Genomic DNA, 285,089 nt, shown 5'->3' with positions numbered 1-285,089 from the left:
TATTATCTGGACCTCCCAACATCCTCCATTGAGCACCTTCACACCATGGTTCTGTGCTAAGTGCTTTATGTTGGACACTCCACAGAAGAGGCTTGCCTGTCCATTTCATCATGACCAACTCCTAAGGTCGAAGAGAGCTCACAGGATGAGGGGAGGCCCAGGAATGCATTTTCACAGGTTTCCTCCCTCTTCTTTCCCTCCCCATCTCTTAAGAAACTCAGCTGAGTGGTGGTGCAGGCAGGAGGTACAGAGGCAGCACTTGGGAGGCAGAGGCAGGTGGATTTCTGAGTTTGAGGCCAGCCTCATCTACAGCGTGAGTTCCAGGCAGCTAGGGCTACACAGAGAAACCCTGTCTCCAAGAAAAACAAAAAAGAGAGGAGGGGGCAGGGGGAAGAAACCCATCTTTCTGAAAACAGGACAGGCCTGCTACTCCAAGGCCTGGCCACCACTCTACACCTTCCTACACTTCTCTGAACCCTTTCTTCCGTCTCAGTAAAACAAGGACCACAGCTGCCAGCTGTGTTGGCTTTTAGGGTGGCCTCACACCTGTGTGTGTGCGTGTGTGCACGCCTATGCAATCAGCCCCACACTCCACTGGCCCCCTACTTGGTCCCCTCTCACTTTTCATTCTTGTGCACTGACGTGAGCACCTGCTGAATCATGGGGCTGAGGTTTGAGGGCCAGATAGAGAATCTGCACCCCAGGGAAGCCACAGGGCGACAGACACACAGACACTGGAGTGCAGCTCCCAGGGGCTTTTAGGTCACCTTCCGTATGTCAGGATGGATTTTTTTTTTTTTTTAATGACTCATAAAGGGAAGAAGGGGCCAGCTCCGGGGAGTGTGAGGGACGGGAGCTTTATTCCTAGCTGTTCTACCTCAGGCTTTTACAAAGCAGTGGGTCAGTGATTTAGACTTCTGTGGTGAACACAGAACTTGTCACCTTTTTTCAGACCAGGAAATCCCCCTGGCATGCTATAAAACTACCTGCCAATTCAACCTATGCTTGAAGGAGGGCCTGCCAACAGTACCATGGTACCAATCAAAAGGCCCAGGTGATCCGTGCCAGTGTGGGAGCTCTTCCTGCCTTCTGGCCTATTTTCCAGGGGTAGGAGTTTGACTCCCTGGCAGGTCCGAGTATTAATCAGGGTCTTCCCAGCTAGTCCTCCCGCCCCCCACCCCCCAGCTCTAACTAAAGGGTCTGCAAGGTGTCTCTAGTATTGTCACTTAGTCTCGCCCTCATTAATTTATACAGCAGGGGCAGGGCTAATAAAAAGAAGAAACAGAGGGCAAACCAAACATGGCCTCCATCCTCCCACCCCACCTCCCTGAAGGACTGGCCACCCTGGGCCTGGAGGACTCTGGACCTCCTAAGAGCATGTCCCCCTACAGGAATCGTGACAACTCCTGAAGATGAAGTAGGACATGTTTAGCACCAAACTCTGCCGTGACTCAGTCCACCAGTTCCTACCCAGCCCATCTGTCTCAAAGCCAGTGTCCCGGGTCCTTTCTGGTGCCCCACAAGTGTCCTGAAACAGCCCTTCCTCCTGGACCATGGCCACCACCACTGCCTTACGGAGTTGGGTCTTTCAGAGGCCCAGAGAGGCAAAGGGAATTGCCCCAGCCACCAGCAGCCCCAGGGCCCCTGCCACCACAGACCACAAGGCAGCGCTCTGGCTCCGAAAAAGTACACAGGGCAGAGAAGGGTGGGAAGCGACAGCCAGGCCAGCATGGCTCATCATCCCCTCTGAAATACTTGATGGCTTGCAGAGCCTGCCACTCCTTCCAAAAACTCGGTGAGCCCTGGCCGCTCTGCCCCACCCTCTTCCTGGAAGTAGTTGTGGTCAGAGAAGCAAAGAAGTTTCCTCTCTGTCATCCATTTCAAACTGATGCTGGGTGGACAGTCAAAAGGGCCCACCTCTCCACCAGGATGGCCTGGCACCAATTACCTGTCCCTCGGTTTTCTCCTCTGTACACTGGAGAAAAGGCAGCACTAAGTGTCGGGGGCTGTCCCTGTAGGATTCGCTCAAGCAGGGGTAGCAGAGACCAGGCTCAAATACCCAGGAGAGCTCGGACTGCAGCCGCCATCTTTCCAGACACACACCAAAACTAGCCTGACAGTGTGGTCCCCAGCGCTGGGAGGAGCTGTGCATCCCAACCACTTCAAGGAAAATCTGCATTACCACCACCACCACCCCCTCCCGCGCGCGCGCGACCCCCATCCCCAACCCAGGACGTTTAGCCAAAGCATACGCTCCAGAAATCTTTTTTCTTTAAAAAAAAAACTTTCATAATAAAGTTTATTACCTAAACTGGCTGTAAAAATATAAAATAGGGTATTCTGCACAGCAGAAAAATGAAGCCAGAGACCCTCCCCCACCCCTGGTTTGTGCAAAGATACTGGGAATATGTAAACATGGAGAGGTAGGAGTGGAGTTCAGGTCCTGGCCCCAGACACAAGCTGCTACAACCAGAAGACCCGGAGGGAGCACCATGAGGGGAGGCCCCCCCGAGAGGCGGGATGGGGTCTCCGGCCAGAAGCCGGAGGCACCTCGCCCTTCACACCCACTCCCTCCGACCCAGGCGGGGAGGGCTCCCACGTGGTTCCAGGAAAATAATAATAATAATTAATAAGAAATAATAAGGCGCCCCCACTTAATGCTGCGGGCACGGCGGCGGCCGGTCAGATCTGGAAGGGGAAGGAACTCAGGTAGTCACGGAGTACCGGGTTAAGAGGGATGCGCGCCAGGTTCTCGCGACCCACGGCGGCCACGATGCGCTGGCGACACAGCTCCTGCAGCGGCCGCACGCGGCGCTGGCGCAGCGGGGCCCCCAACATGCGGCGCGGCGCCGCCACGTAGTGCTCCAGCAGCTCGAAGAGGCAGTCGAAGGTCTCGCGGCTGCCGTCCAGGTGGAAGCGGCCGGCCTGGAAGTGCACGCGGATGCTCGTGGGGCCCGAAGCCATCTTCACGCTGAGTGCGAAGAAGCAGTTCCGTTGGCGACTGTCGCGCACCAGGAAGGTGCCCACGGGCTCGGCACGCAGCCGCTCGTGCGCCCCGTGTACGCTCAGGGGTCCCCAGTAGAAGCCACAGGCGTCCAAGAGAGCGCTGGTCCGCGTGATTCGTCGGTAATCGGAGTGGGAGCGGAACGTGCGGAAGTGAGTGTCGCCAGGGGCCGGAGCCGGGACCGCAGGGCAGGGCCGCGGACGCGCGGGGGCCGCCGGCGAGGACGAAGACGAGGATGAGGAGGACTCTGGCCGCCGTCGGGGCTCTGCTGCCGGGGAGATCGCATTGTCAGCTGCCACCTGGTTGCGTGCTACCATCCTATACGAGGGGCCAGCCGTAGGGGTGGGCCATAGCGTCCGGGGCTGCGCTGATGGGGGAGACAGAGGCAGTGAGCCGGGCGTCCGGGTGGCGCTGGCCGGCCAGCGAACCCCAAGGAGCCAGGGCGGAACGCGGAATCCGCCCGGAGCTTCTGAGCCTCGGTGGGCTCATCTGAGAAGTAGGCCGTTCCCGTACGTGGAACCCTTCCAGGCTAGCTGTGGAGCCCAGCCTCCCCGCGCGCGTGGAGAAGGGGGCGTGGAGAGGGGCCCGACTCCCGGCCGTCCCCGCTGGTGGCTCGCCGCCCAGCGGCTGCCGCCTGCTGGCCACGCCGGGGATTGGAACCCAGGCGGGAGATCGGGGCTCAGGGCCGGAGAAGAGGCGCAGCCGACACCCCGCAAACGCCGGGGCCCGCCTGGGCGAGCCGGTGGGGCGGGAGGGCGCCAGGGGCGTGGCATCCACGACCCCACCACGCAGTCGGCGAGGCCAGTGTTATTGGGCTCTGCTCCCCTTACTCCTATCCCCTCCCGCCTCCTCCTCCGCCGCCCCGGCTCACCTGGCGGCGGGACGCGGGGCGCCGCGGCTGGGGTCTCCGGGGCGGCTGTCGCGCATGCTCCGGGGCCGGGAGCCGTGCAGCTGCCACGGCTGCAGCTTGCTCTACTGCTGCCCGCCCCTGCATCAGGCTCTTAAAACTGGCAGAGGCCCCGCCCACCGGTCCCGCCCACCGCCGCTTTCGGTTTCTCTTTCTGGCGAGTCTTTCGGGTCCCCTCTCTGGCCTCTTGCGGCTCTCTCTGGAGAGAAGATGCTGATCCTGTCCCTAGGCTCGGTCTTGTCTCGCACCTGCTTGATTGGGACCTCGGCGTCCTGGGGTTCTGGCTCCTCCCCGAATCTTCTGCTCGGTGTCTGGGATGGCCACCTTAAGACCTCTCTTTTGCTCTTGCCACCTTCGCCCCACATCCCTGCAGCCGGCCGGGTGGGATGCTCACGCGGCGCTGACACGCCTCCTCCCCTCCTGGTGTCTGCGTCCTCCTAGTCAGGGCTCCGCCTCGCCTGAAGCCTGCGCCCCCCTAAGAAGCTCCTCCCTGCCAGGGTCCTTCCCGCCCAGGACCCGGAGGCCTTGGCAGTCTTGGCCCATCTTGGAGCCTGGCTAGGCAGTCCTGGAGCCCGGCGGGGCCGCCACCCTCCCCTGGAGCCTCGGAGCCCGGCGCGCGGGCCCCTCCCGTCGGCCACCCGGCCTGGCCTTGGCTTGGGCTTCCCAGGAAGCGGTGGCCTGACCGCAGAGGCTTCAAAGGAAGCCTAAGGCGGTGCGGGAGGGGCGCCCCCGCTCCCGGCCGAGTTCCTCGGAAACCGGGTGGGGTTGGGCTGGGTCCCCAGTGGCCTGGACTCACTCTTCTTGCACTCCTACTACGTGGGCAGCTGGAGAAACTGAGGCCTGGGGCGGGGCTATGATTCACAATGGCTGGGCACCTCCAAACGAACCCAGTGCGGAAAAAAAATGAGGCTTTCTCAGCTGTAACCCCAAAACTCTGCCTCCCCACCCTCACAGACGGCCTCAAGGCTCCAGCAAGCATCTGCCTGCACAAGGGCTCCCGTGCTCCTTGGGCTTGGGATCGAGGCGGTCAAACCTATCATTAGGACACTGTGTGGTTGGTTTCGTGATTCAGATTGTCCTGGAAGGCCAGGAGTAGGTGCCTGGCTGGTGGTGATGTTTATGAATGAAGGCGGGTGAGGAGGTTCGCGTGCAAACTTCTGTGTTTCGCGGTGACGCACACTGCCCTCTACAGGCTTCTCTCAGATTGCTGCCAGTCTGCTCGTCTGAAGCTCTGCACTGGCCAGATCTTCCTGGTCTCCCTTTCTCAGTATCCCTAGGCTGTGCCCAGAGCTCCACATTTCCTCCTAAGTTGTGTCCTTGTCTTGAGCTCCTTGAGTTTGTGTGGCTGGGGCTGGTAGTTGTCACTGATGAGACGTCTATGGAGGGATGGGAAAGAAGATGCTGAGCGATGCTGACCAGGGTCGGTGAGTGATGGGGGTAATACAGTGGGTAAAGGCTGGGCTTAGGCCCAGGTTCTCCTCCAGCTAAGCCTCTTCTAGCCCATGTCCTTGGGCATGTGGTTGCATTGCCTCTCTCAGCTCTACGGATGTGTCCATTGCCCCGTTACAAACTCCTCCATCTGAGAGTGCCTTCAGGAGATGCGTTGGCCACAAGCACATGACCTTGTCCTTTGCGTTTCTTTTATCATTGAGATAGTGTCTCATATAGCCAGGATGGCCTTGCACTGGTCCTCCTGGGATTACAGGCAGGCATTACCATGCTTGGTTTATGCAGTGCTGGGAACTAAACACAGGGCCTTGTGCATGCTGGACAAGCACTCTAAAATGAATTCCATTCCTGTGTTCCTTTTAGACACCCCAGCCAGGGAGTAGAGCATGCAAAGGGAAAACGGGGGGGGGGGTGTCTCTCTTGGTACTTATACAGGAGGGCTGGCACCGAGGTGGTGGGGAGGTGGCAAGGCTCCTGCAGGTCTCCCTGCCAGGGTCCTGCAGGCCTCTGCACTATCCCCACGTGTCCCTCACCCCTGCACTGCTTGCTTGCCATCCATCCTTGGGGATCATGCTTTCCTGGTCCGCCGTGGGTACCAGTGGTGCAGACTACCACACTTCGGATGGCCATTGTCTCGCTGCATCCCTAAGCTTGGGAAGGCTCCAGGGTCCAGCAAATGAGCTGCTGTGTCTCCCAGCCCTCTGAGTCTCAATTTCCCTTGTACCCTGACACGGTGCAAAGTACAGACTGAGTCAAGCAAAGTCTCTGGATGCAGACAACTCAGTTTCAGTTTCTGAATTCAAATCAAAATGAAACCAAATCCAGAAGGAAAGAGGATCATAGGTGTGCAGAACTCAGGGCTTTGGAGTTTCTGTTTGCCATTATGGGTCACCTCTGTCACAATGATAGAGGCCACCTTTCCCTAGCAGTGGGGGTGGGGAGGAGAAACCATTTGTTGGTTTCTCTTTCCAGCTTTGACAATGTTGTGCTGGGAAACGCTGCCCCTATAGGGTCAGTGTATGTGATATTGAAAGTTGTTTGCCCAACACTCCTTGGCGGGGAAGGGAGGGAGGGCAGGGAAGAATAGCCAGTGTAAAGCCCTGTTGTAGGCAGGTTCATGAGCAGCACAGACTCAAAGGTCTCCAGCCAGGAAATGGGATGTTGAAGCAACACACACAGGAAGTCAGGATAACTTTCAGGATCAGTGCTTCCTTGGGGACAAGCCCTGAGCTTTCAGTGCACCTTGTGCCACGGGCATAAGCAATAACCATTGTTGGATAAAGATACTTTATAACAGACTCAAGGATAATCTTCCAGGGTACACGCTTTAATCAATGTTGCATAGAAATTGCTGCAGTGACATGTTCCTGTAAGGTCAGCGTCCTCCCAACATTCCCCTAGTGATGGCTATCTCCGTTTGGGATCAGATGGACACAGGAACAACCTGGAGTGTCTCACTTGTGTCTTCTCCCTAAGACAGGAATGGAAAGAGGCCTTTAATACTAGCATCCTATCAACTCTCGTTCATCCAGCCAGCTGCCCTTCTGGGCAGCCTTGCCCTTCAGGGAGACCCCACTGGGCAGGTACCTGAGCTACACCTCTTAGCTCGGTGTGTCCGCTTCCGCCTCCTGACCGCCTTTCTCTTGTTCACCTTCCCTTCCAAGGTCTTCCTGTTCTTGGAACAGCTGCCGCGGTGGCTGGACCTTGGAGCTGAGTGTCGGGAGTGCATGGCTTGTTTGGAGTGCCTCGATGGTGGCCTGGGGTTCGGGCTGGAACTGGAGCTCGGGTGGCTTGCCTGGCTGCAGCTCCGGCAGTGATGGCTGCAGTTGCACTGGTTACAGGTGTGATCTTGGGACCGAGAGGAGCTATGGGGGTGGGGGTGGGTGGTGGAAAGGCTCTGCGTCTTGGTGTCCATGGGAGGCCACACTTGGAGGGGCAGAGACCTCCTCCTCCTCCTCTTTTTCCAGCAGGCCCAGCTTTGGGGAGTCCCCACAGCTCCTGGTTATATAGCTGGGCCAATTATGATGGCACAGGCCACAGAGGGTGACAAGTATGGCAAAGCTCTGCCCCTCACCCTCTTCCCAGGGCGGGGCAACTTTCAGGGCCCTGTGGGGGCCTGAACATCTGCTCCCTGTGTTCACGTCTGCCTGGTCCAGCTTTGCAATGGGGACGATAGTCATTGCACCCACCCCACAGTGACACTGGGAACTTTAATTTAGATCATGAGGTTAGGTGAGGAACAGTCTGCAGGATTCTCTTTTTGCCTGGCCTACCATAATAGCTGTAGCCGGTGGGTAGACAGTGGTGTGCCCTGGATTAGGTAGCAGAGTGACTAGGGGTTGGAATGGGCCCACCTCCCCAGCAGCCTTCCCAGGTGAGAGGTTGAGGGTCAGGTTCAAAGTCTAGTTTGCACTGAAGTCTAGTCTTGGATATGCCATGGGGCTCCCTCAGTCTGAAACCAGCCCTTCCTTCCATTCCTTAGCTGAGATGCCAGCCCTTGGACCCTGGAAGCCTCCCAGTAGGACTCAGTGTTCAGTCTCTGCTCCAGCCCCTAGCCTGGAAAAGGTCAGGTTGTACTGATGCTGCTGTGCTCTTCCCAGTCTTCAGTCACTTTACAGAGCTGTGATCTCTACAGCTCTGGCTCTGAGACACTGTCTACCCTCTTGCCCACATGGCCCTGCCCAAGCTTCTGTGCACTACACCGTCTCTCATGGCCAGCACTTACTGGCAAGGGCCTCTGTGTGTGTGTGTGTGTGTGTGTGTGTGTGTGTGTGTGTGTGTGTGTGTATGTACAGGCCACACTACACATGGAGTTCAGAGGACAACTCAGAGGACAACTCTCAGGTTAAGTTCCTTTAACCACTGAGCTGTTTAACTCATCTTTTAAACAGTCTTAGTGAAGATGACTCCACCCCCCAAGTGCTGGGATTTAAGGCATATGCAGAACTCTGAGTTGATTTCTTAATAAACATGCCAGATGGCCCATGTGAAAACTGCCTGGTTTACTGAGCCCTGCCTACTCTGTTCATCCTTTTCAGTTAGCAGGGGGGATGGTAGCTTGCCCCTCCCAGATCTGCGTCCACATGGAGCCTACCAATAGGTATTGGAAAGTGTATGGAAGCTAAGAATCACGGACTGTGCCGGACCAGCTGGGCGGGCCGTCACATCCACTGGCAAGTGTCCTTACAAGAACACTTGCCTTGTGCTGCCAATGAAAGGCACAGGTTGAGGTCCCGTAGCAGCGGCTAGTGCAGAGAGCCTGGTTCTGTATGATACATCCGGACCCAGACTCTGTGCTCATCCTCAGCATCCTCGGTTCATCTGAGTCTGTAATCTCAGCATTCAGAGGATGAAGCAGGAGGATAGCCCTCTCATCTAGCCCACTCAGTGCTACATAGAGTCTGCCTCGCTTTGACCCCGACAGCAAGATGAGGGCTCTACAGAGGCATCCAGCCAGGCTTCCAGAATGGAGCTCCTCACCCTGGGTGGCTGTTCTCCTGGTGTGCTCACACACATATGAAGGGAAAGAGGGAAACCAGGAGAGTTCCTTGGAGACTCTTTATTTTCTGAATGTCCTCTTTGGAGTGGCGATGGGCATCCATCACTGGGCAGGCCTCAGGGTGGGTCAGGGGTGTGTCTGCTTGGGCTCAGGGCTCGGCTGGGCCACGGCGTCGTCCTCAGTGCTCTCCTGCTTCTCGGGCTCCATCAGCAGCAGTTTGCCTTTTACTGGGATCTGCTCCTCCTCCTCCTCCTCCTCCTCTTCCTCGTCATCCTCATCATCCTCTTCCTCTTCCTCCTCCTCTTCCTCCTCACCCTCTGATGACAGGGAGAAGTTGTCTTGACTCACACAGGCCACGAGCTTCTTCATGGAGGACTCGTGGCCACGGCTATGACCCGTGTTCTGGGCCGTGCCATGGCTGGTGCTGAGCTTGGCACAGCGGGAACCCATCACCCAGTCCTGTCTCTCTGGACTAGGAGGGAGGCAGCTTGGGCAGTAAGAGACAGTGAGGCTGGTGGGCGTGGCACTGACCTCACAAACAGGTTCCAAGGTACCGCCCTCCCCCACCCTGGAATCTGGAGCTTCGCTGACATTTTCCAGGAACAATGCATTGGCTCAGATGGCTCTGGAGAGGGCAGGGACAGGAGCTGATGGTTATCCCTTCCCCCATGACTAAACTTCTCTCCCCTTGTGCTGTTCTGTTGGTGTAACTGAACCATGAAAGGACTAGGAATGGTCCCTATGTGACATTCACAAAAAGGAGACAGCAGCCAGTGAGTCTCGTGTCAAGCTTTATTTGGCAGGTGACTTTGCTCATTACTCAGATCTCGTGGCTCCTTGGCAGCTCAGGGCTCAGACATCAACGTGGAATGGTGGTGTGGCCTCGCGTGACCTTGTTTGGGCAGGTGACTGTTCGTTGGGCAGGTGACTTCCTTGGCTCCAGGCAGGATGGATGGGCCTGGGGAGGCTTAGTGGCGCCTCCTGCACCTCCTGCACCTGCATCTCCTCCTCCTTCGGGATCTTCTGCAGCCTTTGGGAAAGAAAGTTCTGGTTTGCTGGGCTACCTGGGAGGCAGCAGGGTTTGAATGGGGGCACTCCTACCTTGTTGGGCAGCAGCACAGGTGGCCGAGGTTCTGGGGTTCTGGGGTGCTTACCTCTGCGATGCCGCCTTCTGTGGCGGCAGGAGCGTCTCCTTCGCCTCCTGCATGACCGGCGCCTCCTGTGGATCCGGTATAGCCGCCTACGCGAGCAGCGCCGGTGTCTGTGGTGGTGGTGACCCCTGTGTGTCCTCCCATAGTCGTCCACGCGCTCGGGGCTAAGCTCTTGCCCCTGATCCTCTTCTCCATGTTCTTGCCCAGGCCCCTGGTGTGGACGCTCACTGGGGCTCCTCATTCGGTAGCGAACCATAGTGCCAGGAGATCAGGAGTCTCTGAGCTGAGGCTGCAGCTGACCTGGATGGGAGGAGGAGGACGAAAGCCTCACCACCTGCTCTTGGTGGTGATGATGGTCTGGTGTGAGGGGCTTTCTGGGGCTCATATATAAAGGGGAGCCCCACTGTGACCTGGCGGCCCACCCCTGATTGTTCCCACCCTGCCCAGTCCCCTCTGTGAGGGCAGCACAGGCCGGGTTTGTAGCACTGGCTCGTAGTCAGTCACAAGAAGATTAGTATGAGAGGGTCTCAGGATGACCTTGAACTTTGCTCCCGGTCCCTTTGCCCTGCTGCATGGTATGTGTCGCGGTTGCAGAGCAGTGCCAGCAAGCCACTGAATCCCCTCCCAGCCCCAGTCCGTGCCCTCATCCTGCCGAGCCGTGGGAAAAGCTTCCCACCTTCTCCACGTGAGCTAAGGACAGTGTGACTGAAACGGCATCTCCCGTGGGGGAAAGAGTCTGGGTTGCTCAAGGACATGCTTCTCTCCAAAGCCAGTTTGAGTTTTTTGCTTGTTTTCTGTGTAACTCTGTCCTGGGACTTGCTCTGTAGACCAGGCTAGCCAGATCTTGCCTGCCTCTGGCCCCATGCGGTGGGCTTAAAGGAGTCCTTTCTTTCCTAGGGCATACTTGAAACATTGTAACCCAACAGCAAAAAAAATAAAACTTGTGCTTTTTACAACATGGTACCTTGATCTGCGTCCCCATCATGGAGTATATTGACACAGTCCCTCAGGGAATCAAGTCCTGAGTTGTGTGCCAAGGTCTTGGGTCCTCAACACCACAAAAACCAAAGGGTGATGACAACACTCAGGGTCCACTGCTGGCCTAGAAGGCTGAGCCTGTGGAGGCCCTGGAAGGTGAAGACTGGGCATGTGCGCTGCTTTGCAGAAGGTTATCACCGGCCGGTTATCTGACCTCTGCGTTCACACAAGGCGGCCCAGAGGATGGGGTCAGCAGAGGACCAACCTTAAACTGGCCCCATGGGCTTACCAGAGAAGGGATTGGTGATGGGACAGTCACACAGATCCGCTGGACTTTCTTGTTCAGCTATAGCCAGTTCCTGCCTGACTTTCCGACAGTCTTTGTGTGACTGGGGCCCATGATGAGGCCCTCAGACACACGTCTTCCCTAAGCCTTTCTGGGGAGGGATCTCGATGAGAATCTGTTATTGACACATCCCCCTTACCCACACTCACCCACCCTTCCCAGAACCCAAGAATCTGGAGGCATGAGTGGGATGAGAGTTTAACATTTATTGACAGGTGGCATTGTTCCTTAGCAGGCTCCTGTTTTTCATTGGACGGTGGCATTTTTCAAGATGTGGCGAGAGGCTCTTGAAGTCTGGTAAATTTTCAGGCAGGAGTTTTGATGGACTTGCTATTTTGTGCATCTAGTATCTTTTACACCTCAGGGTGTATCTGCGGCGGCGGCAGCACCCTAGGAAGGCAAGAAAGATGATGAGGGGGTAGATATATCAGGCTATGCCCAATCCCTGGACACACACACACACACACACACACCCGACCCAGTCCAGCACAGCCCCCCTGCTCACTTCGCCTCCTCCGCCGGCAGCATCGCCTCCTCCGTCTGCGACATCTTCGCCTGCGGCGGCGGCATCTGCTCCTGCTTTTGCTGCGGCAGCATCGGTATCTGGCCATGGTGCTGGCTTGGCCGGGAGCTGGCTCAGAGCAGGGGGCACCACCTGGGTCGAGCCAGCCAACCTGTGAGCAGGTGGAATTTTGCGGGCTGTGGATGGAGAGCCCGCACCCTCTTCCTCTTATAGACACAAGGGGCCCCTGGGGATTATGAAGTCAAAGAGTGCCAGGACCTCACAGACCATGGCCAGGGAGGACCTGTACCATGTCCAAATATGGGCATGAGAGGGGTGGGCAGCATTTTGGCGTCAGCAGTTGCCTGTGTCATAGTCAAGGAGGATGGCTACCCTCTTGAGCATTCAGTCATTCATTCAACTTAGGTGCTAGTGAGCACCTGCCACACACGCCTGCTTCTGGGCTAGGCCCTGATAGATAATCCGAGGCCAGGCAGGTGGGTGAAACAGCCATACAAAATTGAAACTGTCAGAAAACACACATCTTCAGACTGCCCAGAAGACGTTTGCTGAGGGAACTTGACCTTGTGAAAGTTAGCGGAATACCCAGTGGGGCACTGACAAATGACTCCAGAGGGTCTCAGAGCTGCAGGAGGATCAGCTCCAGCGAGAACGCTAGGGCTCTGTCAGGTTCATCAGCTGGGCACATGGGTGCAGGCCAGCTTTTGGACATTACTAGACAGGAGATGAGTGTGGGTGATGCTGCTGGGCCCTGCTTCCCAAAGGTCACTTCCTGTTCTGATTGCACCTTGGTTGCTACACAGCCCAAGGGGGAAGCTGAAAGACAGTTGGACAAGAAGCAGAGGGAGGGAGGGAGGGAGGGAGGGAAGAAGGAAGGGAGGGAGGGAAGGAGGGAGGGAGAGAGGGAGGGAGGAAGGGAGGGAGGGAGGGAGGGAGGGAGGGAAGGAGGGAGAGAGGGAGGGAGGCCCAGTAGGTGAGGGAGGTGCCAATGTGGAATCGGCTGAGATGGAATGTGACCTGCTTCATGCCCCTGTGAACTTTAGGCTTGGCATCTGGTCACAGAAAAAGGGGCATGGCATGAGAGAGGCTCTGTTGTATTTTCTGTAGGCAGCCGGAGGCCATCAGTGCCTGGCTCGAGGGGCACTGGAGGGGCAGAGGAGTGACGGCATGCTCTCGCCAGCTGTTTCTAGGCGTCTCTGTCTAAAGACGCAGAGAAGCCTGGAAGGGAGCAGTGAGCAGGTGATGGGGATGTGAACAAGTGGCCCGATATGGGGAAAGCCTCAGAGCCACCCCCACCCTCCTCTGTCATCAAGTTCTTCTCTTTGTTCTCAGAGTTGCCTCACCATCCAAGAACAGGCCTAAGAGAAAATGAGGCTCTAAGGAAGGGGGTAGGTGCTCTCCAGAGAGAGAGGAGAGAGCTCAGGTTCCCCACCTCCAACCCCCAGGTGTCTGAAGATCAGACTTCAGGTCACTAAAGGCTGCAGTGGGTGGAACTGAGTAGGCTAGGGTCAGTGTTCACTGATTCCTTCTCCATTAGCTTGGGTTTCTATGCAGGGCCCACACTTAGTGGGTAGACATTGTGTTTCCCTACCTCAGGATGTCATGCCTTCACCAGCCATTGAAACCCTCCACACTGGAGATCCCCCTCCCCCTCCCTGGCCTTGCCGTCAACTTACTCATTTTTTTTTTTTGAAGATTTATTTATTATGTATACAGTGTTATGTCTGCAGGCCAGAAGGCGGCACCAGATCAAATTATAGATGGTTGTGAGCCACCGTGTGGTTGCTGGGAATTGAACTCAGGACTTGTGGAAGAGCAGCCAGTGCTCTTAACCTCTGAGCCATCTCTCCAGCCCGACTTACTCATTTTTTGTCAGAGTGGCTTCGTGAGTACTTTAGACTTTGCTGCTTTTCTTGTTGCTGCATCAGCATGCCTAACAGAAGCAACTTCAGGGACGAAAGGTGCTTATTGTCATAGTCTAGGGATGAAGGGTGCTTATTGTCATAACCCCGGGTTTTCAACCCACGACGGCAGGGGAGGCTTGGCACCTGGGATGGTTCTGTCTGCAGGAGTGGGAGCTCGTAGTGTGGTGTGATGGTTGGGTTGGTGCTATCAATTTGACAGGACCTAGAATCACTTAGGAGGCAGATCTTTGAGCCTTTCTGTGTGGGTCTTCCTAGATTCGGTTAACTGACCTAGGAAGACCCATTCTGAGTGTGGGCAGCCCCGTCCCTTGGACAAGAGTCCCGGGCTGAGCACCAGCAGTCATCTTTCTCTGCTTCCTGGCTGCGGTTGTCACGTGAACAGCCGCCTCGTCCACCATGACAGACTGCTCTCTCCTTACTAGGAGCCGAACAGCCCCCCCTTGAGAAATTTTGTCAAGTGTTGACATAGACAACTGAACATGTGGCTTTTTCACCTCCTCATGGATTGGGAAGCAGAGACCTTTAGACCAGAATTGGAGGTGGGCATAACCTCCAAAGGTCGCCCTGTGTCTACCAGCTAGGGTGTGTATCGCAAAGGTTCCATAACCTCTCAAGACAGGGGACCAACTGTTCACACACACAACTTCTGTCACCTCATATTCAGATTTTAGCTATCACAACCCGCTTTTGGACCCTCCTAGCTCTTCCAGACTCATCTTGTATTTCCCCGGTCTGGACCAAGAACCACCACATCTCCAAGCAGCTCCCTCAGGGTGGCATTAGAAACCAAGACGTGGGCACAGGGTGTTCAACTGTGGGCCTCTGCTGCTTACACACCCTCTTAACGGTGAATCTCTGTGTGTGCCCCATGGCTATAAATTTTCTAGATACATGAAAGTGTGTGTAATTATTTCCATATGTAACTTGGATGGTTCATTGTGACTGGAACCCTGACTACATTGAGATCCAAAAAATGTGTGTATGAGGGAGTTCTCAGAGCAGATTAGAACCAGAGGGGGGCCCCCCCGACATAATGGATAGTTCAACTGTCAATATCAACCCATCAAAATCGGGACTGTGGAAGATGGAGCTGGGTTAGAGGAAGTGGTTCACAGGGGTGGGTCCTTTCAACTACATGACGCCCTGGTCCTTTTCCTGTATTCCCACCCCCTCAGCTTCCTATTGCGGGGCGGGGGGGACATGTTGTATAGGATTTCACGTAACTCTGCTACCATGATGTTCTGCCCAAGCCCATGAGACCGGTGACTATAGTGATGACTCTGTGGGCCCCCGAATGCTGAAGTGACAGGCGTGGGCCACCAAGTCACTCATCCATTGTGACTTAAATAAAGCTTTTTTGCAGGAGAGCACCATCCCTATTTCTTTCCTTGGAGCTGAGACACTGCGGGAAGACTTTTCCTTCAGCATGAGGCCAGAACACAGGCCTCTGCTGGCAAAGGGCTCTGGCACAGAGCTACAGGCCGGCCTCTTTTTCTCCTTTACTTTGTTCCTTCCTTCCTCTTCTTTTTACCATGAATATTAATTCCTGCTGTTTCCAAGTTCACCTCCCTGTGGTTACGTACGTATCTTCAGCAGCACTAGCACCCCCAATGATGAAGTGTTCAGGGGTGCTGGAGTTTGAAGCCTGGCATCATGCCCTATGTATCACACACACACACACACACACACACACACACACACACACACACACACACTAGCTGTATTTACTGGGAGGGGCCAGGGGAGAGGAGAGAGAGGGAAGAGAAAATGTGACTTATGTGAACCTATGTGAAGGAGAAGGAGGAGATGACGGTCTCTATGGCAGTCTCAGTGCTGGGGGCTTCTTCCACTGTTGCTGTGCATTCCTTACATGGATAATTGTAATCACAGAGGCCAGGCCAGGAGCCATCTTCCCGGGGCCTGCAACCTGCGCACAGCACCTACCCTCCCAACCCTTGAACTCTTGGCCCTCCTCCCTCCATGTGGTGGTTCGAATGTAATTGGCCTCCATAATCCCAAAGGGAGTGGCACTATTAGGAGGTGTGGCCTTATGGAGTAGGTGTGGTGGTCTTGGAGGAAATGTGTCACTGTGGAGGCTGGCTTTGAGGTCTCATATATGCTCAAGATACTGCCCAGTGTTACACACCACTTCTTGTTGCCTGCAAGATGTAGGACTCTCAGCTGCTTCTCCAGCACCATGTCTGCCTGCACGCTGCCATGTCCCACCATGATGGTAATGGACTGAACCTCTGAACTGTAAGCGAGCCAACCCAACTAAATGTTCTCCTTTATAAGAGTTGCCATGGTCATGGTGTCTCTTCACAGCAATAAAAATTCTAAGACACTCCACTTCCCCAGTGCTGGGGTTACAGGCATGTACAACCACAACAGATGTTTAAATTTGCCCTTTAACTGATACAAAGATAAAGCCAGTGCATATCAATAGGGAGCCATGTAATGGTCCCGTGTGTGCTCACTGTAACATTTAAACCACAGTAAAACTATCATTTCCCCCAAACATCCATCATGTCTTTTTGTGTATTTGTATGTGTGCCATGTTTGCATGTGGTCAGGTTCCTGTGTGTGAGAGCATGTGTATGTACTTGTGTGAGTACATGTGTGTGTGCCTGCAAAGCCAGAGGTTAATGTTGAATACTATTCCTTGGGAACCATCTACCTTGGTTTTTTTGTTTTTTTTTTTTAGCCATCTCCCCAACTCTTGTCATTTCTTTATGGTGGAAACATTTGCTCTTCTTCCTTGTGGGCATTTGAGGGCATGGAGTTTAAGAATAAGGAAAGAACCAACCAGAAGTGTGGGTGACACACACATTCAGTCCAGCACTCAAGAGACAGGAAGATCTCTGTGACTTCCATGCCAGCCAGAGCTACATAGTCAGGCTACATAGGCCCTGTCTCAAAAAGGAAAAGAGAAAACAAACCAAGCATAGTGGCTAGTGCTTATAATCCCAACACTGAAGGCTGAGGCAGCAGGATTGCCATGAATTCAAGGGCAGCCTAGCCTACAGTGAGACCCTCGTCAAACAAAGCAGGAGGCTCAGGGGATGGCTCAGTGGATAAAGTTTTTGCTTTGCAAGTATGAGGATCAGAGCTTGGACCTTCAGGACAGGAAAACAACATTTTAAGAGGGCGGGTGCAGTTGGCTAAGCAATGTGGTGGAGAGGGGTCAAGGGGCCATGAAGGAACCCACTGCCCTGGATCTTGATGTGAGTGATAAAATAGCCAGGTAGCTGGCAGGTAGTTCCTGTGTGTTCCTCAAGGACGAGCTAGCCAGGCCCTGCCGCCCCCCACACCCACAGGTCCCATAAGACACTCTTCTGACAGGAAAGAGAAACTCAGTGGCCAGCTGGGGTTCATTTGCACTTTCCCTGCCCGCCCTCCCGCCCAGTGTCTGCTTTGTGGTTGGCTGTTGCAGCTAGCTGCTCTAAGGGAAAGAGGCCAGCAGCAGTTTCCAGTCAGCCCTGCACAAGTGTACAGTGTTCTGCACCCCAGGATGGCTGCAGTCTGGGGAAACCCAGGACAGCCGCAGAGCCGAGGTAACACCACACAGTACCCACAGCCCCAGCAGCAAATCGCTTCAGACCCAGGCAAAGAAGATGTTCCTTCCAGCAACAGCCTGCTGCAGGAACTCAGTGTGAGCCAGGGCCTCAGTTTCTCCATCTGCAAAAGGGTACTAAAGCCCTTTTCTTGCACTACAGTAACATAAATATCTGTGCTGGGCTATCAGAACAGGAATGCAGAAATACGAATGGCTTAAGAGAGACTATTCTGGATTAAAATAGAAGAAAGCAAGCCAACCCCTGCCCAATATGCTCATCTGAGAAGAGAGGGAAGCTGGGCTGAATGCACACTGCATCTCCTGTTGCCATCCAGATTGGGATACAGGAAGGAGGGTTAACACAAGACAACGATCTTTGTCCTGCAGGTCACAACATGTGTGAGTAGTCTCTTTGCAGTTAAAGCAAAACAAAAACATGCAGTGAGAGCTAAAATCTCTGAGACCATCTAGAGTGGCACTTCCCAAGCACCCATGAGGAGATCCTTCTGCAACCCCCGTGAGGACAGGTCCCCGGGCCCAGGCACAGGGTTGTATGTTTAGGAGCTGTGAAAAGAGGGATGCGAAGCTTGTCTCCCACACCTCTACTGTTCAGGAAAAAGTTTAGGATTGGTGTCATCATCCCCAGTCCAAGGAGAGTGCTCTAAGCTCAGCCCTTTCTGACTCGGTGGGTCAGAGTGACACTCATCCCCAAGACCTGGAAATGCTCATGATAGATGGACCAACTGAGGCTGGCAGAGATAAACAGCTATGGACTTAGGGAGAACAGGCTACAGTTCCCTGTACCTAGAGATGTGACAAGCCCTGAGGGAGAAGTTTTGACAGATGAACACAAGTTTCTCCAAGACAAGGGCCAACTCTGCCCTCAGCTGCAAACTCCAGAGCCAGAGAGCACAGAGACAGAGAGGAAGAGGTAGAGCCAGGCAGGCAAGCTTGTCGGAGGTTCCGTTGCTTCATCCAGCAGGGTGAGCAGTGCCAACTTTGCAAGCTTCATGTAAGGGTAGGAAGCAACAGAGCGGGCTGGCAGGTGTACAGAAGGCAGGGGATAGTGGCCATGCAGGGTGCCACCTTTCTGTCCCAGCTTTGCTGGGTACAGGACTTGGTCTCTCTTTGATGCATCTAATTGACACTCTGGGGCTGTGAAAATTACTCAGGCAGCAAAGTATTCACTTCCTCAGTATGAGGACCTGGCCAACTGGGGTTCATTTGCACTTTCCCTGCCCGCCCTCCCGCCCAGTGTCTGCTTTGTGGTTGGCTGTTGCAGCTAGCTGCTCTAAGGGAAAGAGGCCAGCAGCAGTTTCCAGTCAGCCCTGCACAGAACCCACATAAAAAGCCAGGTGTAGTGGCACACCTATAATCCCAGCACTAGGGACAGGAGGATGCCTAGGACGTGCTGGCCTACTCCACCTGGCTCCAGGTTCAGATCCTGTGTCAAAAACTAATGTGGAACATGATTAAGGAAGAAACCAGATGTCTGACCCCACACTCATGTGTACACATACCGTAAATAAAAATTCACATTCCACAGATACTTATTGAGTGCTTCTGATGTGTCAGGCACCAGGCAGGGGTTCCCTGCCTCAGTTTCCTCATCTGTCAAGAGACCATAGTGATGGTCCTTGCTTTATAGGAGTTGATGTTGACATGCTGATCAGGGAGACAAGGAACACAGGCACAGCCTGGCCTGTCAGGTGGGTTTTGAAACTCTTTTCTCAGATGGGCCATACTCTCCCAGTCCTGAGCTTTGTTGTGGAATTTTAAGATGTGTTACATTCATTTATGCTGTAGAATATTTGCTTAATGATGCAAAGATGTGTTGCATTCTTTTATGTTGCATTTGTTTAACTCTGTGAAGCTGTGTTACTGTGCCTGCCTAAAACACCTGATGGTCTAATAAAGAGCTGAATGGCCAATAGCTAGGCGGAGAAAGGATAAATGGGGCTTCCAGGCAGAGAGGATAAATAGGAGGAGAAATCTAGGGAAAGAAGGAGGGAGAAGGGGGAAGAGGACACCAGGAGCCAGCCACACAGCCACACAACCACACAGCCACACAGCCACACAGCCAATCATGGAGTAAGAAGTAAAGAAAGATATATAGAATAAAGAAAGATAAAAAGCCCAGAGGCAAAATGTAGTTAAAGAGAAATGGGACAATTTAAGTTAGAAAAGCTGGCTAGAGAAGTCAAACTAAAGTTGGGCATTTATAAGTAAAAGTAAATCTCTATGTATTTATTAGGGAGCTGGATAAAGAGTAAAAAAAGCCAACTACACAGCATCTGGTCCTCTTTGGTGCTGTGCCCACCCAGTTCGTAGCTTCTGGTCCTCTGCGGTGCTATGCCCACCCAGTCCACAGTGTGTCTATCAAACCCACTGCGAAGTTAGCTGTGACAGGGTTTTACTAGGTCATAAGTCTCCTCTTCTTGGAAGGAAAGTTCTAGAAACTAATCGCCAGCAAACAGTGGCTCTCTAAGGATGAACCTTCCCATCCTCGATCACCTTGATCACATTGCCTCTGAAGCATGCTTCTTCTACTTTTTTCCAAGATGAGGACTAGAGCCCACAGATTCTGCAGATACTGTCCAGTAGTCTGTAGGCAGGGCCAAGTGGCCACACCAAGTTAGACACACTTCTGGAATTCCCAAACCATGAATCACCCATACTTGCAGCCCAGAGAAGCCAAAAGACTTTTTCAAGGACATGTAGCAATTGATTTAAAATCATGGGGTGTTTAATATTCCCGCAAATCAATATAAAATGCCAGCAAGGTCTCCAGTGGATACAAAGCCATGACTGTATCCTGTTCAAGTCCTGGGACTGTGGTAACAAATGTTTGGTGAAGACACCAAACTGTGTGTCTTCTCTTACCGTTCAAAACCAAGGTTTCTGTCACTCTCGGGGTTTGGGCCTTTCTGGAGCCCCTGGGCAGAGTCCCTTGCTGGGCTGTCCAATTCTGGGTGCTGCTGACAAGCTCGGGGCTCTGAGCTTGCATCTGTCTCGCTCTCATGTCCACCCCAGCTTCCAGCAGCCCTCTCTGTCTGGCCACTTGGGGTGGAATTGGAGCTTAATCCAGAATAGTGCCAAGTTGTATCCTCAGCCTTAATGGGGGTGTGGTGGTGCATGCCTGTGGTTCCAGCACTCGGAGGCAGAGGCAGGCAGACCTCAAAGAGCTCGAAGCCAGTCTGCTCTACATAATGATTTCTAGGACAGCCAGAGCTGTCTAGAGAGAGCCTGTCTAGAAAAAAAAATCCTCAGCCTATCACATCTGTACACACCCTGCCTCCCCCCATATAAGGTCACCGTCAGAATGTTGAGGGCCAGAACACTGACTGATCTTTGGGGTCCCACTACATGTGGGATGCAGATAAATAATAAAGGAACCAGAGGAAGCTGTCAGGGGGCAGCCAGGTGTTAGCCATGGCACAGCTGTAGCATGTGACCACTCATGGTGCACATCCACAGGTATGCCATCTATAAAACCCTCAGGTTTGGGGAGACACTGGAGCGCCCCAGTTTTGAGGGTATCTCAATAAACACTGGCAGGCTAAGGACTCTGCTGTGGCTCTCCGACTCTCCTGTGTTCGACAGGCAACCAAAGCTGTGATCCGGTGGCTTCAGCCTCCCTCCTCCTTCTTTGGCCTGGTGTGCCTCCACCCTCACCCTTGCACCTCTAGACAGTACTTTGTCAATGTGCTGTGTGCACCCCCCACCCCCCACCCCACCCCCGCCCAGGCTCTTTCAGTCCCTGGAGTCTAAATCCTGTACTGCCTCAGGGCCTCTGCATAGGCTGTTCCCTCTTTCTCACCTTAATGAAGGTCTCTTTTTATCCACTGAGACCTTGATGGAAGGCGATGAGCCTGTCCCACAAGCTCAGGCTTGCCACCGTGACACCCACTCACAGTCCTTCCCTCAGCATCTGTTTGCTGCCACCTCTGCATGCCACCCCAGAGGGGCCCCGAGGAGCCCTCCAGTGTGCGGTCCTCATTGTTCTCCCACAGGCTCAGGGCCCAGCGGCAGCTTTCATGGAATCCCCAGAGCTGGAAGGAAACCATGGTCCCCTCAAAACCATCTTCCTGGGAACAGGGTCCCATGCTGTCCGTGTAGATTCTCAGGGAGGCTCACGTGGCTGTAGGAGCAGGAGGCCTTGCTGTGTTTGAAGCCACACTGAAGAGCCCGGCATGATGGCACACACAGAGGCTGAGGCTAGCCTGGGCAGTAGAGACCTTGTCTCCAAAAACCAACCAACCCGGGTGGCGATGAAAATGGCACAAGCCCTGCTTCTTCCCCACTTTGTCCTCATTTTAACCTTCTTGTCATGGAGCATCTGGGGACACTAAGCAACAGAAGACAAGGGCTTGGGACTGCTCCCACGGTGCCAGGCATCCAGCAGGGCTCCAGGAATGCTTCTGGAAAGTCAGATCCCACCTCAGCTGTCTGTGGGTCCCTGGACTTCAGAGGTTCAGTATCAGCCAGGAGTGATAGCACACACCTTTAATCCCAGCACTCCAGAGGCAGAGGCGGCAGGTGGATCTCTGTGAGTTCGAGACCAGCCTGGTCTACAAAGCAAGTCCCAGGACAGCCGGGTCTACACAGAGAAGCCCTGTCTCGGAAAACCAACAAATCAAAACAAAAAAGAAAGAGGTGTAGTGTCTACCACCCTGGACCGGAGGAGTGACAGCATGGGAGAGTCTCGGGCAGGGAGTGTCACCTGGAAGTCGGTGCAGAGCTGGCTCCCTTTCCTGGCTCCCCAGACATGTGATGGAATGTCATCCAACAATAAAAAGGAACGAAGTCCCAGGTCTGTGCGAATGCCATGCTGGTGAATCTGAAGAACATTCCAGCAAAGCCAGCAGAGTGAATGTTCCTGTTTAAAGGAAAGGGCCAATCTTGAGGGACGACAGATGGGAAGGCAGTGATTCTGTATGGGCACAGGGTGTCTTTTAGGGGTTATGGAATGTTCTAGAGTTGACTGTGATGCTGGTCACACATTTCTATACATAGGCTAGGAACTTTTGGTGTGTTGTAGGTGGGGTCACCGGGCACATGTGCACCTACACACGTGTAAAAATCGAAGATTGATCTCCTGTGTCTTCTATCACCCACCTTATTTTTGAGACAAGGGCCTGTGACTGAATCTGGAGTTCACCAATTGGCTGGGTGGACTGATGGATTATATAGACCTACATTTGGCTTTTTACATGAGGGCTAGGGATCCGAATTCAGATCCTCAAGCGCTTTACCAACTGAGCCATCTCATCTCCCTAGCCTCTATTTTTTTGTATTTTGTTTTTGAGACAGGGTCTCATGTAGCCTAGGCCAGCCTTGAACTTGCTATGTAACAGATTATGACCTTGAACTCAGGACCTCCTGCTTCCATATCCTGAATGCAAGGATTTCAAACTTGTGCCACCATACTTAGTTTATGCAGTACTGGGGATCAAACCCAGGGCTTTGTGCATGCTAGGCAAGCACTCTACCAGCTGAGTTCCATCCCCAGATCCTAGAAACCCTTTGGGACAAAGTATGCATCACATAGATTATAGCTCAATGACTATGTGAAGAAAAAACAAATCCCCAGCTTTCCTAGCTCCAAGGAGCTGCAAGGAACAAAGAGGACATGCCCGGACCAATATGCTTCATGGTGGCCACTGGCCCCTTCCCCTCCCTTGGTAAAACACGGCCCCCTGGGACCACCTCAGCCATGAAGCCTGAGATGGTGGCAGGAGGGGCTGCAGAGTGCTGAAGTGCAAGGTCTCCTGCAAGAGCAGTGTGCTCTGATGATACCGTGAGGCATCTCCACTGCTCCTTGTGAACTGTGAAGCTTTGCGAACCCTCTGTCCAGACCTTGTGCTGGGGTCTTGGAGTCACTAACCCGGGGGCATGGGTTACACCAAGTGAGCAGTTGTCGGAAACCAGCTCTACATAGGTGTTAGGGAGAAGCAAAGCAGAGGGAAATGACCTGTGTGTAAGAGGCCCTTGCCCAATTGGACTCTGGAGCCCATGCCATATGCCTGTGGGAACAGAGGAAGCCTTCACATCTCGGTGTCTTCTGGGGACTTGGGAGAGGCTGGGGGCTACAGCCATACTCCCAGAGAATGGCTGCTTGGAGACTCAGCTTTCTGAGTCTGGGATATTGTGTGCTTGGGGCTACTCCCGAGGGAGTCTGTGATGGTGACAATAGTGACAGCTGACACTGACCCAGGTTCTCTGTGCCAGGCCCCGCTGCATGCCCAGTGTCCACACATCCTCTCACCAGCCCTTAGGAGGGCCCTGAGCTCCTTCACATATACAGAGGCTGTGAATCAGGATGGGGGCAGCACTCACGGAAGGACACAGCTATTCTTTAATCCTGTCTGGCCCAATGTTCTGCCGGCCCCATTCCTTGTCACATTTGTGGGTGACATAATGGACTAAAATGATGGTGTTTGTCACTGTGCTGTGGAGAACAGCTAAAAGGTGAGGGAGCTGTCACTAGTACATACATAAAGTGCTACACAAATGCACAGTGGCCCCAATGTGACTAGTGCCACTAAAAACGAGGCTCCAGGGCCTGGAGAGATGGCTCAGAGGTTAAGAGCACCGACTGCTCTTCCAGAGGTCCTGAGTTCAATTCCCAGCACCCACATGGTGGCTCACAACCATCTGTAATGAGATCTAGCACGCTCTTCTGTATACATAATAAATAAATAAATTTAAAAAAAAAAAAAAAAAAAAAAAAAAAACGAGGCTCCAAAAGTCAGAGGTGGTGGTGCACACCTGTGATTCCAGCACCTGGGGAGGTAGAGGCAGGAGGATTGGGAGTTCAAGGCCAGCCTGAACTATCTGAGACCCCTGTCTAAAACAAAAACATAAAGACAACTTGGAGGCTCTGAAGTTCGTTCGTCCCTTGTCCCACGTGAGAACACAGCTGAAAGACGCTATCTGTAACTCAGAAAGTAGAAACCTCAATATACACTGGATCTGCCAGCACCTTGATCTTGGCCTTCTCAGTCTCCATAACTATGAGAAATAAACCTCTGTTGTCTATAAACTACCCTGCCTGTGGCACTTGGTTATAGTGCCTGAACAAAGAATATAATTCAGCTCTGGAGGAAGATAGGCATTGTGGCACAGGTGAGCCTTGAAGACTTTGTGCTAAATAAAATAAGCCAGGCAAAAAAAACATGACTTACTAAATAACTCAACTTATATGTCTATGTACTTAGTAAAAACAGGAGTACAGAATGAGAAAGTGGAGTGGGGGTTGCCTGAGGCTGGGGGCAGGAACAGGTGAGTTACTTTTGATGGACTTAGTGTTTCATTTTCACAAGATGAAGCATTCTGGAAACTGTTCACAGCAACATGAATGCCTTAATCTGCTGAGAATGGCTAATGAGAAATCTTATGTATTTCACTGTCATTAAGATTCTCTTAGTGACGGGTGGGGTGGGATGGTGGTGCACGCCTTTAATCCCAGCACTAGGGAAAGAGAGGCAGGTGGTTTTCTGAGTTTGAGTTTAGCCTGGTCTACAGAGTGAGTTCCAGGACAGCCAGGCCTATACAGAGAAACACTGTCTCAAAAAAACAAAAACAAAAACAAAAGAGTCAATGAATAGCATGTGGCACAATGCCCCAAGTCCATTCCTTGAATGGACTCACGCATGCACACACTCTCATGACTCCCTAGATCAGACTCTCCCGCCAGAGAGAGTGCTTGCCTGCTATCACATGTGGAAGAACTAGAACCATGGAGTGAGTGACTCCTCGTGTGGTTCCTTCCTCTGACTAGCCAGCTGCGTGCTTCCTCCTGTTGATGGCAGTGGTTGGGATCCAGCTTCTCACCACCATGCAGCTTGTCTGTGTGCAGGATCACTGTCAGCTTGTCTTTCCTGCTGGGGTCTATTCCCACACTGGAGCTTTTGGGAACAGCACTTATAGGATTAACTTGTGCATTTTTATTCCACACTGTGCTACCAGGAGAAAAATGGCGGCGCAGTATGAAGTGTAGGTCTGGGTGGCTTGCAGTCCCTGCTACTGAGGAGGCTGAGGCAAGTGGGTTGCTTGAAACAACACATCAGAGACCAGATTGAGTGACACAGCGAGACCCTAACTCAAAACAGGAAGAATGAGCAAACGGGCTGGGGCTGACCTCAGTGGGAGTAGCCAAAGTAGGAACCGAAGCAGAACAATGAAGGAACAGTTTACTGACTGATGATCGGCCACCTGCCTAGAGATGGCGTTGCCCACAGTGGGCTGGCCCCTACATCAACTAGCAATCAAGAAAACGCCCCCACAGACATGCCCACAGGCCAATCTGATGGAGGCAATTCCTCAATTGAGGTTCTCTCTTCCAAGTGTGCCACACTGGCAACCAAATTAGCCATCTAATTGGAAAACACGTGGCTGTCTTTGTCTTTAGATACCTTAGAAATGGGGACTCAAGGCTGAAGGCTACACATCTGTTTGCTGTGAGTACCTCTTAGTCTCTAAAACGCCCCATCCAAGCAGGGAATGCTGCTTGCTACCTCCATTGCCATGTAGATGTTTGTTTGTTTGTTTGTTGAGACAGGGTGCCTTGTGACCCAGGCCACCCTGGAACTCGCTATGTAGCTGAAGATGACCTTAAAGGTATGACCCTTCTGCCTCCACCTTCTGGTGGAATAAAAGTCTTTCCCAGTCAGCTTGTTTAGAATGTGCTAGATGACAGGCGTGGAGCTTGAAAGAGATTTGGAAACTCAGATTCCACTTCATACCTCCTGGGGGGTGGGCAAGATGTGCTCTCAGGACAGGGCCTTGTACAATGTATTTTCACTGGATTCCCCAAGGGATGTGAAACCTAAGGCTTGTTAGAGCCATTGCCCAGAGCAAGGTAGTAACCATAGGATGGCCACAAACTGGCCACTCTCTAGATGTGCCCCTCACACTCATTATTCCACTGCCTGTTGCCTGCAGGTCTTGGCCTGAAGTAAAGCTCAAGTCTGGCTGGACAACATTTTAATCCTGGGACTGGACTTGCAGGGAAATCAGCCAGTGGCAGCCGGGCCTCTTCCCAGGGCTTCAAAGCTGCCAGCCAGTCCTTTCTTGAATTTCACTTTCTGTTTCCTGGAAAGGCCTGGCCTTCCCTGTATCAGGCTCCACCCGGGTCCCACCACCCAGGCACCTACAGCACATGGTGCCCTGTCCCAGGCTATCAGATAAGAAATGCCCCCTGTAGGTGTCAAGGTCAAAATTATACACACCCAGCTGGTAGCCCTACCACTGGAAGGCAGCCAAGTTCCAAGTGACTCAGCACAGCCATGTTGTGGTGGCGAACAGCTGGAAACAACTGTATGCCCAGTGTGGTGGGGTGAAATTGAACATCAGTGCACCCATACCACAACCCACAAGGCTGATGGCTGGCGCCCCGCAGAGGAGAGCAAGGTCTGGTCTGATGTAGCCGATATTCTTATTCCTCCCCTCAGTGGGACGTGCCATCCTGTGCCAGCAGGTACACTGCACTCCTTCGGAATGGCCCCTGAAACTGAACACTGAACTGTCTTCAGGAGCCCTGCAGCCTGGAGCAGGTGGGAAGGCTTCTAGTCTGTGGTTTCTGCTGAAGCCTGCACAGATGTGATGGTTGAGTGTTTGTTTGTGTGTGTGTCGATTTATTTTTTGTGTAATGCTCTGAGAGTCATGATATAGTCAAGGATGACCTTGAGTTTCTGGTCCTCCTGCCTCCACCTCCCAGAGGGTAGGCCTACAAGCATGCGTCATCACTCCAGGTTTACATGGAGCTGGGCTTGGACCCAAGGCTTTGTGCTAGCGACCACTTTACCATCCGAGCCACAACCTCAGTCCCCATCATTGGTTCCAGAAAAGTCAGCAAAACAGTGGCTTTATTCTTGGGTTAGCTTCCTGGGGCGTGGCCTGTGGTGCCCATGGTCAGAGAAGTGAGTCGGGTAACAGCAAGTTTGAGGCCAGCCTGGACTATAACACTCTGCCTTGCTGGGTAGTGTTGCATGCCTTTAATCCCAGCACCAGGGAGGCAGAGTCAGGCCAGCCTGGTCTACAGAGTGAGTTCCAGGACAGCCAGGCTACAACAGAGAAACCCTATCTGCACCAACATAAGGATGTTGAGTTTCGATTCCTATGTCCCATGTAAAATGCCCAGCTCAATGACATATATCCATAATTCCATCACCGAGGAGGCAGAAAGAGGTGGATCCCTGGGACTCACGAGCCAACCAGCCCAACCTACTTGGTGAATTCGAGGTTCCACGAGAGACCTGGTCTTAAAAAACACAGTGGAGGGGCTGGAGAGATGGGTCAGCGGTTAAGAGCACTGGCTGCTCTTCCAGAGGACCTGGGTTCAATTCTCAGCACCCACATGACAGCTCACAGCTGTCTGTAACTCCACTTCCAGGGGATCTGACACTCACACAGACTTACATGTATACATCATGCAGGTAAAACATCAATGCACACAAAATGAAAATAAATAAATCATGCAAAAACAAACAAACAAACAAAAACCAACAGGAAAGCACAGTGGAGGAATAGCCGCCAGCGCCTGTGGGCCAGGACCTGTCAGTAAAACGGAATAACTCTAACGGTCAGGTTTAACACACTGCCCGGTACTGTTCCAGGAATTTATAAACTTGATACACGGTAAGCCCTGTCTCAACACCCAAAGAAAACAAGCCCTCTAGCTGAATCCATAAATTAATGTTCTTCTGTGTGTAGGTTATACCTCCATAAAAGAGTCTCCACACAGGCAGACAGATTGTTTTTTCCTTTTGGGGCTGATATTGGAACAGGCAACTGAAGAATATAAAGTAAGGGAAACGGAAAGCCCAGTTCGAGAGCGTCTGGAGATGAACTTGATGGTTTGTAGGGCATCCAGGTGCAGTGCCCCCTGCACTGGGTCTTCCTTCCCTGTCTCACTGGTGCATCCTGCTGAGGGAACGGCTGGAAGGCCCTGCATCTGAGCACCCCGCCTCTCTCAGAGAATGTGGTCCCCATGGTGGCCTGGAAACAAAGCCACCCACTTCGTTGCTTAGGGCTGTGGGGGAGGATGAAATTGCTCTTCCCAGAAGAGGGATTAGGCTTCAAAGGGAACAGGCAGGGGCAGGTCCCTGCAGTTGTTGTATCACAACAGTGGGACACCCTCCTCTGGTTCAGCACAACCATCTCTCCTTCCTGTGCAGTGAGTGACCCTGCTCTACACTGCCTTGCTAGCCATTGACTGCTTTTTTTCCCCACTTATGCTTTCACCCTGGTCCTAAAGGGCCATGCAACTGAGTGACACTGACCATGTATAGCCTAGCACGGCCTGGTGCTCTTTATGTAGCCTAGGTAGGCTGGCCTCAAACTAGCTATCCTCCTGCTTCAGCTTCTCAACACTATGTGCCTGCAGAACTCATATGTGAAGTCTGATTGGCTCCTACTTGATTTTGTAAAAAGCCAGCAGAGAGCTGGATGCAGCTCAGTTAGCAGAATGCTTGCCTAGCATCCTTAGGTCCTAGGTTCCATTCCCAGAATCTCATAAACCCGGCACACACTGGTAATCCCAGCACTTGGGAGGTGGAGGCAACAGGATCAAAAATTCAAGGTCATCATCAGCTACACGATGAGTTTCTTTTTCTTTCTTTCTTTCTTTCTTTCTTTCTTTCTTTCTTTCTTTCTTTCCTTTTTTCTTCCTTCCTTCTTTCTTCCTTCCTTCCTTTCTTCTTTCTTTCTTTCCTTCTTTCTTCCTTCTTTCCTTTCTTTCTTTGTTTTTTCATTTTTGGTTTTTTGAGACAAGGTTTCTCTATGTAGCCTTGGAGCCTGTCTGGAACTTCCTCTGAAGACCAAGCTGGCCTTGAACTCACTCTGCCTCCCGAGTGCTGGGATTAAAGGCATGTGCCACCACTGCCCGGCTAACACAATAAGTTTCAAGCCAGCCAGGGTTACACAGAGATACCCTGTCTCGAACAAAACAAAACAAACAGAAAACAAATTAATAATTCCAACAGTTGGGCTTTATACACTGCCTAGTGCTGTTCCAGGGACTTATAAACTTGCTGAAATAGGTATCCAAGGCCACTCGACTTCCACTGCAGATGCAGGATTTAAGCTAGGGATGGCTCCCTCACCTACATTTTGTGTCTGAGGCCAGTGGTTCCCAAGCTCCATCAATGTCACCCAGAGAGACTGTCTAGGGCTCTGAGTGCGTTCCTGGAAGGTTCCAGGAAAGCCTTCAAGAGCCCTGCCCTTGGCTCTCGTATGCCCTTGTCTTTAGCTGTGTGAAAACCTCACTTGCTTTTTCCTCTAAAGGTGTGGTTAGGAATCAGTCTGGAAGCCCCACACGGGACACTGATGAGGAGCCAGAATTGGAGCTGTGTCCCATCTCAGGGCCAGGAATCCTTCTGACCTCCTCTATCTCTGGGACACCAAGGAAAGAGTGCCCAGGAGGCCCCTGGAGCGATTCTTGGGACATTACCTACTTCCTCTATGATAGCATTTACTGAGTGTGAGACAGGGTCTCATTCTGCAGCCCAGGCTGCCCTTTAACCCTCTATACAGCTCAGGCCTTGAACTCCAGCAACCCTCCTGCCTTAGCTGTAGCCTGGAATTGGAGGTGTAGCCACCGTGTCTGAACCATGCCTGACATGTGTTTGTGAAACAGTTATTGGTCACTGTCAGATTCTAGGCAGCTCCTGCCTGAGGTCTCGTGTGAACTCCTTTTCTTCTCTGGGTGTCATGTGTGGTTGTGTGAAGCTGCAGCTGCAGGTGGCTGTAAGCTGGGAACTGAGCTTAGGTCTGCTGCAAGTGCTCCGGACCCGAGCCATCCCCCAGTCCTCCGATTTACTTCAGTGTGAGGACTGTTGCACCCTCCTCCTCAACAAGGGAGAAGATGGGGAATAGAGTCGTGGGGATCAAGGTTTGCCAGCTCGGGTCTTGTCAAGGACATCCATTTCAGAAGCAGGTGGGACAGAATGCTCCTCCGGGCACTGCCCCAACTCCAGGAGCATTGGCTAAAAATTGTAGGCATCCTCCGTCCTCCCTGCAAATCCTCCTGAGAACCTGTGGCTGAACCTTATTTGGAAGCAGGGAAGCTAAACGGAAGAGTCAAGAATCCCCAAATAAGAACATTCTGGATTTAGCACTGATTCTACATCCAGAGGAGCATGGGCATTGTAAAAAGCCAGACACAGCCCTGCATTTCCCAGGCCGGCCCATTCCTGTGGCCGTGGCTGCAGGCTTGTTCTTGGTTTGGTGAAGGAAACAGAATCAGTGGGCCATCCTGAGCAAGTCCCCTCCACTGCCTCACCTCAGCCCCACCACACAGCTACTGAACCTGTTTATTAGCCCTGATTGCCAGTTGGGACCCCTACAGGCCCCACAGGGAATGTAAGGAGCCCACACCTGCCTGGAACAATAGCAGGCAGATCCTGTCTAGCCCGGAACCCCTCTACAGTCATATCTGCCCAAGATGAGTGACCTCAGACAGACCCCTCCCCTGGGGCTAGGTTTCCTCTCCCGGGGTTTGGTGGCGTTCACAAGGTCCTGCCTGTAGACACAGCAGCTCAGGCTGTTAGACGTGGTTTCATTTCCTTTAACCATGTTTTTACTAAGCATCTATTGTGTGCCTGACTGGCTGCCCGGCCCCTGTTAAGGGAAGAGAGGTATTGTGAGTAGCATGGTGGTGAATTTAGTGTCAGGAAGCTGAGGTCCACAGAGGTTAAGACCTGTGCGCCTGGCACCAAGTTAACCCACAATCCCCGTGGCCCAACCCTCTTTAGAGCGCGTTGCTGCAGACTTCTGGTGGGTGGGGTGGGTGAACACGCTGTCTGAGGGCAGGTGGTTTAGGGTGGGATGGGACACAGGCAGAGGTGCTGAAGAACCGGAATGGCTGCCCTAGGTGGCAACTAGGGGCAGAGCAAGCGACTTTCCTGTAGCCAAATGAGTGTGTGTGTGACCGTGAGGTCAGGGAGCCCGGCAACGTGCATGGGGGCCACTAGTCTGGTCCTCACGTGTTTGCTAGTGTGTGTTCACACTGACTTCCTATAGATACAACTTGAGTATCAGGAGCTGGGAGTGTGTGGACCTGAGGCCAGGGACAGCAAGCCATGTGCAAGAAGAAGAGCCTTTGGGACTGAGTATGTGCCTATGTGTTTGATGTGTGCCTGTATATGTGCATGCATGCATGTATGCATTTTGATATGTACAAGGTATACACGTGTAGACACATTTGGGTCTGCTTGTGTATGTATCCATGTGTTGGTGCATGTTCACGTACATGTGTGCCTGTAGTATGTACCTGTGTGTCCATGTGTACATGTTAGTATGTGCAGTGTATGTGTGCACATATTTAGGTCTATCTGTGTATGCGTCTGTATGCTAGTGCATGCTCATGCATATATGTGCCTTTGTGTATGTTCACATTTGCCTATATGGGCAATACATGCATGTATGCATGCAGAACTGCTGAGTAGCTGCTTGTATGTATTTGTGTGCATACATGCATGTGTGCATGTGCACCTGAAGGCATCCCTTTCATTTGATTTGGTGCAGAGGTCTCAATTCCTGTAAGTCACCCTGCTCTTGTTCCCAGCAGAGCCTGCATCACAGCGGTGAGGGTGCCTCACCACAGTCGGGCCGTTCTGCTCATGGCTTCCCCTTCTCCAGAGACCAGCCACACATGCAGGGGATGCACGTGATGATGGGACATCTGGCCTCAGTACCTGTGGCATGAAGCCAGCCACAGGCACCCAAGGGAGGTCATGCACTCTCAGAGCTGGTAAAGGCAGGGGTGCTTGGGAAACGTGGGGCTCCTTTCTCCCAGAACCCTGGGAGGAGAAGGTCTTGTTTCCTCTTATTTCCAGTGGAACCTGCAGCTTTGTGGCTGCTGGGCAAGCACTCCGCCACAGAACCGAGTTCCCAGCCCTTTTGATTTTAAGATAAGGTCTTGCTGTGTAGCCTATGCTGGCCTGGAACTTAATATCTTCCTGCTTCGGCCTCTTAAGTTGCTTCCAGGCTTCAAGTATCTGCCACCACACCTGACTTCTGTTGTATTTTTTTTTGTTTGTTTGTTTTTTGTTTTTTGTTTTCCGAGACAGGGTTTCTCTGTGTAGTTTTGCGCCTTTCCTGGAACTCGCTTTGGAGACCAGGCTGGCCTCGAACTCACAGAGATCCACCTGCCTCTGCCTCCCAAGTGCTGGGACTAAAGGCGTGCGCCACCACCGCCCGGCTTCTGTTGTATTTTGAACAAGACCCCAGCCTCTCCCTGAACCCTCCAAGGTTACCATGGCCCAGATGGCCAGCAGGGTTCACATAGGAACCTGCTTCAAGGTTATGTGTGGGCCTGGGCCTCAGGTCTCTCTCAGCGACAGCAATGTCTCTGAAGTGAACAGGAACAGTTGCGTGTATGTAGCCATTCCTATATAGAACCATTCTGCAGAGGGAGAGACTGAGTCCCATGTGGACACTCAGAGTCCTAGCTGGGAACTGGCTAGGCTAGATTCAACACATCTGCCCTGGCTTTAGGGCAGCCCCTTATCCAAATGCAGCCCTTTTGACCCCTCACCGCTTGAGGGAGGAGCAAAGGTCCTGAGGCAGGAGGAACCGCATACCCAAAGGTACCAAGGTCTCCACATGTTGGGAGCGTGGGAAAGGTGCTGGGGTCTTCGGAACAGCATGAGGCCAGGGTGGAAAGGAAAACCGAGACAGGAATAAAACACACTCTGAGCTTCTTGAGGGGAACAGGGAGAGGAAGGAGAATCCTGGCGGATACTCTCACTGTTCTCAGCTCCGTCAAGAGCACCTGTGTAGACCGGTTGCCAGGCCCCCAACTTTGGCCCCGTCTCTCCAGCACCCCTCACTGGGTGGGGTGCCTGTGGTCTGGTTCATGCCCTGTGCCAGGCTGCGCTAAGCCTGCTCCATCTCCCATGCCTCTCTCACCTACATCTTTTCTCCACACTACAGCCAGGCCGTGTGCCAAGAAGGAAAATCCCATCATGCCCCAGCCCACCTCCAGACAACATCTGTTTAGGTTGTGTTGGGAACAACATCCAATTTTCTTCCGGTGGCCTCAAGTTCACCCAACCTGGACCAGCTGGCCTCTACAGCTGGCTCCTTCCTCAACTCTGCACCTGGCACCCCCTCCTCAGGGTCTTGCATTTGCTGTTCCCTCTGGAGCTCCATTCAACAGACCGCCAGTTCCTTCTCCAGATCTCAGCCGAGGGATGCTCGGTCTGCCCCTCCTGGCTCATTTCTTCTTCTGCATGCACTGGTCAGGTTTAGCTCTGTGTTTGCCCCTCAGCAGACTCTTTCCTAAGGCAGGTTCCTTGTTAGCTTAATTTACCACTGCATCCCAGTGCCCAGAGAAAGCAGCCCCCCACACACACACACACTGTGAAATGCAGGGTGGCATGGCTCAGTGCTAACTCCTGCACACGTCAGGTTCTTTCCTCACTGGTCCAAGGGCTCAAGACCGGACCCTACCGGACCCCAGCCCTCTCCAGCTCCCTGTCTTGGTAGCTGATGGTTGCTGGGGCTGGTACTATGCTTGGCCCTTTGCAGCTAGGCCTCTGCTCACAGGTCCCTAGGGAGGCTAGCCTGCCAGCCCAGCCTCAGGTTCATGTAAATTCTCAGTCCCACAGCTGCAGCCTCTGGGTTCAGCCTTTTAAAAAGAAAGTCTCCAACATCACACTTGCTGGGTCCACTCAAGATCACGAGTCCTTGGTCCTACCAGCTCCTGGCTGGGGTAGCATGCCCCCTCTAATCCCGCGGTGGGGTTCTTTCCTTCTTCCACCAAAGCCGCTATCCAGGAGACTTTGGAAACTTCCTACTGCTTTGGAACTTCAGCCTCCAATGGTCATTTTGTTTACCTCTGACTCCTGGCTGGACTCTGTCCCAAAGCCACTTACAAAAATTCCCCTGCTGCCTTGGGGAGGCCCTTTCCAAGCCTTGTCTTTGCATTTGCCATTTATTTATTTTCTCCCTTGTTGTTGTTGTTGTTCTTGTTTTGTTTTGTTGTTGTTTGTTTTTCTGTATTATGTGTATGTTTTGGGGTGTGTGGTGTGCACATGTATGTGGAGACCAGAGATCAAAGTTGGTTGTATTCCTCAATTTAAGATTTATTTATTTATGTACATGAGCACTCTGCTTGCATGTATGCCTGCAGGCCAGAAGAGGACAACAGTTCCCATTACAGATGGTTGTGAGCCACCACGTGGTTGCTGGGAATTGAACTCAGGTCCTCTGGAAGAGCAGCCAGTGCTCTTAACCTCTGAGCCATCTCTCCAGCCCAACACCACTTTATTTTTTGAGGCAGGGTTTCTCACTGGCCTGGGGATTATTTGGCTAGACTAGGTATCCAGTGAGCACCAGGATCCTCGGGCTTCTGCCTTCCTAGCACTGGGAAGACAGACATGAGAAGAAGAGATTCAAACTCGGTCCTCATTCAACTGAGCCGTCTCTCAACCCACCCTCTTCTTCCTCGGGACAGGAGGCTGTCTTCTTCTCACTTTCTCAGAAGTGTCTTTTTGTTTCATTTTGTTTTTCAAGACAGGGTTTCTCTGTGTAGCCCTGGCTGTCCTGGAACTCACTCTGTATACCAGGCTGGCCTCGAACTCAGAGATCAACTTGTCTCTGCCTCTCTAGTGCTGGGACTAAAGGCGTGCACCCCCACACCCAGCTGCAGAGGTGTCTTCTTGTCTGCGCATGGGCAGACAATGTCAGTCTCAATTTTCTGGGACAGTTTCACTTTCCCAGAATCAGGGTCATTACCAGAAAGGGGGTGCTGTTACAGTTTTAATAGACTGGCCTCAGTTTCTTGTTTATTCCTGGAGGAAAATTTCACAGAAAGGTCATATCAGTGTCCCAGGGCACAAGGAGTCCCACACCAGACTCCACTTTTAGCATGGACAGTTTGTGTTCTTGAACATGTGCTGTCCTGATGACCACTGTGGCAGAAGAAAACCTGCTTACCAAACCCTCTAAGCCCTGACCAACTGTGGGTTGTGTTTAGTGCCTTCCTCACACACGCTGGGAGGAAGAACCCCAATGTTGGAGGTGGGTGAGTCCTACTAACCCTGTGGTCTTGGGCAGGTTCCTTAACCTCTCGGTCCTGGGCTCTCTCTGTAAGGCACTCTTAGTGCTCAGTGATCCAAGAATGCTACTTTTTATTTCAACTTGAAACGTTACTATTATTGTTATTATTTATGTGTGGATGTGCATGGACCTGTTTTCACATGTGTGCACATGTGTGTGCAGGTGTGTGTACATATATATGAGTGCATGTGGGAGCCAGAGTCCAATGTCTGGTTCTTTCTCTATCCCTCTCTACCTTATTTTCTTTACTTTAAAAAAAAGGTTTATTCTTATTAGGTTTAATTATGTGTAAGGTGTGTGTGCCTTTGGGTATGTACAGGGAGTGCAGGTGCCTGAGGAGTCTAGAAGCACTGGATTCCCTGGAGCTAGAGTATCAGATGGTTGTGAGCTGCCTGATATGGGTACTGGGACCTGAACTCCTGTTGCCCTTAACAGTTGACCCCCCCCCTCGTGTGTGTGTGTTTGTGTGTGTGTGTGTGTGTGTGTGTGTGTGCAGGTCTGTTTATTTTTGTTTTGAGACTGGGTCTCACTCATGTGGCCCAGGCTGGCCTCCAGCTCACCGTGTAACCCAGACCAGCCTTGAGCCCCTCACTTTCATTTCCCAAGTGCTGGGATTACAGGGATGCAACACCACCTGTGGCTCAGTTCCGTGAATTTTTAAACTTTTTTTATTGATTAATTTATTTATTTTTGTCTGTGTGGGGGTGGGGATGCTTATGTCACAGCATGTGTGTAGAGGTCAGAGGGTAACTGTGGAGTTGGTTTCTCCTTCCTCTTCCCACAGGTTCTGGGGAGAAAACTCAGGCTGCTAGGCTTCCCTAGCAGGCCCCTTTACCTGCTGAGCACCTGACAGACCAATACTATGCATTTCAATACAGTTTGCTAAGTCTTCCGTCCCCCTGCTTCCCTCCCCTGCCTGTTGTAGTCATGCGCTCCCCTCCCCTCACTAGGCAACTCTTCTTTCCTGCTTGTACTTCTGGTTCTCTCAGGATATCAGATAAATGGAATCCCGTCGCATGTGACATTGAGCCTGGTGATTGGCACCTGAGTTTATCCAGGTCTCCGTGTGTCTCGCTCCCTCCTGGCTGGTGCTGTGAATGAACCAGAGTTGTTTCTCTAATGACTCTGGAAAGAGGTGTCAGGGTGTCTTCAGCTGAGCCATGGACCACTGTCAACATCTGTACAGGGTTTTGATGCTGCTGTTCTGGTCTTCCTTTCTCCCTCATTTCTTGACACAGGGTCTTACTCTGCAGTTCAGGCTAGCCTGGAATTCTTTACATAACCCAGGTTGACTCTCCCCATCTCCCCCCAGCTGCCAGTCCTTCCTCACTCCGCTTACCAGTCTACAAGAGTCTGTGCTGCACTTCTGCAGAGTAAGTGGCGAACACCTGTCTGTGCAGCCACCACACATACCTGAGGCATTCCATCAATTCATAAAAACCATGTAAAACAAGAACAGTTCCGTGGAATTCTTTCCTGTTGACAACTGGAGGCATTGGGTCAGAGTCAGAGCTGGCCGCAGTTGGTTGGCCTTAGGTTAGGCATCCTACCCTTGACCTGCAGGACTGATGGCAGAGAGTCACCTACGAGCCCTGTTCCGGGTGAGCATAGGCCAGTGGAGGCTGGCCAGCTGTGAGTCTCAGGCAGGCTATGTCACCTGTCTCAGCCTCAGTTTCTTCATTTCTGAAATGGACTCCAGGAAAACACCTACTTCTGGTTGTCTTGAGGAGGAACTGAGTACACAGTACCTGGGGTGGCGCTGGGACACGAGTCTGCAGCTACTGCAGTCATGAACAGCTGTGCAGCTGCCCTTCTAGAATAAATCTCTCTTCTTAGGGCAGTTCCTTCAGGCAGGAACAATCACACACACGCACGCGCGCACACACACACACACACACACACACACACACACACACACACGCACACACCCACCTGCCCGATGTGCCTGGGAGCTGGTAAGTAGGGTGAGTGTGAGGCCAAGGCCATCACTGCTCCCTGTTCACCTCTGTCCTCGTGGAACAGGTGGCAGGAAAGCCCCTTCCAAAGGGCTTTGTTTGTGCTGGGAAGTGTGGAAGGGGAACTTTGGGTGTAGGAGTGCAGGTCAACAGCACCCCATGGGGAAGAGGCTCACCCAGCGTGTGTCTACAAACCAACGCCAATGCCAGTTGGGACAGCGAAGCATGTGTGACTCTGCTCACAGGTTCTGGGACCGGCCCTGCTTAGCATACAACCCTTGCGACCAGAAGAGCTGAGAGGCTGCACACCAATCACTGCCCTGCTTAAGTGAGCAGCAAGCAGTGCACCTTCAGCAACCCAGGTTTACAGTCGAACTTCGTTTACAGTTTTCATTGCCAACAGGTTTTTGTTGTTTGCTTTTTAAAGATTTATTTTTATGGCCAGGTGGTAGTGGTACATGCCTTTAATCCCAGCACTCAGGAGGCAGAGGCAGGCAAATCTCTGAACTTGAGACCATCCTGGTGTACAGAGTGAGTTCCTGGACAGCCAGGGATATAAACAGGGAAACCTTGACTTGAAAAACTGGAAAAAAAAGAAAAAAGAAAGAAAAGAAAAAGAAAATTTTATTTTTATTATTTTTAGTTATTAATATGTGTGTGTGCATTGGCAGGTGTCTGCCTAGGCCAGAAGCATCAGGTCCCTCTCGAGCTGGGTTTACATGAGTTCTAGAAACTGAATTCAGGTCTACAGCAAGAGCAATAAATACTCTTACCTGATAGTCATCTCTCTATCAGGAAGCTAAACATGATCTGAGGAGAAGGCTCAGTCAGCAGAGTGCTTGGTGTGCAAGCACGAGGACCTCAGTTCAACCCCAGAAGCCATGGGAAAGAGTTTGGAATGGTGGGGCACCTTCCCGACGCAGGGGAGGTGGAGACAGGCCGGGGAGGTGGAGACAGGCCGGGGAGGTGGAGTCAGGCCGGGGAGGTGGAGACAGGCGGGGAGGTGGAGTCAGGCCGGGGAGGTGGAGTCAGGCGGGGAGGTGGAGTCAGGCCGGGGAGGTGGAGACAGGCGGGGAGGTGGAGTCAGGCGGGGAGGTGGAGACAGGCGGGGAGGTGGAGTCAGGCCGGGGAGGTGGAGACAGGCGGGGAGGTGGAGACAGGCCGGGGAGGTGGAGACAGGCGGGGAGGTGGAGTCAGGCCGGGGAGGTGGAGACAGGCGGGGAGGTGGAGACAGGCCGGGGAGGTGGAGACAGGCGGGGAGGTGGAGTCAGGCCGGGAAGGTGGAGACAGGCGGGGAGGTGGAGACAGGCGGGGAGGTGGAGACAGGCGGGGAGGTGGAGTCAGGCCGGGGAGGTGGAGACAGGCGGGGAGGTGGAGACAGGCGGGGAGGTGGAGTCAGGCGGGGAGGTGGAGTCAGGCCGGGGAGGTGGAGACAGGCGGGGAGGTGGAGTCAGGCCGGGGAGGTGGAGACAGGCGGGGAGGTGGAGACAGGCCGGGGAGGTGGAGACAGGCGGGGAGGTGGAGACAGGCCGGGGAGGTGGAGTCAGGCCGGGGAGGTGGAGTCAGGCCGGGGAGGTGGAGACAGGCGGGGAGGTGGAGACAGGCCGGGGAGGTGGAGACAGGCGGGGAGGTGGAGACAGGCGGGGAGGTGGAGACAGGCCGGGAGGTGGAGACAGGCGGGGAGGTGGAGACAGGCGGGGAGGTGGAGTCAGGCCGGGGAGGTGGAGACAGGCGGGGAGGTGGAGACAGGCGGGGAGGTGGAGACAGGCGGGGAGGTGGAGACAGGCGGGGAGGTGGAGACAGGCGGGGAGGTGGAGTCAGGCCGGGGAGGTGGAGACAGGCGGGGAGGTGGAGTCAGGCGGGGAGGTGGAGTCAGGCCGGGGAGGTGGAGTCAGGCGGGGAGGTGGAGTCAGGCGGGGAGGTGGAGTCAGGCCGGGGAGGTGGAGACAGGCGGGGAGGTGGAGACAGGCGGGGAGGTGGAGACAGGCCGGGGAGGTGGAGACAGGCGGGGAGGTGGAGACAGGCGGGGAGGTGGAGACAGGCGGGGAGGTGGAGTCAGGCGGGGAGGTGGAGTCAGGCGGGGAGGTGGAGTCAGGCGGGGAGGTGGAGACAGGCGGGGAGGTGGAGTCAGGCCGGGGAGGTGGAGTCAGGCGGGGAGGTGGAGTCAGGCGGGGAGGTGGAGTCAGGCGGGGAGGTGGAGTCAGGCGGGGAGGTGGAGTCAGGCGGGGAGGTGGAGACAGGCGGGGAGGTGGAGTCAGGCCGGGGAGGTGGAGTCAGGCGGTCCCAGAGCTTGCTAGCACAGCCTACTTGGAGAGTTCCTGGCCAGTGAGGGACCTTGCCTGAAAAACAAACAACAACAACAACAACAACAGCCAAGGTGAGCAGCTCTTGAGAACTGACACAGGAGGTTCACCTCTGGCCTTCACACACACACACAGACACACAGACAGACAGACACACACAGACAGACAGACACACACACAGACAGACAGACACACACACAGACACACACACAGACAGACACACAAACACACATGCAGACACACACACACACAAATACACACACACACAGACACACACACAGACAGACACACACACACACAGACACACACACAGACAGACACACAAACACACATGCAGACACACACACACACACACACACACACACAGACAGACAGACACACACACACAAACACACACACACAGACAGACAGACACAGAGACAGACAGACACACACACACACACAGACACGCAGACACAGACACGCAGACACACACACAGAAACACACACACAGACACACACATGGGCACACACACACACACACACACACGGGCACACACACACGGGCACACACAGTAGAGAGGGTGATCAGGACAGGACACCAAACACCTGTGACCTCCACATGTAGGAACATCCTCATCATGTTCACATACTCTCATGTGCACACTCACACACCCATACATACAAACATGTACATGTACCACACACACATACAAGTCTGTGTGAAAAAAGAAATGGGATCCCATAGGCACGGCCTCCAGTGTCCCAGCTCCTTCATTTCTTGTGCATCCCAGCCATTTTGAAAACCTGGCAGCTTCCTAAACACTTGCTTACCTGGCTCCTCCTGAGGCAGGCACACAGCTCCTCCTGTGTGGAATGCTCATTCTCTGGGAGTGTAAATCACTCTCAGAACATGTTCAGACTTGGGTTTGGGGAAATTCCTCTGTCAGCAGCCTTGTGGTAGAGTGTTGGGGAGGCACCAGGAGGCCAGAGAATGGTGGGGGGTTCCCAGGAGCCTCTGCTTCACCCAGCTGCTTTCCTATCACTTTCTCACCCAGGAAAGGCCAGCAGGGGCCCTGGGCATGGAAGGATAGGGCTCTCTTGGTTTTCCTGGCTCCTGGCTAAGTCCAGCAACCAGTTCCTCTCCAGCATGATGGAAACATAGAGGTGGTAGAGATGGACACCACTGAGCAAGGCACAGAGCCTCGGAGAACCTCAGCTTCCTTGCCAGTGGAGAACGGCCTTTCCAGGGCCTAAGGGCCTGTGTGGTACTCCCTTCAGAGTCCCAAGGGCTGGGCCTGCCTCACTGCTTCAAATTATTTTAAATTATATCTTATTTATTCTCTTTCTCTCTCTCTCTCTCTCTCTCTCTCTCTCTCTCTCTCTCTCTCTCACACACACACACACACACACACACACACACACACACACATTCTGAGTTCAAGGCCAGCCTGGTCTACAGAGCAAGTTCCAGGACAGCCAGGACTACACAGAGAAACCCTGTCTCAAAACAAACAAATAAACAAACAAACAAAAAAAAGCAGAAAAATCTGTAAGTTAGTACACTAAGAAATCAACAATAGAATGTTGAATGTGTCTTACAGTGATTTCTTACTCTAGATTTCCTTTTCTAGTTCTCCACAGTGTATATTCCTTTCATGAGTGATACGGTAATACAGAGTTAATTTGGGGGCAGGTAGTATAACAGCCATGGCTGTCCTGGAACTCACTCTATAGACCAGGCTGGCCTCGAACTCACAAAGATCTGCCTGCCTCTGCCTCGTGAGTGCTGGGATTAAAGGCGTGCACCACTGCCCATCTCTTCTTTCAACTTTTTTTTTGTTTTGTTTTGTTTTGTTTTGTTTTTCGAGACAGGGTTTCTTTGTGTTGCTTTGCGCCTTTCCTGGAACTCACTTGGTAGCCCAGGCCGGCCTCGAACTCACAGAGATCCGCCTGGCTCTGCCTCCCGAGTGCTGGGATTAAAGGCGTGCGCCACCACCGCCCGGCTTTCTTTCCACTTTTAAATTACTTTATTGAATGAAAATAAGGACATGGCCATTCCTAAATACAGTTGAGGTTTTATTGTAGATATGAAGGAAAGAACAGCCAGAGGCGGGGAGCCATAGACTAAAAGACCACGAGGTCTTGTTGTAAGGATTCGGTCCTTAATTACGTCATCAGCCTGCAATGGTGCCCCAGCCTAAAAAGCGGGTGGGCCCTCTGTGCGTCCCTCTCTTTCCTTTCCCTTCCTTCCTTCCTTCCTTCCTTCCTTCCTTCCTTCCTTCCTTCCTTCCGTCCTCTCCCTTTCTCTCTCTCTCCCTCCTTCCTCTCTTTCCGCTCTGTCCTTCTGTCTGCTCCCCCTCCCCCTCTCTCTCTTCACCCCTCTCTCCCAATAAAGCTCTAAAAAAGGTAACCATGGCTCGTGACTCTCCTCCAGCACTCTCCTCCATCGGCATGGCAACTTCGGGCAGCGTTGTTTAACCAACACTTGTAGCCAAAATGGCTGAGTTATACAGGGATCTGAAGCTGGGGGAGGGAGGCCCAGCCCTGGGCTGGAGAGGAAGAAGGTGAGGGGCAAGGTGAGAAGTGCTGGGAGCCACAGGTACTGAGTGATGCGGGGACAGCTGGCCAGCATCCACTGATATGTTAATAGGAACTTCAGTTAGCCATTTGTCCTAGGTTTCCTTGAGACCTAACATTTATATGTTATTAAAATGCAACAAAAACAGTATCAGAAGGGAAAGCCTGGCCAGACGACCCTGGGATCACAGGGTAGGGGTGAGAACAGACTCCCAAAAGCTGTTCCGACCACCACACATGTGGTGGCATGTACACCCTTGTACATGAATAAGGAAATGTAACTTTCCAAAAATCAAATAAAAAAGAAAGGGCACTTTGGTTGTCCTCATTGTCTTTCTGAGAGTTACTTCCAGTTTTTTTTTTAATTTCCTGTTATGTGATTAGTTGTGTCTATTTATAGGAAACAGTGTGATATTTTGATAACTGTATATGTTGTATAATGATCACATGGGGTAATTGGTATACCTGCCACCTACTATGTATATCATTTCCTGATCAGTTGTGACCATTCAGAAGCTTGGGCTTTCATTTCAGTGTTCAGTATTGCTAACCTCAGAATACTAAACTGTGCAAGAAGACATAGGGATAAATTAGTCACTTTACAGGTGACATACACATGCCGAATTTTGTTTATGTCTTTAAAGATATTTTACATTTTACTGAGTGTACTGGGGTGCATGTGTGCCCCTGTGCACTTACGGAAGTCAGGGAACCATTTGGGGGAGTTAATTCTCTCTTTCTATCATGTGGGTCTTGGGAATGGAACTCTGGTCATCAGATTTGGTGGCAAGTGACTTTATCTGCTGAGCGTCTGACCAGGTTGAAAGAGGAAGTTCTTGGGTATTGAATATAGGGCCTCTTGCGTGCTAGGTAAAAACTCTCCTTAGAGCTATATCCCCAGCTGAAAGAGGAAATTATTTAATTTATTTATTTATTATGGTTTTGGAGACAGGGCTCTCCTGTCACAGGTTGGCCTCCAACTCACTATGTAGCTAAGGATGACCTTGACTCATCCTCCAGCCCACCTCCTGAGTGCTAGGGTTACAGGTGTGAACCACCACAGCTTGTTTTGAAAAAGGATTTTTTAAATCGTTGAACTCAAGTATGTATATTTATTTTCTTTTGAAAGGTTTGTCTTGATAAAACTCTTATGATAATTTCAGGAATGTACTCTATATAGTCTGAGTACAGGATGCTTGACAAGAAATGTCCTACCAAAGTTACCAGCACATAGTCAGCCTTATCTGTGAGGCATGGAAAAGTACAAACACACCTGCACATGAATCATGCTTTAAAGTATCCCTCTGGAACTTTCTCTCCCGTGAGTAGATGTGATCCCCATCCGAAAGGTCCAGGATCTGTTTGCATTTCTGCTTTTCGTGTGGCAATGCATTGCTAAGGGCGCGCACATTTTGTTTCTGTTATTGTTACTTCAGCTATTATTGAGCACGTCTTATTTTTTAGTAAACTGCACCGGAGACATATGGTTTAAATGGTTGCTCTTCCCCTTATTTCCCTGCTTTCGTTTGTTTTTCTCTTTAATTCAATTTAACCCATTCATTTTTAGCGTCGGGCAGGTACGCACAGTACGCATGCGCACTCCTGGCTGGGCAGGCCCGCCCCCAACCCTGGCCATTGGCTGTTCAGGCGGGAGCGCACTTGATTGGTCGCCGCGTGCCAAGCCCCCGCTGCCCGTCAGAGTTGGCGGGAAAGTGGCGGAGGCGCAGCATGGCGGCGGCGGCGGAGTCGCCGTCCTCGGGTGGCCCCGGGGCCGTGCGGTTGCCGCGGTCGCCACCACTCAAGGTGCTGGCAGCGCAGCTGCGGCGCCACGCGGAGGGAGGCCCGGGCGCGTGGCGGCTGTCGCGGGCGGCGGTGGGCCGCGCGCCGCTGGAGCTGGCGGCCGTGTGGATGCAGGGCACCGTGCTGGCGGCGGAAGGCGGCCAGGCGCGGCTGCGTGACCCGAGCGGGCCCTTCTCCGTGCGCGGCCTGGAGCGCGTACCGCGGGGCCGGCCTTGCCTGCTCCCAGGTAACCAGGGCCAGACCGGTTCTGCAGGGGGCTGTCCTTCCCGGGGGCGGGGCGGTCCCACCTCCAGGCATTCGTCCTCTTTCCTGTCCCAGCCCCTGTCAGGTGACTCCCATACCTGTCGGATGACTGCAACACCTGCCACCACGTTCAAAGATGTAGGTTTCAATCTGGCCTGGTGGCCCACACCTGTCATCCCAGTACTAGGAGACTGAGGCAGGAGGATGGCAAAGTTCAAAGCCTTTCTGAGCTACAGAGTGAGTTTAAGGCCAACCTAGGCAACTTAGTGAGAGCTTGTCCCAGAACAAAGAGTAAAGAGGGCCTGGGATGGGACTCTGTGGTAGAGCACTTCCTAGCATTGATGAGGCCTTGGGTTCAACCCAGGCTGCAAAAATAGTAAACAAATAAATCAATGAAAATACCTCTGGGTTCTCGAGCTTTGGGCTTCTCTGTCACGAGTTCTCTCCCCGTAGATGTTTTTCAGTTTTCCCACGTGCTTTGAGAAATAATGTCTTGGAAATGTGTGCGTGTCCTTTTCTGTTTTGAGGCAGGGTCACATGTAGTCTAGACTGGCCTCTAATTCCTTGTGTAGTTGAGGGTGATCTTGAACTCCTGAACTTCCCACTTCCATCTCCAGAGTGCTAGGATTACAGGCATATGCCACCACACCTAGTTCATGTGGTGCTGGGGGTCACACCCAGGCCTTTGTGCGTGTTAGCGGAGCAACCTCCCAACTGAGCCATATATCAGCCCCATGTCTGCATATTTTTAATGTTCCAAGAAAAAAGGGACATTTATCTTGGAAAGCCACTGTTCCCAGAAGGGTTGGGGACACTTTTCTATACCTTCCCTACTGAGAACACCATAGCTGTGGTTCGTAATTCATAACCAGCTGTTGCTCACACTCAAGGGAGCATCATCACATTTATCTAGGGGTTTGTTGAAGCCCATCCCTCAGGTTCTCCAAGTCTTAAGACTTGTTTCTCATTTGCTCCAAGGAGCTGCCAATATTGCTGGGTTTGAGGCCACCCTCTGAGCCACTACAGTACTTGGTCTGACATCTAGATGTCCTGAGAACCAGATGGCCTAAGAGACAGGCATTGGGATACCTGGAGTCTCATCTCACTGACAAGGATGTCACGTGAGCATATCATACATGGGGCTGCAGCTGTGACCCAGATAGACGAGGCCTGCCTCTACTTGACTTTGCAGGTTTCTGAAGGAAGCATTTGGATTCACCAAGCCTACCTTTCCATGGCTTCCTTCTCTGTGAAGTCAAGCCAGACTCTCTAAGAACGCTTCCTGTTCAGAGAGTGTGGGGTTCTGTCTAGAGACAGACTAGGTCAGGGGTCTGACCTGGGCTGTTTTGAACTCAGATTTAGGTTACCTTTTCTTCTCTCCTCTCTCTCTCTCTCTCTCTCTCTCTCTCTCTCTCTCTCCTCTCTCCACCAGTCTTACTCTAATTTAGGACTAGCAAACTCAAATGGACTGTAAACTAAAAGCAGTTTTACACACACACACACACACACACACACACACACACACACACACACACAAAGCTGGGAATCAGAGCTCAGTGCCTTACCACTGAGCTCTGTCTCCAGACCCAGCTTTTACATTTTAAAACTTTTCATTTGTTTTGTTTTGTTTGTGGCACATTTCTCTGTGTAGCCCTGGCTGTCTCACTCTGTAGACCAGGCTAGCCTCAAACTCACAGAGATCCGCCTACCTCTACCTCCTGAGTGCTGGGATTAAAGGCGTGTACCACCATGTGTTAATCCCACTGATGGAGAATAAGACCACTACCACAATTCAAAGCCAAATTTGAAAGAAGCTTTAATTAAATACTGGCCAGGTGGATGGACTCTGTCCAGGACCATCTTCAGGCTTCCAGAAGATGGCCCTGAGTCATGGTTTACTTAAGTATTTCCCATCAGCTCCAATCAGGGGCCAGCATACATACATCCTGACGCATTTCCTGCCTGTCAACCTCTTGCCCATGTGTGACCAAGCACAGCCAGTGCAGATGGGTCAGACAGACTTGGGGAGTGAAAACCTGGGGCTTGTTGTCTCCATACACAGCAGGAACTCTCTGTCCTCGGGCAAGGGACTTGTAGATCAGAGGCGTTTTTGTTTCATGGATATAGTAATTAAATCTTGAAGTGTAACTTTGACTGTCACGTATGCGTGGCTCTTTAAAACTATTTTGATTGCATCTTACTTACTCTGAGTAAGGTTATATGTGTGCATGTGGGTGTGCCATAATACTCAGGTGGAGACCAGAAGACAGTTTGGAGTCGGTTCTCTCCCTTCCACCATGTGGGTCCCAGGACTGAACTCAGGGTGCCAGCCTTGGCAGCAGACACTGGCCCAGGTTTCACTATCGTTTGTTTTGTTTTGAGACAGGGTCTCGCTGTGTAGCCTTGGGTGGCCTGGAGCTCACTATGTAGATCAGGATAGTCTTGAACTCAGAGATCCTCTGGCCTGTGCCTCCTGAGCCCTGGGATTAAAGGCATGTGCCTGATACCTGTCTTATGTTTTACCTTTTGATCACAATGTGGGAAAAGTATTATGCAGTTCAGAATCAGCATCTGCAAGTGAAGTTGTATTAAAGTGAAATGTATTTGTAATTTACAAAAGATTAGGGTCACTGTTTCACTGTAATGACATAGTCCAGGAGTTGTGACAGAGATGACCCACAAAAGCCTGATTTATATAGTCTGGTCCTTTACAGAAAAAGTTGACTGCCCTATGCCATAGCTTTGGCTTTGCTCGCATTCCATGGTGTTTGGTGTCCTAGCCTAGGCAATGTCCCTTGAGGTCAGCCAGGGTCTCAAGCCTGGCACCCAGCAGGTGTCCCTGTGTTGGACTGAGCCTGCTGGTCTCACCTTCTAGCCTGTATGCCCAGGGGCAGGGCTCATCCTCTTTCCTCTTCCTCATTAATTATCTCACCAGGAACCAGGGAGGTAAACAGGCCACTAAAACACAGGGTACCAGTGTAGATGTACACCTAGGGCGTGTGTGCAGAGGTGGCAACTCCTCTTTCTTCCGTTTGAGTAGTGCTCACGGTACCTGCCTCGGTGTTTGTGAAGTAGAAAAGTCCCTACAAAAGCATGCCATGTGTTAGCCTCTGCTAACCTCAGGAGACCTCCAGCTGCAGAGCATAGACAGACTTCTGTCCATCTGGCTCGTTGGTTCATCTGGTATTTATTTGGGGCCAGTTGATACAGAACTAGGCACAGAAGAAGGATACATGTTCAAGGCACAAGGGGGTCAGGAAAGCCCTGAGAACTGCATTGTAGTTATCTGTAGGGACTAGCCCTCTTGGGTTGCTGGGACTCAGGATGTTCAGTGTCAGAATTGGGACAGTCTGTGTCTGTAAAGTAGTGGATTGTCAACTCCTTTGAACAGCTGTGCAAAGGCCAGGAGGCATGGAACAGGGCCCCGGGGGACAGCAAAGGCCAGGAGGCATGGAACAGGGCCCCAGGGGACAGCAAAGGCCAGGAGGAGGGAACAGGGCCCCATAGGACAGCAAAAGCCAGGAGGCAGAGAACAGGGCCCCAGGGGCAGCAAAGGCCAGGAGGCAGGGAACAGGGCCCCAGGGGCAGCAAAGGCCAGGAGGCAGGGAACAGGGCCCCAGGGGCAGCAAAGGCCAGGAGGCAGAGAACAGGGCCCCATAGGACAGCAAAGGCCAGGAGGCAGGGAACAGGGCCCCATAGGACAGCAAAGGCCAGGAGGCATGGAACAGGGCCCCATAGGACAGCAAAGGCCAGGAGGAGGGAACAGGGCCCCATAGGACAGCAAAGGCCAGGAGGCATGGAACAGGGCCCCAGGGGGCAGCAAAGGCCAGGAGGCAGGGAACAGGGCCCCAGGGGCAGCAAAGGCCAGGAGGCAGGGAACAGGGCCCCAGGGGGCAGCTCTGAAAGGCTGCAGTTTGGGAAGGACCTGTCCACACTAAATGACCTTGATGCCTGCTGGTTTGCCGTTGCCTGGCCCCTGCCCTGCCTGTAGGGCATCGGGCAGTTTCTCTCCAGGCTCTGAAGATACAGTGAAGTTGGGAACTCTGCCCCCTAGTCCTCATTCTGCAGATGGTGTGTTGCTTACCTTGCTATGATGGGGAGGCTCTTGGGCAGGAGCGCTGTCAGTGGTTGGGAGGACACAGGCCAGAGCTGCTGCAGTAGCCCAAACAGGAGAAGGCTAAAGCTTGATCTTGGGCAGGGTCCAGTGGGGAAGAAATGGAGGATATCACAGACAGCTACCTGGGGAGGGATACGGGTGCACGGACTCAGCACTGGTCCCAGGGTATTGTGGAATGTCTTCTGTCTCCAGGTTCCACAGAGCAGGTCTGTTGGCCTCACCTGGTCTTCCGCCTTGTAATTCTAAGGGTTTTGTCTTCATTACCAGTTGGGGCCATGTACAGAGGACAGCCAGTATGGGACCTTGAGTTAGATCCAGAGATCCTTCTGTGGACCCTGTCAGGGAAAACATGGGAGGGATGGGCAGCCTCAGGGCTTGGCTTGTGTGCAAACTCATCCTTGCTGGTGGAAGCCGGGCATGCAGGGGGCTGGCTGCATGCCTTTCCGGCTGTGACAAGGGACTTTTTACACAATTGCATTTTGTGTGGTTTATGACTAGCCAAGTTGCACTTTCAAGGAGAGGCACTTCCCTCAGGGAATGGGAAGTTGTGGTTAATAATATGTCAGATCATCCAGTGGCAGCCTGTTCTGTTGGTTTCCCTGTGTGTGCCCAGTGTGGCTTGGGATAAAGCTGGGGGTGGCAGGGATTGGAACAACAGCGCAGTGTGCTGTGGGTGGTTGAGAGGAGGGCTGTGCTGATGCCTGGCCTAACTCTTTTTGGCAATGTGGAGGGAAAATTGGATTTACATTTCGGCTGTCGGGAAGTGGCTTTGCAGGAGTACCCGTCTTGCTAACAGAGACCAGTCACTCACTCTGGCATTGAGCAATGAACAAGACTGAGAGCAAAGTTTGAGTTTTCACCCCTGCCTGGGGCGGTGTGTCTAATTATAACTCAGTGGGATCCAGAGTTGCTGGCGTTCCAGGGACATGACTGCTGAGTGAGCCTGCCTATTGTGTCTAGCATATGAAAAGCAGATGCCAATAAGATGCAGATGTCATCCTCCAGGTTAAGCACTGATCTCATTGTTCATACATGTATCTGTTTTGGTCCCTGACTGCCTTTGTTTTGGTATCTACTGTCAGGATTGTGTGCATGTTCTTGTGTGGAGGTGTGCTCACACATGCCTCTGTGTGTGTAGAGGCAGATGTACATCAAGTGTCTTCCTTGATTGCCCTCACCTTATTTTTTGAGACAGGGTCTCTTACAGAACCAGGAGCTCTCTGACTGGGTTAGGGTGGTTGGGCATAGAGCCCCAAGGATCCTCCTGTCTCCATTTTCTTAACACTGATCACATATGTGTACACCCTGTCATGCAAAACATGGATGCTGGGGGTCTGAACTCAGGTCCTCTAGCTTGCATGGCAAACCCTTTACCAGCTAGGCCCTCCCCCAGCTCCTCTTCCTCTTACTTTGCAGGGCTAAAGATCAAACCTAGGACCTAGTGCATGCTAGGCTGAACTTGGCCTCTGAGCTGCGGCCCCCAAGCCCTAGCTAATCTTTTTGTCTCCATTGTCCTTCTCTGGTCAAGGCCCTGAAGTCAGGGTCTTTGTGGGCTGTCCCCACCTGCCTTGTTAGTATGAACATCATGTCCTTTTCTTCTCTTCCCAGGGAAGTATGTGATGGTGATGGGTGTGGTTCAGGCCCTTAGTCCTGAGCCCTGCCTACAGGCTGTGAAGATGACGGATCTTTCTGACAATCCTGTCCACGAAAGCATGTGGGAACTGGAGGTGGAAGATTTACACAGAAACATCCCTTAGAGCTGGGCCTGTGAGAGCAGCTTTCCCTGGAAGTACTTAACCACCGTGTGGGTCTGGGACATCGCAAGTTTCATGACGAGATTTGTCTTGGAGCCGGACGTCTGGACCCTGGGAGCTGGAGCTTCCGTTAACTCCGCCTCCTCTCTGCCCAGGCCTTTGGCTGCTTGTGGATGAGAAGCAGATGCTCTGGGCTTTTTCCTTGTTAGTCATTTTTGTTCATTTTTCTCTCTCTAAAGCACATGGAAATCTCATGTTGCCGTTTCCTGATTTGGCGAGTGATAACACTTTCTGCTTTAAGTTGCAAAATCTAAGTTTCAGTTATTGCCAGTGGGATAAAGTGCAGTTAAGAGGACAGAACTACGTTGTGGCCTGTCTCCCCATCCCCAGCTGCTGGATGCCAGCAAGCAGCCCCTGCAGACAGGGCTCTCTCTGCTCCAGAATGCTCATTCCTGAAACATTGTGGGACCAGCTGCTGAGAATGGTTGGAATATTCTCAGAATTCTTTGTTGAAATTAAAAATCCAAGATGGAAACAGACTTTTCAAATACTTCTGCTTCAAAACTTTTGTGGAGAGATAGCCAGGGAGGGAATAGTCTGCTGGCTTAGAGTCCTGACCCTTCTGCATGAAATGCCTTTCTGTTGGGATTGCATCACTGTTGGGTTTTGGCTTTCTGCTGATCACCCAGGCTAGATTTATGTTTGGATGGTAAAGACCAAGGCAGTCCATATTATGTTCCCACACCGCTGCAGCACTTTGCCCAGATGACTGATAGTCTACCACTAGTAACATTTTTGTATGGCTAGTTGTTAAAAATAAGCACGATTATTTGTTTGTTTGTTTTAAAGACAGGGTCTTATGTAGCTCGGGGTAGTCTGACTCCTGACCTCCCACCTCCAGTTCCTGAGTCTACCACTCTGCTTGCTTTCTGCAGTGCTGGAGATTGAACCAGGGCTTTGTGCATGCTGGGCAAACTCTCTACTAACTGAGCCCCATCTCCAACCTGAACTATGATTTCTTAAAACAGGTTTAAGTTTTCAGAAAAATTGAATAGAAAGTCCCATAAACGCCATTGAACCTAAGGCCTTGTGTGTGTTAGGCAAACACCGTCACTGATATAGACATCCAGCTCATTGATTTTAGGACAGAGTGTCTTAAAACAAGGCTAGCCAGATGTGGCAGTCCTAATGCTTCAGCCTCCTGAGTGCTGCGATCCCAGGCCCACACCTCTCACCCAGGCACCCCCACACCCTGACTAACCTATATTGCCATGATCATCAGATGGTGCTTTCCAGCAGATAAACTCAGGAGCCGCTTGGCAGGAAAGGGACAGAGGGGGAAGGAGAAGGGACCCAGGGGTGATCTAGAGCATTCCTGTCCCCTGCCCATAGAAAAAGTGTCAAGACTTTGAGCTAATTTGTAGCTCAGGCCGGTCTCAGGTTTATCATCTTCTGCCTCAGAGTAGCTTGGATTGCAGACTGGCTCCTCCTGCCCTGCTTGCATTGATGCCTTTTTAAAAAGATTTTATTTTTAGTTATGTATGTGGGGGAGGGGGGCTTTGGAGTTTTGTTTTTAGTCATGTATGTGTGGGGGGGACTTTGGAGTTTTATTTTTAGTTATATATGTGTGTGGGGGGCCTTTGGAGTTTTATTTTTAGTTATGTATGTGTGTGGGGGGCCTTTGGAGTTTTATTTTTAGTTATGTATGTGGGGGGGGGGGCCTTTGGAGGCCAGAAGAGAGTGCTGGTCCTTTGTCAGCCCCATTCAGGCAGCTCACAACTTCTGTAACTCCCTGTAGTTCCCAGGAATCTGATGCCTCTTTCAGACCTCTATGGACATCCCCACAACATGGTATATAGACTCACATGCTTACACATATATACATAAATAAAAATAAATGCAAAACAATGAGAAGACTTAAGAACAGCATAATGAATGGCGCTGGGGACAGATCTTGGTCCCTGGTGCTGGGAGCCATCCTGGCGGTGGACAGGTTCCTGCAGAGGATGTATGGAGTCGGCAGGGGAAGGAGAGCTAGGAATGGTGGTCGGGAGAATCCTGTAGCCTGACTGACTAGCAGCCAGAGTGCTTTTGATACAAAATTTATTGATACAAAATTTAGTAAGCAGGGATAGATTCATGTTGCTCCAAAACATGGATCATATCATTTTTGTTTTGGGACATGTGTTTCACCTTTTCTTGCTCATCCTTAGTCATCATTAATAAACTATGACAGAACAGAGTTATCATTTTCAATCATTTTCCCTCGTTTTGACATCGTTGATGAACAGAGTTATCATTATTACTCATTAACCCCAAAACCCAATTTTTAAGAATCTAGAGGCATATGACAGCCTGTTCTCAGGCTGGTTGCTTTGGTTGCATCAAGGACACTATAGACCAAAATAAAATCTTCAACCACCCTGGGCATTTTGCCATGTCTCAAGCAGTGTATTATTAACTCTTAATGGCCAGAGGGGCCCAAAAAAAGTCTCAGGCCAAAGCTGCTGCAGTTATTTTTCAAATTCTGGCATAATACAGTGTTTATATTTTATATTTTAGTAGAATTTGTTTATATGTCTAGTCCTGGCATTCTGTTGTTCTTTGGTCACATGACATCACAGTGACTTGGCATGTGCTGACTTTTCTAAGAAAGGGAGGTCCTGACATCTCATTCTTTTGTCATCTTTCTATTCTATGCTTTGTTCATCAATGTAAATCTCTGTGTAGGGCAGAGGTAACCTCGGCTAATCTAACTTTGTTGCTGTACAGTGAGAAGAGGCTTGTGATCTGAACTGTGGCCAACTCCTCTAGCCCACCGAATCTTGTTGACATTTTTTTTTTTTTTTCCGTTTTTCCAGACAGGGTTTCTCTGTGTAGCTTTGCGCCTTTCCTGGAACTCACTTGGTAGTCCAGGCTGGCCTCGAACTCACAGAGATCCGCCTGGCTCTGCCTCCCGAGTGCTGGGATTAAAGGCGTGTGCCACCACTGCCCGGCTCTTGTTGACATTTTTAAGTTTACTTTGTTTTGACTGTCTTGTTCCTGAGTAAGTACAGGGACAGATGTTTCAAAAATGTCTCATAGCCTTATAAAGAGACCTCTGGCTTCTTTATGTGTGTCACAACCTCCAAAGCATAAGGAAGACCTTCAAGTAGATAAGAATATCTCCCTAAAAGCGGGAGAGGTAGTATGTTCAGGATTGTCCTGGGGAGCTTAGAAGCATTACTCCTGGGGAAAGGCGTAAGTGATTCATAAGAAGTTTTCCATCAATCCAATATTCCCGAATTGTACAAATATTAAGTCTCCCAAGTATGCAGCAGGTGGAGGTGAAAGGTGGCCCTCATGTGGCTCAGTTTTGCGGGATCCTTGTCAAGCGGCTGTGCTGGCCTTAAGACTTTTGTGGTATCACAGAGAAGCCTGTCACTGCCCTGAAAGTCCTGGTGGCCACCTGTCTTCCCACTGTCTCACTGGGCCTGCCGTGGAGTGCTTCGCTGAACGTTCACTCAGGCTCTGCCATGCCTTTCTGCTGCTGTAAAACCCATTTGTCCTGCAGCGCTCCGCTGTCTATCAGCGTTGTCCGCATACCCTGCCTGCCCACTGAGTGACGTCCCCTTTGTTATCAGTACAGCGGGTTTAGTGTGGAGAGTTCGCAGCTCAGCTAGGAGCGCCATTCAGGAAACACGTGGACTCCACGGGTAGTCCTGTAAGATCTGCCAGACTCACGGCATGCCTGGCTAAGTTGTTCGTTTTATTTTATTATTTTATTTTATTTTATTTTATTTTATTTTATTTTATTTTATTTTATTTTATTTTATTTTATTTTATTTTATTTTATTTTTTCTGAGACAGGGTTTCTTTGTGTAGACCTGACTGTCCTGGAACTCACTCTGTAGACCAATCTGAACTTGAACTCACAGATATACCCCTGCCTCTGCCTTCCAAGTGCTGGAATTAAAGGCGCTCACATTTTCTTTTAAAGGTAGACCAAGTTGGAAAGTGATCTGGGTTTGACTGCTGAACAATTTTTTTAAGATATATTTATATTGTTTATTTATTTATTTGTTTGGTTTTTCGAGACAGGGTTTCTTGGTGGTAGCCCTGGCTGTCCTGGCTGGAACTCACTCAGTAGACCAGGCTGGCCTTAAACTCACAGAGATCCTCCTGCCTCTGCCTCCCCAGTGCTGGGATTAAAGGCGTGTGTCACCACTGCCCCGCTTATTCTTATTTTATAATATTACTATTATTGTGTGCATGTGTGTCTATGTGCATATGTGAGTCTGAAAGAGGGCATTGTAATCTCTGGAGCTGGAGTTACAGGCAGGTCTGAGCAGCCGAATGTGGTGCTGGGAACCCAACTCAGGTCCTCTGGAAGAACAGCAAGTGCTCTTAACTGCTGAGCCGTCTCTCCAGCTCTAATGTACATCTTTTGAGCTACAGAAAAATTGCAAAAATAGTACAGTCCTTATTCTTTTTATTTATTTGTTTCTTGCCTACTTACTTACATGTGAGGCAGGATGTCTATAGCCCAGTCTGTCCTGGAACTCCTGATCCTCCAGCCTCGACTTCCTGAGTATTGAGATTATAGGTGTGCCACCACTAAGCTTGGTTTATGTGGTATTAGGGATCAAAATGGACTTCTTGAATTGTAGACATACCATGTTCCTATCATAAATGTCTTATATTAGCATGGTGTGGATGTTAAAACTAATTAACAAATTAATTAATGAGCTAATACTCAGAAGTTAGTAGCCAAATCAATAGTTTATTCTGGTTTCTCATATTTTTGGTTTTGAGCCTGGCCCTTAATGGCTGAGCTATCTCTCCAGCCCTATCCTGGTTTCTTTATTTCTTTTTTCCCCAGGATTCTACATTCTATTTAGTCATTGTGTCTTCTTAGGGTCTCCCTTGTCTGGGACATTTGATCTGTTGCTTTTTTAAAAAAAATAATAATTTATTTAACTTTATTTTATGTGCATTGGTGTGAAAGTGTCAGATCCCCTGGAACTGGAGTTACAGACAGTTGTGAGCTGCCATGTGGTTGCTGGGAATTGAACCTGGGTCCTCTGGAAGAGCAGCCAGTGCTCTCAACTGCTGAGCCATGTCTCCAGCCCCAGTCAGTTACTTTTGACTGTATTGGAACTTAGTCAACAGACACACATACACAGATGAAGACAACACACACACACAGACAACACACACACACACACTACACAATGCTAATGGTAACCTTGAACATCTGATCCTCTGCCTCCTTAGTGCTGGGATTATAGGCAAGTACTACAATGACTAGCTTTTCAGAGTGCTGGGAATCAAACCCAGGGCTTCATTCATGCCAAGCAAGCACTCCACCACCCACCTACAGCTCTAGGCTACCCTCCTCCTCCTCCTCTTTAGCCAGGGTCTTGCTATGTCAGCACGGGGCCTCTGGCATGCTCTATTGCTGAGCTATAGCTCCAGCCCAAAATTAATTAATTACTTTTGAGACAGAGTCTCATCTTCCAGGCTGGCCTCAAACTCTGCAGCTGAGCGTGATCTTGAAGCCCTGATTCCCCTGCGGGCACTTTGCGGTGCTGGAGTTCAGGTGTGCACTACTCCAGGCTTGGTTCCTGCATGCCAGACGAACACTCTACCCCTTGAAGCCCAGGCTGAAATTTAATTTTGATGCAGGCCACAGGATCTCTGCTTTAGGAGTCTTAGTAAAATGGTGTCCCCAAACTGCTTTACCCCAGAGCAGCTGTTGAGCTGCGTGTGGCACAAGCCTAGTCTGCGTCCCCACTGGAGACCTGGAAGCTGCTGACAGCTTCCCAGCCGTGTCCTCACCTAACTCCTGGTGAGTAACACGCGATGGAAAAGTGTGGGCTGGCTGGAGGTCGCGCCAGTGGGGGAGGAGTGCTCCAAGCTGCAGTGGCCTGTGGCTGGAAGCTGCCTCCCCAGCACAGAGCTGGGCCTGCGGTTTCTCTGCACATTCAGAACTCTCACTGTCGGGCTGCCGGTTCCTCCCTGACAGGGCCAAATGAAAATGCATCCGGAGGCTTCAGCTCTCGGGCTGCCAAATCAAAGTCAGTTTATCAGTGAGCACCCGCCAGACCGCGGCTCTGGCGGCAGCCTGTGTGCCCGCCCAGCGCAGCTTCCCTTTTGAAATGCTCTTTTCTAAGAACCGAGAATAAGCAACCTAGGCTGTGACTTCACTTTTCTCGGAACTGCTTTACATTATATATATTTTAAAAATGCGAAACCATCACTTAGCTGGTTTTGGATTGCCTGAGTTCCCTAATTCTTTCTGTTGCATGTTCTTGTAAAGCTCAAGTTTTACCGCAAAATTCTGCAGGAGGGGGAAAGAATGGCCATGCCAAATAGGGGTGTGTCTTGTGTTTTAGCTGGCTTATGTATGATTTAATGATTAAGGAGAAAAAGAAACTAGAAGAGATGCCATGAAAAGTCAAGGATCAGCTCTGAGTTCTGTCTGGCAGACCGTTAATGCTGGGCGCTTGGTCCACGCTTTGTGATTGGCTAGCTGCCTCTTGCAAGGGTGAGAGGGGACCTGGGTGTAGTGTCTGTGATCCTGATATTCTGAGGTGAAGGCCACTCTGGGCTGTGGTGCAAGTTCCAGGCCCTGTGCTGACATAGCAAGACCCTGGCTAAAGAGGAGGAGGAGGAGGAGGAGGAGGAGGAGGAGGAGGAGGAGGAGGAGGAGGAGGAGGAGGGTAGCCTAGAGCTGTAGGTGGGTGGTGGAGTGCTTGCTTGGCATGAATAAAGCCCTGGGTTTGATTCCCAGCACTCCAAAAAGCTAGTCATTGTAGTACTTGCCTACAATCCCAGCACTAAGGAGGCAGAGGATCAGATGTTAAAGGTTACCATTAGCTACATAGCAAATTCAAGACCAGCCTGGGCTATGTGAGAAACTGTCTTAAGAACAAAACAAAACAGTGTGGAGGAGAAAGAGTAGATGCATCTTTAGCCGCAGTTAGCCACAGTGACCTATATCAAGCCTCCAGTAGCTTTGAGCCTGTCTATAAGGACATCATCCTGGGGTTCTTACCTTCTTGGGATGAGGGGGCTGAAACACTGTCACACTGTGGGGGCTGGTCCTGGTCCTACTGTTTCTTGCCTGACCTTGGGTTTGAAGGTCAGCCTTTGAGGTGGAGGCAATCTTTCCTTCAAAGGATGCTGCTGGTAGGTTCTTGGGAACGGCAGTTGCCATGCTTCCTTCTGAGTGGGGAGGTCTCAAATTTGTTTTAAAATCTTAACTTGGTAGTATCTCTGTCCCCTGGGGACTTACAAAACACATACAGGTATCAGTAAATGCCAGTAATGGCTGAGTTTCAGGTTGGTCTACACACAAGCAAAGGCACAGTGCTTGTGAACCTTGACATTTGAGGTTTTTTTTAATTATTTGTTTATTTATGAATTTTTTGTTTGCTCACAAATTTACTTTGTTTGTATGTGTATACCTGCACGTTGCTGTGGTGTGGGTGTGCAGATCACAGGATAAATTGTGGGAGTTGATTTTTGATTCCTACCAAGTGGGATATGGGTTCAAACTCAGGCCATAGGCCTTGGTGGCTAGCACCTTTACCCTCAGAGCCATCTTGCTGACCTGAGTTTGAGTTTTTGTTGTTATTATTGTGTTTTTGTTTGTATTTTGTAATTTTTAAGATTTATTTGTGTGTGCCCACATGCATCCATGACACTGTGTGGAGGGAAAGGACCTCTTTCAGGAGTCCACTCTCCCCACTGTGGGTCCTGAGGATGGAGCTCAGGAGACCCTGCAGCAAATGCTTTACCCACTGGGCCATCTCACTGGCCCTTGCTCATTTCTGTGAGACAGGGTTTCTCACAGCTCATGTTGTCCTGAATGACAGGTGAGCCTCCTGCTTTCCCCTCTTGACCCTGGGATGGAGGCTGTGCTACTGTGCCCAGTTCAGACGGTGCTGGAGCTCAACCCAGCGCTTATGCATGGTAGACGGACTCTGCCAGCTGAGCTGGAGCTCAACCCAGCGCTTATGCATGGTAGACGGACTCTGCCAGCTGAGCTGGAGCTCAACCCAGCGCTTATGCATGGTAGACAGACACTCTGCCAGCTGAGCTGGAGCTCAACACTGCTTTTTGTTTTTCCCCATGTTTCTCTTTTTTTTTTTTTTTTTTTTTTTAGATACTATATAGGCCAAGATAGCCTTGAACTTTTGGAGATTCTCCTGCCTCAGCTCCAGAGGTTCTGGGATCATAGGTATATACTGCCCTGTTGGCTTTTTGGGCCTTTTGAAGCAAGCACCTTGCAGTTGCCTGAGGTGTTGGCTGGAAGGTGGCGGGAGAATGCTCCTCGGATAGGAAAGATCTGAAGTATAAAAGGGTTGCTGCAAAGAGCAACCACCAGTGTGGAGGAGAAGTCTGGAACAGTAGTTCCCTTGATAAAGACAACAGTTAATTGTACACTTGGTATCAAGGTTTGTGCTGAACTTCATTTACCTGGGATGTATTCCCCTTGCACCACCATGAAGAGCAGAACCACGAAGATAAAGCCCTGTGTCCCAGCTCATCTGGTGAGCAGGCCACAGGGGCAAGTCATGAGCTAGTGGGTACCTGGTATTGTTAGGGACACTCTTCTTGGGAGCCAGCACCTAAATTCTCCACTGTTGATGCCTCAGGACTGTTCTGGAGTGGATTATAGCGCCCCCTGCTGGTTGGTTCTCAGCCTGGTCTGCGCCCTCGGGAATGGGATGAGAGCCAGAGATTAGAATGAAAAGCCACAAAATGAAGCAAGGGAACAAAACAGGGCCACAAGAAGTTTCACAGCCATCCACCCTGGGAGTTTTGCCCATTGTGGCCAGACTGGGGTGGGCGTGGAGGGATGGTTTGGCCACCAGATGGGTTCTGATGGACTTGACATTCAACTCTAGCCTCGTTTATTAAGTGGGTCGCCTTGAATGAGTCACTTAATTTCTCTGAACCTTATTTATCTATTTAGGCTTCTAAAGGCAGGATCACTATGTAGAAGCTGACCCGAAACTCCCAATGTAGCCCAGGTTGTCCTCCAGCTTGCAAGGATTGTCCTGCCTATGCCTCTCAACTACACCACCATGCCAACTCTTCTTGTTTTCATGAGCTACTGTTGTTGTTGTTATTGAGATGAGGTCTCACAATTAGCCCAGGATGGCCTGGAACTCACAGAGATCTGCCTGTCTCTGCCTCTGGGGCACTGGGATTAAAGGTGTGTACCACCTTCAATTAAAAGCATTTAGCACTTGGGATTGAACCCAGGGCCTCACACATGCCAGACAAGCACTCTGTCACTGAGCTATATTCCCAGCTTCTCTGTACCTTTTGTTTTCAGACAAGGCCTCACTAACTTTCTGAGGCAGCTGAATATCTAGGATGAAAGGTCTGAGCCACTAGGGCTATCCCTTTATAAGCAATTTTAAATTATTGTTGTTATTATTATCATCATTGTTATGAGGCCAAAGAGGTGGCTGAGAGGTTAAAATTGCTTCCTGGGCAAGTCTGCTAACCTGAGTTCATTTCAAGGAACTCCTGAAAGTTGTGCTCTGACCTCCATACAAGTGCAGTGGCCTGTGTGTGCCCCCATATACACATACAATGATAAATAAAATACAAATTAAGCCTAATAAACGTATCACTATTATCGTGTGCTGGGGATGAAACCTACAGCCTCATGTATGCTGGATGAGTGGCCTACCTCTGACCCACATCCCCAGGCCTTTTGGCTTATTTCTGACCTCTGTAGAGAAAAATGGTTGGGGTCAGAGAGGGTAAATGACTCCTCTGCTAGGTTGTTATTAGAATCCAGCAGTCTGAGCAGGTTCCTCCAGATGTCTGTTTCTTCGGCTCTGCCACCAAGCACTGGTGCCTGCTGGGCTCTAGGTCTGGAGACAATGAAAGGAAGACCCTGTTGCTTCCTGCACAACTTGTCTCCTGTGTGCATGCTGGCCCAGTTCAATGAAACCGAGGCTAGGGATGGCGCTCATGGGAGAGTACTTGTCTGTTGTGCATGACACATATGAAAATGCCCAGGTTCATTTTCCAGCTTTACATAAAACTGATCATGGTGATGGAGACAGGGGGAGTCAGAAGTTCAAAGACACCCTCAGCAACTCAGTGAGTTAGGGGCTGGCCTAGGCTTATATAAGTGTTTGTTTGTTTGTTTGTTTGTTTGTTTTTTGTTTTTCGAGACAGGGTTTCTCTGTGTAGTTTTGGTGCCTGTCCTGGACCTCGCTCTGTAGACCAGGCTGGCCTCGAACTCACAGAGATCCGCCTGGCTCTGCCTCTCAAGTGCTGGGATTAAAGGCCTGCGCCGCCGCCGCCACCACCACCACCGCCGCCACCGCCGCCGCTACCACCACCACCTAGCTTTTTATTTATTTATTTATTTATTTATTTATTTATTTATTTATTTATTTATAAGTTAGAAAAAGTCCATTTTGAAACTAAGATAGCCTTCACAGGTTCTGGTCAGGGTGCCATTACAGAAAAAGAGGGGCGTTCTTCTGCCTTGTCTGCCCTCTAGCCCCACAGATGTAGTGAAATACACTTATCTCCTATCAAGGTCCCTGGTGCCTCCTCCCTGTGCAGCATTAACCCACCTCCCCAAAGGTCATCTAGCTCAAGTGAGGGTGCAGGGATGTAGGTGGTGTGAGCAGCAGAGATGGGTCTAGGAAACAGGCCCTGTGCTGGGAAATGTGAAATTACAAACACCCACGCCTCCCTTCTGGCCAAACAGGGTGAGGAAAAGAGAGGTTTTAAACTTTAAATTATTGATTCCATTTCCTTCCTTCCTTAGTGCATATGTCCATGCAGAGGTAATGAGAAGCAGAACAGGAGGATCAGAAGTTTCAGGTCATTCTTGGCTACATTGTAAGCTAGCATCCAGCCGGGGAATATGAGACCAATCTCAAAAGGAAAAGAAAAATATTGAGGAATAGCGGAGTTGGTGACTGCTGTTTGGGTAGAATATTTGATTTTACCAGATGTTCTGGAATAGACATCTGGAACGGCTTGAGCTGTTGTAGGTTGATGGTCTCATGCAGTTGCTGATACTTGAATGTGGCTATGTGTCTTGTGGGGTTGCCAGACACGGAATAGAATATACAGGCTGCCTTTCATTCCATCAGTGGGATAGAAAGGACACCTTCACAGTAGGAAACTTGACAGCCTTAGTAATATGGTCCAGCTTGAACATCAGATGTCAGGGTGACCACAACTAAGACACCTGGGTAAGACACCAGAGGCCCCAGGAGGCTGGGACCTAGAATCTGTTCACTCCAGAGCTAGTTCCCTTCTCTCATACTGCTCCAGTACAGCAGGGACAATGTCCCATGGAGTCCTCAGAAGTCTGCATCTTCCATAGGTGTGACAGCTAGGATGGGCACTTGAGACCAGTGGTTAGGGACTCTAATAAGGCATGACACACTGTCATGGGTGTAATGACTTAAAACAACAGCTTTGCCATCTCTGCTCCCATGAACCAAGGGTCTCTCAGCATAGCTGGGCCCTCTGTTCAACCTCACTAGATGAAGTGGAGGTCAGCTTGCTGAGCAGTCGCCTTGGGGGGACCCAGGGGAGATTTCGTCCAGGTTATTGATACCTCTGGGCCTTAGGACTTGTTTCCTTGTTAGTTCTAAAGTAAGGGCCGCCGAGAGCCCTCCTCTGTCTTCACATCAGGACTATGTGCCGCTCATCTTCCTGTGTCTGGATTTCCTATCTTGCCCCTCTAGGCCCAGGGTTAAAGGCCCTCCTTTAAAGTGTTGTGGGACTTAAATTACACCAGTAAAAATCCTTTCACTGGCTTTTGAATACCACGAAGAAGCTGGATCTTTCTAAGTGGGAGTCTAGTGTGTACATGGTCTCAAGATCTTGCCTTCCATAGGACCTGTGGGCAGGACATCAGCGTAAGTAGTTAGTGTGGTTCTTGAAGGTAAACCAGACTTTCAAATCTAGGCTCCACCACCACTCAGCAGGCCAGTGAGCTTCTTATCTATAAAGTAAGCATGCCTCAGCTTGTTAAATTCACACTGGCTAGGGCATGCATCCTACTCACCTGTCATAGAGGGAGAGAACAGTTCTGCTTTTCCACATTCTTTAACTTGTGTGGTTGGTAGTGTGGCCCTTTAAGGCTGGCGAGCTCCATGGTTCCTCCAGGATCTTGGCCTTGCCATCTGGCAGGCTGCCCCAGACTTGGCGCAGGGAAGAAATGCCAACAAGGAAAGGCCTTTTTGCAGAAGTGAGTGTGTAATAAAACACATATCCAATTCAAACATCAGTGTGATCACACATGTGGATGAGGTCTGACTGAGGTGGGCTGGAGAATACAGCTAGAACGGTTCCTGCCTCCTCCCTCCCTCAGGGTTGATTTGAGAGGAGACATTTGCCTCTAGCTTTCTGATGGGAGCACTTCATCCCATCATGGGCCTTTCGTACTGATGTGCTTGAAAACCTTGTGAAATTATTTGTGGAGAAAGAAAGAACGAGAGGAATTTGGGTAACGGCAAAGCAGCCATCTAGATCTGCAAAGGTTCCAGCATGGGTGGTTTTATAGCTGATTGGAAAAACACGTTTCTTCCAAGTTGACTTAATCTTTTCTGCAGTGCCTTGAGCCTTCCGTGTTCCCAGGGACTTACGGACGTAGCTGGTCCCGGCTGGTCACCCCAGTGACAAAAGCGGCAGAGAGCTCACTCTTGCCAGCATGTGAGGATCTTTCAGATGTCTTCAGGTCCATCTGGGACCATGTTAATAGTCTTCCTGACTAGGGCATGGAATGGGTGTTGGATGGCAGAGTGAGGGGCCGGATTCTGGCTTAAGAGTCTTTGGGGCCTAGACAGGAAAAGGAATCCAGCCGTGCTGAAGGGCTGAGAGCCGAGGGCTGCCCAGCCTCAGTCGTAAACTCAGGCCCAGGGCCTGTCGTTCTTTGGCAGTTATATTTTATTTTATTTTGAGACAGGGTTCCACTTTGTAGCCCTGACTATACTGGAACTTGCTGTGTAGACCAGGCTGGCCTCAAACTCAGAGGTCCACTGCCTGGCTCTGCCTCCGAGTGCTGGGATTAAAGGCATGTGCTACCACACCTGGCGTGGCAGTTATTTCCAAAGACATCTCAGTCTAAGGTCCTTGCCTTCTCTTCCTCTTTGGGGTTCTCTGATGGTGAGGATTCCTGGGGACACAGAATTGGCTGACCCCCTATTGCATCCCAGCTCCTCTGGCCCAGACCGTGGAAAAACAAAGACTTGAGGCTAGCATCTAGCACTGGTTGGCCTCAATGCTTGGGCCTCTGTTCCCTCGGCTGCTGGGGTGTTGTATGTGAGTTTGGGGTAATAGTGCCCTGTACCTCCTGTTTCAGGATAAAATACAGGACATGGCTTGTCCATGACCAAAAGCAACCCCGCTGTTAGAGTCCTGTGGTTTTGTGGTCCCCTACCCTTCTTTCCTGAAACCCCAGAAGAGACTTGGCAGGGAAGGAAGGGCATTTTGGATCCCCGAGCATGGTGGTGGGGAACGGCCCTCCCCTTAGCTTGCTGTGACTTGATCCACTGGTCTACTGCCGCGGAGGCCCCCTGCTGTGCGTGGCCAGCTACATCTGTCTGCCTGGGAGCGGCTCCTGTGTTGGATGAGTTACTTTTCTTGTTGCTGTTACAGCCAAGGGAGGGCTCACGGTTTGAGGGAATAGTCCGTTGTGGTAGACAAGTCATGGAGGCAGCTGGTCACGTAGCACCCACAGAACAGAAACAGTGAGTGTGGGTGCTCACCTTGCCTTCCCCTTCTTACTCAGTCCAGGACCCCAGCAAATGGGATGGTGCCACCACATTCAGGTGTGAACTCACAGTTTAACCTTTCTAGAAACACCCTCAGAGACATACCCGGAGGGGTTTCCAGTCACACTGACAATGAAGATTGACCATCCCATGGGTCTCGCCCTGCTCACACAGGCTGTGTGCTAGCGACGGGCAGGCCTGGTCTGAGGGACCTCAGTCACAGGCTGTGTGTAACCAGCCCTGCTCCATCTCTGGCCGCTCCTTACGTTAATGATACACACCAGGTAAGAGGTGGTCTGCAGAGCCTGGTCTCCAGGTTTCTTAAGGTTGCATTAGGAAGTAGCCCCAAACAGTTCTTCCAGAGTGCTGGGAGAAGTTAGGGAAAGTCTCTCCATTCTTGCCTTCTTAAAGGGAAGAATTCAGTCAAGAGACACAGACAGTCTAAGGAGTTTCTTTAGCAAAGTGCTCCAGAGAGACGGGAGTGGGCTGCTCCACCGTGGGGGCAGCACAGTGGGATCTGTGTTGTGAGTCTGAGGAGTAGAAAGATTTTTATGAATATTTATTAGGTGGGTGGTATATTCATGAGGTAAAGTGACACTTTTTCCCTCCCCAGTCGTGGTGGACTGGATCACCCTTTTAGAGTATTTCCTCCCATGATCCTCTAGTATAGCTCACAAGGAGGGTCACAACCACAATGTAAATGATACTGTAAAGAAGCCGGGGTCTTTGAGGATGCAGGCTGTTCACTAGAGTACATGTGTGGGTGAATGTCCTGGCACCTTAGTTTCTGATGTGATGGGACAGCTAGTCTGCAGCCTCAAGGGTACTTAACCACAGAGGGACATTCTGACTGCTGGCAGATACAGCTACCAAGGTGCAGCTACAGTTTTCTTGGTTCACTCGTACCTCGAGCCTCTTTGAGGCTTCTTCAGGTCCGTGATTGACCTCATTGCTGTCTGTTGTAAGTCATTCCATTGTTTTTAAAAAGAGCTTTATTGTGAATGCTGGGCTGCCTGGGTTTTACAGTAATTTGTGAGGTGGTACAAACAGGAACAGGTTTATGCTGCCCATGGGGCTTTCTGCCTAACCGCTGGGCTCCATGGCTGGCCAAGCCTGTGCTTTATGCAAACACTGAATTGCCCCAGGTGCCTGAGAACCTGTGATGAGTGGGTCCAAAACAGGAATGGCAGCTTAATGTACAGGGCCCCACAAACTGCTGCTTAGCACTTCAGGTTCAAGTTGGGAGTGGTGGTGCACGCCCATAATCCAGCAGTGGAGAGATGGAGGCAGAAGGTCAGGTGTTCAAGACCAGCCTGTCTCAGAAAGGGGGAAAAGGCAGCCCTCTCACTGCTATCGGTGCCCGGTGACCTCACTACCCAGGTGCAGAGGGACAAGCAACCAGAGCAGAAGGATCGCCTTTGACCTGCAGCCCAGGCATTCCCACAGCAGCCTGGTGCAGACCTTAACTTTTCTCTTTGAAGAGACGTTTCCGGGGTGGGAAGTGGCTCGGTCGGTGAAGTGCTTGTGGCACACGCATGAGGACAAGTTTGGAGCCCCGGCACCGGAGTGAAAGCTGGGTGTGGCAGAGCATTTGTGGCCCTGTCCCTGGAGAGGCAGAGATAGGAAGATTCCTGGGGCTTGCTGGTGCCCGAGGCTCAGCGAGAGACCCTGTCTCAGAACAAGGTGAAGTGGGGACTACTCATCTGTACCGACGGATGCATTACGAAGCGCCCACACTTAACGCTCAGGGAACATTGTGGAAGAAGGGGCAGAAAGATGTTAAGAGCCAAACGATCAAGGAGTTTGCTGTGAGACTGTGTTTCCTAGCAAAGTCCAACCAACATGACTGACAAAACATGAGCCGAACAGAGACAATAACAACAGACGCGCCAGAGTGGTTGGGGAAAACCAGGAGGCCTCAACTCTACACAAAGAGCTACGAGCAACAAAGGAATGCTGGGAACAGGAGAAAGTCTTCACCAGGGATGAGCACACCAGTTGGTTATCCAGTTCTAAATGGTTACCCCTGAAAACATGCGTACAGGTAACATTATACAGACTGAGAAGGCTGTATTTAAGACTGTATATGCATACATATATACTGTATATACATAAATGCATGTAACGACAATTAGTGAAAAAAGGGACCATGAGTTTAAAAGAGAAAGAAGGGGTATATGGGAGGGTTCGGAAGGAGAAAAGGGAAGGGGAAAATGATGTAATTGAATTATAATCTCAAAAATAAAAGAAAAATAGAGAAATTATTACTGATTTATATTAAGGATGTCTATATGCAAAAAAATCCAATTCTCTGAGTTTTTAGGGTACATGGCTGAATGATATTTAGTGAGAAGTCCATGTGACTAATTCTGGCCAGTGCATTATGAATAAAAATGAAATGTATGATATCCTAAAAATTGGGAAGCAATAGAGGGAGACACCTGCCTTAGTTTATTTTCTATTGTTGAGATAAACCCCATGATTAACAACAACTTGGGGAGGAACGGGCTTGTTTGACCTTACAGCTCACAGCACATCACAAAGGGAAGCCAGCAGGAACTGGAAGGACCCAGAGGCAGCAGCTGATGCAGAGGCGATGAGGAAGTGCTGCTTACTGGCTACTCATCATGGCTTGCTCAGCCTGCTTTTTTATAGAACCCAGGACCACCAGTCCAGATGTGGCCCCACCCACAGTGGGCTGGGCCCTCCCACATCAGTCATCAACTGAGAAAATGCAGCACAGTCTTGGTAATATGCTAATCCGGTGGGAACATTTTCTCAATTGAGGTTCCTTCTTCTCAAATGATTTGAGCTTGTATAAGGTTGACATAAAACTAGCCAGCACAACACCCAACACACACACACACACACACACACACACACACACACACACACACATGCACAGAAAGGATTCCCAGATGCTGTGTGGAAAAGTACAGTCCCAGTACTGGATGACAATTGTATCCAAAGAAAAAAGACTTTTTTGTATCAAAAGGGGGGGGGGTGCTAAGGAAACAGTTTGCATAGTTTGGTGTAAATGAATTACTGGTGAAATGAATAGGAGTTCAATCTTCCAGATGGCAGACAGGAAGGGACGCTTGTTCCTGGGTAAAGTGAGTCATAGAACATGAGAGGAGCACAAGGAACAGGACTCCAGGGCTCCAGGGCTCCCTCTCTCCTTACTGGGAACCTACACCCTACTTTTTGAGACAAGGTCTTATGTGCCCAGGTTGGCACAGACTCAGCAGAAGTCTTCCACCTCCTGAGTGCTGGTGACTAGTATATGTCACCATGCCTGGTTCATGCTTTGCTTGGGATCAAATCTAAGTCTTAGTGGGCGGGACCCTTTCTAATTTACTCACGCAGTCCTGTCAACAGGCAAACAGAGGCCTCTGATCTGATTGAGCGGAAGCAGACAGGTAGCTATACATGGGGAAGGGATAAAAGATGTCTCCAGGAACTGAAAGACAGGACTGCTGATGGCAGCGCCGTGTCCTCACCCTGACTCCTTCTCCATGGGGCTCTTTACAAATGGAGGTACAGGCTAGGGGTGGGCACATATCTGCAATCTCTGCACTAGGGAGGTTGAGGCAGGAGGATTTCAGGTCAGCCTGGGCTATATAGTAGGAACCTGTCTCAAAAACCTGACCTAGAATTCATGTGCCATAAATCACACCAGTGTGAAGCATAGGATTCACAGGTTTCCGTGTGTGCACAGGCTGGGCAGTGGCCACCACTGTAACTGAAGTTCCTTTACACCGTAAGAAGGACCTCTGCCCGTTTTCTGCCATCCCAAACCTCCCATCCCTCCCTACCTCAGTTACTCTGACTCTGCTTACCCTCTGCGTTTCTGTCCTGGACATGGAATCAGAATAGGTGGTGTCCTGTGTCCTGTTCTCTGATCACAATGTCACATTTTTGATGATCCAAGCTGCACATGGATCAGTACGAGGTTCTTGGTGGCTGAATTATATTCTGCTGTGCGAGTGTATTAGGTGGGCATTTGCTTGTTGCAGAGATTGGGTAAAAGGGAATTGTTGACTCTAATGAGGTGGTAGGAGTTCCCCAGGTAGGCCTGGGTTTAGGAAAGTACTTAGTCAGATGTTAGGAAAAACAAAGGATTTGATAAATCTCAAAGGAGAAAGAAAAGTCAGTAGCTCTTTTATACAGCGTGCAGGGAGGTGGGGCGTATGGGGGCTCTATTGTTTTCCTTTGTGTGTGTGTGTTCACATTTGTGTGTATAACTGGGGGCACCTTGCTGCCATGGTGCATGCATAGGGGTCAGAAGACAGCCAGGGGGTCAGTCACCTTGTGTGCTTCTGGGGATTCTCCTGACTGCCTCCCGTCACACCCCTAAGAAAGCTCGACCCAGCTTTCCTGGGTTCTGGGGTTTGAATCTAGATCCTCACACAGAACACACACATTACTCACTGAGCCTTCTCTGCCGTCTGTCTTTGGATTTCTACTGGCTTGTCTAGCTTATGCTCCTCTGGTGGATTTTGCAGGGTGGTGTTTTCTGTTTTTCTGTCTCATTCTTCACTTAGCACTTAGCTGCCTTCTCTGGTATTAGTGGAGGTTGTTTTTTTTTTTTTTTTTTTTTTTTTTTTTTTTGTTTTGTTTTGTTTTCTGAAACAGGGTCTCACAATGCAGCCCTGGCTGGCCTGGAGCTTGCTATATGACTAGGCTGGCCTTGAACTCACACCAATTTGCCTGCTTCTGTCTCCCAAGTGCTGGGACTAATGTGTGTGCCTCATGCCTGGCTAATGGAATCCTTTTTGAACATTTTCTCCCATATCCTCTTTTGGCAATTTTGTTTGTTTATTTGAGACAAGATCTCAGGTAGCCCAGGCTAGCCACAAACTTGGTAAGTAGCAGAGGAAGGCTGACAACTCCAATTTCTATTGGCTTTTTTCTTTTATCTTCTAGTTCAGTAGTTCTCAACCTGTGGGTTGTGACCCTTTGGGGAGTCCAATGACCCTTTCACAGGGGTCACATATCAGATATCTTGCACAATCAGATATTTACATTACATTAAGATTCATAACAGTAGCAAAATTAGTTATGAAGTAGCAATGAAAATTTTTTTAGGGGCTGGAGAGGTGGCTCAGCAGTTAAGAGCATGGATTGCTCTTCAGAGGACCTGGGTTCAATTCCCAGCACCCACATGGCAGCTCACAACTTCCTGAAACTCCAGTTCCAGGGAATCTGACATTTTAACACAGACATACATGCAGGCAAAACACCAATGCACATAAAAATAAAGAAATAAAAGATCCTTTAAAAAGATTTTTTTAAAAAAATTAACACTCATATATGTTCTTTTTTAAAGATTTATTTTATTTATGTATATGGGTACTTTTTTAATGTATGTTGGTGTTTTGCCTGCATGTCTGTCTGTGTGAGGGTGTTGGATCCCCTGGAACTAGAGTTACAGACAGTTGTGAGCTGCCATGTGGGTGCTGGGAACTGAACCTGGGTCCTCTGGAAGAGCAGCCAGTGCTCTCAACCACTGAGCCATCTCTCCAGCCCCATGAGAACAATTGTATGGTTGGGGGTCACCACAACATGAAGAACTGTATTAAAGGGTCACAGCATTAGGAAGGTTGAGAACCACTGACCTAGCTATATGTTTTCAGCTAAATATATGCACTTTTTGGAGGCCAGGCAGTCCTCCTGCGTCAGTGTCCCAGTAGCTGGAATCACAGGCCCCCACCACCAGACCCAACCTGAACATGTTTCTTTAGTGTTTGCTCTTTCGATGATAGCAGCAAACCTCTAACTCATCATGAGGTCTTGCTGCTCACGTGGAACTGCTCCGAGAATAAGGAATAAAAAGCAGTGATGTTCTGACATGTGAGTGACCATGAGGACATGAAGCTGAGTCACAGAAGCCATCACAAAGGCCACCTCTTGCCTTGTTCCTTTTATGGGAAATGTGCTGAGCAGAGGACTCCAGGGAAGGAGACCGTGGGCCACTGCTCTCCTCTCACAAGGAAGGGAGGATGGCAGAGTGGCTGACTGAGAGTCAGTCACAGGACTCCTTTTTAAAGGAAAATGTTCTAATTCCATCCATTTATACAACGTGTCTTGGTCATACCATCTCCCACTCGCTCAGCTCCCCCCACGGCATATATCCCATTTCTTAACTTTAAGTCTTTTTAAAAAGAAAAAAAAACACTAAATCCACTCAGTGCTGCCCATATGCACATGTATATGGGGTCATATACTGGGGTATGGGTGACCTACCAAAGCCCTCTCCCCAAAGAAAAGTGACATGTCCCCCAGAAGCCATCAACTGCCACCGGCTCCCCAGCTAAGGGCATTAGGAGTCCCCGTACTCCATGTTGGGAATTGTAACGTTCTTGATCTTTTGTGGGTCTCTGCAGATGATCACAGAGACTGTAGTTCATGTATGTAATGGCCATGTCTTGTCCAGAACACAGCATTTCATGGCCCCCTCCCCATCCTCCAGGCTTGCGTCCTTTCCACCTCCTCTCCTGAGTCTTCCGGAGATGGTTGGAAGGTTCTAAAGTCGACTGCAGTGTCAGCCAACAGTGAGTGTTCTGTGAATAAATAAAGCACCATCGAATTCTACACTTCAGTTGTGTGCGTGTAGTATGTGTGTTCAGTGTGTACACTTATGCACGCCCCGTGTGTGTGTGTGTGTGTGTGTGTGTGTGTGTGTGTGTGTGTGTGTGTGTGTAGGTCAGAGGAGGACCTACCGTGTCCACTGTTTTGTGGGGTTGGGGTCAGAACTCAAGTCCTGACACTTGTGCAGCTGGCATTTCATCCCCGGAGCGTCTTCCTGGCCTGACTTCTGCGTTTTAAACATGAGTTGAGGCCAGTAGTGTGATGTCAGTGTCCTGCAAATTTGGTTCATATTTAGGATCCTTTGTCTTCACCATGAAAATTATTTTTAGGGGCTGAAGAGATAGCTCATCAGTTAAAAGCACTGGCCACTCTTCCAGAGGTCCTGAGTTCAATTGCCAGCAACCACATGGCAGCTCAGACTGTCTATAACTGTAGTCCCATGGGATCCAGTGCCCTCTTCTGGTGTGCAGATGTACATGCAGATAAACACTCATAATCATAAACAAATAAATCGTAAAAATAAATAAATAAGCAAAACTATTTTTAGCATCCCTTCCAGCAGGTGCTCAGGGGTGGTAATGCATTTCCTCAAGTTGGTCTAATGTTATATTTTGCTTACCTCACCCTTTTGAGATATAGGCTCATTTATGTAACCCAGGCTGGCCTCATGGGTAGCTGAGGATGACTTTGAACTTCCAATCCTCCTGCCTCCACCTCCCTAGCTCTGGGATTACAGTCATGAGTTTACACCTAGTTTATGCAAAGCTAAGGTTGGAACTCAGGGCTTCATACATACTAGGTAAGTATTTGATCAACTGAGTTATATCACCCTCCTCCCTTTTAATAAAGTATTTTCTTTTAAAATTGTCTGTGTTTGGGTTTGTGCACATACATGGAAATGCTCATAGAGACTGGAAGAGGGTGCTGGATCCCCTGAAACTTGAGTTACAGGCATTTGTGAGCCATTTATTGCTGGTGCTGGAACCAACCTAGGTCCTCTGAAACAGCAGCAGTATGCTCTCTGTTGAAAAAGAATATTCTTGGTGTTAAACCAAGAAATACACGAGCAGCTAGGCAGTGGTGGAGCACACCTTTAATCCCAGGCTTCGGGATGCAGCGGCAGATGGATCTGTGAGTTCCAGGCCAGCCTGGTCTATAGAGCAAGTGCCAGGACAGCCAGGGCTACACAGAGAAACCCTATCTGGAACCACACCCCCCTCCACCCCACCACCACCTCCACCACCTCTACCTCCACTACCTCTACCACCACCACCTCAACCACCACCACCACCTCCACCACCTCCACCCTCACCACCACCACCTCCACCACCACATCCACCCTCCACCACTTCCACCGCCTCCACCCTCACCATCTCCACCTCCACCACCTCCTCCACCTCCACCTTCACCACCACCTCCACCTCCACGTCCACCTCCACCACCTCCACCATTTTGGTTCTGGGAACAGAATTTCCAGGTCCTGCAAAATCAGGAACTCACTATGTAAACCATGCTTGGTTTGAACTAACAGAGATCTGCCTCTGGCTCTGGAATGCTGAGCTTGAAGGTGTATGCCACCACATCTGGCCAGGCTTGGATTTTAAAGGTCTTCAAAGATCATTTGTTGAAGACTCTCAAGGCAGTGGAAACATTAACAGGTAGCAGATTAGTGAGAGGAAGCCAATTCACTGGGGACATCCCAGTCCCTCTGTCTGCCTTCTGCTTCCTGGTCTCTATGAGTTGAGTGATTATACCACACACTGCACTGTTAGGTTCTGCCTAACCACAGCTGGAACAGCAGGGCTGGGACTGTGAACTGAAATCATGGGCCAGGATAACCCTTACCTCCTCAAAAGTCAGTGATCTCAGGTGTTTTGTTACAGTGATGAAAACTGTCACTAATGTTCTGACTAGTCATATACTAAAGCCTATGTTCAGTTCTGTTAGAGCAGGAAAATGTCAGTTCCCCGCTTAGTTCTATAATGTATATAGTTGATACTTTTAGTCTGTGCTCTGTACTCGTTATGTAGTCCTGGCTGTCCTGGAGCTCACTCTGTAGACCAGGCTGGCCCCTGACTCACAGAGATCCACCTGCCTCTGCCTCCTGGGTGCTGGGATTAAATGCGTGTGCCACCACCGCCCAGCTGTGCTCTGTACTCTTAAGGCTTAACCTTTCTGTAACATCAACTGGATGTCAAAGATACTCATCAGGATCTCTTCTTGCAAGCTGAGCAAGCCACGAGGAGCAAGCCAGTAAGCAGCACCCCTCCATGGCCTCTGCATCCGCTCCTGCCTCCAGGTTCCTGCCCTGTTTTAATTCCTGCCCTGACTTCCTTCAGTGATGAACAGCAATATGGAAGTGTAAGCCAAATAAACCCTTTCCTCCCCAAGTTGCTTTTGGTTATGGTGTTTCATCATAGCAATAGTAAACCAATCTAAGACTGTATGTGTGTGTGTGTGTGTGTGTGTGTGTGTGTGTGTGTGTGTGTGTGTGTACGGACCCTGTCTCAGAGAGACCCTGTCTCTGAATATATATTCTCTCTCTCTCTCCTCTCTCTCTCTCTCTCTCTCTCTCTCTCTCTCTCTCTCTCTCTCTCTCTCTCTCTCCTCTCTCTCTCTCTCTCTCTCTCTCTCTCTCTCTCTCTCTCTCTCTCTCTCTCTCTCTCTCTCTCTCTGAGACAGGGTCCTCGTAGCTCAAGCTGGTCTCCCCTTGTTCACTATGTATCAGATGGCCTTGACCTGGTCCTGAGTACTGGGACTAATGTCTGGCTCCTCATTGGCTCTGGGGATGGAACTCAGGACCTCCTTTTTGCAGAGCAGGTTCTTTATAGATGGAGCCATCTCTCCAGGCCAGGGCTACTGCTGTTAATATTTATTTTGATGCAGCCTTGTTTTCCACCTAGCTTGAAGCTTAATTTTTCTTTTATGCTAAAACATTTTGGACTTTTTGACAAATGAGTTCTAGGTAATGCATCAAATTAACATACCCCAAAAATTAAAAAAAATTCCAGTTGGACTGGTTTTAATTTTTTCAGCTTTTTAATGAGATTATTTTGCTATTTTTTTGGAATCATTTCTAACTCCTTTCTCTTGTTTTGGATTCCATTCCAGTGACTGTTAGGTCAGAGGAAGGAGCGATTCTAAGACCCTCTAGGGCAGTGGTTCTCAACCTTCCCAGTGCTGCGGCCCTTCAATACAGTTGAATCCTAATGTAAATGTCTGTGTTTTCCAATGGACTTAGGCCCTGAAGGGGTCGTGATCCACAGGTTGAGAACTGCTGCTATGGGGCTGGAGAAATGGCTCAGTTGTTAAAGGCATTTGCTGCTTTTCCAGAGGATTTGGGTTTGGTTCCCAGCACACACACTGGGTGGCTCCTGACTGCTTGTAACTGTAGCTCCAGGGGATCTGATGCCTTCTTCTGGCATCCCTGGGCACTGTATTCATACATACATACACACATACATACACACAAAATTTTAAAAATAGGCTTGGTATGGTGGCACATGCCTTTTATCCTAGTTGCAAAGCAGAGGCAGGTGGATCTCTGTGAGTTCAAGTGCTGCTGGCCTATAGTGAGTTCCAGGCCAGCCAGGTTATATAGTGAGACCCTGCCTCAAATACAAATTTAAAAATAAAAATAATCTTCTAAAAATTTAAACATTCTTTTAAAACATTTCTTTATTTATGTGCAAGTATGGCTATCCACGGACAGTTCTCTCCTTCCACCACCTGGGTCCTGGGGATCGAACCCGGGTGCTCAGGCTCTGCCGCAAACGCCCTGCTCCCTGAGCAGTCTCCCCAACCCTGCGCTGTCTCCAAAGTCTAGAACATACAGCTTTCTGGGGGCATTTTCCTGACTGACAGGCTCATGTGGTTTGACTTTATAAAAGTCATTTTATTTTTGTGTATATATGTATGAGTGCTCAAGGAACCCAGAGAAGGCATTGGATCCCTTGGAGCTGGAGTTACAGGTCGTTGTAAGTCACCCATCATGGGTGCTGGGAGCCAAACTCAGGTCCTCTGGCAGGCAATAAGCACTCCTAAGTGCTGAGCTCGCTCTAGCCCTGGGGGTGGGGTGGGGTGGACTTTCTGTGTAGACCATGCAGACCTTGAGTTCCTCACAGTCCTGGGACTGAGACCAGCGCCACCGTGCTCAGCTTCGATCGACTCTGAAGGGAGGGACAACAGTGTATCTCCTTCCTTTGCCAAGAAGCCTCCAGCTGGAGCATCATCCTAGGGTCTTTGGGGCAGTTTAGAACATCTTCTCTACTCAGGGACAGAGGTGTTCACATCCTGCTCTTGTGACCAGGAATCAGAGTCCTGCTGCTTCCAGTCCTGGGTTTACAAGGTGCTGATTGTGAGGCAGAGGCCCACCCTTAATGACCTTCAAGCCTGCTGGTAGCTCCCTGACACCCCTGTAGCTGGAACTGTGGAGAGCTGGCTCTGTTGGTCTTTTTGATGGAATCACCCCTCCCGACTGTGTTAAACGCTGAACATGGACTCATGCAACTACAGTTTGCAAAGCATTGATACTGAATCTGCTTGATGAGGGGACTCCTTCCCCACTGGTATGTACGGGGCATGAGTGTGTCTGCGCATATTGGTCTATGTCAGTGTACATAAAGGCCAGAGGTTGATCAAGTGTCTTCCTCAGTCACTCTCCACCTTATTTTTGAGACAAAGTCTCTCTTCAGTGAACCTGGAGCTCATCAACTGGACAAGACTAGCTGGCCAGCAAGCCCCGGGGATCCTCTTGTCTCCATGTTCTCAGCACTAAGATTATCAGCACATGCTCCCACAGCACTCAGGGCCTCATGCTTCCCTGGCAGTTACTTTACCAATGGGCCATCTCCCCAGCCTCTGAGAGCACACTTCTGTTTGTACATGTTGTATGCACTTGTATGCATCCATGCATGTGTGGAGGCTGGAGGAAGCCATCAGGTGAACATCACTCTCTGCCTTATTCCTGCACGAAGCCCTGGGGACGAATCGAAGGGCTCAAAGGTGCCCCCTTCTGGTAGGCAGGCTCATAGCCACCAAAGCCTCTGCTCTGGCACAAGGGTCAGTCAGCCCAGAAATCGATCCCATAGACACAATCCTGAATTCCTCCAGCTTTATTTTGCAGTTGAAAACTTAAGAAAAAAGTCTATTTCTCAAGAGAAACAAACAACAAGAAATCCTGCTGTCTAGTGGCCCAAGCCCCACGTATTCATGTCACAGGTCCCTTGAAAAGGAGCCTTCTCCACATGCCCTGGAAGCATCCTGTGTGTGCATCCTAGAGAAGGAAGCTCCCTAACCAGTCTGGAGGCCATGGCTCCCCTCCAGGAAGTTCATACCTTCTGAGATCCCCGGTGGCAGGGGGAGCCTGGGCCAGGCAGCCTTGCATCCTCCCGGTCACTGCCATCCCAAGGCTCAGGTTGAAGAAACAGTTTCTGGGTGAGTGAGGCAGTATCTTTCTCGATGTGGGTTCCGGAGGTGTGTGCCTCGGCCTGGCCGCCGTCCAGTGAAGTTGCAGGGTGGATGCCCCGGGCCAGCTGGGAGTCCCTCAGCTCTGGAGACACTGGGAGTGGGGCTGGCCCTCTGCTCTTCCTTTCTGCACTTGGCAGCAAGCGCGGTTTCCCTCGGGTTCCTGGCCGTCTGCACTGGTGGTCCTCTCCCAGCCAAGGACCTCGCCCAGGAACTAGGATTGGGCTCGAAGGGGAAGAGCTTGACATCTTGGGCAGCCTGTGTTGACTTGGAAAAACTCTCCAACCATAAGAAAAGAGAAGGGAGGTGGTGCTGTGAAGCAGAGAAGGAAGGCCCTACCATTTCCTGGGAGTGTGCCGGGGGTCTCTCTGGTAGCCCCTGGCCCTGATTGAAAGCAAAGCAGGCATGGGCTGTGGTTCCCACATACTGTGGGACAGTGTGTGGGCCCCAAGAACTCAACCGCCCACAGAGGCACTCCAGAACTAAGCAAGTGTCTGCCAAGGGCTCCTTGGCAATGGGAAGACCATGATATAGTACCCCACCAAAGGAAGAGCTGAGGGTCAGCACCTGAGGCTCTGGGAGCAGAGAATATGCCTGAGTCTGTATAGGGGGCGAATACACCCGAGCCAGTGCAGGGGGAGAGAGAATACACCTGAGCCAGTGCAGGGGGAGAGAGAATACACCTGAGCCAGTGCAGGGGGAGAATACACCTGAGCCAGTGCAGGGGGAGAGAGAATACATCTGAGCCAGTGCAGGGGGAGAATACACCTGAGCCAGTGCAGGGAGATAAAACTTAAGTCATGCTGGAATTGAACACTGAGGGATCCAGGCTGTGAACGTGCTGCTGACATCTGAATGGTTCTGGAACATCTGAATGACTTCTCTCTGCTTTGAGGAGGAGCCAGCCCTACCTTAAGGATGTCAAGCTGCTGAAGTGTGGTCCCCATGAGCTCATGGGCACAGACCCCAGGAGGGCTCCACACAACCTCTGTAGTTTAGCTTCCACCAATAAATATGGATCCTTTCTTGATTGAGTGAGTGAGACAGGGTCTCGTTAGCCCAGGCTGTCCTTAAACTGTGTAGCCAAGGGTGACCTGGGCTTCTGGTCTTTCCCTGCTGAGCCCTCTCACGGGCCCTGTTTTTATTTTTAAATTACTCGTTCAAGTTCCCTAGTGGTTCTGTCTGTTTAGATTGTTGTATCATTTCTGACCCCGGTTATTTAGTCTTCTCTCATTAGTCAGTATAACGAAGTTGGTCTGGTGTGGAGTTTACTCCTTTTCCACTTCATATCCCAGTTTACTTCTGCTCAGGTCTGCGTTTCCTTCTCCCAGCTATAGACTGGGCTTTCTTTTTCTGACAACTGAAGATATAAAATTTAGTTGTTGGCTTAAAGTTCTTTGTGTGTGCATATGTTGAGTGTGGAGGTCTGAGGCCAACCTCAGGTGTCCTCTTCAGGTGCCACATACCTCTTCCCTCCTTCCTCCCACCCTCCCTCCCCCCTCCTCCCTCCCTTCCTCCCCCTCTCCTTCCCTCCCTCTCTCTCTCTCTCTTTCTTCTTTCTTTCCTCTTTAATGAAGGGTCTATCACCGAGCTCATTGATTAGCTGAGGTTGGCTGGCCAGCCAGGGAGCCCCAGGGGCCCGCCTGTCTACTTCCCTGCTGCTGAGGCCACACGCCTGTGCTACCATGCCTGCCTTTGGCTTGGTTTATGTTTGTTCTGGGGATCAGTCCTCTTGCTGGTGTGGTGAGTGCTTTGCCCATGAGCCTCCTCTAGTCATGTGTCTTTGCCCTTTGTGCCTCAGGTTTTCCTGCGGATGTTTCCAGGTCAGCTGCTCAACTCTTCCATCGAATCTTTCCATCGAAAGCTTTTTAGTTTTAGACATTTTGTTTTTTTCATTTTCCTAGTTGTGTGTAGATGTTTAACAGTGATGTCCAGCTATTGTGTATACAAGGACAGCATTTAAGAGTCCTTGTAAGACATTTAGAGGCTTTGTTTCTCGAAGGTGGGTTTCTGGGGCTGTCGTGTTCACACCTTTGAGCACACACTGTCCTTTCGTGAATACTGTGTATTTGCAGTCTTTGCACATGTCCTAAGCATAAGGAAGGACTTTCGTGGCTCAGCTTGTTGGGCCCCGCAGACCTACCCTCTAATTCTCCGTGTTCTCAGCTGTGGGAAGCTGGTGGTGCTGTGGTCCGCTGCCCTCGCCACCTACATACAGTTCTGCAGCGGTCCTCACCACTGCCTCCAGCCAGATACCAAAACTACACCAGTGTTCAGAGCAGAGTAGGATGGGACAGAAAACTGTCCCCACAGCAGTCCCTGGTGAGTGGAAACGCAATGCAAACAAGCTCTCCTGGGGGAAGCTGGGCAGCTACCCTGAAGTCAGCACAAGGTGGCGGGGTGGGGGCGACCGCAAGCAAAAACACCACTTGGGTATAGTGCATGCGCATGCGCGTGCGCATGCGCGGAGGCCAGAGGCCAGCTGCCAGAGGGCTCCTTGGGCACTGCCCATCTTTTGATGGGGACAGGGTCTTGCTACAGCTGGACCGAGTCCTCTGTCCCCTTCGTTCTGCAGCTGTGTGCTGACAGTTCTTGCTATAAACCTAGCAAGAGTATTTAGGACATCACATACTTCCTGACAAGGGCTCTATCTAGCCCCAGAGCTCGCTCTCAGTTTCTCACTCTGTTGGGCCTCCCCAGGTCACATTTCCATCACACTGACTTTCTCTTCTGGTTCACATTTTAACCTGAGCTTCACACACCCGACTCTTACATTACTTCTAGAAATTTCTTTTGACATGGTGTTCATCTTTGAATGTGTTCTTTCATGTCTTTAAGAATCCCAGGCTTCCAGGCAGTGGTGGCGCACACCTTTAATCCCAGCACTCAGGAGCAGAGACAGGCAGATCTCTGAGTTCAAGGCCAGCCTGGTCTACAGAGTGAGTTCCAGGACAGCCAGGGCTACCCAGAGAAACTCGAGAAATAAAACAAAACAGACTCCCAGGAGTTCAGGAGTTCAGGTCTCAGGCATATCCCCTGTCGTTCACTGCAGTTATGACTTCTAGGTTGGATCAAGAAACAGACGTGCTGTCAGCTGCCACTCTGTGTCAGGGTCACAGGCGGCACAGGTTCTGAGTGTACAAGGCTCAGAGGGTCCTCAGGGCGCCTGAGACACTTGCCTTGGTGGCAATAGTCTCTAGGCCTCTGCATCTCTGGTTTTCCGTGTGTGTGTGTGTGTGGGGGGGTGTCAGAGGTTAATCTCAGGTGTTACCCATTAGCCTTCAGACACTATTCACTTTTTTTCCCAGACAGGACCTCTCAATGGCCCAGAGCTAGCCTAGTTAGACCTAGGCAGGCCTAGGCCGGCCAGTAAACACGGGATTCCCCTGTCTCTGCCTCCCCCGCACTACTGTGACAAGCACATCATCACACCCAGCTTTTCCCCTCCTGGTTCTGGGGATCCAACTCACGCGTACAGGGCGAGCACCTTACCAGCCAAGCTGTGTCTCCCAACTGTTCTGTCGGCTTCTCTTCTTTTTAAGAAACTGTATTAATATTTATTTTGCATGTATGAGTTTTGCCTTTGTGTCTGTCTGTACACCGTGTGTGTACCTGGTGCCTGTGAAGGTCAGGGCATCACTTCCCTGGGACTGGACTTACAGCCAGCTGTGAGCCATTATGTGGGTGCTGGGGATTGAACCTAGGTCCTCTGCAAGAGCAGCCAATGATCATATCCACTGAGCCATCTCTCCAGCTCTGTCTTAAGACAGAGTCTTGCTATGTGGCCCAGGCTGCTCTCACACTGGCATGCCTCCTGTCCCTGCCAAGCCGGCCAGCTCTTTCCTCATGAGAACTGCTCTGCACACAGCTTTGTTAGGACTCTGTGCTCCCTAGAGAACTGAGCATTGTCATCCCTGTAGCAGCTCAGAGAATGTACTGGTTTTCCATTTGGGATGGGACCCAGATGAGAACTTACCACCACACTGCAGAGGAAGGGCCAACGGCAGAGTCCTGGGCACATAGTAGATATAGGCAGCCGCTAGGTGGCAGGCAGCTTGCAGCTCCATGGGGTCACAGGTGTCCTGGACACACAGTCTGAGGAATGGGGCAGGGTCCACCTGAAACAAATGCCTGCCCATCACTGTGCCTGCCCATCACTGTGCCTGCCCGTCACTGGGCCTGCCCATCACTGAGCCTACCCACTGCACAGGCTAGATCAGGCTTCTCTCACCCTGTGGTTTGTCTGCTGAGTGGGCTCTGGCCAGGCGCAGCCTCACACTCACCACCTGGAAGCAGTTCCCCAGACTGGAGCGGGGTTCCTGGAAGAAGGCCTGGCAGATGGTGCTGTGTCCTGAGCATGGCTGCTGCATCCTCTACAGCATCACAGTCCTCACCCACCTGGATGGGAACACACAAGACTCGAGCCTCCATGAATACCACTTTCTCCTGGGCACACTGCCCGAGATGCCTGTATCCTTGAGTGGAGTGTGGGTGTTCCTGCTTCATCCCAGACCTGTGCAGCTGTCCTCCACTAAGCCTAGAGGTAGGCGTGGCAGGAAGGGTTTCCCGAAGCTTACCTGCCAGGCCTGGGTGAGCTCCTCCAGGCTGGCAGCTTCTGTGCCATCTGGCAGCATTAGCTCATCATCTGCCTCATTGTTATTGGTACCCAGCCAGCCAGCCGATATACCTGTAGGGCAGGAGGGGCCTGCTGAGAAAGCTTCCCTCTCCCCTCCCCAGGGCACCAGAGCTCTCAGAAGTGGGGAGGGAAAAGAGGGTCTAAAGATGGACTCTGTGCCTTGCGGCACTTCCCCCACTGTCCCAGCCCACAGGGCCAGTTAGCAAGCTTTACAGGCACCTCTTGGGGGTCTAGCTGCATGATGGGGACCTCATGAGAGCCGACTTCATTCTATATGGACTGTCCCCAGGGAAGAGAGCCCTGGGCCAGATGCTGGCCCTGGGAGCAGGAATGAGTCACTCAGCCTTTGCTGGGTCATCTGTAATAGAACAGGAACCACCAGGACTGAGAAGTAGACAGCTGTGTCACACTAGAAAGGAGGCCAGCAGTCACTGCCACCCCAGGGAAGTGGCCTGTCAGCAAAGGCAACATTTGGGATTATTTCCAGCTCTTGCCCATTGGTCTATGCTCTTCTTTCCCACCAGGGACACTAACAACAATGTTACTGAGAAAGGGGCACATCACCCTCAGCCCTGGACTCTGGCTGTGGAGTAGCTAGAAAAGGCCCTTGTGGGCAGCACCAAGCCCTGACCCATGTGGTGCCACAGGCCCAGTGTCAGGCTGCAGAGGCCTGCTGGCACGTCACAGGAGACAGACACACCATCCTCACTGCTCAGCTCAACCTTGGGCCCAGTGTTCAGCGTAGCAGGAGGCAGATCTAAATCCCAGCAGCCGTTCCAAGGCCCCGCAGACAGCGTCATACAGCTTGTAAGCCTGTGGACCACACGGGAGAAGCCAGGAATCATCCCAGCACCAAACCTTTAGACAACATGCAGACTAGAAGCTCCAGGGAGTCCCTCCCACTTCCGTGCACGCACCTTCAGGCTTGGATACAGCACGAGGGCTGTGTGGTTCAGCTCCCACTTCCGTGCACGCACCTTCAGGCTTGGATACAGCACGAGGGCTGTGTGGTTCAGCTCCACGCGAAGGACCGTGAACCCCGAGCTTGTGCAGCTCAGCATCAGAGTTTGGTGAGTGAAGTCCTTGGAAAGCAGGAAGCTGCCACAGCAGGGACCCAGGCCCCACACCTGTCCATCCAAAGTCACCAGGCCACCACAGCGTAATCTGAGAAGAGGCCAGGCCAGCTCAACACTAAGTAAACCTGCTGCCCTGGAACTAGTGTGCTCCCAAGTCTGGGGACTCTCCTAAGACCCGAGTTCAGGAGTGCTATCACACAGTAAACCGCTCCACACCAGCCTGGTGCTGTGCCCCTCTGTAGAAGACTTGGGCTCAGATGGTGTGCTTACAGCCCACACAAGCCAGCCACGGTAGTCCTTCTGTTCCACCCAGGAGGGAACCGAGGCTGGAGAAGTCATACAGCAGTGTGAACAGGTGCAGGTTTCCCAGGGCCTCCCAAAGGCACACTGAGGCCTCCCTAGCAAGCCTGCCCTCTGTCCGTGGCCTTCCAACCATAACTGGAGCTCAGCCCTACTCCTCCACCAAAGCCCTCTGGGAGAAGCTGGCCTCAGAAGGAGCCCTCAGCTGCTGCATATCCCTGCTATATTTTGGACAAAATCCAGAGTCTGTAGTCCCAGATGACCTCACCAAGCCCAGGAACTTGTAGGGCTAGCCTGTGATGTCAGGGTTTTGGCAGGCTTTCCTGTGGCTGCTTGTCATCAAGCCCTATAGGACTTCGCTCCACAGGCAGAGGGTTTCCCAGGGAAAACGGGGTGGACAGGCCAGGCAGGACTTACACTTGAAGGAGCTCCCCAGGAGACGCCGCCGGAACCCATGGAACTCAGCCAGCACGTCAGCCTCATACAGCCTGCAGAGTGACCACAGCAGCTTCTTCTCCACCAGGTAACTGACCGCCTGGGCCGCATCCAGGGGCTGGTCCCCCGGCAGGAGTGGTAGCCTGACCATCACGGAGCGGTTCCTAGAAGGGACATAGAGGAGCTGGGTCCCCTGTGAAGTTGGGATGTCTCACTGAGCCTCACCTCCTCTCCCTGAAGGACGGTGATGTCACAAGAAGGAGAGGTTTCACATTAGCAGGCTGTCCCCTTAGAGAGGGCCTGCCTCTGTCTGGGGAAGCGTCTTCAAAATATGGACCAAGGTCCTGCAGTAAGGACACAGCTGTCGGATTTTGTGCCCTGCTCCAGGGGACAGTGGGGTGATGGGATGGGCGTGGACCCAAGGAAGGGGGACCTCCACTCAGGGTGCTGTGTCATAAGCATACAGGCACAGTTAGATGATGCTGAGTGGGCCAGAACAGGATCCCAGCCAAGGGGAAGCTGGGGGAGGGGAAAGTGGTCTCTGAGACTTCTACAGGTAAGTAAAGACTCTAGAACTTTCTCAGGCTGTGAATCAGAAGCCCAGCAAACCTGGGGTTTGAAGGAGCAAGGAGGCAGCTGATGACAGACTCTAGAGTAGGAAGGGGATGGGCACTGGGCGTGGCCACCACAGAGCTACAGGAACTCCACTGTCACAAGAGACCCCAGTCCGTCCTGTGTGCTGAAGCGTTCTTCCTACACAAACCCCGCCAGGGTTGCAGCTGTCTCCATCATTTTCCTAGGAGGTATGCCCCAAGTTCAGGTGGGGAAACTGAGGCAGAATAGGAGTCCTACCAAGTAGGCCCAAGCTTTCCATACCCAGGAGGCACCATTTTGCCACCTGCTGGGGTAGGAGGGAACTGCAGGCATCCTTGGAGGCTCCCACCTGTGGGGCCTGTGAGACCACCTGTGAGACCCCTTCTTCATGACGAACCCCTTCTCACCCAGCAGTCCCTAAGGTGCCAGCACACTGCCTCAGCCCTCAGAGCTGTACAAGAATAATCCGTGTGGTTCAAGTCACCACAGTTGGTTCCGCAGCATTGGTTACACATGTACAGAAGGGCCTGCAGCCTTGTCACTTGTCTGTAAAGGGACCTCCGTCCCTCTAGCTGTTAAGGCCACACACTTTGGAATCACCTCTCACTGTTTTTACCACCTACATCCAGTTGAGTCTCAGTTCTCCAGGCTGACCTTAAAAACACAGCTGGATTCTGGCTGCCTCTCAGCCCTTCCATATTGCCATTGTTCTAGCAATCACATACCCAGCCACATTGTTCAAAATGTCCATCTCCATAATCTATCCTCAACATGATCCACTTTCCCTTGGGCCAAAACCCTTGTGTGGTGCGTGTGCCCATCTCCAAGCAGGAGCCAAGGCCCTGGGCCAGCTGGAGTCTGCTCAAATCTTGCTGGCTTCCTTACTCCTGGCTTCAGACAGGTGCCACAGGGCTACAACCTCACCCCTGTCTCTACACAACTAGTGTGCCCTACCCAGAACCCCCTGCTCAAAGCTCACCTTCTGGGCTGGGGCAATGGCTCAGTGGTTAAGGCACTTACCACGAAAACATAAGGACTGGAGGTCAGAACCCCACATGAATGCGGGCTGAGCATGGTATCACTTGTAATTCCATTCGCAGAAGGCAGAGACAGGCGATCCCCAGAGCAACCTGGCCAGCAAGACTAGTCCTATCAGTGAGCTCTGGGTTTGATTGAAAGAGCCTGCCTCCATGAGTAAGATGGAAAACAATAAAGGCAATTCTCTGTCAACTTGAAGCCTTCACATACATGTGCACACATACATAGGCCCGCGGAAGTGTATACCACACACACGAGAAGTGGGGATCCCTTTCTCAGTCAAACTGCACCATTGCGCATGCCCCTCCTCTTCGGTCCACTTTTCTGACCACTGCTTTCAGTGGTGTGTGCCACCTAACACATGGGCCAGGGACTGGGACCCTGCCCCGCACACCATATCCAGGCTGCTGCCAAGAATGGCTTTCCTATAGCTAAGGCTTTTGCAAAACCAACTAGAATATGAACAGAGCTTGAGCCTCAGTTTCCCCTGTCAAATGAGGACCGCCTGTATGGCAGTGTCATCCTAAGAGTGAGATGGACCAGGTTCCGGCATTTGCTGTGTCCCGTCATGTAGCAAGAACACAGGACCCACAAGTCCACCCCCACTTACCTGGCTGAGTAACTGTATATGCCCCATTAGGGTTTGCAGAGCCTCCTCAAGGCCCAGGAGACCTCAGCCTCATCCCAGGACAGTGCATGGTGGGTGGCCTGGGTAGGGGCAGGGACAGCTGTCAGAACCACCCTCAGTGAGCCCAGCTCCACCCCACCCTATCACACACATCCTCACCAGCTCCAGGGCACCCATCATGGCTCCCAGGGCCACCTGGATGGGCCTTAGCCTCCAACTTTCTGGCAGCCTGAGCAGCCCGGCCTGCAGCCACTGCCTAGCTTCCTCAGCCCACTCTCGCCACACCTCATCCAGGGGCCTCAGCGTCACCTCCAAGTAGGCCTCCTTCAGCGTGGCCAGGGGCTCTGCAACAGGTAATCACCTTGAGGCCCCAGAGCTCCTGGCTGTAGATGAGAACCTCTACAGTGCAAGCCAGGAAAGTTAGCCATGCCTAACACCCCAGGCCTAGAGGACATGGGGTCTGTGCCCTGGAGTAAGGGGTGGGGTGCAGAGTGCACAAGACTGCTGACCTGGTTGCCTGGAACTGGTGGGAAGGGCCTGCTACCCCCATTGTTCTAACGTGCCTCCCAGAAAGCTGTGTGGCAACTCTGGTAGAAGCCCTGTGGATCTACACAGGGCTCCCCCGGTAAATGCTTCCTCCAGGCATCACAATTCAATCCAGGGGGAGTTAGTGCATCCAGTACGCCATGGTGGAGCTCTGGATGCTGCATGTAGTGTTTCTGGACTTCAGTCCAGCACCTTTCCCCATCACCAACTCTGCTCTGCACCGTGTTGCCGTGATCAAAGTCATGAGGATACTTGTGTGCTCCTGGCCAGTCACTGGCTTGGGGACTCTGGCATAGCCATTCTGAGCTAGGGGCAGAGACACTGCTTGCTTTAGTCCTCAACAAGGGTCTCAGGCCAAAAGGACCAGGATGGTCCTTAATTGTGGGGAGGCCAGGTTCTCAGCTTGCTTGGCCCTGGCGGCCCTGGAAGCCTCACAGCAAGGCTGTGTGCATGAGAGACGCCAGGCAGAGGATGGATGAAGCCTGGGCAGCAGACATAAGCGGGCGTTACTTTGGAGCCTTCAAGGATGGAGAAAGCATGCCAAAAGGGCGCAGAGGTTGCGGGAGCCTGAGAAATAAGGTATGGGGCTCTAAAGAAATTAGACTGCTTTTCTGACAGAGGTAGTGGTGCGAGGACAAGTGTGAAGGCCTAGGGTCCTTGGGGCTGGGGCTGGGGGCAGGGTTGTGTGCTCTCCTGTACTCACACTCCAGCTCATTCTGCAACTGCTCCATCTCCGCCTGCAGCTGCTCCAGGTAGAGAGGCAAGTGACTGGTCAGCTTGAGCCTGACCTGACCTCGGCCCCACAAGGTGGCTACCACCTGGGTACCTGCCTGAACTGCACCCAGCCCTACCTGGGTCAGTTGCACCAGGCAATCTGCTGCTCTGGCCAGGGTGCCCACCAGCTGTACCTGGCAGGGAAACCAAGGCAAGATCAATGGGAAAACTACAGACAGCATTCGCCAGCCTGTCACGCCTGGGCTGGAGAGCTGGGGCCAGGCCAGGCCAGAGGGCCCCCTACATGCTTCCTTAAAAGGGACTACCCACCAGGTTCTGGAACCCTCTCCCATAGACATCCAGGCTTTGGATCTTCTCTTCCAGCTGGGCTTGCATCTGGGAGCCAATTGCTGTCATCATGGACTGTGGGGCAGAGGGACAGGTGAGGACTAGAGAAAAGGTCCTCTAGGGACTGGAGAGGGTGTAACTGCCCTCAACTGTCCACTCGGATTTTCTAGGCACTGTTACACTCAGGGACTGGGCACTTGGCCAGCAGCTCTCCATCCCAGGCCTTCTTACCTCCATGTGGCTCAGCAGGGCCCCCTCACAGCCATGTGCGACTAGGATGAGGCTCTGGTTGGCTGCCTGCAGGGTCAGGCGGCCCAGTGGCTGGGCATGCTGCCCACTGTTCTGCAGCAGGGCCTCCACCTTCACGGCCCTCCTGTGGGCGCATGCCTGTAGCGTCACACTTTCTTCTGTGCTCCCTGAGCCAGGAAGGGACTGAGGTTACATCCAGGCCTTCTCTACCTGTCTCCCCAGTGCCCTACACAAAACCTCAAGGTATTAGAGTTTAAGGGTCTTGAGCTGTACCACCTAAGTGATCCCTTCTCCTGGGGATCACTTCACACCCACCTCTGGGTAGACCAGCCAGATCCACCCCACAACCACCCCACACCACCTCCCCACAGCCTCACTTAACTTGGCAAAGTCAGTACAGATGTGGACAGGAAGCTCACCCAAAATTTGAGGTTTTCTTATGCTTCTAAGCTTTCAACAGGATAGGATCCCCTGTCCTCTCTCGGACAAAGGTGGCGCCTGGCTTAGCTGCCCTGGGGACCTTCCACTTACCTTCTACATGGGTGGCAGAAGCCTGAAGACAGCTCAGGGCCTGGGATACCAACAGTCTTAGTTTCTCATCCTTATCCACGCTGCCCTCTAGTTGTACCAAGCTGTGGGAAGCTGAGGTAGCGATGCGGCCCAGGAGGAGGAGCTGCTGAGCTCTGGGGCCTTGGAGCTATGAACCGGACAGTAGAGACCTGAGTGGGCCTGGCTGCTAGGGCTGCTCTGGTCCATGGCCTCTGCCTGTCCCAGGCTCAGGGAAAGGGTAAGAGTGAATCAGTAGAGAAGGGATAGAAAGATGCCCACGCTGTTCTTCCAGGAGCACTGCGTTCCCTGCCCTCCACCCCTGCTACACGGCTCAGAATCCCACCACATATAGTAGCACACATATAGCAAAGCCCACCTTGTAGGTGTCTCCCCACCAACCCAGTCAAGGAGGCTCAGACCCCACGTCCTTGCACACTCCGGGCAGATGTGATTGGTCTGGGATCCCAAGCACTTCTCCTTTGGCAGTCTCAGTGTCCAAGGGGCACATGTGCACGAAGCCTGCGTCATTGTGTTTACCCACATCCCTGCAGGCACCATCCTTGAGGGAGGAGGTGCAGGACTAACGTTTGTCAAATGAACTGGGACAATGTCAGATGCTTCAAGGTCCCAGGGAAAGGGGCCATTGAAAATGACAGCGACTGGTAGAGAACCTCGGAGAGCCGGAGCCACGCCTGCTCTAGCCTAGCTGCTAGATCCTTCAACTGAAAGCTGTGCAACCTCAAATAAGGGTGTCACCGTCTCTGAGCCTCAGCTTCCAGCTGTAAACTGACATGGATCAGTGGTTCTCAAAGCTCAGCAGAAATCAGAGGCACCCTTGAGTCTTAGGGGTTGAGCTGCATTCATCAGTCTCTGAATTCTTTGCAGAGGTTGTCAAGGGAAAATGAGGCCACAGCAGGGCTGCATTGCTGAGGTGGCACAGCCTGGGGGATGGGGCAAGGACTGCCGGGCAGCACTGAAAGCCAAAGCCAACCAGCAGCTACTTGAAGTTAGCCGTGGCCGGGGACCGGAAGAGCCCACCTGTGGTTCGGTTTCAGCACCCCTGTTATGGCCAGAGAACAGGGACCCACCAGCCTGGCTTGGTGCCTGTCCCTGAATCCGACCTTCCTCTGTTTGTGGGCAAAGGCTGCACCTCACAGACCCCAGAGCAGGGGAGGAGAGTGAAGGGTGGGGACCACACATCTTGCGTGCCTGACAAGTGCTTGGCCTCAAGCCCTACTCTCTGCCTCTGACTCCAGGAGTGCTATCAAGCACCGGTTTGTAGCTGGGACAGAGCAGGCCTCGTTGTAAGGCAGTGGCTGGCCCCGAGACTCAGCACACTGAATAGAAATGGTCATGGCCTCTGGGCATGACCCCATCTAGAAATGTCATCTGTGATGGTTATTCTTGGTTGTCAACTTGACTACATCTGGGATTGGCTAAACTCAAGTGTCTGGGCACACCTGTGAGGAATTGTTTTCTTTTCTTTCTTTCTTTCTCCCCCCCCCCCTTTTTTTTGACAGGGTTTCTCTGTGTAGTTCTGGCTGTCCTGGAAGTCCTCTGTGGGCCATACTGGCCTTGAACTCACAGAGATCCACCTGCCTCTATTTCCCTTACACTGGGATTAAAGGTGTGCGCCTCCACTGCCCATCTCAGGGATTTTTTTTCTTAATTAGCTCATTTAAAGTGAGAAGATCCGATTTTAATCCAGATCTTTTGAGGGGGCAGATTACCTTTAATCTGGGCCACACCTTCTGCTGACAGCCTATATAAGGACATGGAAGGACATGGAAGAAGGAAGCTCTCTCTCTCTGCCTGCTTGCCCTCACTGGCAAATCCATTCCTTCACTGGCATTAGAGCCTACTTCTTCAGGATTATGGTGTCTACTGAAGACCAGCTGAGACTTCCAGCCTTGTGGACTGAGCAACTACTAGATTCTTGGACTTTCCACTCTTAGACAGCCATTGTTGGGCTAACTGGACCCCAGCCTCTGAGCCACTTGAATAAATTCCCTTTATACATATGCATTCCATCAGTTCTGTTCCTCTAGAGAACGCTGACTCACACACCATCCTTGTCAATTTGAGAAGGATAGAATCTGTTTCTTGGTTATAGAAGGGAAAGGCTGTGGGGTAGTGGAGGAGCCCCTCTGTGGGGCCTGGACAGACCCTGGGGTTCAGTAAATACTCCCTAGAAAGGAAGTCCTGGACCAGCAGGATATTGGCCTGAAGTTCCACCGATGGCCACTAGATGGCAGGGCAGCCCAGGCAGTGGGGCTGACAGCATGGAAAACTGGGAGGGCTTAGACTTCTGCCTCCAGCTGCCCAGAGAAGTCCGGTGCATTAGGTCGGCTGTGGTTGTAGAGGGTAAGGCTAAAGTGCAGGCCCTGGTCAGGGTCTGGAGCAAGATCCAGCTGGTACTGAGACCACAGCAGGAGTGCACCCTGGTCCAGACTGTGCTCCCCGGAGAATGAGAGGGCCTGAAGGAAGACAGCAGAGGTTCCAGAGGTCAGGAGACACGCTGGACCCTGGCCCAGGCTGTGGGGGTGGCAGACTCTACTGCCCCACCCACGACCTTCACCAGCAAAGCCCCCTAAACACTGACGCATGCCTGCAGAGGTGTGTGAGTGAAGCATGCTCGCAGAGGTGTGTGAGCAAAGCATGCCTGCAGAGGTGCTGTGTGTGAGCGAAGCATGTGTGAACGAAGCATGCCTGCAGAGGTGTGTGAGCGAAGCATGTCTGCACAGATGCCTGTGTGTGAGCAAAGCATGCCCACACAGGTGCTGTATGTGAGCAAAGCATGCCTGCAGAGGTGTGTGAGCGAAGCATGCCTGCAGAGGTGCTGTGTATTATCTCTGCACGCATGCCTGTGTGTGACCTCTGCAGGGCCAGCAGGTGCCCTAAGGCCACTTGTGAGCCCTGTTCCCATCCTTCCCACCGTCCTCCAGGCCCTGAACATACAGCTTGGGTCTGTCCTGCTTTCCTCCACTCTGGACAGCTCTCCAGGAGCGCAGCACCTGCCTTACCTCACTCAGCAGAAGCTGCTTTCATGACAGCGGAGAGAGCAGGGCGACTCACTTATGAGACTCGATGGTCAAACACTTAAACCTTACGTACTGACTGCCCTTTGCAGAAGAGTCTGTGGCCCCTGGGAGGTAGGGGTGAGGAGGTGGGTAGATGGGGGTGGGTAGATAGATGGGAGGGTGGGTGGGTAGACAGACAGATGAATGGGTGGGTGGACAGACAGATGAATGGGTGGGTAGGTAGATAGATAGATGAGAGAGAAGGTAGGTGAGTAGATGGACAGATAGATGGAAGAGTGGGTGAGTGGATGGACAGATCTACAGGAGGGTGGGTGAGTGGATGGACAGATCTACAGGAGGGTGGGTGAGTGGATGGACAGATCTACAGGAGGGTGGGTGAGTGGACGGACAGATAGACGGGAGGGTAAGTGAGTGGACGGATAGACGGGAGGGTGGATGAGTGGATGGATAGACAGACAGGAGGGTGGGTGAGTGGATGGATAGATCTACAGGAGGGTGGGGTGGGAAGGCAGGTAGGTATGTGTGTGGATGGGTGAGTGAAGGACAGGAAAGAGTAAGAGACAGATAGATAGAAGGACCTGAGAATGGTGAGGGGCTCGGGCAACAAGCCCAGGTAGGGCCAGGTACAGGTCCCAGTGTGTGCCTCAGCGATGGTGGTGGTGACAGATCTCGTTTACACGTCCTCCTGAATATCGGTCTCCCCTGTGTACACCTTCCTTCTCTCACACACTAGAGACAGAGAAGACAGATGCCAGGCAGCTGGGGCAGAGCCACTGGGAGAGCTCTACTTGGGTTGGCCCTACTCTGCCTGTCCCAGGTGCTCCCCTCCTCAGGGCCCCTGGTTCCCCTGTTCCCATCCTCAGCACACTCACCCTGGGCAAGTTGCAAAGCCCCAGGCGGAGGGTGTGGCGTAGCTTGTGGGTGTAGTCAGTCTCCACTGTCCCCGGGAAGCTGTGCAGGCCACAGGGGGCCAGGAGGATGTGCTCTAGTGTGGCCTTGTCCCACTGGGGTAGCTGGTGCTTCTGGAATGGTGGGTCATGACATGGGGTTATCACGTAAGAGAGAATACCCACGGCATCCACAGGGGTGACTAACCCACAGAGGCCAGGTGCCAGTGACCCCAGCCTCAGAACCCCAGGGTCTCAGAAGTCTTGGGGGGTACAGAAGGGCTGAGGGGGTACACTCTCAGAGCCAGCTCGTTTCAATAGTCTGACTTTCGTCTCACACTCTGAAGAGCTCACTTAGCCCCACTGGAAGCCCTGGGTAGTTGGGAGGTACTTGCCCTGTCGTTTCGGGGAAGGTAAGCCATCCCGCGTCTCCCACCCCATGTCTAGCAGACCCTTTAGCACTACCAGCTCCTCCACTCTGCCCAGCACTAATCAGAGTGTGTGATGTACTTGTTGGCAGGACAGGACTGTCGCACCCATTTCAGATGAAGGAAGGCTCAACCAGAGGAATCAGTGGCCTAGACCCTCTGGCATGGCCAGCACTTGAACCCAGAACCACACTGCCTTAAGCTCAGTACTTCCCATGGCTGGCAAGGCCCTCTGTAGATGACCTGCACTGAGTCTGGCTTGCTGGGCCTCACCTCATATGTCACATTCTGCTGCAGCCGGCGTCAGCCCCAGGAGAGGTCAAGCTGCTCACTGAACACGCCCGGGGTCCAAGTCAGGGCCGCGCAGGCCTGCAGCGGGCCCAGGTCCCAGGTTCCCTGCAGCTGACAAGAACAACGGAAAGATGAGCCAGAGGCCTGCTGGGAGTTCCAGAACTAGGAGGATCCGAGGCAAGAGCTCACATACCTGACCTGGGGAGGCAGCTATCCCAGGCCACACTGTGCGGAGAGGACCTGTCAGCCCAGGTGACCTCCAGAGTCACAGGTGAGCCTCTGTCCCGTGATTGCTGAACCTGCATGAGGGAGGAACAGAGGTGAGGCCATTACTGCCTCTGAGGGCGAGATGCTGGCTAGATTGTGGCTGCCTTCATCTTCCCTGGAGAGGACATGGGGGTTCCAGGAACTTCTGCCCTCCTTGTAGGTGTCCATAGCCCCCTACCGGGAGACTGAGAAAGGCCCCTCCCTTGATGATAGACAGCCCCTTCTGGGTCCTGAGTGTCCTGCCTGGTCATCCAGCCTCTTCCATCGGAAGCCCTGGCCTCGGTCTTTGTGCTTACCATCCAATAGCTCACATTCCTGGGGGCCTTGGCTGGTAGTCCTCTTCTCCCATGAAGGTCTCACCTTGGCCTTTCAATCCAGCTCCCTGTATACTTGCTCCAAGATGCTTATCACAATTTCTGAGTTTTAAAATCCCATTTGCCTGCTTGCATTCTGCTGGCCTAATGTATTTCTGTTCACTGGTGATAAGAAGAGGCCCAGAGAAGCCACTCCAGTTCAAGGATGCACAGCAGGCTAGGGAGTCCAGCTGCCCTGCTCTCAGCCCTCCCTGAGGTGGCTAAGTATGCAAATTATCACACAAATGAGCTCAGAGCTTCTTGAGAACCATTTCCTTCATTAAAACCCAGAGTCTGCAGGTGCAGAGCCTGGGCCCAGGGCTCGGGCACCACATTGCTGAAAGAGCAATTGAGTCGAGGACCCTCGAGGCCCCCAGCCAGGCATCTGTGACTCTGGAGAGTGCTCTCTGCTGAGCAGGGCCTCCTCCCTCCCCCATCTAGGAGCCCAGGCCTAAGACCTGCGGCCTCCCTGCCTTCTGAAGGCTGCTGACCTCTGCCCCACCTGAGAGGTGGAGAGGGTGGGCAGGGTTTGTGGGAGCCAGTTCCCCCTTCCCTAGCCACTGGGAGCAGGGGAGCAACACCAGCTGAGCCTTTCTTGCTGCCCCAGCCAAGCCCTTGCCATCCCATTTACTGGGAAGGAGCCTGAGGCTCAGGGAGAGCAGGTGCATGCTGGGAGAGTGGCTGAAGGGTGCCACGCTGGCTCTGTGACCCCGGAGGAGTGCCACACCTGTGCTTCAGTGTCAGGTTCTGAAAACGGGGAGAGTAACCGAATCAAGCGGGTTTGGAGGTAGGATGGATTTGTGGCACAGTACCACATCAACGGTGCTTGTCACCAGGGACTGAAACCCAGGTCCCCTGCCCCCACTTTTGGGCACCTAGAACAGCTGGCTGACTGCCATAGGTTCCCTGAGCAAGGCGGGTCCCCCAGGGGCTCCTGCCAACCCCACTGCCTACCTGGTCTTTATTGTCCCAGGCCACAGCCAGGTCAGCATGGTGGCTGCCTCTAGAGTACTCTGAGGACAGGTGGACAGGGACAGAGACAGCTGGTGGGAGGACTCCACTGTGGGGGAGATGGGTGGAGAGTGTGGCAGTGAGGTCATGTGAGGTCATGGCTGTGAGTTAAGGTCACGGCAGGAGACTAGTTCCGACGCAGCTGATAACAAAGCCATTCAGGCAGGTGATCACACTCACCTATTCTACAGAACTTGGAAGCCACACATTCAGTCACAGTGACTCTTAAAGCATCCTAACTGTCCCCACAGGAGGCTCTATTCTCTTTTCCTAGTGGTGGTATTGTGTTCCCAAAAATATTGTGTACCCTAATAAACTTATCTGGGGTCAGAGACGGAACAGCCACTAGATACAAAGGCTAGGAAATGGTGGCACTCACACCTTTAATCCTAGCACTCCAGAGGCAGAAATCCCTCTGGATCTCTGTGAGTTCAAGGCCACATTGGAAATGGCCCTGGCATGGTGACACACGCTTTTAATCCCAAGAAGTGAGCCTTTAATCCCAGGGAGTGGTGGTAGAAAGCAGAAAGGTATATAAGGCGTGAAGACCAGAAACTAGAAGCTTTTGGCTGGTTAAGCTTTCAGGCTTCTAGCAGCACAGTTCAGCTGAGAGCCATTCGGATATGAGGACACAGAGGCTTCCAGTCTGAGGAAACAAGACCAGCTGAGAAGTTGGCCAGGTGAGGTTGGCTGTGGCTTGTTCTGTCTCTCTGACCATCCAGTTAAGTTTATTAGGGTGCACAATATTTTGGGGAACACAATACCACCACATTTCCTCCTATCCCAATGACACTGAGCAGCCAACCCAGAGTCACCTCTGCGCCCCAGCCTTGGCGTCAGGACATGCCATTGTTTCTTGAAGCCGACAGGGCACCACATCCGAGCCTTGGCATTCCCAGGTCTGTTGCCTCCTCCTTTCCTGACCCCTGAGCAGCCACCGTGGAGCACATCCTACATGGCTGTTGATGGCTTCAAACCAGGCTTCAGGCGACAGCCAGAGGGTGCGGAGATCAGTAGAGATCCCAGAGATGCACAGAACTCCCTCCCCTTAGCCTGCTGCTGACCTTGAGACACATGAGCCTGCCAGGGCCTCTCTGCTGCACCTCCCGACCACTTAAAGGACCATTTAAGGTCTTTTATTACCTTTATTTGTATGTGCACATGAACACACGTGTGCCACAGTGCATGTGTGTGTGAGATCAGAGAACAGCTTGAGGAGCTGGTTGTCCCTTCAGCACGTGGGTCCCAGCTCAGGCTGTCAGGACTAACGACCAGCTGCTTCACCCACAGAGCTGTCTCATTGGCCCCAATTTGCTTTCGTTCATTTTGATTTATTTGAGACAAGGTTTTATGTAGCTGAAAATGACCTTGAACTCCTGACCTTCCCGCCTCTACTTCCTGGGGTTGAGACTGCAGGCCTGTCCCCCTGCCACACACTGTTTTTTAAGGTGCTGGGGACCAAATGTCCTAGGCAAACACTACCACCTAGGCTGCAGCCCCACCCTCTTTGTAATTTGCTGACACGGGAATTCCTAGCTGTCTGCCCCTCTCCTCTGAGGGCTGAGCCTTGGTCATCTTGTGTCCTGAGGATTCCCTGGGGCCTAGAACAGCACCAAGGACAAGCAGACACTCACCAATGGCAAGTGAGAGCACCCCCAACCCCATGCCTCCTGCTCCTCAGCTACTCACCCTGAAGACGGATATTCCCTGAGAACTCTGAGAGGGGCCGGGAGAGGCTCCCATTGAGGGCCACCTCCCTGCCATCCCATAGCACCACCTGGTACAGGATGTGGGTACCTTGTGTTCTCTGGAACACGGTCCTCAGGGACAGCTCTGTGGGAAGGGTGCTGAGCTGGAAGAGAATGGGATGTCAGGGCATGGCCTCTTAGAGCTGAGCCACACACTGGCCTGGGGTGGGGAAGGGCACACACCCGGGAAGGAGAAGCCGCCTGTGGTCAGAACCACAATGCTAAATACGTCCTAAGTGTGAGCAGACAGCATAGAGGGAGAGGGAGGGATGAGACATTTTTTCCAGAGCCTGGAAGGACGCTAGTTGCAGCAGAGACTCCAGCCTGTGTGGGCTGAGAGGCCTGGCTCCTGTAGACCACACTTCCTTCTGCTGTCCCATCTAGCCTGTCTGTCCCAGCCCGGGGCTTCTAGCCAGTTCTCAGACTCGTCCCCACCCCAGGCCCTTATCATAGAACGCTCTTCCCCCAGACAGGCTTGCCATACAGGATTAGCTCAAGTGTCACCTCCTCTGGTGACACTTCCTGACCACCTAGTCAAATATATGGTTTATTTATATGACTTTTGTCACTTGCCTCAACTAGATCATATGTTCAATGACAGTTGGGGCCCATCAGTTCTGTCCTGTGCTATATCCCAGGTTCCTTCTGGAGCAAAGCCTAGGATTAGATGATCAGTGAGGAGCGGAGACGAGACGCACAGCTGGGAGTCCCTTCAGAGCCTGGATTATGCTAGTAAGCCTCAAGTACAACTCCTCTTTTCTAGGAAGCTACACACTTGGGGGAAGGTCTGTTGCAGCTGGATGACATTGTCTAGGCTATCCTTAGCAGCCAGCAGGGTGGTATTGACGTGGAAACAGCGCTCCTCCACCTCTAGGACAAAAGTGCATTTGGTCTCCTCCTCAGAGTACCAGAGCTAGTGAAGGGGAAAGCTAGGGAGACACTGTCAGATCTCAGCCAGATGATGCTTGGCTCCAGGCTCTGCTCCCAGAGCCCCAGAAAGGGACCTATGGCTTCCTGAGATGAACAAACTCTGATGAAATAAGGGTCTTGAGTCTAGGCAGGCCCCGAGGTGTGATGCTAGCAGCACTCCTCATGACCTTGGCCTGTAACAGTGATACAGATGGCTCAAGACTGGCCGGCAGGGATCTAGTTGTGGTACCGCTTGTGACCACAGAGGGCAGTGTTACACAAGGGCAATGCTCAGAATGGTAGACCAGACTCCGGGGTGGCTCTCCTAGGCGTGGGTTGAGTTAGTGACAGTTAGATCCTTGGCTTCCTGAGCCTTGGCCTTTTAATCTGATAGCTAAGGATAAGGATGCTTGCTTTTTTAATGGACTGGCAGGAAAATTGTATGAAATGATATGCCATCTTCTGAGCTGGTAGAGTGACTCTGTCACCTAGTGTATCCCGTCTCTCATGGAAGAGCCATCAAGGCTTGGGAAAAGGGACACGAATTGGTGCTCATACTTTGGGGTCAACATTTTCCTCATTCCCCTCCAAGTCTAGCTGTTATTTCCAGGTTAAGACCACTGGGTACCCTTCCAGAGACCTGGGCTTGAGTCCCAAGCACCCACTTGGCAGGTCACGTCTGTCAGTAACTCTAGTACCTGAGAACCAGGCAAAACACCCACAACACACAAAATAATAAGATAAAGTAAGAACCAAATTTTCAAATGTTGCTTTCAGTAAGCCCAGAGGCCATGCCAGCATATTCAAGCTAATTCTCACCAGTACAAACAATCCAGAGATACAAACAAGGACGTTCTGGAAACTGACCGCCTGGGTACGTCAGACTAGCAAACATGAAGATTTTCAAAGAAGTTTAGTGATAAAAGATGAAAGGAAAAATCTAGGTAGTGGGCATAGAGGAGGTTGATGAAAATTTATCTCAGTTTTGTATCTGAAAAGTTTCATAGAAAAATATTGGGGGGCTGGAGATATGGATCAGCAGTTAAGAGTGTATAATGCTCTTCCAGAGCAGAGGACCCAAGTTTGGTTCCCAAACCCTGTCAAGTAGCTTCTAGCCTGTTACTCCAGAGGATCTGATGCCCACTTTTGGCCTCTACAGGCACCTATATCTACATGCACATGGCAATACATACAGACATATATATATATATAAATTTAAAACAATTTAAAAATGTCAGGTTACAAAGGGAAGAAGTACAAGAAGATTCTAGATCTCGGGTTGACCTTCAGATTAATTTGGCCTGCAACCTGACTTGATAAAGAAAACTTTACTGGGGGTGGTGGTGTATGTGCACATGTGTATGCATGTGTGTAGAGGCCAAAGGCTGATGTGAAATGTTTTCCTCAGTCATTCTCCACCTTAAACCTGGAACTTGTTGACTGACTCAACATGCTGACCGTTGAGTTCCAGGGAGTCTCTGTCTGCCCCCACATACCCTTGTATTATAGGTGTGTGCTGCTATGCCTATCTGTCTGTCTATCTATCTATCTATCTATCTATCTATCTATCTATCTATCTATCTATCTACCTACCTACCTATCCATCTATCCATCCATCCATCCATCCATCCATCCATCCATCCATCCATCCATCTTATCTATTTGAGACAGAGTCTCACTATGTAGCCCTGGCCAGTCTGGAACTCATTATGTAGACTAGGCTGGCCTTGCACTCACAGAGATCCTCCTGCCCCTGCCTCCTGAGTGCTGGGGTTAAAGGACTGTATTGCTATGCCTGGCTATGCCTGGCTTTTGTACGTGTGCTGGGAATCCAAACTCAGGTCCTCTGCACGCCCCTCATTCAGTTGTTGTCAGTCTTGTTTGAGCATTTGCACATTGACCACGGTAGCTATTACCCTGCAGTGACAGGACTGCATGGCTGCACCAGGGACAGGGTGGCTTGTGGCCTGCACCTCACACCCCTGCATTCACTTTCTGGCTTTTTAAAGCCAAGTTTTCAGACTTCTGCTTGCGGATAACAAAATAAAAGTGGCATAGTGCAAAGCATCCCATGCAGCTCTGGTCCTGTCATTGGTTTAAACCCAGGGCTGAATATGTGAAAAGACCTTACTAAACAGTTGGGGATTTTTATTATCTAAGTGTTATTTCAGCATTCAAGTTTGTACCAGGCCTGGAGACATGAGCCTGTAATCCCAGCACTTGGGGAATCTGAGACAGGGAAAGTAGGAGAAGGTGATGGTGAGTTCAAGGTCAGTATGGGCTGCACAGTGAGTGTTATAGCGTGAATAAAAATGGCCCCAATAGACTCGTAGGTAGTGGCACTCAGAATATGTGGCCTTACTGGAGTGGACATGGCCTTGTTGGAGGAAGTGTGTCACTGTGGGGGTGGGCTTTCAGGTTTCAGATGTTCAAACCAGGCCCAATGTCTCATTCTCTTCCTGTTGCCTATGGATCCAGCCAGTTCCAGGACAGCCAAGCTTTGACAGTGAAGGAAACCATCAAGAACAGAAAGCTAGTGAAAATGTGTTTGAACAAGGGGGCCATGTTCCAGCCCCAGCAAGAAGCAGAACTTGGCAGCTTCGACCATGTGGTTCTGGCTTTAGAGTCAAGGACATAAGGAAGGGGTTATGGAATCTCCCTCTATGGCTAAGGAAAGCTGCTGAGGTCAGGCATGTGTCAGGGATGTCCCTGAATAGAGACCTAGAGAGGCTATTGTGTGAAGCTGTGAAGGTGAAGCCCAGACTGTGTTGGAGACCCCAAGGTGTTGGAGATGCCAGAGTCACAGGATTCTTGCCAAGGAAAGATGCTAACAGGTAGCAAGAGGAAGAAGTGTGTTCCAGTGGACAAAGCTGAAAGGAATTGGAAATCTGCAGAGCACGTTGATATCAGACATGGAGATGTAGAGTTTGGAGTTTGCCCAGCTGATTTTCAGTCTGCTTTGGTCGAGTATTTCCTCACTATTCTCCCTTCCATGTGTTTTAGAATGGTAATGTATATCCTGTACAATTATATGTTAGAAGTATGTGATCCAATTTTCATTTTGGTTTTACAGGCATTACAGTTAAGAGATTATGTGAATCTCAGAAGAGTCTTTGAACTTTGAACTTCTAAACATTGTTGAGACTGTGATATAGACTATGGGGACTTTTGAAATTAGACTGAATGTTGTTTTGCATTATAATGTGGCTAGCAGCCTATGGGAGCCATAGAGTGGAATGTGGTAGTTTGAATGAAAATGGCCCTTATAGGCTCATTGGGACTGACACTATTAAGAGGTGTGGCCTTGTTGGAAGAAGTGTCCCGGCTTTGAGGTTTCAGATGCTCAAGCCAGTCCCAGTGTTTCTCTCTCTTCCTGCTGCCTGCAGATCTAGATGTAGAACCCTCAGCTACCTCTCCAGCATCATGTCTCCATGCATGCTGCCATGCTTTCTGACATGCCGATAATGGACTGAACCTCTGAAATGTAAGTCAGTCCCTAAATGTTTTCCTTTATAAGAGTTGCCGTGGTCATGGTGTCTCTTCACAGCGATAAAAGTCCTAAGATAGTGAGTTCAAGACCAGCCTGGGCTATATAAACAGACTGTCTCAAAATAAAAAAATGGGGCTAGGGATATAGCTCAGTTGGTAAAGTGACTGCCTAGCACTCAAGAAGTCCTCGTGTGGTGGTTTGAATAAAAACGGCCCCCTAGGGAGTGGCACTATTAGGAGGTGTAGCCTTGTCGGAGTATGTGTGGCCTTGTTGGAGGAAGTGTGTCACTGGAGGTGGACTTTCAGGTTTCAGATGCTCAAGCCAGGCCCAATGTCTCATTCTCTTCCTGTTGCCTGTGGATCCAGAAGTAGAACTCTCAGCTACCACTCCAGCACCAAGTCTGCCTGCATGCTGCCATGCTTCCTGCTATGATGATAATGGACTAAATCTGAACCTGTAAGCCAGCCCCAATTAAATGTCTTCCTGTATAAGAGTTGCCATGGTCATGGTGTCTCTTCACAGCAACAGAACAGAGAGTGACACCCGGGTTCCATCCCCAGCCCTGCATAACCTAGGTGTGGTGGTATACACCTTTATTCCATCTGAATACCTCAAATTCAAAAAAGCACTCAGCTAAAAGGGAAGGCTAGCCTGGGCTACATAAGACCAGGTCTCTAAGGAACTAAACATACCGATTTTTGTAATTACACTGTTATATGAAATCCTTGTTCTACAAAACACAAGGTCTTTAGGAGTAAAGATAGAGCCTTGTGAACTCAATTACACTGAAATGTGTGGTCTGCCCTGTCTAGTGGTGATTTGTTGTTGATTGAGACAGGTCTCATGTAGCTCGCTGAGGCTGACCTTGAACTTCTGATCCTCTTTCTTCTACCTCCCTAGTGTGGGGGTTACAGGTATGCACCACCATGCTTGGCTTGTGGGGGGCTGGGGCTTGAACCCAGGGCTTTGTGCATTAGTTAGTGTTCCATCCACTGAGCCACATGTGGGCGTCTAACAGTTACCTTCCTGTGGCTGAAGCTAGTCTAAGTAAAGCTTGAGAAAGAAACTAAGATGTTCTCCTCTGACTGCAGTGCTGAGGAAACATTCACTGCGGGAGGGCTGCATACAGACCGTGCTCTGTAAGCAGAGGCAGGCTGGGACGTGATCAGGGGGGCACTGGACGAAGCCTGTGACTGGTAGGAAAATGCAGTGGCCAGGGATTGGGGTGGGAGCTGTGCAGCTCAGTGGTAGAGAGTTGGCTAGCGTGCAGGAGGCCCTGGGCCAGGCCCAGCACAGGAAGTTACAGGCAGGACAAAGGGAAGGCAGCTGGGAGCATAAGAGGGGAGAGAGGGGAGGTACCGGCTAGCTGGCAGGCCTAGTCACTCGCTCTTTACCGAGCAGCTACTCTATATTGGTCCCTGTGCCAAGGGCTGGCATCCCTGTAGAAGCTCCTTATTTGGGTACTAGAGACAGACAAGGATACGGTGACAATGCAGAGGCCTTCAGCCATGGTCCGACAAGCCATCCTATCTACCCGGCCTCCCTGTAATGCAGTCAGGGTGTGGGGGTGGAGCTGGCTCTGTTCAAGGGGCCGGGGCATCTGCTGGAGCTGCTGGGGGCACTCAGGTTGTGGGAGGGGGGCGGGGGACCGGTGTCAGGCATCAGGCGCCAGGGCGGGCAGACCTCCCAGCTCTCGAGGGTCCCCTGGGCCCCTCTGGAATGTAAACGTCAAGATGTTTGGGAAAGTCAGAGCCCGAGTTTTGGGGGTGGCCCACTGGGGCCTAATGCAGGCCTCTGACAGACAAGGATGTACAGACACACCCCAGCAGCCCATGCTGCACAGGACTGCCTTGGGCAGCGTCTGGAGCTACTTAGGAGCTGGGGGTGCTGGGGCAGTTACCTTGGTTGTGGCGGAAGCTGAGCAGGGGACAGCAGCCCAGGAGGGAGGGGGTGGTGCCTGCCCCACAGCAGCAGAAGGAAAGAGAGGATGGGCTGGCATGAGCGGATCCCGTTCAGCACTACCCCGGGTGAGAGGGTCGGAAGCCCCAAATATGAGCAGTCTATTCAAGTGTGGTCAGTCACCAGGTACTGGGTCACGGGTCCCAGCCCAGCTTCCACCCAGTTCTGGCACTATTCCGATTAATCTCAGTTTCCCTATGAAGGGCTGAAATTGACTCTGGACTGTGTGTCTTCCCGGAGCCCGGGTTTGCATAGCAGGAGCCCTCTGGGATGCGGGCAACAGGGCCTACTTAGGCATGCCAGCTTCCTCCCAGGGGCCTTCCATCAGCCCTCCCACCAGTTGCCCATCCGTGGGGCCACGGTCTACAGTTGGGGCTCTTCTGTGCACCCAGAGGCGTTTAGCAGCCTTCCTTTCCTGGCTTAGCAACCAGAAATTTCCCCAGGTACTGCACAGCCTCAGCCAGGTGAGAATCATAGGCTACACCTTTAACAAGTGGGGATTGAGTTCAAGAAGGGCAGCTGGTAACCCAAACCCCCCTTAACAGTAAAGAGTCCCCAACCCCAAGGCAGTTCCACTAAGACCAGTGGCTGATAATAGAGAAAGTGTGAGTGAGTGAGTGAGTGTGTGTGTGTGTGTGTGTGTGTGTGTGTGTGTGTGTGTACTTTTGCATGCTGTCCCAGAGGCCAGGGAATTTTTTAAGAGCTTGGTGACCTTAGAAAAGGTGGAAAAGCCATTCTGCCTCTCTGAGCCTCCCAGAGTAGCTTATGATGATTTGGGGAGCCATCATGTCTCATTGGTGTCCAGCAGTATCCAGATGCCAGCTGCCTCCAGTTCCCCTCCTCCTGGGCGTCCCCCAGAACCATCAAGAGCTCCCACCTGTTGGCATGGTTCTGGCTATGGACATGGAGGAACAGAATATCTTGGGTGTCACAAGTAATTTGCAGGAAGGAACTCATGTTCCTTCCAAGGTCCAGAGTTCTCGGAATAGTAACTGAGGTAGGGGAAGGAGAGAGAACAAGACACATACTGTTGGGGGTGCTGAGGACCCCAGAGATCAGTAGAGACACCTGTGTGATTCACATTCCCAGAGCAAGACCCTCCCCAGCCTACAAGCATGCAGGCCTTGGCTCCCAGCTCCCCTGGACACGGGGCTCATGGGCAGGGCTCAGAACCAGATGAACTGGGGAAAGGGGGAGTCTGGTGTTCTCAGTTGTGGAGTCCAGACTCTACACAAGGAAGACCACCAGGAGCTGCCTCTCCCTTCTCAGCAGAATTGTGGGACAGAAGGAGGCGGGCTGTGGGCGCTGACACAGGCGTGTGGGAACAAGGCACAGGACCTCGCAGACACGCGGCCAGGGTGCAGCTCCATGCAGTGGGGTCCACAGAAACACGGGGTGGAGTCCTCATTCCACTGTCTGCTCACTACATGAGCTTGAGCAAATCACCTAAACCTCATGTGTGACCCAGGGACAACGATGGCCCTGTCACCACCACCAACATTGTCACAGCCAATGGTGTCCCAGCATCCTCAGCTAACAACCTGGATCTGTCCAGCTCTATGTGACAGGAGTATTACTATCTCTATTTCACACACCAGGAGACTGGGGCACAGAGAGGGCAGGCCATCTGCTCAAGGTCGCACAGCTGGGGATGACAGAGCTGGGCTCTGATCTTGAAGTGGTGTTCACAGGATGTCCTGTTCTGCCCATCAGCGGGTGTCAAAAGGACGAAAAGCAGAGAGCAGCCTGAGTAATGCTCTTAGCACAGAGTACCGAGCCCAGAGTACTAAACAGTGCTCACAGCACTGGGCCATATCTCCTTGGCAAAGGTGAGCCGGACTTCAGCTCTGATCCATTACCGGACTGGCCGAAAGGACCCTGGCCGGGACTTAGAACGGCTGCAGGGCCCCAGGCCTGCGGTGTAATTAATGAGTTTGCTTCGTAGGCATTGGCTACAACTGTCTGTTTTCCTGAGACAGGGTTTCAGGAACCCTGTGTAGCCCTGGCTATTCTAGAACTCTCTCTGTAGACCAGGCTGGCCTTGAATTTGAGATCCTTCTGCCTCTCAAGTTCGGGGAATAAAGGCGTGCCCCACCACACCCAGGCTACAACTCTTTTTGTTTGTTTGAAGAGCCTCTGCAAACTGTAAAGTGCTGTGACCACTTGCCAATCCTCTGCTCTGCACATGGGAAACTGGATGAGGGATAACACATCTGGAGAATGGCCTGCTGGCCTGTGGCCCTCACCTGGCTGTTGAAGGGCAGGCCTAGTCTCTGGAAAGCCTGCACGGTGTGGCTGGTGTTCACTGTCACCTCCAATGTGCCGTTTGGCAGCCGGGCCAGCAGGGCTGCCACATCCACACTCACTTTGCTGTCCCTGCCACGGAGGACCACGTGGGCCCACGTCTTGGTCTCTAAAGGCAGAACGAGAAGAGCTATGAGAACTTGAACTCACCTCCCTTCCTGGAGAGGAATGCAGCAGATTGTAATGGAGATATGCTGCACAAATCCATGGACATTGGCAGAAAGGCTACCAGGTAGGCCTGGAGGGATCGGCTGACCTTAGGCTAGCTGTCACCGTCTCAAGTCCCTGTGATGTCATCTATCACAAGACATCCCCAAACCCTCCTCTGAGAAGCCCCGCCCCACTCCTGCCTGCCGCCCTTCATGCTGGGCATCACCACATCACAGGGCACAGCAGCCTGTGCCTCATGGGAACACCAGCCTAGGTAGGCAGTACCTGCGCTCTGCAGTGCTTGTGAGCACAGTCGTTGGCCTAGCAGGCACTCAGAAGTACCTGCTGAGTGAACGTGCCAAGACTGAATGGTTTATCCTGACAGTGCATGGGCCGGATAGCAGCAGCTCTCCTTCAGTGACAGGCTCAGAGGTCACCAAGGACCTGGCCTGGGCTGTAGCATCCCATCCCTTCCGCCATGTAGACAGCGCTGGCAGCTTCTGCCCTCAAGTGGGGCCACTTCCCCATGGGTGTCACACACAGTCCCTCCAGAACAGGCACCCCCACATGTCCTCTGCTGTGTGTGGAAAATGACTGACAGATCTAGGAGCCTAGGAGTGGGTGGTTCCCACTGTGTGGCAGAAGTTGGGGTCAATGCTAGGTGATGCTCAAAGCTTAGGTCTGAGCCCAGGGGGACGGCCAGTGCCTCGAGGCCCAGGCCTTGATTTCCTCATCTGTAAAATGGTTGCAGCCCACCTGTTAGAATTCCTAGCCACTCCCCCATGACTGCACGTTCACTGGCAAGATGCTTAGTCATCCCAGGGCCTTACGTCCTACGTAATCCGTGCACTGTGAGATCAGGTAACTTGTGCGCAGTGTGATCACATAATCTATGCACATGCATGTAGCTACATAAGCCCATATGCACATGTGTGTGTGGGGGAAATCTATAAAAGCGGGTTCCACATATCCCTCCTTCTCTTCCTGCATGATCTTTCCATAGGCCTAAGCACCCTCTTCTATTTCCTCCCCTTAATCAACTCTTATAGTGGGCTTTGTTGTACCTCGTGGCTTTTCTTGCATGGTAAACAGCGCCACTTAATAAATAACGCCATCCACCTCAAGACAGCACCCAGGTGACGTCACACCCAGAGGGGCCAGGGGTGGGCATGCACAGGGGTCAGAAAACATTCATTTTCTTTTTGCATTATCCCATATTCAAACACACACACATCTGCCATATGTAGGGGAAGGGAAGGGAGGGGACATGGATCTCATGCTTGGGGACTCCTGACTATCAGAGACACCATGAAAGCCAACACTAAACAGGAAGTGTCATTGTTGGCTGGGACAGCTAGATATAGACAGCAATGGAGGAGGGCAGGGACTCTCCAGGGGCTAGGAACTAGCATAGTCCCAGCAAGCCCAACACCAGCTCATGAGTGAGCTCAGGCCCCAGCATGAGCAAAGCCTCCATTTACCCCCAGGAGGCTGAATAACAAAGATGGAAACATTTGAGGTCAGAGGAAAATGAGCCTGATGACAGGGAAGCCACCCAGGGTCCAGAGTGGTCTAGAGCCAGAACCCTGCATCTGTCTGGAGGACACAGGGAGGCAGAATGTGAAGCCAGTCTCGGGAATCAAACTGACTGAGTTCAAGGCCTGGCTTCATTATAAGCCAGCTGTGTGGCCTGAAGCAAGGGACTCCACCTCTCTGAGCTGCAGAAGGAATGGAAGGAACAGAGAGAAGAGTATGAAGGCCAGAGGGACGGGCCTCTGAGGCTCTGATGATTAATATTGGCTGTCAATTGACAGGTTTTAGCATTACCAAAGAGCTCAGCCTCTGCACATGCCTCTGAGAAACTTTGTAGAACTGGTAACTGAGGTGGGAATGTGGGCAGCACCATCCCGTGGGCTGGAGTCCCACCAAATAAAAAGGAGACATTGAGCTGAACATCAACGTTCATCTCACTCTGTGCTTCCGCACTGTGGGTGTGATGTGAGCAGCTGCCTCCACTCCAGCTCCCGCTGCCTCCAGCTCCCGCTGCCTCAGCTTCCCATCACAGTGAACTGCAGGCTGGAAGTCAGCCTTCCTCCTTTAAGTTAGTCACTCTCACAGTGGCCCTTCCGGAGCTGACGTCCAGAGAATGAGAGAGCTGTGCAGTCATAGCACTCTGGGGGCTGAAAGCTCGCCGGGCAGGTATGCAGTGAGTGCTCCGTCACTGGTGGCTCTTACCTTCTCCTCCCCTTAATGACGGGCTGAACTATGTCCCCACTCTAAACTCTTACCTCTTATACCCGTGAGTGTGACCGTCTTAGAAAATGGGCTTTACATGTGTGGCTAAAAACATAAAAACATGGTGACAATGGAGGTGTTGGGATCCGAACCCAATGCTGGGGACCTTGTAGGAGACCAGACAGACACAGAAGGGAGGTGGCCCCATGTGGAGAGAGGATGGGCTGGAATGATCTGTGTAGCTAGGGGACATCCTGCAGAAGTCCCTTGGGACCACCAGAGGAAGACCAGGCCACCTGTACTGTAATTTCAGATGCCTGGCCAGAATTCAGAGTAAAACTCTTGCTGTTTCTAGCCCCCTATCTTGGGAAATCGTGTATCTCTAATGGGCAGCCCTTGGAGGACCAGGCTGTCATGGTCATTCCCAGAGCCCAGAGCCAGCTAAGCCTGCCTGGGTCAAGGCTGGGACTAGATCTGGGCCCAGGGGATGCTGCACTCTGGACCTAAGCTCACCCTGCATCTATTGTTCAGCTCGCAGGTCCAGCTCCTCCGGGACCCCAGCCTGCAGCAGGGCCTCACTGTCGTGTTGGCTGTGGCCCCAGGGCTCCAGACGGCTGTCGTGGGCCCAATAGTTGACATAGCAGTTGATAGATATAGGGCCTGTTTGAGTGCTCAAAGCTGGCGGCACCATCACAAATGTCCACAGAGACCTGCGGGGACATGGTAAGGACGGACCATCCCAAGCTGGCCGCACCCCAGCGCTCCAGGGATTTCAGGACCAAGGCATGGAAAGAGCAGCCCTGAAGTCGTACAGCTTCCCTTGAGTGAAGTGGGGTACAGAGAGTGGCCCACGGACAACACAGCAAGCCTGGGAAGGCAGAGATGCCCTAATGGTGGGAAACAGCTGGACAGTGCTCAGCTCATGACTTGTTCTTTTGTTTGTTTGTTTGGTTTTTCAAGACAGAGTTTCTCTGTGTAGCTTTGCACCTTTCCTGGATCTCACTCTGTAGTCCAGGCTGGCCTCAAACTCACAGAGCTCTGCCTGCCTCTGCCTCCCTAGTGCTGGGATTAAAGGCATGCACCACCACCGCCCGGCATTGCACTTGTTCTTATTAATAAAGTTTTATTAGAATATGGCTCTGCTCCTTCATCAGCTACCGCCAATGGTTGCAATCCTCTATCATCATCATCATCATCATCATCATCATCTTCTTCTCTTCCTCCTCCTCCTTCTTTTTTTTAAATTTTTTGAGGCACAGTCTCTTTATATAGCTCTGGAACTCACTCTGTAGACCAGGCTGGCCTCGAACTCACAGATATCCACCTGCCTCTGCCTCCAAGTGCTGGGATCAAAGGCAGAGCCACCATGCTAGCCTGCTGGCCTTTGCTGTAGCACATGGCTCCCCCTGCTCCGCTTCAGCTGTCTCAGGCCTCAGGTCAAATCTCCACCCTCATTACTGAGAAAGAAGAGGACTAGAGTTAAGGTGGGCATCTCTGCCCGTAACCATCTGCAGTGTTGGCTGTGGACCTGGTGTTAGTTTTTTGGCTGCGTTGTGTTCTTACCCTGCAAGGAAATGCCACGAAACACGACAGAATCCGCTAACAAAGAGTTTTATTAAAGATAAAGGGACAGAGAGTGAACAGGCCTGCGGGAAACACGTGTGTGGAGAAGGAGGAACCAGGAGCATGGCGCCTGATTTTAAAGGCTGGGCGTGGACAGATCAGCGTCACTACTACACGCAAGCGCGTAGATCACATGGCCACGTTGCGCGCTTACGTGGCCAGTGAACCGTCATGCATCTCGGTCCCGCGAGATGCCCTGACCCGGAAATGGCTATCCTGACCTGGGCCTGGCTAGGCGGAAGTGTCCGCCAGGCATATGCGAACACGCCTGACCGTGGGGGCGTGTTGTAAATCTTTCACCTGGATTGTTGGTGTCACCCAGGCACACGGTCGCAGGCTGCCCCACACCTGCCAGACCAGATTCACATTTAAAGTACTGTTATTTCATGTATGTGGATGTTTTGTTTGCATGTATGCCTGAGCACCACACACATGCAGTGCCTGGGGTTAGAGGTGCTGAATCCCTGGGGTTACAGATGGCTCTGAACTGCCACGTGAGTGCTTGGAGTTAACCCTGAGTCCTCCACAAGAGCAAGTATTCTTTACCACTGGACCAATTTCCCTGCCTCAGAACCACACTTCTAAAAACCAATCTCAGAAGATGTTGAGCCTGTGGGCACATGGCAAGCTTGGAGAGTGGTGCTCATATGAGAGTGCCGCAGAAGGCCCTCTCCACTGGGGGCCGCAGGAAGCCCTCTCCACTGGGGGCCACAGGAAGCCCTCTCCACTGGGGGCCACAGGAAGCCCTCTCCACTGGGGGCCACAGGAAGCCCTCTCCACTGGGGGCCACAGGAAGCTCTCTCCACTGGGGGCCACAGGAAGCCCTCTCCACTGGGGGCCACAGGAAGCCCTCTCCACTGGGGGCCACAGGAAGCCCTCTCCACTGGGGGCCACAGGAAGCCCTCTCCACTGGGGGCCACAGGAAGCCCTCTCCACTGGGGGCCACAGGAAGCCCTCTCCACTGGGGGCCACAGGAAGCCCTCTCCACTGGGGGCCACAGGAAGCCCTCTCCACTGGGGGCCACAGGAAGCCCTCTCCACTGGGGGCCACAGGAAGCCCTCTCCACTGGGGGCCACAGGAAGCCCTCTCCACTGGGGGCCACAGGAAGCCCTCTCCACTGGGGGCCACAGGAAGCCCTCTCCACTGGGGGCCACAGGAAGCTCTCTCCACTGGGGGCCACAGGAAGCTCTCTCCACTGGGGGCCACAGGAAGCTCTCTCCACTGGGGGCCACAGGAAGCCCTCTCCACTGGGGGCCACAGGAAGCCCCTCTCCACTAAGGGCCACAGGAAGCTCTCTCCACTGGGGGCCACAGGAAGCTCTCTCCACTGGGGGCCACAGGAAGCTCTCTCCACTGGGGGCCACAGGAAGCTCTCTCCACTGGGGGCCACAGGAAGCCCTCTCCACTGGGGGCCACAGGAAGCCCTCTCCACTAAGGGCCACAGGAAGCCCCTCTCCACTAAGGGCCACAGGAAGCCCTCTCCACTAAGGGCCACAGGAAGCTCTCTCCACTGGGGGCCACAGGAAGCTCTCTCCACTGGGTCCTACCATGCACCTGACCCCACACACAGTGCTGCCCCCAGCTTCTGAGGCCCCAGGTATGACCAGCTCTGCTGGATTGCCACATCCTGGGCTGCCTGCCAGGCCTCTGCAAGCTCCTTCAGTGGACCTTGTGGTCAGGTAGAATCCCACCCCTCAGATGTCCCTCAGAGCCACATCCACTGGGGTAAGCCACCACAGCCTCTGAAGCCTGGGTAGGCCTGGAACCAGTTTCCCTAGAGAGTCCTCACAATGTTAGCAGGTGGTCCCAACGGTGGGTCCTGTTCACCCTCAGCCTGGGTCCTGGAGCTGGGACCTGGGACAAGGCACAGACACTGCCCTACGTTCAGCACACTGATCTGTGGGAAATAATTCCTCATCTGCACCCAGTCAGGGATAGCTCAGAATTAGCAGAGGCCTGGAGTCTACCTGACCCATGATGCTTAGAGTACCCACTACCCTGGTTGCCTTGGCAGAGGCTGGCAAGAAACCCTCAGGCTCTGGGCTGATGTCTGACTGCAGAAGGGATGGACCACCAAGAAGAACCAAGGCCTTGTGGAGCTGGAGAACAGTGCACATCACAGAGGGTAAAGGGGACTGGGGACAAGGTCTACAAAGGTTCGGCCAGGGCTTCAGTCCTAGCCTATGCTGCCAGCAGTCCCCAGTGGTAAGGCAGTGTTAACCCCGGGTGGCAGGCCTCTATGACTCACTACCCTACCAGGTCAGACCCTGGTAACTGGCGAGGCCACTCTTCAATGTTCCCCTGGCATGGACCCAACAGCTGAGCCGGTGAGGTGTCTCCACTGCAGCAGACCTGTGGAGACAGCAGGTGGGAAGTGGATATTTCTTCCCAACCTTGAAAGACCCCCAGCCTCCCCGCCTAACATAGCTTAGCTCAGCTGCTTATGAATAAAGCCTGAGAGGTACTGAGGAGTTCAGTTAACGGACATGGGATAAACAGAACATTTGTACTTAGCCACCAGGCCCCAGAGCAAGGAACTAAAAGGTCAGAAAAACACCCTGTACCCTAGACAGAAGCTAGGCATGGGCGAGCTCGGGGAGAAACCACGAGCTGACCTGGGTTCGAACCTGGCCTCATATGAATCATCCAATCAGAACTGGCCTCATTTGCATCATCCAATCAAAACTCTGTAACCGGGCTTCTTGTTTCTGTACCCGTGCCCGACCCTATAAAAACCCTCTGCTCCAGCCCGTGGGCGCGCCAGTCCCTTGAGCTTCTCGAGAGTCTGTGTCGCCCCGGGTACCCGTGTTCCTGAATAAAGCCTCTTGCTGTTTGCATCTGATTCGTGGTCTCGGTGTCTTCCTTGGAGGCGAGGGTCTCTCCTGAGGGAAGACTGCCTTCGGGGGTCTTTCATTTGGTGCGTTGGCCGGGAATTGAGACCCCCTGCCTCAGGACCACCGACCCACTGTCAGGAGGTAAGTTGGCCGGCCACTGTTTGTCTTGTCTCAGTCCGTCTATTTGTTTTCTGTTTTCGTTGGGCGCCCTAAGTCAGGTCTGAGTCGGTGGGGGCTGAAGGAGCTGACGAGCTCGGACTTCGCCCACCGCGACCCTGGAAGACGTTCCACGGGTCACTGAAGTCCCCTCTGGGGCACGGTTTTTCGGGGCCACTCCCGTATCAGAGGGATACGTGGTGCTGGTAGGGGACGGAGATCGAGGTTCCTCCGCTTCCCCGTCTGAATTTCTGGTAGGGGACGGAGATCGAGGTTCCTCCGCTTCCCCGTCTGAATTTCTGCTTTCGGTTTTACGCCAAAGCCGCGCAGCGCAAATTTCTGTCGTCTGTGTTGTCTTTTTGTTTATCGTTACTTGTCTAACACTCCTTTATCTAGAGACCACCATGGGACAGACCATCACCACCCCATTAAGCCTAACCACAGACCACTGGTCCGATGTTAAGGCCCGAGGAAACAATGAAGGTGTCATTGTTAAAAAGAAAAAATGGATCACCCTCTGCGAGGCCGAATGGGTCATGATGAATGTTGGCTGGCCGCGAGAGGGATCCTTTAACCTCTCTCTTATTTCACAGGTGGAGGGCAAGGTTTTTGCCCCTAGTCCTAACGGACACCCCGACCAGGCCCCATATATTGCCATCTGGAGATCTCTGGTCGAAAATCCATTTTCATGGGTCAAGCCTTTCCTTCCACAGCCCCCTCCAGTCTCTGGGCCCTCCGCACCCCTCAACCCGGACTCTTCCCTCTACCCTGTGCTCCCTCACAAGGAGACCCCCAAGCCCCCTGTCCTTCCCCCGGACCCTAACTCCCCTCTCATAGATCTCCTGGTAGAGGAGCCCCCTCCTTATCAGGCTGGACCCACTCGGCGACCCAGCGGAGCGACAGCGGCTCCCGCCGCCGCAGGGGTGGCTCCCGCAGCCGCAGGGGTGGCTCCCGCCGCCGCGGTGGAGGCGGCGGCCGCATTAGCGGCCGCCATCCGGCCGTTGGCAGATGCTAAGGTTTCTCCAACCAGCAGGACCTCAGATGAAGACAAGGAAGATGAGGTGTCATCCCCCATTGCCGGCCGCCTCCGCGGCCGCCGGGAGGGACCCCCTACTGAGTCCCAAGCTTTCCCACTCAGAGAAGGGCTGAACCAACAACTACAATACTGGCCCTTCTCTGCTTCAGACCTTTATAACTGGAAACAACATAACCCCCCTTTTTCCAGGGACCCCGTTGCTTTAACTAACCTAATTGAATCCATCCTAGTGACTCACAGGCCAACTTGGGACGATTGTCAGCAGCTCCTGCAGACCCTCTTAACAGTAGAGGAAAAGCAGAGAGTTTTCCTGGAGGCCTGGAAACAGGTTCCGGGCGATGACAGGAGGCCATCCCAACTCCCGAATGTCATTGATGCGGCTTTTCCCTTGACTCGCCCTAACTGGAACTTCAATACGCCTGAAGGTAGGGAGCATCTACGCCTCTATCGCCAGTTGCTCTTAGCGGGTCTCCGAGCGGCCGCTAGAAGGCCTACTAATTTGGCTCAGGTTAGAAATGTAATACAGGGAAAGGAAGAGACACCCGCTGCATTTCTAGAAAGATTGAAGGAAGCTTATAGGATGTATACTCCGTATGATCCGGAAGACCCAGGTCAGGCTCCAGGTATTATCCTATCATTTATCTATCAGTCTAGCTCAGATATCAGAACTAAATTGCAGCGGTTGGAGGGTCTACAGGCGTTAGGGTTGCCAGACCTAATGAAGGAAGCAGAGAAAGTATTTAATAAGAGAGAAACTCCTGAAGAGCGAGAGGAAAAGAGATGGCAGAAACAAGAGGAAAGGGATAGGAAACAGCATAGAGAGATAAAGAGAGTTTTGGCCGCCGTTGTATCCCAGGGACAGCGGAGAGAGGGAGATAGGCCGGGAGGACGAAGGAGGCCACCCCTAGATAAAGATCAATGTGCTTACTGCAAGGAGAAGGGACACTGGGCCCGGGAATGTCCCAAGAAGCCACAAGGACCCCGCCGGCCCAAGCCCAAGACTGCGGACCTCCTTAGTCTGGAGGACTAGGGGGGTCGAGGCCAGGAGCCCCCCCCTGAGCCTAGGATAACCCTCAAGATCGGGGGGCAGCCCGTGACCTTCCTGGTTGATACTGGTGCCGAACATTCAGTCCTAACCCATGCCGGAGTGCCCCTTAGCCGGCATTCTAAGGCTTCAAAAATAGCCCAACCCTCTTTGATGAGGCCCTGCATGCAGATCTGGCCGGGTTCCTTGTCGAGCATCCAACCCTGACCGTGCTCCAGTACGTAGACGACTTACTTCTGGCCGCCAGGAGTCGGGCCGAGTGCCTAGAGGGCACTCGGGCTTTACTGGCCAGGCTTGGACAGAAGGGCTACAGGGCCTCGGCCAGAAAGGCACAAATTTGCCGAGACAAGGTCACGTACCTGGGCTATACCCTGACTGGGGGACAGAGATGGCTGACGGAGGCCAGGAAAGAGACAATACTCTCCATTCCCCCTCCTCGCAGCCCCCGCCAGGTTCGGGAATTCCTGGGTACGGCTGGGTACTGTCGCTTATGGATCCCCGGGTTCGCTGAATTGGCCGCCCCCCTATATCCCCTCACAAAACCAGGGGTAATGTTCCAATGGGGAGAGAAGCAGCAGGAAGCATTCCAACAGATCAAGAAGGCCTTACTTGAGGCCCCGGCTCTGGGTCTGCCAGATCTTACCAAACCCTTTGAACTGTTCATAGATGAGAACTCGGGCTTTGCTAAAGGGGTGCTGGTGCAAAGACTGGGACCCTGGAGGAGACCTGTGGCATACTTGTCCAAGAAATTGGACCCTGTGGCCAAAGGATGGCCTCCCTGCCTCCGCATGGTGGCAGCCATTGCAGTTCTACTCAAGGATGCCGGGAAACTGACCCTGGGTCAGCCCCTGACTGTACTGGCCTCCCATGCCGTGGAGGCCTTGGTCCGACAACCACCAGACAGATGGCTCTCCAACGCCCGAATGACTTACTACCAGGCCTTACTCTTGGACTCAGACCGGGTCACGTTCGGACCCGTTGTCTCCCTTAACCCTGCCACCTTGCTGCCGCTGCCTAGCCCATCCATAGAGCATGATTGCCTCCAGATTTTAGCCGAGGCGCATGGCACTCGCCCTGACCTAACAGATCAGCCGCTTAAGAACTCAGACGTCTTCTGGTACACAGATGGGAGCAGCTTCCTGGAAGGAGGAGAACGCAGGGCCGGGGCAGCTGTTACCACCGAGTCCGAAGTGGTATGGGCCTCGGCACTCCCGCCTGGGACTTCGGCCCAGCGGGCGGAACTGATCGCCCTCACCCAGGCCCTTCGGATGGCAGAAGGTAAGAAACTCATCGTGTATACAGATAGCAGATACGCCTTCGCCACTGCACATGTCCATGGTGAAATCTACCGGCGGAGAGGCCTGCTAACATCCGCAGGTAAGGAGATCAAGAACAAGAAAGAAATCCTGGACCTCCTGCGGGCCCTGTTTCTCCCGCTCCAGCTCAGCATTGTCCACTGCCCGGGGCACCAAAAAGACAACTCCAAGATAGCCAAGGGGAACCGGCTGGCGGATTTGACTGCCCGGACAGTGGCATCCCAGCCGATAGGGAATAGCCAGTTAATGGCTATACAGGACACTCCGGAGCCTCCTCCGCCCGGGAGAGAGCCCATGCCCTACAGCCCCGAAGACCATGAGCTAGCAAAGAAAATGGGGGCGGACTGGGACCCACAGAGACAAGCCTACCTACTGGGGAACCGGATAGTGATGCCCACCTCTCACACCCACCATATGTTACAATTCCTCCATGCCCTAACTCATCTAAGTGAGACAAAAATAAAGGCCCTGATAGACAGAGAAAACACCGGGACAATTCTGCTAAACCAGAATCGGGTGCTCCGACGGGTGGCCTCTACCTGCCCCGCATGTGCCCAGGTCAATGCAGGTAAAGCACATCTAGCCAAAGGAGCCCGTTTGAGGGGCCACCGTCCCGGTGTGCATTGGGAGATAGACTTTACAGAAGTAAAACCCGGACTCTATGGATACCGGTACCTCCTGGTCTTTGTGGACACCTTTTCAGGATGGATTGAGGCATTTCCAACCAAGAATGAGACGGCTAATATAGTCACAAAGAAACTGTTGGAGGAAATCTTCCCAAGGTATGGGATGCCTCAGATATTGGGGTCAGACAATGGGCCTGCCTTCGTCTCCCAGGTAAGTCAGAAAGTGGCCAAACTGTTGGGGATGGACTGGAGACTCCATTGCGCATACCGCCCCCAGAGTTCAGGACAGGTAGAGCGAGCTAATAGGACAATCAAGGAGACTTTAACCAAATTAACGCTTGCGACTGGCACTAGAGATTGGGTGCTCCTACTCCCCTTGGCTCTTTACCGAGCCCGGAATACTCCTGGGCCGCACGGCCTAACCCCTTTCGAAATTTTATATGGGGCCCCACCTCCAGTCGTGAAATTTCTCCATCCTGATATCTCATCTCTTGCCACCAGCCCCACTTTGGAGGCACATCTACAGGCCCTCCAGCTGGTGCAGAAGGAGATTTGGAAACCCTTGGCTAAAGCCTACCGAGAGCAGCTGGACAAGCCGGTGGTCCCCCACCCTTTCCAGATTGGGGACTCCGTTTGGGTTCGGTGCCACCAGACTACAAATCTAGAGCCACGGTGGAAGGGGCCCTACACTGTCTTGCTGACCACCCCCACTGCACTCAAGGTCGACGGGATTGCTGCATGGATCCACGCCTCTCATGTGAAGGCTGCCGGGGAGAACGACCCAGCAGGATCCAGAGAATCAACATGGACAGTGTACCGCTCACAGAACCCCCTAAAAATAAGGTTGGCCCGCGGCTCCCCCTCCTCCTTCCCCTCCTTTTGAGCTCAGTCTATCCCCAGGGGACTAGGGCGGCAGAGAGCCCGCACCTAGTCAAGAAACTCACTTGGCAGGTCATCTCACAAACTGGGGAGACGGCCTGGCAGACGACCGCCTTCCATACCCCCTTTACATGGTGGCCCCCCCTAACTCCTGATTTCTGTCAGTTGGCATTGAATTCGGGATTTTGGGGGGTTGAGGGCGTTAAGCCTGATGCCTTAAACTCCTCCATCCACCCGGGGGGGGTGCATTGGCCGGATCCGGGATGCCGTCACCCTCAAGCAAGATGTATATTCGCCCAGTCGGACTTTTATGTTTGTCCGGGGGATGGGAGGGGTTGGGCCCTTGCAAAGAGATGCGGGGGGGAAGGAGATTTTTTCTGTGCCAAATGGGGCTGCGAGACCACTGGCGCAGCATACTGGAGTCCAAGCTCAAGCTGGGACCTGATCCAGACCAATAGAGGTTTCAGGAAGGTTACAGGCAAATGGCCTTGCTCAGATGGGTCCCCCGAGGTCAGCCGATTCAAGCCCGGGCTTTCACTCCCCCTAAATATAACTTTCACTGGCCCGGGGAAGGCTGATAGAAACTGGCAACGGGGGCACACTTGGGGACTCAGGTTATATGAATACGGGTATGATCGGGGCGTAAGGTTCACTATCAGACTTAAGATTGAGGAGGCCTCCGCCCCCATGGGCCCCAATCAGGTTCTCTCTGACCAGAAGCGCCCCTCCTCACCTATTCCAGCACCCCCGAAGATTACCCCTCGACCCGGTTTGACTACTAGTCCAGGTATAACTCCAGCCACTACCAAGCCACCCCGACCAGGAACCGGAGATCGGCTCTTGGGTCTGCTAGCAGGGGCTTACCAGGCCTTAAACTTAACCTACCCAAATAGAACGCAAGAATGTTGGCTATGTCTGGTTTCCCAACCTCCCTACTACGAGGGGATAGCAACCCAGGGTAATTATATTAACGCCCACAGTCCCCCTCCAAGCCAATGTCTAGGGACAGCCCAACATAAGCTCACAATCTCAGAGGTGTCAGGACGAGGACTATGTCTAGGGAGCATCCCCCGCACCCACCAACACCTGTGTAACCGCATCCTGTCCGTAAGCGATGTCTCTGGTTATGTCACCGGCCCTAATGGTACCTATTGGGCATGTAATACTGGGCTCACCCCCTGCGTCTCAGTCTCAGCCCTCAATGCTACCTCTGATTTTTGTGTGCTCATCGAGTTGTACCCAAGGATAGTTTACCATAACCCAGAGGAGATTTACTCACACTTCGAACTGGGAAGGGACCTCCATCGATATAAAAGAGAACCGGTGTCCCTAACCCTGGCATTATTACTAGGAGGGCTGACTATGGGAGGGATAGCGGCCGGAGTAGGGACCGGTACCACAGCCCTACTGGAAACCCAGCAATTTAGGCAGCTCCAAATGGCCATGAATCAAGACTTACAGGCCTTGGAGGAGTCAATAAGTGCTCTAGAAAAATCCTTAACTTCCCTTTCTGAAGTAGTACTACAAAATAGAAGAGGCCTAGACATTCTGTTTTTACAGGAAGGGGGATTATGCGCTGCCCTCAAGGAAGAATGCTGCTTCTATGCCGACCACACTGGGGTGGTACGAGATAGTATGGCGAAATTAAGAAAGAGATTAGAACAGAGACAAAAATTCTTTGAAGAGCAACAGGGATGGTTTGAAGGATGGTTCAGAAGGTCCCCCTGGCTCACCACCCTCATTTCCACCCTACTGGGACCCCTTCTGATCCTATTATTCCTCCTGACGTTTGGGCCCTGTATCATAAATAGACTTGTCCAATTTATCAGGGAACGCATCTCTATTGTTCAGACTTTGGTATTAACCCAGCAATATCAAAGGCTCAACCAGACGGAGCCCGAGTCGCGTCACCAATCTTCCCCATGAATGGAGGATTCCATTCCTGAGATAAGAAAATGGGGGAATGAAAGACCCCCAGCCTCCCCGCCTAACATAGCTTAGCTCAGCTGCTTATGAATAAAGCCTGAGAGGTACTGAGGAGTTCAGTTAACGGACATGGGATAAACAGAACATTTGTACTTAGCCACCAGGCCCCAGAGCAAGGAACTAAAAGGTCAGAAAAACACCCTGTACCCTAGACAGAAGCTAGGCGTGGGCGAGCTCGGGGAGAAACCACGAGCTGACCTGGGTTCGAACCTGGCCTCATATGAATCATCCAATCAGAACTGGCCTCATTTGCATCATCCAATCAAAACTCTGTAACCGGGCTTCTTGTTTCTGTACCCGTGCCCGACCCTATAAAAACCCTCTGCTCCAGCCCGTGGGCGCGCCAGTCCCTTGAGCTTCTCGAGAGTCTGTGTCGCCCCGGGTACCCGTGTTCCTGAATAAAGCCTCTTGCTGTTTGCATCTGATTCGTGGTCTCGGTGTCTTCCTTGGAGGCGAGGGTCTCTCCTGAGGGAAGACTGCCTTCGGGGGTCTTTCAACCTGACCCCAAAGTGTCTGTGCATTCTGACACTAGGCACTGTTCTAGAAGGTTCCTCATCTGAGCCTCTACAGGAGGCAGTGACTGTCAGCAGCTCACCTTTCAGATGAGGAAAGAGGCATAGAAATACACATGTTCTCCATGATGGTTTGACAAGCCCCATGACAGGCACAAAGGTGACTCTGTGTGTGTGTGTGTGTGTGTGTGTGTGTGTGTGCATGAGTGTGTGTGAATGTGTGTGTGAGTGTGAATGTGTGTGAATGTGTGTGTGAGTGTGTGAGTGTAAATGTGTGTGTGAATGTGTATGTGTGAATGTGTGTGTGTGAATGTGTGTGTGTGTGTGTGTGTGTGTTGTGAGTGTATGTGTGTCTAGGGATTGAGTCCAGGACCTCACACAAGCTAGGCAAGCATTCTATCTCTGGGGTCACAACTGTAACCCTCTTTTCAATTTTCTTCTTGAGCTGGGTGGTGGTGGCGCATGCCTTTATAATCCCAGCACTCCGGGGGCAGAGGCAGGTGGATCTCCGTGAGTTCACAGCTAGCCTGGTCTACAGAGTGAGTTCCAGGACAGCAGAGGCTACCCAGAGGAATCCTGCCTCAAAAAAATTTTTTTTCTTCTTGAGATAGGGTGTCACAAAATTGCCCAAGCTGGCTTTGAATTTATAATCCTCCTGCCTCAGCCTCCCAAGTAGCTAGGATGATAAGCCTGCCTCTCCAAGCCTGGCTCCATCCTTTACAACCATATCAGTGACAGTGACCATATGAGTGACAGTGGATGACTGTGGGCAGCTTCCTTGTGATGGCTGCTAGCAATTCTCAACCTGACAGGATGTAGAATCAAGGAAGAGCTAAGCCTCTGTGCGTGTTCCTAAGGGATTTTCTAGATTAGGCTGAGGTGGGAGGACCCGCCTGAATGTGGGCAGCAGCATTCCCTAGGCTACACTCCCAGACTGAATAACATGGAGGGAGGGAGCCGAGCGCCACCATCCATCTCTCCTGCTTCCTGACTGCAGGACATGTGAGCATCTGCCTCGCACCCCTCCCTTCCTCCCACCATGGACTGTGCCCTAAAACCGTGAGCCAAGACCAACCCTTTGCCAGGTATTGCACCCCAGCAACAAGAAAAACAACTGTTTCACTGTCTAGCCTACAAGGTCCCTTGATTTCTGCCACATTGGGTGGACCAAACCCAGCCCCCACCTAGATGTGCCCATGGCCATATATGGAGAAGGGGAGGGCCCAGTGCCTGTGGCTGGGCATGGTGGGGCCTGAGGAGTTAAGGTGGGCATTGAGGTGACAGTTTGCACTCCACAATTCCATCTGTGCTGAGTGGTTGGAAGAATCCTGGGCATCAGTTACTTGCACCCCAGCCTTGGAGGCTGTTCCTACAGCAGAACAGATGGCAGTGGCTGGAAGCCAAGAGATCATCAAAAGGGCCCAATCCAGAATGTGTCAGAATGGAGCTAGAATTCTGCAGGACCCCTGAGCCCCAAAACAGACTCCTAGAGTCCCACTGTCCCCAGAGACTCCAGGAGTGTCACATACAACTTTCCTGTCCCCCAGCAGCAGTGAGTTCATCTGATCCACTGCAAGTCCCATTCATATTTAGAGTCAGACCTCTATCCCTGGGGGCTCCCTGTTACCAAGAAAAAGGCCCAAGTCTTAGAACAAGGGACCAGGGTGACAGTGTATCTACCCATTGCTGAGACATCTTGGGCTTCTTCAGGCGTCTAAAGAACAGGCCCTAGGAATTAGGGCAGGAGGTCGGGCTGTCCAACAAGCATAAGTCACAGAAAGGCCTGGAGCCACAGCTTTGGGCTCCAGGGGTCTCTTTTGCCCCTGCCCTTGGTTCTAGGACTTCAGAGTCTGGGAGAAACCACACAGCTGAGACCCCTCCTACCTGCGTCCCTCAACCGGCTGAAGCTGTCAGTCACATTGCCTGAAAGCTGACGATGCCCAGGATCCCAGGTGCAGGTCCCATCCAGGGCCAGGCTGATCAAGTCACATGGACACTGGCCTGGTCCCTGAGGGCTCCGGAGGAGGTCTGCCACCGCCCTCTCAACTGGAGCTCTGCTGGCAAGGCCTGGCTGCAGTTCTGGATGAGGGTGCGGGTCATGCTGTGCAAACTACTGTTCCCTGTCTCCTCATGCTTATCCTGCAGGAGGAAGCTCAGCATGGCTGAGTTGGTGGCCACCTTAACAGAACCTGTGGGGGAGAAGAGGAAGGAACAGAATATTGGGTAGGAAGTTGTTAGATCTGTGGTACTGTGAGGCCAACACTTGTGGAAGGGACTGTGGTCCACAGCCCCTATCAGGATGTTCTAGGCCCACATGACTAAAGGCAGCTAGCCTGGTGAAGGGATTTCTGCTGACTCCTGTGCTCCATTCCCACCACAGGCCCACTGTGACAGCCCGATGTACAGTCAGCAACATGGCACCGAGGAAGCGCTGAGAGACCCAACCTGGAGTTACAGGCTAGGGAAGTGGCTCTGATGGGCTCCTGTGCAGGGAAGATGTGCACCTGGAGGCCCGCCGGCTGTTGGGACAGCTTCATCTGTGTTTCCAGATCAGCTCTATTGCAGGCTCCACACTCTCCTGAAACAACTTTCTCACAGACTCCTCCAACACCTGATGGCAAACTTACATGCCCCAAGGGAATCCATGCTGCCACGCTGTGACAGTTCATCTTGACTGTCTACCTGACAGGCTCTAGAATAGCCTAGAAGACACACCTCTGCGCATGTCTGTGAGGGGGCTTCTAGGCTGGGTAAACTGATGTGAGAAAACCCATCCTAAATGTAGGCAGCACGGCCGCATGGGCTGACTGAGTAAAAAGGAGGTTTTTGACTTTGGATGCAATGAGACCAGCTGCCCCAAGTGCAGTGGGTAGCCGTTCCAGCTTTGGCCTGGAAATACCACCCACTTTGAGACTTCGGTAACTGTCACGCCTACAAGGCGGAGCCGAGAGAGGACCCTGAAGACCCGAGATCCGGATGGGCTGGCTCTCTTGGTTCCTGTTCTCCAGAGAACACCGCCGGACTGCGCTGCACCTTTCCCAGACCCTGTAACCTATCCCTTCACTTGTAAGTTACCCCACAAAATAAACCTCCCTTTTAACTACATGGAGTTGCCTTAATATTTTAACCAATACCCAAGCTCGCTGCCCCACCTTGTCCGCCATGGCGCTGTAACCTCAAACTGTGGCCAATGCACCCTTCCTTCCTTCAATTGTTTTTGCAGCAGTGAGAACGGTAACTAAGACGTGTACTACAAAATGTGAGCCTCTTCATCTCCATCCTCAAAACGTGGATAGCAAGGGTCAGGCGCCACGAGAATCTTGAAACTAAAATGCCAGCCAGTCAGGTTGCTGCCTGCGAACAACCCATGTGTGCTAACTGAGATGTTTGACAAAGGATCAAAGGTAATTCAGGAGAGACCAGAAAGACTTTTCAATAAATAGTGCTGGAGCAATTAGATATTTAAATAAAATTGTTTTTGCTGTTACTAAGTTAAATAAAGACAGGCTGGGGGTGTGGCTCATTTGGTAGAGTGCCTGCCTTGCGTCCATGAAGCCATGGCTTTTCTCCCTGGTATGGTGACACATACCTTTCATTCCCTGCCCTTACCAAAGCACCGTACCCGCAGGGCTGATAGAAGGGCAGAGAGTTTGGGTCTTGAAACCTGGGCCCCCGTGCCCTGTAGGAAGATGCTGTGGTCATATATACTTTGATTGTAGGAAGGGCGCTCTGTCTGAATGTACTTTCTTAATGTGCAACCCTGACCTCTGGAGCCTGTTAATGCTTCACACCATCAAAAACACCAAGACTAACAAGGAAGGCTGAGACCTACAGGCAGAGTGCAGACAGCCTGGAACCAAATCTCAAATAAAGTTAGAATCTTGCAAGGATGAGGGATGGGGGGAGTAACCTCAGCTGACTGTTCAGCCTTTGTTTGAGTGTGTTCCTGCAGCCACAGGTAGAAGAGAAACAGACCCTGACTTCAGGTCACTAAGCTCAACTTCCTCAAAGATGTCATGGAGAATTCTGAAACCGTGGATTCTAGGGCTGAACACAAATGCCCATCTATGGCAGATCATTGACATCTGAGAAGGAAATAGAGAGGGGAAGGAGGAGCCTGGACAGATGGATCAGTGGTTAAGAGCACTGGTCACTCTTCTAGAGGACCCCAGTTTCTGGCCTCTGTAGATACCATATGCAGGTGGTGCTGACATGCAGGGAAAACACCCATACAAAATAAAAACAAATCTTTACAACTTTTTAAAAATGTCTTCGAAAAAGAAAAGGGAAGATTTTATTGGTTTAGTTTGTTTCTGAGACAGGGCGTCACTATGTAGTCCAGGCTAGCCTCAATCAAGATCATCCTGCCTCAGGCTCCTGAGTATTGGACCTAGACAGAGGAAGCGTGCTGGTGGTGGGATTGTGCTTTGGCTTGAGTATAGAATGCAGGTGTCCCCCTTCCCAAGGCTCATGGGCCAGAATCGTGGTCCCCAGTGTGACATGGGTGAACGTTTAAAGTGGGTGGTGTAAGGGTGGTGGGGAGACAGCTGGGCGGGTAAAAACACTGCTCATACACTCATGTGAGAATGAAAAAACAAAAGACAATGTCTCACTAGCAGAGGGGAAGTCAGATTCCTGGTGCCATTCCCAAAATTTCCCTAAGTCTACAATGATGTCAGAACAGCCAGTCATATGGCCTAACAGTCACACATCTGACTTCAGAAGATTGAAACTGGGTCAAAATAAAAAGCACTGCTGATCAGTGGTGGTGCACGACTTTAATCCCAGAACTCTGTGAGTTCGAGGCCAGCCTGGTCTACAGAGCAAGTTCTAGGACATCAAAAGCTACCAAAGAAACCCTGTCTCAAAAAACCAAATAATAAATAAATTAATAAATTAATTAATTAAAAAGCACCATGGATGGCTGGAGATAGGGTCCCATGGGTAGAGTGCTTACTGAGCATGCCCAGAGCCCTGAGTGCAAGCCTGGCACCATGGAAACCAGACACGGTGGTGCACTCCTGTAATCCTAGAATTTAGGAGTTTAAGTCCACCTTTGGCTACACAGAGCACTGGAGGCCAGCCTGGGCTACACAAGACCCTGTCTCAGAAAACAAACAAACAAACCACCACGACACAGCCTCAGTCTGAAAATCTAAAATGTTCTAAAATCCAAAACATTTCTAATTTTAGATTGAAAATCTAAAATGTTCTAAAATCCAAAACATCTCTAATACCAGTAAAGGAGTGGACTTGCCACCTAGAGTGAGAGCGAGCACACAGGCAGAGAGCAAGCTTCCTTCTTCCATGTCCTTATATAGGCTGCCAGCAGAAGGTGTGGCCCAGATCAAAGGTGGATCTTCCCACCTCAAAAGATCCAGATCAAAGGTGGATCTTCCCACCTCAAAAGATTCCAAGCATTTCAGGTAAGGAAGTTCTTTCAAAATAAAATTGGGAGTGGGGCACAAACCACAGTGCAGATGTGGGGATCAGAGGACAATTTGCACTGTGTGGGTCCTGGGGATCAAACTCGGCTCTGTTGGGCTTGGCAGCAAACACATCTTGACCGGCTGGCCCAGGTAAGTGGTTCTCGTCTGTTCTAGCCTGAGAGGCTCTGTGCCCAGGTACCCCTTCTAGAGGTAGACAATGTTCATTTGAATATTAAAGCTCTGACAAGTCCTGCATAAGGAAGCCTCTGCAGTTTTGTTAGTAGAAGATTCTCTTTGCCAAGTTCTCTTGGTGTTGAAGTCAGTCTACCCTGGGAGTTCACAGGAAGCAGTCGCCCAAGATGCCCAAAGCATCTGTGGTGGCTACTATTGGTTGTCAATTGACTACATCTGGAATTAACTAAAACCCAAGTGGCTGGATATACGTGTGAGGGACTTTTCTTAATTAGATCATTTGGAGTAGGAAGACCCACCTTTAATCTGGATTTTCTGAGGTGGAACGATCCACCTTTGATCTGGATCTTTTGAGGTGGGAAGATCCACCTTTGATCTGGGCCACACCTTCTGCTGGCAGCCTATATAAGGACATGGAAGAAGGAAGCTTGCTCTCTGCCTGTGTGCTCGCTCTCACTCTAGGTGGCAAGTCCACTCCTTACTGGCATTAGAGCATGCTTCTTCAGGATAGCCTCGTGGACCGAACAACTACTGGATTCTTGGCCATTCTGTTGGTAGACAGCCATTGTTGGGCTAGCTGGACCACAGCCGGTAAGCCACTCCAATAACTCCCATATATATATTCATTCCATCAGCTCTGTCCCTCTAGAGAACCCTGATGATCCAGCGTCGCTCAGTTCTCATCTTCTTTGAATGTCATCTTCTGCTTTAGCACACCCCTGAGGCTCAGGACAGGGGGCACTTTTGTCCAGCCAGCCACTGAGTGCTGGGCAAGGCTCCGCAGGCTGAGGACCCAGCCTTCTAGTCTCCCTCAGATATCCCTAGGAGCAGCTGTGCTGAGTCCTGGTCCAGCATCACCTTGGAAAACAGCTGTGCCCTAGGAGGAACGTGATGGGGACTGTGGCGGTCTCTGCAGGTCCCCAGCAGGAGGCGCTGTTTTGGGAGAGCTGTGGAGCCTTTGGGAGATGGAATCTTGGTAGAGGAGTGGATCATTGAGGGGTGGGCCTTAACGTTTATAGCCTTACCCCACTTCCTGTCCTCCCTGCTGCCTCATCCACCAAGATGTTAGCAAGCAGCTTCCTATTCCTGCCCCGGCTCTGGGCAGCTCCCTCTGTGGTGGGCTGCACCCTCAAACTGTGAGCCAAAGTAACTGCCTCCCAAGCTGCTTCTTGCAGCTGTTTTCTTCCAGACCAGGAAAGTAACAAACACAGAGATGGTAAACAGGTGGCCTCTGGACCTCAGACGGTGCTCCCGGAAGTCCTGGGGAGAACCATTGCAGAGTGCTCTACCAGGGCTCCGTGCAAAGGGAGGCAGGGAAGTTGGGCACCCAGACCACAGGCTTTGGAGTCGGACAAGCCTGGGTTCAAACACCAGTGGTGCCACTCTCTAGCTGTGTGCCCTCAACACAGAGAGTTGTCTGTCTGTCCAGTAGGGAGTCAGGTGGAACTACTAACCCAGGCAGAGGCTAGCCCTTGTGGGACCCTGCTTCACACGGAAGGCCATCTCCCTGCGTTCCTTCTCAAGGGTCTTATCGCTTTCCCCACTAGGAGACAAACAAGGCAGGCCTTGGGATGTGGGTCTTGATCGATACACTGAACTGGAGGGGACAGGCTGCCGCTTGATGGTCCCTGCCCTCCCAGGCCCCCAGCCTGGCACACGTCTGGCTGAGTGACGGTTAGATGGGAGCTGATTGTGTGAAGGCTACAAGCAGACAATCCGGTGGTTCGGTCCTTTGCCCCACTGCTGCAGCGCCGTGACAGATCAGTCTTGACCACCGCCCCATGCACAGTCACTGCCAAGCGCCTTATCAGACTCCTCACAGGAGCCTTGGGAGGGCTAACCATGCCACAACCCCCACCATCCAGATGAGGAGACTGAGGCATGTGGCATAATTGGAGCTTGGATGCTCACATTTGTGTTTATGCTCATGTTTAAGGTCTTTTCTGTGAGGTGGTCTACAGCTAGATGAACTGGGGGCTGTTGAGCTGGCTCCTGGCCCCGGCACAGGTTTGGCTCGCGCTGTCCTGCCAGCGGCACCTCAAGCACCGCCCACTTCTTCCTACTTTTCATTTCCCGTCCATCTTGCCAGTTGCCTCACGTGTTTTATTGGTTAACCCAGAACAAGGCTGGTAACCAGTCTTCCCAGCACTGCTTTTACAGTCAAGTTTTACTGGAGCATGGTCCTGCTCTGTTTCTGAGCAGCACACACTGCCCTGTTCTCAGCGTCTCACCGTATGACCTCAAAGCTTGAGAACTCACCGTCCAGCCCTCTACTGAGATCTTCCAGACCAGACCTAGGCTGGTGACATGTTGACAGACGACAGAGAGTACTCATGTTTAATAATCTGCCTCAAATCGGCGTGGTGACCACACCTTTAGTCCCAGCACTCGGGAGGCAGAGACAGGAAGATCTCTGTGAGTTTGAGGCCAGCCTGGTCTACAGAGTGAGTTCCTGGACAGCCAGAGCTACACAGTGAGACCCTGTTTCAAATTAATAATAGTAATAATAATAATAATAATAATAATAATAATAATAATAATCTGCCTCAAGCCTCGATAGATGGGGATAAGGATACAATCAGACAAATGGTTGAGCAGCTAGGGTATAGAAGTCCTGGGAACCAGAGGAAGGAATAACAGTTCTGAGTCCGACCCAGCTCCCAGCCCCAGGTTCTCAACTACATGGCATCCTGGGGGCTCACTGAATGGTCAGAGAGGAGAAAGGCAGGAACTGGGCAGTCCCTGTGACTGTCTGGTGACTTATTTTCTTCTTTTGGGAAAGAAATCATTTGAGATAGAGTCTCTCTCTGTGGCCTTGCCTGGACTCAAACTCACAATCCTGCTTCAGTTTCAGAGTATATGAGTAAAGGAGTGTGTGAAAAACTAACGCCACCTCCTGCCCTCAGAGCCTTCCTGCCAAGAACGTTACATCAGAGCTGATCCAGGCGGTCTCGAGGATCAGGGGCCTGCGGGGATGGCTTCTCACAAGCAAGACACTAGCCTCAGTCCCTGGAGGTCCTAAGGCTTTTTCAGGGCACCCAGGGGCCGCTACCTTGCTGGGGTGACCATGGAGGACAGCTGTAGCTGAAGGGCTCTGGGGGTGCTGAAGACAGCCTGGTGGAGAGAGACCTCAAGTCCCAGCCCCAGCGGTTCCTGCTGTGTTGCTTGCTGGTGTCCACCTCTAACAGAAGCAGCTCATGGCTGGACACATGCACAGACAGGGACACGTCCACTCTGCGTTCCTTGTGATGTACTGTGGCAGCCTGCACCTGTAGGAAGGCAGAGAGAGCAGGAAGCTGGAAGGGACGAAGGGTCGGCAGAGGCCTGGGTAAGCATGGCCGCCCTCCAAGAGACACTCAAGCCCAGGGCAACTCCAAGGGCTCCCTGACGGCAAACGGGAGAAACCAGGCCAACATCCCAACCCCAGCTCCTGAGTCTGGGTCCTAGCTGATCCTTAGCTCCAGAGCTCACATCAGTATTTGACGCAGCAGAGGACACCTAAGCTGGCACATGCTTGTCATCCCAACACTTAGGACGCTGAGGCAGGAGGATCATGAGTTTGAGGACCCCTGGGCTACAAAGGGAGATCTTGCCCCAAAAAGAGAGACAAGTAGAGAGAAGGGAGGATGACTTAAACTTCCATGTGTAGCTGTGGCCAAGAGCTTCCAGAACATGCCACTATCCCCTGACTGCCTCCTGCTTCCCAGGGGCCCAGCAAGCTGTAGAGTCCCAGACCAGTCAGTGTGGCTCTACATGGGCAAAACTTGGTTCTTAAGCCAAGTATGGTGGTGCACACCTATAATCCTAGCATCTGGGGCTTGAGATAGGAGTTACTATTTCAAGTCAGCCTGGGCTATATACCAAGACCTTTAGAAGTGGAGAGGATGCATAAGGTGAGTTTGGTGGTATATGCCTGTAATCTCAGCACTTTGGAGATAGACACAGGAGGATCCAGAGTTCAACGTCATCTTGCACTACATAGTAAGCTCTAGGCTAGCTAATTGAACTCTAAAAGATATGCTTAAGAAACAGAAAGGGGTAATAAAGATCCCCCCTCAGAGATAGATTGCACAATGCTTCATTAACTTTAAATTTTTTGAATGCTAATGAGAAAGGATGGACAGCTGCAGAGAGACATTGGGTAATAGAAAAAAAACCTACTGAATTAAATCAGCCTGTATACTTTAAAGATGTGTTGATCTCAGAATGGAAACCAAGATATGTGTACATTGGGGAAGAGGTTTTGCTTTTTTTCCATAAGAGAAGAAAAGCTAAGGATACCATCAAAATTGATAAAGATTAGGTTCTGCCGGGCAGTGGTGGCACACGCCTTTAATCCCAGCACTCGGGAGACAGAGGCAGGCGGATCTCTGTGAGTTCGAGGCCAGCCTGGTCTAAAGAGCAAGCTCCAGGAAAGGCATCAAAACTACAAAGAGAAACCCTGTCTCAGAAAAAAAAAAAAAAAGAAGGAAAAAGATTAGGTTCAAACAAGAGAGACCTCTTGATTAGAAGAGGCGATAGTTCATCAAACAGTGTGACCATTCAATCTAAACTAATTTATAAGACTAACAAATGCTTTTCATTTGATTAGATATAACTTGCCAAAAGAGAACCTCCCCAAAGTAAGGGTTGGGGCAGGGTTTTGTTATTTGCCTTTCCAAGAGAATGAAAGAATTCAGCTAAGGAATCTGAAGACCACTGAACAAATGAGACATCTGAAGAAAAGGGACAAATCATCCAGAGAAAATGTCCCAAGAAAAAGAGTAAATTGGCCTATTGGTATATCACATTTTCAACAAAATAAAATTTCATAAATCTTCTCAAATGTTTGTCTCTACTGTTCTCTACAGACATATAGATATTTATTGGTCATATAGAGTACTAACTAAAGAAAAGGGCTTCATCTAGTTTCCTGTACATGATTTCAGGTTTGAGTCTCTATCAGGTAACTAGGAATTAAGTTTTTGTACTCTGGATGTACATAACAAATTATGGTCCTTTAACCTCTTCGAAATCTGCTGCATATGATAATTAAAATGTTTAAGTTTTCTGCAGTGAACCATGACCATTCCTAACAGCAACCTTTGAAGTCTCCAAAAGGAGAATGGGGCCCCACAACAATGATTCCACCTGGACTATGATAACACCACTAAGCTGACAAACACCACCCAAAGATCAGCTTTGGACTACAAACTGCTCAGAACAATTTCAAGGTGGCTAGCTGAGATGGTCCAGACTCACAGACTACTCGATCCAGGACTTGAAATAAGCCCTGTGTTTTCCCACTACACAGAGACTGGACAACAAATGATACAGCTACCTCTCCCAGGACTTGACCATATCCCAATTTCTTTTCAGGGTCCCCTAAAGATGCCATTGCCCCCAGACAGCAGGAAGTAATTTTAAGAACACAATGCTCACATTCGCAAGCGGTGGGGTGGGTGGGTTTTGGTCATTCAGTGGGTTATGGGTAATTGTCATTGTTTAGGGGTGTTGGTTACAAGCTGTTATTGGTAATGGTCAGGAACAAAGCTGAAGAAGGGATTAGATTCAGGGATCTTGTTCTAAAAAGAAAAAGGGAGGATATAGAAATGACAGGATGAAAGAATAGATTATTGAATCTACTTTTAAACCAAAAAAGCAACTACTACTCTTAAATATTTTATATTGGTATGGATTTTTGTATATTAATACAAATTTGAGGTTATTTTTGTTATATCATGTATATATTCCTACTCTTGTTTAAGGTATTTTTGTATATTGATACAAATTTAAGATTATTTTTGTTAGAACATACTGTACATATGTTTCTATTCTTGTTCAAGGTATTGTACCTACACAACTCATTTAACAATGTAATGTAAATTTCTAGTCCTTAAAAATTATTATTACAAACTATTTAGGATAATAAAGAAATGCAGGTCAGTAGTTAGTCACCTATTACCATCAAACTTGTAGTCATGTTAGGTATGTTTTCAAGGTAAAATAGATATATTTTAGATAGACAGATGTCTTCAAACACTTCAGAGATCTACAGAATATGGCATTTAAGATGTTTTAATAATATAAGATCTTTTTGTTTTTTGTTTTGTTTTGTTTTGTTTTTTATGACAGTGAAACATGTCTGCTCCTGGCAGCACCAATCTACTTCAGAGAAGGTGATGAGCATCGAAGAAACTCCATATGGAGTTTACTTTCTTTGTGGCAAAAGTTATCTACTGGGCAAGAAACTGCTCTTGCCTCAATTACTGACAGTATGCTGTCCAAGATGGACAAGCAGAGCACAAAAGAAAGTGATTGCCGAACCTTTCCAAGACAAGGTGGAACAGTCCTTCAAAAATCTTGTTTCACAGAAAAGTCTGTCAGATATTCTAGGCCTATAGGCCAAAGATGGATGCCCCCATATTGCAGAGGGACTTTGGATGACTGTCCAGGCAGCCAACTGTCTCTATCATTTCTTAGTTTTAGAAGTTGTTTGCTCTGCACTTCCTATTTACTCAGGTAATATTATATCCTTCTCAGGTCTCTGATGGAGTTGAAGACTAGATAGTTATAGTTTTCCTTTTTAACAAATTTAGAAAAGACACTCATAAAAGAGGTGTAAAGTATATAAGGTTGAGAGACATAAAAAATAGTTTGTGGTTGGCAATGCAAGTTAAAATAGTGAATTAGATACAACACTTTGGATTCACTAAGATAGGACAGATAATGGAGTATTTTTTTTCTGAATTTGTTAAATGCAAATGGACTAGATATTGTTAGTGTAATTATTGTCTGTATATATTTGTATATAGTTATTGTATTTATTGTATATAGTTTTAATATGCTAGCTAAAACCTTGGCTTTTTATTTAGACAAAAAGGGGGAAATGTTGTGTAACATTTTGAATGTGTTCTGACAAATAAAGCTTGCTTGGAGTCAGAGAGTGGAGCTAGTCACTAGCTGACCATAGAGGTTTGTAGGACTGTAGAAAGAGGAGACAGGAAGTGATAAGGCAGCACTCAGAGAGGATCTCTGCCCTGTGGGACTGAGGAACAGAAGAGGTAGAAAGCAACTGCTGCTGCTTCTGGTTCTCTGATCCCTTCAGGTTCTTACTCCAATATTTGACTCCCGATTTTTTATTGATAAAGATTAATTAGATTAATGCTTCATGGTAGTTTGAAAGAAAATGTCCCCCATAGGGTGTGGCACTATTAGGAGGTATGGCTTTGTTGGAGGAAGTGTGTCACTGTGGGAGTGGCCTTTGGGGTCTCCCATGTTCAAGCTATGCTCAGTATGGTACAGAGTTCACTTCTTGCTGTCTGTGGATCCAGATGTAGAACTCTCAGCTCCTCCAGCACCATGTCTGCCTGCATGCCACCATGTCTCACCACAATGATAATAAACTAAACCTCTGAAACTGTAAGCCAGCCCCAATTAAATGGTTTCCTCTCTAAGAGTTGCCATGGTCATGATGTCTATTCACAGCAATAGAAACCCTAACTTAGACACTATGGCTTTGCCTAGACAACAACACAGGACAAGGTTAGGAGGAAAATTAAGTTCTCTCCATGTCTAAGGGAGAAGCCCAAGCCTTCATGCCCCAGAGTTAAAGACCACTTGGCCTAGGCAATGACTGAAGGCCCCCTGCCACCTGGCCTTGATTCTGCTGAAGCTCAGAGGTCTTCATCCCCTCCTCCTACCCTCTCTTCCTGTGAGCAATGCAGAGACACCTGGGAGGCAGTTCAAGGTCATCTCACGAGCAATATCCATACCTGTAAGCTGGGTGGGAAGGCAAGGCCATCTGGAGGTTGGAGCTGCAAGGAAAATGCCAAGTGGGAGCTTGATTTGTTCAGCTGGACCAAGACCTATTGGGATATAGGAAAGGGTAGAGGAGTGAGATTCCATTGTCCTTAGTAAGACACTGGAGAGCTGGTGTTGGGGTGCCCCTAGCTCCTTTCATGTTGCCCCTGCCTCCTATTGGACCCTGACCATGAATCCTGCACTGTGCTCCTAGCTCCCTGACCATCACCTTGTTGAACCTCACATTGCTCTACCACCCCATTTTCCAGCTGGCAAAACTGAGGCTAGGAGGCACTAAGTGACTTACCTAAGGTCACACAGCTAGTGAGCATAGGGCTAGGAACTGAACTTGAATGAGCTGGGCACCCACTGGCTTCAGAGCTCCTTGGAGTTGGAGACAAGTCTAAGCCACCTGTGGTTAGAATAGGAACGGCCCCCATAGACTCTCATGTTTGAATGTTTAGCCCTAGTGAGTGGCACCATTAGGAGGTGTGGCCTTGTTGGAGGAAGTGTGTCACTGTAGGGGTGGACTTTCAGGTCTCATGCTCAAGCTATGCTCAGTGTGGGACACAATCTTCACTTCTGCTGCCTGTGGATCCAGATGTAGAACTCTCAGCTACCTCTCCAGCACCATATCTGCCAGCATGCTGCCATGCTTCTCACTATGATGATAATGGACTAAACCTCTGAAGTTGTAAGCCCACCGTAATTAAATGTTTTTTTTTTTTATAATACTTTCTATGGTCATGGTGTCTCTTGTCAGCAATAAAACCCTAAGACACCACCCATCACCCAGTGGAGGCTGGCATAAGGCAGACACATGGTGTGCACATGGGAATGAATGAATGCAGAAATCCACCCACAGCAGCTACTCGAGGGGATTAATTCATGGGTTTCCTCCAAGATAAACAGCTAAACTACATTTCCCAGCCTTCCCCACAGCCAGGTGGGTTTTCCTGAGTTCTGGCCAGGAATATTGGCTGGAGTGATGGTCCTACTGAAAGGCCTGGCCCTCAGAGACACCACGAATTCTCCGCCCTCTCACTGGCACCTGCTTGGATCCTTAAGCGGGCACATGGGGTAAGGCTGCTCTGAGATGTAATGTGGGTGTGTGAGGCAGGGCCACTCTGGGCTGCAGTGTGGGTATGTGGGGCAGGGCCACCCTGGGCTGCAGTGTGGGTATGTGGGGCAGGGCCACTCTGGGCTGCAGTGTGGGTGTGTGGGGCAGGGCCACTCTGGGCTGCAGTGTGGGTGTGTGGGGCAGGGCCACTCTGGGCTGCAGTGTGGGTGCCTGGGGCTGAGCTGCTCTGGGCCGTGGTGTGGTCAGAGAATGAGTGGTCCTGATAAGGCAAACATCTACTCAGGAGACCCATCCATGCTTCCCACCTAAACAAGGACCAGGCTGCTGGCTTCCCAGGCCACCTTGTCACCCTCTTATCTCCCATCACCTCATACAGGGCCCCTTCTCTGGACGTGGTGTTTGGAATGCTTGATTCCCTGTGGGTGGCTGTTTGGGAAGCATTAGGAGGTGTGTCACGTGGTAGGGGTGGGGTGGGGTGATTAAATTTTAAAGCCTCCCTGATATGCACTCTCTGCTTCCTGCTTGAGGATCAAGATGTTCCCGTGCCATGCCTTTGCTTCACCTTCACGGACTCTAACCTCTGACCCTGTAAGCCAAATTAAATGCTTTCTTTTATAAGTTTCCTTGGTTATGGTGCTTTGTCACAGCAATAGAAACCCTAACAAAGAGACTGGCTATTTTTATTTTTTGGAGAAAGGTCTCATGTAGCTCAGCCTGACTTCAGACTCTATGTAGTTGACGATGGACTTGAACCCCTGACCTTCCTGTGGAATTGCAGTTATGCACCATCATGCCTTGGTTATGCTGTGCTGGGCATAGATCCCAGGGCTTCGTGTACACCAGACAAGTGTTCTACCAACTGAGCCACAGCCTTAGTCCCCTTCGATGAATTATTAAGACCCTTTCCCTTCCACGGGTGCAGAGTCCCACCCCTGACCTGGGATGTGGCATTGCGGTTGGTAGCAGCTTGTACATGTACACTGAAGTCAAATGCTCCTTGTCGAGGCCATGTGAGGTCAAAGCCACCGTCCAAGTGGAGGGTCTAGGGAGACAGCCAAGAGGAGTCATGCCCTTCACTCCTGCAAGTGGTCCTGCTCAGCTCCCCCAGCATACTCCATTTTTTGTTTTGTCTTGTTTTACTTTATTTAGTTTTTTTTGTTTGTTTTGTTTTTAAGAAAAGGTCTCAGGCTGGCAAGATGGCTCAGCAGGTAAAGGCACTCCCCTCCAAACCTGATGACCTGAGTTCTGTCCAAGGGTCCACATAGTGAACGGAGAACTGACTCCTTCAAGTTGTTCTCTGACTGCTACACATTCAGAGGGCTGCATGGGCATATTCATATATATGATAATTTAAAAAGTTAAAAGTTTAAAAGAAAAGCCTTCATATAGCCAGGTTAAACAGTCTCAGGCTTCAGCTAAGAATGATCTCGAACCCTGATCATCCCGATTCACCTCCTGAGTGCTGGGATTACAGGCATGCTCCCCATAGCAGGTTCTCAGCCTCCCCTTGGCAGACACTAGCTAACATTTGCCCAGCCTGGGGACACTCACCTGGGAGGAACGGGTGGCATTCAAAGCCACGCTGTGCCGGATCCCTCCGTGCTGAGAGCTGCCCTGGTGTAAACCCTTCAGATGCAGAATGACTTTCTGGTTGACTCTTTTTTTTTAAATTATTTATTTATTATGTATACAGTGCACATATCCCTGCAGGCCAGAAGAGGGCACCAGCTCTCATTACAGATGGTTGTGAGCCACCATATGGTTGCTGGGAATTGAACTCAGGACCTTTGGAAGAGCAAGCGGTGCTCTTAACCTCTGAGCCATCTCTCCAGCCCCTGGTTGACTTTTAATGTAGCCTTGACCTCACTGTTCTTAGCCTGAGTGTGTGAGAACCAGAGGCATGGAGAGAGGTCACCATCATATCCATATGCAAAAGAAGCCATATCAGAAGCCAGAGAGCAAAGCAAGTGGCCCAGAGACTGATGTCCAAAGTGAGTCTAGTCTCTTGCATTCATGGAAGAGGAAACAGAGCCAAGTGCCTGCTGGACCCTCCAGCAGGGCAACACCAGTGCTCTTAGCTAGACGTGGTGGGTGGGCTTGAAGAAGCAATGTTAAAAACCCTCCCCATAAAGTGGGGCTCAGTCAGTCTATTTTCTTCACTGCCAGCTTCCTACAGCTTAGTATCAGCACACAGTAGGTACTTAATAAATGCAGAATCACTAATTCTAGCCTGAAGTCTAGATCAAAGCTGAACTGGAGTGGGAGAAGGGAACAGCAAGACCCACACCCTAACCCTGGAGCCAGAGGCAACATGGCCTCTGGACAAAGGTGATTAAGGGATCTGGAGATGGGGACAGGTTTCCATCTTCGTCTAAATGAGGACATTATGAGGGACAGTAGGAGGGTCACGGTCAGACACAGAGAGTGTGAACTCCTCTACTGTCTTTGGAAGGGCCAAGGAGTGCAGGCAGCTTCTGAAGCAGAACGGGGGAAAGGGGGCTTCTTCCAGAGCATCTCTGCAAGGAATCAGTAGTGCTGGTTCACAGTTTTAAGATTCCTTTGCAGGTCTGAGCTCAGGGACTGAAAGACACATTTTTAAGTTGCTACATTAGGGGCAATATGTAACCCAACAAGAGGAAACACATAGTTCTCGATTATTCACTCAACAACCGTTCAGCAGGTGCCGGAAGCCAATGATGCCATTGCTGGTTGGTGTCATTTCTTCCTGTCTGTACTGACGAAGAACCCCGATTGCCTGCCCAGGACTCATATATGATTGTTCACTCTGTATAAGCAAACATGGTTTACCTTGGAACGAAGACGGCAGGAAAGGAAGCAGCCAGGGGAAAGCGTGTGCGACCAACCTTTCTGTTCTCTTTTGAGTGCAGGGCTAGAACCCAGAGCCTAGGCGATCTCCCTCCCGTGGAGCTGCCTCCGGCCAAGGCACAGCTCTGAGCGGAGCAGACAGCAGAAGGACAGTAAATGGAGGCCTCCCAGCCCCTGCTCCTGGCCAGATGTTGTCAGCTGGGATCTGAGTCTAAGCAGGGCCAGACCTTATTTTTCTTTTCTTATAAACAGCAGAAATCCAGGCTTTGTCTAAAATCTCCAGTTCTCAAGGCAGGCAGGCCACAAAAGCACATGCGTGGCTATGTTTGGCCTGGAGGTCACTCAGCAATCTCCGGCTGAGAAACCCGTAAAAGCCACTGGGAACCACCCCCGCAGGTGTCTGAGTTGGCATTCTGTACCGTTTCCCCTCGGATGTCACTGGCCAGCATCGGAGGAACCACTGACAGCCCCGCTGACTTATGGGAACTCAAGCCTGGAGTCCACTCAGCCCCCACTGCCTGCTTGGCTCCTTCTTCCTTCCTGGAGGAGAGAAGCACTGTTTTATTCCTCGTGCACACAGTAGGTGTTCAGTAAATGCTCGTTGGAGATTGTGGTGATCCCCCTGCCCCAAGAGGGTCAGGAAGAAGAGTCTAAGAGACCTGGTGCACATGTCCTTTGTAAGTAATGGGGAGGTTACCAATTATATTTGAAGATGTGCCCTCTGTGTGAAAAGGGACAGGCTGCCCACCTCACAGCAAAGGGAACTGAGGCCCAGGGACACGAACTTGTAATGACATACAGGCAGTGTGAGTCTAGAGTGTATGTGCTAAGACTTTGTAACTCAAAGGCCACAGGCTGTAGCCCACCGGCCAATGCAGCCTGTTTTGTTTTAAATTTTTTTTTTAAATTTTATTTTGACACAGGGTCTCACCATATAGTCCTGGCTGGTCTGGAATTTGACCAGGTGGGCCTCAAACTCCCAGAGGTCCTCCTGGCTCTGCCTTCTGCTATTTGTGTTCTTAATCGTGTGTCTGTGTGTACAAGTGCAGGTGTCTGTGGAGGCAGAGGCGCCACAGCCTGGGGCTGGAGTTAAGGGTGGTTGTGGGTGCTGGGAACTGAACTAGGGTCCTCTGAATGAGCAGCAAATGTTCTCAACTGCTGAGCCATCCTTCCAGCCCCACAAAGTTGCATTGGGACACAGTCACATGTACTCACTAAACAATCGCTCACTGTGCTTTCACACTGAACAGGAGCGTGAAGTCACTGTACCAGAGTCATGAAGCCACAGGCCTAAAGGAGACATTGTTAGCTTTGCCAGCTAACAGACTATAAATAGCATCAAGCTAACTGACTTACAGTGACTCCTCAAGCACCACACCCCCTGTGGTGTGGAGAAGTGGTGACAGGGGGAGCTCATGGGAACATTACAGACCCGCAGAGCATCCATGACTGGCCGAGTGGCCGTGCAAACCTAAGTGGACTTGTCTGTCATATAGATGCTCAAAGCTGAACTATGAATGGGGGTGAGAGCGATGTCTTGCCAGCCTAAGACAAGCTGTGAGGAGCAGGGGCGTGAACTCTGTGAGCATCTTGTAAAGATCTCTGTGGCTGCCAAGCAGACTGTAGTGGGGACATGGGCGAGACAGAGAATCCAGGCAGGGAAACATCGCACTTGTCTGGGTCAGAGGTGATAAAACTGAACAGGGACGATTGGGTTAGAAAGGTCACTTACATTGCTCAGATTCCAAGCCTCCAGGAACCCCTCGAGGCTCCTGGGGATAGCCTTATCATCGAAGGGGTGGGTCAGGCCTGTGCAGATCTGGGAGAGACATGCATGTGCAGAGGTAAGTGGGTACCCTGCTTCCAGAGGCCGCTTTCCCTACAGCCCACTCACACAGGGGTGTCCAGCCTGGCAGCCCAGCACCGCAGTGTGTAGGATCTCCACCTGGCCATTTGGGACAGCCTTGGTCTCCAGGAAGTGACGCTGGCGCTGTTTGTCCACCGTGAAGGTCCCCTGCAAGAGGAGGCTCCGAGGGACCAGGAGGTGCCAGGGGTGCCTGGTGTGGAGAAAAGACAGGCCCCAGACATTAAGACAGCTGGTAAGATCAGGGGACAGCTGCGTCCTCCAGTCAGATGGAACTTGTCCTAAACTCACAGAGAGTGACACTGGGCACGCAGCAGCCCATCAAGGCCTGGCACCTGCAAGAAGACCAGAGTTTAGATTCCCAAACCCACGTAAATCCCAGCTGGGCCTGGTGACTCATCTCTAATCTAGCCTGGGAAGGGGCAGGTGCGGCCCCAAGAGCAATAGACATGGGAAGCTCTGGCCTTGATTGAGAGGCTGCCTCATAGAACAAGGTGGGAAACGGTTGAGGATGATTCCTGAGATCAACCTGGGGCTTCCGTGTGCACATGCACTCATGTGCCTCCAAACACATGTGAACACACCACACACACACACACACACACACACACACACACACACACAGAGTCTGCCCACCAATGCCATCTGCATCTCACTACACCAATGAGAACAGCAGTTGGAACGGAAGTCCAGGACCACATCTGGAATCCAGGCTCAGTCTTCAGCTAGATGAACAACCTTGGGTAAAGGACCAAATGTCCTGTGCCTCAGTTTCCTTGCCTTTGAATTGGGGCAATAAAGGTAGTCATTCTTGTCTCTGCAGGGCTTGGTCACTTGAGACACCTCTGTGTACTAAGTCAAGCACTCCCCTTCTTTTCTTTTTGGCCTCTTCCATGTTCCTTGAGCCTGGATTAGGGCTTGGCACACAGCGCATGCCAGCAGAGTGGCAGAAACCTGGGTTCTAGAAGGGGCCTGCTTCTTCTAGCACTTCCTGTTTCCTGAATAGCCTTGAACTTTGGATTCTTCTGCGTCCTGAGAGCTGGGATTACAGGCGTGTGCCACAGACCTGGTTTAAAGTGTTGGGGACTGAACAGAGAACTCCATGCATGCCAGCCAAGCACTATCAGCTGAGCCATACCCCGAGCCTGAACAGCTTTCAACCAGCCTTTCTACAGTGAAGCACCAAGATTTCCGGGAGCAGTGTCAGGCCGTGGCTGCAGACTCCCTTTCACACCTCCGCCAACTGATGGAGCAGCTGGAAGGAGCTTCAGGGCTGGTGGCCTGTCACCATGTGATCTTTTTGAATTGTAGTACAATCCCTTTAGAAGCCCCCAGAGATCCTCTATACCGGAGGGATGGGATTGTGGGCGGCTCCCTAGGGGTGATGGCCTCAGGGAGGGAGCACATATCTGAGGAGCAATGTTCCCTGCTTCTGGTACAATGTCGTGCCTCTCTGCAGCTGCTCCAGCTCTCTCTCCAGCTGCAGGCCTCAAGGCTGGCCCAGGACACCAGTCCCCAGGACTGTCAGCAGCACTGTGATGAGAACAGGGTTAAGGGGAGCGAAGCACCCGCTGCTGGGGGAAAGCCAGCTGCTGACCCTCAGCCACAGAGAGACAAAGGCTGCCTCCTACCGCTGGCCCTGGGATTGACTGCCAGAATGGCTACTGAGCCTGGCTGCAGCCTCTGGCCAGCCCACAGGGTCCTCAGGACCAGTCACCAAACCTTTACCTCCCAGGCATCCCTCCCGCCACCAGCATGTGGAACTTCCCGGCTGAGGAAGCTGAGTCCCCACCCTTGACCCTATCTGTGGTCTGCACTAACATGCCTGGTGTCTTAAGAAATCGATGCTCAAGGAGGCCCAAGGTCACAGGCCAAACAGAGGGCAAAGGGCCCCAGGATCTCCCGAGTGCAAGGACCACCTAGCACTCACCTTCCTTGTGTGCTTATAGGCTGCTGTGAGGTTCAGCTCCCGTTGGAGACTCTTCAACGAGCAGTGTAGGACCTTCCTGTGCTGGCTGTTCTCTGCACGGACCTCACTCTGCACTCCAGGCTGACTGGAGCTCACCTGCTGTGGAAGTGGCCTGGCATCAGGGTTGTCACCATGGAAACCTGCAAGGAAGCCAGGTGAATGAGCAGAGCCTTTGAGCCATTTACCCCCTCCTGCTAGGTGCTCTTTATTATCTTTTCTACTTGGTGAACTCCTATTCATCCTTCAAAGCTCCTCCAGCCAAGACTGTGCAAGGCCCCTGTGGGAGGAGGTGGGTGGGCTGGCTCTCCCTTATAGGACCCTAAAGAAAAACGCGGTCTATAACTCTGAGCCGCAAGTACAACCCTCTTCCACCTCCCTCCTTTGCTTCAGCATGGGACTGTTACCTCACTGGGCCACCATTCTCCGCAGACACCATGTCTGCGTTTCAGGGGGCACATTCTGGCACGTAGCTTCTGCCTCCTGGGCCACCCTGTGGTCTCCAGAGCCTGGAAGAGCTGGGTGTCACTCTGGCTTGTAGTGGGGTTGGAGGAGGAGGCCTATGACCATGGCCCTTCCCCAGCCCCGAGTCCGAGGCTCATACAGTGTCCTCTACCCTAGAGCCATGGTTCCTGTTACACACTCTCTCAAGCCAAATTGGGCAAGGCCATTGCTGACCCTCCAGACAAATGCCATACCCTGAGATGGGGCTTTTCTCCCCGTGTCTCCTTTACCAGCTTCCCCATCTCAGCTTCTCCAACCAGCTGCTCAGGCAGAAACCACAGTGCAGCATTCATCCCCTTCCTTAAAACCCATCTACTGCCACCCCAAAGCAGGCCCAGCCTCCCGGACCTGGGCTCATCTAAACTATCTTGTCCACCAGCTGGTGGCCATAAGAGCCAGCTGACACCTCCTCCTCACAGTCCTGCCCTGGCTGTCCCTGACACCCAGCCACCTCCTCACATTGCCTAAGATCATCAGAAATAACTCACCAGTGCTGTCTACCCAACACTGCCCCAGAGGGGACTGCCCCAGAGGGGATTGAGCTGCCCCAGAGGGGACTGAGCTGCCCCAGAGGAGACTGTGATGCCCCAGAGGAGACTGAGCTGCCCCAGAGGAGACTGTGCTGCCCCAGAGGAGACTGAGCTGCCCCAGAGGAGACTGTGATGCCCCAGAGGGGATTGCTCCAGAGGAGACTGTGCTGCTCCAGAGGAGACTGTGCTGCTCCAGAGGAGACTGTGCTGCCCCAGAGGAGACTGAGCTGCCCCAGAGGAGACTGTGCTGCCCCAGAGGAGACTGAGCTGCCCCAGAGGAGACTGAGCTGCCCCAGAGGAGACTGTGCTGCCCCAGAGGAGACTGAGCTGCCCCAGAGGAGACTGTGCTGCCCCAGAGGAGACTGTGCTGCCCCAGAGGGGACTGAGCTGCCCACAAGGGCTGAGGTGGGCTGGACTCTCCCTGATCCTGCATTGCTCCAGAAGAGAAAGGGCTTGGAGCAGGACTTTCTGGGGCACAGCCTGGGTGAGGATGCCTGTCCTTACCCTGCCATGCTTCTGCTCATGGTATGGGCAGAGAAAGAAAGGCCCCTGACTGAAGTCACTGAGTGATGCCCCTGCACCCTCAGACCTGTACTCACTCTGGTAGCCTAACACCTGCAAGGGACCATCTGACCACCTTCTCCCCCCAGAAGCTGCTAAGCAAAAATACAGGATCTGTATTCTCTTTAGAGAGTCTCCTGTTTAGATTCTCTTGGTGACAGTTCTGATAACTCTGGCTGCTCCAGTCCCTGTGTCTGTGGGGTGACATCAGCCACAGGCCTCCAGTTCCCTGTATGGGGGTGTCACAGGCAGGGAGCCCAGCTCCTATGCTGAGTGACAACAAGGGGAAGCAGCAGGGCACAGGGCTTGTCTGAGTTACAAGAGGCCCTTGTTCTACCTCCAGCCCAGTATATATATACACACACTCAAGCACACTTGCTTACACACACACACACACACACACACACACACACACACACACACACAAATATGCACGAACACTGTCTTAGGGTTTCTCTTGCTGTGATAAAATGCCCTGACCCAAAGTAACTTGGGGAGGAGCTTGTTTCATCTTATGAGTCTCGGGCCACACCCCATCACTGAGGGAAGTCAGGCCAGGAACTCAAGGCAGGAACCTGGAGACAGGAACTGGAACAGGGGCTGCTTGCTGGCTTGCTCCTTGTGGCTTGCTCAGCCTACTTTCTTATATCACTCAGGACCACCTGCCTAAGGGTGGCATCACTCACAATCACTAATTACAAAATGCACTACAGACTCACCTTCTGGCAATCTGATGGAGGCATTTTCTCAATTAAGTTTAATTTGTGTAAAGCTGATTTAAAAAAAAAAACAGGATAAATACATCAAGCTCTGTACATATACGCATATGCATGAGCTGACATGCATACATGCATACAGACATGTACATAAGGTGACAGGGCTGTAACCTGTCCTGCTTACCCAGAGATGGGTGGTGGCTTCAGTGTACACCTGGATCTTGACTTCCCTGTCATGGCCCTGGCTCCTGCAGGTCATGCTGACCACTAGAGCCTTGAGGGTCCAGGCCTTGGCCAGCGTCAGCTCTGAGACAGAGCCTGTGAGCTGCAGACACTGTGAGCCACGGACTGTCCAAGGTCAAGGCTCCTGCAAGAGCACAGAGAGAAGCTGGTGTGGGGGGGCAACAAAGGAGTGATCGGCGGGAACCAAGAGGCCACGCTTCACAGTCTCATGACAGCCAGGCGAAGCTGGGGTACCAGACTGGGCACAAGAATTCCTTTACAGCGTGAAAGGAATGCGAACGTTGGCAGGAACTTGGACACTAGTGCAGTCACACCTGTCAAAACTCACCCGGTGGCACCCTGGGGACTGCTGTGTTCCCTTCTAGTTAATGAAACACAGGTCACAACGCTTGGCTGAGGGACCGACGTCTGCCAGGCCTGTGAACATTTTACATTGCAGTATGACACTGTCATCTACAAAGTTCATGTCTGAGAGCTGTAACTGTGTTAAAAACAAACCAAACACTAAATATGGAGTGTTTATGAGGGTGCTATGGCCTGTAGAGGTCGGATGAGAAAGGGTTGAGAAGGAGTCAAGGCAGTTAAGATGAGGCCATCCTGGAGGCTGGCCCTTAAATCAGTATAACTGCGGTACTTATAAAAAGCAGGGACGTGGGCCCAGAGACACACAGAGAGTGACAAGGGACAGTGACAGAGAGACCAGCCTGAAACAGCCACAAGCCCAGGGACAGGCGTTGGCAGCCTCCTCCAGAAGTGGTGAAAAAGCAAGGAAGTGTCTTGGGGTCCCGGCAGAACAGGGCTCTGACGGCCCTTGAGATGCACAGCCTTCAGGACTGCAGAAGGCTTTCTGTTTTTGAAGCCCCACTGTGAGTGGCCATTTGTTATAGCAGCCTTTGGAAACCAGTGCACCTTCCTGGAAGCTACTGGAAGGTACATTCCATCCGAACAAAGGAGCATGTAAAAAGATTACAAAGGCACAAACCACAGGGGCCGTGACCCACGCAAGTGGCAGGAGATCCTAACTGGACAGCGGAGGGGGCCAAGACAATGGTGCCAGGAAGATTCTTCAAGGAAACTCTGAAATAACTAAAGTCCACAAGCACTCAGACATGCCTGAGCATCGGAGAGCATTCTGGGAAAGTTGCTAATAGCCCTGGGAATAATTAATAGGAAGAAAATAGAAAACTTATCAAACATGAAGAGGTGATTGTAACCATCATACCTACACATCTCTGCCAGGAAGACGTGTACACAGTCCCACTACTTAAACACAGAATGGTAGCAAGACATAGCTCTTTTTGGAGGATGAGTAGTAGATATTTGGAAAAGGTCCTTGTGAGAATTGGATTCTCATCTTCTTAAGTAAGACATCTACCAAGAAAGCCTACTGAAATGTAATGGCAGCGAGGCTGTGTTGTTTTTAAAGGTGTATGTAAAGAAATAGCTGAGACAATTCACACTAATTTCTGTTGGGAGCAAGGCTTGGGGTCCGAAGATAGGCAGAGAGTTCCTTCTACAAGCTTTACTTTTGAAAAATGCTCAAGGGGCTGGGGATGGAGCTCAGTTGGCAGCACGCTTGACATTTAAAGTATGTGTTCCGCATTCCATCCCCAGCATTGTATAAAACTGGGGCATGGTTATGCACACCTGTAATCCTGGCCCTTGGGAAGCAGAGGCAGGAGGATCAGAAGTTCAAGGTCATCCTCAGCTACATGGGAAGTTTGAGGCCAGATTGACTGGCCTGTGTAGGACCCCATTTCAAATAAATAAACAGATAGATAGATAGATAGATAGATAGATAGATAGATAGATAGATAGATAGATAGATAAAAGAGAAGCACTTTAATTACCTCTGTGGTCATAACGTGAGCCCCAGGAATACTAACCCAGACTCAGAAATGTCCAATGAATAGTCTAAATTCTGGTTAAACTTTGTATTGCTTGAATAAAAAAAAAAAAAAAAGCTAATCCTAAAAGGTTAGTTTAGAAACAAACTATAGCAAAAACATGTTTCAAAAGTGGGAAAGGGTATTTTGTGAGGCAGAGGGACAAGTACAAAGGTCCTGGGGTGTGTTTAGGGAACAGAAGAGAGGTTTGGGGGCTGCGAACTAACAGTTTTAGAGATGAGGGAAGTGATGATGTAGGGAAGATGACAAGGGAACACGTTAGGGAGCTTTGTGCCACAGGACATGAGAAAGGTTCGCCTTGAGTGAGGCCAGCACATAATGAAAGGAGGTTCCAGGTAGACGGTGCAGCTAGGAGAAGCCTGGGAGTCAAAAAGTTGGCACTCACCTTCCCATCTCCACAGGGCGGCCCTGGATGTGTCCCTCCAGTGCAAGCCTACGGCCAAGGGCAGCTGCCCACTGAGCAGCACCATCAGGTATGTGCTGCTCTTGACATGGGGCTGCCGGAGGCTCAAGTGAAACAGCTGTGTGAGGCAGGCCACCCGCCTCTCCAGGACCTGCAGTGCAAACTGGAGAACGCACCCCAGGCGCCCCATCAGTCACCACACCAAGCCCAGAGCACCTCCACTCTTCCCTCCAGCCAGGGCTCACAGGCCTCAGATCTGCCCTGGCCCACTACCGCCTGTGCTTCACCTCTAAGTAGGCAGCTGAGGAAATTAAGAGCAAGCCTGGGCTAAGCACAGTGTGCTGGCACATGCCATCCCTGCCAAAACCTCACACTGAGGACATGGATGAGGAGTGATGGGTAAGGGACATCACCAAGCCTGATGTCTGCAAACATCTCTGCAGCCAGAGCCCAAAGGGGCACTGGGGCATGTCCTGCACCCTTCTAGGCTCGTTGACAAGGCCATTGCTCAGGCTCACCTCCAGGAAGTAATTGCGGAGTGCTGGTCCCGAATCGTTCTTGAAGGTCTGGCTGACACGCAAGAATCTCTTGTTGCCGCTCTCAGCCCACCGCTCCCTGTAGCTGGCCGCCAGCAGCCAGCGGAGGTGGTCCAGGCCTTGTGTGTACTGTAGCTGGACCTGGGGACACACCAACAGTGAGATCCCTGAGGAGGCTTGCCACGCAGCCCAGAACCCTCCTGCCCCTCCCCAGGACTCCAGCTTGCTTTTGTGCCAAGACACAGAAAGCAGAGGGAGCATTGCACACAGGATTGTTTCTTGATGCTAGGGATATGCCCCAAGACGTGTGTGTGTGTGTGTGTGTGTGTGTGTGTGTGTGTGTGTATGTATGTTTGTTTCAGTGTAGAGGTCAGAAGACAATCTCAGATGCCATTCCTCAGGTGCTATCTGCCTTTTTTGTTTGTTTGGTGTTTTTGTTTATTTGTTTTTTGAGACAGGGTCTTACTATATAGCCTTGGCTGTCCTGAAACTCACTATGTAGAGGAGGCTGGCCCAAAACTCAGAGATGCACCTGCTTTTGCCCACTGAGTGCTGGGATTAAAGATACAAAATTCCACACCCAGCCTCACCTTGTTTTGACACAGGGTCTCCCACCGAACCTGGATTTACCAAGTATGTTTGACTAGCTTGTTTCCCTAGGACTGGGATATAACTTTACAATTTTTTTATTATTTTAAAAATTGATATTTTATGTGTATGAATGTCTTGCCATGCACCATTCATGTGCCTGATGTCCATGCAGCCCAGAAGAGGGTATAAATAGAGTTACAGGCGGTTGTGAGCCACCATGGGGATGATGGGAACCAAACCAGGGTCTTCTTCAAAAATGGTGAGTTGTTGGGTGTGCATACCTTTAGTCCCAGCACTCTGGAGGTAATGGCAGGAGGATCTCTGTGAGTGTGAGGCCAGCCTGGTCTACATAGAGAGTTCCAGAACAGCCAGATCTACACAGAGAGACCATGTCTCTAAAGGAAGGAAAGAAACAAGGAAGGAAAGAAGGAAGGATGGAAGGAAGGAAGGAAGGAAGGAAGAAATTACAGCCAGGCAATGGTGGTGCATGCCTTTAATTCCAGCATTCCGGAGGCAGAGGCAGGCAGATCTTGGTGAGTTCAAGGCCAACCTGGTATAGAGTGAGTTCCAGGACAGCCAGGACTATGTGTCTCGGAAGGAAGAAAGGAAGGAAGGAAGGAAGGAAGGAAGGAAGGAAGGAAGGAAGGAAGGAAGGAAAAGAAAGAGCAGCGAGTGCTCTTAAGTGCTGAACCATCTCTCCAGCCCTAATGCCTGCCTTTTTTATGTGAATTCTTGGGATTAAACTCAGGTTCTTACACTTCTTTTTTTTGGAGACAGAGTTCTTATGCCTCTGTGATGAGCATTTTACTAACCAAGTCATCTCATGCAGGGCAGTGCTCCCGAGGGACCGGTGAGGCTGGGTGTGCTGCTAGACACCAGGACCCTAGGAATAAACAAGCCTGAAGTCATGAGCCCCACACCCTCATCAGAGCAATGGGGCAACCATCAGTGGGAGAAGACAGCTTTAAGAAGGTAAGGCAGATCTCATCTATTTTCCCCTTCGCTGGGCTATCTATGTGTCCCTCTTAGGGTCCTCCCTGCTAGCTAGCCTCCCTGGAGCTGTGGATTGCAGTCTGGTTATCCTTTGCCTTCCTTCTAGTATCCTAGAAGTTAGTACCCTAACTGTCATCATAGAGCCTTCATCCAGTTACTGACGGAAGCAGATGCAGAGATCCACAGCTGGGCACCAGGCTGAGCTCTGGGAATCCAATCAATGAGAAAGAGGAGGAATTCTATGGGCAGGGGGCGTTGAGATCATGATGGGAAAATGTGCAGAGATGGCCAGCCAAACTAGTGGAAATGCATAAACTGTGGACCAATAGCTGTGGAGCCCCTGGACTAAGGACTGGACTAAGCCCTTTGTATACTCGAGACAGTTGTTTAGCTTGAACTGTTTGGGGGGCCCCCAGGCAGGGGGATCAGGATCCATCCCTGGTGCATAGGTGGGTTTTTTGGAGCCCAGTGCCTAGGGTGAGACACCTTGTGCAGCCTTGATGCGGGGGGGGGGGGGGCATGGACCTGCCTCAGCTGAGTGTGCCAGACTCTGTGGGAGACCTTGACTTGGGGGAGCTGGAAATGGGGGTGGGTTGGGGGAAGGGCTAGGGGGTAGGAGGAGGGAAGAGGGGGATCTGTGGTTGGTGCATAAAGTGAATAGAAAATTTCTTAATAATAAAATAAAAACAAAAAAGGTGAGGCAGGTGCTGTGGGATGGTCTTTCTGTACTCTGTGAATATATGTTGCTACCATCAGTTAATAAAGAAGCTGCTTTGATCTATGGCAAGACAGGAGACAGCCAGGTGGGCAATACAAGAGAGATACAGGGAGAAGAAGGTGGAATCAGGTAGATGGCAGCCTGCTGCCCAAGGAGCAACATGCTAGCAGACTGGTAATGCCATGGCCATGTGGCAAAACATAGATTAATAGAAATAGATTAATTTAAGATGAAATAGCTTGCTAGCAAGAAGCCTGAGTCATAGACCAAACAGTTTGTAATTAGTATTAAGCCTCTGAGTGATTATTTTATAAGCTGCTGTAGCTGGGCGGGACACAGGAAAACTTCCAATTACATCTGGTGTTCCAATGTGGGGCTGGAATTTCGACATAAAACTTGACAAAAGCTTAAAAAGGGATTACAGACCCACAAAAATGAGTCAATGCAGCTTCTTGGTAGGTACATTTTTCAGGTAGGCTTTGTTGCCAGCGGCTAACAAATGCGAGGCTCCTTTAAGAGATGAATTCCTGGTTTGTGCTGGCTGCATGGATGGCTCTTTTGAGAGGTCCTGCTACAGAGCACTTAAATGGGGTTTGTGGGCAACATCCTGCAAGATGCTTGGTTCTAGCCGCTCAGCTTAGCAGTTTAAAAACTCTCCTGGTCAAAAAAGGATTATAGATACACAATAAAACAGATTCAGATGGGGAAAAAATCTCTAAAGGGGTTACATTGTGTTTAAAAATATATGTAGGCTTGAGAGAGAGAAAAAAAGGCAGAGAAAGTCCTTAAAGAAATAGAGTAATAAAAAAAAAAGCCACGTAAAGATGGAAATACACAGAGAGTCTGGATACTGTATATTATTGTGTTGTCTCTGGGGTTTTTTTAACTACAGAGAGACATTTGATTGTGGGGGCTACTAAATTAAACCAACATATACATTTTAAAGGTACCTTGACTTCAAAATTTGGGCCTAAGGATACATTGCTTTGGAAAAGAGGTTCTGCTTTTGTTTCCACAGAAGATGAGAAGCTGTGGATTCTTTTTAGGTTAATATGGTTCCATCAAGGAAGACCCCCTGAGAGGTCTCCAATGGGAGCAATGGCCCAGATGATCCAACACCCAGGACAGCTTCACAGACTACTACAGTCAAGACTTGACCATAATTCTAAATTTTCTCAGGATCCCCATAAGATTACCAATGCTCTCAATCAGCAGGAAGTAGTATAAAAAGCTACACTCAAATTCCCAAAACATTGTTTATAAATATTTGTTTTTATTTAAAGGGGAATGATTATAAATTCAATCTCTTTCTAAGGAAAAAAGGGGGTATGATATAGAATTAATAAAAAAGATAGATTATTGAATCTACTTTGATCCAAAAAATAACCATTAATCTCAAAATACTTTACATTGATATGGATTTGGTTTATTGATACAAATTTAAGGTCAATTTTGTCATACTGTCTGTATATTTCTACTCTTGTTTAAGGTATTATGTTTATGCAACTCATTTAAAATTGTAATGTACAATTAAGAAATATAGATTAATAATTAGTCATCTATGGTATTCAAACTTATAGTCATGTTAGTTGTTTTCTAGGTATGAAAAGATATATTTTAATTAGGTAGATAATCTTCAAACACTTCAAAGATGTACAGAATATGGCATTTAAAATGTTTTAAGAACTTAGACTTTTCTGAACAACGAGACACGTCTGCTCCTGGCAGCACCAATCTACTTCAGAGAAGATGATGGGCATTGAAGAAACTCATTATGGAGTTTGCTTACAGTATGGAAAAAGCTAGCCATTTGAGCAAGAAACTGCTCTTGCCTAGACTGCTTGACAGTATGTTGTGTAAACTGAACATGCAGGACCCATAAGAAAATGACCACTAAACTTTCCCAAAACAAGGCAGGATGGTCCTTCAGGTTCCTGCTTCACAGAAGAAACTGCCAGACATTCTGCAGGACATAGAGAAAAGTTACTGGTGAATTTTGCCAAAATAGGTGGAATAGTCCTTCAAATTTCCTGCTTCACTGAAAAGTTTGCCAGATACTCTAGGCCTGTAGGCTAAAGTAGATGCCCCAACATTACAGAGGAACTTTGGGTGACTGTCCAGACAGCCAGATGTCTCTGTCATTTCTATAATTATGGAAGTTGCTTGCAATGCACTTCCTATTTACTCAGAATTTTATATCCTTCTGGGGTCTTTGATGGAGTTGAAGACTAGATAGTTATAATTACAGTTTTCCTTAGTCATGATAAAAGATAAATTAGATATAAAACTTTAGACTCACAAAAATAGGATAGATGATAGAATATTTTCTTTAATTTTGCCAAATACAAATGGACTAGATATTGTAACTGTAATTCTTGCTTGACAATTGCTTTGTTATATGTAATTTTACTATGTTAAAATGAAAACCTTCCTTTTTGATTAGCTAGAAAAGGGGAAGTTCTGTGGGATGGTCTTTCTGTACTCTGTGAATATATGTTGCTACCATTGGTTAATAAAGAAGCTGCTTTGATCTATGGTGAGACAGGAGACAGCCAGGTGGGAAATCCAAGAAAGATACAGGGAGAAGAAGGTGGGGTCAGAGGAGCCGCTACAAGCTGCCACCTGAGAAGCAAGGTGTAATGGAACTCAGGTAAAGCCACAAGACACATGATGATACATAGATTAATAGAAATGGGTTAATTTAAGATGAGTGAGCCAGTTAGTAATAAGTCTGGGCCATAGACCAAATAGCTTGTAATTAATATAAGCCTCTGTGTGTTTTTTTGGGATGGAATGGCTACAGGACACAGGAAAATGCCTACAGGCAGGGGCTGGAGAGATGGCTTGGTGGTTATGAGGGTGCTTGCTGCTCGATTATAAGGACCAGATTGCTAGCACCCTCATCAGGTAGCTCACTAAAACCTGTAATTCCAGCTCCGAGGGACCTGACACCCTCTGCTGGGGTCCTTGAGCATCTGCAAACACATGTGTACATACACAGTCACATTTTAACAAAATAGAAAGTAGCAGGCTGGGGACAGCTCAGCAGTTAAGAGCAAGCACTTGCTGCTCTCCAGTGGACCCTAGTTCAGTTCCCAGCACCCAACCGTAGCTCCAGAGGATCTGAAACCCCCTTCTGGCCTGTGCAGGTACTACACTCACATGCACAAACCCACACAAGGGCACATGTAATTAAAAATAGGGGCTGAAGAGCTGGCTTATTGGTTAAAAGCACTGGCTTCCCTTCCACAGGACCCATGTTAGATCCCAGGAAATTCAATGCACTTTTCTGGCTTCCATGGGCACTGCATGCATGTGGTACATAGACATACATGTGGGCAAAACACCCATACATATAAAAAATAAAGGTCAAAAATTTTTAATAAAAGTATCAGGGTGGTGGTGCATGCCTTTAATCCCAGCACTTGGGAGGCAGAGGCAGGAGGATCTCTTTGAGTTCCAGGCCAGCCTGGTCTACAGAATGAGTTCCAGGACAGCCAGGGCTACATAGAGAAACCCTGTCTTGAAGAGAAAAAAAAAAAAAAAAAAAAAAAAAAAAAAAAAAAAAAAAAAAAAAACCAAAAACAAAAATCTCTCTTAAAAAATAAAAAAAAAGAAGAAGAAGAAGAAAGTAGATCTGGCAATGTGGCTCAGTAGAAAAGCACTTACCCAGCATGTATGAGGCCTGGGTTCAATCCCCAGTCAAACAAATACCCCCCACCAGACAATAAAGGCAACACCCCACCCCTTTTGTTTGTCCTTCTAGCTACTCTGCTAACCTTCCATGACCCCTCTTCCCTCTTTCCTGCCCAGGACCTTGGTACTTACCACCCCTTCTGCCCAGAACACACTTCTGTGGGGATAAAACCTTATATTTTAATTTTCAGTGAAAGCATTGCTTGACCAGAGAAGCCTTCCCACCAGCTCCATCACAAACAAGCTCGGCTGTGTTCAGCTCTCCCACCCCATTCAGGCAATTATGCTTTCCTTGATTTTAGTTTTCTCTGGTACTTTACCTATGCCAGTCAACAAGGTGCAAAGATCGACACTACCTCCCCAGGACTCTCTGCTCCAGGCTGGGTATACAGTAGGTATTTAATAAAAGCAACCCAGAAAAGAGCCTAGAGCTGTCCACCCCTCCAAGAACGAAGGCAGGCTTTGAAATCCTTAATTTCAGGCACCAACCTTGTGACTGATGATCGGGAGCTGTGTGCAGTGGAACTCATGGGCCAGCTCTAACTCTCGGGTGTCCTTGGGGCCATTCTCCAGCCTCAGCCTCTGGTGGGTACTGTACTCATGAGCAACACACCTCGTCTGACCTGTGTGGGTCAGCCCAGAGCCCTGCCTCCTTCTGCCCAGCACTTCTGCCAAGCTCCAAGGAGAGGTGAGTTCCAGCCTGACTAAGCAAGTCCACCACCAGTCCACCCCCACTCTGCTTTTGGAGACAAAAGCACTAAGCTGGTCACTGACTGGCTATGTGACTGAGGATGATCTCGGACTCCTGATTCTCCTGTCTCCACCTCCTGAGTGCTCAGATTACAGGCCTGTGACACCATGCATGGGTTATTAAATGCTAGGGATGGAACCGAGGTCCACGCAGCTGGGCAAACACTCTACCAGTTAGATCCCTAGCCTCTTAATGCGGCTTTCAAAGGGACAGGTGAGCGGCCCCCCCCAACACACACTGTGTTGTCTGTGTTTAACAGCTGTGTCTGGTTGGGGCATGGTCAACAGAATGGCAGCAGCACGGTGAAGGTGGCATCTTAGCCCCCAGGTCACAGTGCAGGGCACATTCCCGCCTCACCCCAGTACCGTACCCAGGAGGCCGTACTTGATCCTCAAGGTGCTGCTTCCCACAGGGCCATGCTGCTCCAGCAGGCCCTGTATGTGGAGTTCTGCCACACTGGAACCTGCAGCTGGATGCCCAAGATGGCCGACTGCAGCCCAGCCTCCGCCTTCTTCTCCAGCTGCACTGTGGGACAGTAGGCAACAGGCATGGATGGCTGTCCCCCAGCATACTCCCTACCTTGGGGGCTCAGAGACCCCACCCCTGCCTCCAGGACACAGTAAGGCCCAGACAGTGTGATCTCCACCATCCGGGGCAACGGTGCCACCTCCGCAGGTCGCAGCCTGCTAAGTGGAGTGAAGCAACATCGAGCGGGACCGGAGAGGAGAGAGCGGTACAGTCCAGGCGACTGAGCATATCTTACTTTCTAGAACTTTCAGCTCTGTAAGTCTGCCGTACAGCCAAAGTGCACAGAGCTAAGCCATACTATGGGACCCCAAAATGCTTACATGAGGCAATCTGCAGCCACTGCCCCAAGTTCCTCCAGCCCAGGCCCCAGGGATCTTCCAGAACAGCACAAGGAGCATTGCCAAGGGCTAGGCTGACTGCAGGGGCGGGGCCAGCACCGCTCTCATCAGACCTGGCTGGACTGTGTTCAGACAGAACCCTGGGGCGGGGGCCTTAGCTCAGGTGGTTGGGTGCCTGCCTAGCACTCAGGCCTGGTGTGATTCTCCACACTGAAACCTGAGTGTGGTGGTGTACATCTGTAATCCCAGCACTTGGGAGACAGAGACAGGAGGCTCAGAAGTTCAAGGCCCTCCTCAGCTACCCAGTGAATCTGCAGTCGGCCTGGGCTATAACAGACTATCACAAAACAAAACCTACATGATGTGTGCTCTAAGTCCAGAAGCTAAATGTGCTTCCCACAGTGGGTTAGAGTCAAAACAGTCCCAAAGCTGTTGCCTTAGAAAGCTGCTATTTTAGGGCACCTGGGGTGGGCTAAGGGGAAGGAGGTCAGTAGGCAAGTAGGTGGGAACACACAGGAGCCGGTACCCTAGGTGGACATCGGTGTGAAGGAGGTGCAGCTGGTGAGGGTCACACAGGGACACTGGGCTGTCCATCCCCAACCACAGAGCAAGGGTGCTGGCCACTACCTGTTAAGTGAGCCTGGTCATTCAGCATGCGCCTCAGAGATGCAGAGATGGACAGCCTGCTGCCTGACTGCCACGTGATGCTCCTACCAAGGACTACAGGTCTGCCCGCTGTCACCAACTTTGCCTCCACCTGGGCCTCAAACCGCTGGGTCTTGTTGCCTGACTCTGGCTGCAGGTCACTCTGGCCCTGAAAAAGTCCCAGCATCACCTGGGGACAGCAGGCCCAGCAGTCCTGGCTCTGATCCTGTGAGCTCTGACCAGGTGGGGGTGGGAGGGAGCTTAATTGAAGACCTTCTGCTTTGACTTTGGCCTCATTTTTTAAGACAGGGTCTTAGGTAGCCCAGGCTGGCCTCAAACTCCCTATGTAGCTGAGGATGGCCTTGAACCTCTGAGTGCTGGGATTACAGGTGTGTGCCACCATGCCAGTGTATGTGGTCTAGGGATCAAGCCCAGGGCTTGGCCCACAGCAGGCAAGCACGCTACACCTGAGCCACATCCCCAGACCGCTGCCTAGATTTTAAAACCCTGAATTGTTTGAAATAGGTTCCCTAGTCCATAGTCAGAGGGAAGCAGGAGGGACTCCCCTGCCCCACCTTACCTCATTAGAGGCAGGGCAGCTGCCCTGGCAGTGCCTAGAGTCTTGTACCTGTGCGACCTCCGGCCACCCTGGCCTCTTGTACCTGTGCGACCTCTGGCCACCCTGGCCTCTTGTACCTGTGCGACCTCTGGCCACCCTGGCCTCTGTCCCAGTCTTGAAGTCTGGGTCACTACAGTGTCCTCCTCCTGACTCCATTCTGGCATCTCTAAGATGTCAAGGTCAGGGACAGGAGCCAGGACCCTGCACAAGGACAACGTGGCAGGAGCAGAGGCCACCCTTGAGGCTTGCTGGGGAACTACAGACAACTGTGACCCGCGCTCTCAATGGCAGGTGCCCAGCTGAAGGGTAGCCCCACGGGCCTCTCTGCTGGTCACTCGTAGTCAGTGGCCACAGGAGCTGGGAAAGCAGAGACGGGTGTGCTGGTGTGCACTGCAGTCCTGGAACTCAGTGGATAACAGGATTGTAAACATGATAACATCCTTGGCTACAGAATGAGTTTGAGGAGAGGTTGCTCAGTGGTTAGAGAACTTGCTGCCCTTCCAGAGGACCTGGGTTTGGTGCCAGCACCCACATGAGTGGCTAACAACTGCCTGTCACTCCAGTTCCAGGGGATCCGATGCCTTCTTCTGGTCCCCAAGGGCACCAGACATGAACATTGTACATATACATACACTCAAGCTTTTTTTTTTTTAAAAAAAAAAAAGAAGAAGAAGAGGAGGCAGGAAGGAGGATGGAGAGGGTAGGAGGAGGAAGATGAAGGAGAGGAGGAAGTACCAGCAGACAGGCATAGTAATACAGGCCTGTAGTCCCAGAAGCAGAGACGGGAGGATTACAAGTTCTAGGTTAGCCTGGGCTACACAATGAGACCTGTTTCACAAGACAAACAGATAAGAGACAACAAGGTCTATACATGTGTGAGTATGTGTGCATGCATGTGAATACATGTGTGTGCGTGTGTTCACACAAGCATACATACACTCCCTTTTTACAATAATACACACAATCCATGCACTGTGTGTCCCAATGATGTCAATCTCGACTCTACATCAGGGCTGTGGGAGGCAGCACATCCCAGACCTGGCACCCACAGAAGGAGACTCCAGTCATAGTCCCTGCATCAAGGGACAGGCAGCTGGGTCTCTCCAGGCCAGTCACTATGTACGATCCCCAACATGTCACACCTCATCAACTCAGCTGAACCCAGCACAGCTGCCTGAATTCAGGAGCTCGCCTGCCTCAGTTTCCTCCTCTGCCGTGGGGCTTCCTGAAATCAGTGAAGTGGGGACCTAGGAGCTATGAGAACAGGCTCCAGTGAGTTCCATAGCTCTAGCTGCTGGCGTTACTGTGGTGGGTCAGAGGTGTGAGAGCTGCAGAAGGCACTCTGGGAGCACATGGGGCTTTCCCACACTGGCACTGAAGGCTGAGACCCCAGGGCTGAGAACGAGGAGTCTTAGCCTAGGCACCTGAGGCTTGGAGGAAGTCAACTTCCTGGGCACTCAGGAGATAGAGGTAGGTAGTGGAGAGGATGCGGGTCAGAGGAGGTGAGGAGGGAGCAGGTCAGAGGAGGTGAGGAGGGAGCAGGTCAGAGGAGGTGATGAGGGAGCGGGTCAGAGGTGGTGAGGAGGGTGCAGGTCAGAGGTGGTGAGGAGGGTGCAGGTCAGAGGAGGTGAGGAGGGTGCGGGGTCAGAGGAGGTGATGCAGGTCAGAGGAGGTGAGGAGGGTGCGGGTCAGAGGAGGTGAGGAGGGTGCGGGTCAGAGGAGGTGATGCAGGTCAGAGGGGGTGAGGAGGGTGCGGGTCAGAGGAGGTGATGAGGGTCAGAGGAGGTGAGGAGGGTGCGGGTCAGAGGTGAGGGGCACCTCATCTGGAAACAGGGTCTTTGTATCTGGTGGCATTAAAGAGGTTATTGGACTGAATCCAGTATGACAGCTGTCCCCTAAAAAGAGGCAATTTGAAATGGCCTGTGGAGGGAAGACAGTTTGACCAAAAAGGGAGAAAGCCATCTCTGAGCTGAGGAATTCTACAGTTAGAACCCACAGGTCTGGGAACGCAGGCTCCCTCACGGCCTCCCCAGAAAAGCCCTGCTCACGGTCCCTACTGGCCTTCACAGCTAATGGCCGATACACTGTGTTAAGTCACCCAGTTCTGGGAACCTCAGCCTGACATCAGGAAACCTGGGTGTGGGCTGTTTAACTTGTTTTAATATCTTTCTCTACTCTGAACTTGTGAAAACTTCTATTATTCTTCTTTTAAAGATTTAGTATCTGTTTATGTGCATGGATCTATTATGTGTATGTGCACATGCATGTAGGTTCCCAAGAAGCCAAAAGGTGTCAGATCCTCTGAAACTGGAGTTGTGAGTCCCTGGATGTGGGTGCTGGGTCCTCTGAATTGTTGAGCTATCCCCAGCCCCCAAACTGTCTATTATTGATCTATACACTTTTTTTTCACATCAGTGCGGGGTGGGGGCTTTGTTGGCCCAGGACACTGGCTGGGGCAGGGAGACCCGGGAATAGGGCTGATGCAGGTGTGCCAAGAATACAGAGCAAACCTTGATGGAATAGACATCCAAGTACCAGCTCCAGATGGCCCATGTGTGCACTCTTGGGAACCTCCATCTTACCTGGGGACAAGGCCAAGTTCAGGGCTGGGGCTCCACCTTCCAGCCCATCTTCTATCCCCTGAACCATCAAAGGGACCAGCTCTTGCTCTGGAACCCAGGAGTGAATGTGTGGCAGGCATGTTGCCCACACTGCTGCTGCCAAGGGGTCAGGTGACCAGGGAGAATGCTGTCCTCACCATTCAGCTGAATTTTCTTTTTGGGGTGCAGCAGCTTGAGCTGGCACTTCCTCTGGGGCACACTGTAGCTGATGCCCCACCCCACGTCCCTGACCATGTCTGACTGGGGTGTACCCATGAAGAGGTGGGCTGTGGCTTCTTCAGGGAACCAGCTGTCCTTCTGCAAACACAGTGAGGTTCCTGAGGAGAGAAGACCACCGCTCCTCTTCTGAACAGGGCCTCCTATCCTTGCAGGAACAAGCCCGTCAAGCGTTTCCTGGGCTCTGAACAGCAGCACGGGAGAGGCAGGTTTTAGGATAGCCTGGCACAGGACTTTTGATTTTCCCTCAGTTTGGAGTTCAAGGCTTGGTTGCATGCTAGGCAAATGTTTTCCCACTGAGCTACACCCAAGCCTCTCCGGGTCTTGATTGACAGGGCAAATGACCAGGATGAGGCTTCTGCAGTACACAACTCCAGCATCCTATCAATGCTGTCTCATCCTAGACTAGCCCTGTTTGGGTCCCTCCTCTTTCTCACACTTTGCTATGCACAGGGGACATCTGCAATCCCCAGGACACAACCCTGTGTTCTGGAGTCAAAACTCTACCATCCTTTGCTTGCTGCTACCAACTCTGCTCCAGAATCTGAGGGCAAGGGTTGGTGAAACCAGGTTCAGCATCTATCTTTCCTGGCCTTCTTTTGGCCCAAGGGCCTTTGTTTAACAAACTTCTTCTACCCCAAGCTACTGCACATGAAGCTCTGAGAAATGCAGCTTTGACTTAAGCGGCTTCTAGAACCCAGAGCCAGGGTCAGGGTGTGGCTCAGAGGGACCCTGCAGGCCTTGCATGCATGCATAAGGCCCTAGCTCCTCCCCCTATACTGCAAACAAGTCAAATAAAATACCACATCTCTGTTCACTCATTTGGCACTTCTTGTGAGGCTAGCCTGAAGCATGGGGAGCCCTAAGTGTGCAAAGCTCCTGCCCCTGGGGCCTGACACCCCAGAGTTGGGGCCACATAACAACCAGACACAGAACCAGGTAAGAGAGCAGCCAGAAATCTTGGTCATGTGGGTACCTGAGTGGTCCTAGAAGGGATATGTGTTTTATGTCAGGTGGTGGGGATGGGCTATCTTTGACGGCCTGTGAAGATGCCTGAGAGAATACAGAATATGAGGTTACCTGTCATTGGAAGAAAGACTGTCTTGGGCACAGAAGAGAGCCATTGCAAAGGTCTGGGCACAGGAATGTGCTTGACACATCGAGTCAGAGTTAAATGGTGCTAGGCAGAGAGTCAGCATGTGCAAAGGTCCTGCAGCAGCAGGGAGCCATCTCAATGCCTCAGAGTCTTTGTGGCCAAATTCTTGGTGCTAATATGCATGGGGAGATCCACAAGCCAGATGGGAAAGAAGGGGCCACTCCACACTGCCCACCTGGAAATGGAGGGTGTAGGCAGCTTCCAGCAGGTACAGCTGAAGTCCTGGGCCCTGCTTTTTCAGAATCAAATTAGTGAACACAGGTGCCAAGAGCAGGGAGGGCTGACCAGGCCCTGGCCAGGCCAATTAGTACACAGCTGCAAACCCCAGGCTTGGGACACTGCAAAGAGAGTTGAGTGACAGCTGTGGTTAGCAGAGAGAGCAGGGTGTGGGCCCAGCCACCCATGTTAGCATCCTTCTGAGAACCAGTATTGTACAGACATTAATCCTGAGAGACAGGACTGCATAGGTCTGGGCTCCTCAGCCTCAGCAAACTGTTGACACATGAAGCCCAGTAATCTTTTGAGAGTATCATATATATTACACAATGTTCTATAGCATTCCTGACCTTTACCAATCAGATGCCAGGAACTACCACCAATGCCAGTTATAGCAACCTGCAATTTCACTCGCCATTCCCTTAATCCCTCCCCCTCAATCCAGGGGTGCTGTAGAAGGCAAAAACAAGCACACTAGAACTACTGATGTAGACTTCTATTGTTTTTAATGATTTGTGTGTGTGTGTGTGTGTTTGTGTGTGTGTGTGTGTGTGTGTGTGTGTGTGTAATTTTGTGTCTGTGTGTATGAACATGTGAATGCAGGTACCCAAAGAGTCCAGAAGAGGGCGTCTGTTCCCCTGGAGGTGGAATTACAGGCAGTTGTGAGCTTCCCACTGTGGGTGCTGGGAACCAAACTCCAGTTCTCTGCAACAGCACCAAGCGCTCTTAACCTCAGAGCTATCTCTCCAACCCCAGGATGATTCTTTTTGTGTGAGACAGGATCTCACTGTGTGGCCCTGACTGTCCTGGAACTCACTCTGTACACCAGGCTGGCCTCAAACTCAGAGATATCTGCCCTCCTCTGCCTCCCGAGTGCTGAGATTAAAGGCATTCGCCACTATATCTAGCCCCTGGACCATTTTTTTCTTATAAAATTATTTTTTATTTTAAGCTACATAAATATCTTTCTCTGGAATGTACCAAAATGACTTGCTTATGGGGTTTATAGCTTGGGATAAACATAATAAACAAAATTTCATCTCTATTGTACAGAGCTGTAATGTAAAAATGACTTATAGGCTGTATTTTTCAGAAAGCAGGTAACTCGACAGTAATATGTGGAAGGAACTCTCCTGCTGAAGCCTGTGTGATGGAATGGATGTTACGACTGAAATGCCTCCGTGCTCTGGAGGACGCCAAACTTCCTCCACACGCAGCCACCAGGATCTGATCAGTTTCCTCTAGTCTCATCCAGAATGGCTTGCAAAGAAAGATTCAATACATCTTTTGGCAAAACGCTTTGATACAATTTGTGTTGATTTCAGAATAGGAGTCATAATTTTGATCAATGGCGAGTTCAAGCTCCCTTTGTAGCTTAATGAGGTTCCGTGGTAAAGAAAGCTAGGATGCTAGTGGCGTACTTCATGATGGCTGTGAGGCGCCTCTCTTCCAGACCCAGAACTCTCTTCATGCTGTGCTCACTGAGTCAGCATGATTCTGAAATACTCTGCAAAGACAGGCATAGCCTCTAGCCCAGGCTTGCATTAACAAATGCACATCAATCCCCCTCCTTTCTCCAGCGTCATGCAAAGCCCTGGCATCGCATCAGCCAAATCTTGATTCCCACTCAAATCCTCACAACGGTCACCCTGGGCAAGAGAAAACAATGCCATTTTTTATTTTTTTCTGCAAGTCTAGATGTCTCCGAGGCAGTATCTTTGGCCAGATCTTTTTCCAGACCTTCTCTGTAGACTCTTAATTTCTCTGGTTTCTTTTACAATGAGAGTTTTCACCTGTTCCAAGTCCCTTCACAGCCCACAGGTCATTTGTGTCAAGCTGTGCTGGAGTTTTAGCACACTGAGAACCTCTTCCTCCAGGTGACCTGTGAGGGCTCCCCTCTGAGCTTCCTCTGGGTGTGTTTCCAGAGGTGTGCTGTCTTGACCTGCATTGCTGAACTTTGGTTCTCTTGGTGACAAGGTCAGCGATGATTATTACTTCATCCACACCTTTAGCTGTTATAGCTTTGTGCAAGACAGCAACATCCAAGGGTGGTGAAAGCTAGGGCAGGAGTCACTGCTGACTTGGGACCACCTCCGGATGGTTCATGGTTTGAGTGACTCTTAGTTACTTTTCTATTACTGTGAAGAGACACCATTACCAAGGCAACTGATTTAAAAAAAGCATTTAATTTGGGGGTTCATGAGTCCAAGTGTTAGTGTTCACAATCATCATGATAGCAGGTAGGCAGGCATGGTGCTGGAGCAGTAGCCAAGAGCTGACATCCTGATCCACAAGCTGAGGAGAGAGAGAGAGAGAGAGAGAGAGAGAGAGAGAGAGAGAGAGAGAGAGAGAGAGAACACTAACTGGGAATGAGGGGGGGGCTTTTGGAATCTCAAAGCCAGCCCCTGGTGACACATCACCTCTAACAAGGCCACACCTCCTAATCCTTTCTAAACAATTATGCTAACCTGGAATATGCACTCAAATGTATGAGCCTCTGAGGACCAATTCTCATTAAACCACCACAGAATATATTCTTGTTCTTGATGGCCAATAAACTAGGCCTGCCAGAGGAATTCTGATGTCACTGCCATTTTAAAGAAGTGTCTTTTTCTTTCCCTTCTTCTAAGGATCTAAAGAGAGGCTCTGCTCTGAAGGCTTCAGTCTCCCTGGGACCTTTAAACCAGCAGTGTGCTGTCAGGCATCTCCATCATGGGCCATGCACGCTTCTGAGAATGGTCTGGCCCAGTCTGCTTGGCCCGTGGTCCTGGTAGCATCCCCACTTGGCTGAAGCAGATGTTAACAAACTGGCCAAGAAAGAATGGAGCCCCACTCCTGGATTGGTGGTTCCTGAGGGACTCATGTGGTTTTGCACAAGAATGTTTTGTGAAGGACTTCCTCTGATCCTTCACTGAGCTGTGTCATGAAAGAAAGCAGCTACAGCTGAGTAGAGTGGTGCACGCCTTTAACCCCAGCACTTGGGAGGCAGAGGCAGATGGATCTCTGTGAGTTCAGGGCCAGAGTGGTCTACAAAGCAAGTTCCAGGACAATGAGGGCTACACAGAGAAAATTTGTCTCGAAAAACAAAAACAAAAACAAACAAAACAACAACAACAAAAAGCAGCTGCTCCTCCCATGCCTCTTAAGAGGAAAGAGGAGCTAACTCCCATCTGATCCTGGCATCTGAGGAACCGATTGGCCCATTACTGGAGACAGGTGCATCCTCTTTACCCCCAGGAAAAAGAGTCTGCACTAGTGCCATAAATTTGTCTTGTACATTCAAGCAATAATGTCACTTCAAATAACTAGCTGTAAAAAGAAAGAAGGGGAGGAAGGAGGGGAGGAGGGAGGGGAGGAGGGAGAGCAAGCAAGACAGCTCAGTAGGTAAAGGTGCTTGCTGCCAAGCCCACCAACCTAAGTTCTGTCCCCAGAACACACATGGGGGGAGAGAAGAGACTCCCCTAAGTCATAGCCCCACACACATACAAATAGATAAACATGTAACAATTGTTTAAAGAAAGGAAAAAAAGCACCCAAGGAAAAAATTAAAAGGATAAAAAGAAAAGAAAGTGCCTAGAAACATGCTCTGTCTCTAGTCGCTAATCCTGTCTTTAATCTCTTAGTCCTCCACGCTACTCAAAAACAAAATCAGAACCAGGAGTTCGAGGTCATCCTTGGCTACACAGAGAGTTAGAGACCAGCCCAGGCTGTCTCTCAATGTATATATTGAGAGACATATATTACTCAGTTGTATAATAGTCAATGCTTCAACTTGACAGGGTCAGGATCATGGAGGAGGCAAGTCTGGTCTATAAGGTATTGTTTAGATTAGGTTAGCCTCTATGTAGATCAGGTTAGCCTCTAGATTAGGTTAGCCTCTATGTAGATTAGGTTAGCCTCTATGTAGATTATTAGGTTAGTCTCTATGTAGATGTTAGCCTCTAGACTAGGTTAGCTTCTATGTAGATTAGGTTAGCCTCTGGGCGAGTCTGTGAGGGGTCTTCCAGATTAGGTTAATGAAGGAGGGAACACCCACCCTAAACGTGGGCCCAGGACTGAGTAAACGGAGAGTGAGAACCGAGCAGCAGTGTTCACCCCTCTCTGTGTCCTGACTACAGGTGTCACACGGCCAACTGGCCTCCCGCTCCTGTGGCCACACCTTCCCCGCCATGGTGAAGTGATCCCCTGAAGATGTGAGCCGGAATAGGCCATTTTCCCCTTAAGCAGAGTTTTGGAGGCAGGAGGATCAGTTCTGCTGCTCATGAGTTTGAGGCCAGCCTGGGCTACATAAGACCTCATCTCAAATAAACAAACAATGAGTTTGAGGCCAGCCTGGCCTACATAAGACCTCATCTCAAATAAACAAACAATGAGTTTGAGGCCAGCCTGGGCTACATAAGACCTCATCTCAAATAAACAAACAATGAGTTTGAGGTCAGCCTGGGCTACATAAGACCTCATCTCAAATAAACAAACAATGAGTTTGAGGTCAGCCTGGGCTACATAAGACCTCATCACAAATAAACAAAAGTTCCTCAGACACCTCTGTGCATTTCATAGTGACTTTGGTTTTTCCCAGGGTGCAATACTAGAAGCCAGGTTGTTAGGAGACTAAATATCAGTGACACAAACAATTTGGAGGGTAATTTGGAGGTCGTCCTCCACACCCAGGACATCCATCTCAGGCCGAGAACCAGAGGCCCAGCTGCCTACCTTCATGGGCACAGGACCGGGACTCGGAGAAGCTGTGACCTTCACTCAAGTTCTTCACACTGTGCCAGGTGACAAGATACAGCCTGGAGCTAGTGGAAGAGGATGAGTTTGACAAATTGTCCTTGTGCACATGCAGGCCACTCCCTGTCAACCGGCCCCACCCAGCCCCTCCTCCATGCAGGCCCCCCACCCCATCTCTTCCCATAAGCAGCTTACCCCCCATCCCCCACCCGCTTTGCAGACGCCGCCCACTCGGTGGTGAAGACCACCACCTGAAGCTGAGTAGCTCCGCTGAGTTCTCTGGGGCGTTCAGATGCACTCTGAAGTCCTGACCCTTCCTTGCTTGGATCCCACCGTCTAGGCTGGCGGTGCCACGGGCACAGGTCAACCACCTGAGCCTGGCCTGTCCCAGGGCCCCTGCGGTGCCCATCTGAGCTGAGACCTGAAGGAGGACACTGAGGGAGGAGAGACAAGGTCTGGTGCCTGCACCATCCAGTCCTCGCTGTCACCAGCCCATTGTACAGATGGAGATGCTGAGCCTCGGAGGGGCTCAGGACACAGCCAGGACGCTTCAGCCCCACTTACAAGCCCCACTTCAGCCGCCCCCGCCCGGTAGAGGATGTGTTGTCCTTGTTCTCAGTCATACTCAGAACCCACAGACAGCTTGGCTGGGTGGTGGGGCAGACCGCCCAGAAATGAGACCATTTCATGACTTACATGCATTCTGTTACCCGCTTCCAGACCACACGGCCTGGTCCTGTGGCAACCTCATTTGAATCTGTTTCCTCACCAACAGTGGGATTAAAGAAGGACCTGCCCTCCTCGCTCCATGGTCACTGGGGTTTGGCTCCTCTCACCTCCCTTGGGAGGCAGAATGTGGTGACTGTGACTAGAGACCCTGTGGCCCGACTCCCCTGTGCAGCCCTGAGCACACAGCTTCACAGTTCTGGGCCTGTCTTCTCATTGTAAAGGGACCTCATAGCTCAAGACACCCTCACAGCTGTCTGCTTTGGCAACAGCAGGTTGACTGACGGCTGCGGAATGGGTACTTCCCACAGCCTGGATGATGGATGCCCAGTACCCCACATCCTCAATCCCCTACTCACCCCAACTTGGAGAAGTCTGTTACCTGAGCTTGATGTAACCCCTCAGGGAGAAATCTGAGAGTGGCTGAAAGTCAGCCACGCCTTGGACATGGATGCTGACAGTGGCCAAGGCATGTATGGTGAGCCTGGCTGGAATGCCAGACATTGTGGGAAAGAAGAGATCCCCCACAGCCAGATTCAGCCTCCGGGTCACCTGTATCTCCTGCCCCTGTGGTCAGAGAACCATAGTGACAACCCACAGCCATGGCTAGGGACAGGTGATCTTAGCATGGAGCACAGGACGCCCACTTTTCCTCCAAATATAAGTTGTTCCAGAGATACAGGTGAGGAAAATGAGGCCATGGACGTGAATGGTTGGCCCAAGGCCACATAGCCTGCAGGAGTAGAGCCACCCTGGGAATACAATGGTCTGCTTATTGATCAAAGGAAAGGAAGGTGGGGACAGCAGGTGTCGGACAACCAGTGACATATCAAAATCAGTGTGTCCTAAGCAGACCTGGGCACTAACTTAGTCAGCATGGGCCCTCTGAAGGAAACATGCTGTTTTTATTTAATATCTCTGTTTCAAGACTGGGGTATGGCTCTGTACAGAGTGCTTGGCTAGCATGCATGAGGCCCTGCACCCCACCCCCAGCACTAAAAAGATAAAAAGAGCTAAATATCTCTATGTCTGAATCGGAAGTCAAGACCATGGCAAGACCCACAACAGGCCTAAAGTGGGAGGTGGTGTGGGGAAGGCCTTGTGCTCAGGTATGACCCTAAATTTCATGTCCCAGGGTCAAAGGGCAGGGGACAGAGGTAGGGGATAGAGGGGAGGAACAGGGGTAGGACTCAGGTCAGAGAACTGTAAACAGAGGCAGAGGGAAGGGGATGGAGACAGAGACACGAGGCAGGGCATAGTGTTATAGAGTGCCTTTATAATAAATAGAAGTAGAAATCTGGGGAGAGGGAAGATCCGGGAGTGAGAGAAGGAGGAGGACTCCAGGGGCCAGCCACCCAGCTACACAGCCAGACATGGAATAAGAAAGAGAAGATATACAGAAATAGAGAAAGGTAAAAGCCCAGAGGCAAAGGGTAGACAGGATAATTTAAGTTAAAAAAAGCTGACTAGAAACAAGAGAAGCTAAGGCCAAGCGTTCATAAGAAAGAATAAGACTCTGTGATTTATTTGGGAGCTGGGTGGTGGGTCCCCAAAGAACTAAAGAGTAAATAAAAAAAATACCAACTACAGTGCAGGGCTGGGGACAGAGACATGAGGCAGGGCACAGGGCTGGGGACAGAGAGCAGGGTGTAGCGGCAGAGTGCAGGAGTCATGGGAGAGGGGTCAGAGACAGGGGTTGGACAGGGAGTACCTTGAGGAACTTGATGGCAAGTTCAGCCAGGTGCAGAGACCAGCATCTCCTGTGGTCCCCCAGAGGCCCACAGTCCAGGAAGCTCAGCTCGTGCCCAAACACTTTGAAACTCAGCTGGCAGCTTGGTGCCCGTCTTGCCCTATACCACTGGGCTACCTGAGAAAGAACCCGGAATGAAGATGGAGAAACTTGGGGTGAGCCAGGCAAGGCCTCTGGAGTGGGAGGGAGGGGGGGGCTGCTAGAAAGGTCAAGGGTGTGTGGGGCCCAGCCCACCAGGCGCTCTCTCCCACACATGTTCTTTGATGTGCACAGTAGTGTCCATGGCCCAGTGCAGGTGTGAACACGAAGTCAGCATGGATGAGCCGTGATGAGTCCACTCGGGACTGCAGCTGCTTCCCTGCTTCCCCTTCGGCACCCCCGTAGGATTCGGCCCAGCCACCCGAGCGGCACTCAGGTCCACATGATCACCTAGTCCCTCACCATTCCTCACGCTATGATGTAGACTTTATTCCTAACATTGAAAGTTAGGAGATTTTATATAGAATCCAAACCCACGGCTTCTTTGAAGACAGAAATATTAGTTTGTCTACCCACCCCTCAGTAAGGGGTAACCAGAGCCAAGAAGCAGCTGCTGGTGTGTGGATGGCTGTTCTTCTGTGCACCACAGTCCCTGCCCACCCTGCGGTCTTGCCAACATGGAGATCGGGTATCTGTTGTTACTCTCTTTGTCTTAGCAAAATACATCTTGGCATGTGAGTATGAAACATGAGAAAATAACAGACTACAAAGAGTGCATTCTAAGACAAAAATGTTTGTTTTGTTTTTGTTGAAGAGGGTCCCAAGTAGCCCAGACAGGCTCTAACCCATCATGGGGCTGAGGCTTGCTTGAAAACTCCTCCGCCTTCTAAGTGCTAAGGTTACAGGCATATGCCACCATGCCCAGCTAGAAAGAAGTGTTTATTCCTAGCCCACCTGGGCTTTGGGCTAACATCTGGTCTATGTATAAACATGTCAGTACACACCCAAGCCACCCACGCTGCTGGCTCTCAGATGTACACAGACATGGCATTTTACAAGAGCAAACGCCGCAGGCAGAGTGCGTGCCCATCATGGTCCCCGCCCTCCAGAATACACATGAGAACCTGTGCCCAGAGTCTCTGCTAGGACAATAATTAGCAATGGACCTGATCACTCAACTGAAGACAGGCTTCCAACTACAAGGCACATACCCTCAGACATGCACACACATACCACAAAAGCACACCCAGGTCCCTTACAGCACAATTTTTCATTTCATTTTATCTTTTGAAGTGGTCTCATGTAACCCAGGCTGCCCTCAAACTTGAACTTCTGATCCTCCTGCCTCCATTTACCGAGTGCTAGCACCACCTCCACATCTGCTTTTACATGGTGCTAGGGGTCCAGCATGCACTGGAGAGGTGGGACAGGGGTTGTCAGTGTGAGGCCAGCCTGGGTTACATCTTATCTCAAATAAAATAAAAAAAAAATTTAAAATACCACAGGGGCTGGGAAATGACTCAGTCAAGGAAGTACTTGACAGAGCAGGAAGACCTGAGTCTGGGTCCCCAGCACTCAGTGTGCCCCTTAATCACTGTGCTGGGGAGGCGGAGTCTGGAGAACACCTGGGCCAGCCGCCCTAGTGGAGCAGGTGAACTCCAGGGTCAGAGAGAAGCTGTGTCCCCAAAAACAAGGTAGAGGGCTGGAGAGATGGCTGGGCAGCTGAGAGCACTAGGTTCAGTTCCAGCACCCCCATGGAGGCCAAGAACTCTCTGGAAGTCCAGTTCCAGGGGATTTGATGCCCTCTTCTGACCTTTATGGTTACTGCACATATGGTGCACACACATACATACAGGCCAACACTCAAATATGAAATTAATTTAAAAAATAAGGTAGAGACGTGATGGAAGAAGATGCTCAGGGTCAACACATGCACACACAAACACATGCACACACATATGCACAAATACACATGCACACACATGCAAGCACATACATCTACACACACATGCATGCACACACACATATACAGAAAAGTGAAAGAAAACCCCAAATTAAGCAACGAAACCATTCCCACTAGAAGAGACTAAAAAGACACACCATAAACTGTGAGATAGTGTTTCCAAGTCACATATCTGATAACAGGAGTTATTTCTAAAATAAAGAATTCCCAAAACCCTGTAAAAAAAAATAAATAACCCAACTGGGCAGTGGTGGCACACACCAGGAGGCAGAGGCATGCGGATCTCTGTGAGTTCAAGTCCAGCCTGGTTTATAGAGTGAGTTCCAGGACAGCCAGGGCTACACAAAGAAACCCTGTCAAAAAAGAAGGAAGGAAGGAAGGGAGGGAGGGAGGGAGGGAGGGAGGGAGGAAGGGAGGAAGGAAGGAAGGAAGGAAGGAAGGAAGGAAGGAAGGAAGGAAGGAAGGAAGGAGGAGAAAAGAAGCCAATAAAATAAAAAATATCTAATATCTGAATATACATTTCAGCAAAGACGACAGCTGGCTAGCAGAACTGTCCACAAGGCTGGCACAATGGCTCAGGCACTTGCAGCCTGATGACCCCATCCACATGGTGGAAGGAGAGGACCAACAATCACAAGTTGTCCTCTGACCTCCACACACATTTTGTGCCATGTGCTTGTGAGTATGCACACATACACACGTAATAAAAATAAATACACATGGCTGGGCATGGTGGTGCGCACATGAAAGGCAGAGACAGGCAGATCTCTGTGAGACTGAAGCCAACTGGTATACATGGTGAGACCTTGTTACAAAAATATATATAAAATAAAATGATAAAAAAAAAAGGTTCATCACCATTTCATTAGGGAAATGCAGATTAAAGTAAGACACTAGCCTGGCAGGATGGAGCAGACCTGAGATCTCAGCACTAGGAGGCTGAGGCAGGAGAATCACATGTCTGAGGGTAGCCATGGGCTAAAGAGTAAGTTCCAGGCCAGCCTGAGCCCAAGAGGGTTTGGGGTCAACCTAAGCCACATAGTGAGACCCTGTCTTAAAAAAAAGAAAAGAAAAGAAAAAAAGAAAGAAAGAAAGAAAGAAAGAAAGAAAGAAAGAAAGAAAGAAAGAAAGAAAGAAAGAAAGAAAAGGGGGGAAGGCTGGACTAGTTAAGTGGTAGAGTGCTTTCCTAGCATGGGAAAGGCCCTGGGTTCTACTCCCAGTCCTGGGCGGGGACAGGGGGCACCACACAGCCCTGGATGAATGAAACCGAGCTAGAGCAAGTGCAAGCTTTAAATACATGTCAAAATTTACGTGACATCTGAGGAAACGCCAACAGTCTACAGCGGCACACAGCTGCTCAATAGCTCCCAGGGCGGAAGCAGGACAGGGGGAAGAGTATTATAGAAGATGAAGATGTGTGTAAGATGAGCATGGTGGGCCTCCACTGTGAGCCCATCAACAAAGAGGCTGAGACAGGAGGATTCCAAGTTGGAGGCCAGCCTGGGCTACAGAGAAAAACTATTTCAAAGAAAAAAATCAAAAAGGCTCCTGTGAGCATGATAGGTCATCAGCTTTCTGGTGAGGGTGACACCAGTACTCTCAGGTCATTGTGTGTGTGTGTGTGTGTGTGTGTGTGTGTGTGTGTGTGTGTGTGAATGTGTGTATGTGTGTGTGAATGTGTGTGTGAGTGTGTGTGAGTGTGTGTGTGTGTGTGTGAATGTGTGTGTGTGAGTGCGCACGCGTGCGTGCACGCACATGCACTTGTAAGCCAGGGGTCAACATCAGCTGTCTTCTTCAACTCTGCTCTCCACTTTATTCTTTGAGGCAGAGCGTCTCACTGAAGCTGGAGCTTCCTGATTGGGCTAGGCCGTCTAGCCACTCAGTGCTGGCCTCTCCACCCCAGCACTGGGGTTACAGGTGACTGCCTCTGCACCAGCTTTAAAACACTAATTTTAAAGCCAGGAGTGATTGGTGCCATCAGAAGTTAGACCAGGGGTCACCTTGGTTAGGGATGGGTCCTGACTAGAAGAAAAGGTTCTCTGGGGTACTGGCCTCACTGGTGCAAGAGGTGAAGACGCACATCCTGATGGGGCTTTGGGACTTTCCTGTGTAGAGGTTACACTCAGACAAACACCTTCTTGGCACCAGGTAGGCCTGGGCAGCAGGTGCCCACAAGGGATGCATGGACACCTGCAGTCTTCCCAGGAGCCCATGCTGGCATCTGGGTCACTGGGTGGGGGACAGGGTGGTCAGAGCACACCAGATTTATTACCTTCTCCTGGAGGTCCTTCATCTTTCTGGATCTTTCTCCTGGACAGTCAGAGCTGTCCAGGTCTGGCTCTGGCCCCCAAGAATTCTCTGGCTCAGCCTCTCTCTTTTCTTCCTGCCTCCAGGATTTGGGGCCCAGTAGACTGCGGATGATGTCTTCAGCATTTTCCAGCCGGAGTCCCAGCTAGAGAGAGAAACCAGGCCATGAATGAGTAACCCAGTCACACAGGTAATCAAGGGTACTCCTACAGACTGGAACAGGGACCTAGGAGGCTAGCCTGGAGCACTCAGGGCTTCCTAGGGACTACCTGGGCTCAGGAAACAGGGCACAACCTTGAAATTTTCAGGCAAAATTTCCTGTGGATTCTTCGGGGGCTTCAAATACCACCTCCTCTGGGAAGCCTTCCTTCTCACATCCCCATCCCAGGCCATACACCCCCACCTGGGTTTCCAGCACACAGCAATAAGATAACACCCAGACTCAGGCGTGGGAATACCCTTGAGGGGTCTGGGGACTCAGGAATTATCCATGAGGCACCCACTAGTCCGGATGACTCTCAGAAGCCGGTGGATGAACGATGAGCCCTTCCTCTGGCTCCCCTCCCGTCCGAGCATCCCTCATCCCCCTGTTCCCTCACCTCTCCTCCTTCCTGCACATTTATGAGCTGTCCACCCACCTGTCCATCTTCTTTCCTCCTGCCCCCCACCCAGACACCTGGTTTTCCTTATTTTCACCTCCTCTCCTTTCCCTCCCGCCATCCAGCTCTCTTTATGGTGTTGGAGAAAAATCACAGGGGTGCTACCCCCAGCCAGCAGAGTCTGACTGACAGGCTCTGGTCTCCCTCAACCAGAAAGGGAGAACGCAGAGGACTCGTCCTGCACACAGACTCCAGGGCCTTGGGGCCAAATGTCAGGACATCACAACAAGCCCTAGGACACCAGCCTCAGAGGTCTTCCCTCTGCCCTCCCACTAAGTTGGAGAGCTTGCCTAGCGTGCACTAGGGTTCCTGCTCCAGCACCATAAGAGGGGAAGGAAGGAAGGAGAGAAAGAGAGAGGGAGGGAGGGAGGGAGTGAGGGAGCGAGGGAGGGAGGGAGGAAGGGAGGAAGCAAGGGAGCAAGGGAGCGAGGGGAAGAAAGAAATTGTCTGTCTTTCACTGTTGCGGCACATTCATCCATTCCTCATGGTGACAAGTAAGGGCTGTTTAATATATGCTGCTCCTCTCTGTCTCCCACCCCCCTCCACTCTGCTCCTCTCTGTCTCCCACCCCTCCACTCTGCTCCTCTCTGTCTCCCACCCCTCCACTCTGCTCCCCACCCCTCCCTCCACTCTGCTCCTCTCTGTCCCCCAGCCCTTCCTCCACTCTGCTCCTCTCTGTGCTCCCCACCCCTCCCTCCACTCTGCTCCTCTCTGTCCCCCACCCCTCCCTCCACTCTGCTCCTCTCTGTCCCCCACCCTCCCTCCACTCTGCTCCTCTCTGTCCCCCACCCCTCCCTCCACTCTGCTCCTCTCTGTACCCCACCCCTCCACTCTGCTCCTCTCTATGCCCCCACCCTGTTCCTTGTGAACACAACTCTTCTCTTCTGGGACCTTTGCACTCACTAGTATCCTGCTTCGCAGACACTCTCTGACCTCAGCTCTGCACAGGTCCCCTTGACTGAACCTAGAGTCACCATCCATGGAAACACACCTCTGGACCCATCCATCAGGTATTTCCAAAGAGCTAAAGAGAGAAAGGAAGACCCGCTCTAAAGTAGCTCCGTTCTACAGGCTGGAATCTGGTCTGAAAAAAAAGGAGAAAGTCTGAGCCAGTGATACGGTTCAGCAGATAAAGGGACTTGCAGCCTTGGCTGATGATGTGAGTTCTATCCCTCAAACCCATTGGAAGGAGATACTTGACTCCCGCCCTCCACATGCACGAAGTGGTGCCCATATGTTCTACCCCTGACAATAAATCAATGTTTTAAAATAAAAAACAGAGAGCAAGCTGTGCGCCCGCATATGTGTGCATTTATATGTGTGTGCCCACATCCATACACATGCACACACATTACGTGCTTCCCAACTGTGGGTGCAATGTGGCCAGCCACCCACACTTCTGCCGCCACCATGACTTCCCACCATAATGGACTGTACTATCGAATTGAGCCTTTCCTTCACTTCATCTTGCCATGGATCTCGTCGTCATAGCAACAAGAAATTTAATACAATGTCCATCCGTCAGGTCTCAGCTCAAACCTCATGTCCCCAAATAAACAGTTTAAAGTTGCTGTGGTCACTTTCAGCCGTCTCCCTCTCTTGTAAGACACTTTCAGAACAACACTGCCCACCATCTTCATGAGACCAGCTGTGTCTGCTCACAAATGGTCACTCCTGGGCTTGTTGACAGTTGACCCCTCACAGAAGGGGTGAAGAGAGTGATTGTTCCTCCCAGCCAGTTATATGCAATTCTGTCCCAACCGCATGTGGCCTCTTGGCCTTAGAGAGGGGCTAAGGAAGGCTGGGGACAGGACATCTATGCGGTCAAGGAGGAGCCATCATCCACACCAGGTGCAGACCTTCCAGCATGGCTGCTCTGCAAGTAAGCTTAATGAATTCGTTGGTTCCTCAGCATGAACTCTGGTGAACTCAAACTTTGGTTTATCATTAGGATTTTCGATGGAGGAGGTAGAAGTTGTTTAGTACTCCCCCACCCAGGGAGAAAACTCCCACAATAGCCTCTCAGAATGGAAAGTACCAGGAGAGCAGGGACCATGCCTTAACTGTTCATCACCATGTATCCAGAGCCAAGCATATTGCTTGGTACATGTCAGAGGAGGAATATTTCTGGGATGGACAGTAGGTAGATAGATGGATAAATGTAGGTGGATGGGTAGGTGGGTAGAATGTGGACAGACGAATTGATGGAGACAAATGGAAGGTGGGAATACAAATCGTGGATGAGTGAATATGAGTGATAGATGGAGAAAGGAATGGATGAGTGGGGTGGATTAGGATAGACAGATGGATCAGAGAGATGAGTGGAAGGGTAGATGGATGAGTGGGATGGATGGATAGATGGATGGATAGATGGATGGATGGATGGATGGATGGGTGGATGATGGATGAAGAGGGATGAGTGAGAGGGTGGATAATGAAAGGGGTGAGCTGGATGGAAGGATGCTTGGATAACACGTGTGGACAGATGTATGGCTGTTATCCATGGGCAGGTTAGATGGGTCAAAATGACAGATGGAATATAGAACAACAGAAGTGAGGGACAGGTGGACAGACGGATGGACAGATGGGATCACTCCTTGCTCTGCCTCCAGGACAGGCCCTAGGGAGATGGCAAGCGTAGCAATCTTACCTCCTGCAGGTTGAAGGCCCGACCAGCAGCATGGACAGTGAGGTTTACCACGGCAGAAGAAAGGAGGAAAGAGCCGGAGGAGAAGAGGAAGGTCCTCTCCAGGTTGCCTCCCAGGCTGCCAGATGCTAAGGGAAAAGAGGATCCTGGGAGCTAAAAAGAGAGGCTACACCCACAGTGTGTCCTGCCCCAGGAGAGGGTTCTCCATCGTCTCCTCCACCCAGTGAAGGCTGATGGGGAAGCCAGAGCACCCCTCCACACCCTACACTTCCCAGGATGGCTGAGGTGGTTCAGGGACCTCAGCTGAAAAGACTTCTGTGGCCTCCCCACTGCCCACACGGAGACCTAACACAGGCCCTGTGCAGCAGCACAAGCATTTCCACTACGCTCAAGGCCTCTACTTTTTGAGTCAGGTTCTCACTGAGCTGTCCAGGCTGGCCCTGGGCAGCTCTATGTCACCCCGGCGAGAGAAAGAGTGCCCTTAGGCCCTGTGTTCTTGGAGACTGGAGCTCTGGGGTCCCCAGGCCTTGTGGCCCCAGGTGAGCCGTACTTGAGCGGAAAGTGACATCAGAATAGGAGGAGTGTTTCCAGGTCTCCGTCTGGAACTGCTGACTGAGGATGTCCTCAGGGAGGGAGTCCCGAAGGTCACATTTCAGGGGATCATCCGTCTCCAGCAGCTGCAGGATGTGGCTCCACACAAAGGAGCCCACTGGGGCAGAGCAGCATCAACAGACGCACAGTTAGCCACTGGCCAAGGTTCTCGGACTCAGCCCCGGCCTGCCACACCCTCATGCCAGGGCTGCTCAGGACCCTGCAGCCTGAAGCTAACAGGAGTAGGACCCAGCCTGTGTACAAAATTCTAACAAGTTTCCTTGAAGGTAAAGGAAAAGTATGAAGTGGGACACCTTGGCTTGGAAGTCAGACCCGCATCTGAACCCCAGTTCAGCTCCACAGATACGAGCTGTGTTACCTCAAGACGGTGCTACCACCTCTCTGTACCTCATCTGTGAAATGGGGATTCTGAGCTGCATGTCAAATCCTCATTCAACTCAGAGCCTTTTAAAGCCTTATGTGTACACAGGTATGCATGTATGTGCATGTGTGTAGAGGCGAGGGGACAACTGCAGATATTTCTTGGGCGCTATCCACTTGTTTTGGGGCAAGGTTTCTCACTTTTCTCTGGAGCTTGCAGATTCTGCTAGGCTGGCTAGCCAGCCAGTGAGCTTGAGAGATCCACCTGTGCCCCCCTCCGCAGCACTGGGTTACAGTGTGGCCAACATACCCTGGACACGTGGTCTCTGGAGAATGAAGCCAGGTCCTCACACTTACTCAATAGGCACTTGACTGGCTGAGCTACCCCCAGGCCTTGCTTCTATTACTTCTAAGTGCACTGGAGATGCTCACACTAGCTCTCTGAGCCTCAGCTTCCTCATCTGTGAAATGAAGTAACATTTCTCAGGGGGCTGTTGGCAAAGGTCAGTCAAGGCCAGAGCCAGAACCCGAGAGTCTAATTATCTCAGAGCAGACAGAGGGGTGATGTGTGGTCCATGATGGAGACCCCGCCAGCGTCCTGCAGAGGCAGGATGAAATGGGTACATGTGTATGGGATATTGCCCAATGGGAATCCTGGCGTAAGATAATGTCCCAGAAGGCACAGCTGGAAGCTTCTCAAACATCTGGCCTTGGAACAGGGCTGACTTTGGGGGGCAGGACACCCATTTATCCCACTGGCCAGCATACAGCCTGGTATCTACAGCCCCTGGCTGATCCCTTGGAAGCTGAGCAGGCTGATTACTATGATTCAAGACAAAGTCCCTACATCACCCCCTTCCTCATCCCCAAGCCTGAGACTAGGCTACATCTTCAAATGACCCTACTTCCACAGAAGGTCATTGGAACATGGGACTGGGTTGTTGTTTTGTTTAGTTTTGCGGTGTGGAAGACGGAGCCAAAGGCCACATTCTGTGTGCAAGGCGAGAGCCCTGTCGCTGAACCGTATCCCTGGCCCTGCATTTACTTGAAGTGAACACACCACTTGCATAGGTGGTTTGGTTTCAGGAAAACGTCAAGTCACCTCAGGCAGAGGTGCAGGCAGCCACTTTGGGTTATTGGTGCTAATGGCTCAAAACTGGAAACGGCCTCCACCCCTCGGTGGAGACAGGTAAAACAGATGGGGGTGCACATGGGTACTATTTGCGTGTGCTTGTCCCTGTGTTACAAAGATATTTGTGATTGGCTGGCTGGTTGTTTGACTGAAGTGCTGGAGACAGAACCCAAGGCCTTACATCCGCCAGGCAAACTCTCTAGCGCTGTGTTGAAGTTTTAATGCCACCCTAGAAAGTTGCTCTCAGGGAATACGTTCCTGGGTTGGGGGAAGAAGGCCTTCACTGTCTACTCACTCATCTTCCTGCCCTGCCCTTTCAAACATGGCTGTAGAGAGAACAGAAAAAGGGCTGTCCTCTCACACCATCCCCACATCCTCACGTCCCCCTCAGCGTACTCTGAGGCACATGCTCTCCCCATTTCACAGACAGAATCAAAGGCTCACAGCAATGTGTCCCTCTCCTGGGACACACAGGCAAGGAAGAGTTGTGCTGGGGTTGGACCCCAGATGTTAACATGCTATGCACTGCATATGTTTTTAAATTTTAATTTCAGTGCAGGATGAAGGCCAGGCCTTTCATGTTAGGCAAGTGGTCTACCACTGAGCCCCAGTCCCACCCCAGCCCTACCCAGCCCCACCCCAGCCCCAGCCCCAGCCCAGCCCCAGCCCCAGCCCAGCCCCAGCCCCAGACCCAGACCAGACCCAGACCAGTCCCAGACCAGTCCCAGACCAGCCCCAGACTAGCCCCAGACCAGCCCCAGACCAGCCTTTGTTCTTTGGAGACAGGGCCTGGAACTCATGATTCTTCTACCTTATCACCTCTAGTACAAGAATTACAGATGTGCACCATCATATCTGGCCAGTTGTTCCTGGGCTTGTGTGCTGTGGAATGGTCTGTATGTCAAGTGTGTTGCTGATTGGTCAATAAATAAATCACTGATTGGCCAGTGGCCAGGCAGGAAGTATAGGCGGGACAAGGAGGAGAAAAAAGCTGGGAAGTGGAAGGCTGAGTCAGAGAGACACTGCCAGCCACCATGATGACAAACAGCATGTGAAGATGCCGGTAAGCCACGAGCCACATGGCAAGGTATAGACTTATAGAAATGGATTAATTTTAAGCTGTAAGAACAGTTAGCAAGAAGCCTGCCATGGCCATACAGTTTGTAGCCAATATAAGTCTCTGTGTTTACTTGGTCGGGTCTGAGCGGCTGTGGGACTGGCAGGTGAGAGAGATTTGTCCTTCTTGTGGGCCAGGCAGGAAAACTCTAGCTACACTTGTGTTTTTGTTTAGTCAGCAGAATTTGTCTTATATTCACACCCCAAGCTCAGAGTTCCCCCGTTTAAAGGGAACTCACTGATCCCCAAGGGGTCTAGGATTGGTATCACCATCTTTCTGTCTTGGTGGTTCTCTCTTTCTCATATCAGGGTCTCCTGTAGACCAGGCTGGCCCTGGGTGACTGTACAGAACTGCTGTGATCTGGCCAGAGTGAGCAGACCTTGGTGAGGCTCAAGGGAGCTGAGGACCTGAGAGAAGGTCTTTTCCCTAGTTATCCATGGGCAGGATGGGGGCTGGAGTTGCCATGTGGGGAAACACACTGGTCAATTGTCCAGTACAAATAAAGATGTAGAGGGTGAGGGGACTCCTAACCACACTGCCCCACCCCAAGAGACACATGGCACAGCCCCTCCATAACACCCCATACTGCCCTACTCACCCTGGGTAGACCGCTCGGTTGCCTGTGTGTGCCGCACCTGGGCAAACACCTCCTCACTGGGGCACCTCATCAAAGCCAGGTAGGCATTGATATGGAGCTCTGTGTCCTCCTCAGGAGCTTGGTAAGGTGAGAGAGCACGGACCTCTGGCTTGGGAAAGATAGCCATCATTAAGCACTCACCCCCATAATGCCCTTGTTCCTACAGCTGACCCTGTACCCTACTGTGAGAGGTAGTGGGGCCACAACCCAGGTCTTCTGCAAGAACAACAAATGCTCTTAAGTTCTGGGTTATCTTTAATATCTTTTGTTATTTGTGTGTGCTTGCTTATTTGAATTTATGTGCATCATGTGTGTATACACATGCATACATGTTTAAATGCCACAGGTCAACACTGAAGACGTTGTCTCAGTCACTTTCCTCCTCGTTTTTTAATTTTATTTTATCTGTATGAGTGTTTTGCCTGCTTGTATGCTTGTACACCACATGCGTGTTTGGTGCCTGTGACACCAAACACCAGAGGAGGGCATTGGATCCCCTAGAACTGGAGTTACACATGGTTGTGAGCTGCCTTGTGGGTGCCGGGACCTGAACCCAGGTCTTCTGCAAGAGCAACAAGTGCTCTTAACTTCTGAGACATCTCTCCGGCCCCTCTCTGCCTTATTTATTGTTTTATTTATGTGTGTTTCCTTGCATGAGTTTCTGTGCAGCATGAGTGTACAGGAGCCCATGGAGGCCAGATTCCCCGGAACTGGAGTTACAAATGGTTGTGAGCCACCATATGGGTGCTGGGAACTGAACCCAGGTCCCCTGTGAAGGCAGCAGAGCCTTTTCTCCAGCAGTCCTCAGCTTATTTTTAAGAAGATTTACATAATGTTTACTTAAGGACTCTCACTAAGCCTGGAGCTTAGCGGTTCAGCTGGACTGGCTGGCCAGCAAAGCCCATGGATTCTCCCATCTTTGTTCCCTGCCCAGAGCTGGGACGACAGGCATGGCCCACCATGCCCAGCTTTTATGTGGGTGCTAGGGATGAAACTCAGGTGCCTACACTTGCGAATAGGCACTTCACTAGCTGAACCATCACCCCAGCCATCTTCTTCTCTCCCCACCAATGCTCTAGGTACAGTTACAGCGGGAGGCCTGAGGACATCTGGAAGAGAACGTAGTAGATGAGGCTAACTAGCAGACCAGATACCAGACCACAGAGAGCTCAGCAGTTCATGGGTAAGGACCTAACCTTGACTGAGTGGCAGACAGGTGGGCCAGCTTTTCCCATAATGACACAGACAATAATTGTCTTGGCCTTTGCAGCTTCTCTTGCCAAGATTCCACTCAGCAGTTGTAGCAGCAAAGTAGTCACAGATAGCCCATAGCTATCTGTATACCGATAAAGTTTTATTTACAAGAGAAGATAGCAAGCCAAGAGGTGGCCCACAGTCTTCCAGTGCTGGTACCCATGGGTTTGGACCACATGGCAGTATCAGAAATCAAATACTTATGTGTGGGTTTATTTGGTGAATAGTCCGCTGCCCACACTAAACACAGGTCCTAGAGGTCAGAGGCGAAGTATGTCCTCACACGGGTACCCAGGCAGGCACCCAGCACACGGGACCGGCTCAGCACACATGTAATGATTTCAAAGGAAGAGGTTAATTCACAGCCCAACTGCAGCAAGAGGGAGAACACCAGGACTCACGTCTGCAGAGCAAGGGATCCTCCGGAAGGCCTGGAGAGCCGATCTCCGGAGAGACGCCCCTCAGGGATGTGCAGGCGCTCAGCATAGGGGCGAGAGCTGCTGCTGCCAGACCAGCATTGCCGATGGCCTTCAGTACAAGCTGAAGCTGCAAGATCGTGGCCGTGGGGTGGACCGTGAGGCCTGGAAGGGTCCCCCGCCCCACCCACTTGTCCAAGGATGACCTGCCAGGCAAGACCTGAACCTAGTGTTGGGACACTAGCCATGCTCACCTGACCAGCATCCATAGGCTCCAGGAAGCTGCAGTTCACACCCAAGGCCTCTCCCAGAATCTTCACAAGGGCGCCAACTCCAGGCAGCTGTTAGCAGTGCTCATCCAGAGCAGCACAGAGGTTGTGTACCAGAGCCGAGATGCCAAGGAAGGCCCCTGGGCTGGCCCCTGGAGACTGCAACAGTGTCTAGGGATGAACAAGAAGGCTGGTAAGTGATGTATGAAGGTCCTCAGTCCTCTGCAACCCTGAGTCAACCTGGCACTCCCTAAGCTCGCAGCAGCCTGGTCCCTACCTCCTGCTGTGGATGAGGGACTCTGCAGTGACTAGTTTCTAGAGAGGTCCCAGGGGTCCCGGGTGTGTGCCCAGGACAGAGATCTATATTCTTAGGCTACATTCATGTAATGTCTAGGGGCATCTGGGGCCTCACAACAGGAGTTAGGAGGGCTAGGGTGTAGCTCGGTGACATAGCACCTGTCTAGCATGTGCAAGGTCCTTGATTCGATGCCCAGCATCAGAAAAAAAAAAAAAAACTAGTGAGAATGTCACTGCTGGATGTGGTGGTGTAGGCCTGTAGTTGTAGCAGTAGGAGAGCTGAGGCAGGAGAAGCAGGGGTTCGAAACCAGCTGAAACCAATAGTCAGATGCTCTTTCCAAAGAGATGAAGCAAAGCAACAGCCAAGAATGGCAGCAGCTGAAGGAGGTAGGCGGGAGCTGTTGTCCTGATCCAAGACCAGGGGTCCTGCTGGATGCCTCTCATGGCTAAGACAACCCACAGCAGTTACCCAGTCCCACCCTACGCCAGCAGCACTGAGTTGAATGACTCTGGTCCAAGCTGCCAGCTTGAGTGAGCAGGGTAAAGGGCCCTAAACAGAAGCTGAGTAGAGAATCTCTCAGGTGGCTCACAGGGTCAGGCCACCTCACACATGGCAGAACAGCCCCTGAGCAAGAACAAGCCAAAGTTCTCTCTGCACAAGTGATGCATGAGCCAGTGACCTGGACAGACTGCTGGACTCCCACCTGGGGAGCTGTACAAGAGAGAAGTCCTCTTCCAGAGACCAGGGGTCCCCAAGGGCAGGCCAGTGTACCCAGGGAGGCACCCCTGGGACACTGAGAGGCCTAGGCTGGGGGCTGGAATCAGCTCAGGTGTGTCATGAAGACAACCGGCCCCCTAGCTCTGTCAGAAGGCTTCTTGGAAGTATGGACCACCCCTCTACCTTTGTTTTGATGTAATTTCTCTAAATGCAAGCTTGAGTCTCTTGATTCTTGGACTATCTTGGTCTAATCACCAGCTTGGAAGCTGCCTGTGAGTTTAGTAACAGGCTCCCACGCCGAGTGTGCTTTCCAGCACACACAGCCAGTCTCCAGCTCACGCCCTGCCCTCACTGCACACCAGCCTCTTCTGCCATGCCTCTCTTCCACACACGCTCTTATCAATTCTGTTTGCTGCTGGGGAAGCCTCTCAGAGAGGTCAAGGACCTGCCTCACGTTGCCCAGCCTGTAGGTGATGAAGCCCTGCCTTAACCCTCGGGTTGGGCTGCCACGCTCAGCTCTTGCTGCTTTTCAAAACAGCTCTGGGCTCAGTCCTGGAAAAAAAGGAACAGGTCCTGGGGCCCCGGGTGTAAATGCTAGCCTGAGACATCCAGTGCTGACAGAGCGGAGAAAGAGTGTAGTGGGCATTGTTCTTCTGTGGATGCAAGATTGCCCACTGGTCCACAGAGCATGCAAGGTACAAGGTGTTCACAGGGAGGGCCCACCAACCTCTCTACCAGCAGGAGTTTTCAGAATTTCAGCATTTATATTTATGCATGTATGTGCGTATGTGTGTGTGTGTACATGTAAAAGAGAGAGGATGTGTATATGAAATTTGTATGTATAAATGTATGTGTGAATATTGGTATATGTATATCTATGTGTGAATGTGTGTAATGTATGTGAATGTGTATTAATGTATATAAAGGTATATGTACATGAGCGTGCTCCTAATAACTAAGCTATCTCTCCAGCTCTACAGGGGCCCTTAGAATTGCCTTACACACATCATGTCATTTCTCACCACAAACCTAAATCAAAAGAACTAGGTCCCTCCTCAGTTCCCATACCAAAGCCAGTCTCAGCGGGCTAAGGGGACGGCTCAGAGACAACCCCACATAAACACTGATGGAATGGCAACCCTCCCATCACTGTGGCACTCTGAAGGAAGAGACAGAGGACCCTCAGAGCAAGCAGGCTTTCGAGACTAGCCTGCACCAGTGAGTTCTGGGCTGCCTCTGTGAACATGCACCTGCACACATGCAAACCCACACCTGCACACATGCCAACATACATCCATGTGCACATTTTTTTAGAAAGGTCCAGAGGGGTTGAGTCTCTGCTCCACATCACACAACAGGGATACACATCGCTGGAATTCAAATCCAGGCCTCACTGGTATGGTGGCACACACCTAGTTCCAGCACTTGGGAAGCAGAGGCAGGATGATGCGTAGTTTGCCGGTAGCCTGGGCTCCATAACAAGTTCCAGGCCAGCCTGGGACATACACCAAACTTGGCTCCCTTCATATGAAAACCAGAGCTGTGGCAGTAAATCCTGCCTTGAATATAGCACCATGTTTCAGCTGCATCCCTGGGCCACGAAGGGAAAACATAATTCCAGGGCGGGAGCAGATCACCCTCATGTGTCCAGCAACCCAGCCAAGGAGGGAAGTCGGGGCTGGGGGGTCATGGGAACTCACCAACAGTGTAAGCACCATGGCATCTGTGGGCTTCGGGATGAAGGCCAGCGACCACAGCCATGCCTCAGCCTGATCTGCCTCCACCTCCCTAGCCAAGCTGTTTCATGAGGCCCACACAGTTCTGGGTGCCACAGGAAGGCAGAGCGTCTACCAGTGGATGCCTGCGGAGAGCAGTGCTCTGTCACTGACCTTGCGGCAGCCTTTGGTCACACGGGGACAAGCCAAGGCTGGGGACAAGGGAGGGACAGACCCAAACTCTCTGAGGAAGGAGCCATGCTGGGCCTGTATTCATTTTGCTGTGCCCAGCTGGCAAACGTAAGAGCCTTGTTCACCCTCTGCCAGGACCCGCCAAGGGGATGATGAGGCCCTGGGTGGCCAGTGGTTTCCAGTTTAAGCATCTAATGCTTTCAGCCCAACACCAAGCAATGGGTGACTTGACTGATTTTATTATCTTATTTCATAGAGCTGGGGACGGAGCCCAGGGCCTCACACACTGGATAAGTGCTCTCCTGGGCTACTGCTCTGCATTGTTTTGATTTTCCATTTTGAGACAGAATCTCACTAAATTTAGGCTGGCCTTGAACTTACTCTGTACCCAGGCCAGCCTTGGATTCATGATCCTCCTGCCTCAGCCTCCTGTGTAGCTGAGATTATAAGCCTGGATAAGGGGTTTATTTATTTATTATAAGCAAAGGATTTATTTTCCTTAACTATTTGTATTAAGACTGAAGAAAGGTTAGAAGTCTCCAGAAAGATGTTGAGGTGTCCTCTTGTATGGGGTTGGCAGTGTCTGGAGTGGGAACAATGACGGTATGGATGGCTTCTCAGGTCATAGCCATCACCCATGGGCCTGGAGCTGCAGGAGACTGTAGGGTGCACAGATGGAGACAACAGCGCCCCCAACATTCTGCACACCACCCACTCTGTAGGGGAGTCTCAGCTTGCTCAACCGGGAGATGGGAATGTGGTGACAAAGACTTGCTCCAGGGCTCAGTAATTCCCCAGGGAGACATGCTGTGGGCTGAGGGCCATCCCCCAAACCATTTTCCTTGTTCATCTGTGGGGCTAGCCTGGGGTAGGGGCAAGGGCAACAAATACTCAAGAGAGTATCTGCCCTCTTGAAACATATATACCTGAGAAAGGCCTCCCCACCATCTGACCCAGAGATCCAGGTAGACATATGAACAGCGTCTGCAAGGATAGTGATGGGGATAAGTACAGGCCCCTAGGTTCAAGTCTCCATCCTAAGGCTGGCATGGTGGCACAAGCCTGTAATCTCAGCATTTAGGAGAATGAGACAGGAGGATTGCTCTAAGTTCCAGGCCGGCTGAACTAAACAGTAAAACAAATAACCCTCCTCTGCTGTGTGACTTCAGGCAAGTGTCCTAAGTGTTCTGTGCCTCAATTTACACATCCAAAGAGTAGAAATACAGCAGCACTTGCCATGGGGTACTTTGAGGGCTCAGTGAATGGGTAGCAACCGTGGCCATAAAAGTCATGTGCTCCTTCTCATGTTATATGGTCATTTTATGAAGGGCAGGGAGCTTCCCTGAGGTGACCCAGCCTGGAGTCCCTGGAGTGAGGTCCTCAGAGAGACCCCTGGGTCCCCGACACCCTTTGCTGGCCCCAGCTCTGAGGGTGGGAATGAGGTTGAGGTGGGATTCCAGCCTGCAGCACCCCATACTGGACCCAAGGGGCTTCCCTTGCTAATCCCTGAGTTTCTACAGACGCTGTACCAGGGGGAACAGCTCCATCTTCATCTGCCAGCCACAGCCTTCAATCTCAGCCCCACAAAAGCTCGAGTCTCGGGGGAAATTCCAGACCCCACACAGGCAGGCTGGAGTCACACCCTATCTGAGGACCCCAGAGAGCAACCAGGGCCACCCACCCCACCAGGGAATCCCCAAAGACAGCCTGCCTGTGGTTCAGCCTCCACCCAGAGTGACGCCCTTACCGATCATCACGGCATTTAAAAGGTGAACGGCGCCAGACTGCAATCAGCTCATCCACAGGAAGGCTTTGGAGCTCAGACACCAGCATCAGGAATGTCTCTGTGGCCTGCGGTGCAGAGCGGGTGGGATGTCAAAGGGAACCCCATGGTCACCTGACCCGTGCTCCGCTCCCAGGCAGAGACAGCCGGACGGTGAGGCCACACATCCAGCTTCCCGTCCGGAAAACACACAGCGGCTGCATGTACTCCATCAACAATCAGGTCCGCATCCCACACTAGGATGTGATGGTGGAAGACGGTACACGCTGCCATCCCAGAGCTCGGGAGGCTGAGGAGGGAAGACTGCCACAAGGCCAGCCTGGACCACAGACTGAGACTCAGTGTCAGAACCGAAAGAAAAATGCGCCATGGAATCTGCACGTGGGACACAGTGCACCCGTGGAGGTCACAGGGCCGCTGTGTGAGCTGGTCCTCTCCTACTTCACACGGGCTCCACGGATTGAACGTAGGTCCCAGGCTTGTGTGGTCAGTGCCTTTACCCACTGAGCGTTTACAGCCCTTGTTTTTGTGGTGGTTGTTTTGGTTTTGTTTGTTTGGTTTTTTTTTTTTTTTTTTTTTTTTTTTTTTTTTTTGAGACCAAGTCTTAAGTAGCTGAGGATGACCTCGATCGTCCTGCCTATGCCTCCTGAGTGCTGGGACAACAGGCACCCACCACCATGTCCCATCTGTCTAGCGCTGGGGTTCTGGGCAAGCCAGAAAAGACGTAGTTACATCCTTAGCTCCCTGGTGAATCTTAGCTTGAACTTTTTTCTTTTAACCTAAGCAGTCCTGAGTGAAATTGTGCGTGAGATTCAATCTTCCTCCCTGTATTTGCCCATCTCCTTTCCAGGATTGTTTTTCAGACTTTATCCAGCTTTAGCCTGGTGATAACCCCGTTGCTGGGGTAGATGCCCACACGGACAGTTCTGTCATTATCCTTTTCTAGCTGCCCTCATTCAGTGTGAATGACATATTTCCTTCTGTACACCTGGACCACTCTGCTAATCTGCTGGCCTTTGGGGTGTCCTCAGACAACCTGAACTTCGTCATCCTTTCAAATGGGCATAGATCGATCATTATACTTCTGTCTCCACCCTGTGGAAAGAGGGGAAGACATGATCTTCCTCCAAATGTGAGAAGGTGCTTTGAAATGCCATGTGTGGTTCCTGCGTCAGTCGGAAGTCACCGAACGCAGCTGCGATCCAGCAATGGCCACAAAAACCCAAAAAGCGAGTTTGAATATTTACTAAGGAATAATCTCCAATTTGTAGATGTTATTATATTATTTGTTTGTTTTTAGTTTTTAGTTTTTTTGAGACAAGGTCTCACTATGTAGCATCGTCTGGCCTGGAATTCCTACACAGATAGACAAGGCTGACCTTGAATTCAGAGATCCACCTGCCTCTGCACTGAATGGAAGGCCTGTGCCACCATGCCCTGCTGTTACTTTCTTCGTTTGCTTGGATTCGGCCTCACTCTTCGGCCCTGGCTGGCCTCAAACAACCCTCAGCCTCTCAGGCGCACCTCCGTGCCGCCTTCCCGGCACCCTGGTTTTTGTTGCCTGCTGTGTTTTTTGGAATTTGGTTTTATCTTCTGTGGTGCTGAGGATGGAACACGGGGCCTTGTGCATACAAGACAAGCCATCTACCTGCTGTGTCTGCAGCCCCTGAGCCTTTCCTATGGGAAAGTGACTGTCAGCAGGGATGGCAGGAAAGAAAGCATGGTCCAAGTTTCCAGTCCTCACCGGAAGGCCAGTCACGGAGGGTCCAAACACTCCAACAGACAGAGGGCTGCCTTCCAAGCACAGCCCTGATCCCTACGGCTGCTTGGTTTGGGGAAACTGACTTCACTCTTCCCATCTCGGCCTCCCTTTAGTCCCAGGTCCCTGCTGCAACCTAAGCCCGAGGCCTTGGGAGAAGCAAGCCCGGAGGAGCTATACTAGGCCCACCTCCTGCTGCCTGCTCAGGAATGAGCCTGCCCACTCAGGGACATGCCACCCTCAGTGCATGGCCGCGGCCGGCCAAGACCGGCTTGGTCTCAGAACAACACGGGATGTACCCAGCATGGTGGCACATGCTGTGGTTTGTAGGGAAGCACAAACGGGGGTCATCACAAGCTCCAGACATCCTGGGCTACAGAACGAGGCCCTGTCTTAAAAACACAGAAAAAGAAAGTTGCAGAGTGTAAAGCAGCCTCCTTGAGGCCAATGTGTCCACTCCAGAATGCAGGGAGCCTTCCTGGGATGGACCTTCTCATCACACGGGCAGCAGACTGACTGCCACTGCTGAAGCTGGCCCCGACTCCGGCAACCAAGAGCCTCTCTGTCACCCCACCATGCCATCTGGAGACCTCAGAATCCTGGGCCTGCTTCTCCCTCTCTGACGCCTGGCTGCAGGACTTAGGGACACCTAACTATCCACAGCCACCACTAACATATAAATAAGCCCGTACTATGTAACTCAGTCTCTGGGGCATTTGGCTGAGATGTAAATCTGTGTTGGAGTGCTTACCTAGCATGTGTGAGATGCTGGGTTCTGTTCCCAGCCCCACCAAAAAGGAGAAAGAAAAGAAAAACAAACAAACAAACAAACAAAAAACCCACTTGGCTCTACAGCCAGCACTTAATAAATGTGCACAGCTTGAGTTTTCTTTCAGAACACGTGCACCCTGCTCCTCTCTCAGCCACCCTGGCAGGCACATTCCCCTCCCCTGGCTCCCGGGTGAAAGCTTTGGCTAGCCCATTCCCACCATTGCCCCCCACATCACCAACACCCGCCCCCCAGAGAGGGCCACGCTGGGAGTTTGCTCTCTATGGGGCACCAAGTCCTGGCTTTGTTTCAGGACTGAAAACAAACCTTGTCTGGGGCCACTGGCCTTAGGAAGGAGGTGAGACACTGTGGTCTCCTGGCAACCCAGACCCGGCTTGGTCCTCCCCAGGGTGCGGCGTGGGGGGGGAGGGTGTGCTGGGGATCTGGTGCTACTGTGTCCCTGGAAGGCCTAACAATTTATCTTTTGGCCCAAGGGACCTCCTAGGGAAGATGGGGGCCCTCTGATACAGGCACGGCTTGCTGCCTCAGGGAGACCCAGGCCCCATAGTGCACCTTGCCCTGAGTCATGGGACCAAGGGAAATGGACAGCCTGGGGTCCAGAAGTGCTCTGGGGCTGGAGAGGAGAAGCAGGTCTGTCCCATGGCTTCCCACGGTTCCCATCCTGGAGCTGGGCAGTGAGATGATGAGAAAAGTGTAGTAGTTCTCAGCTTGGACAACTGTGCGTCCAGGAGACAGCCATCTGGTTGTCATGACTACAGGCAGGGAAGATGTTGGCATGCAGCTGGTGGAGACCAGGAGTGCTTCTTCTGTATACCACAATGAACAGGGCACCCTTCCCCCACAGCAAATAACGCTCAGGGTGAGAAGCCTTGCTGTGGGAACAGACCGCCTGGGTGAAAGGCCCGGCTCTGCTACTTCCTGGCTAGGCAGCTTGGAGCATAGTCCCTAAATTCTGCAAACCCAGTTTCCCCACCTGCAAAATGGGCACAGATAAGAATTTCCCTGAAGGTGGAAGTAGGTAGCATGGATGAGGTCCTTAGCTTCTGGCCTAAGCACAGAGCAAATGCTTGGGTGTGTTGGTGAAGCTGGACAAGAAGGGGAGAGTGTGGCGGAGATACTCAGGCTCAGGGCAGAGTCTGGCTGGGGGCTGGAAAAAACTTACCTCAAAGCTGGTAGGCTGAGCCACACACAGCCTCCTCACTAATGCAGCTGCCATGGCCGCTGTGGCTGGGGACGGTGTGTCCTCCCATTTGTACTGCAGGCTGCTGGGACTCACATCTTTGTAGTCTGTATCTGAGATGGCAAGGCTGTTAGAGTCAGAGGGCCCCAGAGCCGTCCCTCAAATTCTGCAAACGAGTCCTTCCGCATGCTCTGGGCAAGAGGTTAGAGAGGCAAGTATGAAGTCATAGCAAAGACCTAGGTGTCCATTCCAGGGCATGCGCAGGTCAGCAGGTGGGGGATGAGCAACGTTAACAGCAAAGACAGGAAGTAACCTAGGCGCCCATCTGTCAGACAGAGTACACTGGGTTCTGTTCCCAACAGTGCACAGCAAAGGTGACTTCTCTGAGAGCCTGGGGATGTGGCTCAGTTTGAGAACTGCTTGCCTAGTATGCGCCAAGTCCTGGGTTCAATATCCTGCACAGAATAAACCAGACATGGTGGCACACATCTGTAATCCCAGCACTTAGGAGGGAAAAGCATCAGAACAAAAGTTCAAAGTCATCTTCAGCTACATAGCAAGTCTGAGGTCAACCTGGACTATATGAGACTCTTTCCAAAAACAAAACAAAGCTACTTTGTCTGTACGTGTTTTTGTCCATGATGCCCCTCTCTGTGGGAAGTGTTAACTTTAGGGTGACAGGAACAAGCTGGCCATGTCATAACTCTATCCCCAGAACCAGGTGCCTGGTGCAAGAACAGAATCACACTTGTACCTTAGGAGGACCCTATGTCAAAGCTGGAGACCAGACCACTTCATCTCCATGACAACCACTAGGGGAAAGATGGTGAAGGCGGCCAAAGCGGCCAAGCCAGGCTCTGAATCTGAAGCAGGGTTAAAGCCTGGCTTCTGGCTTGTGTCCCTGGGGATTCAGACACTAAGGGAGTGGAATAGGGGAGGAGGGGCATGGATATCATTCACAAATACCGTTCACAGGTCCTTAGCTAAAGGGTGCTGACATTTCCTTAACCCCTTGTAGGAAAGAATCCGTACAGACAAACATTCACAGCTGAGGAAAACGGGGCAGAGAAGCCCGTGACTGAGGTCACATGTCTCTGACAATGAGTCCCATTCAGCACTGACAGATCCATGCGGCCCAGTGGGCTGATGGGTAAAAGTAGGGCTGCCTTGGGGGGTGCTGCCCTCGGAAGTGATCACCATGGCTGGCAATGCACCTCTGGATAAGCCAGAACCGATACTGGATCGGATTCTCACCAATCTTCCTGCCTCAGCCTCTTCAGAGCTAGTGGGATCCGCCACACCCGGCTCGACTGGACACTTTAAACAGGTGGCTAGTGCCAGGCGGTGGTGGTGGTGACGCACGCCTTTAATCCCAGCACTCGGGAGGCAGAGCCAGGTGGATCTCTGTGAATTTGAGGCCAGCCTGGTCTTCAAAGCAAGGTCCAGGACAGGCTCTAAAACTACACAAAGAAACCATGTTGAAATAAATAAATAAATAAATAAATAAATAAATAAATAGGTGACTAGCATCTCAAAAAGGTGGGTTTTGTTTGGGTTTTTGTATGTGTATGTCTGTATGTGGTATGTGCATGCATGGGTACATATGGGTACACATGTATGTTGGTATGCATGCATATGTGCTCATGTAAATCCAAGATTCGGATATTTTTTTTATTGCTCTCTAACATATAATGAAGCAGGAACACTCAGTTGAACCCAAAACTTGCCAATTTGGCTAGTCTAGCCAGACAGTTTACTCCCCTTGGCTGTAATCCTGTGCACTGGGATTACAGGTGAGCTACTATGCCCACCCAGCTTTTTTTTTTTAATTTATTTTTAGCTTTAATAACCTGTATTTGTCTATGTGTGGGTATGTGCATTTTTTTTCCAGGACAGGTTTTCTCTGTGTGGCCCTGGCTATCCTGGACTCACTCTATAGTGAACTTGAACTCAGAGATCCACCTGTCTGCCTCCTGAGTGCTGGGATGTGTAAGCAGTACTGTCAGAGGGCAGAAGAGGGTGTCAGATCCCCTGGAGCTGGAGTTACAGGTGGTTGTATGCCACCCAACATGGGTGCTGGGATCCAAACTCAGTTCCTCTGCAAGAACAATGCGTGCCCTTAATCACTAAGCGTCTCTCTGGCCCCCACTAGCTTTTCATGCAGTTTCGGGATCTGGGCTCCCTTGCTCATGCCTTCCTGGCAGCATTTTACCTAATAAGCCATCTCTGCAGACCCTCAGTTAAGGGGTTTTTCAAAAAAGATTAAGGCCTTGTAACAAGACCCTGTCCCGAGAACAAAAACAACAGCCAAGCATGGTGGCACATGCCTGTAATCCCAGAGAGTTCAAGGCCATCTCCTGCTACACAGTGAGTTCAAGGATAGCCTGGGCTACATGAGACTCTATCTCAAAAAAAAAAAAAAGTGATAATAAAAATATTGTTATTGGAGCTGGAGAGATGGCCCAGTGGTTAAGACACTGGCTGCCCTTCCAGAGGACCCAGGTTCAATTCCCAGCACCCACATGGTGGTTCACAAGCATCTGTAACTCCAGTTCCAGGAGAGCCGATGCCCTCTTCCGGCCTCCATGGGCACTGCACACACGTGGTGCACAGACACACATGCAGGCAAAGCACCCATACACATAAGATAAAAATAAAGGGTAAAAAATAATAATCAATTTTAAGACTTTAAAGTATACTATCCATATTTCCTTATTCAGAGGAATAATTGGTCCTAAAAAGACAAAAACCAAACAAACAAGAACAAAAACATTTCTCTTTGCCCCAGACATAGGCCTTATCAATTCTTTCCATGTACTGATGTCACAGAAAGGCACATCACAGGAAGTTTCATATTAGCAAGAACTTTCTGGAAAATCAGGAATCCTGAGTCAATTTGCCCAAAAAATAGACAGACTAAAAGAGTTGCTGAATTTAAAGCAAATTGTCCTGCAAAAGCTCAGACCAGGAGATTCCATCTGAAGACAATTCAGAGAGAAGGCATAAGAATGAGCCAGTGCCCTCTGAGACAGCAGAGAGCCCAGGGAAACATCTAGAAGAGGCTAGCTCTTGACAGTGGCCATTTCTGGGGCAGCTCAGGGGTACACAGCAGGGAAGGCCTACGTGGGCACTCGGCTGGTCTTCACATCCCCCTTCCCACCGTGGCCAGGGTGACAGCCATCTGGAGAGTATGGGGTCACCTGTGGTGGCTGGGTCCTGGGCTACCACGCGCAGCAGTGTGATGGAGGAGAAGACCAGTGTGTGCACAGCGCTGGCCTTCTGGAACAGGGGTCCGGCTGCGTGCTGCTCCTCACAGGCAGCCTCCTCGTGCAGTACACCGGCCTGGAAGCTCTGCCGACAGTTGAAGCTGGAAGCTAGACTGGACTGGACCAGGGCAAGACACATACTCAGACCATGTCCTGGGGACCCAGGCAGGAACTGCAGTAATCAGAAGGGAGAAGGCCACAGCGGAGCTTCAGGACCCCACCCTCACAGTGACATAGTAAACCCAGCAGAGGCGGGCGGGAGGTTAGAATGGGAAAGCCCAGCATACATGAGCTCAGGGACGGGAAAGAGGTGACATCAGAAGGGCTAGGAGTGGTGGGTACAGGGTGGACGAGGCTCCTGGCCTCTCGGCCCCCAAGGGGCCAGGACTCTCTGGAATAAAGGTCGGTGTGAGTGCAACCCCTTCTTCCTTATTCAGGTGGTCATTGTCCAGAGAACACGTCTGTCATTACAGAAAGATGTGGAGGGGGGAGGGGAGAGGGGATATGATTGGGTGAGGGGAGGAGGGAGGAAGGAGGGAGAAAAAAAGAAAGCAGGGCAAGAAGAGAGGAAGGAGGAAGAGAGAGGGGAAATAAGGAAAGGGGAAAGGAGGGGGAGGCAGGCACTGAGTCACAAGCCTTTAGTCCCAGCACGTGCGAGTCAGAGCAATTGAAGAAGGGAGGGAGGAGGAGAGGAGGGAGAGGAGGGAAGGGAGGAGGGGAGAGAGGAGGGAGAGAAGGGAGAGAAGGGAAGGGAGGAGGGGAGAGAGGAGGAGAGGAGGGAGAGAAGAGAAGGGAGGAGGGGCAGAGAAAAGGACAGGGAGAGGTCCACAGAGGGAAGAAAACTGGGGGGGGGGGGGTGCGCTCACCATCCCAGGCAGGGGCTGACTGTACAGGGAGGAGTGGACTGTGTGCAGGGAGCACAGAGCCAAATCCTTCGTCTTCAGCAGCTGATCCCCTTGGCTCTGGTATGTGGTGGGACACCGGTCCAGGATGTCTTCCTGGGATGTCCAATAGAGCAGTCAGCCCCCTGCACCACCTCCATTCCACGGCCCTTCTCTTCTGGCTCTGGCCTCACCTCCTCAAAGGTCTTAGACTCGTGGACCCCCGACAGCTCTGCACAAGGCTCAGAACTGATCGCTTCACGTTCAAAACCCAGCGTGGCTCAGAGCGGTGGGGACACAAGTGGACCACTTGCCCAGCACTGAGGATGAAGCCAAGAGGATTGCGGCCCAGAGCAGCACTGTGGAAGGAGAGATGGGGCCACATGGGCCACAGTGACTCTGTCCTGCAGATTCCCCCCACAGGGAACACCTGGGTACTGCTTCCCACATCTCTCTGCTCCAGGGTGACTCCTGGGCTTGTCAGCAAGGGGAAAACCACGGGTAGGTGAGTTCATATAAAAGAGGTTCTCGAGAGCTGTCTGGGCTCTGAAACTTCCCACTGAATTCAGAATCTGTTGCCCCAGCCAACACCCCAAGGGCACCCAGACCAGCACTAGAAATCTGCTCATGTCAGACAAGCTTTCACTGAATCCACGAGGTGTCTAGGAGCCCGATTATTACCAGTCCCCACTACAGCATCACCTACCAGAGAACAGCATCTCCAGCAGGGGAGAAAGACAGACTTTGTCCCAAACCGTACCTCCCCGTTTTCCTTTATTTTCTTTCTTTTTTGTTTGTTTGTTTAGACAGAGCTTCGTACACCAAGCTGGTCTTGAACTTGCTCTGTAGCCAAGAATGACCTTGAACTCCTAATCTTCCAGACTCTACTTCCAAGTGTCATTACACCTGCCTTATTGGTGCTGGGGACTGAATCCAGAACTTGAAGCATGCTAGGCAAACACTCCTCCAGTTGAATTACTCACATTGCTGTGGCTGGGGAGTGGGGATGGCCTTACTGAGGACTAAGCCCAGGCCGCTCCTGCTGGGCAAGCACTCTGTCACTGAGCTACAACAGCACCCTTTTCCTCCCCCCTTCCTTTTTATTTATTTTTATTTATTTTTTTTTTAGAGATCTACTTTTTAACTGGATGTGTATGAGCCTTTTGCCTGCCTGCATGTATGTGTACTGTGCATGCGCTTGGTGCGCTTGGTGCCCATAGAGGCCACAAGAGGACTTCAGATCTCCTGCAACTGGAATCAAGGGCAGTTGTAAGCCACTTGTGTTTCCTAGGAACTGAACCTGGGTTCTCTGGAAGAGCAACAAATGCTCTTAACCAATGAACCATCTCTCCAGCTTTCTTTTTTAAAGACAGAGTTTTTCTACATAGCACAGGCTGACCTTGAACTAGCAACCTTCCTGCCTCAGCATCTCTGGTAGCTAGGATGACAGGCTTGTACTACCTGGTCCCCATCTTCCTCTGCAGGCCCATTTGCATTTCCTGAAAACCTACAACCTCTCCCCTCTCCTGTCCCCGGACTTCAGTGCTCTGGGGCTCATGTGGCTTCTGAATGCTATTTTTTCTGTTATCTGCCTACGTACATTATTCAGCTATAAAGTTGGCTAGCGCAGAGACAAAGTCTCTTGTTGTACACAGAGGGTCACTCACCCCCCAAACATACACTTCAGTACAGACAAGACAGCATGGAGCCAGAGTGGAGGCTAAGATCTGGACCCAGACAGCTGGTTCCAAGGTCAGGGGCCTCAGAACCATGGGAATTGCCTTGAGATTCTGTCACTGTGAAACAGGCCTTGGAAAATCAGCGTTGACTCCAGACTTGGGCGCAAAGGAAACTAGGCATAGTATCAAAGCATGATTGTCCTATCGGCCTCCTTCACTGTGGACCACCCGTTAGCTCTACCGGGCAGCACGTGCGCTGGTCAGTTTCTGTTGTCAACTTGACACAGCTTAGAGTCACTTGGGAAGTGGGAGCAATTGAGTAATTGCCCAGATCAGGCTGGCCTGAAAGACCGTCTTGATTGAGGATTGATATGGGAAGGCCCAGCCCACCGTGGTGGCAGCATCCCAGTCAGATGGGCCTGAACCTTATACAGCACCTTGTAGGGAGCTACGGAGTGAGCCAGTAAGCAGTGTTCCTCCAGGGGCTCCTGCTCTGACTTCCCTCTGTGATGGCCCTGAGGAGTGCAATCTTTCCTTCCCCCAGTGGCTATGGTCATAGTGCTGATCACAGCTACAGGGCACAGACTGGAAGAGCATGCTACACTGTACAACCCATCTTGTCCCTGTCAGGGCTGGAGGCACAGCAGCAGGTCAGCCTGTGTCACCTTGGATTCCAAGAAGAACAAAACAATAAGCTCGTCAAGTAGGGCACATCACTCCCAGCAGAGGGCAACTAGCCCTGACAGAGCAGGGGTGGTCATCTTGGGGACCAAGCATTCCCCTCAAGCGCCGACCGCGGTAAAGACTTCTTCAGACCACCTTCACAGAACCAGAACTGAGACAAGGCCGCACCTTGCCTGGGCCAGCTTGGTCATACAGACCTCTTCTGTACCCCAGTTCTTCCTCTAAAGCTCATGTCAATACCCAAAAGATGGGTGTGGGTCCTCTGGTCCCACATCTGTTCTTCCCAGCATGCTTCATTGATCAGGCTACCTCTCTGCTTTCCACAGTTACTCAGTTCTCAAATTGGTGTACCAGGACGGGTGGCCAAGCCCAGCTTGTGGGCTGCTGCAGCTCTGGCTTTTACCCTCAAACTCCAGGTTACAATCATTCAGACTAGGCAAGCAGGAATGCGGCTGCACACAGCAGCCAGGGAGGCCCCGGGAGCGGGAGCGGGACTGAGTCCGTGCCTCTGGGCCCTGCTCTCATCTGTAGGATGGCTGGTCCCTGGAAGGAAGTGGGGAGAGGAGGGGAGGGATGCTGAGGCCTGCATCCCTGTGTGGATACAGGAGACCAAGGTGGTCCAGGACGAAGGGGAATGACCACACTCCAAGCCCACAAGTCAGTAAGTAATGCAGGCCCGTGAGCAAACAAAATTGTCCCCATTTCCACCTCCCAGGGAGGCCCTTGTCCCCTTCTTCTCCAGTTGGTGTCAGGGGTGGTGGTCCTAAGGCAGCGCCTGGGATCTCAGACCCTGGGCTTACAGAAATGCTAATGGTGCTGCCTCTCTCAGAATACAAGTGTCAGTCTGGTCCCAGGAAAGTGACAACCCCCGGGGCCCCTGACTTAGCATTTCTGATGAGGAGTGCGGGACAATAGGCCCCTTAGAGGAGACAGCCTAAGCCTTTCAGGGGACCCATCTGCCACTGGCCAGTATCTCCCAGCCCCTGTCCCTGTATTCCTGGACAAAGGCTTTATTTTTTTAACAAATGAATTTGCAATAAAAAGGAAGAGGAATCTGTCAGACGGGCGTCTTCAGGCTGGCTGCCCTTGCAGCTTTCAGCCCATGTCAGGAAGCCCTGGGAAAGCAGCATAAGGCGGAGATCCAGGCTCGGCTGGGTCACAAAAGGGCAGCTTAGCTTGGGGCAGGCAGGACATTGCCTTTTACCTCCTCAGACAATGGGGGAAGGGAGACCAGCTGGCCTCGGGGAACAGAGATCAGAACCATCCAAACCCCACACAGGGGCTGTGCCCGTCGGGTAACTAGCAGACTTGAACTCTCTACCTACTGCAAGTGAGTGGCAGGCAGCAGTAGGGAGCCCCTCCATCAGAAAAGAAGCCGTGTGATGATGTCATTTGGAGTCACTTGAGGGTCCTGCATCATGAAAATGCTCGCTGTCTCACTGGCGGTCTAGCCCGATCGCTTGACAGAGTCTAAACATGAACATAGCTATGTGTGGTGGTGCACAGCTCTGATCCCAGCACTCAGGAGGCAGAGGCGGGACCGTCAGGAGTTCAAGGCCAACCACAGCCATGTAACAAATTTGGGGCCAACCTGGGCTACAATAAAACCCTGTTTTCAAACAAAACCGGATAAACAAGATTAAACCCTTATTTGACCAGTGCTCCAAAGTGACATCTCTTCAGTATGAGGTCCCCTTTCTTGGGTTTTCTGGCTTGCTTAGTGTCTCCAAAGCCTGTTAGTCCTGAGAAGGGGTTATGGGCTCATACACAAACTCCTAGGCCAGGGTCTTACCTCAAACTCTCTGATTCCTTCAGAACCTTCACCTGGAGCCCCAGAACAGACGTCACCTGGAAGTCTTGAAACTGAAGCACAAACACTGTGAGTTGACAGCCTCTTGACACTCCCTGAGGTCAGAGGCCATGGTTCCTTCCTCAGAGAGGAGGTTCTGGATCCTGGTGCTGGAGACCCAGAGACTCGAGTCGTAAGTAATAGAAACAGCCAGATGCTCCCTGCTCTACGTTTGTTCTCATTTTACCCCGAAAGACCTGAAAGTCTGGTAGGAGGATTCCTGGAACAGGACCCTACAACCTAAAGAAAGCAGGGAACGAGTGGTTGAAGGAAACACGTTACAGCCAACCCTGATGACCTGAGCTCGATCCCTGGGACCCACAACGTGGAAGGGGAGAACTGGCTTCCTACCTCTGCATGTGCGCCCACACAGAGAACAATAAAGATTCTGCCAAGGACACGAGTTTAAGTGACCAACAGTGTCAACTGCTACTGCAGAGGGCTAATGACGAGCCCAGAAAATAACCAGTTCTAAATATATGCAAACATTCACCAAAGACAAACATGGTGGTGTGCCACTGGACGGCCGGGCATCACCGGGGGTGGTGGTGTGCCACTGGACGGCCGGGCATCACCGGAGGTGGTGGTGTGCCACTGGACGGCCGGGCATCACCGGGGGTGGTGGTGTGCCACTGGACGGCCGGGCATCACCGGGGGTGGTGGTGTGCCACTGGACGGCCGGGCATCACCGGGGGTGGTGGTATTCATTCCAACAAAAAATTAACTTTCGAGAATCAGGTGTCCCCTGTGATCCCAGCACCCATGTAAAGCCGAGAAGCATGGCTGTGCCTGTAATCTTAGCCCTGGGGTGGGGTGGGGCAGGGGATGACTAAGGCAGGCAGATGTGGGTTCAAGGGCCACCCTGGGCCACATTTGAATTCCAGGCCAGCCTAGGCTACATAATACCTGGCAGAGAGGGGAGAAGTAATTTTAAAAGTTGGGCTGGGGATGTAGCTCAATGGTTGACTGCCTAGAATGCACAAAGTCATGAACTCTACCCACAACACTGGGACAAAATAAAAAGGAATTTTTAAAAAGTATTTATTCTTCAGGTGTGCCACACACCTTTAATCCCAGAAGAGGTGTGTGTATGGGGGAGGGGAGTGTTCACATGTGTGTCTGGGCCAGAAGTTGACATCAGGTGTTTTCTTCTATCTTTCCCACCTTATTTTTTGAGACAGAATATCTCACTGACTCCGGGACTTACCAAATGGGCAAGACAAGCTGCTGGAGAGCCCTGAGGAATCCTCTGTTCTCCACATTCGCAGGGCTAGAACCACGGGTGTGAGCCACAGCCCAGATCCCCCTGCAGTGCTGGGATTTTGAACTCAGGTCCTCAAGTTTGTGCAGCAAACTTGCTTTACCAACTGAGGCATTTTACAAGATCTCCAGAAGACATCGTCTAATGGAATGAAGTTCTGGTACATTTTAGAATACAGATATGCTTTGCACACATCCTAATCAGTGAAAGGAGCCAGAAAAGGGTTTGCCAGCCAGGAGATTACACTTACATGGAGCACCAGAAGTAGGAAAATCCCTAGACTCAGGAGAAGATGGGTGGGGCCAGGGAGGATTCAGGGAGCTAGGACTGATGTTCTTGTTTAAGGGTCTGAGAACATTCTAGAAATGGACAGTGTAAAAGTAATCAGTGCCATGGAACTCATGAATATAGACAATTTCATATTGTGTATATTTTACCACAGTAAAATAACTAGACATAAAATATAAAAGCATGCATAATACCATTAAACTTACAGGGGTGTCCAACATTTTTATATTTGTTATTTACGAAGTTCAGACTTTTAAACAACAGAGTCAAGTTATACACAAAAAAAAAATGCAAAAAAAATCTCAGAATGTTTTAAGTAAGTTTGCAGTTTTATGTTGGGCCACATTCACAGCTACCAGTGCGCACATGATGGACAGGCCTGCAAGAGAGAGTCAAAGCAGCCCTTCTGGTAGGTCGTGCAAGGAGCAGTAGGGGGTTGGGATGGTGCAACACAGGCTGCAGGGGGCCCAGGGATCTCTCAGGACTGTGATGCTCCTACACATCCCAGTAGAGAGAGACCCTATCTCAAACACAAACAAAACAACAACACAAAGAATTTGGAGTTGACTTAGAACCATCACAAAACACCCCATCCTGTGGTCCACATGAACACATCCAGGACAGTTTTTGAGACAATCAGCAAATGCTCCAGCCAGCTCAAGAATGCTGCACAAGTCCATCAAGACCTCAGAGAAAACCCAGTCAGGTGCATGCATAGGAAGGTCCGTCTAAGAAGCGGGACAGTCATCGTAGAAGGACACACAGGAGTGGGTGGGCAGTTCCCCTTACGCGGATACAGGAGCTTTTGATACAAGGAAAACAAACATTCAGCCACCCAGTGAATTGAACTCACTGTTCTGCCAGGGCTGGCCGCACTGCATCTGACTACTCACCTTATCCGAAGCCTGTGGCCCAGGAAGTGCAAGGCCAGTGTCCAGCAGAAAGATTAACAGGGCAGGCCTAGAGGCTCGTCTGACATGCTTCCACCAGCCTGTTCATGTGTGTGTGTGTGTGTGTGTGTGTGTGTGTGTGTGTGTGTGTGTGTGTAAGCCAGAGGTCAACTTTGAATTGAATGTTTTCCTATCACACACCCCCCACCCACACTTTTTTTTGAGACTGCGTCTGTCACTGAATCTGAAGCTTGTGAATTTGGCTCGTGAGCCTCTCCTGTCTCTGCTTCCCCATAGCCCAGTTACAGGTTTCAGCCACACCTGACTTGTGTCATGGTTGCTGGGGATGTAGCAAGCACTTTACTGACTGAGTCAATCCCCAACTCAGGTCCAACTCTGACTAAAGGATTTGGCTTGGTTTGACTCACCCACACCTTGGACCTTCACACTTGACGCTCAGTCAAGCTGTCTCCATATCCTATGTACCTGTTTCTTCCTGCTAGGCCACTGAGTTATCACCTGCAACCAAAACAGTGTCCCTTCCACACACCCCTCCCTGGGAACCTCACCTCCTGAGTCTACAGTGGAAATTCAGGGACAGTGTCTACTCCCTAGTGCCATCACAGCCTCCCAGCTACGCAGACACTCACCCATAAGGTCATCTGGCATGGGCCTAGCACTTCAAGGACAGCCAAACCCTGGAGGCCCAGGCCACTCGTCTCCAGTGGCGCCCCCTTCAGGCTGGTGCTGGTGTTGCTGGAGAATAGGTAGGTGTATCTGGTGTCCACAGGGAGGTGTGGCTCTGCTGTCTCTGGAACCAGATGGAAGGAACAATGTCACCTTAGCAAATGCCACCCAGCGTTGTTCCCACCTCCTCTTTCCATGTGGACCCCAAGAGGCTAGCCTGGCTTGGAGAAGCCAGGGAGCAGCAGACCCCCTGAAGGGCTCAGAAGAAAACAAAGACACTCACAGAATGTGCTCAGCCTTGGCTAGGCTCTCTTCTTTCAGGATGTGTGGGTATATGCGCACACATGTGCATGTGTGTGTGTATATGCACATGCGTGTGGAGGCCAGAGCACACCTTGGCTGTTGTTCCTCAGGCACCTAATTTTGTCTTTAGACAGGATCCCTCACAGGCCAGGAGCTCCTTGACTCAGCTGGGCGGGCTGCTCAGCAAGCCCAGGACCCAGGCAGTGGGTGAACCACTATACCTGGGTGGTTTTGTGTGGATTCTGGCAGTTGGACTTGAATACTCACGTTTGTTGGTAAGCATTTTACTGAGTGAGCCTTCTCCCTGCCACCCACTCCTCAAGTGGGTGTCCCTTACCTTCACCCTTTACAGAAAGTGGATGTGAGACTCAAAGTGGTTAACAAACTTAGCAAATGCTACATTCAAGCCTCAGTAGTCTCCGGCCAATAAGATGGTTTAGAGTGTAAAGGCCCTTGCCAACCAGCCTGAGTTTGATCCTTGGGACCCAAAGGTAGAAGGGAAGAACTGACTCTCTGAAGTTGTCCTCTGACCTCTACATATAAGCATGCATGCAGCACCCCCAACACACACACACACACACACACACACACACACACACACACACACACACACTTTAAAATAGTATAAATAAACAGAACAACCCTGGCGGCCTGGCTCCTCCTCTACTACCTTGATAAATATGAAGTCAGAATGGGGCTGTTAGCTCCATTTTAGTAACAATCCAGGTGGCCAGCCTGGACCAGGACGTCTTGCTGGGGATGAGGAGGGTGTAAGAAATTGAGGTGACTGGAATTTTTTAAGCCCACCTGATGGAGAAACATGAATATTTCATTGTCCAGTGTCACTCCGTCATAGCCTCAGGTCCCCAGGATGCGTCTCTCTTTCTTACCAATTTGCTCCCAGAGTTTTCTGATCTATTCTACCCTAAAACACAAACTGATGCAGAGCCAAAGACAGTTATCCACTTGGAACTCAGAAGGACAGCGTGGCTTGGGGGTTGGGGTGGCTTGCTGTTGGAAACTTACCGTGTGGGTGGCTTGGCTCTCCTCCCACTGGTTTCTGGGAGCACAGCCAAAGGCTGTTCTTCACCCCACCTTGTAGCTCTGCCATGCTCTGCATCAGCCTTGTTCTGGCTCTGCCTCAATGGCCTAAGACTCCTGGTTAGAGGCGTGACTCAGTGTCCCTGGGAGACGCACTCACCTTTGCAGGCCACCATGCAGGCCACCTCCTGTCCGGTCTGTGAGTCTGCAATTTCTGAAAGCACAATCAGAGCAAGGACAAGGTGAGGCCACCCACCTGCTAGGGTGTGCAGGGGAGTGCTCCAGCCCCTTGCCCTCCGGCCAGCCCGCCCTTCCCCAGTTTGGACACCAGTACCAATGCCCCCGATGGCTCAAGCAGGTGGCCTGGAGGTCCTGTGTGTCTCTGCTTCTTTCTTCTGCCACATTCCCGACTCTGAGGCATCCGCACCCTGAATTCTGTCAATTCCTCCAGCTGCACTAGTCTTCCCTCCTCTGTTCCCTCCCTCCCTCCACCCTTCTCTCCACTCCCCTGCCCACCCATCCACAGGGCCGGCTCCAGCGAAGCTATACCTTCTCTTGCCTAGACACCAGGAGAGTCCTCTGACTATCCCATGGCCACAGGGAGACAGCGCAGTCAGTAAAGCACAAGTGTGAAGACTGGAGTCTGGATCCCAGAACCACACACAAAGTCAGGCACGGCGGTGCACACTTGCAATCCCAGACAGAGGGAAGAGAGTCCTGGGCTTGTGGCCAGTCAGTGCAGCCTTCTTTGTGAACTTCAGGCCAAATGCAAAAGGCTAACTCAAAAAACAAGATGGGTGATGGAGGATGACACCCTAGGTTGACCTCTGACCCCTACTTGTACTGGTGTGTGCGTGTGTCTCTCTCTCTCTCTCTCTCTCTCTCTCTCTCTCTCTCTCTCTCTCTCTCTCTTTCTCTCTCTCTCTCTCACACACACACACACACACACACACACACTCACACGGGGTGTGGGGGGGGGGAGTCTCCTTTCTCATTATAAAATCTCAACCACAAAGCCAGCCTCCACCTGCCGCCTCTGGCCACGCCTACTGGCCCTCACCCTCTAGCCACCCTAGGGCTGCTCTGGCCACGCCCACTGGCCCTCACCCTCTAGCCACCCTGGGGCTGCTCTGGCCTTTGCACAAGCTATTCTGTCTAAACACTGTTCCTTCTGCTCTCTGAACTTCAGGACGCTTTCCATCCCAGAAGAAATGCCTCTCCCCAGATCCTCTTCTGCCTAGAGGAGGTACTTGCCTGTCCTTCTCTACTTCAGCACTTTATCCATAACTCTTGTAAAATCTGTTTTAATTATCCTGACTCAGTTAACTTTGTAGGCTTCAGCTTCTGGAGAAGAATTCAGCGCCCAGTAGAGAATGAAAAGGCTGAATGGACGAATGAGCTCCAATCAAATTATATATTTCCTGACAACCAGCAGAGGCCGCCATCATTTGTAGACAGAGGCTGAGACTTCAGGGACCTTTGCTAACTCATGGCTTGTTAGCAAAAGAACCAAGTTCCTACACAGCCCGGCCCATTCCACAGTCTTGTCACCTCTCTACTACATATGAGAGTACGTAGGGCCAGCGAGATGGCTCAGTAAGAATACCTGCCCCCAAGGCCGTATGACCTGAGTTTGATACCCAGGACGGATAGGGTGGAAAAAAACAGCTCTTGCAAGTGATCTGACCTTCACGTGTGTCCCATGGCATTCAGGGCCAACACATGTACACACACAAATAAATAACATTTAAAATTCTTTAAACAGTTACACTAAATTTAGGACAGAGTGGCTAGATGAAAGGGATGGACAGATGGATGGAAAGGAGGAAGTAAGGAAGGATTGAAGGACAGGTGGACAGGTGGATAGATACATGGATGGGTAGATGGATGAATGGGTAGATGGGTGCATGGGTAGACAGACAAACTAAGAAAAGCCAAGGATCTGTGTCAGACAATCGATGTCATGACACAGAGGACATGCTGAGTGTGATCAGACACAGCACAAGCGAGCTGCTGCCCAGCCTCCCTTCAAGCTGCTGAAGACCCCAGGAAAGGCCTGAACCCTTCCTAGGTCAGCACCCTATTCCCCACGGTCCCACCTCCTCCAGGTCCCATCCACGTCCCCTGTGGCCAGAACACATCTGCAGCTTTCCTACAGCGACTTTTCCAGAATGCCACTTCCATCCTCAGCCCCAGCACCCATCACATGTTCCAGTCCGTGTGATCCCTCAGAACACACCCCACATCCTCAAAATGGGAAGTGTATTTCACACCATGTCACTTAGACCTTTACAAAGACCCGGACATCACAGACTATCTGGAAGGGTTGCCCTACCCTGATATTTTGATTCCTTTACCAGAACCCTTTTTCCAACAAAGCAGAATATCAGTGGGGAAACCCACACCTGAAAGACATTTAGCCCAACTGATTTCCTCCCTGCTTGCCTCAAGTCTTTGATAACTAGGACCCATCCATGTTAAATCATGTGTAAAATTCACCCCAGATTTTACAGAATGAAAATAAATCTCAATACTTTTCAGTATTGATTGTATTTGTTAATGGTAGCTTGGATATATGGAGTTGAGAAATTGGGGAGTAGGGGAAAGCTGTGTGCGTGTGCGTGTGTGTGTGCATGCGTGTCCTGTGTATACACACGCATGTGGAGGTCAGAGGTCGACGTCAGATTTCTTCCTCCATTCTCTCCTTGTTATTTTTTGAGACAGGGTCTGTCACTGAACTGCCTGGTCTAACTGACATGGGAAGCTACAGGGACCCTCCCGCCTCCACCTCCCAAGTGCTGGGATTACAGATGTGTGTCACCATACCCAATCAACAACCATGTTATAAGAATCCGTTTTTGTTGTTTTGAGACACAGCCTAGTATGTAGCCCAGTCTGGTCCTCCTGCTTCAGCCTTTCAAGCATTGGGATTGCAGGGGTCCATCACCACACCCAGCAACTGGTTTTTGTTTGGTTGGTTTTGTTGTTTTTGGATGCCAGGGGAGTGGGTTTGTGGGGACACCCCCAACTCCCTTTTAAAGACATGGTTTCAGTGGCACAACATCTAACATACTTGTGCACAATCATCCAACTCCTCCTGCGCACAGCCCCGGCCTCCTGCTGGGAGCCATGACAACTGTCTCCATTTGCTTCCCTACAAAGCTACACCACAGTCAGTACAGGAATGCCTTGACCTTCCCGAAGGGGCACATGTTCCAAGAACCCTTCCCATTTCTCAAGCACTTAAAATCAAAACACACTGTTACTTCACAAAAAAGGTTTCTGAGAATGAAGTTCATTGGTAACAAATCCATGAGAAGTAACCAAGAAGTAAAGGCCCACACAAGGCAGAGTCTTCATCGGGTTCTACAGCGCATGCAGAGGTCAGAGGACAGCTACTCAGAACCAGCTCTCCATCTGCCATGTGTGTCCTGGGATCAAACTCAGATCTTCCGGCTTGGTGGCAAGCGCCTTGACCCTCTGAGCCATCTCACTGACCCCATTTATTTATTTAGAAACAAGGTCTTGCTATGTAGCCCAGGCTGGCCTAGAACTTGTGGTCCTCCAGCCTCAACTGGTGTGCTCCAGCATGCCTGGTTCACATTCACTAACCTCTGAGAAGAGGTCTGAAATGGACTGAAATCCACGTGTGCACTATGGCCTGAATGGCTTCTCATTTCCAGGGTCTGTGTAGATCCACCTCTCCTCACTCACTTAGCAAGGATATACTGAGTCCCCAGTGAAGACAGAGGAGATTGCCACCATCCTGTGTCCCACTCATCAGTCATCTCTGGCTCCTGGGCACTTGAACCCTTACTGGTGTATGAGAAACTTCTAATTAATTGAAACGAAAATCTGATACTCAACTCAGGTACTAGAACATTGTGGAACACGTTGGAAACAATAGTGCCTGCCTCCTCCCTAAATCTAAAGACAAATAAAAAATTTTCAATGAAACTTTAGTGTCCCAATTGAAAAAACTAGGAAGGTGTGGTGGTGCACACCTGTAATCCCAGCACTTGGAAGGTGGAGGCAGAAGGATCAAGAGTTCAAGCCCCCCCACCCCCCAGCCCCCCTACACACCCACACACACACTCCCACACACATCCCGCGGGGGGGGGGGGGGGGGGGAGCCAGGCATGGTGGCGCACACCTTTAATCCAGCACTCAGTAGACAGAGGCAGGTGGATCCCTGTAAGTTCTAGGCCAGCCTGGTCTACAGAGTTCCAGGACAGCCAGGGATACACAGAGAAACCTTGTTTCAAAAAACAAAACAAGCAAACAACAACAACAACAACAATAAAAAGGAGTTCAAGGCCACAGAACCTGACTATGCTGTGGGTTTGAGGTCAGCCTAGGCTACCTGATACCTTGTTTCAAAAACCAAAAGTTGAAAAAGCACCAAATGGAAAATGAATATTAGATTTCAAAAGATGGAACTATACAGACATTTGATGCTTTCTAATATTTATTTTTGCCAATCTTGAGTTTAAAAAACTTATTAAAATTCATATTTTTTAAACGTTAAATTGGGAAAGTTGCCGTCCCATTTGGTCCCCTTGTCTCCTACTCTCCTACCATTCTGTATGCCCCAGCAGTCAAGGAACACAAGCAAGTCTGTCTCAGCCTCCTCCAGAACTTCACCCCAGCGGGGGGAGAGCAACTGTACACCCCTGCACACCAGCCTGGATGCCCCTCCCTCAGGGCTCAGGTCTAGCCCCCAGTAGCTTCTGTAAACCCTACCTTACCTGCTCCAGGAAGGAAAAAGAGGGAGAAGAGAGACGGGAATCTGCCTGTAAGCTTAGCTCCTCTCTCTCAGCAAAGTAAAGCAAAGAGGGATGGTCAGACAAAAGGACATTTGGGGCGAACCTGAGTCCTGCAGACCAGGGTGGCTGCCCTCTCCATGCCAGGCAGACTCAGAAAGCTGCATGTTTACTTACTCCCTGCGGTCACTCCTGTCTGCACCCAGAGCAGGACCAGCGCTAGGAGCCCGGTGGGTACCAGCATCAGCATCCTCCAGGGACAGGGACAGGGGAGCCCAGAAACCTCAGCTTGATCCCTAGAGGAGCCGGCTCAGCTCCCTTCAGACCAGGGGAGAGGGAGTGAGGTGGTGGGGCATAGACTAGCCAATCAGAAGCCTGTGGGGACACTATTAGCTCCCTGGGGGAAGAGGGAGGAGGGGGCTTGTGATCACTAAGGGGAAAGCCCTGTTCTGCCTTGGAGGAAGCACTAGGAACCTTGAGGTCTCGGGGCAGGTGGTACCATGTAGCTGTGTGGCTTTGTTGCTGTTTTTAACATTTATTTGCATATATGTGTATGTGTCTGTATACATGTGTCACAGCATGCATGTGAAGGTCCTAGGACAACTTGCAGGAGTCAGTTCTACCATGCGGAGTTTGAGCTCCAGCTTGGTGGCAAGCTCCTTTACCTGCTGAGCCATCTCACTGGCCCTGTGTGGTTCTTGTTTGTTTGTTTTGTTGTAATCTAATATATAAGACACAAAATTGACTTTCTTAATGCACATAATTCAGTGGCTTGGGGACATATAAGCTACTGAACCACTGTCACCACCTGATAGGCTCGTGGTCAGCTGGTTAGCTTGGCTGCTGTCTCCTCTGATGAGGAGACAGGGGACCGTGAGGCAGATCTACAGGGCCCTGTCTTGGTGCTGGGAAGAATATCTGCCAGGCTTTGTGCTCAGTCACAGAGAACAGGGGGAGCAGGCCCGCTCACATCTATCTTGTGCTCCCCAAGCTGGCCTCAGTTTTCCTCACCCCGGAGTTCCCTCCACTGAAGCTTTTTTGCTGAGCTCCAGGTGTCAAAGTCCAGCCTTGAGGGCAAGCCTGTGGCAAAGACAGTCTTCATGAGCTGCTTGGCTGAAGTAGGACATCTACAGTCCAGCCCCATCACTCAAAGTGAGCAGCCAAGGCTGGCCAGGGCCTGGAGGGAAAGTGTTTGCTGCATAAGCTTGAGGAACTTACAGGCCAGCTCCCTGTAAAAGCCAGGCGCGTGGCTCACACCTACAACCCTCCTGGGGAGGTCCACACAGGAGGGTCCTGGATCTGGCTGGCCAGCTGCTCCAAATGAGTGAGTTCCAGATTTAATAAGAAGCTCAGCCTCAAAAACTAAGGTGGGGGTCTGGAAAGAGTCCAGATCCCTGCACCCATCTTCAGCAGCTCACAACTGCCTGTAACTCCTGTAGTGTCAGGAGATCTCTGGCCACTGTGGTCACCCACACACATGTGGCACACGAGCACATGTGTGCACACGCACATGCACACACATCAAATAAAATCTGAAAAAGAAAATTGGTGACTAAAGGCTTATCTGATGCCCCTCCACTCATATGTTCACACGTGTGTGCGTGTATACACGGACATGCACACAGTGGACAACCTGCTGCACGTTGGTGTGTTCACAGAGCTGCGCATCCATCACATTAGACAATTTTGAACTATTCTCATTGCCTTGAAAGGAAACCCTGCAGCCATTAATCTCTGGCCCTCACCTCCACTTTCTATTTTTGTGGGTGTGTCTCCTGGAGAGTTCACACACACACAGGAGAGCCTGGCACACAGTCTTGGCATTTGGCTTCTTTTCCATCAGGTGATGTCCCCATCTCAAACATCTTACTGTCCAGAGCCCTGGCCACAGGCTGAAGACACACCTTCTGGCAGGCCTATGGCACTTTCCAGGGTGACTTCAGGGGGGAGTGGGGAGCTGAGTCCCAGAAGGCTGGCCTGAGGGGTGACAGCCCCAGTGTGGGCATGGAATGCATCTGCAGATGACAGTCACACACTGAAACAGTGCTGGGCAACGAATTCTCCTTTATGAGGAGTTTCTTGTAACCACCAAGAACAGACCACAACAGTAATAAAATGATAGCACTGCCTTCAGGAAGCTGTGTCTAGAATCAATGAAGCCCTCACATGGATTAATTTATCAGCTCCCCAGCAGTTCCCCACTCTGAGGTGGAGCAAGTCTCTGAGAGGGTAAGTCACTCCCCCAATGTCCCACAGCCTCTGAGGTTTTGACCCACTCTGGCTGCAGTGGCCTGGCTCTTTTAACTCTGTGGCGTTTCTGAGCCCTTTCCTGCCTTCTTCCCTGGGATTCTGCTTCTTAGCCTGTGGCCTGGATTCCCCGCATTCGGTCAGGAGACCGAGCCAATCTTCGCCATCTCTGTTGTGTGGTCTCTAGGCCACACAGAAATGCTGACAGGATGGGCACAGCCTACAACTGATGCCCAGGCCCCACACCGGACACAGAACCACCCGGGCGGCCCTGCCTCCCTCCTCCCAGCCATCTGGTGCCTCACTGGGTCTGCTGTCACCCCAGGCCACTGTGGTCTGCCAGGCAGGGCTCTACGCCTCCGGCCTCACCTCTTCATGTCTACAGTATTGCAGGCCAAACCCCACGGGGCTCAGGGTGTGGGACAGCATTCACACGGGTCCTCCTGACAAGTGCCTCCCCTGTTCCCTCCCCTACGCTGGAGATAATGTGATGTTGCTTCCACTTGCTGCACATGACCAGAGGCTGAGAGGCCTCCTGTACATGGGCCAGGACTATTGGAGGTCGGGAGTCCTCATCTTTCTGAGATGTATTTTCTTGGTTCTGGGGACAGAATCCAGGGCCTTGGCCACGTGAGGCAAGTGCCCCCTGCACATCTGCAGCCCCAGTCTGACACTTTTGGCATTGTTTTTAACTTTTGTGTTTCTTTTTAAAGAGCGTTTATTATTTTATGGGTATGTGTGTGTTCCTGAGTACCCGTATGTGCAGCACATGTGTGGGTACCCACAGAGCACAGAATCGAGTGCCAAATCCCCCGGAGCTGCAGCTGTGGGCAGTTGTGAGCCACCCAAAGTCGGTCCTAGGAACCAAACTCTGGCTCTCTGTAAGAGCAGTGGGCACTCTTGACTCCTGAACCATCTCTCCAGCCCCCAGGTTTGTTGTTTGCTTTTTGTTTCTTTCCAAGACAATCTTATCACAATTTTAGATAATTTCCTTCAGAAAACTGAAGGAAAGCCAGGGCTTCTCACCCATCTTGCCTCATGGCTCTAGCCTCCCACACTCCACAGTCCACACCACAGAGCCCCAGGTGCTAAGAGCCGTGGACATGCAGGCGCACATTCCACCGAAACACGAGGCTTACAAGGGGGTTGCTTCTGAACTGGGCGTGATGGTGCAGGCCTATTGTCTCAGCAACTCAAGAGGCTGAGGCAGGAGGATCAAAAGTTCAGTACCTGCCTGGATGATACTGTGTCTCAGAAAAGCAAAATCAAGCAAAAGAAGAGATGGGTTATTGTGTGTATGTGTTTATTAAGACATGGTCTTACGTAGCCTAGGCTAACCCAGAAGGTCTGATCCTCCTGCCCTCCAGCTCCCAAGTGCTAGGATTATAGTTGTGTATCACAATGTACTGCTTTACGGAGCTGGGAATTGAACTCAGGGCTCCCCTCTTGCTAGGCAAACGCTCTGCCCACTAAACTACAAGCATCCCTAGCATTCCTTTGCAGAGACAGACATGGATGTCCCATGGGAAAGAAAAACTCACCAGTAGGGGGCCCTCAAGCTGCTGGAGCCTGATGGGGCTGTCTGTGGAAATGCTGCCATATCTGTTACCTTTGAAATGAAAGGGGCCAGGGAGAATCTGTCCCCTGTTCATCAACAGTGAGTTGAGAAGACCAGGGGTGAGGGAGGGGATGTGACTCATTTCTGCTGAATTGTTCAATGAGCTGTGTGACCTTTGAAAATCAGTTTCTTCATCTCTCTGGACTCATTAACTCACTGGTGAAAATCAAAGGACTGGAAACCATTCACAAAGTGTTTCCTCCTGTGTTTAGGTGGAGAGTGAAGGCCAGAGCAGAAAGAGATGTACAAAAGCTGTCACGTGATGAACTCAGCAGGGTAGACTTGGGAGACAGATGGTGTGATGGTGCGGCCATCAGACACAGCAGACGGCGGAGATTTGTGTGACCGAAGTTGCTCAAGCTTGGGCACAAAAGCAATACAGATCAAAGCTAGCGGCTGTGTGTTTCTCCACAAGCATACATCTACCTTGGCTCCAGCCGTGTTACTCCCAAGTATTAACCTACAAAAAGAGAAGCACACAGGGGGCCAGTCAGAAGGCTCAGCTGGTAAAGGTGCCTGCAGCCAAGCCTGGCGATGAGTTCAATCCCCAGGACGCACACGGTGGAGGGAGAGGAGCGACTCTCGAAAGTTGTGCTCTGACCTCTACAAGTACACTGTGGTGCACATGTGCCTACGTGTTCACACACTCAATAAATAAATGGGGGATGCACAGGTTCACTCTACATGAATGTTCACGGCTGCTTCTTTTGCATAGAATTGGAAATGACACAAACAAACACACACCCCTCCAAAGGTAACTGGATGAACAAGCTGGAGTATGTCCGTGAAGTGAAATACCATGCAAGGATAAAAAGGTGCAGGGTCTAAGGGTTGACATGATAGTCCACAATCTCAGGAAGGGCTCACTTGGAACCTGGATCAATAACTTAACTCTGAGCATTGCAGTATTTTTCTCTACTAGGGAAGGAGACACTAGCAGCAGCAGAGTGCGGCCTGTTCACACTGTCCTCACTGCTGATGTGGGGGTGTTGGAATGACCCTTAATGACAGTCTGACACCCACAAACATGATAATGAACTCTTACTCATTGCCAGCTGATACAATTTCCCAACCAGAGGCCAAGTTCCTGGTCCTGCTGCTGCTAGGGCCTCAGCCAGGCTGGGGGAGGCACCCAGAGCTGGCCCAGCAGAGCAGCAGGCAGGAAGGCACCCGGCCTGTGAGCCCTCACTGCAGCGGGGCTGGAGTCCCTGTGGGACACTCCTAGGTGCCCAGTCATCCGGATGTTGAGGGGCTCTCAGCAGTTATATGGGGAGGGTCCTAGGCATGGACAAACACCAAGTGCAGAGTCCCAGCCAGGAGAAAGGTCTAGAAACACCTCTCCTCCTTCCTCCCATAAGAAGGTCTCAGTAGGGACATGTGAAGAGAATGGGACGCCCAAGACCTCAGAAAAAACACCCCAGAGATGGAGGCACCAGACTAGTGGTATACTTTTTCGTAAGAGCATAAGCTGCTGGGCTGACCCTTGACCCCATCCCTTTCACTGTCCCAGGCTGCACACCCTGACTGCAAGAGACCACCTGCACCCCTGTGTGCTCAAGCCAGGAAAGCAGCACACGGTCTTTATTCAAAGCCTGGCCCTCATTCCCCAGGAAGTGGGCTCTTCAGCTGTGCTCCTCGGGGGTGAGACAACCCAGGGCTGCCACCTGGGCGGGGGAGGGGCATGTGCACAGCAGGTGTGCCAGCACAGCCCCACTCGGCAGTCTGGCGAGCTCATTTTTTGGCGGGCTCTCTTTTGGTTTTGATTTTGAGACAGGGTTGCACTGTAGCCCAGGCTAGCCTGGAAATCCTGATGTTTCTGTCTCTGCCTCTGAAGTTCGAGAATCATAGGTGTGCCTCACTCACCATGCCCCACTTCCCAAGCCTGCTAATTATAACTTTCCACCTGCAATTGCACCCACACAGACTTTCCGCAGACTATTAGGAGGTTGCCAAACTTTGCAGGGCCAGGCTGTGGCTCAGGAGATAGAGTGCTCAGTAGATAGCATGCTTGCCTAGCACGCGAGAAGCTCTGGGTTCTTTCCCCAGCACTGAATAAAGACAGCATGGTAATACATGCCTGTAATTGCAGCACTAGGGAGAAGAAGGTTTGGGTTATCCTCTGCTACGCAGGAAATCTGAGGACGACTGGAACTACATGAGACCTTCTCAAAACCAACAAAATACCATGAAACCATCATTTACTATCAAATTTGAAATGTGCATTTCATTTATTTCTGAGCAACCGGTACAAAGAGTGGCAGGTTCTAGAAGTACAAGCTTGTTAAAGATAAATAGATAACCACCAACAGGTGAATAGATAGTCCACCTAGACTGTGGAATATTACACAGCAGTGAAAAGGAAGGGAGCAATGTTCAAGCTACAACACTCATGAACCTCCAAAATGTTAAGAAATCCAGACACACAGAAAAGCCCAGGTATCATGTGATTGTTTACGTGAACTATCCTGAATAAGCAAATCTACAGAGACAGAAAACAGATTGACTGTGGGTGGAGACACACATGACTCAAGGGTTCAAAGTTCCTTCCTGGGGTGATAAAATGTTAACAACACTGTGAATATACTCAAAACCATGCATTGCATTGAGGGCTTGGTGCCTTGCACCCACCATTCCAGCACTTAGGAGGTAGAGGCAGAAGATTCAAGAATTTGGGAGCAGCCTGAGCTACATGAGACTCAGAAACAAAATGCATCAATGCTGCAAGTGAATCACACTCCACAGTCTCTGTAAGATGAACCCTACCCCACCCCCCACACACACACACACAAAAAAGAATTCTTACCTCAAAGCTCCAATAGGTGGCTGTTGACAGTCAGTCTGTCCTCCCTCCCTCCCTTCCTTCCTTCTTTTTGAGACAGGATCTCAATATATAGTTCTGGCTAGCCTGAAACTCACTATAGACCAGGCTGGCCTCAAACTCAGAAAGATCCTCCTGCCTCTTCCTCCCAAGTGCTGAGATTAAAGGCGTACTCCACCATGTCCAGCCCTCAGTCACTGCTCTTAATGAGCTCCCTCTGGTCCCTCTTAATTTAACCAGCACCACTTGCTCTAACCAGCACCATGCCAGGTTCCCAAATGGTGACAATGGTGCTCTCAAATGCCACTTTTATTTTTCTCCATAGCCCAGGCTGGCCTGGAATTTACGTGTAGCCTATGTTGGCTTCAAATTTGTGGTAATGCTCCTGCCTCAGCTCCCCAAATGCTGGGATTACAGGTATGAGCTGACACACCTGCTTCTCCTTGCTGAGCACAAGAATACAGTTTGTGCGTGTGTGTGTGTGTGTGTGTGTGTGTGTGTGTGTGTGTGTGTGTAAAGGGTGGCAAAAGACAGCCTTCGGTGTTGTTCCCCATGCTTTGTCTACCTTAGTTTTTTTGAGGCGGGGCCTCTCAGGAGCCTAGAATTCTACAAGTAGGCTAGGCTGGCTGACGAGCAATCCCACCTGCTTCGGTCTCGTCCGTCCTGGGGTTATAAACACACACCACCAGGATGACTTTAAAAAAAAAAAAAAAATGGGTACTGAGATCCGGGCTGAGCTTCTTGCCATGGACTCCTTGAACACATTATTTAAGTATAGGTTGAAGTCTCTTTACACTTGTCAATGGTTGTTGTTTTGCTTAAATACCTATTTTTATTTCTGCTGCATTCACACTTCACTCTACCCCTTTGTATTAATTGTTACAGTAAATTATAGGACTTGGTGTATTTAGCACAGGGGATTGAACCCAAGGTCTCAGGGTGTAGTACAGTCACACCCTCTTATCTAACTCAAGACATTGCTGTCACTGCCAAGGGATACCCCATATCCAGGGAGAGTGTTGCCCCGCTCGCCTCCCCAGTGCTGGCCTCTGGATTTGCCTGTCTTATGTATGCGCCTTCCTTCCTTTTTTCTTTCTTTTTTTTTGGTTTTTCGAGACAGGGTTTCTCTGTGTAGCTTTGCGCCTGTCCTGGAACTCACTTGGTAGCCCAGGCTGGCCTTGAACTCACAGAGATCCGCCTGGCTCTGCCTCCCGAGTGCTGGGATTAAAGGCGTGCGCCACCACCGCCCGGCCCTTCCTTTTTTCTTTTGACAAGGTCCCATGTAGCCCAGCCTGACCCCAAGTTTTCTATATAGTCATGGGTAGCCTTGAATTTATGATCTTCCTTCCTCCAGCTCCTGAGGGCCCAGGTTACAGGCGTGTATTGCGTGGTGCTAAGAATGAAACCCAGGGCTTTGTGCATGCTGGGTAAGCATACATACATCTCCAGCGCTGCTCTGTGCATTTCAAGTTGTCTTAGGTATACGGCCTCTTACATCTGGCTTTTTGAGACTCACCCACACCATGGGGTGTGGACACTTGTTTCCTTTTTTGGGACTTACCATGTGTTTAACCACAAGCCAGGCAGGGATACCCAGTCCTAATGTGGAAGGGCTGGCTGTGGGTCCTGCACTTTGCTGGGGCTCCGAGTGATTTTGTCCCATATGGGGGCACTGAGCAATGTCTGAAGGTAGATATTTTTAACCACAGCTGATGGGAAACTATTCAGTAGAGACTCAGGAGGCTGCTGAACATCCCTCCTACAGCTCACAGTCACCCCAACAACACAGAACGAGGCAGCCATGGTGCCGGCCTGCATTCTAAGTAGCCCTGGGTGAATTCCAGAGTCTGCAGTCCCTCTGCTGTGAACAGCTCCAACATGCCCAGCATGCACAGCTACTTCAAGTCCCCTTGTTTTATTCCTAAGTGCCACTGAAGGCTGCCTTTCTTTTTGGAAGCTGAGTTCTTGGCAGGATTGACGGGATCTCAGTTTGCATTTACAAGTGAGATTGTTGTCATCATAAAGTGAGGTGGAAGTGATGGCATTCTTTTTTTAAACACCTTCTTCTTACATCTATTTATTGTATTTGTGAGAGTGTGCCATGGTGCGCGTGTGGAGGCCGAAGGACAACTAGCAGGAGTCGATTCTCTCCTTCCACCCTGTGAGTCCAGGGACTGAGTTGAGGTTGTCTAGCTCAGCAACCCTGAGCCATCTCTTCAGTCCGTGGCGCTGTTTTGACGGCACAAGAGCCTTCTCTCATGCTCACTGCTGCGTCCTGGAACATGGCACATACCCAGTCAGTGCTCACAGAAAGATCCATGCTCTGTGAACACTATCCGGTCCCAAACAGAAGTCAACTGTGAAGGGCTGCATATCAGTTTGCTGGTTGAGTGCTTGCCTAGCATGTTCGAGGCTCTAGTTCCACCTCCAGAGCCCATAAACCTGGCAAAGGGTGCTCACATGTATCCCGGGCTGGGGAAGTGAGGCAGGAAGACGAGAAGTTCAAGGTCGTTCTTGGTTACATAGCCACAGGGAAGTTCGTGGCCAGCATGGGCTACAGGACTGTCTCAAAAAGAAAAGAAAGACAAAGAAAACAAGAAGGGGCGGGCACAAGTGACCAAAACTGACCAAGGCACTATTGCTAATTCTTCAGGACTGCTCGCTGTAAAGTGAGCAAGCCCAAGCAGGACCCCTTATCACCACACAGGGCTGGAGATAGCTCAGCTCCTCAGCCAGCAAGAAGGCTTGTTGTGGTCACATTTAGGCATTTTCCCTTCCAATTACAGAAAAAATACAATGAAAGCAATTTCTGTGGCAGCGAGCCCACACTGGTCATGTGAAGCCAAGACAGGAGTCACGGTGTTGTTAAGGAGCCACATTGTTATACATTGTTACTAAGTCTCCATACCTTACAAGAGTAAGTTTGTTTCCTAAGCCTAATGGATCCGCAAAGTTTTTCATCCTACACTGAACTTGTGACCCCATGATGTATGCCCACCTCTTAGCCTTGCTAAACTTCTGAACACCGTGATGACTCCCCTTCCACAGGACGTGTTCTTGTGCTCATCTTCCCCACAGGCAGCCTTGAGCCCCGAGTCCCCACTCTTCTGTCCAGGTCCTAACAGCCAATTTTCTCAACAGTTATTCTATCAACCTTAACCCTTCCCCATAAAAGGGACCCCAAAAGCCAGTGAGGGGCTGCTCTCGGAAACCCCGACTCGGGGAGGCAGTCGTCTGGCCAGTCCCTTGTGCACTGCTCAATACAGCTTGCTTTAATCTGACGCTGTGGAAATGGTTTTTGTTTTTGAACTGGGTTGTGGTACCAGGTCTAAGTCATACCACTAGAGGAGTGTGGGGGTCCCCCAAGCTCTGTGTACAACTGAGGCCAAGAGCACTGGACCTGGCCCAGCAAGTCTTTCCCACTATGTCATGCTGTGTTATGTTAGTTGTTCTGTTACCAATAAAGACTCAGGAGTCAGATATTGGGATGAAAACCTGATAGATCACAGAAGTGGCAGAGGATCGACCAGCTGACCTTCTCCCCACACTTCCCAGACGAAAAAGGGCCAACAAAATGTCTTTAAATCTCCAAGTCCTTCCCTACTCCTTCTTGGGCCTTTCTATTCCTATGTGGGTCCTCCATGGTCTCTATGACTAATTCTTGTCAATTAATCTCTGGCTCCGCCCCTTATTCAAGGAACTTTGAACACAGTCTCAGGGTGTCACAGTGAGATCAAATATCCCGCAATGATGTCAGGCCATGAGTGGGACTCTGGGCTACACTGGGCAGTTGAAAGTAGGGCAAGCCAGGAGCATGCACAAGCACCCTTTAGTGCCCACATCAGCAAGGCATCCTGTCAACTTCTCTCGTGGGGATTGGTCTTCAGATCTAGAGCAAACAGCCCTGTCTCTCCCTCTACAGACAGACAGACAGACACACAAACACACTCCCAACTGTCTTAAGTGGAGCCCTGCACCGACTCATGACTATCAGGCACACGGCAAGCTGCACATAAAGCAAGAGAACATGCTGGGCAGCGGTGGCGAATGCCTTTAATCCCAGCACTTGGGAGGCAGAGCCAGGTGGAGGGAGCTCTGTGAGTTCAGAGAAACCCTGTTCCGAAAAACAAAAACAAACAAACAAACAAACGAAAGAACATGAAGTTAGAACAGCAGCAGAGCAGAGAATGCCAAGCCAAGTCAACCACAGAACGGCTCTCAGCGACACCGGAAGGACCCTGTCATTATGTGCCAGTGGTCACAAACAGCTGATCCTAGGGTGCAGCTGGTGAGCTGGCCGTGTTACTGTCATCAGAGACACCCCACTGCCACATACACACCCCTCCCCCAAAGCTCCCCAGGCCTACCCTGTCCATTTTAGAAAAGCTTACGTAACAGACCCCACCCGCTCTACTCACACCTACATTCACTCACCCAGCAAGGCACACATGGAGACACTCAGCCAGACACATCTATGACTGTCTTAGGTCGAGGCCTGTGGAAGGCTGAGTCCCCAGCCAGTACCTCCCATTTGGCCTGGGATGAGCATTCTTCCTACTGCTTTAATTTCAGGCACGAACACAAAATGCAAATTACAGCTTAGGAAAGCATTCTCAAGTTCCCCCACCCCCACGGTCTTGCTATGTGCCCTCTTCTGCATTCTAGAATCTTTCAAAGCAGCCAGGAGTGGTGATGCGTCTCATCCCAGCACTGGGTTGTGGGAGGGGGTGAGGTCCCAGCACTGGGGTTGTGGTTGCATGCTCTGGGTGGGGTGAGGTGGGGGGGTGTCTTAGATCCTAGCACTGGGTTGTGGGAGGGGGTGAGGTGAAAAGCTCCTCCCAGAGCTTCCCTGCTTGCCTGAATTGTGTACCACAACCCAGTTCAAAAACAAAACAAAACAGAAAAACCAATAAATAGCCAAACCAAAGTGTCAGACATCACAGTGTTACTGAAATTCCTTCCAGTTAGGACATAAGCAAGGTCTACCTCTCCTCCCAAGATGACAAGTCAAGGCAGGATTCCAACAAAGTTCACTGAGGACATAATGAGCTTCCTGGAACTCCTTATGAGCACAGGCGAGGGGCCTCAGACAAGGTTTCTCCTCCTCATAAAGTTGCAAAGGAAGTCGTAACCACACCAGAGTTAGGTTTTCCCCATAGGCACACTGACAGAGACCCCGTCCCTAGTCTTTCTGGGTCTCCAGACCTCCCTGAGGCTACACACAGACAACAGGAGGTAAGGAGTGGCTGGAGATCAGGTGAAGGTCTCATGACCCTCCCCACCCCTCCATGGGGTGCGGGTAGACAGTCAACCCGCCCGCTGGATGAGCTTCGCACAGGTGCAGCTGAACTTCCTAGGACTGCAGTAGTCTGGTCTCGTCCAGTACAAAGCGCTTACCTAGGGTGAGCGAGGCCCTGGGTTCAATCCCTAGTAGTAAGGGAGGGATAGGCGATAAAGAACAAGGGAGGAAATGCAGAGATCAGATGATGGCACCCTCAGAGAGATGCTGTCACACCACCCAGCCTTGCATGTCAAAGGCGGTGGCCTAAGAGCAGAAAATGTCTGAAAGCCACGGTCAACACTTCCTGCATCGACCTCCTGGTGTGGCCATGGCTTCACTTGGTCTCTCTTCTCCACCAATAGGCTTACCAGGAAACATCCACCTCTCTGTATAAGCAGGCAAGGCAGTGAACACTGAGGACAACCAAGTTCAAGGCCCCTTCTTGGACAGTCTGTGCAGAATCCCCACACAGGGCCCCTTGGGTCTCAAACTGGCCAAACAGCTGAGGTGCCTACATAAAAGCAGGCCCCGCAGCCAGCTTCTCCCTGCATCCCACCGTCCCCACCTGTTACAGGGTATGCTGGGATACCTCGCTCTCTACCCCGGAAGTCTCCAGCCCAGGGGCTGGGCTGTCCTTCCCCATATAGTCTAGACGTTTTTTAGGTTACCTGGTCCCTCTCTTTGGGCCTCCGGGCTGCTGCACCTGGCCCCCCTCTCTCCCACAAATCTATAATAACCCTCCTCCAGCACACTCAGGAACAGTGTCCTCTTTTTCATTCAGCTTCCATCCTGTTTTGGGGTGTGGTAAGAGGAAGCCTAGGATGTATGGTGACTGTCAACTAAGAGGCAGAAGCTGCCTATGCGGACCTGTGGATCTCAGGGGCCAGCTAGCCTAGATTACTTATCCAGCCCCCAAGAAACAGTGACAGGAGGGTCTAAATTCACAAAAGTATGTAGCCATCTGGCATTAAACTCTGTACAATACATATTTTAGTCCTTGACACAGGGTCCTTGTTTGGAAAACTCTGCATGTGTAATTAGTACCAGCTGAGATCAGTTACACATCACAGTGACAGCCAAACTTCTAACTGCATAGCCTTGAACTTGACCAAATAAAAGAAAAGCACACACTGAGATCCCATGAGCAGTGATTTCACAAGAACATAAGTAAGGTTGCAGTGGCAATACAAGCCACGACTAAATGACCTGACTCTCCTCACACCTTCCAACATGTCACCACAGGTGGGAGAGAGGAAGAACTGGCACCCCCACTCCTGGCTTGGTACCCCCTCTCCCAGCATCCCACAACCACCCCAGTCAATGAACAAGGCGGGTTTTGTCCAGAGAATGAATGAGGACAGCTTTCTCCTCGGCGTTTTATTAAAACTTGAAAGCTGTGGCTTGCTGCCACCGATGACGCCTGTGGGCTCCCAACAGCCAAACCTCCGAACGCCACTGTTAGCAACGGTCATCTTGCTGTGGCCGGATGTTCAGCAAGCCTGAGGTGTGGGTCACGAAGGATTTTCTAGTGTAACAGAGCAACTTAAGATTCTTTAGGCAGCGCCTGGAAACACAACACAAGGCCTTTCTTCACAGCAGGTGAACTGAATCGTTCACCAAGAGTGACCAAAGATTTTATTTGTTTAAAAGCAGATAACACCAAAGTCGTATATGGTACCCATAATTCACTGCAGACATGATGGCTAGTTTCTCTGGATCATTGCATGAGCATCTCAGACAATGGTTAGGGCTGTATCTTAACCAACAGGCCGTTCAGAGTCGGGCTGACTTCACACACTACTGTCTGCAGCAGTTCTGTGTGGGTTTGGGATGGAGACAAGGTCTCCTGAAAAGCTGGCTGCGCTCTGTCAATGCTAGACACGACCGAGTGGTCACCCTAGGAAGAGCCCTGACTTGTCTTTGGCGTCCTCCCGCCTGGTCCGCTGATACTGAAGACCATGCTGGTGCCACACAAGCTCATCTCTAAAAACAAAGCCATGCTTCAGGTCCTCTGGCCAAGCTCTGAGCACTATAACACGGGCTCAGATAGAGATCCCCTCATCCCCTCAAAGAGACCCCACACAGACAAGGCTTTCAAAACCACACAAATCCATGTAGGCAGTAGATGAAATTACTTATTTGTTGGAAAACAAAACAAAAGCCCAGTAGGTGCAGCAGCACGTGCCCAGAGCCCTGGGCACTTGAGAGGCGAAGACTGAAGGATGGACTTGAACCCAGGAGTTCAAGGCTGGGCTGGGCAACAAAGCCAGACTGCAACAAAGCCAGACTGCATATCAAAAACTAAAACAAAACCAACTAAAATCACACCAGCAAATGAAACAATGGAGGCTGTATTGTGATCACAAAAGTTACTGTAGAAATGTCTCCCTGCCAAGTGACTTCTATGTGTGTTTTAAGAACAAAAGGAGCTCACAGAAACTGCGAGGAAGAAGACCCCCACCCCCACCCCACAGGAGCAGGGCTAAGACAGGACGGGTGTGATTAAACCCAGCCTGACTGTTCTTTTTAGTTTGTACTTGTGACCTTCTCTGTGTGTGTCTGGTGGGTGTCGGCAGCCCTTCTGTGCACTTGGAAAACAGAACAAAAACCTATGAAATTAAAGTGACTCTGAGTGCCAGAGAAGTCTGCAATTACAGAACCACAGAGTCTTTAAGGCGGGGTCTCTGCCATCAGGGATGGGGAGAGACAGAAGATCAGGCCAACAGCGAAGAATAAGGCAGACTGGCTCCCGGGTTTGAGACCGCCACCCGGAAGGCCCACTGAGGAGGAAGAGGAGCCAGCCAATGGCAAATCAGTGGCGAGGTAAATGGGGTAACAACCACAGTTAGTGGGGGTGACTTGGGCAGGCTGTAAGCCCTTGAAACATCAAGGTCCACGTCTTTGCAGGGCACAACTCCAAGCAGCAGTTTCTGGGGTTTGGAGGTTTGTTACTTTTTTGACCTTTTCCACCCCGCAAAAGACACGAAGATGGAGCCCATGAAGAGATGAAATCAAGGAAGGGGCCTCTTCTGGGTGAGCTGGGCAAGGGTCAGGTGACTTCCGGTAGCAGGATCTACCATCTCCCCTATGGCTGGCTGGCCAAGTCCTACAAGCGCTTGTAGGTGCCCAGGAGCGCTTTGCAGTTGGGGCAGTAATGGTCCACGTCTTGCAGGGCGTCTACACAGAATGGGATGAAGCAGCAGCCAGCGATGCACCTGGGAGAACAGACATAAGGAACACGTCACCAACACCAAAACATGGGTTCACATCCTTGTGCTGGAACCTCCTGAAGGGTCTTTGATGGGCTGGCGTGGAGCTGAAGACCTGAGCTGGTAGAATTTGTCCCTGCATGAACGAAGCCCAGCGTCTGATCCCCAATATCAAGTGTGCGAGCCTATAACCCCAGCACTCAGGAGAGAGGAGGAGAAGCAGGAGTTCAAGGTCATTGTTGACTCCCTGGTGAGTTGGGTACATGAGACCCTGACTTAAAAAGGAAGGGGGAGGGTCTTTGCAAAAGTAATTAAGTATCTTAATACAGGACCACGCTGGAAACTCTAGGTGGCCCCTAAACCCAAAGATGGTATCCTCTCAAAAAGATATGCCACACAGAGTAAAGATGACATGTGGTAGAGCCAGGCATGGTGGTACATACCTGCCATCCTATCACTAGAAGGACAGAAGCAGGAAGATTTTGAGTTCAAAGCCAGCCTGGGCTACACAGTGAGACTCAAAAAGCAACAGAGCAGCAGCACTCAGAATGCAGCTCAGTGGTGGAGCACTTGCCCACCGTGTGGGAGGGCTGGGCTCTAGCCTCAGCACTAAAAAAAAAAACAACTTAGGAGGACCATTCTGAGGCTGTAGCTCAGTGGGTAGAGTGCTGGCCTGCCATGCACAAAGCCCTGGGTTCCACCCCACGCACCGCACCACATCAAACCGGACATGGTGGTATAGGGCTATAATCCCAGCAGGAGGATCAGGAGTTCAAGGACATCCTTGGGTACACTGTGACTTTAAGGCCAGCCTGAGCTATACTAGACCCTATATAAAAGAAGGACGAGAAGGATGGAGAGGAAGAGGGGGAGGAGGGAGAGGAGGAGGAAGGAGGAGAGGAAGAGGGGGAGGAGGGGGAGGAGGAGGGAGGAGAGGAAGAGGGGGAGGAGGGAGAGGAGGAGGAAGGAGGAGAGGAAGAGGGAGAGGAGGGAGAGGAGGAGGAAGGAGGAGAGGAAGAGGGGGAGGAGGGAGAGGAGGAGGAAGGAGGAGAGGAAGGGGGAGGAGGGAGAGGAAGAGGGGGAGGAGGGAGGGGAGGGCTGGCAAACTGCTTTGTAAAGGACCACAGTCCACGTATTGGACATGTTAGACGGCCACATGGCCTGTGTTTCACCTGCTCTTCAGCCCTCCTGGTAGCATGACCATGAAGAGCCAACAAACGAGGCTGGCAGCATCCAAACAGGAGTGGGCTGAGCTTTGCCTGGGGACAAAGTTGTCTTCAGCGTTCCAGTGACCAGGAAATCCATTTCCCCACATGACCCTCCTAACAGCCATCCTCTGCACACAGATGGGACTTCCTACAGCCTCGGACCCATGGTGGGAACACGGCCTGCTGCTGCCTGCTCATTCCTCTCACCTGTGAGGTCCCTGTAACCCCAGACACACAGACCTCATCCTCACCACACCCCCAGGAGACAGATGTGGTACTCAAACACAGAGAAGGGAAGTCATCTGTCTTGAGGGAATCTGATTCATAGTGAGACCACGTCTCCAAATAATTAAAAAGTTGGGAAATAAAAGAGGCAGAAGGCCAGCTTCCACTTCAGCAGCTGGCTCAGGCGAGGCTGACCTTGTGCCCCAGCCCAGTTTCAAAGACAAAAGGTAGTCTTAATACAAATATCTCAAAGCTGTGAAAACAGGGTCTCATGTACCCCAGATGAGCCTCAAACTCCCTATGTGCTGGAGGCTGGCCTTAAACTACTGATCCTCCTGCCTCAGCCTCGGCATGCTGGGAGTGCAGGTGTGCACCACTATGCACAGCTTTCTTTTTACTTTGTGGACAGTCTCACTCAGGTGCCCAGGCAGAGCCCAAGCTTGTGATCCTCCTGCCTCACACCTAAGTGCTGGGATGGCAGACCTGGTTAGCAATGAACTTTTGTTTAAGCCTTGTCTGCCCAGAGGATGGATGTTATTAGAGTCCACAATGGAGCCGCATAGGCAAGACAGAAGGATGGGTGGATAGGCCTGCGTAGACCACTTCTTCCTCAGAGAGCAGAGGCTTGAGGGCTTCCTTCGAAATAAAGAACAATGCTTTTCCTTCTCCACCTAAAGTCACAAGCAGACAGTGAGGAGATGTGGGCCAGTCACCTAGCAGCTGAGGTACCTGCTCTTCCAGGAAAACACATGAAGCAGTGGCTTTCTAAGTGGACGTGGGCCAGAAAGGGTGAGGCTCCTCCTATTACCTGCTTTAGGAAAAGCATGCTATTGCTTCTGCTCGGCTTTCTCTCCCAGAGCGGAGACAGCATCTCTTTCAGGGCAGACATAAATATTTATGTAACCCCTGCACAGGCAACGGGAAAATAGCAGGGTTTTAAGGGAGAAGCATGGCTGAGGAGAGGCCCATAATGTGTGTTAGTGTACAGAGTGAAGCTTCTCTCAGGGTCATGCAAAAATTATTATTTAGGTCATGAAATTCTAGAAGAAAAGAAGCCCGAGGATCCCACCCTCTGCAGATGTGAACAGCTGCTCCGTGGGTCTCTACATGAACATGCCCAGTGATTTCCACATGTGTTTGAGCCGAGTTCCCACCTGGAGGCACCCTGCAGATCCAGGGTAATTTTTGGTGGCTGCCCTGTGGGGAGGGGGCAGTATGAATGTCTAGAAAGCCAAGACCAGGGGTTTCATTTTTAATTTTCACATTCATTCATTCATTGTGTAGAGGTGAATACCTATGTGTCACAGCACAAATGTGGTCGTTGGGGGACAACTTTTGGGAGTCAGGTCTCTCTGTGTGGGTTCTGGGGATTAAACCCAGATTGTGAGGCTTGGTGACAAGCACCCTTACCTGCTGGGCCATCTGGCCAGTCCTGTTTTGTGTTTTATTGAGATAAGGTCTCACTCTGTAACCCAGGCTGCCCTCAAATCTTCACTCCTCCTGCCTTCACCTCCTGTTAGTGCTGAAATTACAGGAGTATGCCACCATGCTCAGCCTTGAGCATCCTACAAAGGCTGACGGTGTGTGTGTAGACAGGGAGCTAGTCTAGCATGCAGGTCCTGAGTGCTGCTGAGCTCAGTATCATAAAAACAGAAGAAAAAAAAATTCCTACAGGAATCTGGGGGATAGCACAGTCAGTAAGGAACTTGCCTTGCAGGCATGAGGACCTGAGTTCAAGTCCCCTGCACCAAGAGGTGGAAGCGAACTGACCACTGAAAGTTGTCCTCTGACCTCGCCATGTGCACCATGGTACATGTCCATGAACACACACACACAAGGAAGAAGAAAAAGGGAAGTCGTTTTAAAACTGTGAGATGGTAAGGAACCAGACACGATGAAACCAGCTTGTAATCCTGGGGTTGGGAAGTCGACAGAGGGCTCTCCAGGGCTCACTGTTCAGCCACCCTAACCCACTTGGCAGGTCTAAGAGCAGTGAGCGCTTGTCTCAAAAGACAAGACAAACAGCTAACCTCGGCTTCCACGCTCATACACACACACTGAATATCAATCACCGCATAGTGGGAACCCTCCAGGGGCTAAGGGGGCACACTCACCCCAGCAGACACAGACTGCCACAGGACAGCCAGGTGAGGGCGCCGGCATTGTAGGACAGCTGGGTCACGATCATCTTGCTGCAGGACGGACAGCACATCTGGACAGGACGGTCATAAAAGGAGACGGGCTGCTGCACATACACTGTCTGTACGGCAACTGACGGCAGAAGACAACACTGGTCAGTGAACAGGGGCAGGAGCGCTCGCTTGTTGTCCACACGAGAACCCAAGCTCACAACGCTGTCACTAAATCACCTGCGGCTCCCAAGGGTGAAAGGATAAGTAAACTGTAGTTGCCTGGACAACCACAGCTCAGCCTTAAAGAGACACTGTGCTGAGTGAAATAAGCCAGTCACCAAAGGACAAGCACCAGGTGACTCCACAGATGCCTGCAGAAGCCCACTGCAGTCAGCGCCTGGAGGGAGGGGGTGGGGTGGGAAGACGGAAGGTTGAGAGACTAAGAGTGGAGGTGGACAACGTGTGTTTGCCTGACATCACTGAGGTGCACTTTCAGATGTTCAGAGGTAGGAAGGACAGCGAGGGGAGGGCAGAGGGAGGTAGAGGGGAATGGATGTGGATATGATCAAGACTATAAATATATATGTATGTAATATATATAATATATATGCTATAAACATACATACATATATGCATGAAATGTTCTAAATACAAGTATTATTTTTTAAATGGAATAATTAAGATGGTTGATTTTTTTTTTTGATCATGAGAATCTCATCATATAGCCCACACTATCTTTCAATTTGTGATCCTCCTGCCTCAGTTCTGGACTTACCACGTAGTCAAACGGTAGATTTTATGCCGTGTTGAATCTGTGTGTACACACTGTTTAGGAAGGGGTGGGATGGAACATGGCCTCCCTATGTAGTCCTGGCTAGCCTGGAACTTACTACATGGACCAGGCTGACCTTGAATCTGTGGCAATTCTCCTGCCTCTGCCTCCTAAGTATCATGCACATTTAAAACACCCACATATAGAATAAAAAAGGAGATAGAAAACAGTGACAGATTTTCAGACGAGTTTTTAAAAGTCTATAAAAAAGAAATAAAGACTTTGTGTCCTCCTGGCGGGCCCTGGCTCTCCTAGAGCACCTGTCCTTGCGGTCGGACTCAAGCGTGAGCAGCAGGGTCCCCAAACGACTTCTTGAGCTCTGCAGGTGGTTCTACTGAGGTGGTTGGCAGAAGGGGTTCTAACCATCATGTCTCTAGAAGCAGAGACAGGATGGGTGTTAGCCAAGCGTGGCTGCCAGAAGCTAAGAGGAGGGAGGGACACATACCACAACTCCTGGTTGGCCTCTGACACCTGATGATAATGGTATGAAGTTTGCCAACTGGGAAACACAAGCCCACAGCCAGCAAACTGAGCTGACACATAAGTCACACACTGCTAAGAGAGCCATGAGCCAAGGAGAAGACACTCATGGAGGTCAGGAGACAATCTCCGTGACAGAGGTCCTGAGGCCACTTCAGCTGTATCCCTGTCAGTGAACCCCTCCACTGCTAGGCCCTTGGGATGTCATTTACATAACCTGGAGCTGGGGGACCAGAGACTACCTACCGAGAATTCACTCGCCAGCACCAAGACTGCTTCCAGAAAGCAGGAAGAAGCATACTTCAGTTATACAGAAGTTTTGTTTTGGTTCAAGAATAAGTTATTTCTTGATCACAGGATGGTCTACGAGACTAAAGTAGCAGGCTACTGACATGCGCAGTTGGTTGAGTGGTTGTCTAGCATGTGCAACCCCCAGGATTTCAAAAATTGGGCATGGTGACACACTCAGGAATTAGAGATAATAAAACCAGAAGTCCGAGGCTACCCTGGTCTACATACTGAATTCCAGACCAACTAGGGCTACCCAGTAATACCCTGTCTCCAAAACGCTATCCACTCACTCTCCACCCCAAAAAGTCAGAACTGGACACAATTATCAGGTGATGACCCAGGAAGTTAATTTTAACAGAATGACCCACTCACTCAGGGACGTGCTGATGAGGAAACCGAGCCATTAGAAAGGTGAGTAAGGGGGCTGGAGAGATGTGTCAGCCATCAAGAGCCGTGGCTGCTCTTCCAGAGCTCGGGTTCTGTTCCCACACCCACATGATGGCTCACAAGCACCTGCAAGTCCATTCCCAGGGGATCCAAGGCTCCTTCGGGCCCTCTTGTGTGTCAGGCACACAACATGGTGCACATACATACATGCTAGCACGCACAAACACACACACATACACACACACACACACACACACACACACACACACACTTTTACAGAACAAGGTGGAGAGCTCTTGTGGTTGACCTCTGGCCTCCACAGGCACACACACAAACAAAACTGAAAACAGAAGGGCAGGGTACAAGCTCTGCGGGGCTGAGTCACAGGCTTGCTCACTCAGACGGCTGTCATCAGCTCACGATGCTGAGCAGTGCACACTCGCACACCTGGCCAGCGAGGACTCTCACGACAAGGACTCTGGAGAAACCTTCCAAGGGTCCAGGCGAGACCCGGCCCAATAGAGGGGCCGCAGCTTTGCCTCCTTTTCTCACTCAGCACTGTTTCCTGCTCCTGTTCCTGCCACAGCTGGCCTCAGGAGTTCTCTATCCACCCCTGGCTCTGAACTCATAAACTACCACTCCCAAGTTCTCCGGGTGGTGAGGTGCTGGGAGCCCAGCCCGCATGTGGAGGATCCCCCATATTTTGCTGGGGGTTTTTGTTATTGTTGTTTATTTTGATTACATTTATTGTTAATGTCTGTGCATGTGTATGTGGAGGTCAAAGGGCAACTTTGGGGAGCCATTCTTTCCACCATTCGAATCCTGGGGAGCAAAGTCAGGCTTAGCAGCCAGCACCTTTAACCCACTGACGTCTTGCCGACCACTAACTGTGTTCTATAATAGGGAATTTCAGGCCTCAACAACGGAACGTCTGAAATATCCGATGAGAAACCAGGGTGGGGTGGACGTCACAGTGCTTGTCACTTGGCTTTGACACTTTGGCTTACTGCGGTCCTCTACCTCTCAGGGTCCGCAGGCTTGGTGACTAAGGAGTTGCAAAGAGGACTGGAGGACATACATACTTGCGTTGGCATTGGGAACAGGCACAGGCTGGGTGTAGTACGAAGGTGGATTCATGCCCTTCCCATCTGGGCCTGCGATGAGCCCTGTGGCTGGCCCCGGTGCAGGTGCTGGGGGCATTGGGTAGTAGCTGTTGACACCCACTGTCTCTTCATAGGTTGGGGGTGCCGTGGGCATTGCAGAAGGGCCTGCAGCCGCCTGGTAAGGTCCTGGAGCCGACATTTTACCTAAAGCAAAGGCAGAAGACACCGTAAGGAGGTCACCTGACCTGGGGGTGGCGCATGCCCGAGACCCCAGTGCTGGGGAGGAGGAGCAGACATTCAAGATCATCCCCCACTGTCAACAAATGTTGGCGACCAGCCTGGGCTACTTAAGACTCTGTCTCAAAAACAACTCTAAAGGGAGCAGGGAGAAAGAAGATGTTCCCATGCCCCCTGCCCATTCCCCACAGAACAAGTTTTCAATCTCTAATCTGGCAAACAGAACAACCAAGGAGGCTACCAACTTCACAAGGGCCTTTCAAGCATAGACAAAAAGTAAGTTATTGGCCCGGATGACTGGACCCTCACAAGCTGCCTCTGAGGAGCTCCCTCAGGCCACACACTCCAAACCAGCATTTCTTCTGTTAAACCAATGTGTCACGGGTGACTGAAGTGACAGCAGCTTTGAAATACCAACCATGAGAAGGTGTGAGTAAAACCTGGTGCCCCAAAACACATGGCATCCGATATCAAGGGGGAGAAATCTAGAAGGGTGCAGGAAGGGCGTTTTAAAAGGCTGGCCATGCTCTCCTTTGTTACAGAGTTTTTTTCACTTTATAAAAACTCAATTTGTACAACCGAGACTTGACCGTTTATGTTGTTTCGTTGTGTTTGTTTTCAAAGTGAATGTGTGCAGGGTATGGTGGTCCACACTGTAACCTCAGCATTGGGGAGGAAGAGGCAAGTTCAAGGACAGCTCAGCTACATAACAAAGTGCCCAATGAATCTGCCTCTTTTTTATTTACTCTTAAAATCTTTCTTTTTAACTGTGTGTGTTTCTGTACATGTGAGTGCAGTACCAGAAAAGATCATCAGACGCCCTGGAGTGACAGACAGTTTTCAGCCACTTGCCATGGATGCTGAGGCCTGAACTCAGGTCCTCTGGGAGAGCAATGCATGCTCTTCAAACCACTAAGCCATCACTCCAGTCCTAGGCTGCCCCCTTGTAGAGGATGACTGCTCTTTCAGGAGCCACATGGGGCTCACAATCACTGGAAACTCCAGTTCTAGGGGATTGGTGTTTTCCTCCTGGCTTCTGTAGACAGGGCACCTAGGTGATGCATAGACATGTGTACCGGCAAAACAAACAAAGACATCATTTTTTATCTTAAAATTTAGCATATTAGCTGGGGCTCTGTTGGTAAAGCACTTGCCTAGCATGCGTGAGGCCCAGGGCTTGATCCCCAACATTTCAAAAACCTGATAGGGCAGCAAATATTTGTAATCTCGGTACTTGAGAGGCAGAGAGACAGGCAGGAGGATCAGAAGTTTAAGGCCATCATTGGCTACATATATAGCAACCTGGGATACACAGCAAGATCCTGTCTCAAAACGGCCCCAGAGTGACCTCCATCACATCACTTCTTGTTTGGAAAGTGGAACCCCAGGGCAGCTAGGGATACAGTGCCTTCAGTGAGTGCCTTCAAGTGAGGGAGGTTTCCGCCCCTGGCAGAACTGTTACCTGCCTGGACTGCTGCCTGCCCAGAATCATATTCCGGGACCCAGGCTGTGCCCTGGCCTGCTGATGCTTGGCAGTCATGAGGCAGCTTCGGTGGGACACAGGGCCGTCCTTTGTGTGCCTGTCTCCCAACCAGACAGGACAGGCTCTGCAGCTTTACAGAGTTACTCAAGCCTGTCTCAGGAGACATGGGCAGCCAGGACCGAGGACGGTGTGCTACAGCATCAGGGCTGGGCGGTCCTGACACCTCCATCCATAGAAACCAGCTCCTGCTGCAGAATGTGTGGGAAGCAAAGAGACGGGCTGTGCTGCAGGAAGAAGTTCAGAAGGGCGTTTCAAAGTGTGCCGGCAAGAAGCAAGGGCTGGTGGTGGGGGGGGTGTGTGTGCTTGGTAAAACAGTCAGGTAAAGGTGCTTCACGCTGAGCGTGATGATCCGAGTTCAGTCCCCAAGACCCACATGGTGAAGAAAAAGACCCAGTTCCTGCAAACTGTGCTCTCCTGCCTCCCTCCACAGACATGTCCTGGCATGTGTGCTGGCCACCGATGATAGATAGACAGACAGATAGATACGTACATACATACATACATACATAGATGTGTGCCCACTCCCAATAAATTAATTAACCAATGTATGCCCACCATCAATAAATAAATAAATAAATAAATAAATAAATAAATAAATAAATAAATAAATAAATAAATATGTATTTAAAAATTAACATCTGCTGGGCAGTGGTGGCGCATGCCTTTAATCTCAGCACTTAGGAGGAAGAGACAGGAAGATCTCTGAGTTCAAAGCCAGCCTGGTCTACAGAGCGAGTTCCAGGACAGCCAAGGCTACACAGAGAAACTCTGTCTCAAAAAAACAAAAGCAAAAAAACAAAATTAACATCCAATATCAGGTAGGATGTCAAAGTAAAGTACAGCCTTTAAAAACTTACTACACAAGACTAATGCAAGACAGCCCATCAGCAACGTAAACACTGGTTACATGTTCAATGTTAGTTACGTATGGAATTAAGTTAATTCCAGCTCCATCAGTGTCTTTTTAAGAGCACAGCTATGGAAGAACTTGAAGTGAGCTACATGGTTCAAGACGACATCCTACACGAAGCAAACCAGAAGCCCTGCGTGTAGATGGCAGGGAGAATGAGGCACCAAGTTCTCTAGGAGGGAAGGAAGGGGGATTCAGAAGATCACAGGAGCGTGCTGTGAAAACCACTTCAGAGCTAGAAATAAAAAGACCAAAAGAATGAGACAGGGCCCACAAGCAGTTTGAGATGCTCTGTGGGTTTCCTCTGACAGGAAAAGAAATGCAGAGGCAAGGCGACAGGCTGATCATCGGGAAGATGATCTACCCCACCCCATCAGCTTCTAGCACTGACCCAGCCTGCAGAAACTCCTGACAGAGAGGTAATGCAGTTCCTGCTTGGCAGTAGCAGACATTATCCTGCCATGGGAGGGACGGATGTGAGGGACGCGCTGTCCTTTCCTGGTTCAAGAACAGCCAGCCGCAAACCTGCTTCATAGATTTACTATGAAAATTAGGACATGTAAAAAATTATAAGATGGTGCTTTCAGAAATCCTAAAATTGCCCCTGGCAGGGGGGTGGGGCATGGGAGTCAATGTGCTGGAGGGGAAGAAAGGGCGTACAGCTGTGAAGTTGGCCTGGGACCACCAGCGGAGCTGACTCCACGCAGCTGGAGAGCCATCCTGGTACCCGCACTTGATTTTGATTATCTTGAGACAAGACTTCTATGTTGACCAGGTTGGTCTAGAACCCGTGACTTGCCACTTCCTCAGCTCCCCAGGGGCTGGGATTACAGCCCTGGATCACCATGCCTGGCTTTATACTGCATTTTAAAAGAATGGACTTCCAGGTTTGGGGATGAGGGGGGTGGGGTTCTCCCCATCACCTTCAAAGGAAGAAAGGGGATGGACTTCTTGGCCTGGAGAGTAAGGCCTGACTCCCCGATCCCTCACACACACTCTCATGAACTGAGTCACATTCACGTGCTCAGACTGAATCCTCCAGAAAATGCAGACAAACACTATCTCTCCAGGGCACTGCTTTTGAATCCAACAGATGCATAAATGCTTTATAATTCTACCAAAAGAAAGAAAAGCAAAGGCCAGCCAAGGGCTCAGACAGAAAGGGCGCTTGCCCCAAAGGCTGGTTCCTCCACCCACATGTGGGGGAAAAGAATCCATTCCTGCAAGTTGTCCTCTGACCTCCACACCAAAGCTGGCCATGATGTAAGTGTGCCCCGTCGCTCGCAAAATAAATTAATTTTGTTTGTCTAAAGGAAGTCCAGCCTTGTAACACCTCTTTGGTGGCCCTGGGCTGTTGAGTGGCCACACTAGTTGAGTCAGGTGATCCTGACAGAATCTGGTTGCCATAGTTACTGGGAGCTGTGTGGAAGAAATGCGGCTGTACCTTTCCTTCCTCCCCATTGTTTAACTGTCGTTAAGATCTTTCAGACTCACCTTCTCCCAGCATTCACCAAGAAATCACAGGGAGCTGGAGTGGCTGTCCCACCATCTCAGAAGGACTCCTCTGTCCTCAGCAAGTTCCAAACTTGGACGGAGGCATTCCTGTACAAACCTGTCAAGTCCAAATCTTGCTTGTTTGGTTGTTTTTTTTGTTTTGAAGACAGTCTCACTATGTAGCCCTGGCTGGCCTGAACCTCAGAGATCCACCTGTCTCCACCTCCCAAATGCTGAGATTAAGGGGGTACACCACTATGCCTAACTCCACATCTACTTCGTAAAGGTGAAGTGGAGTGGAGAGGCTAGCTTCAGGGGTGGCATGCGGGGCGTGGGGGATGACAAGGCCAGCTGCCCAGACATTCCAGGTTCTGCTTTAGAAGGGCCCAGAGCAACAGTTCTCAACCTGTGGGATCTAAGGACACTTTAACAGGGGTCGCCTAAGACCATCAGAAAACACAGATATTTACATTATAATTCATAACAGTAGCAAAATTACAGTTATGAGGTAACAACAAAAGGAATTTTAAGATTGGGGGTCACCACAACATGAGGAACTGTGTTAAAGGGCAGCAGCATTAGGAAGGCTGAGAAACAGTGGCCTAGAGTCATGCTTGGCACAAGGTGCCTGTGTGGCCACCCTAAATAAAATTCTTGCCACCTTTGAGGCCAGGCTCTGTGTTAACACACCGTAGAGGGCTTGAGATTGGGGAACCAACTCCCACCTCCGCTGCAGACAAGCAAGAACTGGAGACTGGGCCGGTTTTGAGAATGCCCCTGTCCTATCCAAACCCACCACTTACAATCCCTCGTGTCCGGGCCTCAGTGATCCGCTTTGGGGCAGATGGCATCTTAAATGACACCGGGGAGGACGGGGACACACAGGTGACAGTCATCTCTGGCCTGCAGGGCTGTGTCTAGGAGACTCAAGTGAACCTGTTACAGAGAAGGACTTCTCACTCAGGCCTGTTTTCTTTACCGCCACTCCATCCCAGGCAGAATAATTAAGTTATGTTTAACTCAATTAATTAATTAGATATAATTTAATTTCTGCCTAACAAGAGAAACCAAAATTAGGAAATAAGATTTTGTTGGGGAGAGTTGAGGGCCTCACACCACTGTCATATTTATTATGACTTTGTCTTCATCTTTTGTCACTCCCTAGTGAGTGCACTCTTGAGACAGTCAGCCTGTCCCTTAGCCAGAGAGATGTCACAGTGCTGTCACAGATGTAACCCTTCCGACACTGACTGAACCTGGCTCTCCTTCCACCTGCCCAGTCCAGGCCCTCCAGGACAGTCGCAGCACACTCGTGGTGACAGACACACGGGGCCTGCGGAACGCTCCCCTCTACTGCTCTGGGGCCAGGCACAACTGGGTTGGCTGGTGTCCACTTCCACCCTGTCACTGAGTCACTCCTCCTCAGCGTCACCATCCAGCCTTCATCACTGAAAACACTCTGTGCTTGGCACCAGAAGGAGGAGGGCAGTGCCAGGCGGCTCCCAACACTGCTATTTATTTTGTGTGTGCATGTGTGTGCACACACATGTGTGCTTGTGCCCACGGAGATCAGACGTCAGGGGTCTCTTCCTTCGTCACTCTCAGCAAACCCAATGCGCAGTGAGGTTGGCTAACTGGCTGGCCCGTGAGCCCTGGATCTTCCCGTCTCCGCCTCCCTGGTGCTGTGGATTACAGGCATGCTGGCTTTTATATGGACTCTGGGGATCTGAACTCAGGCCCTCACTCTGTGCAGTGGGCACTTGGCCAACTGAGTCCTACTAGGCATTTCCTTTGAGTACTGAGACTCTGGCTTGGACAAATCGATTACAGTACTCATCTCTTTCAGTACCCATTCTTCTCCTGGATTCACACCAAGATGGGGGCTTGGGATGTGACTTAGTGGTAGAGTACGCATGTGTTCAGGCCCTGGGTTCCACCTCTAACACCATAAAACAAGACAAAACACCAAGATGAACCTCGCCTCCCTCTTGCGTTACCTAACAGACTAATTTGTCCCTTTACATGAGTCGGTGAGACAGAATATTATGATGATTACGATCATCCCAATTTGTACCTGAACTAACGGGCTCAGAGAGGTTAAGCTGCTCATTGGAAGTCACACAGGGAAGAAGGTGAGAGGCTGGGGCTTGACCCACATCCATTAGATTCCAGAGCTCTTTACACCTTACCGAAGCCCCTCCCAGCCCGGGAGAACATCAGAAGCGGCAGCCTTACTTTGTACAAGTTGACCAACACCTAGGTGACAGCCCCAAATCTGACTACCAAGGGCATCGCTTTCTCCACCATTCTAACACATGACATATTTTTAGTAAAGAAAGTTTTTTGGTATGGTAAAGTAAATTTCCACACACCCATACAGGATATAAAAATTCCTCACCAAGTATAAATTTCAACTATTTTATCACCAAGCACTTTTAATTGAAAATTATCTGCTTCATCCGAATCAGGGATCTGGATTGGTTGGGGGTGGAGAGATGCAAAATTCACAGGGCTGGTACCTCTCCATCTGCTTCAGAGACAAAAAGCCAAAGGCTCTGGGGACCCTCCCCTGAGAGCAAACTGGCAATGCTGTTGAAGAGGAGAACACCCCCAAATCCTGGGGAGACGCTGCATTATCGGGCCCAGCGATCGTTAGTGTTCTCAACTATGCTCAGCGAGCGTCAGGGTGTGGAGGGACACCCCATGTTCAGGCAGATTTGTTTCTAAGGAATTTGTCCTCAGCAGCTCAGGAGACTGACTCAGTTACGGCAGACGTTTCTTCCGTGCTGATTGAGCCAGACTGGCTGTCCCCACACAGGTCAGCCGAGCCCCCGATTTAAAGCTAAAGATGCGGCTGCCAAAGGCTGAGAAGCCGCCAGGCCACTGGCTCCTCACTAGGGTTCAGGTTCCCAGTCGTGGCTGCTAATGATCCTCGAAATCATTCTGTTAGAGTCCAGACATGAAAGGCTCTGGCCCTGCAGGCCTGCTGATGCCAAATGCCCAGAACAGGGAAGTCCGCAGACACAGGAAGCAAGTTGGCTGGGGCCAGGGACTGGGGGATGGCACGGGAGGGAAATGGGGCACTTTTGGAGGTGATGAGATGTGATAGATGGAGGTGATAGTTACACAACATGGTGAGGTATAAAAAGCCACTGTTGCCTTTAAATGGTTAATTCTGCCAGGCATGCTAGTACACGCCTATAACCTCAAATTCAGGCAGTAGAGACAAGAGGACCTTAACTCCAAGGCCAGATTGGGCTACACAGTGAGACCCTGTTGCAAAAGTATTAGCTAGGAGCAGGACGGATGGCTCTGTCTGTAAGTACCTGAGTTCTGATCGCCAGCACCCACATATCTGTAACCCCAGCACTGAGGAGGTGTGGAGAGGACAGAGCCTTGTGCCCTGGAGAAGCCCTGGAACGTTTAACACACAGCTCACCTCTTCAACAGAATGAGGCGCACACCTGCTCTTCCTGGAAGGCTGGGAATGATGTCCTTTTACAACCTGGTGATCCTCTGCAGTCGGATGAGACAGGCCCTGACCGTATCTCCCAGAATTCAGGTTTTTACTTATCCAAGACCCTTTCCCCTAAATCTTGAGATCTAAAATGCTTTTAGATCATAAACCCACTCTTAGGAGTGAGGTCACTTGTACTTTACAACAGCCTAGGTGACTTCTATGTTATCTTAGGGCCAGGCCAATCCTGACATCCACAGGCATTATGTTTACCTCAGTCAAACTCCCCAGACCCTAAATCTTGGGCAATATCTGAGTCAACAGTACACATTCTTGTGAAAGAAGCCAGGTGTATTTTGTAAGGAATCTCAATGTAAACATGTCTTAAATTGTTGTGCACTTGGGACTGAGTTAACTGTTAGCTGAACACTTTTTTCAAAAATTGTGCTGTGCTTAAATATGACTTAAGCAAAATGATCTGGCCAGACCCTAGAAGTTCTGGTCCAGCACTGGTCACAATAAAATCAGGCTAAGCTGAGTTTCATTCTTATCTCTTCGAGGATCACTTTGTCCCTGCCTGCTGTAAAGGGAGTCACCACAGAGGTGGAGAATGGAGCCCCAGAGAGCCACAGCCAGCCAGTCTGGCCAGCGGGCAGCTCTGAATTCAGTGAGACTCTATCTCAAAAGATAAAGTGGAGAGAGGTGAAGGAGGACTCCCAACATCACCACACACACACAAAGAGGTCTTGTCTTGGAAAAATCAGACAACTCAGCCCTGAGGAGCCAGTACCCAGTGTCTGTCTTACTTGCTGTGACTCTGTCTTTTGGGTGTGTTTTACTTTCTTCTCTTTTCCCCTAGCCCTTGTGCTTAAGCATATATTAAAATACCTTTACTAAAATCTCCACCCCTGGGGGTAGCAGGAGCATGAAGACATTGCCAGAATGTTCCAGGCACAACTTAATATTCAAGCCTGCATATTGGTCCTCAGGCCTTCCAAGGACTGAAAATCTGAAGCCAAGCCAGTGACCACCCCCACCATGCCCTGACTAGGGTGATCAATGTCCTGGCTTTCAAAGACCACGAGGGTCTCCCTTACTGCCCACACGACCTCTTGTTTCATCGGTCATCGCTGCAAACGTCTGCATTGGCACCCTTGATTCCGTGTCCCCACGCAGACTTCCTCACTTTGCCTCCACAGACCCCCCTGGATGGCTGGGCCAGCCCCTCCTCATTCCCTACACCCAGGCCGGCACTGTGAGCCTTCTGAGAAGCCATTCTGGCCGCCTCAGAGCGCAGCAAGGGCAGGGCTCACACCCAGGCTCCCGTGCCCTATGGCGGGACGTTAGTGCATGGGTGACCGTAAAATAGGCATATGGTAGGTGCTTCCTCTCCTCTTAGAAGTAAAGGAGCCCATTTGAGGAAAGCACCCAGAGCACACGGGACAGGTGCCCTGCCTTAGCTGCCGCTGTCCCCATTTCTTCTGTAGCTGTCCAGGGCACTTTTTCTTCATCTGTCTTCCTGACTACCCCGTGGGTTCTGTAAGAGCAACAACAGAAATGTTTGGCTAGAACCACAGCCAAAACATCATAGTGATGCACAGGTGAGCCGTACCCCAGTTTACCTGGGGCAGAGGGCTTCCCTGAAGAGGGAACATTTTGGGTACAAAATCCAGGAAAGTCTCAAGCAATGCAGGACAAGAGGGTCTCTCAGTGGTACGTAGGAAACACTTGGAGAGAACAGTAGCCATGTTTAGATGTCACCCAGCTCCATCGACATCAAGATTTAGAAGCAGAGAACGAGGTGTGGTAGCACAGGCCTGTAATTCCTGAGGAGGCTGGGCAAGAGGATCAAGGCCATTCTGGGCTACACAGACTCTCTTCAAAAAGGGGGTGGCATACATTGGGGAGATAGGGCAGTTGGTGATATGTCTGTCTTGAATTTGATCCCCAGAATCCATGTTTCAAAAAAGCTAGGCATACTGCTGCACGGTTGTGATAAAGCACTGGGCAGGTGGAGAGGCAGATCTCCGGCTCACTGGCCAGCCAGCCTAACCTACGTGGTGACTTCTAGGTCAGTGAGGGACCCTGTTTCAAGAAACAAGGTGGATGACTCCTGGGGGACTACAGCCAAGGCTGACATCTGGCCTCCACATGCGAGCACACACAGACACAATGGATGATCTGGAAACAAAAGCCATTAGGATCTAAGAAGAGGGAGGGTGCATTCACACAGGCACCCTCACACCCTCACACTTCCGCTCAGACACGAGGATCCAGTTACAACCGGGCGGTGAGGCTGGCCACCTTCAGAACTGAGCCAGCAGCCCCTTGCATCCTCCAGATTCCTGAGGGTGGAATACGCCTCAACAGGGTGCCCTGGAATGTCCAGGTAGGAGGTCAAGTCGCCATGTGGGTGGACAGACGTGGAACAAGGAAGTGTGGAGGTGGCGGAGCAAGTTGAAACCAGAGGAAGAAAAAAGAAAATGCCAGTCTACCAGTCTCCAGGCTTGGTCATCCCTCATGAAAGGTCGCGGCGACACAAGTCTCCAGCTCTGTGGAAGGGGCTTCTCCCTAGGTTTTGCCTCCACCCACCCTTGGTTCTAGGAAGAATGGGAAGAATGTAGGCAGGGGTGGAAAGACTTGACCCTTCCTCTCTGCATGAGGGCCCAAGGGGCAAAAACCGGTTCAAAGATACCAGAGAGCAGACAGGGACTTCTGAGCCCCCCAATGTCCTAGGCTAAAGCCCTTCAACACACCCCAGTGCCACCACCACAAGCAGCCTGTTCTGAGCCCCACAATGAGATCCCTTCAAGAGTAGGCTCCTCCTGGTAGATCTCTACTTTGCTCAGAAGTACCTGCCATTCTGAACCGACCCTGCCTTTTCCTGGGGCGTAAGTAAATCCTGAAATTTTAGCTTGTACCCCAGGATGCTACATGCCAAAGACTCCTGCAGGCAGTGTGTGGAGGGCTGCAGGTCATCATAAATGCCCTTATAAAGGGAAGGCATGTCAGAGGCTATAGGCAAAGGTAGAGTCCCAGCCCCCACCCCAGAAGCCAGGGAAGCCCAAAAGACACTCCCCACCGGATTAGAGCCGAGAGCACCTAACTTTGGCCCAAGGAGACACCTGAGGGTGTGTCTTGTCCCCTGCCACCCCTAACTGTCAGTTATTTTTATTGTTGTTTTTAGGCAGGGTCTCGTGTATCCCAGGCTAGCACCAAACTGACTACGAAGCTGAGGATGACCTTGAACTTCTGGCCCTCCTTGCTTCTACCTCTCCAGTACTGGAATAAGAGCCTCACCACCACAGCTGAGGCTTGAACTCAGGTCTTCACACACGCTAGGCAAGCACTCTGCCAACTGAGCTATGTTCTTAGCCCCTCCAGCTCCATTTTAAGCCAAGGGTTGGCCTTCCTCTGTGGTCTTCAGGCCTCACAGGGGCCCACCTCTTCTCTGTGACAGTGAAAAGTCCAGTCTTTGGCCCTGCCACCTGCCTATCTCACAGGTCCACCTTCCACAAGGCTCCTTCCTTCCCTGGCCACATCCCCTTCCTGGTTTCTGTTTGCCTCAGGCTCTGAGCACAGGCTTGGAGACCACATCCTCCTAGCAAGATAATGCCACAGTGGCATGCCAGTTTAATGCCACACTGACCCAGACTTTCCAAAGTGGGTCTCCAAGAACTTGGGGTTCCTTCACTACTCAACCTCAAACCCCACCAATGGAGCACAGTCCTTCTCTGGGCCCATGCGTCCGTCTCCAACCTCCTAAGTAGGCTCCATCCCTCTCAAAACAGAGATTCCAGAAGACCAGAGTTCACAGGCAGGAGAAGCCAGGTGGGTTCCATGAACCTGTCGCCACAGTGGGAGAGAGTGCCACAGCTCCTTTCTCCACACTCCTGGCACATTTGGATCATAAAAAAACCCGTCACGGGGAACACAGTCAGCACACCTCAAACCAGTCCAGATCACAGCCAATGAGGCAGAACCCAGAACCACCATTCTGGCAGTGGAGCGAGACTTGACAGCTGAAGACAATGTGGGACCCAGGACAGGACCTCGGAACAGCAGAACTGGCGACATTCAAACGAAATATGGGGTTCAGCTGAAGGGTGGCATGCCCGTGTCAGCTCCTCCATCAGGAGATGTCCCCTGGTGAGGTAAGGCCTAACAACAGACAATGCTGAGCACTGAGTCCAACCTGTCCTCAAAACAGTGTGTTGAAAACCTGATCCCCAAAACTTTAGTTCTGGGAATCTGGGTCTAACGAACAGATCAACGTATTCTAGTGTGCAGGATCATTATAAAAGGCAAGTTAGGTTAGTGCCCTTTTTCCCTACCTCAGGCCTCTGCCACGTGATACGGCAGAAGGCCCCCACCAGATACCATTTGCTAATGGACTTCCAGCTTCTACAACTGTGAACCAGTTTCTGTTCATTATAAGTGTACCCTGTCCCAGGAGAAGGACAGGGCTCAATGGGTAGTACTTGCCTAGCGTACATGAAGCCTTGAGTTTTATCCCTAGTACCTAAACAAGAGGAGGCAGGAGGATGGGAAGTTCAAGGTCATTTTCAGCTATACAGGGAGCTCAAGGCCAGCCAGAGAGTCACAGTGAGACGGTTTCTCAAAAAGAGAAAGAAAGAGAGAGACAGAGAGAGAGGGAGAAGGAGGGAGGGAAGGAGGGAAGACAAGGGAGAAAGAGAAAAAGAAAGAAGAGAGACAGAGAGAGAGAAGAAAAAAGCTTTTTTTAAAACTAGGATTAGAAGAAGCCAGGTGGTGGCGCACGCCTTTAACACCAGTACTCAGAGGCAGGCAGAGCTCTGTGAGCTCAAGGCCAGCCTGGGCTACACATCAAGTTCCAGGCCAGCCAAAGCTACATAGAGAGGGACCCTGTCTCAAAAACAATTAATAAATAAAGTAGGGCTAGAGCTCAGCTGGTAGAATGCTTGGCCAGCATGCACAAAGCCCTGAGATGGATTGTTTTAATTACAGGATTTCATGTATCCTCTTACTGTAGTGAACACACGATGAGGCCTGAGGTGGTGGGTGCTGGCCTAGTGGATGGCTGAAACGTAGACATCTTTGGAACTGGGTAACAGGCAGAGGTGGGGAGGCCAGCAGCCAGGAAAAGGGACAGGAAAGTGGCTGGAAGGGGACTTCTGAGAGAGGCCTCAGACGGAGCCTGCAGGGAGTGAGACCATCCTAAGTCACCAGAGCAGTCAGAGCCGGGAGGCTGAGACCTCAGAGGAAAACTAGAGTGCGGCCCCGCCTGTTCTGAAGCAGTAAAAGCTGGCAGGACCATGGCATACCCTGAGGAGCCATGGGAGGAGAACGTAAAAGCCACATTTGGCAGAAGATGTTGAAGCGCTATGTGACTGCTTTTAAACACATCTAGCAAAATGAAGAAAGAAATGACTTCGCGGAAGTGGAGCGGAGCCAGAGAGGAGCCTGGGAATCTCAGCCTGACTAGATAAACACATGGCATCCCCAGAGGAACGAGGGAGTGGCCGGGAACCATCCTCTGAAGAGAATAGCTTAGAGGGAGTCTGTGGACAATGACAGCAGGCAGGCATGTTGGAGAGCCAGGCAAGCTGGGACCTCAAGGCCAGGTTTCCAGAAGAGCCTCGAAGACCTCAAGATAACCTCACCCCAACTCTAGTGAGGAACCCTCAATCCAGCAGGTGCTGAAGCAGATATGGGGTAGGGTTGGCACATAGCTTCTTCCACCTACCTATACCTCAAAGATACACAGGCAACCTTGGTGCTTCCCAGGTGTCACAGAGGAGACACCACTGTGAGTCCCCATCAGGTTGACAACTGGTGGAATCACAGGGTGAAGCCACCAGACAGTGAGCCTGTGAGAGCGCTCAGTGGGGGAAGCAGGGGACATGGCTGCCCCAGGACTTCAGGCGCTGGCACAGGGAAGGAAGGAATATTCTGCCAGGTGTGGCAGGGCTTGCCTATAGAAAAACAAAACAAAACAAAAACAAAAACAGGTGTGATGGTGCATGCCTTTAGGAGGCAGAGGTAGGGGGAATCTCTGTGAGTGAGTTCAAGGCCTGGTCTACAAATCGAGTTCCAGGACAGCTAGGGCTGTTACACAGAGAAAGCCAGTCTCAAAAACAACAACAATAAACAAACAGACGAATGAATGAATGAATGAATGAACGAATGAATGAATGCATGCATGCAGGGGGACCAGGAGTCTAAGGCCATTCTGGGCTACATAAGACCATGTCTCAAAAAGAGAAAGAAATGTATATTTAAAAAAAAAAATCTGGGGGTATGAGCCTATGCTCATATCTTAATTCTCAAGGGGCAGAGGCAGAAAAACCACAAGTTCAAAGTCAGCTTGATACACAGCAAGACCCTGTCTCAAAAAGGGGTTGGGGGCTAGAAAGATGGCATAGTGGTTACGAGCACTTACTGCTCTTGCAGAAGACCCAAGTTCAATTCCCAGCACCCACGTCAAGTAGCTCACAGGTGCCTGTGACTAGCTCTGGATGGTCCAACACCTCTAGCTTCCACAGGCACGGGCACCAGGAATCTCGTACGTACCCAAAATTTAAAAATAAATAAATCATTTAAAGAAGCAAAAACCAACCAACCAACCAACCCATAACTTTTGGCTTGGGAGAAGGTTCTTCAGAGCTCAACGTGCAAGCATAGGGAGCCGAGTCTGTGATGTCAGAACTGGAGGACGGAGTGGGACGGACCGTGGAGCTGGTGGACAGTTCCGTTAACTGGGATCGTGAGGAGCAGGTTCAAGCGAGAGGCACGTTCTCCAGCACACACCTGCAGGTTACACTGTCCTGTTACAGCGGGCACTCCTTCCTCCTTACCCGGTCCTCTCTAAGGGAATGTCCTCCACCCACAACTTTTTTCACAGGCTTTTAGCAGAAGGAAAATTGCTGAGTTTGTGTCCTAAGTCTCATCCATATCTGACTTCAGTGCGATATGGACTGTGGACTAGAGCTGGGCTGAACAAGCCTTTGACACTATGGGAATGGAATGGACTTCACATGTGACAGGGACATGTGAGGGGCCAGGAGCAGAATACTGTGTCTTGAATGTATTTTATAACCCCTCAGTCCCCACAGGGACCCTGAGAGGGCACAACAAAGAAAACCCTCCCTCACTGGGCACCAATCAGAATCTTGTAGTTCAGCCTCTTGACCCAAGCAGACATGTTTCTATTTGTTCCAATTCACTCGGCCTCTTACTGTAGTCAAGTGCACTAAGAGTGCACAGGAACTTTCTGGGCTAATTTGGCAGCTTTTCTGTAAATCTGAAGCTATTCTAAAGTAAAATGTTTATTTAGGGCTGGAGAGACAGCTGAACAGGTAAAGCGATGGCCTTATAACTACAGGGACTTGAGGACTTGAATTTAACGGGGCGGGCGGGGGGGGGGGGGGGGCGGGTTGCAAGCACAGATAAAGTGTGGCAACATTCACTGGTAGTTCCTGAGCTGGGGGGACAGAAGCGGGTGGGTCCCTGGAGCTACTGGGTAGTTCTGTTAACCCGGATCATGAGCTCCAGGTTCACTGAGAGACCCTGCCTCAAACGCACACATGTAAGCCCAGCACTGGGCTCTCTGGCAAGCAGCGGTGCCTATTTGGTGAGCCCCAGGCTAGTGAAAGACACTATTGCAAAAGAAAGATGTGAGCAGCACCTGAGGAATAACATCCAGGTTGTCCTCTGGCCTTCACATGCACACACTTGTGCATACACAAACATGAACACACACACACACACACACACACACACACACACACACACTAAAATAAAAAGCTTATCTGGGAGGGAAAAAACCCCAACCTGGCTAAATCTCATGTGGAGCTGGCTGGGGTGTAGATACACAGGCCTCCACTGACAGCAAACTGAGGCTCATGGCTGAAAGTGAACATACATGAGTCTGTGGCCATGGATTTCCCCACCTGTGTGGTGAACCTGGCATGGCTCTGACCACCAGAATCCAGAGCTCTCTCTGTAGAGCTGCTGGACAGGGCTGTGGACCGCCCAGTCACCCTGCCACACAAGGACGTGGTACACAGCCTTCAAAGAAGAAGCAGGACATTTTGTGTGCAGAAACACATCTCTGAGAAATGCTGTGTTGTGAACAAGGCAGAACGGCCACAAGGTGCCACCACCCTCATCATACAGGTCCTTCTCTCACACGCCTAACACACCTGAGAACACAAGGGATGATGCAGGGTCCCTGCAGGAAGCAGAGGAGGGCAGAAGAGGGAGGCGACCAACCTTTGCCACAGCCATAATCACATCCAACAAATAAATCCTTTTCTCAGGTGAATACAATGTCCTCAGCCAACCTGTCTCTACCTGCCCCCACTCCCAGGCATCTCTCTTAGGCTAAAGTAACATGACCACAGCCCTTTGTCCTGTGAACTGTGTCTCAGGTCCCTCCTGTTTGCAGAGTGCGGAAGGCTCTAATTACAGGCTGAGGGAAGAACCTATCTGTGGTGACCACATCCGCACAGTCAACCAACCATGGACTAAAGACATTTGGAAAAAGCCAAACCAGTGCACTAAGTATGCACACACTTTTTATTATTCCCGAGGCAATACAGTAGAATAATTATTTACCTACTGTTACACTGTTTTACCATTTTTTCTTTTGGATTAAAAAACAGGGTTTTTTACATACACACACATATATACATATATATTCACACATGAGAATAGTTGCCCAAAGAGGCCAGAAAAAGGCCATTGATCCCTGGAGGCTGGAGTTACAGACACTTATGAGAGTCACCTAACGTGGTTTCTGAGAACTGAACCTTGATCCTTGGCAAGGTGGGAAGCCCTCTTAACCACTGAGCCACCTCTCCAAACCCCTTCTTTTGGATTTTTGAGACAGCCTTGAACCTGGTCCTTTTGCCTCAGCCTCCCCAAGTGCTGGGATTACGGGCAGGCAACATCACATCTGGTTTTGTTTTAGGTCTTATAAGTAATTATTAGAGAGGTTTCTGGGATGATTAACAGTATGTGGGGGATCTGTAGGTTCAACACAAATACCATACCATTTTTTTTATTTTTGGTTAGAGGCCAGAGCACCCATAAATTTTGATGTCCAAGGAGTCCTACAATTAAAGAGCAGTTTTATCATTTAGCAAGAGGACTCTTATTCTATCATTCTCCCACTTTGCAGTTTCTTTGCTGTTTTTGGTGTTGTTTGTTTGTTTTTGTTTTCGAGACAGGGTTTCTCTGTGTAGCCCTGGATGTCCTAGAACTCACTCTGGAGACCAGGCTGGTCTTGTAAAGAGATCCCCCTGCCTCTGCCGCCCGAGGGCTGGGATTAAAGGTGTGGCCGCCACCGCCGCTGCTGGTATTTTGTGCTATGGCCCGTTCTCATGCAGAGACTTCGGAGGGTCAAGGGTGAGTGAGGCACGGGAAGCTGAGCACCTTCCTTGCTGGCCTAAGGAGTCTGCAGGGAGGCAAACGCTAACAACCAACAGACCCAAGTAGACACAGGAGGAGGGAGTTTGGGGGATGGCAAAGGCGATAAGTAGGGTGGGCATCTGCCCAAAGGCAGCCATCTGTGTCCTGGGATGGGGGGGGGGGCAGCAGGAAGGTGGGCCAGGCGGGTGCAGTCCAGTTTCCAGGGCCTCCGCATCAAGGAGGTACCAGTCTGGGCCTCTGGAGGATCCAGCGGTTCCCCAAGTCACTTAACCCTTATCAAGAAGGGAGTTCAGATCCTCAAAATAACCCTCCAACCCCAGAATGCCAGGAGCTACCCAGCAACTCACGACAACACCAAACATATCAAAAGCCAAGGGCACCACTCACAAATGCAAGAGGTCCCAGGCTCCAGAACTTTGTACTGCCCTTTCAGTCCTGCCCTCAAGCTCTTTAAATGTTTCCACAAACCTCTTTTCTTTCTTTTTTTTTTTGGGGGGGGGGTTCGAGACAGGGTTTCTCTGTGTAGCTTTTGGAGCATATTCTGGAACTTGCTCTGTAGACCAGGATGGCCTCGAACTCACAGAGAACCGCCTGCCTCTGCCTCCCGAGTGCTGGGATTAAAGGCGTGTGCCACCACCGCCTGGTGAACCAGTATCTTTTCAAAAGACTCATTTATTTTGATTTTATGTGTGGATGATGTACGCCTGGTGCCTGCAGAGACCAGAAGGCGGCACTGGGTACCCTAGAACTGGGGCTACCGAGACACACATCAAACCCGGGTCCTCGGCAAGAGCAGCCAGCGCTCTTAACCTCTGAGCCCTCTCTCCCTCCCCAAAACAGTATCTTAACTTTTCTTCTAAAATTGACCCCATATTTCTCTCTGCTTTCTTTAAGTCTGGGAGAAGACGGGAAATGAAAAGATGGGGAGAAGGGAGAGAGAGGGTCTGTCTACACTTTTTGGTTCTAATTCATCCCTGGCTACACCAGGGGCCATGGCAGTACACCACCACCACCTTCTCCAACATGCTGCTATGAAGTTTTGAGGACTTGGACCCCATCAGAACCAAGTGTGTAAGAACTCTACACAAACAGTTACTAGTGTTGTGACTCAAAACACTGATGCGTCGGGGCTAGGGTGTGACTTGGTTGGTAGGGTGATTGCCCTGCATGCATGAATCCCTGGGTTCAATCCCCACAAACCCTAGTGGTGCAGGTCTGTAATCCTAACACTCAGGAGGTGGAACCAGGAGAATCAGAAGTTCAAGGTCACTTGCAGCTATACAAAGGGTTTGAGGCCAGCCTGGGCTACGTGAGATCCTGTCTCAAAGGCAAAGGGGCAGGAGAGAAGACTCTGCTGTTAGAACACCAGCTGCCCCTGTGAAAGACACAGCACACATCTGGCAGCTCAAAACCCCTGTAATTCCAGTTCCAGGGGACTCCAAGTCCTCTTGAAGCCTCTAAGAGCACTGTATGCAACACACACACACACACACACACACACACTTAAAGAAAAAGTTACCCCCAAAGCCCAGCTCCTTGTTTGACCTAGAGTTTCAGGACTAGGCCTTTTCCATGAAAGCAGGACTGTTCTGACCGACTCCATCGTCTGACAGACTCCATCATTCTGGCCCTCTGCCAGGAAGGCTCCTCACCAGACAGGCTCATACGTACAGCTTAGGAAAGATGACCAAAAGTCAATACCACGTGTGGCTGGACTTTGTCACAGGCTAGCTGTCACCTGTTACACAGACTGTCCCCACAGTCACGTCTAGAGGGCGTGACTAGATGTTGCCTGCTTCTCTTTCTTGTAATGCATATCCCAACAGTGTAAGTTATCTGTAAACATTTCCTCCTGCCAGAGAAAAGCTGTTCCTGCCCTGTAGTACTTCCTGGGAGTGACGGAGCCAGATGGCCATCTGCTCTCATCACTGGGATCTCTAGTCCCCCAGGGTCCCGAGATCTTCCTTGACATCATTCAGCTGAGAGCCCAGCATGATTGTACACACTGGTAATCCGACCATCAAGGGCTACACAATGACTCAAGGCTGAGGCACATGCGTGCTCACACACATACATACATGGGAGATAAATACCTTAAAAATGAAAAGGAACCCGGACAAGCGGAAGCTCTCGGACAGCGCACACTGGACAAGCCCAGGGGACCGTGCCCCACCTCTGCAGGCCTTACTGGAGTCTTTTTCCTTGTTTAAAAATATTTTATTTTGAAATGGTCTTGCTAAGTAGGCCTGGCTTGAACTTGCACTGATCCTCCTGCCTCTGCTTCCCCAGTACTGGAATTACAGGTGTGCACCACTACACCTAGCTTATTCTGAACTCTCTAGAACAGTTTTCAAAAATGTATCTTTTATTATTATGGGGGTGGGGAGGGAGCTGGTGTGGAAGTCAGAGGACTACTTTCTGGAGTCAGTTCTCTCCTTCCACCTTGCGTGGGTGTCAGGGATTGAATTCAGGTCGACAGGCTTGCACAGCAAACACACTGACCTGATGAGCCACCTCAGCTGCCCCAGAACCAGCAGCTTTTCCTGAGGCACTGTCCTGTCCAGGTGCCTGACAGGCGCATTTGGAGTACCTTGTAGTGCTCAGTTCTCAGAGCCTCCTAGCTAGCCTTCTTCAATCCCAGACCTCAGTAGATGGAGGCATCAGGCCATTTTGGAATACATTAGACCCTGTCAAGAAAGGAGGAGGGAGGAAGTGAGGGAGGGAGGGAGGAAGGGAGGGAAGGAGGGATGGACGGAGGGAGAGAAATAAAGAAAGGAAAGAGGGAGGGAGGGAAAGAGAGAAAGAAAGGAAGGAGGGAAGGAAGGAAGGAAGGAAGGAAGGAAGGAAGGAAGGAAGGAAGGAAAGCCAGCCAGTCCTGCTAGGCAGTAATCCAAGGGGTTTGGAATCCTGGAACCGGGTTTAGGTAGTTATCTAGTATGGCCTTCCAGGGCCAGAGATAGGACTCAGGCCCATTCCTCCAACTGTTTACCAGGAGGGAGGGGTCCAGCTACAATGTCCCACAAGCCTATAAACATCTAACAGCTCCCTAATATTTGAGGTGCTGTGGAGTCTCACATCTACTTCCTAGCCCAGTGTTGACAGATTCCAATGGCTGCAGGTTACCAGGTGGCTTTGGGAAGGATGCCTTTAGTAAGACTTAGGATCATGTGAAAACACCTATGGCATCCAGCATTCTCTTCAGGCCCACCCTACTTCCCAGGGCCACCTACACACAACCAGTCCTGATGGCACATGACTGCCTCCTGGGCCCTAATTGCTTCTTACTCTAGGCAGGTTCTGTTTCTGCAACTGGACTGTACTATGCTCCTCTGGGGCAAGAGCCCACTTGAATTGGATTCCCAGCACCAACATGGCCGCTCACAACAGTCTGCAACTCCATTTCCAGGGGCTCGGACACCGTCTTCTGACTTGTGTGGGCACCAAGCATGCAAGCAATACACAGACAAGCACGCAGGCAAATCACTCATACACAAAAAATAAAAATTAAGCCAGGCATGGCGGCGCACACCTTTAATCCCAACACTCAGGAGGCAGAGGCAGGCTGATCTCTGTGAGTTCCAGAATAGCCAGGGCTGTTGTTACACAGAGAAACCCTGTCTCAAAAAAAAAAAAAAATTAAGTTAATTTTTAAAAGCCATTTTCTTTAGGCCAAGCAGGAGGGCCAAAATCTATAATCATAGCTCTTAGGAGACTGAGGTAGGAGGATAATGAATTTAAATCTGACCTGGGATATTCAGGGAGACTGGGGTAGTCTGAATATAATTGGCCCCCATAGTTCATAGGGAGTGGTATTATTAGGAGGTATGGCTTTTTTGGAGTGGGTGTGGCCTTATTGAAGGAAGTGTGTCACAGGGGGTGGGTTTTGAGGTCTTTTTTGATCAAAACACTCAGGGTACTCAGTTCACTTCCTGTTGACTGCAGATCAAGAGGTAGAACTCTCAGCTCCTTCTCCAGCAACATGTCTGCCTACACACTGCCATGTCCCACCTTGATGATAATGGACTGAACCTCTGAACTGTAAGCCACCCCAGTTAAATGTTTTCCTTTATAAGAGTTTCTGTGGTCATGGTGTCTCTTCACAGAAATAGAACTCTAACTAAGACAGAGACCCTGTCTCAAACAAACAGATACAAATTTTTAAAACTGTATGCTTCTTTTTTTTAATCTAGGTGTACTGATGAATGCATGTCTTTAATCCCAGCACTTTTGAGGCAGAAGCAGGTGGATCTCTGTGAGCTGAGGCCAGGCTGGTCTACAGAGTAAGTTCTAGAACAGCCAGAGCTACATAACAGAGACCTTGTTTCAAAAGGAAGGAAGGAAGGAGTAAAAAGAAAGAAAGAAAGAAAGAAAGAAAGAAAGAAAGAAAGAAAGAAAGAAAGAAAGAAAGAAAAAAGAGAAGAGAAGAGAAGAGAAGAGAAGAGAAGAGAAGAGAAGAGAAGAGAAGAGAAGAGAAGTAAGGACTGGAGGGATATCTCAGTGGAAAGAGACTTGCCCTACAAGTGTGAGGACCAGAGTTCAGATCCTGGAACCCATGTAAAAAAGGCAGGCATTGCAGCTGCCTGTAATTCCAGCATTCCAGAGTCAGACACAGGGGTTGAGGGTGGTGGGGCTGGGGCAGCTGGCTAGCTAGCCAATGGGGAGCTCCAGGTTCAGCACAAGACCCTACCTCAACAGTTAAAGTAGAAGTCAAGTGAGGAAGAAGTCTGACATTACCTTTGGGTGTCCACACTCACCCACACAGATATGCACCCTCACACACACGTGAACAGGAATATGCACATGCACTCACACCACACATACACACACTTAGAAGAAGAAAAGTAGCCATGTTTAGTGGTATATCCCTGTAATTTCAGAACTTAGGAAGTGGGGGCAGGAGGATCCGGAGTTCAAACTTAGGTAGACCTGGGGAGTTAGTGGCCAACCTGGGCTATATGAGACCGTCTCAAAAAGAGAGAGGGAAAAAAAGGTTTAAAACAAATTTAAAAGAGACGAGACCCTAGGATTTAGCAGAAGGAAGACCTGTCCAAGCTGAACAGTCTCCTGGACCTCCTACTCTCCGTTTTCAGCCATGCGTGGGTGGTACATGCCACGTTTGGGTGGTACATGCTGTGGGAAATACAGGCTCCCTGGTAGAGAATGGTTTCCTAGATTTAGGTATCAGATCAACACACAAAGGACAAGGCCTTCACAGAGATGAATCGGCTTTCAACTACCAATGTAATCCCCTACAACCAATTCTTCCAGAAAGAAAAAGAATTCTTCTATCCACTCCGTGCCCACTGCCCACCACCCCAGCCCTAGAAAGGATGCACAAGGCTGGGTGGTATTAATATGGAGATCTCAGAAATGACCGCAGTAAGGGAAAAGAGCTGGCACGCAGATGGATGTGAGCCTTAGAAAATGGCATAGTTTGTAAACAAGACGGAAATCAGCTGAGAGGGCCAACCGGTCTGGTCTTTGAGGTCTTGGAAGAAGGAGCAAAGTATTCCTTAGGACAGTGTGTGTGTAACGGAGCAGGACTGAACTAAACCCGGGACTGTATGTCCATGAGAACAAACATTGCTTAACAATTCTCAAGTGCAGAGCACCGGCCATTCAAGGAGAATGAACGGGGCTTCTCACATGCCACAGAATGAGGGGGGAGCAGACTGAGACAACAGGGCAACCCAGGGCCCTCTGTGGTTTAGAGGGCTAAGCCTCTTTGGGAAAGGAAGAAAAAACAGCTTTTGCAGGGTGGTGTCTAACCGCCCTGACAAACTTGATACCATACACCTTGGAGAGGAACTCAAAAGCTCTTAGTAAATTATTTCAGAGAAATGTTTTCAAATTCCATCTTCTGAATTTCAGTGGTTTCTGCAGGGTCATATGTCCTACAAGTCAAAGATAAAGTTACCACAAGCTTAAAGTCAGGTTCAAATACAGCATAACTACAAATTACATTGATTTGTGGAATGGAAAAATGTTCCACGGCAAGCAGAGCTGCACCCTACAATCAGTGTGGACCGCTTCCCTGGGGATCCCGGGTGAAACCACATCCCAGGCTCCCCCATGATGCCAGCTTTTGATGAACGGCACCAAAAGCATCACTGAGCCTGCGCCAGGCTATCAGATCCTGCATGTCCCGATTAGTGCCGGGGTGTGGGGTGGGGACGGTTCAATGACAAAAGACGGGGCCACCGACAAAGAAAGCGGGTACCAGCTTCAAATCATTGCTCAAATTATGTCTGATTTCATCTTCACATTCCCTGAAATCCTGCTGGGTTTTGTTATTTATTTTTAATTCTTAAATTGCATTTCTTTAGTGTGTGTGTATGTGTGCTTGTGCGTATGTGTGCCACAGTGCAAGTGTGGAGGTCAAAACACAACTTGTGGAAGTCAGTTCTCTCCTTCCACTACACAGATTGTGAGGCGGGACTCAGATCACAGGACCTGGTGGCAGATGTCTTTACCTGCTGGGACATCTAGCCAGTCCTACTGCTGGTTCTTAATATAAATTTTTCAAATATCAGTACATGGTCCATAAACGGCATTGGAATCAGAGATGAGCAGGTCAATGCTAAGTTTTCTGTTGCCGTTTCAGGATTTGTTTTTACTTTTGCTAGTTTGGTTTCCTGAGACAGGGTCTCCCTGTGCAGCAGCCCAAACTTGCCATGCAACAATCCTCTGGCCTCAGCCTCCTGAGGGCGGAATGAGAGGTATGTAGCCTTGTGTCCACTAACACTGAAATCTTAAACTCCAAGATCACACGCTCAAGAGGCTCCATAGGTCAAATGGCTTACATTTTTCACAAGTCTTCCAGTGTGTCCAACCTGTGCCCTGTAGGCCATTTGCACCCCAGGGAGAATGAGACCTGACATAATTCTCTTTTGTAACCTGACTGCAGGGTTCTCCCATGTGAGCTCTGTAGATGGTATCAGTAATGATGCCAGACACACTTGCTAGGCTTCGGACCCTGGGGAGTTAGCGCTCTGCATGGTGTGGGGCTGAGTGGAGGGAGAGCTGTTGTCCACTATGTACTGACGCGCAGACAACTAAGTTGCCAAGGACAACACACAGCATGTTGGTGATTGAACAGAAAGGGAACTGGCTGGGCCTCAGAAGCACAGCCTCCTTCTGACTGCTTCCTGCCTTCCCCTCCCCACCGGCAGGTCAAGGAACCAGGGTTTCTCTCCAAGGCTGTCATAGAACCTGGGGCTATTACTCTAACTCTGCAGGAGCCACCTGGCTACAATGGTGTGCTGGTCTGGGGATGTGGTTCAATATCCAGGACCTACAGAAAAAGCCAGGCATGGTAGCACATGCTTGTAACCCCAGCGCTGGGGAGACAGCCTTCACAGTCTCTGATACTCACTGACCAGGCAGTGAGTTTAGCTAATCTAAGCGGTAAGCCCCAGGCCCATGAGACATCCTGTTTCAAAGGCGGTAGGCAGTATTCCAGAAGATGACCCAAAGTCCCCAAGTTGTCCTCTATTCTCTGTACACATGGTTACATGAACCTACCTGCACTTAAAAACTTATTTAAGTTTTATTTTTTACTTTCAATTATGTATATATTATGTGTCCAGGTGTGGGTATGTGTATACGAGTGCAGTGCCCACAGAGGCCAGAAGAGGGCACAATATCCTCTGGAGCTAGAGTTTTCAGGCAGTTGTGACCTGCTTAACATGGGTGGTGAAACTGAACTCAGGTCTTCTGGAATAGCAGCAAGCTATTGCTCCAGACCCCGTGCACATGAATTTAAAGAAAGAGAAGAGGAAAAGGAAGAAGAAAAAAATTCCTCTCTTGCCTGATCATAGTTGTGAAAACCTGAGGTCCTACCCTACCCCAGGACAAAGAAATTCACAGAATGCCAGAAAAGACTGAGCAGACTTGCGTCAGCCCCATCATCTATCATCCTTGTAGCAATAAACATCTATCTCAGGGTCTTTGGTCTTCATATATGAAAACTCTTGGACTTGTTATACTTTTCTGTAGTTAATTTCTCTTTTGTTGAAGGCATTTTGGATGTGACTCTTAGACTGGTGGGACAGGGGCCATACCTTTCTGTGTCTACAAACCTAATGAAATGACACACAGATCTCCAAAGACCTGTAGCCAAGTGACAACTTCAGTGGGTCTAACGTTGTCATCACGGTGTCTATCCAGAGTGCCAATGAATGCTCAACAATAAAGTGAAGTTATGAGGACCCCTGGAAAGCAGCACTTGACCTCAAACACCAGTTCCACGGTAAGTAAACACCAGTCATGTTCAGAGTCAGCCATGGTGGCCAACGGGCTGCAAGACAGAAGCAGAGTCTGTTTACCTGTGGACACAGGCCACCTGGCTCCCCGGGTTATTTTCATGGCAGCAGAAAGCCAAAACAAACAGAAAAGGAGAGACTGGTGCCAGCACTCCAGGGCTTCCTCTTCCCACTTCCCTTCAGAGGTGGGGGAAGGAAGGGGTCCTGCCCATTCTCACAGTGGCATTGGGCCATGCCCCAGCAGCAGGGATGACGGGAATAGATTAAGGTAGAAAAGCAGGAACAGCTTATCATCTCAGCTTAGGCTGGGAATGCCTGCCAACTCCTTCCGTCTTTGACCCTGGACTTATCTGCACCTCCACCGCAGCTTTGCTGGGATTCTTCTGCTTATGTGCAGTGTGCTCAGACCTCAGCTTTTCCATATAACTTTCCCTGTCTAGGAATGCCTCCCAGCTTTAGAGGAATTCTGAGCTGAGCTCTGCACTTTTCAACAGCATGCCTGATTTCCACCCATAGCATAAGCCACTCAGGACCAGGAGCCATTTTTTTAGCACCTTTACAGAACAAGGTGTAGTCCTCCACCCTCCTGTGGCCAGTCCATAAGGAAGGACAAAGGAAACGTATGTGCCAAAGACATGAGAGCTACTTCAATCTAGTATTTTAGAGACTCAAGAAACTGATGAGACATTTTAGAGCAATCACTGGGTCACTTAATCCAGAAAAACATCACACAGATTTTTTTTTTTCCAGGCAGGAATAAAACTATTCATTATTAATGCTTTTAGTGCAACAGGAAAGAGAGAACAATGGGCCTCTCTCACAGTAGACCTACAGCAAATGTTTCTTAGACGTACACTTTTATAAAGCAAGGACTGGCTGAGAAGAGAGCCAGGTGAAGTATGGGTGTATTCTAGGCCAGGTAGAGCGAGTGACACACCCTCTGGATCCTGATCCGACTGATAAAGCCAAACACAGGAGGAATTCCTGATACCACCCAGTGCCTTTCTTTACAGCCACCTACATTAGTTGTTTTAAAGAGCCAATCTGGGAAGGCTGGAGTGGAGAGCAGAACGGCAGGCAAGCACCTACTGGTGGAAATCATTTCCTTCAAAGGACTCCAATATGGAGTCCAGGAGTCCCTGAACCAGCTCCCGCTCACCATGCCAAGGGGAGGGCGGTTAGATTTTGAAAAGGCTGGAGGAGCGGGCAGGATGGCACAACGCTGTAATCTCAACACTGTGAAGGCAGAAAGTCCAGGAGTTCAAGACCAACCTCGGCTACATATGGAGTTGGGATTCCAGCCTGGACTATATAAGACCCTGTCTCACTCAAAACAACAAAAGCTGATGGGAGTTCAGAACGCCTGTGACTCTCACAAACTATTTCCCAACGACTACCGCTCAATCAACAGTGAGTGACATCAGCTCCACTATCCGGAAGCACAAAACCCGACAATATTAGGGAAGGTCCAAGCGGCCTGATCACTGTAGCTCCGCCTTTCCAGAACACACCCATGCCCCTCTAACCCTTCCTCTTAAGCTTGAACGGAAGGTACGGGCTCAACACCAAATAACGATTAAGCACACCGTCTGGACCCACGCTGACTAGAAACCCCCCGGGAAGCAAGAACTGGGCTGGCTGGGCAGTCAGGGCCACGTCCACCGTCATTACCGGTGGCCGTTGGGCTAGGAGCTCCGCGATCTCACCGGATCCCCTGCGCACCGGCACGCCCGCACCCTGCTGGGAACCCGCGTGAAACCCACAGGGATAAGAGCAAAAATGCCGACGCGCGGGCCCGGAGCAGCTACGGAGCATCTGGAAAGTTGTCCTGCTTTTTGTCTGTTCACTTTTGGTCTCAGACTCCGCAAGCGATCGTTCTCCAAATCGCAACTTAGATTCTAGAGGCTACTAGAGAAAACCGCGCCGTGTCCTATAAGCCCCAGGGGCATCATCTGGAGAGATTCAGATGGTAGCTGAGCACTCCGGGCCTGCGGACCAAAGACTACCAGAGCACGGCTGGAACCCCTCACCCTGAATCCCGCCCAGAGCGCGCCACCCGGGTCCCGCGACATCGCCACCCGCCACCCGCGGAGAGCGCGGTGTCCCGGGGCTCTAGGCAGGTGCCAGAGCGCGGCCCTCGCCTCGGAAGCCGCCCTGCGCCCCGCGCCTGGCGTTCCCCACGCAGCACCCAGCAGCGCCACACTCACCGCCGCCCGCGCCGCCTGTCGAGCCGGGAGGTCTGCACTAGCCGCGCGCGCGGGCCGGGAGAGATCCAGGGAGGCAGGGCGAGCCGGGGGCGGGGATGTTTCGGGGCGTGGCCTGGAGGGGGCGGGAGGCCATCTGGGGCGGGGCCTGGGAGGGCGGGGCGACAGCCTGGTTACAGGCGGGGTGGGAAGGAAACTGCGACCAGAGGGGCTCTCAAAAGGCGGGGCGCGGGGAGGCGGGGCCAAGAGGGTCCAGCGCGAGGCGGACTAGACGAGCGGCGGAGGCCTGGGAGAGGGCGGAGCGAGGAGTTTACTCTTTGTTTCTAACACCCCAACTATACATCCTCCCTCAAAAAGGCATAAAGACAACCTACGGAACGGGAGACAGTAATTGTAGGTCATGTAGCTGATGAAGGTCTAATATTCAAATTATATAAAGAACTGTACCGGAGATAGAGGCATATGTTTGAGGTCAGCCTGATCTACAACAGTGAGTTCCAGGCAAGCTAAGGCTCGATAGTGTCTCAAGACCTGTCTCAAGACAACAAAAACCAGGCAGATCTGCAGCTCAGCTGTTAAGGGGCTGGTATATCGTGCATGAAAATCTCGGTTCGTCTCCAGTGCCTCATAAATGAGTATCGTGACACATACTGTGACCCCAAACACTTGGGAAGGCTGAGAAACAGTTTATCGAGAAGTTGAGGCTAACCTGGGAGACAGGAAGTTTGAAGCCAGCCTAGGATACACAGTGAGACCATGTCTCAACCCATCCCACACACACAAAAAGAAAACTACTCTTTCAACATACATGTCTGAATGTGTGTGTGTGTGTGTGTGTGTGTGTGTGTGTGTGTGTGTGTTAGAATCTGCCAGAGTGCTGGATTTAAAGGCATGCACCACCACCACCCACCCCAAGAGACAACTCAGTTTTAAAATGGGCAGTGGGATCTGGTGTGGTGGTGGACATTTGTAATCTCAGCAATGGAGAAAATGAGGCGAGTTCAAGGCCAGCCTGCTCTGCCTAGTAAGACCCTATCTCAGGAAACCAAAGGGGCTGAGGTAGGGACTAGAACCAAGGAGATGGCTTAGTGGGTGAAAGTTCAGATCCCCACAACTCGTATTTTTAAAAAAGGCTGGATTCAGTGGCATGCATCCGTATCCTAGGACTCCGGCTGTGAGAGGAGCAGATGCAGAACAGCCCGGCCAGGGAGCTCTCAGGAGCGGCCCCTTACAGTAGGCAGCTCAGAAGAGGCAGAGATTCTGCTCAACAAGGTGGACAGTGAGAAAAGAACCCAAAGCTGTCCCCTGACCTCCACATGTGCCTTTCCCACGACACTCACCTATACCATGACTCTCACATGCCCAAACTCACACACACAAATAAACACATATTTTAAATTATATTTAAAAATCAGTTTAAACCAGGCGGTGGCACACACCTTTAATCCCAGCACTAGGGAGGCAGAGGCAAGCGGATCTCTGTGAGTTTGAGGACAGCGTTGTAGTCTACAGAGTGAGTTCCAGGACAGGCTCCAAAGCTACATAGAGAAATCCTGTCTCAAAAAACAAAACAAACAGACAAACCCTTTCCTCCCGAGTCGATTTTGGAGAGTGTTTTATCATAAGCTATAGACAACCAAACCGAGGTGTGTGTGCAAATGCCTACAGGCTCCTCAGTCATCAGGGAAATGTGATGGAAACCACAGTGAGAAGCCACATCACCCTGTGAGAGCTGTAGAATGTTCTCATAAGAGAAAATAAATGGGGGGCGGGGTGCAAGCATGAGGACCTGAGTTCAATCCTTAGCACACTTAAAAACTGGGTGAGGCAGAGGGAGTCTGTAACCTCAGTGCTAGGACTGCAGAGGCAGGAGGATGCCTGGATTCATTGGCAGCCAGCCTAGCAGAACCAGAGAGCGTCAGGTTCAGTAAGAGATTCTATAAAAAAAAAAGTAGGGTGTACTTTCCTGGCAGGGGAGATAGCATACCATGGTCATGTGACTGCTTTTCCCAAGGGGAGGCTCATCTGTTGTATTCCTCATATGCTGATCCTAGGATTTCCCCAAACATGGGGACCGCAACTGCTTAATTTATGCTGTGGGGCTAGTGGGGGGGGGGGAGGTGCAGACTGTATTCAAGCTCTCCCTTAAAGATGGAGGGCAACTGAGGAAGTCATGTGACATTGGCTCCTGGCCTCTCTACATGCATCTGTGCATGTGTACATAATGTGTGCTCACACACAGTAAATAAATAAATGTGTGTTGAAGCCAGGTGGTAGTGGCATGTGTCTTTAGTCCCAACACTCAGGAGGCAGAAGCAGGTGGATCTCTGTGGGTTTGAGGCCAGCCTGGTCTACAGAGTGAGTTCCGGAACAGCCAGTCCAGAACGGTGAGAGGGTGCAGCTGCCGCCCTGTCTCTAGGTAGCACACAGAGCTGAAAACAACTTGTACGTCTGTTCAAGATTGTTGAGGGCAGCTATTCAAAGCCAAAGTGGGTAAAAACCAAAACGGCCAACCGATCAATGGGTAAACAAATGTGGCGTAGCCACACCAGGAAATACTACTCAGACCTCACAAGGGAATGAAGCACAGGTTCCCACCACAGCCAGAGAGACCTCGAAACACTATGTAAGCTGAAAGAAGGCAGACACAAATCATCACCTAGCCTATGGTCTCATTTACATAAAATATGCCCAGAACAGGTAAATCAGTGGACAAAGCTGATTAGTGGCTGCTCGGACTGGAAAGATCAAGAGGGGGAGACGAGACCACTGACAGGATGATAACAAAATTGTTCTGGAAGTAGTGGTGATGGGCACACAGTACTGAATACTTTAGGTGCCACCAGCGTACAGTCAAAAGTGGTTAAAGTGTTAAACTCTGTGTTAGATGAAATAACTTCCTTCTTTCTTTCTTCTCCAGACAGGGTATTGGTTTGTAGCCCGGGCTGGCTTCTGCCTCACAGCAATCTTCTGCCTTAGCTACCCAGAGCATCTGCTACCACATCTGGCTTTTATCACACTGTGTGTTGGTGGAGTGTACACGTGTGTTTATTTGTCAGTATGGCTGTGTATGAAAGTAAGTGCACGTGTGTGTGTTTGTGTGTGTGTGTTTGTGTGTGTGTACATGTGTGTGTGTGTACATGTGTGTGTGTGTTTGTGTGTGTGTGTTTTTGTGTGTGTGTGTTTGTGTGTTTTTGTGTGTGTGTATGTATGTGTGTGTTTGTGTGTGTGTGTACGTGTGTGTGTTTGTGTGTGTGTTTGTGTGTGTGTGTTTGTGTGTGTGTGTTTGTGTGTGTGTGTTTGTGTGTGTGTGTTTGTGTGTGTGTGTGTGTGTGTGTGTGTGTGTGTGTGTGTGTGTAGAAGCTAGAGGCTGACTTGAGGTGGGGGACAGTCCAGGAAGACACCTGATGTTTTTAGCAGACTCTCTCACCAGACCAGGAGCTCGCTGACTCATCCAGGGTGGCTGGTCCATGAGTGTCAGGGACTCACCTATCTCTGCCTCCCCCAGCACCGCATTTGGCTTTTTTTTATGTGGGCTGGGCATCCAAACAGAGGTCCTCATGCTCAAGTAGCAGGCGCCTTTACCCACTAGGCCACGTCCCCAGCCTCTCAATTCTTTAAAAAACATAATCAGGCCAAGCGGTGGTGGTGAACGCCTTTAATCCCAGCACTCAGGAGGCAGAGCCAGGCGGATCTCTGTGAGTTCGAGGCCAGCCTGGGCTACAGAATGAGTTCCAGGACAGGCACCAAAACTACACAGAGAAACCCTGTCTCAAAAAAACAAACAAAAAAAAAAAACCTGCACACACAATCAGGTGCGCTGGACAGGCCCCCACGGGGATTAGACAAGAAGAGAACAGAGCAGTTGGTTGATGTGGGAAAGACACAAACCACCCCCTTCAGAAGTGAGTTTTATTAAGAGACGGGGACTAGAAGTCGTGACAGCCGTGATCAGACCTTGGTGTGTGTGGACAAGCATTGGAAAGGGACAGCACATCTTATCAGTGCCAGCCTGCCCACTGTAAAAGGAAGACAGGCATCTCTTTAGAACCTGGAAAGGAGTGCCATAGAGAGCTGTCGATGAAGAGGATGATGAGAAAAGGGGGGGGGGGGGGGAGAGCCTTCAGAGAGAAGTCCTCTGCGGTGGTTTCACTGAGAATGGCCCCCAGAGACTCGTACATCTGAATGCTTAGTCACCAGGGAGTGGCATTATTTGAAAGGATTAAAAGAACTAGGAGGCATGGCCTTGTTGGAGGAAGTGTGTCACTGAGAGTGGGCTTTAAAGTTTCAGAAGCTCATGGCAGATCCGGTCTCTCTGTATCTACCTATGGATCACAATGAATCTCTCAGCTACTGCTCCAGTGACTGCTGCATGCTGCCGTGCTCCCTGCCATGATGGCGGTGGACTAAACCTCTGAAACTGTAAGCTTTCATTCACAAGAGCTACCTTGGTCATGGTGTCTCTCTTCACAGCAATAGAACAGTGACTAAGACATCCCCTAAACCAAAGAAACATCTGACCCTTACGTCTTTTCAGGGGGTGGTAGGAAGTCCCACACCACATGGTTTATTTCAACATAGCGTAGGCCATGTGACAAGAAGACAGACAGAGAAACCAGGCCCTGGGTAGGATCATAAACTAGGGGCTGTGAAGCCACAGAGCATGTCTTAATGCTGTCCTGGTCTGAGGAGAGACAGGGTTTCTCTGTGTAGCCCTGGCTCTCCTGAAACTTGCTCTGTAGCCCAGGCTGGCCTTGAACACGGAGATCTACCCGCCCCTGCCTCCCAAGTGCTGGAATTAAAGGCATGCACCACTGCTGCCCGGCCAAGTGACCAGTCTTTTTACAGAGCAGGCCCATGATCCAACATGGTAGAGCAGGAGAGGCCAAGACACAGCAGGTGCCCGAGCCTCAAGATTCACGTGGCTGAGGAAGAGCCACGTCTCCTCTGGGGCTGCAGAAATGGCAGCAGTCGGGAGAGAAACATGGCGTCTGACAGAATGCGGAACAATCCTGCCTTGCCTTTCGTGGCCTAAATAAAAATTACATGTATACATGTCTGCGAGGGGGAAGTACACAGACACATCTGGAAAGTTCCCAAACTTTCCAAGGATAACAGAGACTATAAATAGTGATATCTGTGTAATAGAATCAAAGATTTTTTTTTTTTAATTTTGGGATGTTTTATAAGAAAACCCAAACTGCTTGTCTAAAAATAACAAAAGCAGGGTTGATGAGATGGCTCATTGGTAAAGGCACTTGCTGCCAAGCCTGACAATGTGAATTCGGTCCCAGCACCCAAAAGGCAGGATGGTCTCTGTGATTTGAGGCCAGCCTGGTCCACAAAGTGGGTTCCAGGACAGCCAGGACTACAGAGAGAAACTCTGTCTCGGGGTGAGGGTGGGGTGGGAGGACACAACTTCCGGAAACAATCTGCAAAGGGGTCTGTGTCACTACCAAAGCCTGGGAACCAATGTTTCCATAGCACCTTTCCATCTCCAGGCACCGGCCTCAAAAGAGCCAGAAAGAAAGAAAAAAAGACAAGAACAGCATGCAGGACTAGCCAGAGGGCACTTACCCTAACCCTGACAACCTGAATTCAATGCCCAGGACTACTCACACCCGCAGGAAGAGAACCAGCTCCTGAAAGTTCTCCTCTCACTTCCCTGTGTATGAATGTATGTGTGTGTGTGTGTGTGTGTGTGTGTGTGTGTGTGTGTGTGTGTGTGTGTATGGGGGGGGTGCAGCTCTGGAGAGAGAAAGAATGATAATAAACAGAAATGTTTCGTAACAGCCTGGGGGCTGGGAAGGTGGCTCCACTGTAAAAAGCACTTACTCTGGCAGAGAATCCACGTTCAGTTCCCAGCACCTGTGTCAGGCAGCTGCAGGAGATCTGACACCCTCTTCTGACCTCCGCGGGTACCCACATGCATGGTACCTCCAACCTAAGCCAGACCAAGCCCCTGCAGCCCTGTCCACCTCTCTGGGACAGAGAATTGATTAAAAGCACCAACAGAGGATGCTGTGGCCTTGTACTCACAGGTTTATGGTCCTACCCCTCGATTGCCTCACTGCCCTTGGCATGTAGGCCAGGCTAGGTCACATGGTATGAAGCTTGTCAACTCTTCTGAAACAATGTACGAGTCAGAAACCCACTTCGTTCTCTAGATTTGAGGGGACTGCACCCTCGCTCCTCTGGGGACCCCACTGTGGCTGCCGATTCTGGAAGCTGGGTCTGTCCTAATGAAGCCTCTCTTCAGACCTGAAAGTCTGCTCTGCCCCTTCCAGGTCCCACGTCTAAATGTCATTCTGAAGGGTGGGTGATCCCATGACAGCTCCTTTCTGTGAACTGCAACTTTCTTCTAAGCAGAGGCGAGCTGAAGAGTTCAGAGTGGCTAGGGGAGCGGAAGGAGGGCCCTGAAGCCAAGAGCCACAGCCTTTTCAGTGGCAAGAGTCCCTGAGAACCAAGACCCAGCTCCTGGAGCTGTAGTACAAGCCTGGAGCAGCCTTCCTCCCTTCCCAGAGCCTAGAAGCAGATGCCTCAGGCTGGAAGAACAGCACTTCCTCCAACGTATGCACACAGAACCCTGCCTCTGCAAGATAGGCTCTAGTTCTTCCTTAGGGCCTGGAGCGATAAGCCGCTGTGTTTGAAAGTCCATGGAGAAGCCTGTGACGCTAAGAGGTTAGGGAAGCCATCTATGGTTTTGTAGGAGAGCAGAAGGACCTGCCCCTAATACAGACAGGGCTGAAGCTAGGTAGGAGGGCCAGAGGAAGGCAGCAGCACCCAGGGGTCCTGCCCTGGTCACAGAGGTTATGGGTGTGCCTCTGTTTGTATTTAAAACACACACACACACACACACACACACACACACACACACACACACACACCATGGCACAGGATACAGTGTGAGCCCCAAACAAGAGGAAAAGCAATGTGGGGGGGCACAAGAGGAAGGAGGTGTGAGCTCTCCTGGCAACAACCTCCTTTATCCAAGTGAGGAGGGAGAAGGAGGCCCAGAGAGGTCAAGTGCCGTACCTGGGACTCACAACAAGGAGGTGGCTGGAGATCAGGCTTGAGCCAGGTGGGGTGGGCTGATTCTTCAGACTCTCTCTCTCTCTCTCTCCTGCCACCGCCCCCAACTGCTTATTGCTTATGTGTCTCGGGCCCTGGGCTCTATGTCAGGGACTGGTGAGGGGAACTACAAATCCCTCTGTCCCAGTTAGCTTTCTACAACTGTCATAGGCACCGTGACCAAAAGCAGCTTAGGGAAGAAAGGGTTTGTTACAGCTTAAGTCAGGGCAGGAACTCAAGGCAGGAACCTGGAGGCAGGAGCAAAGGCTGTGGAGGATTGCTGCATACTGACTTCCTTTCATGGTTGGCTCAGCCTGCTTTCCTATACAGCCCAGGACCACCTGCCCAGGGACAGTACTGCCCTCAGTGGCCTGGGTCCCACATCAGTCAAGAAAATGCCCCCACAGGCTTCCCATAGGGACAATCTGATGGGAACATTTTCTCAGTTGAGATTCCCTCTTTTCAGATGACTCTGGCTTGTGTCAAGTTGACTGAAAATCAACACAATGTCCAACTGACCTGAAGAGTTTATATTCTGGTTTGCATGAGGGAGGACAATCCCAAATCAATCCCAAAGGAGGGCTGGGGCGCAGCTCAGCAGGGACCACTTGCCTTGCATGTGTGAGGCCCCGGCTTGCACCTCTAACACAGCAAAACATGAGCAAATAAGTAAATGAGTACTGTGTGACTTTGAGGTCATCAGCTGGCTCCTCCTGTAGCTTCCAGGAACCATGCATCACATGGTCCAGCTGAACTTCATCCTCTGAGTTCCAATCTAGAGGGGAGCAAGTTTGAGGGGGTGGGGGTGGCTGAAGCATGACTCATGGAACCATGTTTATTTCATAAACAGTCACATGTTCCACCACACACTGCTGTCTCAACAACCCTACAAGGGAAATAGCTCTCCTTTACAGGGTTAGCAGCTGAAGCCCAAAGAGGTCTGGCAAATTGTCAAGGGCCACACAGCTACTGCATGCTAGCAGTGGGATTTGAACCCAGGCTATCTGTCTCCACATCGATACCAGCTTGTGGAGGGACTGCTTATCAGAGCTTATGGGTGGCCAGACCTGTGGCTGTTGGGGCATGTGACCTTAGGACCTTTCCCTGCAATACCATCTCACCCATGGTCCCAACCTACAGAGCAGAAGGGAGCAGTTTGGCATATGGGAGTCAAGAACCAGCTAGCCCAGCTTCATTGCTTTACAGCTGGGGCCCAGACAAGGGCAGGTGTTGTGCCCCGGCCAGTGCAGGAGTTGAGAACACACCTCAGCACCCTTGGGGCTTCATGGGCCCACAGTCTCTCCACGGCCTGGGCCTATTTTGCTGGGGCATCCCCAAGCCAGGCTTACAGAGGGACATTCATTCTAGGGCTGTCTCTGGGATATAACTGGCTGGGCCATGTCACTGCCATGCTTCTTGGAATTTGACCCTAAATGTCAGTGTATGTCCTTTAACCCTGGGGCACCTGCAGCTGGAGGTTCAAGTCCAGTTTCTATTTCAGAGGCCAGGAGAAGCACAGGTGGGGACAGGCAGTGGGAAGCCTCAGGTTGTCTCGTCTCCTGGGGCAAGGCCAGGCTCCTGGGGAGTTAGGAAGTGGCCTAGAAGACGTTAGGGGGCCACTGAAGACGGTCTCTAGCTGTCGCGCAGGCCAGTTTCTCAGTGGTCCTGGAATCTCTGCTGTGAAGGGACAGGGGATCCTGGTGGCACAAAGCTCGCACTCTGAGGCACTTCTGTGACTTTCTCTTTGAAGATGTCCTTCTACAACAAAAGCCTGGGATTACAAGCATGTGCCGCCATGTCCAGCTGTACTGATAGATCCCAGGGCTTCATGCAGATTGAGGAAGGAATCTACCAGCTAAGCACAGCCTTGGCCCCAGGGACATTTTCTTATTAAATGTCTTTTATAATCCCACCTCAAAGAAGAAATTGATCCCAGGCAAGGAAGTCACCCACTCACCCACCCACCCACTCACCCACCCACCCACTCACCCACGTCACCCACTCACCCACTCACCCATCCACCCACTCACCCACCCACCCACTCACCCACCCACTCACCCACTCACTCACCCACCCACTCACCCACCAACTCACCCACCCACTCACCCACTCACCCACCCACCCACTCACCCACTCACTCACCCACTCACTCACCCACCCACTCACCCACTCACCCACCCACCCACTCACCCACTCACTCACCTACCCACTCACCCACTCACTCGCTCACCCACTCACTCACCCACTCACCTCATCCGCTCACTCACCCACTCACCCACCCACCCACCTACTCACCCACTCACCCACTCACCCACCCACCCACTAGTTTGTCCACAGTGGGAGAGCTATGAACCAGTACCCTGTTTCCTCACTCCCGTCATCACCCTAGACATAGTCACTCTACTCTGTTGTGGGATATTGTGACTGCACTCTGACACTCCCAAGACTACCAATAAAGTTTACTTTGACTCAGAGGGCGGAGCTAGCTACTAGTTGACCCAAATTAGCCATAGAGGTTTTGGAGGACCGAGGACATATAGAGAGACATAGGAAGTTGTAGGGAAGGGCTTAGAAAGATTCTCAGCCCTTTTGGATAGAGGACAGAAAGAAAGAGGTCACTGGTCACTTCTCTGCCACTTCCCTAATCAATCAGGTTCTTACACCAATATCTGACTCTTGAGTGTTTATTGATAAAGAAAAATGAGGTAAACGCTTCATCTGGCATCCAATGCAGGGCGCTAGATCACAAGGGGGCCACTCACTGCCTGATTTACAGCCCCAAATGTCACTGGAGTTAGCTGTTCACTGCTGGTGGGCCCTGTCATTCAGGTGCCCCCTGGGCCCTCGCTTCCTGCCATGTGGGCTTCTGCATGTCCCCTGTGGCTGCTTTTCAGGTGGCTCACTGCCGCTCCCTGTGGGTTGTGGGCTTCCTCTGGACCCCTCCTCAGGCCATTGCCACACCAAGTCGGCTGCCATGTATGGTGATATTTTATTTGTACTGAAATGTGATTTTATTTGTATGTTAATAAATAAAGTTGCCTGGGGGTCAGAGCTAATAGCAAGCCATAGCAGAAGTCTGGCAGTGGTAGCACATGCCCTTAATCCCGATCACATGACAGGCAAATCTCTGTGTGTTCAAGGATATCACCAGCATGGAGACACACGCCTTTAATCTCAATACCAACCATCGAAGACCTGGAGGTCTGTATAGATGGGCAGTGATGAGGAGGTCATGTGGCTGGGTTTACAACCAATGAGAAGGAGGCAGAATATAAAGTCAATAAAAAGGACAAACACACAGGAAGTAGCTCTCTTGCGGAGAGGTAAGACAGCAGTGGCAGTGAAGGGTAAGGTTTTTAGCACTTAGCTATTACTCTGACCTCTTGGGCTTTCATCTCTGCATTGGTTCTGTGTTTCTTATTTAACAAGATGGTTACATCTACAGTCATGACCCCAGCTCAGGCTTTCACTGCTGCTGCCATGCCACGCACTTTCAGCCCCAGCTACACTCAAGCAGCTGCAGCTGCCCTCAGCCAGGCCGTGCACCACCTGAGTTCTCTGCCGAGCTGTGCTGCACAGTGGCAGCCAGCCTCACACTTCGCTGTCATTGTCAGCAGATCTGATGAGACACCTGGGAATTCTTAAGGGGAATCAGTTAAAAAAAAATTTTTTTTCCCATGTTAAGAATGGAGAACAACATTACAATGCAGGGAGTTGGGTCTTTGTATGGTTCCACCATGGATGATTTAAAACTGGGAAAATTACATGAAGGGATAATCAATTTAGTTGAGATTTACATAATGTCGATTATAATCATTATCAATATAGTAATTCATGTTTTATCCTTTAAAAAGTGGTTTGAGCCAGGCGGTGGTGATGCACCCCTTTAATCTCAGCCCTTGGGAGGCAGAGGCAGGTGGATGTCTGTGAGTTTGAGGCCAGCCTGGTCTATAGAGCGAGATCCAGGACAGGCACCAAAACTACACAGAGAAACCTTGTCTCAAAAAAAAAAACAAAAAACAAAAAACAAACAAACAAAGTAGTTTGATACCAGTGCCAAATACTAAATATTGTTGATAAGATGCAATCCTTAGAAATGAAACTAAGAAAAATATTCACACACACAGAGAGAAGTTTGGAGCAGAACCTACAGCACCATTACATTATGAAACTGAAGAGGAGCAGCTTAAGGTTATTAGAAAAACCAGCCTTAATTTATCCAGTTACCATTCAAGAATGACCACCAGATGATAGGCACCCAAAAGGCTATTTAGAAGTTGACCGGGATCCTACAGAAATGTTAGATTTGAAGAGATTTAAGGAAGCAATAGTTTCATATGGTATGCATTCACCTTTTGTAAAGCAGATGTTAAATTCATGGGCCATTCAGAACAGAATTATTTCACAAGACTGGAAAGATTTAGTTACAGATGTCTTGGAAGCTGGTCCTCAGTTACAAGGGAAGACATGGTGGAGAGAGGAAGCTAGGGCCATAGAACAATGAAGTAGGGCTAGAGGTATGGAAATTTCCCAAGAACAGCTTCTCAATGAAAGCCAATATGCTGATTTGTAAAGACAGTTTATATTTGATGATCACACCTTGGCCCTATGCCATATAGCAGCTTTGAACGCTTGGGATAGGGTGGAAGAATCAGGAAAGAGGACTGAGTCATTTACTAAAATTATACAAGACCCAAAAGAAACCTTCATTGATTTTTTTACAAAGATTGACTTCAACTGTAAATAGAATGGTATCAGATTCAGAAGTTAGACAAATATTAACTGAATCTTGGGCTTTTGAAAATGCTAAATCAGAATGTAAAAGGGTGATTAGGCCTTTAAAGACAAGATCAGTACCCATAGATGAATGGATTAGAATACAGCTGACAATGGATCTCACACTTATGATGATACTTGGATAGAAGAAGTGATTTCTAGAAATTTTAGGAAAAAAAAATCAAAGGTTAGATGTTTTAATTGTTATAAACCAGGTCATCTAAAAAGGGATTGTAGGCATAATTCTTAGGAATTATGTTTTTCTAGAGATAATCCAAACAGAAGGCCCCATCCTTCTGGCATATGCTGAAGGTGTGGCAAAGGCCAGCATTGGACCAATGCATGCAGATCAATGTGAGACAGCAAGGTAACCCTTTGCCATTGGAAAACACCTTATGGGGTCTCTCATAGGCCTCCATGTCAAATTTGGTTCAATCATTCCCTGTCAGCATTGAGTTAACTCCTCCACAGAGCAATTGAAAGACTTAATGCCTATTGTTAAAAGCCATACTGTTCTGGGTGACAGAACAGCTTCATTAGATAAAACAAAATTTTCAGGAGAGACCATAAAACAAATATTTTAGCAAACTGCTATGAATGATCAGAGACCAGGGCTAAAAGTACAAATAAATGCCTTTGAAACTGAGGGCTTGGTAGACACAGGTGTGGATTAAAAATAATTTCACCAGAATCTTGGCATCTAAATTGGCCTCTTCAGGAGGTAAATATTCAACTTCTAAGGATTGGACTTTTATCTCAGGTAAAACAAAGTACAAGGTGGGTTGAGTATATAGGGCCAGAAGGACAGAGAGGAAAGTTAAAGCCATATGTGGCTAACATAGCAATAAATTTATGGGGACATGATTAGTTACAACAGTGGAAAACCCAGATTAACATTCCTCCAATCTCAGAAACAAATTGTAAAATAAAGAATGCTCTGAGAGAAAAATTAAAAGATATTATCATTAACAGTCAACAACCATTCAGGTTGTACATAAGCAGGGCACAACAGCTGCTGATCTTTCAGAGGTATCAACAGCCCTACCTTTAAAATGGTTAACTCTCTGGGTGGAACAATGGCCTTTGACATCAGAAAAATTACAGGTATTAGAAAGCTGGTACAGAAGCAGCTAAATGCTCAACATATTGAAAAATCAACCAGTCCTTGGAATTCTCCTATATTTATCATTAAAAAGAAGTCAGGAAAATGGAGACTGTTAATGGATTTAAGAGCTGTTAATAAGGTGATTCAGCCAATGGGCTCTTTACAGCCTAGAATTCCCTTGCCTTCGCTGTTACCTAAAGAATGGTCTGTTATACTGATTGACTTAAAAGACTGCTTTCTACTATACCTTTACAAGAATAGTATAGAGAAAAATTTGCCTTCACAGTGCTTATTTATAATAATTCTCAGCCTGTTAAAAAATATCAATGGAAAATTCTTTCACAAGGAATGTTAAACAGCCCCACCTTGTGTCAATATTTTGTACAACCACCATTGGAAATAATTTGTAAATAGTGTCCTCTATCTATAGTTTATCATTATATGGATGATATCTTACTAGCTGATTCAGACTCAGATACCTTAGAAAAAAATGTTTGAAGAGGTAAGGAAAATTTTGCCTTGTTTAGGGATTACAAATTGCTCTTGGAAAGATACAAAGAGGAGATTTTATTAATTACCTAGGGTATAAGATAGTCTTATAAAAAGTTCAACCACAGAAAGTACAAATCAGGGGAGATCAATTATGAACTCTTAATGATTTTAAAAAATTGCTTAGCAATATTAACTGGCTATGGTCCACAACTGGATTGGCTACTCAAGAACTAAGTAATTTATTTCAAACCTTACAAGGTGATAAGAACTGAAATAGTCCAAGAAAATTATCAGCTGAGGATGAGAGGGAATTGGCTTTGGTAAAAAAGAAATTATAGGATGCACATGTGGATCACTTGGATCCAGAACTTGACTGTATTTTGGTTATTTTACCGTCTATGCATTCTCCCACAGGAATTCTTATGTAGAGAGACAATAATGATCTGGAATGGATATTTTTGGCACACAAACAGAGTAAAACATTAAAGACCTATGTAGAAAAGGTTTCTGAATTGATTCTGAAAGGAAAATTAAGACTTCATCAATTAGCAGGAAAAAACCCAGAAGAAATTATGGTGCCTTTTACTAACGTGGAAATTGCTTCATTATGGACAGAAAATGAACATCTCTCATCTGGAGAGATTAGTGACAATGTCACAAAAGCAAGAGATTTCAGTTTATAAAGAGAACTAACTGGATCCTCATTCACATTGTACAGGGCACACCAATTTCTGGAGACCCTACATTCTATACTGATGCAAATGAGTTAGGAAAGGCAAGTTATAAGTCAGGAAATTTAAGTAAAGTGGCTCAAAGCCCTTATGATTCTGTTCATAAATCAGGATTGTATGCTGTTCTCATGATATTACATTTTCCAGAACCTCTTAATATAGTAACTAACTTTCAATATGCAGAGTTGTTTTACACATTGAAACCACTGAAGTTATTCCAGATGATTCAGAATTAACATTGTTATTTATTCAATTACAAGAAATAATCAGAAATGGAAATCATCCCTTGTATATAACACATATCAGATCCCATACAGGTCTACCAGGCCCTCTAGCAAAAGGTTAGGATGAAATTGATCAGCTATGGGTAGGAAATGTGCTAGAAGCCTCAGAATTTCATAAGAAACACCTTACTAGTAGCAAAGCTTTGAAGAAAGATTTTTCTATCACTTGGCAACAAGCCAAGGATATTATAAGGAACTGTCCTACTTGTTCTTTGTATAACCAGACTCTACCACCTGCAGGAAATAACCCAATGGGTACTCAAAGAAATATAATTTGGCAAATGGATGTGTTTCATTTTGTGGAGTTTGGAAAATTAAAGTATGTGCATCACACCATAGATACATATTCAGCATTTCAATGGGCAACTGCTTTGAGTTCTGAAAAGGCTGATTCTGTAATTACACATTTATTAGAACTTATGGCCATTATGGGAATACCTGTACAAATTAAGACTGACAATGCTCCAGTATATTTCCAAACTCTCTGTCTTATGTCAGAAGAGCCACCCAGTATGGGACAGAATAATAACCAAAATTAAGGAACTATTTTATTGCCACTAATCTCATAATCCTTTGGTTTTATTTTGACTCTTTAAATCTTTTCTTAAGGTATAAATATTATCTCAAAATGTATAAGATTAATATGTGTGTATACATATATATATACATTTAATATATACATATTAATGGTCATATAGAGCACCAACTATTTCTAGAAAAAGGCTTCATCTAGCTTCCTGTACATGATTTCTGGCTTGAGTCTGAAGCAGGTAACTAGGAATTAAGTTTGTGTACCCCGGATGTATTTAACAAATTGTGGTCCTTTAGCCACTCCAAGATCTGCTTCATATAATATTTACAATGTTTAAATTTTCTACAGTGAACTGTAACCATTCCTAACAGTGACCTAGATTGTGGTAATGCCATTAAGCTGACTAACACCACCCAAAGATCAGTTTTGGACTACCAACTGCTCAGGACAACTTCAAAGTTGCCCGCTGAGAGGGTCCAGCCTCACAGACTACTCCAGCCAGGACTTCAGAAAAGCCCTGCACTTTCCCATTGTACAGAGACTGGACAACAAATGTTACAGCTAGTTTCCAGGGACTTGACTATGATCTCAGTTTTCTCAGGGTCCCCTAAAGATGCTGTTACCCCACACAACAGGAAGTAATTTTAAGAACACAACGCCCACATTCCCAAGAGATGGGGTGGGTGTTTTTTGGTCATTCACTGGATTATGGGTGTTTGTCATCATTTTAGGGTGGTCGGTTGCAACTTGTTACTGGTTATGGTCACAGAAAAAACTGAGCAAAGGCGATATCTGACTCCTGAGTTTATTTTTTTATTTTATTTATTATTTTTTTTGTTTTTGTTTTTGTTTTTGGTTTTTTTTTGAAACTGGGCTTCTCTGTGTAGTTTTGGTGCCTGTCTTGGATCTCGCTCTGTAGACCAGGCTGGCCTCAAACTCACAGAGATCCACCTGGCTTTGCTTCCCAAATGCTGAGATTAAAGGCATGCACCACAGCCACACAGTGACTCCTGCGTTTTTATCAATAAAGAATAATTAGATAAATGTTTCACTACTCCAGCCACATAGTGTCTGGCTTACCACAGGACCTTTGCACCTTGCTCCTGCTTCCTGGCCTGCTGGCGTCCAGGTACCACACTGCTTGTTCCTTCCCTCTAGCATAGCTTCAGCATCACCTTCTCACTCAGACCCTCTCTAAGCACCTCACCCGAAGTTACAGCCCACTCTTGGCCCCCTGAGAGCTGCCCCTTTTCTGTTGCTCTAACGACCTGCTCACGGACCACATTATAGTTCTCATTCCTGTCTGCAGCTGATTGTAAGCTGGAGGGGCAGCCCTGGCTACATGGGTTCACTGATAAGTCCCAAGGACTGGTATTTGCCTGGCACACATATGAGTGGATGGAGAGCAGCCTGAGCAGTAATGTGAGGGGTAGTGAAACCTCACTCCAATACTCTTACTGTTCTCCCTCCCTCCTTCATTTAAGAAAAGGTCTTATGTAGCCTAGGCTAGCCTAAAGCTTACAGCAGAGGGTGATTTTGAACATTTGATTCTCTGCTTTACCTCTCACTGCTAGGATTACATGTTACAGGATATTTGTTTACACTGTATGTAAGTGTGTCATTGTGATTGGTTTAATGAAAAGCTGAATGACCAATAGCTAGGTGGGAGAGAACAGGCGGGACTTCTGGGGAGAGAGAGGAACTCTGGGAAGAAGTGAAGTGGAAAGACACCAGTGAGATGCAGAACATGCCAGATATACAGAACTGGAGAGAAGTAAAAGCCACATGGCAGAACACAGTTGAATAGAAACAGGTTAATTTAAGTTATCAGAGCTAGTAGGATAAGCTTAAGCTGAAGACCAAGCTTTCATAATTAATAATAAGCCCTGTGCCCTTATTGGTGAGCTGGAGGTCCTCCAAAGGAAAGTCCGACTCAGGAGGCAGAGGCAGGTGGATCTCTGTGAGTTCAAGGCCAGCCTGGTCTACAGAATGAGTTCCAGGACAGCCAGAGCTGTTACACAGAGAAACCCTGTTTGAAATAAACCAAAAGAAAAAAGAGGGGGGGGGGAGGGAGGAAGAAAGGAAGAAAGGAAGGAAGGAAAAAGTTTAAAAAATTTTAGTAAATAAAATTTTATTTATAAATGGTCCTTGGGCTGTATATTGCTCCAAATGCTTATTTTAAAAAATAATGCTATGGGCTAGAGAGAGGGCTGGGCAGTTAAGAGCAGTTGCTGATCATGCAGAGGACCTGTGCTTGGCTCTCAGCACTCACAGGGTGGCTAATAACCCTCTGTAACTCCAGTTCCTGAGGATCTGATGGCATCTTCTGACCCACCTTGGGCACACATGTGGTGCACATACGTACATGCAGGCAAACACTCATACACATAAATAAAAAGAAATTAAACATTTAAAATAACAATGGCTACAAACACAAGCCAATGGTCAGCCTCGTGCCCTACCAACTTGCTTAGTCCCCGGGAGAAAGCGTGAGGCATCATTACCTGTCTGAGGCAATGAAAACTCAGAGAAGTCAGGCACTTGCCCACAGCCACACAGCTGGTAGTCCAAAGGCAAGGCTAGAGCCCAGATGGGCTTCCCTGAGCAGGAAACATAAACATTCTGCTCACATATGAGGACAGGCTTGGAAGCCAAGAGGACCCCAGGGGAGGTGTCCACTCATTTCCTGTAGCCTCTGGGCTCCTGCCAGTGCGGTGCGTGAGCATCAGAAGCCACTTCCGCTCCCTGATGGGGAAGGTTCTGTTACCAAGGGTCGCTTCCCCGAAGCCCTAAAGGACAAAAGAGGAAATGAGAGGAGGAAGGAGGAATGACCTCTGTCAGTCCAAAACCAGAGTAGGTGAGTCTCAGCGCCACAGCAGGGTCCTGGGGCCAGCCTGGAGGCACTGGGAGCCGTGAGCTAAAGAGGCCCAGCTGACTGGAGATGGGCCAGGGCTCCCTTGAGCTCTGTGTGTGTGTGGGTTGAAGACCTGAGTTTGGTGTGTAACTAAGGATGACCTTGAGCTTCTGTCCTTCTCTCATGCTTCCTCCTTCTGAATGTTGGGATTATAGGAGTGTGCTACCATGCCTGGTTCACATGGTATTGGGAATTGAACCCAGGGCCTTGTGCATGCTAGGCAACCGTTCTACCAACTGAACCACATCCCTAGCCCTGTGTGCGATGTTGATATTTGTATGTATGTGTGTCGAATCAAGGGGAAGTCTGTAAACAATTTGTGGAGGGAGAAGAGACAGAGGTGGAGAAAAGAGGCTGCTACCTACACCCCCCCCTGTTCCCCACTCCCTTCCTCCCACCCCGACCCCTGCTGCCCTGCTCCCCATGAGATGCTCTGCCACCTTGGGAGGAGGAAAGGGCCTGCCCAGGCCGTCCATGGAAATGCTAGGAAAAGTGGCTGCCTGCTAGGTCCCACATGCAAAGCCTAGTTGCAGAAAAGGGAACAGAGAGCCAACCTTGTGACTCAGCACCCGGCAGCTGTCTCTGCAAGGCACACAGTGATGAGCCATGACATCACCAGGGCAGCGCCATTTCCCCCCACCCCCACACACAGAGTTTCTCTGTGTAGCACTGAGTGTCCTGGAACTCACTCTGTAGACCAGGATAGCCTTGAACTCACAGACCCTTCTGCCCCTGCCTCCTTGTGATTAAGGGCCTGCGCCACCACTGCCCGGTGCAGCGCCCCTCTTTGTAAACGGAAAGAAACAACGGAATGGGAGCTGAGCGCTGACTAAAATTTCTGCTTTAGTTATATGCAAAGCTGTGCGTACTGGATTACAATGTAAAATGTGTTCTTTATTGTGTGGCATGTAGCTAAAGAAAACAAATTTAGTTTGGAAAATTTGAATGCAAAATATCTAAAAGAGAAAACACAAATAGCCCAGGCTTGGCTCCCTGGGATGGGAAGAAGGTGTCAGGCCCATGGACTTCACAGAATTATGTACAGCTTCGTTTTCAAGCCATGAGCGTGCATTGCTTTCGCAGGGGAGGAAGCCTGTTTTTAAGGATTTTAGGACAAATGAACCTCCTCGCCTCATCCCTGGAAAGGACTGTGTGCTGGGCTTCTGGCTGTGAGAAAGGCTGACTACACTCCTAGCCAGCACCGCCCCCAAGGGCTGCACAGTCTCCTGGCTTCTCTTCTACATCCTCTGCACTCTGAGAAAATCCTCCTTCATTTCCAAAAACAGACCAGGTCCCCTGGAAGTGCCACCAGGGTCCCAGTTGGCCTTCCCCACCATCTGGAGCAATGAGACAGAATCATAGGACAGACCTCCCAGCCCACAGGCACTCAGCACGGGAACAACTGTTATCCACACAGCATTGCCGTGAGCATCACCGTCCTACAGTCACATGTGGGCTGTTGGGTTTTGTTCTCTCTGGTTATTTTGCTTTGGTTTGTTGGTTTTGAGACTTGGTCTCATGAAGCCCAGGCTACCCTCAAACTGCATATGTAGCTGAGGATAGCAAAGGTGACCTCCTAATCCCCTGCTTTCACCTCATGAGTGTTGGTGTAGCATGCCACACCACACCTGCTTTATGAGGTACTAGGGATTCAACTGGGCTTTGTGCACACAAGACAAGTGCTCTCCTAACCGAGCCCCAGCCTCAGCCCTACTTTTAAAGAAGTGTGTTGTTTTTTTTGTTTGTTTGTTTGTTTTTTGTTTGTTTTGAGAAAAATCTCATTGTATAGCCCAGGCTGGCCTTGAATTTGAGATCCTCCTGCCTCAACTTCCCAACTGCTGGGTTCACAAGCGTGTGCTACCACAAACACACACACTCACATGCACACACACATTCACACACACATACACACACATGCACACACACGTGCGCACACATACAAACACACACACATACACACACACACACCACGCACACACATTTTCTTCCCTCTCTTCTTTTCTTTCTACATTTGTAGTGTTTGTTTTTTGTTTTGTTCACACAAGTTCTCATTCTGCAATTCAGGATGGTCCGAAACTCAGATTGTATCCCAGGCTGGCCTAGAGTTCATATCAATCCTCTGCCTCAGCCTCCCAGCTTCCAGGACTCAGATTGTATCCCAGGCTGGTCTAGAGTTCATATCAATCCTCTGCCTCAGCCCCCCAGCTTCCAGGACTCAGATTGTATCCCAGGCTGGCCTAGAGTTCATGTCAATCCTCTGCCTCAGCCTCTCAGCTTCCAGGACTCAGATTGTATCCCAGGCTGGCCTAGAGTTCATATCAATCCTCTGCCTCAGCCTCCCAGCTTCCAGGACTCAGATTGTATCCCAGGCTGGCCTAGAGTTCATGTCAATCCTCTGCCTCAGCCTCTCAACTTCCAGGACTGCAGTGTGCCTCATACCTGACTTTCTGTTTTCAGGACCCTTTCTAAATTTAGGCAAATTCCCAGAAAAGTAACTGCTGAGAAGCGTTTGTTTCCCAGCTGAAAAGCTCAGGCAGGCTGCTGGGAAAGGGGCCAGGCATTTGCCTTTCCAAGGGACTGCCCCGCCCTCACACCAGGGACAAGATCTCTGTCCAGGGATCCAAGACATCTGTTCTCTGTGTCAGGAACCAGAGTGGAGCAAGAAACCGAGAGACTTTTCTTCCCTCTCCAGGAACTGGCCTCCAGACATGAAGGACTGCAGTGGGACCTCAGCAGGAGCTGGCCAAAGGGCCCCAGAAAAAGGAGGAACCCCCACCCCCACCCATCCACCCCCCCACCCTCCCACCCCACTCCTCACCCCCCCACACTGCGCGCGCGTGCTCCACGGATCCTGATCTTGGCCCCCCACAGCCACCCAGCTTGTGGGAAGATCCGTGTTTCTTCCTGTACTGACTGGTCCGTGAACTTCGGAGGAATTCTGTTAACGTCACTGGCCGCCCATGTTCCCCTAATAATGTAGCCACAGCTTCTGGAATGTGCCCTAAAGCTGGGTGGGGCTGGTCTGGTGTCTTTCTTCTCTCTGAGATCTTAGGGACACCCTCCCCCCCCCCCTCCAGGCCAGGTTCCTGGGCAATTGCACTGCTTCCCACTGGCAGGCAGGACCTTGCCCGTTTCCTGGAAGGAGGGCAAGAGAGGAAAGTCGTCAACTTCCTGTGTCCCCGGCCCAAAGTGTGTCCTGACCTCTTCTCAGCCCTGGGTCCCTACAGTTCAGTGGGCCAGGAAACAGCTCCAGGAGTTAAAAGACAGTGAGAGAGACAGCTGAGGAAGGAAGGGGAGCTGAGACAGACAGACAGACAGACAGACAGACAGACAGAACAAAGGGGAACCAAGGAGGGCCAGGACGTGATAGAGGGGGAGGCTGAGAGAGAGGAAAGCCATTGCAGGCATCACTGAGCACCCCAGAGGGTAGGCAGTGGAATGCCCACACCTGGGGGCTTCCAATGCATCTCATAGCCCACTGAGGCAGATGCCCTTGTCCCCACAGCAAGCCACCAGCAGCCACTCCTTAAGGATAAAGCCGTAGACTGTGGCCCCACTCCTTCCCAGGCACCAGCTTTCCAGAGCATTGATCACATGGGATCCACCTAGTTGATAATCTTGTGTTTTGCTTGCTGTGGAGTGTCACAGATACATAGAGGACAGTACACCTGACCTCTACTCACTGTCCATTTCCCATACATCTCATAGTTTATCCCATGCAGTTACAAACCCCAAGTATTAGGGTTTAGTGGCAGAAGGGTACCTTGGCTGATGGGGCCAAGGATGCTGCAGAAATCATACCATACAACAGAACAGTGATGGGGGGGGGGGTGAAAGGCCACCTCTGGGCAAGGATGAGAGAGAGAGAGCATTTGGCAGCTGATGATGATGTGGCTGCTGGTGCTGAGTGGCTGAAGGTGGGCTAGGAGCAGGTGCCTGGTTCCTAACATTCCTCCCTTTTGTTTATTATTAAAAGTGAGGAAATAGGAAGGGGTGATGGTGAGGAGGTAATGGGGGCATCATGCTCTTTAGACTGCTGGGGGCACTGACATCTTTGGGGACTCAAGAAAACTGGGATGCTTGCCAAGTCATGGAAGAGCAGGCTGTTGAACTTGCTGTCCAGGCTCTGTGGGACCATCTAGGGCTAGGGATGTGCAGGCAGCAGCTGGAACAGTTTGTGAAGCTGGACCACCTGGGGCTAGTCGAATTGAAGCTGTCTGGGATGCAGACTTTGAGGGACTACCTGGAGCTGGTGCTGGAGCAGTCTGTAGTTGATTTGAATCTGGGACAGACAGCCTAGGGACAGAAGATAAAGTGAAGGAATTTAGCGATTTTTTTTTCCTTAGGTGTACATTTGAAACTTTCAGGCCCATAGTCCTAAAAGTTGGGGGAAGGGGTCCCAAGACCAAGGAATGGTAGGGAAACAGGCTGTTTATTGACAATACTTATCTGGAGTCCATTTGACCCACAAGAGGTGGATTCAAGCCAATTTCCTGAAGCTAGCAAGATTTTTTTAAGTTTACAAAAAGAGGTAAGTTTTACATATGTCAACACTGCCATTGTTTGTAATCTGTACTGAAATCCACATTGTAGAAAGGCAGTAGACTCATGTCTTTGAGTCATGGGAGAAGCTTGGGGACCCAAATGATTTTGGGTTAAAAAATATGAACACCCTTTCCTCTATCTAGAAGACTGGGTGTATACAGATTGGACAGATGTTTTTAGCACAATGAGAAGCACTTTTAAGCCTGCACTTAGAAGATGACCAAGGGAAATTTAAAATCTTAAGCTTGTGACTATGATAACAGTAGTCAGCACTTACCAGAGTTAGATCAATAGCTCTTAAATCGATTTCTTATACCTTTAGAAATAGCATTACACACCTTAAACTTTACACTTTTTTTTTTAAATCCAATCATTTACCATGAGACACAGAAGACTGGTTACTGAGAAAAATCATTGTAAAGCGAGTTCCTTTAAATAATGGAATAGTAAAAAGTTATATTGAAATCTGTTTTGGGAGTTTATCTCTTTTTAGAGTCTTTTTACAGCAAGGTAAACTGTGTCTAGACCTAGTAGTATCTCTAGGAGAGTGAGGCCTGTGGCCTGATTTTTACATATGAAGAGAGCTAAGAAGGCAGCTGAGCCTTGGTTGTTGCTGTTAAACTGACAAAGCTGTCACTAGCCTAGTCGTCAATACCATCAGAGACCTGAGAAGGTTAAATTTCACCTGAGTAAACAGGAAGTACAGACCAAGCAGCTTCCAAATCTACTAAAAATGACAGAGACTGAACAATCACCCTAGCTTCCTCTGTGGTCGTTGGGGGCAGAGGTCCTAGGGCAGCATCAGTCTTTGGCTGCCAGGTCGGAAGATCCAAGAGACTTTCCTGTGAAGGAGGAATTTGGGGAGACCAACCTACCTTGTCTAGGCAAAGTGGGGCAATCCATGCCCTAGTGTCCTGCTTGTCTACAATCTGGACAGGGTTCTGACAGCAGACAAGATGAAGGGCAGTTTTCCACCTAGTGGCCAGATTTGTCACATTTACAGCAGGCTGTAGGTGAAGTTCTTCCGTGCCCCATCATCTTCTTTGGAGGAGATCTTAGAGCTGCTGCTGGGAGCTGGCACTTCTCTCTATCACAGATTAGCAAAAGCCTTTTTATTAAACATTTTAAATGCCATATTCAGCAGATCTCTAAAGAGTTTGGGGACCTTCTACCTATTAAGTATATCAGTTTTTCTTAATCTGAGTAGACCTCTATAACCTTAAAATTTCATCATCATATACAGTATATTCTAAACCAGAGTTGAATCACATATATATATATATATATGTTATAGCAAATATAACCTTAAATTTTTATTGAACTTCTTCCCAATATCGTAAAAGCCATGAGAGTGCAGAGAAGTTGCAGGACTTAGCAGGCAGCTCCCAGAGGGAGCTAGGAAATTTGTGAATGAAGACCCGGGAAGGCACATAGAGAGATAGAGCAGGTAGCTCTGAGTGGGAGGAAGCAAAAGGAAGAGTCCTAGGCTGCCACAGGTGGACTGCAGCTCTTAGGGGAGGGGAGAGAGCAGGAGAGGAGGGAGATGTCCACATGGGTGCTGCAGGCCAGAGGTGTGGCAGGCTGCAGGAGCCAGAAGAGCACATGAGTGCCCACATGGAGGGTACAGCAGGCCAGAGGGAAGCATCAGCTGAAGAACCGGACTCTAGAATTTGGAATCAAATTCACAAGCAAATGATCCGTGCATACCTTAGGAGAGTTAGACCAGCAGCTTGGTTCAGAGCCCACACTGCAGAGGAGAACAGGTGTGTGCCGGGTGTGTGCCGGGTGTGTGCACGTTGCAGCTGGCCTGCTTCTTTGCTTTTTCCTTCCTGGTAGCTCTGGGCTCCCACTCTGCAACAAACGTACAGATCCGTCATCAGCAACTTAAGCCGATAAGTTTGGGGCCCTTCAGGCCAGGTGTCAGGAGAGGCTGGAGGTCTTCCGCAACCATTTCCCGTGGGTGAGGAAGAGGGGAAGGTCCAAGGCCTGAAGTCCAAGGCATCCCCAGGACTCAGGGGATGGAAAGAGGAAGACACAAGCCATTCAGTGGGTCAACACCTCACTGGACAGGGGTCAGGGCTAATGGCACCTGGTACCAGGACTTTCGAACGAAACCAAAAGACAAAAACCAAGCTCAAAAACAAAGCCTCACCCAAGGGAAAAGGTCAGAGGTGGGTACCTCTCCTCCAGGAGTACCAGAGACTCAGGGAAGCATTTACACATCACTGAGAGGGATCACTCACAGATTGCAGGTGATGGATGGAGGGCCAAGCAATCCGTGGGCAGGTGGATCTTTTGTGGGTGAACGGTAAAGATAGGGTCCTAGTGCGGCTTAGACCCCCAGTGGGGAGCACAGGCACCAGGGTGTCTGATCCAGGTCACACAGCGCCATAGTAAGTGGTCGGCAGCAGAGTACTTTGGAGGATCAGAGCCAAGGAATGGAGCAGAAATCACACCCCAAAACAGATTTATTGGGGGTGTTGGGGGGGCAAGGATGAGAGGAGGGGAGGGAGGGAGGGAGGGAAAGAGGGAGGGAGGGGAAGGAAGGGGAGGGAGGGGGAGAGAGAATGGCCGTGATGTCAGGGAACTTTTAAAGGGTAGGAGTGTCACATTGTGCAGCTGGTGAAGGTGTGCTGGGAGAGGCAGAGGGTGCCTGGTTCCTTAAGCCAAGGGACCTCTCAGCCACTGGATGGATCTTGGTTTTGTTTTGTTTATTTTTATTTGTTTTGTTTTTGAGACATGGTCTCACTATTTAGCCCTGACTAGCTTGGAACTTTCTATGCAAACCAGGCAGGCTTTCATCTCACAGACAGAGCCACCTGCCTCTGCCTGCAAGTGCTGGAATTACAGGGATGTGCCACCACACCCAGCCCTGTTTTTAAATTTCTCTTGATTTACTGTTATTATCATTTATTATTATTATTAGTGTGTGTGTGTAAGAGAAAGACAGAGTGTTGTTTTTAAAAATGATAAGCGGTACTGTTAAGGGGCGAAAAGGTCATGAGACACGAGAAAACCCAGTATCAGAGCTTTATTAGGAGGAAGAGGGGGAACCAGGCCTAGGGAAGAAGCACATGCAGAGAGCAGAGAGAGATCCTGGCGGGAGGAGAGAACAGAGAAGAGGGAAGAGAAGCCTGTGTCTGGCTTTTTAAGGATTCCCCTGCACATGCGCAGGTGGGATTACGGAGCTACACCACGACGCATGCACTGATTGCGTGGCCGCCCTGTGCATTTGCCAATCATGCAGTGCACTGATGACGTAAGACTCCTTGCTTAGCTACTGCACTGCGCGTGTGCGGTCATGCAGCTGGACGAGCAGCAGAATCCCAGCACAGAGCACCCTAGGGGACAGCTTTCAGGAGTCCGTTCTCCCCACTCTTGTGGGATCCAGGGACTGAATTTGGGGTGTCAGATCCATCATCATAAGATCTCGATCCCCCAGCCTCTACTTCCCCAGTGCTGTATGACAGCTATGTGGTGCTTTGTGCATGCTAGGCAAGCACTCGACCAGCTGAGGCGCTTAGACTCTCTGTTAATCTTTACTTACACAATGGGTGGGCGCTCTGATCAGTTACAGTATATGGATGAAGAAACTGAGCTCAGAGAAGTTTCTGGGACAGTCCCAAAAACACACAGCCACTAGAGAGTAAGTCCAGGCCTAGGCATCTGGCTCCAGAGCCTCTGCTCAGTCACTCTTCTGAGCTGCCCATAGTGTGACCTGCTTCCTGTGATCAGCTGGGACAGTGGCCGGCCTAGAGCAGGTGCTCCATGGACACCCCCCTTAGCCACCGCAGGCTCAGCTTGTTGTCACACTTGCCCTGCTATGTCCCCTGCATAGCTGCTGACGAGGGACGGTGATGTCGGCTCCAGCCTGTTATTCTGAATTCTCCGCGGGAGAATTCAGGCCTGAGTCCTCTAGCTCTGACTGTTTCTAACATTAAGCTGGTGAAAACAAATCTCAAAGTTGATTGCACTGTTCTTTTTGCTCTGGCTGCTAGGACACTCAAAGCACATCGCACTTCTGCATATCCCAGTGTGTCTTAACCTGGGTACCCTCTGTGTTCGGTTTAATGTCCTTGCCTTGTGTTAATTTTAACCACAATTTCCTTATTTCCCATTGATTTTGTTGGTACCTTTGTAAACTACCTCAAATCCATGCCAGGAAGTGGCAGGAGTATAGACACACACGCCTTGTACACGGACACATTGCAAGCTCCCCACTTGCACACTGGCACACTTCCCAGTTGGGGTCAGGTTCACCTCATTGTCAGGTGGCCTGTGTGATGTGGAGTGTTTGCCCCTGGCCTCTAATCTTGCGGGTCACAAGAATATATTGTAGAGATTCAGCTGTGTGTTAAAGCTATACTTTGACCAGCCAAGGGTCTGTCAAAAGGCAAGCTATTTAGTATGAATATTTGGTGTTATCCAGTTTTTAATATTTCAGCTGTCTTCTGCTATGAAATTCTTGTGTGCCCAAATATTTCCAAACCATCTTGGCAAACAGCTAAACTTCTCAGACACTGTCCCACTAGGTACTAACTCCCCGACCGAGCCGAGGAGACTAACAGGCCACTAGATGCATAGCTTTGTTTATTGTACAAATCAAGTTCAGATCTTCTCCCCTTTTTCCACTGCCCCAGAGCAACTTCTTAGATCAGAGGGGTTTCCTCTCACCAGGTGCTTCAAGCTGAGATGCAGATTGACTGGCTATCAGTCCTCCTCCCCGCCCTGTCAGAAAACTGGTAGCAGAGAAAAACAGTGGCAGTTTTATTTTAGTGACTTAGAAATTTCTTTACCCTATCACCTGTGAGTTTGTAGTTTGAGCACATTTATGATAGACCTGTAATGTTTTCACCTAACCACAGTAAGGATAGATTCCTGGCACATAAGTTCCTTCTCTGATTTATTCCAGCTCCTATCTAACTCCACCTTTGTTCTCTTCCCCTTTGGGGGTTGCAAAAGAAGTTGGCAGGAAGCTTCTGGTAGGGACCTTGTAATTCTTATGTTGTATTGTACACAGGAAGGTGTTGCTGTCTTGGAAAAGATATAGACCAGTCCCAAGAGAAGCGGGAGGAGTTATGATGGCAGAATAATGGTGGTGGACGAATAAACGAGTTGGACGAAAGAGCTCTGTGTATCTAGATTCATTCCCACGCCGCTGGTAGTGTCACTTCTGCGCCCCTGGGATAGTATAATAAGGCTGGTCCTATAATACTGTACAAAACTCTACCTAATAGTTGCCATGAATATACACAGCACACACTGCCATGGTGACCCGAGATGTTTCTGGGTGATGCCAAGGAACCTCTGGAGGCAAAAGCCTGGGCTCCTTGGAGACAGGCTAAGGGACTTAATCGCTGCAACCACCGGTGGGGCCCAGCACGGGTGGACCCTGAGCAGGGGACCTCCCGCTGAAACCACAGCCCCTCCAGGTTTCTCAGTCGCAGAGCTCTTGCCGTCCCGACTCTCACGGCAACTCCAGGGGACAGAAAAGGTCCTTGCTTCTTAACTGTTCTTCAGTAGAGTTCACAGAGGTCAAACCTATGGCTAACATCACTCTACAGGACAGAACACAAAGGAAGGAAGAAAACATTGATTCAGGGCAGTAATCTAAGCCAGATTTGTCCTGCTTCAACCTTCCAAGTGCTAGCTAGGATGGTAGGCATGTGTGATCACATCCAACAACAGCCAGATTTACCTAGAGTGTCCTGCATAGGATGGCGGCAGCATGAACAGGAATCTGAGCAGCCAGCTGGAGTGGAGAGTCCAGATAGTGAAGACACTGCCATTCACTGGAGAACCTGTGCTCAGAACTCATGAGTGCATTCTCCACAGCAGCCTGACCAACCAAATGCCCTGGCTTCAGTTGCCACAGAGACACGTGACGTGAAGTACCAATGTAACTCTGAAACCCTAGAACACCACACTCCTTGGAAGGAAGAACAGATCCAGAAGTCTTAGGGCAGAGTGCCCACGAGGGACCACAGGGACCAGAGGGGGTCAGCTAAGAGAATCAAGGGTCTTTAGAGAGATGAAATTTTTGGAATAGACCAAGGGGCTAGCTGTGCTATCCTCAATATAAGAAAAACTATTGGCTGCCTATTTATCTTTGCAAAAGAAGCAAGACCATTTGTGCTGTGGGATGTTCTGTATGGCAAATGTGTTGCTGATTGGTCAATAAATAAATCACTGATTGGCCAGTGGCCAGGCAGGAAGTACAGGCGGGACAAGGAGAAGAATAAAGCTGGGAAGTGGAAGGCTGAGTCAGAGAGACACTGCCAGCCGCCACGATGACAAACAGCATGTGAAGATGCCGGTAAGCCACGAGCTATGTGGCAAGGTATAGATTTATGGAAATAGATTAATTTAAGCTGTAAGAACAGTTAATAAGAAGCCTGCCACAGCCATACAATTTGTAACCAATATAAGTCTCTGTGTTTACTTGGTCGGGTCTGAGCGGCTGTGGGACTGGCAGGTGAGAGAGATTTGTCCTGACTGTGGGCCAGGCAGGAAAACTCAAGCTACACATTTGTATTTGGAGCAAAGCAATAATGGTACAGATTAAAAAAAGATTGACAGCAGACCATTTGAATGAGGATACTCAGGGCTGGCTGTCATTTTAAATGGATAAATGTATCTCAATAAAGCTACAGATTTTTAAAATAAGATAGGGAGGGGAAAGATTCATTCTAAGGCACTGGCTGAGTGGTCATAGGAGAGTTACTTTAACGGAGCCTTGACCTTCCTGTCTGTAAATGGGCATGAAGTGGTCCCGCTGGCTGGGGTAGGAGATGAGGAAAGAGGAAGGTGTCCTGCCAGAGCCAGGCTGAGATGCTGTCGCTGGAGCTAAGACCCAGCTTCTGAGTGTATCTCCTTTCCACTACACCCTTTGCCAGAAGTCTGCCAAGGTTGGCTCCAGGAAGGGGGCGAGCCCCTGAAATCAGCAGACCCCACTAGAAAGGACACTAAAGCCTTCTCTGTGTCCAAGTGCCAGGCCCTGAGCCACGCCCAATTTACCTTCCCCAAATATGAGTGTGACTTCCCATTTCTGGTATTAAGACAACAAAGTGTTCAGGCATTGTGAGGCATGACTGTAAATCCAGCACTCAGGAGACTGAGACAGAAGGATTGCTGTGAGTTTGAGGGCAGCTTGGGTTACAGAGTGAGTTCTAAGCCAGCCAAGGCTACCAAGCAAGACCTTGTCTCTAACAAACTACCTAGTTAACTGACTAGATAAATTGAATGAATGAATGAATGAATGAATGAATAAATGAGTGAATGGTGGCAAGTGGTCGCATGGCCATCAACATCTTGGTCCTCCAAGTCTATTCCCATTGCTACTGTTGGCTTTGGGGAGAGGACCGCTAACAACTGCCACTAATCCTGCATGGTCATCCAGGCTGACAGGGCAGTGTGGTGGGGACCCACAAAGAGGCGAGTGTGTAAAAGGCTATCCTCATACAATGGCCCTTCAGAAGCCGGTCTCTGGGGAAGACAGAGGATCTCAATCAACAAGGCTGAAGAAAGAAATGTCTGTCTCTTTTCGGGACCCACCCCCACAGGCACAGGGCCAAGAATGCAGCCAACATCTATTAAGTTTCTAAAATTATGCCTAGGCTGGGGGTGGGCACGGGTGAGGGTTGGAAGAGGATGTAGTGGACGGGTGGTCAGGCAGGAAATTTGCAACCCAGTCCCTCCATGTTAGCTGCGTGCTGGGTAGTGGGTAGGGAGCACCCGCCTGCAGATGTCACGTCGGCACAGAGAATCAAAAGCCCTTCTGTGCATGGCTGCCCGGGTGCTGAACTCTGTTCAGACGTTGCCCCTGTGCCGTCTCAGGTTACTAGGCTTTCCATAGAATGAAAGAGGAATGGAATGGTGACCTTTGGCTGCTCTGTTTAAGAAATATTTGAAAGAGAAAACTCAGTGTCCAAACCAGCAAGTGGAACCAGGATCACTGTGTTAGCTTATACAGGTTGTATATTGCACAACTGTGGGGACACACTTCTGAAATAGAGTCCCATTGGGTACAAACCTGCTCAAGGTGGCCCATAATATCCCAGAAGGTACCAGGTGCCCTGTGTGCCGGGTCCTCACTCTTCCATGGGTCTTTGAGCAGTGGCCAACAGGCATGTGGAAGACAGAACAAAGCCTAATCACAAACAAGAGTCCTCATCATGTACCTGCTCCTCTGCATCTAAGGTGGGGGTGGGCGAGTTCAGGGGAGTTCTCAAAATGCAGGGCAGTCCTGCTTTTTGGGCATGTTGCCCAATTCAGTTTGTCTGGTGGTGGTGCTGCGCATGCAGCATGAGATCGCCTCCTCCCTCAAGACTCTCTTTTCCACTTCTCAGTCAGCAAATACACATGTAGAGACATACGTACACATATACAGATAGGCATATGTACACTCATATATAGATAGATAAATATATGCATACATATATAGATATATACATACACACATATACAAATAGAGACATACATGCACACATGTATATAATTTGCACACATATATAGATATACATGTACACATATAGATAAAGATATGCATGTTCATATATAGATAGATATACATGCACACATATAGATAAAGATATACATGTTCATCAATATATATAGATATACATGCACACATATAGATAAAGATATGCATGTTCATATATAGATAGATGTATATGTACACATATAAATAGAGGCATATACACACCTAAATACAAATAGAGGCATACATGCATACATATATAATTTAAAATTTAGGTTCAGTGTATAAGAGAAAACAAGGGGTATTTGTCACTCTGAGTCTAGCTTATGATTTCCAACTCCATTCATCCTTCTGCCCATACCGTAATTTCATTTCTCTTTGCAGATACATGAAATTCCATTGTGTGCATGTGCCACATGTTGTTTGTTTATTCCTGT

General features: G+C 50.6%; 7 protein-coding genes and 2 long non-coding RNA genes across 9 annotated transcripts; 2 read left to right on the top strand and 7 right to left on the bottom strand.

Moving 5' to 3' along the window:
• Window positions 1-2,282: 2,282 nt before the first annotated feature.
• Socs1 (suppressor of cytokine signaling 1) lies at window positions 2,283-5,590 on the bottom strand. The gene is made up of 2 exons (XM_059269125.1): window positions 3,876-5,590; window positions 2,283-3,371 (listed from the first exon to the last, which is right to left on the bottom strand). Exon 2 carries the CDS (start codon window positions 3,319-3,321, stop codon window positions 2,683-2,685), a length of 639 nt encoding a protein of 212 aa, XP_059125108.1. The 5' UTR covers window positions 3,322-3,371; window positions 3,876-5,590; the 3' UTR covers window positions 2,283-2,682.
• Window positions 5,591-6,921: 1,331 nt separating this feature from the next.
• On the bottom strand, window positions 6,922-7,359 carry Tnp2 (transition protein 2). The gene has a single exon (XM_059269532.1). The coding sequence runs from the start codon at window positions 7,273-7,275 to the stop codon at window positions 6,922-6,924; it is 354 nt and encodes a 117-aa protein (XP_059125515.1). The 5' UTR covers window positions 7,276-7,359.
• Window positions 7,360-8,904: 1,545 nt separating this feature from the next.
• On the bottom strand, window positions 8,905-9,401 carry Prm3 (protamine 3). The gene has a single exon (XM_059269992.1). It carries the CDS (start codon window positions 9,307-9,309, stop codon window positions 8,986-8,988), a length of 324 nt encoding a protein of 107 aa, XP_059125975.1. The 5' UTR covers window positions 9,310-9,401; the 3' UTR covers window positions 8,905-8,985.
• Window positions 9,402-9,637: 236 nt separating this feature from the next.
• Window positions 9,638-10,384, bottom strand: LOC131916620 (protamine-2). The gene is made up of 2 exons (XM_059269993.1): window positions 10,014-10,384; window positions 9,638-9,889 (listed from the first exon to the last, which is right to left on the bottom strand). The coding sequence occupies exons 1-2, from the start codon at window positions 10,264-10,266 to the stop codon at window positions 9,828-9,830; spliced, it is 315 nt and encodes a 104-aa protein (XP_059125976.1). The 5' UTR covers window positions 10,267-10,384; the 3' UTR covers window positions 9,638-9,827.
• A 1,136-nt stretch (window positions 10,385-11,520) lies between these two features.
• Window positions 11,521-12,716, bottom strand: LOC131916616 (uncharacterized). Its single transcript, XR_009380573.1, has 2 exons — window positions 11,840-12,716; window positions 11,521-11,724 (listed from the first exon to the last, which is right to left on the bottom strand). It is a non-coding gene; the product is annotated as an uncharacterized LOC131916616 (long non-coding RNA).
• LOC131916617 (uncharacterized) lies at window positions 12,090-15,346 on the top strand. Its single transcript, XR_009380574.1, has 2 exons — window positions 12,090-12,333; window positions 15,146-15,346. It is a non-coding gene; the product is annotated as an uncharacterized LOC131916617 (long non-coding RNA).
• Window positions 15,347-43,937: 28,591 nt separating this feature from the next.
• On the top strand, window positions 43,938-51,002 carry Rmi2 (RecQ mediated genome instability 2). Its single transcript, XM_059269123.1, has 2 exons — window positions 43,938-44,250; window positions 49,993-51,002. Exons 1-2 carry the CDS (start codon window positions 43,953-43,955, stop codon window positions 50,139-50,141), a joined length of 447 nt encoding a protein of 148 aa, XP_059125106.1. The 5' UTR covers window positions 43,938-43,952; the 3' UTR covers window positions 50,142-51,002.
• Window positions 51,003-75,449: 24,447 nt separating this feature from the next.
• LOC131916223 (uncharacterized) lies at window positions 75,450-205,513 on the bottom strand. The gene is given in 79 exon segments (XM_059269531.1): window positions 75,450-75,467; window positions 75,826-76,040; window positions 79,932-80,073; window positions 80,239-80,328; window positions 80,533-80,642; window positions 81,223-81,385; window positions 81,387-81,404; window positions 81,569-81,755; window positions 81,945-81,993; window positions 82,385-82,566; window positions 84,645-84,742; window positions 84,822-85,006; window positions 85,912-86,116; window positions 86,253-86,345; window positions 86,502-86,686; window positions 87,051-87,216; window positions 89,381-89,545; window positions 90,982-91,104; window positions 91,668-91,826; window positions 91,901-92,014; window positions 93,290-93,348; window positions 95,036-95,198; window positions 95,870-96,007; window positions 102,314-102,412; window positions 102,415-102,444; window positions 103,699-103,865; window positions 108,422-109,247; window positions 110,020-110,115; window positions 119,338-119,522; window positions 120,151-120,344; window positions 124,461-124,581; window positions 124,584-124,651; window positions 126,827-126,911; window positions 126,914-127,043; window positions 131,529-131,621; window positions 133,575-133,679; window positions 134,189-134,280; window positions 134,451-134,514; window positions 137,196-137,282; window positions 137,358-137,520; window positions 138,731-138,860; window positions 138,959-139,010; window positions 139,258-139,392; window positions 141,789-141,918; window positions 141,920-141,971; window positions 144,140-144,320; window positions 144,676-144,834; window positions 151,808-151,911; window positions 152,022-152,125; window positions 152,823-152,835; window positions 152,936-153,122; window positions 156,108-156,154; window positions 156,331-156,490; window positions 157,741-157,880; window positions 160,996-161,028; window positions 162,495-162,583; window positions 162,767-162,949; window positions 163,624-163,808; window positions 164,953-165,108; window positions 169,206-169,385; window positions 172,550-172,674; window positions 173,097-173,255; window positions 176,366-176,507; window positions 178,060-178,099; window positions 178,101-178,204; window positions 178,329-178,514; window positions 181,059-181,152; window positions 181,154-181,219; window positions 183,013-183,116; window positions 186,760-186,890; window positions 188,171-188,179; window positions 189,978-190,156; window positions 190,887-191,041; window positions 191,119-191,153; window positions 191,156-191,283; window positions 195,080-195,150; window positions 198,226-198,386; window positions 199,767-199,820; window positions 205,381-205,513. Coding segments are annotated over 79 exon segments (10,128 nt in total).
• A 13,153-nt stretch (window positions 205,514-218,666) lies between these two features.
• Window positions 218,667-253,821, bottom strand: Litaf (lipopolysaccharide induced TNF factor). Its single transcript, XM_059269122.1, has 4 exons — window positions 253,727-253,821; window positions 226,180-226,404; window positions 223,090-223,246; window positions 218,667-219,548 (listed from the first exon to the last, which is right to left on the bottom strand). The coding sequence occupies exons 2-4, from the start codon at window positions 226,397-226,399 to the stop codon at window positions 219,440-219,442; spliced, it is 486 nt and encodes a 161-aa protein (XP_059125105.1). The 5' UTR covers window positions 226,400-226,404; window positions 253,727-253,821; the 3' UTR covers window positions 218,667-219,439.
• Window positions 253,822-285,089: the final 31,268 nt, after the last annotated feature.

The sequence above is a fragment of the Peromyscus eremicus genome, chromosome 8a, assembly GCF_949786415.1.
Source record: "Peromyscus eremicus chromosome 8a, PerEre_H2_v1, whole genome shotgun sequence".
NCBI classification, from domain to species: domain Eukaryota; kingdom Metazoa; phylum Chordata; class Mammalia; order Rodentia; family Cricetidae; genus Peromyscus; species Peromyscus eremicus.
This window is presented reverse-complemented; position numbering and strand designations above follow the sequence as displayed.

Excerpts from the sequence above, each read along its gene's own strand:
- Tnp2 (XM_059269532.1), bottom strand. The coding sequence starts at position 7,275 with ATGGACACCAAGACGCAGAGCCTTTCCACCACCCACCCCCACCCCCAT.
- Rmi2 (XM_059269123.1), top strand. The coding sequence starts at position 43,953 with ATGGCGGCGGCGGCGGAGTCGCCGTCCTCGGGTGGCCCCGGGGCCGTG. Across the intron at positions 44,251-49,992 it reads CCGGCCTTGCCTGCTCCCAG|GGAAGTATGTGATGGTGATG; the intron begins GTAACCAGGGCC and ends TTCTCTTCCCAG.
- Litaf (XM_059269122.1), bottom strand. The coding sequence starts at position 226,399 with ATGTCGGCTCCAGGACCTTACCAGGCGGCTGCAGGCCCTTCTGCAATG. Across the intron at positions 223,247-226,179 it reads TGTTCCCAATGCCAACGCAA|TTGCCGTACAGACAGTGTAT; the intron begins GTATGTATGTCC and ends TTCTGCCGTCAG. Across the intron at positions 219,549-223,089 it reads GGCAGTCTGTGTCTGCTGGG|GTGCATCGCTGGCTGCTGCT; the intron begins GTGAGTGTGCCC and ends CTGTTCTCCCAG.
- Socs1 (XM_059269125.1), bottom strand. The coding sequence starts at position 3,321 with ATGGTAGCACGCAACCAGGTGGCAGCTGACAATGCGATCTCCCCGGCA.
- Prm3 (XM_059269992.1), bottom strand. The coding sequence starts at position 9,309 with ATGGGTTCCCGCTGTGCCAAGCTCAGCACCAGCCATGGCACGGCCCAG.
- LOC131916620 (XM_059269993.1), bottom strand. The coding sequence starts at position 10,266 with ATGGTTCGCTACCGAATGAGGAGCCCCAGTGAGCGTCCACACCAGGGG. Across the intron at positions 9,890-10,013 it reads CAGAAGGCGGCATCGCAGAG|GCTGCAGAAGATCCCGAAGG; the intron begins GTAAGCACCCCA and ends TCTTTCCCAAAG.